Here is a 224340-nt window from a genome sequence, read left to right on the forward strand (position 1 = left end):
TAGAAGACTTTCACTGTACACACAATGTTTCTAATAATACTATAATGTCAAAGTTCAAGAACAAGATAACATAAAGCATGCTTAAACGTTTCCTGTTGTTTCAAGAACTTTATTTTTCCCTGTATACAATGGACGGAGTTGCCCTCATTAAACTGAAATGCTTGTATGAGATTTAACACTGCTGACCTCTCAAAAAAAAAAAATCGATTACACTCTCTAAGCTAAAAAAAATATTTTAAAAATGTTTTTGACTCTCATTTATCTCTTCCTTGGGTAACCAATGAGCATGTCCCTGTTGTTCCAAGCTGTTCCAATGACAGCAGTTTGGCCCTTATTTAGCATGGACAGGTAGAACAAGTATTGTAACCATGAAAATTAGTGCAAAGTGTCTGCTGTCCAAGAGGTGGCAGATGGGGTAAGAGAGGGTCACGTGAATACAGGAACAATGCCTTCCCTGTTCATGCTCACATCCAGTCAGTGCTTCCTGGAAGCCACAGCTTTGGGGGAGACTTGAGACCACTAAAGACACTGTAGCCTAGGGCTGGAGAACACCTGTGCACAGCCCACCTGGCTCTGACAAACTCACCAAGCATATCTTAGTCAATTCTCAAAACTGAAAATAACTTTCCTTCCTTATTCCAAAAGTAATACATGTTAGTCATGCAGAATGCAGAAATTTAAAATTAACCCCCATCCCCAAACGGGAGGTGGGAGAGAGTAGTCCTTAATTATCCCCCTCCCTCCCCAGCATGCTGTTCCACTCACCCCCGCCCCCGGCTCCCACTTCTTGGTTAACATTTTGGTGTATATTTGAAGTTTACTCACTCCTCTCCCAATCACTCTAGGATCTTACTGTAAATATTCTTTCGAGTTTCTTTACACATTATTATTTTTACTCATCTTTCATTTCTCACAGAACCTAACACAATCCTGCCTGAGTAGGTACTCAGTAAAAGGATAAATAAGTGAATGTCCAAACCTGCTCCTTTTTTTTTTTTCCCCATATGCTACTGGAAATAAACAGTAACTCCTCCACCATTTCTGTTCCCGTGTCCCTGCCAAAAGAATACCAGGTATTGGCATTTGTCAGAAACCATTGAGAAACCACAGTATTTAAAAACTCCCTAAGAAAATCCCTCCTTGGACGCCTGAGTGGCTAGGTTGGTTAGGCTGCTGCCTTGGGCTCGGGTCATGAGCCCGGTGTCCTGGGATCGAGTCCTGCATCTGGCTCTTTGCTCAGCGGGGAGCCTGCTTCTCTCTCTGCCTCTGCCTGTGACTCTGCCTGCTTGTGCATTCTCTCTCTCTCTCTGACAAATAAATAAATAAAATATTAAAAAAAAAAAAGAAAGAAAATCCCTCCTTAAAAGGAGTACTTCACAAGTGGAGAAGCCCTTAATTTGGAGCTAGAAGGTCTGAGTTTGAATTCCAGCTGGTTCATTGTATTTCTCCTTTTACTTCTTTTAAACCTCCATCTTCTAATCTGTGAAATGAAGACATTGACCTTTAGGATCCCCAGCAGTTACCAGCCCATGATCTATAGATCACCTATTTGTATTTCTATGCAAACATACACACACATATATGTGTATATATAGGCTTTATATTTTAGTGAAGAAAGGGCCCAGAAACTAACCTTTGTGGTACTAGTATGATAGATTCTGGTTTTGTTTACTTATTTTCTTTTTTTTTTTTTTTTAAGATTTTATTTATTTATTTGACAGAGAGAGATCACAAGTAGGCAGAGAGGCAGGCAGAGAGAGAGGAAGGGAAGCAGGCTCCCTGCTGAGCAGCGAGCCCAATGCAGGACTCGATCCCAGGACCCTGGGATCATGACCTGAGCCGAAGGCAGCGGCTTAACCCACTGAGCCACCCAGGCGCCCTGTTTACTTATTTTCTAAAAACTGAAAATCTTTTTTTAAATATCTTATTTATTTGAGAAAGATAGAGTGAATGAAAGAGAAGGAACGGGGGGGAAGGGAAGGGGCTGAGGGAGAGGCAGACTCAGCAGGGAGCCTGAAGTGGGGGCTCTGTCCTAAAGGAACTCTAGGATCATGATCAGAGCCAAAGGCAGACACTTAACCAATTGAGCCATGCAGGTGCCCCTAAAAACTAAAAATCTTATAGGAAATTGAGGTGGTTGTGAGTTTTACCCCATGTTGGGGGTAGAGTTTACTCAAAACAACAAAACTACTTTCCATGGCTAAGTTGGGAAAACTGAAAGCATGAAAACCAACAAAGGAAAACAGAAAAATAAAAACATCTATGTGTGTGCCTTTTAGTAATTTTTAGTCCAATTCTCAGATGTATGTTGTAATTTCATCTGAGTCTCCCTCTCTTGTTTCATGGCTTTACATTCTGTTGTGTCATTTCCGAAATACCTGCCTCCCCTCACCCCATTCTCAAGGTTACAAGCAGAGAATATCTCTTCACCGATCTGTGAGTGATGAGCTGTTTGGTAAAGGAACTTAACAACTGAAGCAAAGAAATCCTAATATCAAAACAGGCTGAGACAGGAAAATGATTAAATCATTGACTAAATGATCAGTGTCTGGGTGAAAAGAGTAGGAACCACCACCTTGTACTATTTCCCATCAAGCTTGGAGTCATTTTTAAACCCCACACTCATTAGTGGAAAGCATTTATGAAATGAGTTGTTTCCAACATGATCTGGGCTAGGCTGGGGTTCCTTTATGCCTGTGCCTCTTCATCTGCTTAAGTGGAACGTCAATGAAGCATGGTTGGGGGGGGTGTGGTGGGACTGGGGAGAACCACCCTGGGAAAACCCTGCTCCTGGAAGTTTATCCACTCAAGGGCACCAAGCCTTTGGAACTCACCACCTTCAGTGTCTGCTTTTTCCAAATTACCAATCAGAACAGATTTGTCCATTCCCAATCTGACTGAAATGCAACCAAGTCTTATTCATTTCTTCTAGCTTGGGACAGTTGGCCCCTCTGCTCATAGCACCTAGTGCCAGGCCTGGTCCAAAGTGTTGTCTTTGATTCCTGTCTAGGCCAGGTCTTGCTTATCCAGTTATCACTAATGTGGCCACCAAACAGGATGTGGGTTTAACACCTGGGCCCTTCTGTTCCTGAGGCCCTTCTGTTCCTGCGGTTCCAGTACTGGGGGAGCCAGTGCTACTTCCAGTGGGGTAGGAAAGCAGTGTCCTGTCTTCAGCTAAAGGTGCTGCTGCTACTGCTGCTGCTCCTCCTACTACTACTTCTTTTGTTTTTTAAATTTGAAATTTTAAAAAATATTTAATTATTTATTTAGAGAGAGAGTGTGTGCCTACAGGGGAAGAAGGGACAGAGGGAGAAGGAAAGATAGAATCTCAAGCAGACTCTCCACTGAGCACGGAGCCCACTGCAGGGCTTGATCTCATGACTCTGAGATTATGACCTGAGCCGAAAACAAGAGTTGGATGCTTAACCAACTGAGCCACCCAGGAACCCCTGAGTTTGAATTTTATGGTTAAAAAAAATTAGTGCATGAGGTCAGGTTGCTCAAGAAGGAATACAGTGAAAAACCGCTGCTCCTGTCCTGCCTTCCAGCTACTGATCAGCCTCCCATAACAAGCAAACATGTACATATATTTTTTACCCCCTTTTTATGAAAGCATTAAAATACTGCACTTGGCTTTTTTTTTTTAATGTAATAGAATATTACACTGTTGCCAGCCATGCAAGAGTGCCTATTACCCCAGACTCTTGCCAACAGTTTTATCAAAACTTCTCATTTTTGCTAGTGCAATAGATGAAAAATATCAGTAGAGTTTTCACTGGTAATATTTACCCTATAGGAAATAGCAAAAATGTCTGCTTGAGGAACCTGTTCATTCTCTACATCCTGAAAAGGAGGAGAGACAGATCCCAGTGTTCATTCATCAAGCCAGTCTGTCCACCAGCGTCCATTGTTGCCTTACTCTTGATACTCTTCCTAGAGAGCTCTTTGCCTGTGCCCTCAGTCTAGCAGCAGCTGGAATCTACCTTATGCTTAAACCTAAAGGGCCAAGGGGTAGAACTGTTTCTAGAACCCCAACTGAGAGACCTGAATGGAGAGGGCCACCTAGCAAGAGCTGTGATCTTCAACCAAGGACACAACAAGACCACTGCCTCCCAGCAGGGACGAGAACTAGCAGACTAAGCAAGGTGACCCTCTCTACCCTCCCTCCAATCTCCTGCCAGCACTCTCCATTGGCTGAATGTACCCAGAAACCTGAGTGGGAGGGAGACTACTGATTAGCCTCCTGATCACAAAGTAATGGGGAAGGATGGAAAATGGACCTAGAAAAGCAAGAGAAGACACCCAGCATGCTCACAAAATGGTCAATCTCATGCTCCTTTGGAACCTGTTCCTCAGATACTTTACTTCATCTCTGGAATTTTCCAAGCTACTGAAAGATAAAGGTTTTCAGTCATGACTGTCCTTGCCTTAACCCATGTTAGATTTTTCTGGTAGATGGGCACTCAGCAGCATAGTAGCCATAATTGCCTCTGGGTTACTTATACATTTTTTGAAGTTCATCATTCAGATCTTGGATTAGCACAATTAAAGTTATGTAGAAGAAAAAGATCTGAATAAGGATGACACAATTACTATTATTCATTTGCAACAGGAAGACAGTGTTTCATGAAGATGTCCTTATTTCATGGGTTGGAAATGGCTCATATGTGTGCTCTGAAGACCAAGCAGACGAGGCCAAGTTATTGTTTTAACCCTAGATCTTGGTACCTCATTATCTTAAGACAACAGTTACAATGAAGCCCTATTGATATTAATTAATCAATTATACCTCATTCCCACTTGCTCAATTCTCTGTAAGAGACCCAGTTTTTAACAGAGTCTTTATTTCTGGAAATTTGCTAGCATCCTTGGGGATCTCCCATGTATCCATGATTCAGTAATGTCCATTGCTTGTCATTCTGGTGAGTTTGACTAGGATTGCAACCTCAGGGGCTGATGGTTCCATAAAAGTGATAGCCAGCACTAAAATCACCCCTGCACCCATGGCTGTCCCCTGAATACTGGTGGAACAAAAACTCAACAATGCCTAGAGCTACCTCTAGTGTCACTGGTCTAGTGGAGTTGGAACTGAAGTGTTGTCTTTGAGGTGAGAGGTCCAAATGTCGGTCTTACAAAGTGAGAAGGAGAATACTCCCTCTGGGTAATGCTCAGGAGCGGCAGTATAGGACCCCAATGATCTAAAACCTCCCCCCTCTCTGAAGCTCTGTTACTGGGTCTGACTTCCCTGATCAGGCCCCCTCTTCTCTTCTAAGGTGCTCCTATTGCGCTCATGCCCCACATTATTCCTTCCAAAATTCTGGCTCCTGGGAGGACCCTGCCAGTCCATCACCCATGTTGTATATGCTTTCTTGGAGTTCAATGTCTTTTTCTTGCAAAGATGTCTGCCCTCGATGCAGATGAGTGGATGCAAACAGATTCATAATGAGAGATGTCCTCTAGGTCCTCCCCACAAAAACACATGAGCTCTCTTCCAGACCCTCTCCCCACAATCTGACTGCACACATAGCACAAAAGCAGTAGTTCTTATGGGGTGGAATAAAGAACATAGTACCCAACGGTCACTGTGTTATCTCTCATTCTCAAACCATTCCTAAGTGATAGTCTCCAGAGAGTCAAGCCAAACTGATAACTAAATAATTAATTCACTATTCCCTACAGTAGTATCCCAATTAATAAATGTAGAGAGAATGATGGAAATAGAAAATATCTATTTGGCAAACATAATAGTAATAATTATTTCAGGCAGAGATAATTAATGGACCCTAAAATAAGCAGGCAAAAGTATGACGAAAAGCAAAATATTATATACTTTCAAAGTACCACCTCACTCAGGACAAGTGTCTGCCTTTGGCTCACGTCATGATCTCAGGGTCCTGACCTGCATCGGGCTCCTTGTCAGCGGGGAGCCTGCTTCTCCCTTTGCCTGCCACTCCCATTACTTGTGCACTCTCTCTCTCTCTCTGGCAAATAGATAAATAAAATCTTTTTTAAAAATAACAACAACAGGAGGGCACCTGGGTGGCTCAGTGGGTTAAGCCTCTGCCTTCGGCTCAGGTCATGATCTCAGGGTTCTGGGATCGAGCCCCGCATCGGGCTCTCTGCTCAGCAGTGAGCCTGCTTCCTCCTCTCTCTGCCTGCCTCTCTGCCTACTTGTGATCTCTCTCTCTCTCTCTCTGTCAAATAAAAAAAATAAAATAAAAAAAAAAATAACAACAACAGGGGCGCCTGGGTGACTCAGTGGGTTAAAGCCTCTGCCTTCGGCTAAGGTCATGATCCCAGGCTTCTGGGATCCAGCCCCACGTTGGGCTCTCTGCTCAGCGGGGAGCTTGCTTCCCGTCCCCTCTCTCTGCCTGCTTCTCTGCCTACTTGTGATCTGTCTGTCAAATAAATAAATAAAATCTTTTTTAAAAAATTAAAAAATAAAAAAAAATAAAAATAACAACAACAAAGTATCACCTCATTAAATGCTTATTAATTTCAAAGGGAAGACTATAACTTTTCAGTGGTGAAATGAAAGCTGGCAGATATCACCTTAACTAAGTCATCAAAATTAGCATCACTAGTGATGGGAACACATCAACTATGTTCCTCCTGATAGGATGCCTTGAGAGGCACAATGTCACTTCTGTGACATTCTTGCTTAAAATGTGTAACCTGAATGTAATCATGCAGAAATAATCAGACAAACCCAAACTGAGCAACATTCTAACTGACCAGTTCTCTTCAAAGAGTCAAAGTCATGAAAGACAAAGAAAAATTGAAGGGTTTTTTTTTTTTAAAGATTAAAGACTAATGAACCATGAAAGCTAAATGCAGTGCAGGATCTTGGACTGGATCCTGAGTGAAAAAAGATACATTAGTAGGACATGACAAAATCTGAATAAGGTCTGTGAATTACTGGGTAGTATTCTGTCAAATTAATTTCCTGCTTTGAAATGGTACTGTGGAAAAAAAAAAAAGAAAGAAAATGGTACTGTGGTTACATAAAATGTTGACATTTGTAAGTTGGATGAAGAGCATATGGTAATTCTTCATATTCTTTTTTTGTAACTTTTTCAAAGGTCTGAAAGTATTTCAAAATGGTTAGTAAAAAAAGTTTTAAATACATTTAAAAAGCTATGGCTGAGCAAAATTGACTTATTACAATATTGGGTTTTGGACAAAATAAAAATATACATATTAATTAAAAAAAATAACTTCACTCTTGAATTTAAGACTAGACAACCAACCTTCTCCTTTGATTAGTCAGGTGTGGAGCTATTCAGGCATTTCTTAAAAGCATGCTCTGAGCTTTTAGCATTTATTTTATTACCAAAACTTGAATATCAGAATAGCAGTTGTATGTGAAAATTTTTAGGTGACTCAGGTCTGTCCTTCTAATGATATGAATAGACCTTTGCTGGGAAGTGTTTTTTGTTTGTTTGTTTGTTTTTAAGAATTTTATTTATTTGACAGAGAGAGATCACAAAGAGAGAGAGAGAGAGAGAGAGAAGGAAGCAGTCTCCCTGACTAGCAGAGAGTCCGATGTGGGACTCGATCCCAGGACCCCGAGATCATGACCTGAGCTGAAGGCAGAGGCTTATCCCTCTGAGCCACCCAGGCAGCCCTGCTGGGAAGTGTTTTATTATGACAATAGAATTCTAAATAAACTGACCTTCAGATCAGCAATTCCTCGGTGGAATCTGGATAGAAGAGGAAAGTTTTCCAGTTGGCAGATAAAAACATCAAGAACCCTCCCCCGCAAATCCCTTCCCTTAAACATATAGCTTAGGAAAGTAACCTAGTACTGCTTTGCTGTTTGCCTTACCACGTCAAATGCAGTGAGTTCTTTTGTGGGGCAGGGGAGAAGCTGCATAACTTAGAAGCAACCTGTAGAAAGAAAGATAACAATAATTGGAGCCATGGGAAGCAAAATATCTTACATGTCACATAGGAATAGAAAATGTTATATCTTAATAGTTGCTTACATAGATATACAAGGAAAAATAATTGAATAGTTTGTAGCTTTAATTTGGGGGTAGATGCATAATTACCACAGCGTCCACCAAGTTATTTAGATAACTACCCAAAAGTTAAAATATCCAATCTATAAGATTTACTTGGTCTATTGTTCTTTTTATTTCAGAGAAATCAGCATTATTGAACTGCTAGTCAAGCACAAGAGTTGTCAGAAAATTATCTGAGGCCAACATAAGGAAGGAAAAGATTAGGATTTTTCTCACAATGTCCAGGCTCTCTTGGTCTAGAAGCCCTGGTTTTCTTGGCCTGCCTCACTTCCATTCCATGAATTCTGTGCCAGCAGGACCTCTGTTCTTCATTGCCAATCCTCTCCTCTCTTCCCATCTTCATAGATGTTGGGTTTGCACAAAAAACAAGTTTTAAGTATACTAATAATCTCTGAGGTTTAGCTGCCTTTTCATGTCCAAAAGGCTTCAATCTGAGGCATTTAGCTTTGCCAAACCCTGTATTTCCTCTCAGATTGCTGGGTTGTAGGTAGGTTGAGAGGGTAGATTCTCACATGTCTCTTTTCTCAGATGAGACTATACTCACAGGAAACAAGGCAAAATGGCTGATAGATTTCTCTCTTCTTGCATGGGAAAGTGCCTCCTCAACCTGAACTAGGGGAGCTTCTTATTAAACTGATTTCCTTTTAAATATCAAGAGGACTATAGAGATAATAGAAGCCTTGGGATATAATGAAGAGTCCCCAACATAATTTTGTGTGCCTTATAAGAATATTCTTCTTATTTATTAAAGCTCCAGAGAATAATAACCTATCAGTCTCATCATTTGTCACCTACTCCATTGACATCTATTCGCTCTGAACCAGACACTGGACTAGACATTGAGAACAGTCTGAATGCTTCAGTTTGGTAGAAAGAAAAACAACAAATTATAATGTAAATTTGTATACTATAGCAGTGAGTCCACAAAATGTTATAAGGGCCAGAGAAAGACACAGTTGAGTCTGCTGAAGAAAGAATTCAGGGATGGTTTCACTGTGAAGGTGATGTGTTAACTGGCCCTTGAAGGATATGGTAAATGGGAAACATGTGAGTGTGAAAGTGCACTTGGCAGGATGGGGGAGTAGGAGGAGAAATGTAGTCTTGGTAAGAGCAGAAAAATGTTTACTTTTCACCCAGAAGGCTGACCTATAGCCAGCATAGTTTTGATAAGGATCAAATACATGTTGGTGGCTACGTTCTTAACGGGTCTCATGACTGCCTGTACATCATACCCATAGCCAGAATTAAACTGAATGATAAGTACCAGAGAAATCTTGCAAAAGTAGTTTCATGAATAGAAATTCAAAGAAGACATTTATGATCTAATTTTCCTGCATGTTCCCTCTCCCCTTGAGCACTAAACATGTAACCATCAGCTTCATACAGCAAAAGTGCAGCCCTTTCTGCCCATGGGTCTTGTCTCCTTGCGGTTTAACTAAATTTACTAAGTTGCACCCTAAAACGTCTCAAGATTTCTTTCCTGGTCATTGTACTCCACCACCCCACAATTGTCTCACAGTATCAAAGATGAAGGAGGAAAGGTAGACATGTACTAGGTGATTCTAAGGAAGAAGGTGATGCTTGGATGTGGTCAACTAGCACACAGCAGAAGATGGAAAGCTAAAGTGTTCATTTCCTGACTCCTTTACAGTTAGAGTTCTGGTTCTAATTCGATGCACTGGCAGGGTATCAGGACCAAAGTAATGGGGAGGCCATCTTCCTGGTGCTCCTGGCAAGCAAGATCATGGAGACACAGGGTTTTTCCACATTTTTGCTCCAGTGTGCATTCTTCAGTGTGGGAGTTAAGAGGCAGTTGTGACAGTGTGGGCAACAGCTTCTGATTCTGGCTTCCTAGCGGCTGGGTCACAGTTATCCTAGGAGTTTCTTGAAGTCAGTGTTCCTAATTCTAGATTCCTGTCTCCCCAAGGGTAGAGATTTCCCTCACTGGTCTATGCTGCAGGGTTCTGGCAGTCATTCAGGCAGCCTCAGACTTGAATCTGCTCCTCCAATCTTTCAAGAACTTTGGAAACATCTAATTACGGTAATTAAGTTCCTTTCTTATTAAAATACCTATATTAGTTCCTCTTTTACACACTGAACTCTGATTAATAGGGTAAAGGAAATCGTGAGTATCCGTTATTGGAATGAGATTGGTATTGCTAATATTTGTCCTTGAAATGATAAAAAAAATTACCATTTCAGTTAAAAAGACAAAGTGATTCTTACTTTATTTTTTATATATTTTTAAGATTTTTATTTATTTGAGAGAGAGAGCACGGATGTTGGGAGGAGCAGAGGGATAGGGAAAGGGACAAGCCGACTCTATGTTGAGGGTTTAGACTGATGGGGGGCTCAATCTCATGACCCTGAGATCATGAATGGAGCCAAAACCCAGATTCAGACCCTTAATCAACTGAGCCACCCAGGTGCCCCAACAAAGTGATTTTTAAATATTAAACATAAAAATATACATTTTTAAAGAATAGTGGATATATATATAGCACTTTTTCAAAACAAAATATCTGTGTTTGTTTTTCAATAATACATGCTCAATGTCTTACTTATGCCATTTTTTATTTATGCTAGAAGTCTACAGAATCAACTTATTTTAAATATTACATCAGGGGTGCCTGAGTGGCTCAGTAGGATGAGCATCTGCCTTCAGCTCAGGTCATGATCCCAGGGTCCTGGGATTGAGTCCCCACATTGGGCTCCCTGGGGAGTCTGCTTCTCCTCTGCCTCTGGTGCTCTCCCTACTTGTGTTCTCTCTCTTACTTAGTCTCTGTGTCAAATAAATAAATAAAATCTTTAAAAAAATAAATATTAAATTTGAGAGGCAGGGCGGGGGGTCATTGGGGAAAGGGAGGAAAAAATGAAATAAGATGGGACAGGGGAGGGAGACAAACCATAAGAGACTCTTAATCTCAGAAAACAAACTGAGAGTTGCCAGAGGGGAGGAGGGTGGAAGGGATAGGGTGGCTGGGTGATGGACATTGGAGAGGGTATGTGCTATGGTGAGTGCTGTGAATTGTGTAAGACTGATGATTCACAGACATGTACCTCTGAAACAAATAATATATGTAAAAAATAATAATAATTTAGCTATTGCAAATAATGCTGCAATAAACATAGAGGTGCATATAGCTTTTCCAAAAAAATAAATATTAAGTCAATTTTCAAATAAAATGGGGCTCATTGTATTTTGTTTTATATTAAATATATTTATATTAAATTTATTTTCTTTGTAATAACAACTTTAAGTCACTGACATTATTATACATATTATACATATTATACATATTATACATATTTTTAAATGCTCTTATAAAAACCATGCCCTCAAAAGGCCTGTTCATTTATTTTGCTATACTTCTCTATCATTTCTTTCTTTTTGATTTAGTCATACATATATGTTTAACATATACAATGGACCCAAAGAAAGTGCTATTTAAAACAAAAATCTGAATGTACCAGTTTCCAGTTTATTTGAGTCTGATCAATGAGAATACTACTATATACTATTTCCTTCCAATTACTGAGATGGTAGAAACCAAGAAACTGAATTTTTCAAACCCCCATCTATTCATCAGTCCTCCCGAGACAGGATGCAAAGTGGAGAGCCCTTTGTTTAATAGAGCATGGTAATGAGTCTTTTAATCTCTATGCCCAAAGGAATCCAGTAAAGAGGGAAGAACTCAATTCCTCTATTCTATGAATCAAGAGAAATCTAACTTTCAGAGGGAGCCGTAGGGAGAAGTGACGGACTTTAGGGGCAAAGAAAAGTTTTGCTTTGGCAAAAGACAGAAAAAAAGAGGCAACGCTCCTCCTTTGGGAAAGAAAGAACAGTCAAATGACAGGAGTGAGATTGTAAATTCAAAAGGAAATCAGAGCAAGAAATGCCTAGGAGAAACTCCCTACTACCACCAAATATATAAATGGAGTGCTGGGGAGAGTGTTTGAGCTGTAAATTCGGCTTAAATGTGTGAACATTAGCTATCATGAATGCTGTACACAATGGGGAGCCATAGGGTGGGGGAGTGGAGGACCGCTGGAGTGTAGTAGAGAGGGTAGAGTTGAGGCAAATGATCAGGAGGCTTTTGCAACAATAGTCTAGGTTAGTAATGCTGAAGACCTGAGAAAGAAATGGCAGTAGGAATGATGAGGAAAGAATTCCAAACATCTCAGTTGTAGAATCAATTGAATTGGTAACCGATTAGCAAAGCATGGTTGGAATACCTCCAAGGTTCCTAATATGAGTAACTGCGTGAACAGTGATAAAACTATCAGAGATTTAAAATACAGTCAAAGGGGCAGGTTTTGTGGGGGAAATAGTGACATTTAATTGGATATTCAGTGGAAATATCCAGAAGACAGCTAGAAATAAACATTCATGCAGTATATTATGAAATTAAGTTGTAAGCCTGAGAATCTCTAAAATAATAATAGCTGGAGTAGTATGAGTAATTCACCAGACTTCAAGTAGCCTGCAGTCTTCTTCAGTCCCAACTTCTTAGACTCTTTCTCCCATTTATCTTACTAGTTGCTTGTACTTCCCTAGGTTCCGACTCTCGGATTCTAAAGGTGACTTTTGAGAAACAAGGTAGAAAATGGAATGGAGAATCCAAACTTTAAGATGAGCCGTCCTACCCCGTACTTCGTATGGAAAAGAAAATTGGTTTAGGTCCCGGCTCCGCCAGTCTACCAACTGTGGGGACTTCGATAAATCAGTTCAAAACTCTGCCCCTCAGTAGTTTTCCCTCTCTTAAGTGGATTTAAAAGAATTGACACACGGGTCAAGTCTCGGTGGTTAGAACTCGTTGAAAAGATAGGAATTGCCACAGAGACGTCCGGAATTCCGTAGATCTTGGTAAAACTCACTGTGAAGAGCCCCACCTCGAACGTACCGACCCAAATCGGGGTGGGGCCCGGGAATCTCTATCTTACTAACTTCCCAGGAGATTCAGATGCTCAGTCGGGTTTCAGAACCAAGGAGACTTTCCAGCCCTCCTGCTCTCTGAACCACTTCTCAGTTTCCTTCTGGTCCCAGAGATTTCCAGTTCCAGGAGTGAAAAGGAGAAAGGAGGAGCCAACAAGGCCCGCCGGGACCGCGGGGCCGCCGGGGTCCCAGGTTCTCGCCAGCCTTCCCCCTCCCTGGGCGCGGGGCGCCAGCAGCCGGCAGCCAGCCGCCAGATTACATAACGGGCCCACGCGCGCTCTCGCGAGGTTTCCAACGCCGCCCCCCCGCCTCACTCCACGTCAGAGGGAACCGGGCGGAGCGGCCAACATGGCGGAACGCAGGCGACACAAGAAGCGGATCCAGGTAGTAAAGGCGAGCCCTGGGGTAGGGGGCTTCAGGGCGCTCGGCAGTAGAAGAAGCGAGGGAAGCCCCTGGAAGGGCGAGCGAAACCGAGGACGAGATGAGCTGGGGTTCTGCTGGGAGGTCTGCGGGTGCGGGCTGCGTCGTTGTGAGGGGCCTGAGGGGGGGCGGTGTTGGCGACCGTGGAGAGCTAGGCGGACGTGGTGGGGCAGCGGCGGAAGGCAAGAGGAGCCGCGCTCGGAATCGGCCGCGGAGGCGCGGCTGCCAGAGGAGGCTTTCAGTTACTGCTCCGGCCCAGGCCTGCCCTGGGAGGTCAGCCTCCTTCCGAGCTCAGACACAGACCTCCCCGGCTCCTCCCCTCCCTTTTCTGCCTCATCCTCTCCCCTTAGTTATCCCGAAATTAAGGCCATAGTAATTAGGGTAGAAGGAGGTGGAGAACTGATAGACCTAAAGCAGCCGGTTCTTTGTGCGCAAATAGGGACGTAGGAGAGGGAGTGATCTGGGTTCGGTTAGCTGCCCTGGGGGCCCAGGCGACGGTCTGCCGATCCAGATGTTCAGTTGCGTATACCCCTTCTTTCTCCTCAATGTTACTAACTTCATAGTCCATTTGAAGCCTTCCGGCTCTCTTTCAGGCGACACAGTGTAAATAAATACAACCTTGTTGGTACTGCAGCGACCTGGTCGCGCCCAGAAACCTTTCACATGCCAGTGTGTTAGCCTCATAACCTACATAACATCCCTCGCTTGTTCCACATGCATGTCATTGGTGCATTTCTTCCCTGCAGTCTTCCCCCTGTTGTTCTTCCTTTTTGCCAAGAGGATTAAATACGTGGAACATCTTACACTCAGGATGTTTTTTTATTAGTCAGTTGTCTCATCAGCTTATCTGCCTAGAACCCTTCATATGTTATCATAAATTGATGAAATGTTGTGACTTGTTACTATACTAATCTCAAATTGTTACACTTAATGTCTTTCTGTTTCTTAGGATTTCATTGCTGAGAATGACTTTTTCTATTTAAAGTTTTATTCCACCATTAAAAGAAAATAACAAAAAACTTTGAGTTTTGGCTTATACCGCAGGTGATTTGAGCCATGCACGTTAAAATTCTCTGGAAAACTATGAATTACTAGAAAAAAAAAAAGATGCCAGTGATCAGTAAATTTGGAATTTTGGAATAGAGCAGGAGAAAGAAAATAGTTCCGAACAGAGTACAGAAGAGAATCAAAAAGAGACAAGTCCCCCAAGTTCCAACAGGTCATCAAACCAGGGCTTGAGGTTATTATGGAAGAAGTTTCTAATTCTGCTATTCCTAGTTTCAGAATTTAGGGTTATTGGTTGGGTGTGGATATGTAATACTTTGGTTAGAATTTATATTGAAGTTGTTGGCCGGATTTGTAATTACTTAAATTTACATGTATAGTATGTTATGCCCTTTAATACACATTATTTGTACATTTCAGGTTTTCTTTATCATTGTTGTAAAGGTGATCCTTATTCACTTTTGAATAGCTGCTGTTTTTTCAGTTTTGATCCCCCCCCTTTTTTTTCAGTTTTGATCTTATATTCAATGGTAAGGTAGATTAGGAAGCTGTGTAGTAGTGGCAGTGGCAGGGAGCTAAAACTTGGGCCAAACTGTGCCTGGTTGTACCCTAGTTTCACTAATTATTAGTTGTGTAATTTTGGGCAAGTTACTTAACTTTTTACCTCAATTTACAAATCATAAGAAAGGATATGTACCTCAAAAAAAGTTTGTAGAGTTATTATGAAAAATAGGTGAGTCAGTGATTTGTTATTAAAAGTTGTAGAAGTTAGTAAAAGAGTGTTTGGCATATAATTCATTCCTTTCCACTTCTTTAAAAGGAGGAAGGATTTCGGATAGTTTGTTTTATTTATTTTTTAACCACTCTGATATGCTGAAGAAAGATTAACAGCTATCTATTCAATAAATAAACCATTAAGTTGTGATTCCATAAAATATAGCTATTTACCTAATATTATTTATTTGAGGATCAGATAAATATGTGAGGATTTGATTGTTAAAAATCAGCTTCACATATTGCTAAATTAAAATATATAATTTATTTATATAATTTACATTTATTTTTCCCATCCTCAAAGTTTATATGTAGCTGTGCTAGAATGTTGTGGAGATCTTGGGAGTGCTACTTGGAGTACTACTATGCAGTGTTAACAAATTAATATAAATATAAAGTATCTTATAACATCCTTGGGTTTCTCTCCACCCATCCCACCCCAAATCAGAAACTATAATATTGGCATCACTTTAGACAAAAAGATCAAATGTAATGACAAAGTTCAGAGTTTAAGTTACAGAAGAGATTCTATTGTAAGACTTTTGGGCAAAAAGGTCTGTAATATCAACTGAATTTCCTGTTTTTTGTTACTTGATGTTTCATGTTTAGAAAAAATTTTTATGTTTAAAGATTCAAGTGACCTTGAATTGTAATTGGTACATTGGGGGAAATGATTGATACAATTTCAGGGTTTGGAAAAGTAGCTAATTCATTTGCTTTTTCTAGTGTTGCATAATTTCAGATTCTGATATCCCATCAAAGTTGGAAGGAATAGAACTATTTTGTCACATTTTCTTCTTGGATTCACTTCACTGATCACTGAAAACTGGAAGTGAGCTACATGTTTATTAATGTTATAATAGGAAATTTTAATGATTGAGGTTCTCAAATGAGAATGATGTCAATCCAAATTAATGGACCATTTGAAAATAATTTTAAGATTTAAGAAATGAATTATGTAAGTTTTTAAGAATATATAGTATGTGCTTTTTGGTTAACAGAGTGCTTACTGGTTTGAAATCAGGGCGTCATGAAATTTTAGAGTTGAGAAGGATTTTCAGATAATAGAATGTGTTTGGGATCCTTTTGCACACATGCAGGTTTTTTGGTTTTGTTTTGTTTTGCACACATGCAGTTCTTATATAAAAGCAGGATGATGGGCCCAAAGCCCTATCACCTCATTACCCCACTACCATCATCCCATACCTCATGGTCCTTTAAACTATTTTTAGGACTGACATCTACAAGTTTACTAGGTATAAAACTTATAGATCTAATATATCACCATCATTTTATAAATAAATTGAGGTTCGGTGAGGTTATGTGATTTGACCCAGTGTCACTCATCAAGGTTATAAACCCAAATTTAGACCAAGTCTTCTAATTCCCAGTTGAGTGTTCTTTACACCTCCCCAGTGATGTGATAAATTGTTCTGAAATACTTTAATCCTAAAATTTTAATATTAAATTATATAGCATAAAGATTTAACATAATTTGTCCCTGCTAAAGAGAGAAATATCCCATTTAGTGTACAGTTTATGTGTATTCAGTTGAGGATTAGGACATTTAAATGGCTTACTAATTCTTAGAACTTTTATAATCTTCATCTCAGTTAATTTTATTGCACTCCTCTGTCTGCCTGGCAGTAAAACCCTGACATATTATGGGCCTATATGCTTCATTTCAAAAAAGGGAAGGAAAGACAAAGTTTGTGACTATACAAACTGTCTGAGAACTTCTGAAGAAAATAGAAGGAACCCAGGAAGCCAGTACTAAGTCTGAAAACTTCCCCAGAGGCTTAATGGAGAGTTTGCAATAGGAGTGAACAGTGGTGTATTTACAGAAGGGCACTGTCATAGTCAAGATACAGAGACTCTTGAAAAGCATTATTAGTAATAAGCTATGTGACTTTAAGCAAATGATTTATCTAAGGTCCCCCCTGCCCAAGTTTCAGATTTTACTCTGTTAATCTATTTGCCTTTTACAAATATTTTATACTGCTTGTATGAAAATAAAAATTAATGATTTGTGAACTAATCTTTTTCTTTTTTGCTTTTACTTCACTCAACGAATCAAGCAAGCTTATTTCTACTGAATATAGTAATTTTTAAAATTCAGTAATATTGAAGACTAGCATATTGACCCTTGATCTAATATTTTTTCCTGAGGAGGTTATCATAGGTACTGGCTAAAACAATTTATGGTTTAAAATGGTAATCCTTATTTCATTATTGTATTTGCATCTTGATCTATTCTAAAGTAAAAAGAGTATTTGTTAAGTAACTTAAAAAGAATGTTCTAACTGAACTTTCAACTTAAATAATTTTGGATCGTAAGTTGTGACAGCCAGCATTTGGTTTTTGGGTGCACAGATGGCAGTCCAGCCTCAAAACCTATTGGCTCTATTCTTTGCCTTCTCTTTCTAAGACATTTGAGCTCACTGATTGAGCTATGAAGTTCTTTTCATTTGAGGGTTGATGAGCTGGCTTCTCTTTCTTAGTGGTTGGTGCTATTCCCATAAGGCCTTCACTTTTTGTTAGAAGGTTTCTAGGAAAGTTATGAAAATATTCTGAAGATTTGTTCATATCAAAAGGGAACAAAGAAGGGAAGTACTATAGTCTAAAGTATAAACAGGAAGAGGATAAGACTGTTTTATACACTCATTGACTGCAGCAGGGAGCAGTGAGAGTGAAGACTCCATGGCAAGATCTTCTATCTAACCAGCTTCCCATGGTCATGTTTTCTTGGTAGTTTTTTATAGCAATCTTTCTTTCTGTCTTCAAAGCCCCAACAGATGGCACAAATTCTATACTTTTCACCTAAAGGCATTCTACAATGTGTATAACTTATATGTGGTATAATGAACATTTCATAATTCACAAAAAAGAAATAGAAACTTACTAAGGATTTGAATTTAAAGAAGGAATAAGGAAGGTTATCAGTTCTGTTATACCGATTATCTTGATAGAGGTCACTACTTTCCTAGTCATTTTCAAAGGAAGTTACTGATACTTTTAAAAAGTATCAATGGATAAGTAACTGTGTCTACTTGGGAAAGATTATTCAAGTCCATGTTTTCTGGGTCTCCTCTATTCATTGTTACTTAGTAGTACCTTTACCAAGGAGGGGAAAGGAATAAAAATACATTACTTGCATCTATCTTGAGGTTGTTGGAAGAGTTCAGTAAACTGGAAGTTAATTATTAAAATGAGGTGTAAAAGTGTTGTGGATTCATGTAGTATCAGATTCCCTACTGTAAAATAGTAGAATGGACTTCTTGCATTTCTTGTGTATCCTTGTATCAGATTTTACATGTGATCTCTCTGTCAAAAATCATTAGATTAGTACATTTATACCTCTGTTTAGTGAATGGTTTGAGTGCTAGTATAAGTTTGCCACATCTAAAGTTGATGTACTTGGAAAATATGTATATGTTTCCAGAATATAACAGTTGCTATTTTAGATAGTTTTAACAGAGTATAGACATCATGTTTTACAAATTTTGGTATTAACCTAAACACCCAAAAGTATTCTAAGGTGTACACTCAGTAAGTATGTGTTTAAACAAATATGGTCATTTTCAATCAAGTATATTCCAGTAACAACTTATCAGTTAAGTACATAAAACTTGAAGTGACAACAGATGTATCAATTGAGAAGAAAATTGAGCATATGTTGGTGTGATTATAAAATAGAATTGGTTTCCATAAATAATTTATAATATTACATTATTTTCAACTATCTATCATATTATGTATTACTTTTTTGGCAGCACCACAAATATATAGGATATTATTTACTAATAGATGAGCCTCCTAGAAATCCATTGTATTATACAAGCATAATTAAATACTATCATTTCATATATACTAATACATATTAATATATTTTAGTGTGATTTCAAAAATTGAAATACAGACTTTTCACCTTTTTAGTTTGTCAGAAAGTATATTTTGTGGCTAAGTCCCAAATCATTATGAACCTTGTAGCTGTTAGTGAACTTGGAGCATTAAATTTTGTTAATTAATTTTGTTAACGGTGTTAAATTTAAATTTGTAGTTTTTTAAGATTTTATTTTTCTATGATACATATTTATTTATTTATTTATTTATTTTTTAAAGATTTTATTTATTTGACAGAGAGAGATCACAAGCAGGCAGAGAGGCAGGCAGAGAGAGAGGAGGAAGCAGGCTCCCTGCTGAGCAGAGAGCCCAATGCGGGGCTCGATCCCAGGACTCTGAGATCATGACCTGAGCCGAAGGCAGCGGCTCAACCCACTGAGCCACCCAGGCGCCCCTATGATACATATTTTTATATAAAACTAAAGGCTTTTTATTCACACAGTTATTTGTTTTTTACTCTAGTTTTTTGGATTGAATGGTTTGAGCTTTTAATATTGCCACATATAACTCACAGATGGCTTACTAACAGAGTGTAAGAATCATGAACTATTAATTGGGCAATTGGAAGTAGAGGAGTTGGAAAATACAGAGGAAGAAATAGGAGAAGTAGCTACCAGGTGATTTAATAGCCAAAGCACAGGCTTTCACTTCATCCAACAAATTACTCCTTTTCTAGATAAAATTGAAGCTGGAAGCTTCGTTTGTTAATTGTTTCCTCATTTTCATCAAACATAACTGAATTCAGACTTATATAAATTTTGCGTGATAACTGACATAAAGACAGATGATTTGGGTCGATTATTTTTTCTATTTTGTGTTATTAGAATGTCTTGTCTAAAACATAACTGTCAGGGGCGTCTGGGTGGCTCAGTTGTTAAGCGTCTGGCTTCGGCTCAGGTCATGATCCCAGGGTCCTGGGATTGAGCCCCACATCAGGCTCCCTGTTCAGCAGGAAGCTTGCTTCTCCCTCTCCCACTCCCCCTGCTTGTGTTCCCTCTCTAGCTGTCTCTCTCTCTGTCAAATGAATAAATAAAATCTTTTAAAAAAAATAAAACATAACTGTCTTTAGTAGCATTAATTGTTTTCAGCATCCTAGATTCTTGGCAGATAATTCTTTACTAATATTTGGCACTTCGTTTAGTTAAGAAACAAACCTTCCTGAAATCATTCACATTTAGATTATGCATTGCTGGAAATAGTGCTTGAGTATATATCATGCTTAAACATGAAATTAAAGACCGTACTTTTGTTCCAGTAGCTTATAGCAGTAAGACACCTTATAGAAGTTTATATATAAGATGCATAGAAATGTAGACTGCCTTCATTTTCTTCAGTATATGGGTGGTAAGAATAAGTACACAGGAGGAATTGTCAAATTAAAGGAGTAGTTCAGAATATAAGGAAATAAAAAGAAGGTAGGGAATGATAAACAATGAAGAAAGTAATAGAAAATTTAGAGAAATGAAGAGAGAGAATAGGGAAGGATTTAAGCAGCCTTTCCAAACTCTTGGGGTACTTCCATTAATGAGTTAAATTAGATTATAATTTATCTGTTTATTGCATTTTTATTTTTGCTTCACCCCTACTAGGGAAGAAAAGAAAGACAAGGTGAAAAAAGAGTCTGAAATTGTCTTAGGGACCCCACACTGAGACAGATCTCTGTGATTAATCTGAGAATTCTTCCTATAGTCTTTTGTCCATTGTTCAGGGTTCATAGCTTTGACTATTATTTAACATTTATTTATGGCACCTGTTTCTACTTACTTTGACATTTGGGCACTCACTTTTGGCAACCTGTTAATCTTTTAAATTATTGCTTCATGGGTTATAAAGAGATCGGGCAAGAGAGAAGGTGGGCTAGTACAAAGTAGTTACCATACTGGAAAAACAACTCAAAAGAAATAAATGCCTTGTAGCTGAGGCAAAGAGGCAGGTTTTGGCCCTATCAACATGTATTCGAAAACCATGTAGTTTTAAAAATCTCTATTCTGTCTTTTGTATACATTACCAGCTCTGCTCCATATAAAGCTTGAAAGGAAGGCTTATACTTCACTTTAAAAGATTTGCCAAACACATCTGTAAATTCAGTGCACGAATTTGTGAAATAAATGATTATATTAAATTAATACTCTTATTTTGCAGGAAGTTGGTGAACCATCTAAAGAAGAGAAGGCTGTAGCCAAGTATCTTCGATTCAACTGTCCAACAAAGTCCACCAATATGATGGGGCACCGAGTTGATTATTTTATTGGTAGGATTACATCAGTAATATTAGTGTACATATTTTATGAAGATAACTAAATCTCAGTTTTGTAGATGTTTTAAAAGTGCTTTCTGAGTATGCTTGATGAAGTTGGGTGATGGGCATATGGCAATTGATGATTCTGTTGTTTTATGATTGGAAATGTGAATAGCAAAAGATAAAAGGGGCATCTGGGTGGCTCAGTCAGTTTACCGTCTGACTTTTGATTGGGCTCAGGTCATGATCTCAGGGTTGTGAGATCAAGCCCTGCATAGGCTCCTCATTGGGCATAGAGCCTGTTTAAGATTCTCTCCTTCTGGGGCGCCTGGGTGGCTCAGTGGGTTAAACCGCTGCCTTCGGCTCAGGTCATGATCTCAGGGTCCTGGGATCGAGTCCCGCATCGGGCTCTCTGCTCAGCAGGGAGCCTGCTTCCCTCTCTCTCTCTCTCTCTCTCTCTCTGCCTGCCTCTCTGTCTACTTGTGATCTCTCTCTGTCAAATAAATAAATAAAATCTTTAAAAAAAAAAAAAAATTCTCTCCTTCTCCCTCTGCCCTTCCCCTGTTCTCTCCCTTTTTAAAAAAAGAAAAAAAGAAAAAAAAAGAAAGCACTGTGTAATTCATTGCAAATTTTAAAAATAAGATTTATTTTCAGTATTAGTACTACCTTTTATTCAGATAGTATATGTATTGAAAATAATCTTTTTTAAAAAAAACTCTATAGTAAAATGCAGTGTGAAATAAGTCTGTTGGAACTAATGTAGGAGCTTTGGTTCTTCACATAATCCAAAGAACCTCATTATAAGCTAATGTCATATATAATATAGCCCCATAACTCACCCACTAACCACAAAGTGGTTGAGTTTGCCTCTCATTGATTAAGATTGAATTGCCATTATAAAGAAATTTCTTATCTTCCTTTTCTTTAGTGTTATGATTAATGGTTTTGATGTTCGTTAAAAATAAAAATAAATGCTATTCTCTTCAGAGCTAATATATTTAGCTTCTTCTAGTGGTAGCAGTAGGTTTTTCACAGACTTATTTCTCAGTGGGTAACAGTAAAGCTTGATAACAATTTCTATTACCGTGGGAGAGGAAGATTTTTGGTTTGTTTAGCATACATTTAATTGTGATAATTTGATTAAGAGTGATACCTACATTTATTTTAAATGTATTTGTTTAGAACATTTTCCCATGTTTTACTTAATATTTTTGAATGTCATTTATTTCCCAGCATTATCTTAAAAAGATCTTTACTGCTGTGTTTCATAAATTGAGGTTTTGAGGAACCGTGTGTTTATCATGATCATTTCCTCTGGATTTGGTTTTATTTTCTGATGCCAGAATGTTGATATATGTCTTACAAATTATCATTTAGATAGACATAAATTCCCATGTATGCTAAATTTAAAATGACAAATTTCTTCTTTAGCTTCAAAAGCAGTGGATTGCCTTTTGGATTCAAAGTGGGCAAAGGCCAAGAAAGGAGAGGAAGCTTTATTTACAACAAGGGAGTCTGTGGTTGACTACTGCAACAGGTAGTGTTTATTTCTTAGTGACGGATAACATAAGTAGTAATTTCAAAATCCTTGCCATAGTCCAGAAGCCCATTACCCATTTTTATCATTAAATATAGTAATATTACAACATAGCACAAACAGAGCTTTTATATGCAACCTGAATTTTTTTAGTACCTCTGGAAATGGCATTTATTTGGTGTTAGATATGATATTTTCATAATTTTAATTTGTGTTCTATTTGTACATTTGCTAGGCTGAGTGAACTGAAAGATCAGCAATAAAAATCATATACCAGTGCCAAAAGTAACCAAAAAATTCCTTTTTTTTCCTAGGGCAAATAGCTAGGGAGTCTTTTCCAGAACTTTGGCAGGGATTCCTAATAGCCCTGTTACCCCTTGGTTGGTTGTTAGTTATTTTTGTGCCCACACGGGGTTATTAGTCAGGTACCCTTCCTTATTTTATTTAGTGATTGCTCATGTATTCCTGATAAAATCAAGGCAACTACAACATCTGGCTTTTCTTGATTCCATGGTGAAATGTAGATAGTTCAGTAACATCCATGTTTTTCATAATAGGTACTTTGGGAAACATCAAAACTGAAGTTTATAATCAGTAGGAATTTAACATCTCAGATTATTTTATATCCGTGGTAGTGATATACACATAGTATTTACTAATACATTGTTTAATGGCATTTAAAGTATCAGCCAGATGAGACCCATCTAAAAACCACTGTTTCACAACCTGGTTTTAAAACTGTGAAGTCAAAGAATTATCAAATATTTCTTAAAATTCTTAGTTGCCAATAACTAGAGTCACTGTTTCACCTTTCAGAAACAATGAAAGTTTCACTGTTGGGGCAGGAATGAGCTTAGTGGTATAGCTGGCATTTTTCTCTTCAGCTGTTTATGTAGAACTCTAAAGTGCAAATTTCATGCCTGCCTCAAAATAGATTTATTTTGTACATATGGTGTGAAAATTAAGAGATGTTATACATGCAAAAACAGAAGTTAGATAATTTACCCAAGGTCACATAACTAGTAAGTGATAGAGCCAGAATTCTAAATCCAGCACTCAAACTCCATAGTCCATGCCCTTAACCACTGTGGTATCCTTTCTCCTCCAACAAAATGAGGATGCATTTAATGAAACAAAAATTAAGATGAAGGATTTGTCTGTCAATACTATTTGAATATTAAATCTGTCAACCTAGACAGAGCAGCCAGTATTAGTGCACATATCTCTTGTCCTTTCAGGAGCCATCATATGGTACTCTGTGAAAAGCCCTAAAGACTTAGAGATACACTCACTTTTTGTTGTATATTGTTATTCCCATTCATGTCAGGTTGTTTGTGTCCTTTCTGCACAAAATAGAGAAGCATAACTACATAAACTCTTCAGAGCCACTTTTGATAACAACCACAGCCAGCCCTCATGGGTTCCAGCTTGACTATAAACAAAACCAGGAAGGGACATTTGTCTGGTCTCATTTTATGAAGCTGATAAGTGGACTTGAAGGAGTCTGAAGAGAAACAAAAGAAAACAGGAAAGTGTAGGATGATATACAAAGCAATCTTTTTTAATATGCTCTGTGCCTCTTAATAACCTGATTTGAGTATGACCCCTTGATCTAGCACCATTCTAACTCCATGTGACTCTGCATCTCCAACCCATTACTACACTAATGTCTTTCTCACTTTCATTCATAATACCACTTAATAAAACTTCACCATTGCCACATAGGTGAAAGTTTTTAACACATGTCTGGCTTCAATAAATGTTTGTGAAACCTGAAACAAAAGAGATGAGGAAAAATATAAGCAATTAATAACTTTGTACCAGATGCTTTCAACGATCCATTTGTGTATTCAACAAACATTTATCAAACACCTGTTGTAATTCAGGCCCCAAGAATACTAAGATGACTGTGACTTGGTCCTCATCTCCTAAATACATATTCTAGCCTTCAGAGAAGATTTATGACTAAAAATAGTATGTTGCATTCTGTAAGGAGGACAGGGATGAGAAAACTTCAAAAATGGCTTCACAGGGAAAATATTTAACCAAAATTTGAAACATAAATAGGTGATTACACAGGAAACAATGGGAGAAAGGACAGTCAATCCTGGCAAAGGGGACAGAACATACTGGGACAAGGCAGTAGTTCTGTGAAAATGTAAGAGAGGTTTGTGTGAGTGATTTATATTATATGATATGTTAAATAATGGAGACACTGATTTTATTACAGTAGTAAATGTCATGTTACTTTTCTAGCCATAGAGTGAGTTGAAGTAGGCATTCTCTAAGGACCTATCGAGGAATAAGTCAATAATTTTACTTATTACTGAGTAGATTGATGTTGTAATGTAATAATATGAACCCAAAATGTGTGTGTGTGTATTCCATAACTATTAAACAAAATCAAGATTTTGCTATAGCAATAATAATGCTAACTTTGAGTACATACATTCCAGGGACCACACTATATACAGTCTGTGCTTCTCATTTAGTCCTAGAAACCCCTGTGAGGTACATACCCCATTTTCAAAATTTTACTAAAATTAAGTAATTTACCCAAAGCCACACAGTAAGTGGTAGACATGGTATTTGAACTCATGTACCTGAATGTGACCTTTTCAACATCAGTTTGGTTAATAGTCTGCAGTTGACCCTTGAACAACATGAGGGTTAAGGGGTGTCAACCCACCACACAGTCAAAAATCCATATTTGAACTCCAAAACTTAACCACTAATAGCCTACTATTGACCAGAAGCCTTACCGATAACATAAACAGTTGATTAACACATATTTTGTATGTTATATGTGTTATATGCTGTATTTTTATAATAAAGTAAGCTAGAGAAAAGAAAATGTTAATATGGAAATGTTATTAAGCTCAGTTGGTTAAATATCTGCTTTCAGCTCAGGTCATGATCTCAGGGTCCTGGGATTGAGTCCCACATCGGGCTCCCGGCTCAGCAGGGAGTCTGCTTCTCCCTCTCCCACTGCCTGCCTCTCCTCCTGCTTGTTCGTTTGCTCTCTATCAAATAAATAAATAAAATCTTTAAAAAAAAAAAGGAACTCTGGGAAAGAGAAATGCATTTATAGCGCATACTGTATCTATCAAAAAACAAACCACGTGTAAATATGTAAATGGACGTGCATGGTTCAAACCTGTGTTCAAGGGTCACTTGCACCTGGGTGGTAGATATTAATGGTAGACTCTTTGGGGCATTTCAGACCTTGTGTAATTTTATGCTGTACAGATTTTCTGAACAAAGAGAAGGCCAAATGAGAAGACCTAAAAGTTAGTTTTGTGGAGATGTTCATGGGGTGGACCTAATTGGGCAGGAGAATGAAGCCCAGCCAGGCAGTTGAAAACACATGCCTCAGAGGGCACAGCATAATGACCAGAAATAAGTGGGTATTGGGCAGGAATGAAGCATCTAGTTAACAAGTGGTATGATGTGCTGAACAGGTATTAGTGGCAGTAGAAAGGTGGGTAGTCAACAGGCACAAATAGTGGCAGTTAAAATGTAGCTTGTAGGTTGTGTTTTGGTAGTTGTACATCATCAAGGAAGGAATGAAGGAAGAAGTCAAGACTCTGAAATTGGAACATAAAATTTGAAAGGATGGCTTTTAGATAATAAAGGCGAGGGCAACCCAGTTTCTTGAGTAGAATTATAATGTTAGAAAGTAACTACCATCTACATTGACTTAATTTTGGGTCTTGTAAGTTCACCGGATAAAGAAATGAATAAAGCGAAGATCTCCTAAGGAGTTTATAGTCTAGTGAAGGGGGCAGACAAACATAAATTAATTGTATATTAAGTTAGAAGATAAATGCTATAGATAGGATAAGAGGAAACAGGAGGGAGGATGGGAGAATGGGTTTATAATTTTAAACAGGGTAGGGCTAGTTGCGAAGGAAACATTTGAGGGAAGACCTGAGGGAACATGACCTGAAGAAAGACAGCTGAAGACATGATTTAGATCAGACAAATCATGGGCACATTTTTAATCGAACATTTCTTAAACTGTTTAATTTCCCCTTATGTCTGCTTTTGAATTTGAGACTTGACATTAAATAAAATAGAATCTTGGTTTACTTTTATGAATTCATAGAAAAGTTTCATAAGCATAATTCCAAGCCTATAATCTGTTATATCTAAATTATATGGTTGAAAAGTGACAAACTTTTATGTAATCAATACAGTTGGCAATACAGTTTTTTCTAATTATTTATGTTAGGGGTTGATTCTTTCCATTGATTTACTAGTTGTAATATCTTTTGTGAGTTGCCAGTGTAGTATTTGCTCATTTTATTTGGGTTTGGTGTTTTTCTTTTCAGTCTGTGTCTGTATAGTTGATAAGGAATGGAATGTCATACCATTTTTTCCATAGGCTTTTAAAGAAACAATTTTTTCACCGGGCACTAAAAGTAATGAAAATGAAGTATGATAAAGACATAAAAAAAGAAAAAGAGAAAGGAAAGGCCGAAAGTGGAAAAGAAGAAGATAGAAAGAGCAGGAAAGAAAATCTAAAGGATGAAAAGACGAAAAAGGAAAAAGAAAAAAAAAAAGATGGTGAAAAGGAAGAACCCAAAAAGGTAATTTCAACTACAGTTAAGTCAGAATAAATTATTATGTGGACATGATCACTGGCATATGAGTATTTTTGAAATGCTGTGCAACAACACTTAAATATAACTGTATTAGGTTTCTTATAAATACCATGGTTGAGAATTTTTATCTGTGTGTCTCGAAAGTGAAACTTTTTTTTGACTCTGTGAATATCTTACTGTTTTTTTGCTTTTTGTAAGTGTTTTTTTCTTCTGTTTAACTTGTGTTTTATTAGGAGGAAACTCCAGGAACTCCCAAAAAGAAGGAAACTAAGAAAAAATTCAAACTTGAGCCACATGATGATCAAGTTTTTCTGGATGGAAATGAGGTGAGAGTATCTAGCTTATAAATAGAATTCCAGTTTTCCATAGGAGTTTTTAGAATCATCTTTGATAACTTTACTAAGACAAGAAGTATTTTTAGTAACTAACCATGTAGATACTACTCTTCAAAAAAAAAAAAAAAATCAGTAATTTCCCTGAATTTAGAGTTACAAAAAATGTGTAAGAAAATCAGTCAGAATTGGGTTTAGCTATCTATGAGTGATAGGAAATCTGAAATAACAGTGACTTAAAATAAATGCTCTTTCTCTCTCATCAGTGAAATCTGCAGGTAAGTAGTACATATTTGGCAGCTCTATGGTGGAGCTGTTTGAGGCAATTAGTAAAGGTTAACTTATGGTCCAAAATGACTGCCAGTCTCATCTCTGCATCCAAAGGAGGAAAGAATGAGGGACATGCCTTCTCTTTAAGGACACCTTCCAGGAAGCTAGTGGTTGCATTTCTGCGTGGATTCCAATGGCCAAAACCTGGTCACATGGTCATGGCCTACCTGCAGTAAAGTCTTAGAAATGTGCTTTTATACTGGTGGTCATTTGCCCAGCTAAAATGCAGAATTTCCTTTACTCCCAGAGGAAAAAAGAGTAGAATGGTAAATGGAGAACTCCTATAGTTTTGTCCTCTTACAGTCAGACACAATCTTTTATTGTTTTTATTTCTTTTGTAATGAAGAGTTCTGTGATGATAGCCTTCCGTGAAGATTACTTAGTCATTTAATTCATATAGAAACATTAGTTATATACTAGCCGTTGAATTCTTGTGAAATTCAAGACATATTTCTTCTGTTATACCTAATACAAAAGTAATAGTATATATGAAGTAGTGGTTCCTAGAGCTATGAGTTTGAAATTCTGGGAAGGCTTTTCAGAAAATATGTGCTCTTGGCTCATTCCAAACATACTTGCATGAGAATCTGTAGTATGGAATGTAAGGGTGTGTGTGTGTGTGTGTTTTGTATAATGTGTCACAGGGTGATTCTGTTGTGAACCCCTGGTTAAGAACCACTGTAATAGAAGACCATAGGTTTTCGCTAGTGTGAAAGCTAAGATACCTTCAGTTAAACATCCAAGCATTAGCTATATGCGAAGACATTTTTATAGGTGCTAGGAATAGCGTGATAAATAAGATAAATTCTTTTCTTGGAAGTGCTTTATACTCTAGCAAAGATACAAGCTTTTAAATGTTACTATATCATAGTGTGGTGAGTGTTACAATATGAGAATATCAATTAAGAATAGTAAATTTAATCAAGACAGGATAAGAAGGGTCTGGAGACCTTGAACACTTGAGCTGAGCTTTGAAGGACGACTGGCAGGTTACCAGCTGCAGTGGGAAGGAATTCCAGATCTGTTAGGTGAAGGAAACAGCCTGAGCAAAAGCAGAGGTGTTTGCATTCTTGAAAAGACTATATTTTATTCTGTAGGAAGCAACATGCTTTCAAACTTTTAAAGCTGGGAAATGTCTTTAAAAACTTGGTTTTTAGAATGCTAACTGGCAGAAGTGAGGTCTGTGGATCTCATTTCCAGGGGAAATTTGCAGTTAAAAAAGAGGAATGGAACCCCCGTGTTAGAAATAGAACCAAATCAAAAAGACAGTAACAAAGAACTCTGGTCAAAATAAAATCAGGAAATGGAAGAGTACTGATATTTATAGAAACTAAGATAAAAGTAGGAGTTTTAGATAGGGATGGAGCAGAGTTCTGATTGTTGTGAATGAAGTAAACTTCTCTTGTGTAAAAGTAAATCAAGCTTTAAAGCAGTGGTTCCCAACCTACAGGCTATACACCCTCCACAAGGGAGTAGGCAATGTAATTATTGCAGATAGTCATAGCATCTTTATGTCTAGAAAGCATGAACTTTATCAATGAATCTTTGCATTTCACTGATGAAGGGAACAAGGTAGAGTTGATAACTGCTGGATCTGTAATAGGGCCTGGCTCGATCTATCTTAACTGTGCTCTTAGCCGAGACTGCTTCTACTTACACCAGTGTGCACCATTCCGTTAGAGACAAAAAGTTGTACAAGTGCTAGTCTTTGGGTTGAAAATTAAATAATGGTTGGCACACATGAACAAATTGTTAAATTCATGTTAAATAATTGGAAATTTACTTAAGTGTATTACAGAATTTATAGTCTTGAAAATAACTTTCTAACTAAATGAATACCCAGAGAAACCCTACTACTGACGAAAGGGTCTTTGGAATTTGTTTGCCTTAGGGAATAGTTCTTATATGTTGAGAAGTTGAAAGCTACTATAGTAGAGGATATAGAAGTAAGCTTAACTTTCTAAAGTAACCTTAAGCACTGGGGTTTCTTGATTTTTCTAGGTATTTGTGTGGATCTATGACCCAGTTCACTTTAAAACATTTGTCATGGGATTAATTCTTGGTAAGTACAATCTCTAAAATTTAGAAAGGAAAATAAAAATATAAAAGTCATAAAAATATTCAACATAAAATAGTTATTTTAAAATAGGTATACTTTAGGGGCGCCTGGGTGGCTCAGTGGGTTAAGCCGCTGCCTTCGGCTCAGGTCATGATCTCAGAGTCCTGGGATCGAGCCCCGCATCGGGCTCTCTGCTCAGCAGGGAGCCTGCTTCCTCCTCTCTCTCTGCCTGCCTCTCTGCCTGCTTGTGATCTCTCTGTCAAATAAATAAATAAAATCTTTAAAAAAAATAAAATAAAAAAAATAAAACAGGTATACTTTAAATAAAGTTAGAAGATAAATGATAAGCTGAGGAAAATAATTAAAAGGCATGAAAACAAAAATTAAGAGATTAACAACCTCGTAGAAAAATGGTAGGAATGCCTGGGTGGCTCAGTCAGTTTCAGCGTCTGCCTTCGGATCAAGTCATGATCCCAGGGTCCTGGAATGGGTCCCACATCAGGCTCTTTGCTCAGCACGGAGCCTGCTTCTTCCTCTGCCTGCTGCTCCCCCTCCTTGTGTGCTCGCTCTCTATAATAAATAAAATCTTTAAAAAAAAAAAAAAGAAAGAAAGAAAAATGGTAAAGGCAGCCCACAGATAAATACAGTAATCAATAATGATGAACAAAACTTAGTCACGCATTATATATATATATACATATATATATATATATATAATATACACACACATATATATACACACACACATTAAAGCAACCATGATTAAGAGGCTTATAGAGTTTGATAGTACAGAGTCTTAGTGTAGGTTCAACACTTAGGAAAAACCAACACTCTCTAGCAATTGATTCTATGTCCATTGTTTTAGTTTTTAAGAAGTTTGGCAATGTCTTCCAAATTTTAAATGCACACACACTAACTCAGGTGTTATACTTCTAGGAATTTATCCCATGACTGTTCTTAATACAGTTACACAAAGTATCTATGCAGAAATGTTCATTGACACATTATTCTTTTTTTTGTTTTTTAAGATTTTATTTATTTGAGAGTGCATGCACATGACCAGGGTGGGGGGTGGTAGAGGGAGAGGGAGAAGCAGACTCCCCAGGGAGCAGGGAGTCCCAATGTGGGGCTCTGTGTTGGGCTCCATGCAGCTCCCAGAACCCTGGGATCATGACCCAAGGCAGCTACCTAAACAACTAAGCCACCCAGATGCCCCTCATTGACACATTATTCTAATCCAAGTCCCTCAGACTATATTTAGGGTAATTAGCAAGTATCTTTTAAAGTTTAAATGTCAGTACCTTTTGACCTAACTATTACACTTCAAGGAATATATCCTGTAAACTTATCCTATGTATACTACCCTAATCACAGTTGCACAAATGTACAATACTTCGGTATTGGTTGCACTGTTGTTTGTAATAGAATAAAACTGGAAACAATTCAAGTTCCTGCGTAGGAGAATGGTGAAATAAATTATAGCACCACTGCACAGTAGAATACCATGCAGCTTTTAAGAATTAGGTAGGATATACTGATGGAAAAATATCTAAAATAGACTAAGTGAAAGAGACTATAAATGTTAGAATATAAACTTATTTTTGTAGAAAAAATATCCTATGTCCCTTGTTTTAATTATACATAGGCAGTCTCTGGCAGTATAAATTAGAAACATAGTAGTAGTAACCTCTGACCTATAATTGGATGAAGACTTCACTTTATACCTTTTGGTTTGTTTTTCTTATCATGGGTATCTGTTACTCCTGTAAGTTCAAGGTGGGAGCCTGGGGAGGAAGGGTATTTAACAAACAAAAAAATAGATAGCTGTCAAATCATAAGTGTGGTCAATATGATAGCATAGGATCCCATACAAAATAACTCCGTTAAATCCTACCCAAATTGCTAATAAACGTCAGTCACTTACTAAGTACTAGTCACTTCATTGAATATTTTACATGCATTATTTCATCCTCACGGCCACCTTTAAAAAAGGAAGAGGCACATATTAAATATAAGGTAACTTAGCCTTGAAGTAACTTGCCTAGAGTTACTTAGCTTAAAAATGATAGAGCTCTCTTGTTCTCAAGACCTGAAACCAGACTTCTGATTTCTTCTGATTATTCCATGTGGTCCCATGGTACTTAGAAAAAAACTGGAAGTGTTTGTATCCAGTTTTCCCTAACTACCAAAAAACTATCAGAGTCTTATCTGCTGAGCTTTTCAGTCTATAGATGTCAAAGCTCCACCCCAGACTCACCCCTTCCTGGGGGAGGGATCTTGGGAATCATTTTTTAGTTAGTGTTGTTTGGCGATTGTTTCTTTAAGCTCCCCTTATTCAGTAGGCAGATATATTCAAAAAATAAGACAGACATGGCTTGGAAACAGTAGCAGTTGATCATTTAAGGGGCTAACAATTTCACATTTTGACACTTTTTTCTAATCATACATAATTTGTACTAGAAAAAATCCTAACCTGAAAGCAGTAGATAAAATGTTAGATTGAACTGTGTAAAATGGCTGGTAATTTACCATTTTTTACCTATAAAAATGAAAATTCTATATGTTTCAATATGTTTATATTTTACTTTTGTCCCCTAGGAGAATATTCACTGTTACTGCAACCAAGCCATTTAAAATTTTAATCTCAAAGTTGTCTATGTAACTTTGTCATTTCTTGTTCTAGTGATTGCAGTGATAGCAGCCACCCTCTTCCCTCTTTGGCCAGCAGAAATGAGAGTAGGTGTTTATTACCTCAGTGTGGGTGCAGGCTGTTTTGTAGCCAGCATTCTTCTTCTTGCTGTTGGTAAGTATTGTTACTAGTATATTTGGCCTTAGTAAGGTTGATACCAAGGAGTTGGGACTGTAGTCTGGAGCTTCAAGTAAAGCTTAATAGCAAAACTAATGTAGGCGAATGAAGAAGTATATGGACCTACTTTTTGGGTTATATCCCAAAACTGACTCAGGCTTGAAGTAGAATATGTACCTGATTCAATTTGGTCTATTGTGAAGAAAAAGTATTTAATGTCTCTTAATCTGCATATAGATATGTTTTAAAGTTTAGCCACCACAAAGACTTTAATATTTTTACAGTGGTTGATCATTTATGAGATGTAATACTTTCAGTAAAGCATTTTTATGTATTGATTTAAGGTAAATGAAACTTGTATTAAATATTTAAGTTCTATGTGTATATTCAATAAATGATTCTAAACAATTGAGTTGCCATTTTGGGAAAAATTTTGCACCCATGTACCAAAATAAATTCTAGATACATTAAGGAGTTTTTAAATGGTTTTTAAAAATCAGAATGTAAGTAGTATTTTTTTACATTTCTGGATGAATTAGGGTCTTTATAACTAAAAACAAACCAATATGAAAATAACTCACTTCAAATGAGAAAGTTAAAAACAATGATTTTAAATACATGAAAAATTCTTATCACCAGTAATCAAATAATAAAATTAAGATGATAAAGTAGGTTTTTTGCGTGTTTAATTAGGAAGATTTTTTTTTTTTTTTTTTTTTTTTTGAAATGGAAATACTCAATGCCAGGGAGGGTTTGACTAGAAGGAAATACACCTAAATAAGTTATATAAAATAAGTTATGGTAGTTGTGAATACTTTTAAAGCTATTCTTTGTACTTGTCTGTATTTTTTACAATGAGTATGTTACTTACATGAAAAAACCCAGCAAATACTGTTTTACTTAAAATCCTAGTTTTTGGGGCACCTGGGTGGCTCAGTGGGTTAAAGCCTCTGCCTTCAGCTCAGGTCATGATCCCAGGGTCCTGGGATCGAGCCCCGTATTGGGCTCTCTGCTCAGTGGGGAGCCTGCTTCCTCCTCTCTCTCTGCCTGCTTGTGATCTCTCTCTCTCTGTCAAATAAATAAAATCTTAAAAAAAAAAAAAAAAAAAAAAAAGGAAAAATCCTAGTCTTTGAAGATTTTCCCATATAGGGTGGATAGGTCTAATTTAATTTTTCCTTTGAGAAAGAAATGGGAATTTTTCTCTGCTTATCTAAAGCTGTATATTGATTTTTAAACTTCTATATATAATTCTTTGGTAGAGTTTATATTGGCAAATGGTACTAAGTTCTGATTATTTCCCCAAATGACAAATCCATCTTCCACCAAGACATGAGAGTACTTTCTGTACAAAAAGAAAATACAACATCACAGTTTTGACCTAACATTTGCTGTTAGAGGACGTACTTTGTATAAGATTATCCGAGCTGAGCACGTGTTATTCTGAGGTTTGTGAAATATAACAGATTCCTGTATTGTAAACCATTACTCCTCTGCCCCTAAGCAATTTTCCTCTGCATGTGCATCACCCTGAACATCAGGGTGTCCTGAGTTAGTGCCACCATCCCTGGACCCAGTGGCTCATGTAGTATTTTCATTCAATTTATCATGTTTATGGGCCTCCCTTTTTTCTCTGTGATCTCTGACTGTGTGAAGCTTTTTTCACCACTTTCATATTTTCCCTCCTCTGGTTTAGTCACCTTAAGGAAATCCCCTGATGCTTCTACATACAACACAGCACATTTGTAGGCCAAGAAATTATATCTAAGATTGTAAAGCAGCTAACTAGTGATAGTATACTATCTGCATCAAGAATGAGAAGCTATAAACTTTGATCTGACATTAGATAGAATCAAATTGGTGGGCACCTGGGTGGCTCAGTTGGTTAAGTGACTGCCTTCGGCCCAGGTCATGATCCCGAAGTCCCTGGGTCAAGTCCCACATCGGTCTCCCTGCTAGGAGGGGACTCTGCTTCTCCCTCTGACCCTCTCCTGTCTCGTGCTCTCTCTCACTCTCTCTCAAATAAATAAATAAAATCTTAAAAAAAAAAATCAAATTGGTATCTTCAGGCTCTCAAATCCCTGAAAATTTAGAAGCTCTTTGAAAAATTTCAGTGAAGATTTAACTCTCCTGAATAGAATTAACCCACTTACTTATCTTTTATTTAAACTAGTATTCATAATAATTATGGTTATTATGTCATTTTGCTCTTTAAAATAACAGTTTTCAATAGTGTTTTCCATCGTTTTTCATTTTAAATATACTATTAATCTAAGTATGCATTGTGGATTGATAATCTTGTGAATTAAACCGGAAAACAAACCCAACATTTTGTTTCTGTTAGAAAATGCAAGGCCAGGGGCGCCTGGGTGGCTCAGTGGGTTAAAGCCTCTGCCTTCAGCTCAGGTCATGATCTCAGAGTCCTGGGATCGAGCCCCGTATTCTGCTCTCTGCTCGGTGGGACGCCTGCTTCTCCTTCTCTCTCTGTCTGCCTCTCTGTCTACTTGTGATCTCTCTCTGTCAAATAAATAAATAAAATCTTTAAAAAAGAAAAAAAAGAAAAAAAAAGAAAATGTAAGGCCAAATACACTTTCAAATAGTGTTCATCTGTAGCCTACTTATAACCTGGATATTTATTTTATATTATCCTGTGAAGTATTATATATTGGTCAAAATTATATTTGGTGCTCCTTTGAATATGTATAAGACCTTTGGCAGTTTTCTGAATGTATCCTTTTTAGTATGAACAATAGGACATTAAATACACCATGGTTTTCCCATGACTCTTCCATGTTTGCCCCTGGTAATCTAATGCCACATAAAACCTGTTGGAATTCTGCTGTGCCCAGTTTATAGATGTGGAGAATTTAAGTTTTATTTGTGTCATATCTGGTTTTGTTTTTTGTTTTTTGTTTTTTTTGAGTCAAGATTATGGACCATCTATCTTACAACCCTACAGTGTCTATCATAGTATCATAATTTTATTTGGAGGAAAAAAACATGCAGCCTCCTTAAGAGGTATTCATTATTTCTTTTTATCTGTGGAATTTATTCTTAAATCGTAATTTCAAACATATTTGCCTTTACTCTTTGTACCTTAAAAGATATCAGTGTGTACAGACTTTCAGAATATTTATGTTCTTTGTGAAAATGCCAATTACTACGTCATAAAACTCAAGGCAGTTATAATCATTTCCTTTTATTTATCCAAAGCAGACTAATGAAGGAGGCACAGATAGCTGAGCTTTTTTCAGACCTAATATGAAAATGGTGATATTATTGTAAAGAAAACGAAAAGCGAAACAAACCAAAATCTATCATAATTGTTTGTCCATAGCATTCCCATAATTATGACTTTAAAAAAACAAACAAACAGGAAAATCACACAACTCTGTATAACTGGTAAATTAGAGAAAACTTTATGAAAAACTGAGATTGTGTTTGTGAAAACTCATTAATATAAACTTTAAAATTCTCAAATGCTTCCATTATCTAACCAAAGTTTTGAGTTTGCAATTTGAGAGTAACCTCAAGCCCTACTGTTTTATTATTTCCTAATATCTGGAGAGGAATGGTCCCTAAATAACAGAATTTATATAACTAATTAATAAGCAAAATTGTAGCTATATTCTCTTACTGTTCAGAAGTATGTAATTTTACTTAGAAGACATATCGTTCAGGCAGAGTAGGCACACGACTTGGACCCATGACATATTCAGGGCCCTATAGAAATGTATTTCCATTTTTAAAAAATCAGAAGTAGTAATATAGACACATGTATATAATAATGAACCTATTCATATTTGTATTTATACCAATATGATTATAACGAGTATAATTTTTAATATTTTTTTTACAAAGGAATTGCCTTACAAAGGCAAAAGTGCCTAGACTCCAGGAAAGTCATGGTGCAGCCTTGTTTTTTTCATTTAAAGTGCTTCTTAAGATATCCTCCATCCCTGACTGCATGTATTTCCTTTTTCTTATACCATGGTCTTATGAATACTTAAACGTCCAACTGAGGCTGTGCTTATTGATCTACGACATAGCAAAGTGTGTCGCTCAGGGTCAGAGCAGAATGCTCTGCACCAGGAATACTGTGGTTGCTGCTGTAAACTAGCCAGGATTTAATTGTTCATGTTCACGGTACATGTAATGTGCAAATAATAAACTGAACATTTTTTCAGTTTTTTATTAACTATTCCCCGCTATCTGAGTCAATGCTTGAATTACTCAATTAGAGACATTTTTTTTCCTACAGCTCGTTGCATTCTGTTTCTCATCATTTGGCTCATAACTGGAGGAAGGCACCACTTTTGGTTCTTGCCAAACCTGACTGCTGATGTCGGCTTCATCGACTCCTTCAGGCCTCTGTACACACATGAATATAAAGGACCAAAAGCAGACTTCAAGAAAGATGAGAAATCTGAAACCAAAAAGCAACAGAAGTCCGACAGTGAGGAAAAGTCAGACAGTGAGAAAAAGGAAGATGAGGAGGGAAAAGTAGGACCAGGGAATCATGGAACAGAAGGCTCAGGTGGAGAACGGCATTCAGACACAGACAGTGACAGGAGGGAAGATGACCGATCCCAACACAGTAGTGGAAATGGGAATGATTTTGAAATGATCACAAAAGAGGAACTGGAACAGCAAACAGATGGGGATTGTGAAGAGGAGGAAGAAGAAGACAATGATGGAGAAACAACTAAATCTTCACATGAAAAATCATAATCTGACTAATTTGGGACTAAATAAGTGCAGGAGGTTGGATTTTCTATGTTGGCTGATCATCCTAATGTACACATTTGTAGCATTCTTCAACTCCATTTGCTGAAATGTATTTTGACATCCAGGCAATTATATTCAGTCCTTCATTTCATAGAATACTATTATTGGTATAGTCTAAAGCCATTTATAAGTTGTATCTATTTGATAATTTTACAGGAAGTAGGTCTTACTCATTTTGATAGTTATCAAAGATGCATTTTCCACAATGATATAGATTAATGGCATTTTTGATAGTTGTATGGCTTTTTACTATTAGGTTAATCAAAATAACTAAAAGAGATAAACAGGAAACACCAACATTTCAGATTATGCATAGTTATATAGCCATTTCACAGTTTCTTTAAAATGAAATGCTTAAACTCCTTGGTCTTGACAGTTAAGCTTTGGTTGATTATAAAAGTATACCAGGAAATTTCTAAGATTCTGAGTTAGCAGGGTTCAAAGCATTTTGTGGGAACAAGTCAACTAATAATACAGCAACACTTTTAGTTTAGCTACAAATTCTCCTTTTCCAACTTAGGAAATCCAAACTGATTTGTACATCTGACTCAGAGAAAGATAGTCATCTCCAACATAGAAAGCAAAACAGCATTGGTTGGAAGGCGATGGCTCTTCTTCCATTTCCTTGTCGTAAAGTAAATGTATTCTGTACATAATTTACAAATAAACATTTTATTTTAATTGTTACTTATTATTTAGACATTTTCTCAACACTCAAATTTGTAAAATTAAGACCACGTAAGGGTATGTTTTTAGAGAAATGGAAGTTTCAATAACCCACAGAACATCTGTGATCTTTCTACAGCAGCTTCAGTTTTGTGCCAACATTCCATGTATTTGAATATGAGTTTAAAAGATCCTTATTAAATAAGAGCAGACTTAAAGTAGCTGTTTGTACGCCTTAATGTTCATTTTGATTTATCTTAAATCTCTACATTCAGAAAGGAGGTACTATATTATCAGACCTCGAGGCACTGCTATGAAAGATAATTTACTGTTCTAAAATACCAATTTAAAATAAAGAACATGAAAGAAAACATGAGAGAACCATTGGACTCTAATTGCTTTGAACTAGTTTTCAGTTTGATTTTATGTCTTGCATACCTTAGTTACAAACTTTTGGGAAAAATCTTGTGTTTACCTATGAGCAGAATATCATTCCTTGGACTTCTCTTTTAAGATGATAATGAATATTAAATTATTTTCCTTCAGTCACAGAGCATTTTGCTTTGTGGTTGAAATGGGTGTTGTGGGTAGGTCTTTTTTTCTTTTAGGCTGTTTCCCATCTAGTGTTTGACTAAAGATGTTAAATTTTTCTATTTGTGACAAAAGGACATTTTCTGTATAGACACCTTTTATTAAATGGCTTGACTGCTTCTTTTTAGTATTCTTTGTAAGTGGACAGAAATATGGCTATTTGATGTTAACGCAACTCTGTCAAGGCTGCAAACAGTCATTTAAAAAGTTTCCTCCTAGCAAATGTTCGCTAAGTGCCTGGGTGTTCCCCCCTCACATTTTCAGAGCTCTACTGCTTATTCCCACAGTAAGAGTATGCAAATTATAGCATCTGAGCGTCTTAATCACCAGTAGCACTAATACCTATTTTGGGGTATGGTTAATGGTACCAAAAGCATTTTTTCAAAAATAAAAAATGACTTAATTTTTACTACTGTGATAATACCCAGGCACTCAATATTTATCCTAAAGCTCTTTATAATATATGTAGTGTGTCTAGTCTTAAAGACATTTGGAGCATGGCAAGAAAGTCAGCTTCTCATTGATGTTTGTGGATTCTTACAGAATGTTAGTACGAATTTTTATAAATATTTGGTGGTCCCTGGGGGAAAATCTCATTCTTACTATGGTTAGAAAGTGACTTAGAAATTTCAGCTCAGTGTCTTCTACTATTCAAGGTTGTATACTTTAAACAACTATAAAAATCAAAAGGCTGCCACTATTAGGTGCCTCAGAAGAATAGCTGGTTGTCTTTGTTGGCTAACATTAAATATTCTGAGGCCAGAGCATGGAAGAACTGTTTACATTAGTCAACGAAATGGTGATTTTTTTTTTTAAAGGAACTTCAAGTTTGCAATGCTACTGTAAGTAGAAGCATGAAGCTTTTGGATAATGTACGACTTATTGTGGAATAGATATAAATTGGCCTAACTAAGGATTGAATTAACCAGCTGAGTCCAAATAATAAGCATAAATTGTATGTAATTGTTCTTAAAGTCAATGTATTAAATAGATTGTTTTCACTTTTTCCTCCCACTAATTTCTTTAATTTTCCAACTATATGGCCTTCTAGACAACTTTAATTGAAATAATTTGGATTTAGTCAAATACTATTCAGAAACTAATAAATTTTACTGTAACACATCAAAATTACGCAGTGGTGATGGATTTTAATGTTTCTCCCCTTTTTGGTTTTACATTGTAAGTACCAATTAGCTGCTGCCATAAAAAAAAATCATGTCTTTCATAAATTGAATTTTCTTACTTGACTCTTCATTAGGAACTGGAAAACAGCAAGTACAGTTTATTGTTCTTCTTGGCAGAACTATTCTATGGTCACCACTAACACAGAATTAATGCTAAACCATTGCTCCTAGGGGAAATACAGGGCTATTGTTCTGCAAGCCTCTGGTCACATTTTTTTTTTTTAAACATTTATTTATTTGACAGAGATCACAAGTAGGCAGAGAGGCAGGCAGAGAGAGGAAGGGAAGCAGGCTCCCTGCCATTTTTTTTTTTTTAAACATTTTATTTGACAGAGATCACAAGTAGGCAGAAAGGCAGGCAGAGAGAGGAAGGGAAGCAGGCTCCCTGCCGTTTTTGTTTTTTTTTTTTTTTTCTGGTCACATTTTTATCAACTAATCAATACCTGAGCTTGTTTCAGGTGTCTTTGTGTTTTGTTGACTTACAAACATTAAACTTACAGTCAACAGCCCTGTAACTTCACGCTTGACTAAAGCTCGTCTTACACATGTTATTTTCTCCATGAGGCACGTCACAGCCTTCTTGTACCTATTAGGAACATTAGTCAGCCCTTCAGCACTACATCTGAGGGCCATTTTAAATGGAAATCACCAAAGAAAGGACAAAGATGCAAAAAATGTGGTACTAACTAGAGCAAAGGATGCTCATTTACAATATGAGTGCTGAGGTACCCTGCTCTCACCCTCAAGTGGGAACATAACACATTGAGCAAGTCAAAATTTTCACTCCATTAAAGTACCAGGAAAGTTTTAAAGAGTAGGCAAACCTCCAAATACAGAACCCATGTATAATGAGGCTCAATTGTACTTAACTGTATTACAAAGCTATGATATCTATCTGCCTGATCTATAGAATATTGCTGAATCGTGTTCCCATATTTCTATAACATTTTGTTAAGATTTTATATATTTAATCTCTCCACCTAGCATGGGGTTCAGACCCACAACCCCCAGATCAAGAGTTGCACAATCCACTGACAGAGCCAGCCAGTTGCCCCTCTGTGACTCTCTCTCTCTTTTTTTTAAGATTTATTTATTATTTATTTATTTTAAAGAGAGCATGCAAAAGTTGGACCAGAAGGAGAGAATGTCAAGCAGACTCCCACTGAGCATGGAGCCCAACATGGGGCTTGATCTCATGACCTGAGATCATGACCTGAGCCGAAATCAAGAGTTGGAAGCCTAACCAAGTGAGCCACCCAGGTGCTCTCCCCTCCATAATACTTTAAATGTTCAATGTCTAACAGTAAATACTTGGTTCCTAACTGTTTGTAGTAGATAGTTTGCTTTTACTCTTTGTTTCAGCGGCATTTCAGTTCTCGGTTTAATCATTCAGTAATACTCAGTACTTAATGTGTGCCGGAATTTTATTAGGCACAGCCATGAATTTGAAAATTACAGGATGTGCCCCCTTGGACCATCAAATAGTGTGATATGTGTTCTGGTAGAGACTGGTCATATGTGGTGGACATCTCTCCCCCTCCATCTTTTCTTCACCCTCTTTCCCATGAAGCTAATGAATGGACCACAGCAGTGAGCTCCTTCGCCTCAGGGCTTCTGAATGGGTTTTGCCAAGGAGTGTCCTTGTCAGAGATAGACAGATGATCACGGTGTCAAATTCTTTTGGCTCTGTCATAACTTCTTCCAAACTTCCCTTCACTAGTTTCCTTTGAATTCCACTCCCTGTTCTTTTCCCTTCTGGCCGGGAGGTCATGTCACCTCTGCTGCCACTAACCTGGGGTTGCTAAAGCTAGTGTGCTTCCTGTTCTGGTTCCCTGGACCCATAGCTGTGCACAGTATCTCCTCAGAGTATCTTAATTTAAGGACCATCTGCTTCCTGTTGGAACCAAGACCAAGAAACCAAAGTGGAATTCCTAGAGAAAATACTCCAAAGAGTTTACCTCTGACAGTCCTTGTCACCAATTATCAGAAAGGATCTCCCAACTTTACTGAGTATGTCCTAACAGTTTTGATAACCCAAACCCTTTTGTAGTAGATACCTAAGCAGATACTACATAAAGAAATGAATTTGTTTTCTTGGACAAGCTCTTAAGCCAATGTGTGCAGGATCTAGTTGAGAGCTTATGAGTAGGTCTAACTGCATTTACTCCACTCTTTCAGCCTACCCCGGGGACCCTTTGAAACTTAAATAAGTCACACAGCTTTCCCATCCAAATAGATTTTCAATCTGAGAAAGGACATCTTTTCTTAGATCTGTAGTTTTAGAATTGTCCAAAAGACCTGTAATCTCTATTCTTAACCCAGCAGCAGAGAGGGCAGGAGAGCTAAGTTTCTCTGGAGTCAGATCACCACACTTTGTTCTCATTTCATTTAAAGTGAATGCCAAGATCCATTCAGTTTTTTGTACCATGGACCCTTTTTCAGAAAAATGTGTTTAAGTGCAGAAAATGAAATGCATGGGATTACAAAGACAACCAATTATATTGAACTGTAAGTTATCAAAATATATGTGTGATACAGCAATAAATGTGTTCACTTAATAACCAAATCTAGCAGGAGGCTTAATAACTGCTCTGATAGCAAAGTAGCATGAACACTATATGGAGATCTCTGTAACAACTAATGAGATATGAAAATACCTGCTTTCTGTTATTGACCAGTCATAGTCACTGGCCTGATACAGTTATGCATTGTTGCATTTATTATAATCAAAGGGAATACTAAATTCCACTTACAGTTTACAGAAAATAATTTTTATTCCCACGCAAGTGCACATATCCTCTGAATTCTGCCCTTAAATCTCTTGTAGGTCTGTGACTCCAGGTTAAGAGTTCCTTACCTGGCTAACCAGATATTGGTGGCAATATTTCAAATAGAACTATAGCATCATGTTTAAAGGCCATCATATTCAAATGATACTTAATTTAGCATAATTTGGTGTTTAATCTTAGTCACATCTCATGTCTACTTCATTAACGCATATGTAACAAATTACATGTGTGAGGTTTTATTTAAAATAGCTTATACCTTGGGGTCCCCGGCTGGCTCAGTTAGTAGAGTGTACGACTCTTGATCTTGGGCTTGTGGGTTTAATCTCCATGTTGGGTGTAGAGATTACTTAAAAAAAAAAAAAAAAAAAAAAAAAAAAAAAAAACTTTTTAGACAATTGTCATATGATCTCTCTGATATGAGGAATTTGAGAGGCAGGGTTGGGGGTCATGGGGGTAGGGAGGGAAAAAAATGAAACAAGATGGGATCGGGAGGGAGACAAACTATAAGAGACTCTCAATCTGAGGAAACAAACTGAGGGTTGCTGGAGTGGAGGGGAGTGGGAGGGTTGGGGTGGCTGGGTGATGGACATTGGGGAGGGTATGTGCTATGGTGAGTGCTGTGAATTGTGTAAGCCTGATGATTCACAGACCTGTACCCCTGGGGCAAATAATACATTATATGTTAATTAAAAAATTAAAAAAATAAAAAAACCTTTTAAAAAAGTAAAATATTTCTTAAAAATTCATTTTTTGTAGGAACTTTATTAATGGGCAAAGCAGGGCACACTCTTATCCATGCTGAGGTTATCTTCCAATCATTCAGTAAATATTTGTGGGACATTCATTGTGCAATCACTGAACTCAAGGAGTTAGTTCAGTGAGGGAAAGACAAGTGCTTATGTAAACATGTACTTGCAACAGAGCGCAGTGTGATGGCAAGAGTATCAATGACATGCTTGTGGGATCACCTAAGTGTACACCCAGCCCAGATAGGGAAGATCAGGAAGAGCTTGAAGGATGAGTTGGCAGTACGTAAAGAAGAGACAAAGGCTATCTGTGGTCACTACAACGAGATGCACAAAATAAAAGACAATGAAATGAGTCTGCCATGTTCCTGGAACTGAAAACAGTCCAGGTGCAGCTGGGAGAGAGATGAATCTGGAGAATCATGGAGTGTGGCTGATGGTCACGCAGCCCCGGAGCCCTGGGAACAAGTCTGCTGCCACCATGATCATGCTGCTTCCTCTGTGGCATGATTGCCAGCAACAACTGGGAGGCCTACCTGGGGTGTTGCAGGCCCGTACCCCCAGGGGGCTGTCCTGGAGGCACGGGGCCTGAAGGGCTACAGCAGGGGCTGCATGCTGCTGGCCCAGACTGACCTGATCGAGAAGCTGCTCGAGTCTGGCCGCCTGGAGAAGCAACCGTGCTGGAGCCTTCCACTGCCCTGCTGACCACAGGCAGGCAGGGTCAGGCCCAGGGTGCAATCCACTGAGGCAGAAGAGCGGCGATCAATGCCTGACCATTGCCACGGGGGCATGTGTGCTCCCATTCTGGGAGAAACCATCCAGTAAAGGTCTTGGCAGAACCAAAAGGGAGAGAGAGAGAGATGAGTCTGGAGAGGGAAGAGGTCATGGTTTGCCTCAAATCCTTTCCTTTTGAAAATACCCGTTCTCCTCTGTTGTACTCCTCATTCTGTTCTAGAGTGATGGGCCAAGGAAGACCACATGACCCAACCCAGGCCAACCCTGGGCCTCTCCCTTCCTCTGGATCCGAGTTTGAAGGACCATGGGTTGCCAGTGGCTATGTTGCCTTCACATAGAGTTTGTCTAGAAGCAAAACAAACATGAGAAAAAGGAGGACTTTATTAGTGCCACCTTTGAATTCTTAGATCTAGTCCTGCCTAAAGCCAACCTTGGACTCTTCAGTTACATGAGTAAAAAAATTTCCTCATTTTCGCTTAAGCTACTTTGAGTGAGGTTTCTGTCACTTGGAACTGAAAGGTGACCAACCAACACAGGACAGTAAGTTTGGACAGTGACACTGACATCCCTTTGGAGGGGATTGACTCCATGCAAGGAAGTGACACCATCAAATTTGCATCATGGATAGTACTGACCACTGGAAATGGGCTGATGAGGGGCATGTCCAGAGGGAAGGAGAATGATGTGGCTATTGGAGTGGCCATCATCTTCTCTGAATACTTCTAAGAATCCTCAGATTTTCATGTTCTAACCATAACTCCCCTCTTGTTTCAAAATAACTTGAGATTTTTTTGCATTATAGAAAACGCAAAAAATACTCAAGAGCAAAAATAAGGAAACAGAAAATCCCCAAACCTACCTCCAGGGACTATCACTGTTAAAACTCATATACATCTTTCTAGACCCTTATGTGTGTGACATGGGTCAGCATGTTCATGGAAGTAGGAAAAGGTATTAAGCAAATGAGATCATAGCATATCAATGATCTGGAAAAAGGAACATGTGTGAAACCAGAGACTTAACATTTTTCCAGAAAAACAAATCACTGATCAGCTTATGATTTTGAATATTTCTCTTCATCACCTTCAAACTTCAAAATGCAAACTTAATGTTAACCTTAGACTAGGTGTATGCCAAACGCATGCCACAGACAAGGATTTCCACATTGCAGGGTGTTTGATTATCAATGTAAGAGGGGATCAGAAGATTTCATCATTAGCTTTCCCATATCTTCAAATATACACCCTCACCTCTTACAATGATGAGACTTTGCAGGAAAGAAGAAGTAAAATCAATAACAAGCAAATTAGTCTAAAACTGAGAGAAAGCAGTGTGTATGTAGAAAGTGGTCTGCACGTTTAGAGTCTATTCAATATCCATCAGACTTCACAACTGTAAAGAGCTATTGGCATCACAGAAAGGAAGACAGGTGATAGCTCTGTCTCCACTCTTCAGCTGCATATAGTCTTCAAGGTTTACAGAATTGAAACTCCTATCCTTCATAACATTTTCTCTTACTGAAGTTTAATAAAAGAACACCCAGAGTTTTCCATTTCTCAAATTCCTATGCACTTTCTTCTACCTCACCTTCCATCCTACCCACAACTTGGTCTCTTCCCAAAGGTCTGGTTGCAAATTTTACTTCTTTAGAACAGCATATGGAAGGACTCTGAAGATGTCTAGTACTTCCCTCAGTTTCCAGCCAAAAGGACTTACTAAATCACGGTCTTAGCAGGGAGTATAGAATGTTTGTTTTAAAGGTTCCATCAATGTAAAGCCACAATTATAAGTAGACGAGTTCCCTATAGCAGGGAAATTAACCCCTGGGAAATAAGCTCCAATCTTTGGCCCATCGCCACCTCACATTCTTTCTTCTGCCCTACCCAGATGGAAAGGAATGTGGTGATCAGTAGGGACAGGAGGAATGCGGTGGAGACTCCTTTTTCAGGGGGCTGTTAGAGTTTCCTGCAGGACTCGGGAGGCAGGTCATCTAAAGAATCTTGAAACTGAAAGACCCTGATCCACCATCCCTTCTTCTCATCATTCAGCCAGTGAACACATTCTGAACCCCTGGTAGGTACCGAACAATGAAAATAAAACACAAGGGACCTGCAGCTTCTGCCCCCAGGCAGCTGAGTCCAGAGAAGGGGCTTGCAACCAGCTTCTGCCATGCAAGAACAGATAAGGGGCAGGAGATCCATTTCTACCCAAATAGCTACAGTCTCAGCCACTGGAAAGTTTCCAGCCTGGAGGGGAATAGGTAACTATAGTAACTATAGTAACTATAAAGCCAAACCCCATGTGCCCTAGAGACAAAACACCGATGCTGTGGACTTAGAGAGAACCGAGAAAACCGGGAGGCGAGATTGGGGAGGCAAAGAGAAGACCAATGAGATCATGTTCATCCAGCCAGCAAGGATGATACAGCTGCCATCACTCATTCCCTGTTTCTTTTTGCCATCAACAGCTGCTTTCCAAACCTGAGAATATGGCCCTCCAGGAGGTTACAAATCCAAGTGAAAAATAGCCACTAAGTGTTGGAGTAGAAAGGAAAGGAACAAAAGGATAACTCTTCGGGCCTCTGTGATAGAGACTTCCAGCACCAAGCCATAACACTAGGACAATACTCAACTAAGCATTCCATTTCTCTCTGAAGTATCTCTTCACTTATCATGGGTCAGGTTAAATCTGCCTAAAATAAAATCCACCAGGATGTTCTTTTTTTTCCCCCTACGCCCACCCACCATGTTATAAAGAGGAAGCAACCAAAGACATTGTTCTAGGCTAAGAACAATTCCACTTCCTTCCTGTTGGATTTTTTTTCCACTTTAATATTTTTTTTATTTTTATTTTTATTTTTTTAATTTAATTTTATTTTTTCAGTGTTCTAAGATTCATTGTTTATGCAGCACACCCAGTGCTCCATGCAATAGGTGCCCTCCTTAACACTCACCACCAGGCTCACCCAACCCCCACCCCCTTTTTCAACATTTCCTTAGCAATTCGGGGTCTCTCCTGGTTCCAAAAAAATTTTAGGATTGTTTGTTCCAGCACTTTGAACAATGCTAGTGGAATTTTGAGCGGGATGGCATTGAAAGTATAGATTGTTCTGGGCAGTATAGACATTTTAACAATGTTTATTCTTCTGATCCATGAGCAATGGAATGCTCTTCCATCTTTTTGTGTCTTCTTCCATTTCTTTCATGAGTCTTCTGTAGTTTCTCGAGTACAGATCCTTTACCTCTTTGGTTAGGTTTATTCCCAGGTATCTTATGGTTCTCGATGCTATGGTAAATGGAATCAATTCTCTCATTTCACTTTCTATATTTTCATTGTTAATGTATAAGAAAGCAACTGATTTTGTGCATTGATTTTGTATCCTGCCACATTACTGAATTGCTGTATGAGTTCTAGTAGTTTGGGGGTGGAGTCTTTTGGGTTTATCATATAAAGTATCATGTCATCTGTGAAGAAAGAGAATTTGAATTCTTTGCTAATTTGAATACTTTTATTTCTTTTTGTTGTCTGATTGCTGTTGCTAGGACTTCTAGTACTACGTTGAACAAAAGTGGTGAGAGTGGGCATCCTTGTTGTCTTCTTGATCTCAAATGGAAGGCTGTCAGCTTTTCCCCATTGAGAATGATATTTGCTGTGAGTTTTTCATAGATGGGTTTTATGAAGTTGAGGAATGTTCCCTCTATCCCTATACTTTAAAGAGTTTTAATCAGGAATGGATGTTGTATTTTGTCAAATGCTTTTTCTGCATCAATTGAGAGGACCATGTGGTTCCTCTCTCTTCTCTTATTGATTTATTCTATCACATTGATTTGCGAATGTTGAAACACCCTTGCATCCCAGGGATAAATCCCACCTGGTCATGGTGGAAATCTTTTTAATGTACTGTTGGATCCTATTAGCTAGGATCTTGTTGAGAATCTTGGCATCCATATTCATCAGGGATATTGGTCTGAAATTCTCCTTTTGATGGGGTCTTTGCCTGGTTTGGAGATCAGGGTAATGCTGGCTTCCTAGAAAGAGTCTGGAAGTTCTCCTTCTATTTCTATTTTTTGAAACAGCTCCTGGAGAATAGGTATTATTTCTTCTTTGAATGTTTGGTAGAATTCCCCAGGGAATCCATCAGGTCCTGGGCTCTGGTTTTTTGGGAGGTTTTTATCACTGCTTCAATCTCATTACTAGATATTGGTCTATTCAGGTTGTCAATTTCTTCCTGTTTCAGTCTTGGAAGTTTATAGGTTTCCAGGAATTGATCTATTTCTTCTAGGTTGCTTAACTTATTGGCATATAACTGTGGATAATAATTTCTGATGATTGTTTCTATTTCCTTGGTGTTAGTCATGATCTCTCCCCTTTCATTCATAATTTTATCAATCTGGGTCCTCTCTTTTCTGTTGGATTAATTTGGTCAGTGGTTTATCGATCTTATTGATTCTTTCAAAGAAACAGCTTCTAGTTTCGTTGATGTGTTCTACTGTATATCTAGTTTCTAACTCTTTGATCTCTGCTCTAATCTTTATTATTTCCTTTCTTATGTGTGAGGTTGGCTTAATTTGTTGTTGATTTTCCAGTTCTTTAAGGTGTAAAGAGAGCTGGTATATTCGGGATTTTTCAATTTTTTTGAATGAGGCTTGGACGGCTATGTATTTCCCCCTTAGGATCGCTTTTGCTGTATTCCATAGGTTTTGGACCAATATGTCTTCATTCTCATTGGTTTCCATGAATTGTTTAAGTTCTTCTTTGATTTCCTGGTTGATCCAAACATTCTTAAGCAGGGTGGTCTCTAACTCCCAAGTGTTTGAATTCCTTCCATACTTTTTCTTGTGGTTGAGTTCCAGTTTCAAAGCACTGTGGTCTGAGAATGTGCAGGGAATAATCTCAACCTTTTGGTATCAGTTGAGCCCTGATTTATGAACCATTATGTGGTCTATTCTGGAGAAGGTTCCATGTGCACTTGAGAAGAATGAGTATTCTGTTGTTTTAGGGTGAAATTTTCTGTATATATCTATGAGGTCCATCTGGTCCAATGTGTCATTCAAAGCTCTTATTTCTTTATTGATTCTGCTTGGATGATCTATTACTTGGATGATCTGTCTAGAGTGGCATGTTAAGATCCCCTATAATTAATGTATTCATTAAATATAACTCCTTATTTTGATTAACAGTTGGCTTATGTAGTTGGCTGCTCCCATATTGGGGGTATACATATTTACAATTGTTAGATCTTCTTGGTGGATAAGCCCTTTAAGAATGATGTAGTGTCCTTCTGTATCTCTGACTACAGTCTTTAGCTTAAAATCTAATTTATCTGATATGAGAATTGCTGCCCCAGCTTTCTTTTGAGGGCCGTTGGCATGAAAGATGCTTCTCCATCCCTTCACTTGCAGTCTGGATGTATCTTTAGGTTCCAAATGTGTCTCTTGTAGACAGCATATGGATGGGTCCTGTCATTTTATCCAATCTGCAACCCTGAGCCATTTTATGGGAGTATTTAGGCCATTCACATTGAGAGTGATTATTGAAAGATAAGTTTTTATTGACATCATGTTGCTTGTGAAGTTCTTGTTTCTAGAGATTGTAAATTTCTATTCTATGTCACTCTTGGGTTCTTCCTTCTTTTATAGAACCCCTTTTGATATTTCTTATAGTGCCAGCTTGGCGGTCACATACTCTTTTAAACCTTGCTGGTCTTGGAAGCTCTTTATCTCTCCATCCATTTTGAATGTCAACCTTGCTGGATAAAGTATTCTTGGCTGCATGTTCTTCTCATTTAGTGCCCTGAATATGTCTTGCAGCCCTTTCTGGCTTCCAGGTTTCTGTGGACAAGTCTGATGTTATTCTGATGGACCTTCCTCTGTACATTAAGAATCTCTTCCCATTAGCTGCCCTTAGGAACTCTTGTCTAAAATTATGATTCATGAATTTCACAATCAAGTGTCTGGTGGTCTTTCTAGATTCTCTGATCTTGGGGGGTGTCCTTTCTGCCTCTAGGACACAAACACTTGTTCTGTTCCCCAGATTGGGGAAATTTTCACCTAGAATTTGTTCAACTATGTCTTCTAGTCTTCTCTCTTTCTCCACCCCCTCAGGGATCCAAATAATTCTGACACTGGAATGTTTCATGGCATCATTTATTTCTGTAATTCTGTTTTCATGGCTTCTAAGTTGTTTCTTCCATGCCTTCTCCTGATCCTTTTTCTTTATCAGTTTGTCCTCTAGATCAATAATTCTATCTTCTGCCTCACTTACCCTAGCTGTTAGAGTATTTTGATTAGATTGGATCTCATTGATAATATTTTTAACATCTTCCTAGGTGACTTTCACTTCTGCCCTTAGAGATTCTATGTTGTCACTAATGGTTTTCTCCAAACTAGCGATTGCCTGATAACTGTTACCCTGAATTCCCTTTCCGACTGTTTATGTCCATATCCAATAGTTCTGTGGGAGAGGGCATAGTCTCTGAATTTTTCCTCTGTTAGGTGTTCCTCCTCCTAGTCATTTTGGTGAGAGACAGTTGAGGGGATGTATAGCTGAATATATCAACCATGATCCAGGCCAGGTGCACCCTCATAAAATGACTTCAGGAATTGACCATAACCTCCTAGGAGATATTTTCTGTCTGCAAATGGCTGGTTTTGTGTTTTGTTTGCTTGAGATTCCCTTGTCTTTTTCTTCATTCACCTTTCATTTCTAAAGTAAGCTGTCCCCAAATTTCCCTTGAGATCTAGAAGAAATTTGGTTCTTTCCACTCCTAACCAGCTGAGAACTTCCCAGCTACTAGCAGAACTGTAAAATTTTACATTTGCTCACTAACCATCCATTAACACTCTATAGCAGTAGAGCAAGGAATGGATTTTTTTTTCTTAATAGGACATGCAATTATGGGAATTTTTTTCCAAATACATTTGTGCTTGAAAATTTAATTCCTCCTAGAGCAACATAAGATCCCCCTGCAGATGAAGGCAACAAAGAACTGTGCATTTAGAGAAGGTGGTTTGCTTTAATATTTTGTGTGACAGGGATACCTGGGTGGCTCAGTCAGTTAAGCGTCTGCCTCCAGATCAGTCATGATCCCAGGGTCCTGGTGTTGAGCCCTGCATAGGCCTCCCTGCTCAGCAGTGAGTCTGTTTCTCCCTCTCCCCAACCGCCTGCTTGTTCTCTCTCTCTCTCCCTCTCTCTCTCTCTTAAATAAATAAATAAAGTCTTGAAAAAATGTTGTGTGTGACCCACTTCCTTTGCTTTTTAATGTTCTGTTGCTAGAACAGTTTAATTGGATAATTAAATTCAAAATGTATACATGCACAACAAATATTTTAAAACAAATTTTTAAAATAAAGTGTATCATACCTAAAGAAAAATGTTCAAATCTTAAGTGCATGGCTCAGTGAATCATTACAAAGAAAACTTACCCACGTGACATCAGTCAGGCCAAAAAGTCAAACACCAGCATCTAGAAGCTCCCCATGCACTTCCCAAGCACCTGACTCCTCCTCTCCCCACCGTGTTCACTTTTGACACCATGGATTAGTTTTGCCTCTTTCTAACTTCATGTAAAGGGAATCCTCATAGGTAGTCTTCTGCATTGGACTTTTCAACATTGTGAAATCTATATTGCATATAGCAGCAATAACTTCATCTTCTCCACACCAACAAATAATCACATCCTGGAGGGGAGAGACGATGACACAGATGAGTGTGAGATTTCCCTCAGACTAGGACTCCAAGTGCAACTTCATTTCCTCATCTCCCAGTGTAACTTTGGAAAAGCATAGCTGCCATTATTCATGGAGGGTGGATCCTGGCTAGAATAATGATTTCCTGAGAACTTGCTAACCATTGTAGCAAGAATTTTTCTGGAGGTGCCTGGGTGGCTCTATCGGTTAAGCATCTGACTCTTGCTTTCAGTGCAGGTCGTGAGCTCAGGGTCTTGAGATGGAGTCTGCTCTGGGCTCTGTGCTCACCAGGGAGTCTGCTTCTTTCCCTCTCCTTTGGTCCCTCCCCCTGCTCTCACAAGAGCACTATCTCTCTCTCAAAATAAATAAGTCTTTTAAAAAAATAACAATCCTAAGTATGTACACACCTAAGAAAAAAACTTCAAAAGACATGAAGCAAAAACTGTTAGACCTTATGATCTCCCTGATACGAGGGAGAGGAGATGCAACATGGGGGGTTAAGGGGGTAGGAGAAGAGTAAATGAAACAAGATGGGATTGGGAGGGAGACAAACCATAAGTGACTCTCAATCTCACAAAACAAACTGAGAGTTGATGGGGGGAGGGGGGTTGGGAGAGGGAGGGTGGGGTTATGGACATTGGGGAGGGTATGTGCTATGGAGAGTGCTGTGAAGTGTGTAAACCTGACGATTCACAGACCTGTACCCCTGGGGATAAAAATATATGTTTATAAAAAATAAAATTTAAATTAAAAAAAAACTGTTAGACTTCATAGGAGAAAAAGACTGTCCTACAGATATAAAGATTTCAGGACTACTGTCTCAGGATGAGTAGAGAGAAAAATCAGAAAATATGTGGCAGAGAATTACATTATCAAGGAATTTTATTTCACCCAATTTATCAAACTTATTGTTATAAAATTGTTCACAATATTCCCTACCTCTTTAATGTCTGTAGGCATCTGATATTTGTCATTTGTGTCTTCTCTCTTTTTTTTTTCTTGAGTTCCCATAAAGAAAATTCCAGGTTCAGATAGTTTCACTCATAAATTTAAAAAATGCCTCACGATTCTCTTTATATAATATTCTCACAATGTACAACTATAGACGTGGAGAATGGACTGATGGTTAACAGAATATAATAGGGTAGCACAGAGGAGTTCTTTTGTGCTGATAAAATGGTCTCATATCTTGATTGTGGTGGTAGTTATATGAATCTATGTGTAAGATAAATTTGCACAGAACTATACACACAGGGGTACCTCGGTGGCTCAGTGGTTAGGTGTCTGCCTTCAGCTCAGGTCCTGATCTGCTCAGGGTCATGGGATTGAGCCCTGCATCAGGCTCCCTGCCTGCTTCTCCCTCTCCCTCTGCTTGCCACTCTGCCTGCTTGTGTTCTGTCTGCCAAATAAATAAATAAAACCTAAAAAAAAAAAAAAAGAACTATACACACGAACACAGATATATGTTAAAAATGATGAAAACCGGGGCACCTGGGTGGCTCAGTCGTTAAGTGTCTGCTTTCAGCTCAGGTCATGATCCCAGGGTCCTGGGATCAAGCCCCGCATTGGGCTGCCTACTCGGTGGGGCACCTGCTTCTCCGTCTCCCACTCACTCTGCTTGTGTTCTCTCTCTCTCTCTCTCTCTCTCTCTCTCTCTCTCTGTCAAATGGATAAATAAAATCTTTAAAAAAATTTTTTTTTTAAAAATGATGAAAACCAAACAAGATCTATAGCCTAGTTAACAGACTTGTACCAATGCTATTTTCCTTGATTTGATATTGCATTACAGTTATATCTTTAGGAGAAACTGGGATAAGAGTACAAGGAAGCCTAGGTATGCTTTTGCAATTTCCTGTAAGGCTATAATCATTTTAAAATAAGTTATAAAAAATAAACTGTGCACTAGTGAGCTGTGGAAAAACTTTAGTTGAATATGTGTGTAATTGGAATCCCTGAAATATGAGAGAGGGCAACTGAAAGAACATAGGAAGAAATAAAGACCAATGTTTTCCAAATTTGATGAAAACTTTCAACCTACAGCAAAAAGTCCCAAAAAACCTCAAGCACAAGAAACATGAGAAGAAGAAGGAAAAAACTACACCATGGTACAGCATAATCAAAATGCTCATAACCAGGGATAAAGAGAAAATCTTAAACACAGAAACAGAAAAAAATACATTACATACAGAGAAACAAAAATAAAGGTGACAGTGGATTTCTCATTAGAGGCAAGTGAAGGCAACAAAAACAAAAACAACTAGGTAGGACTAGGGCAAGGGAAAAAGCTTCTGCACAGCAAGGGAAATCATCAATGAGATGAAAAGGCAACGTCCTGGATGGAAGAGAATGTTTGCATATTATGTATCTGATAAAGGGTTAATATCTAAAATATGTAAAAAGCTCATGCCACTCAATAATGAAAAATCAGTCTGATTTTTTAAAAATGGGCAGAGGACCTGAATAGGCAATTTTCCAAAGGAGACAAATGGAGGGTCAAAAGGTATAAGAAACACTGTATATTAACTAACTAGAATTTATATTAGAATTTGAAAAAACAAACAATAAAAGCAAAAGAAAACAAACAAAACAAAAGGTACTTAAAAAGGTGCTCCACAACACCTGTCATCAGGGAAATGCAAATCAAAACTGCAGTAAGATGTCACTTCACCCCTGTCAGAAAGTCAAAAAGACAAGAAATAACAAGTGTTGATGAGGGTGTGGAGAAAAGGGAACCCAGGTGTGCTGTTGGTGGGAATAAAAATTAGTATTACCACCATGGAAAACAGTATGAAAGTTCCTCAAAAGATTAAAAATACAACCACTATATGACCTAGCAATTCCTCTCCTGGGTATTTATCTGAAGGAAGTGAATATACTTACTTGAAAAAGATATCTGCACCCCCACTTCCCTTGCAGCATTATTTATACAGCCAAGACATGGAGGCAACCTAAGTTCCCAGCGATGGATGAATGGATAAAGAAGATGTGGTCTATATAAATACAATGGAATATTATTCAGCCATAAAAAAGGAAAACCTGCCATTTGTAACAATATGGATGAACTTTGAGGACATTATGCTAAATGAAATAAGTTTCTCAGACAGAGAAAGACAAATTCTGTATGATCTCACATGTGGAATCTAAAAAAAAACAAAATAAGAACCTGAACTCAGACACAGAGAATAGATTTTGTCATTACCAGAGGCAGATGGTGGAGTGTGGTTGAAATGGATGAAGGCGGTCAAAAGGTACAAACTTCCAGCTATCAAACAAATAAGTCCTAGGGATATAATGTACAGTATGACTATAGTTAATAATACTATCTTGTATATTTGAAAGTTAAAAATACTATATTGTATATTTAAAAGTTACCCCAAGGAAAAAATGTTACTATGTGTGGTGATGGATGTTAGTGAGACTTATTGTGGTGATTCTTTTGCAATTCCATACAAATGTTGAATCATTCTGCTGACATCTCAAACTGTTTCAATGTTATATGTTAATTATAATTATATCCCAATAACAAAAAGAAACAGTTTTAGTGAAAAGACAGTGGAGCAGCACCATTAAAAAACTGAAATAAAACATTGTCAACAGAGAGTTCTAACCCCCCCCCCAGTGAAAATATCTTTCAAGATCCAAAACAAAATATACGTTTTCCAAACATACACAAGGTGAAAGAATTCATTACAACAGACCACACTGCAAGAAATGTAAAAGGAAAATGGTGCCAGATGGAAGCACAGATCCACACAAAGAATGAAGAACACCAAAAATGGCAGTAGTTCTCAACAGCTGGTCTGGGGACTGCTGGTTGTCCCCCTCCAGGAGGTCTGCAAGTTCTAATTATTTTCATAATAATGCTAATACGTTCCTGCTTTTCCGTGCCCGTTTTCTCAAAGTGTACAGTGGAGTTTCCCAGTGTGATATGACAGAACATAAATGCACAGGCAAATATGAAATTCCAACTTTCTTCTATGAAGCCAGACATTGAAGAGATTTGTTAAAAATGGCACTGATTTTTTTTCTTCCCGGGAAACATCTTTATGTGATTTAAATTAATCTGTAATCAGTTTCACTGTTGTTTTAAAATTAATTAATGATTTTCTTAATGTTAATTTTTTTAACTTATGCTTTTCAAATGTTCAGTGCAGTGAATGATCCACAGAAACAGAAGATTTTCTCTCATCCTCAGTCATTTTTAAGATTATTTAAGGAACCCTGAGACCAAAAAAATGTGAGAGCTGCTCTTCCAGAGCAGTTTAGCATTTAAAGGCCCTTGACAAAGATGATGAAAACGAGGGTTTGGTGACACATCAAGCCATGTGGTGAGAGAAGGGATGAAGAAAAGGCTTCACAAACGAAGCAGACAGCATAAGACCCAGAAAACCAAAGCTGGAGGTGTGCACAAAAGAAAGGAAGGGCAAAAGCTTTGAGGAGATTGTCTCTGGGGTATAAATCATTTACCTGCTCACCGTGGACCCATTGTGCCTGGCAAATATAATTGCCCAGCAACTTCAGCAATGAGTTGTTTGAGACATGAGATATGATCGCCGATTGTGGCTGCATTTAATAATACTACTGTTTAAATTGCATGGAGGTGGGGCGGGGAGGTGACGCCAAGCTGGCTTATTCGGTAGAGCTGTGACTCTTGATCTCAGCGTTCTGAGTTCAAGCTCCCTGTTGGACAAGGAGCTTACTTATAAATGAATGAATGAATGAATGAACGAACGAATGAATGAATAAGTAAATAAATTGCATCGGCCCATAGGGACACTATCCATGTCCCTGGCGGCGTCGGCCGCCACCTTCCCACCATCGTTCATCCATTTTACTTTAAAGGAACTGCACACTTGCAGAAGACAAGAGTGTGGGAATTGACTTCAGGGAGCCCCCTACTCCCGCTCCCCCAGTAGACATCGCGACGTGAGACGCTAAGCGTTTCAGGCTCGGACTGCGGAAGGTGCTGGCCTGGGAAACCAGAGCGCGGGCTCCGCTCCGCCCTGCCAGCGCGCCTTCTTCTGCTCCAGCTTCTCCCAGGAGTCTCAGAGCCACGCGGACCTTCCCTCTCAGTGCATTTGCTTCTCATAACCATAAATGAGGGCTCCCCTCTGCCCTCTCCTCCCTCACACTTGTCACGGGCTGTCCATTTTATTCCAGCTATTCTAGCCAGGGTTGAGTTTCAGTGTTTGCCGCCAAAGTGACTATAGGTGATCTGAAAGCAAACCAAGACCTAAGCACTTCTTGGAAACCTCCACCCCCATGTGATGCTTCATCTTCCAAGTCGAGGGACTACTCTGACTTTTAGGAACCCAGAACAGTAAGAAGTCAATACCACATAACCCCAGAAAGCAAGGAGCATTTGCCCTTGAGGCCCTGGGGGATTCCCCACCCTTTTGAAATGGAGAGTTCCTGAAAATATCTATCCCTAATTTCCAAGTCCCAGCATTTGCAAAGGCTCTCTCTGAATCCTGGGCTCTACATATAAACCTGGTTACAAGTTCCAGAGAATTAGCACATCTCAGGAGTGGCTTTCAACAATGACTGCTGGGGGCTGGGAGGTAACTGTTACAGTTGCCTCATCCCACAGGCAGGAGAGTTTTGTTAAAGATCCACTCTCTCTCACGTGCCATAAAACTCACACTTTATAAAGATTTGTTTATTTGAGGGAGAGAGGGAGGCAGTAAAGGGGGAGGGAGAGGAAGAAGCGGACTCCCCACTGAGCAGGGAGCCCCACAGTGGGGCTCTATCCCAGGACCCTGGGATCATGACCTGAGCAGAAGGCAGACGCTTAACGACTGAGCCACCCAGGCACTGCTAAAACTCACACTTTAAAGCGTGCAATTCAGTAGTTTTTATATATTCACAAAGCTGTGCCATCATCACTGCTAGAAAGTTTTCATCACACCGAAAAGAAACCCTATGCCCATTGGTAGCCACTCCCCATTCCACCCTCACTCCAGCCCCTGATGATCACTAATCTACCTTCTGTCTCTATGGATTTGTCTGTCTAGAGATTTCAGATAAATGGAATCATATAATATGTGGCCTTTCGTGACTGGCTTCTGTCATTTAACATGTGTTCAAGATTCATTCATGTTGTAGCATGTATCAGTACTTCATTCCTTTTTATTGCTGAGTAAGATTCCATTTTATGGATAGACTACATTTTGTTTATGCATTCATCAACTGATGGACCTTTGCATTGTTTCCGTTTCATTTTGCTCCTATGAGCATTTGTGTACAAGTTTCTGTGTGGACATGTATGTTCCGTTCTCTTGGAATATATACCTCAGAGTGGAATTGCTGCATTATATAATAACTCTATTTTTAAGTATTTGAGGAACTGGAAAACTGCTTTTCAAAGTGACTGCACCACAATCTCACTAGTAAGGAATGAAGTTTCCTACTTCTCTATATCCTCATTAAGCCTTGTTATTGTCCATCTTTTTTATAATTAGCCATTATTCCCTAATTTTTTATGATGTTGCTATAGACTGAATGTTTGTGTTCCCCAAAATTCATATATCAAAGACCAAATGTGATGGTGTTTGAAGGTTGGGATGTTGGGAGGTAAGTAGGTCATAAGGGTAAAGACTCAGGATGGGATTAGTTTCTTCATTAGAAGAGGAAGAGAGCTAGTCCTCTTTCTCTCCTCCATATGAGGATACAACCAGAAGACAGACATCCATCTGCAAGCCAGACCTTCTCCAAGAACCTGACCATGCCGGCACCCTGATCTTGGACTTCCAACGTCTAGAATTGTGAAAAATAAATGTCTGTTGCTTAAGCTGTGCAGTCTATGGTATTCTGTTTTAACAGCTCAAACGACTAAGTCAGATGTTAAAATCCTTTCTTGTACCTTTTGGCTATTTACATATGGATAAGTATCTATCCTTGCCCATTTTTAAATTGAGTTGCCTTTTTAGTTTGCTGGGACGGCCAGAACAAAGGTGTACGGACTTGGGGGGCTTCAATAACAGAAATGTATTATCTCTCAGTTCTGGAGACTGGAAGTCCAGATTGAGGCGCTGGCCATCTTGGTTTCACCCAAACAGAGAAAATAATCTGTTCCATTCCATTAAGCTAGCTTCTGATGGTTTGCTTGCAATCTTTGATGTTCCTTGTCTTACAGAAGTATCACTCTGATCTCTGCCTTCATGTCCGTGTGGTTTTCTATCTCTGGGTGTGTTTGTGTTCAAATTTCCCCTTTTAACAAAAACATCAGTCATGTCGGATTAAGGCCCATCCCACTTCAGATGACTTTATCCTATGTGTAGGATGTGGAATATCATATTCACAAATAACATCACACGGGGGTTAGGAATTCAACACAAATTTTGGGGGAAAACAATTCAACCCCTAACATATTCTTTTTTTTTACTTTCCTACTCTCCAGCTGATGCTTGCTATCACTGCCCGATAAACTACAGGCACTCAAATCCTTGTCTCAGAGCCTGCTTCCAGGAGCCAAAGTCAAGACAAACAATCAGGCCCTTGCTGGGTTTAAAGGCAAACATCAGTCCCAGATCCTATGATCACCTTCTTCCAACAGGGTCAAAACTTCCAGTGATACTCATCCTTTCTGAAAGAACCAAGTGTTTGGTCTGCAAATATGAACTCATGGGCTACTTTTCTTAAGAACTTAATATAACTTGGTAACTCTGGAGGTGGAATCTTTATCAATCAAGCTTTTGTGGTTTATTTGGTGACATTTTCAACTTATTAAAAAGATTCAGATGAGGTAGGTAGACTAGAAGGAAAGATTTTTTTGTCAAAACTGTGGAGATCAAGTAAAGAGGCTGTCTAAAGCTCAAGATAAAAAATTGGGCACACCACTCATTATTCATTTCCCCAGTGACCACCACAAATTCTTCTGATGAACTGGAGTTTCAGATTTCCCTAAAGGCATTAAGCTCTCATAGATCTTTCTGCCTTTGTCTGGGCTATTTTCTCCATCCCACCAACAATTCACAAGTTCTAACACTTTAAGTTCCAGCTCAAATGTCGCTCCTTATTTTAAGTCGTTCCCAACTTAGTCTAATCAGAGTGAATTCCAGGACCTGTGTGGCAGCTATCAGTCCAGATAGGCAGGTGGCCTGGAGCTCCTGGCATTCGTCTTGCCACCATATGGAGCCTGAGAATGAAGCCAACATGAAGACAAGCGGACAAGAGAAATGGAGAGAAGCCAAGAACTTGGACATCATTGAATTCCTGGATCAAACTATGCCAAACCCTGCCAATCTCTTGACATTTCCATATCATGTGCCAAAGTGTTTCACCTTCTTGCTTAACTCATATAGAGTTGGTTATTGCCTTTCAAAAATGAATCAGAAATCTAAGACTGAATCATCCATCAGACACAACTTGCAAGACATGGGCAGGATGGCTATGGAGATCTGCAGGCCTAGCCTCTACCACAGCAGGGGTTCTAGAATGACACAGCACCTAACTCCTTTGTCAAGTCTCTTCTGGGTAGAACACTTTGTTACTAAAGTCACATAATTTGGAAGTTCCTTTTATGTTATAATCTCAAAAGCAGTATTCCCTAATGTTTTAATGAAAGTACTGAGGAAATCTTAATATTTTCACTGTATCTTACACTTAGTGGACATCCAATTAAAATATCTAGTTATGATTTTTCTATTTCTTAGCATCTAGATTTTAGAATGAGAGAAGATTTTTAAAGGCATGGAGTCTGCCCCCTCTCATTTTACAGATGAAGAAACAGTTGCACAGACATTTAACATTTGATTAAATGGCTTTGCAAAGGTCTTGTGGCTAGCTAATAGGGGGTGAAGGGGAGCCAGAGGGAAAGTACCCGGGTCTCCAAACTTCTATGCCACTACTTTTGCATTATAAATCTACCCCCCAAAGCATTAGCACAGTACTGAGCACATAGCAAGCGCTCGATTAATGAAGAAATGATTGATGACCCACAGGGCATGCTGCTCAACTCAGGTGGAGGTCTGAGAGCATCAGCTCTGTGACTTCTCCCAAAGGACAGGACAAATGCTTGAAGAGCCTCCTAGCTGCAGGGTTCCTAGCTTAGTTGGCCAGCAGTAGCCACCTTAGTGCTGTTTTGGAGAGAAGCTCAGATCTCAAGTAAGCTGGTTTCTTGTAAGTCAGAGATGATACTCCAGGGCTGCTGCCAGCAAATGCAAACATCCAAGAGGCAGCTGGGATTGAAATCATGCTACCTAAAGCCCCCCCTCTTTGTTGCTGCTTTGCAGAGCCAGGGTCTTCAAAGAGCTGGTCTCTTGCTCTGCAATAGTAACTTTCCCAACTTTTAGGGGAAAACCACATCAAGACCTTGAAGGTGATTTTCAGGTGGAAAACAAGGAGACTTGACATGCCCCATGTTGAAGGATTTGGTGTTTTGAAGTCACCTTCTCCCCCAAGTGATGGGAGATCACAGACGAGCCTCTGATAAAACAAACAAACAGATAAACACCCTAGCTCTCAAAACTACACCAACCAGGTCGGTAACCAAAAGCTGAGGGCCACCCTAGACTTCTGATAGGACAATTTAGCCCCATTACAAAAGGCTTCATGCTTGGCTTTTGAAACCCTCTTACGGTTTTCCTCATTCTAGGCTAAAATCCCAACAACAGTGCAGATAGGGAGGAACAAAACAGTCTGCTGCAGACCCAGTCACCAAAATTACCTGGACCCCAACACCCAAATCCCTCCTTCTTGTTCAAGGAGTCCCTAGATAGCTTACAAATGTTCCCCAGTGGTCACAATTGTCCTTTTGTGACCCTAGCATGCTCCCTGCCCCCCTCACCCATGCACAGGGACCACTTGTGCTCTATATCCATCCCTTCCTTGCTATTCTGTAACCCTTCTGCCATAATGGCGGCCCCCTGTCATCACTCTCCTGACGTCCTGTTGTGTCATCCTAGCCACCCTTCTGCCGGGTTCCAGCAGGCACGCCTCTGTCTCTCTAGCTTTTCTTTCTCTGGTTCTATCAACTGTCGCTGACAGACTCTGTTTCATGAGGCATTTCCCTGTCTTCACAGGAATGTGATGCCAGGCACCTGGTTGGCTGGACCAGAAGGTGAGATGAGTGCACTGCCAGAGCCCAATTTCTGGGAAGCATGTGAGCCCTTGGTAAATGTCTCCACAAACCAGTCTCAGGAAATGCTTGACAAAATATTCAGCTCCTGAAGAGTCCCTATCTTTTAGAAATATATACTGAAATATTTACAGATGAAATGATACAAAGTCTGGGATTCGCTTCTGAGCAAAACGTGGGTGGAAGTGGGTAGGTAGTGATGAAACAAGCCTGAGCTAAGAATTGCTGAAGTTGGGTGGTGGGAACATGGGGGTTCATTATACTAACCTATTTTTTGCATGTTTAAAATGGTCCATAATAAAAAATGTTAAGGAGAAAAAAGTCCTCACATTTCACTTTGTGACACTGAAAAGAACTTAACATTTGGATGTATTTTACTCCCTACGTAATTTCCTAGGGGCGCCTGGGTGGCTCAGTTGGTTAGGCATCTGCCTTTGGCTCATGTCGTGACACCCAAGTCCCAGGATCGAGCCCCGCATCAGGCTGCCTGCTCAGAGTCTGCTTCTCCCTCTGACCCTCCCCACCTCTTGTGTTCTCTCTCTTTCTCAATCTCTCTCTCACATAAATAAAATCTTTTAAAAAATAAATAATTGCCTAGATTTAAAAAATAAATAAAAGCAAGCATACAGATATTTGACAAAATAATCATTTTCTACGGTCACTGGAGTCACAGCCGAGAAGAGAAAGTGTTGGATATCTTGACTGATGCTCGTCTTGAAACAGTAGTGGTCCTGTCCTCCAGAGAAGAAACAATAAAACTCCAGAACGTTATTCCAATAATTTGATTCAAAGAGCTAAAGATATCATTTGGGAAAAAATTTGACTAAGGGATGATTGTGGCTCTTCATGATGAAAGTGATGACCTGGTTTGACCTGTCTCAGAATTTTCATGCACTAATTTCTAGGCAGCATATTAACTTTGGAAACCATTTAGATCATGGAGCTGTGGTTTTTAGCCTCAGTACAAAGCTGAGAAAAACAACTTGAGAAATCAGTAGAATTTTCTTTGGAACATCTTCACCTGCCTTTTCAATACTCTTTAGAGGCAGTATTAGGTAGTGAAAAGACCAAAGATTTTGCAGTCAAAAAAGTTGCCTTGACTTCCATTTCAAGCACCTGAGGTATGAATTTGGGCAAGTTGCATAACCTCTCTGAACCTCAATTTCCTCATCTATGCACTTTACAGGGAAGCTGTGAGAATTTTGGGTTAATGTATGTAAAATCCTTCTCCATCACAGACAATTTATGGTACCCTACAGTATTTATAACTGTATCTTTCTCTTTAGCCCACTCCAAATCTCCCAATATAGTATCTAGCACATGGTAGGAATGCAACAAATGTTTGCTGAATTACATTAAACCTGGACGTGGTAGACAGAGTTAGCAGGAAGAAGTAGTAGGACTATACCAGAAGCCCCCTCTTTGCAGGTCACTCATCCTCATGAGAGTTTCTCCACCTAAATGTTCAAGCCAGACAACGAGGACCCACTGGTGATGTCTCCCTCCTCCTCTTCCTCAGATCTAATCAATCACCAAATTCTATCTATGCAAGTTTTCAATTACCCCTAGAACTTTCCACTTCCCTCAAATCCTACCATTATCACCTCAGTTCAAGATCTTATCTTCTCTTTTACTTGGTCTGTAGCAAAATCAGTTGTCCTCACATCTGTTCTGACCCCTCTACAATCCTTTCTGTTCATTGCAGCTGGAGGGATTTTTTCCTTCTTTTTTTCTTTTTAATTGTGTGTCCACAATTTTAAATATTAATTATTTAATTTAATTTAATTTAATTTAAAATATTAATTAAATTTTAAATATTCACAAAAATAGAGAGTATCATGTAACTGGCATTTAGCTTCAACAGTGATCCATGAATGGCCAATTTTCCTTCATATATACTTCACCCACTTGGCTCAATGTCCTCAGATTATTTAAAACAAATCCAGAAGTCATCGGTTTTTAGAAGGATCTTTTCACTCATTCAGAATAAAATTTGAATTCCTTCACAATCTGATCCCTGTCAACTTCTACTACAGATCATAATTTGTTATTCCCCCTTCCCAGACTCAGTCACACCGGCCCCCTCTCAGTTCCTCCAGCATTTTAAGTTGTCTCCTCATGGTCCAGAAATCTTCACCTTGGGCTATCTTCAAGTGCCCAGAAAGCCTGTCCTTTCCCTTCTCTTGCCCTTGTTGCTCAGGGTCAGCTGCTACGTCTTCAGCTATCACCATACACATCACTCCTGAGAGGCCCTGACGCTGGGGCTCGGAACCCCATGTCTGCACAGTTGGTATCCTGTGTTTCTCCTCCAGTTATACATACATAATTTTTAAAGTAATCATGTGAAGTCATCTCCCCTGTTAGAAGTCAACTCCATGGACTAAAGAACTGTGTCTGTCCTATTCCCTAGTGAGAGATCCAGCATGCAATTCAATACCCTCATTATAAGAAACACTTAATAAGTATTTGTTGAATGAGGTGTCTGAGAAGGGCAAACACAAAAGCCAAGGCATTTCATGTTATAAATTTCTTAGAGACCAATGTCCTAAACCTTTTAAAACCACAAGAGCAGTGCTTAGGCTTTTAATTTTCAGTGTTTTTTATTCTGTTCAGTGTGTTACATGTTATATTCAATATGACTTTTAAAAAAAGATTATGAGCTATATTATGCTAAACACTAAGGATTGAGAGATAAATAATACATAGATCCTATCCTCAAAGAGCTGAGTCTCATAGAAAAGACAGTCATCTAATTGTTTGAAAATTGGTAATTTCTCATGTCATATATATATGAATGAGAATATTAATTAGCCAGAGAATCTGCAAACTTTCAAAACAACTAAGAATAAACATAAATAGCTTTAAAACAATTACTGACATTTACTGGATCCTTCATTTGGTCCAGGTGTGATCAAAAGCATATTTCACACATGATGTCATTTAATCCTTATAATACCCTTTGAGATATGCTTCATTCCCATTGTGCCGATTTTTTTTTTAACTACAAAGACATTAAAAGCTTAGATAACTCTAAGTCACCCAGGATTTGAAACTGGGGAGTCCAACTCCAGAGAGTGACCCCTGACACTCTTTGCTGGGGCTGACAAGTAATCTTTGAGTATTGCTACAAGAAAAAATAAATGACACTTTCCAGTTCATCCGTGGTTTCTACTTGGTGTCCTGGTTTCTGAGCTATGTGTACACACTTTCATAGGAAAACAGCAGCTGTTGAAAAACCTGTTACTGATAAGGTCAGGTTCCTGTGGGCCCAAGGCTCTAATCATTGAATTTGGACTTTGTTTTTTTTTGTTTGTTTGTTTGTTTTGTTTTAAGATTTTTATTTGTCAGGGAGAGAGAGAGAGAGGTAAGCAGAGGGAGAAGCAGGTTTCCTGCTGAGCAGGGAGCCCAATGCGGGATTTGATCCCAGGATGCTGGGATGGTGACCTGAGCCTCCTGAGCCACCCAGGCATCCCTGAATTTGGACTTTGTACCAAATCTTTCCTGTTAAGAAATATAAACTAGAAACTTGCAAGTTGTAAAGACACTGCCTGCTATGAACTTAGCCTGTCTTCTCAGCCAGATTGAAAGCTCTGCTTGTTTCCTACCAATGGGTTCTGACCCAGAGGAAATTGATTGTATTTTAAAAGGAGGAAATTGATTGTATTTTATTTTATTTATTTTTTTTAAAGATTTTATTTATTTATTTGACAGAGAGAGATCACAAGGAGGCAGAGAGGCAGGCAGAGAGAGAGGAGGAAGCAGGCTCCCTGCCGAGCAGAGAGCCCGATGCGGGGCTTGATCCCAGGACCCTGAGATCATGACCTGAGCTGAAGGCAGTGGCTTAACCCACTGAGCCACCCAGGCGCCCCAATATTTTAAAAGGAGGAAATTGTTAGGGTAAATTACGTGTGTGCTCTCTGAGCTGTGAAAAATGATTTTGTATTAATTATGCATACTTGGGAATGTGTTTCTAATTTTTTATCAAGGAAATTTTCCATCATATACAAAAGTAGTCCAAATAATATAATAAACCCCCTTGTACCCATAACCCTGCTTCAACTGTGACCAACTCATAACCAATCTGTTTCATTTATATTGCCATCGACTTTCTACCCCTCTTGTGTTGAAAGCCAACATGTTTGGGAATATTCTGAATGCTATGTTCTGCTGGTAAAATGTAGAATGCGTGGAATCAAAAGAATAAATAAACATGACTTGGTCATCAAGATACTTGGGGAAACAGGAACAAGAAAGAGGAAAAAGTTGTGTGATTTGGAGCACAAAAAACATGGGAAGACTGACATGGATTATTGGTGGTGTTTGCAGAAGCAGACAAGAATGCACCACAGGGGCAAAGTTTTGATTGTGGACAAGGGAATATGGTGGGTCTACCTGTCAAGGTTCTTGAACATACCACCTCTGCCTCTTGTTCTTCCCCTCCAGTATGTTCACCACCAATGTAATTAAGTCATTTATTTGTGGATCCATACTGCCTCCCTATCTTGCCTAAACCATTACTTCATGAAAGGGATCCCTAGAGCAGCACTATCCAATCAAAATATAATGTGATAACTAGATATTGCCTTAAAATAGGAATTTTCATCTTTAAAAAGCAAGTTTGGGGTGAAGAGGGAACTGGAGATTAAATTAAGCCCAGTTTGAAGAGGTGTGATGGTCAGATACTCAAATTTGGACTGGAGTGTAGGGTAAGCTTTGTTTTTAATTTGAAGTTATTTTGGAGGTTTTTCCAAGTGTCCTTCCAAAAACGGAATATTGAATGATAGTTGGAAGTAAAGAACGGGATAAAAAAAATATATATATATAATGTGAGCCACAGGTATAATTTCACCCATTCTAGTAGCCACATTGTTAAGAGTAAGGAGAAGAAACATGTGAAATTAATTTTAATTCTCTATTTCATTTAACCCAATATCTATAAAATATTATCATTCCAATATGGTATTAATATACAAAATTATGAAAATATTTTACATTCTTTCCTTTGTGCAGTTACAGCATATCTCTGAAAAATGAAATTTTATTATCTGAACCACTGATATTTTAAGGGCTTAAGAGCCATATGTACACTAGTGGCTACTGTACTGGACAGAGTAGTCCTAGAGATCCCAGGGCAGCAGAGGCAACAGCCACTTGGCAATTTACTTGAAAATAATGCTATTAAGATTTCTGGTAAAAGTTGAAGTATATTATGGATAGCTGGGCTTCTCCAGGAAATCTACTGAGATGAACAAGAGAAAATGCAACATCAAAAAACTTAGGGACACCTGGTTGGCCCAGTTGGTTAGGCATCTGCCTCCTGCTCAGGTCATGATCCCAGGTCCTGGGTTTGGGTCCCACATTGGGCTCCCTGCTCAGTGGAGAGCCTGCTTCTCCTTCTCCCTCTGTCTGCTGCTCCCCCTGCTTGTGTGTTCTCTCTCTGTCAAATAAATAAATAAAATCTCTTAAAAAAACAAAAACAAACAAACAAAAAAACTTAGACAAGTCCATCCAAAAAGAAGGAAATAACTACAACATCTAAAACCTGGATGATGAAGAAATGTGGCTCTTCAGATCTTGAGCAAGGTTATAGCGAGTTTACAAGGATGGCAAAGTGCAATGGCCCTGGTTACTCAAACCCTGTTCTGTTCTGTACATCATGCAGCTTGAGCAAGTTCTTTCATCTCTCTGTGCTTCCGGTTCTTCATCCATAACATGGGGATCATAAAAGTGAGCATAGTTGGAAGACTTCAATCAGGGAATATCGATTGTAAAAGACTTAGAATTATGCTTTGCCTATGTGTACTTCACCATGGAAGTTAACCATTAAAGGCAAAAACAAACCCCAAAGCCACAGAATTGTGAACAGACAGAGAGGAAAGTAGAGCTGATGATAAAACTGAATTCCTGAATCATTTATATTTTCTCTGGAACCTGTGTTCTAACCTATTGAAGTTGCTTGGAGGTCAGAAGAAGGAAGAGGAGACCAAAGCTGGCTTGGCAGGTGCTGACCAGTCCCACTCAGAACAAGGACAACACAGATAACTTGGCACAAGCAATCAAGGCCCCATTTTCACTTTGAAGCTGCCCTCTATGCCAGCTCACTTCACTGACCCTCTCCAAATTGTTTTTGAACAACACCAGATGCAGGCATAACTGTTCACATCTGGAGGTGAGTCGAACACAGAAAGTACGACTTAAGTCATATCAGCACAACTGAAAGAAAGAGACACATATGGGAGGATATTTAAGAAAAATACTTCCCTCAAAGAATTTAAAAAGAACCTATGATTCACTGAGCCTATGATTCAAGGGCTTCAGGAAGAGATATGAGAGGTCAGAGAGGAAGATGAAGTAAAATGGCATCCACCAGGAAAGAAATGAGATGTAACATTGAAAGCATTTTGGAAGTCAAAACCACAACAGAAATGGTACAAAGTGCAGATATGTTTGAAAAAAAAAAGAATCAATGACTTGGGAGATGGGCTTGAGAAAATAGAGAAGGCCGAGGTAAAGGAAAGACAATGAGTTGAGATGATAGATATAAGGAGGCATGACTCAAAATACGGCATTGATCCATCAACTCTTCTCAGAAAAGTTACTTGCAAAATCAAGACAATCAAAAGACAGTGTGAGATAAAGAATTTAAGAATGGGAAAGACACTACCTCCTTAGTGGATCATTGGTGAGCAATGACTCCTTTAAATATCAAACTAAGGTAATCAATAGCAAGAATTATTAAATCAGACAGGTGGTCTAGGAGGGCAAGTTGGGCATCTGGGCCCAGAGGCACCAGCAGTGGGGTGTTCGTGGGTGCAGTCACCAAGGTACAATTTGGCATTGTTCCTGTCTGCAGAGGTGCATTTGGCTCTGTGGTCTGCCCTGAGATTCTGTGAATTTCCTTTAAAAAAATTTATTTTTCTACTTACATTAGCTAAAATGGATTCCATTGTTTGTCATTGAGACTCTCTGATAAGTCCTTTAAATAACACTGAAGAGGGGTGCCTGGGTGGCTCAGTGGGTTAAAGCCTCTGCCTTCGGCTCAGGTCATGATCCCAGGGTCCTGGGATCGAGCCCCACATTGGGCTCTCTGCTCCACAGGGAACCTACTCCCTCTCTCTGCCTGCCTCTCTGCCTACTTGTGATCTCTATCAAATAAATAAATAAAATATTTTAAAAATAAATAAATAAATAACACTGAAGAAGGACAGGTATGTGTTCAAAGCGGTGTGTGTGAGTGGAAACCAGTGCTCAGTTGGTAGGAATGTTGTTCCAACCTTTGGAAAGGGCAATTTGGACGTGTAGATGAAAATCTTGAGCATAAATCCCCATGACCCGGAAATTGTACTTCTATTCTAGGAACTTCTCCTACATATTTAAATATTTATTTACATATTTCATTCATTTGACAAGTCTATCCTGAGAACTGCTAGGTGCTAGAGATACTGCAATAAACGAAACAAATCCCTACTCTCAACAACAAAAATCCTTACCCTCTCAGAGCTCACAGCTTGAGGTAGAAGGATGGAGGCATAACAGACAGTAAAGAAGGTAAACACTTCAAAGATACAGCATGTTAGAAGGTGAAAAGTGCTAAGGGGAAAGGAGAATGAAAGGGAACCAGGATATATTGGGCATTTAGTAATTTGTGATGAGGGAAGACACACCTATGAGTAAAGACTTCAAGGAGGTAAAAGATGAAGTCTTATGGTATTTGGAAGAAGAGAGTTAAGAGAGAGGAGATGGCAAGTGCAAAGGCCCTGAGGCAAAAGCATACACGGCATATAAAAAAATAGACAAGCTACAGGGAAGCTAGTATGGCTGGAACAGAGTGGGGTACAGTTCAGGGAGGTAATGGAATTGGGGGCAGACAGTATAGCTTTATAGTCCATTGCAGAGACCGGTTTTCTCTCTGAATTCGAGAAGGAAGCCCTGGGAAGTTTTGAGCAGAGAGGGATAATATCTGACCTGACATTTTAGAACATTTTTTTAAAATAAATTTTATTTATTTATTTGACAGACAGAGATCACAAGTAGGCAGAGAGGTAGGCAAAGAGAGAGGAAAGGAAGCGGGGTAAGGGAGCCATTCAGGAGGCTCTTCAAATAATCCAGTCAACAGATGGATGGTGGCCTGGAGATGGCAGAATGGGGAGGTAGCAGTGGAGTGGGGAGACGTGGTCAGCTTAACGTGGGCCAAGTGTAGGGATTAAGATATTCAAGGCAATGTTGTTTGTAATGAGAGAAATTAAAAATAACCTAAATGTCTAGTAATAGAAGGCAGGTTAAATTATGGTAATTTTTAAAAAAGATTTTATTTATTTACCTGACAGAGAGAGAGATCACAAGTAGGCAGAGGCAGGCAGAGAGGGGGGAAGCAGGCTCCCTGCTGAGCAGAGAGCCCAATGCGGGGCTCCATCCCAGGACCCTGGGATCATGACCTGAGCTGAAGGCAGAGGTTTAAGCCACTGAGCCACCCAGGCACCCCCTCAAATTATGGTAACTTTTTAACTTAAAAACTACAGGGTGGGGGCGCCTGAGTGGCTCAGTGGGTTAAAGCCTCTGCCTTCAGCTCAGGTCATGATCCCAGAGTCCACGGACTCCCTCCGCAGGGAGCCTGCTTACCAACCCCCCCCCCCTCTGCCTACTTGTGATCTCTATCTGTCAAATAAATAAATAAAATCTTTAAAAAACAAACAAACAAACAAAAAACCAAAAAACTACAGGGTGCCTGGTGGCTCTGTCAGTTAAGTATCTGATTTCAGTTCAGGTCATGATCTCAGGGTTGTGAGATCAAGCCCTGAAACAGGTTACTTGCTGGGTGTGGAGCCTGCTTAAGATTCTCTCTCCCTCTCCTTCTGCCCCTCCCCCCAATAAAAATAATAGTAAAAAATAAAAAATAATTAAGGAGGGCACTTGTTATGATGAGCACTGGGTGTTGTATGTAAGTGATGAATCACTGAATTCTACTCCAGAAACCAATATTGCACTGTATGTTAACTACCTAAAATTTAAATGAAAAAACCTGCAGTAGGGCGCCTGGGTGGCTCAGTGGGTTAAGCCTCAGCCTTCAGCTCAGGTCATGATCTCAGGGTCCTGGGATTGAGCCCCGCATCTGGCTCTCTGCTCAGCAGGGAGCCTGCTTCCTCCCCTCTCTCTCTCTGCCTGCCTTACTGCCTACTTGTGATCTCTTTCTCTCTGTCAAATAAATAAATAAAAAAAACCCGTAGTAGTTGAAAGCATGTATATTTTTTAATTAAAAATCTAAGTGAATAATACTCATTTTTAATGTTATTCAACTTCAACAAAGAGGGATATGATGCAGTTTCAACAAAAACATGTTTTTGGACCATTAAAACATTTTGTTTGGTAATTAAAAATGCAAACCTAGAAGCATTGAAATTAGAGTTTCTTGTTTTAGAAAGAGTCAAATATGCACCTGTATTTGTCAAACTAGGGTACCAGTAATTCATGACTAGTCACTACAAAACACACGTTCCTATTCTTTCATTTTTTAATTTTTAATTTATTTTTTTAAGCAAACTTTAGGCCCAAGGTGGGGCTTGAACTCATGACCAGATCAAAAGTGGCAAGCTCTACAGACTGAGCCAGCATGTATCTCTCTATTCTTATTTTTTAAAAACAATTCTTGGTACAGCAGGTATAGGCTAGAAATTGAGGAAACAAGATACTAGACAAGTGAAGTTTTTACTTAAGGATTGGCTTTGCTGTTACAAAGCATCTAAGATCTGAATAGGCAAAAAGGCTTGTGTAAGGGATGAAACTGGAAAGTGAATACGTGATTCTGAATCTACAGAAGGCCAGATACCATCTGGTGGAGACTAAAAACCGTTAGATAAGAATCATCCCAATATCTCAATGATCATTTATTAATCACTCACTGTATGCCAGGCACTGCATTTTGTGTGTGTGTTTATGACTTCTAATTTTGTGTTTTTATGTTTGTGTGTTTTTATGACCTCTGGGTTTTTTTGTGTTTTTATGGGGTTTTAGGGGGTTTCTTTTTGTGTGTGTGTTTTTATGACTTCTAATTTTACAAAATCTAATTTCACAAATTTGCCCAAAGTGGCTAGCTAAAACAAAACAAAACAAAACAAAAAAAAAACCGAAGAGCCGAAACTCATACTTGGACTATTTCATGCCAAAAGTCCTCCTCTTTCTGCTATTACTACTCTGTATTAGGCAGAGTATTAATCAGGATTGATGTTTGACGCTTATTCTTGGGAAAGAATAGCGTATCCATTAGGATTGTATTCAGTTGCTCGAGACAACACCCCTGGTGTGTCGCCCTGCGGTCACAACACAGCTGCCCCTCCTCCAACCTCACAAGGCACCTCACAGCCGGAAGGAAACACCAAGGCAATATTATGAAGGTAAAATCTCAGATGTGTTAGGCAACTTCCTCCTGCATCCCCACGGCCAGAATCAAGTCATGGGACTGCCTCGCAAGGACCTCTGGGAAGATGAGCGTTTTTCCGCTCCGCCTGTTGCCTCCCTGAACAAAATGTGGGTTCTCTCAGAAAGGTCGGGGAAGCGGATTATCAGGAAGGCAGAGCGCAGTGTCTGCCCCTTGAAGAATATCTGACAGATCAAAGATGCTGGGGGAGGGTTGGTCGTCTCAGAAGTGCTGCTGCGTCAAGTGGATTCTGGAGGCTCTGGGCACCCCGTCGATGAATATTGTTGCTAGAGAGGCAAGGAAACGTAGCCTTTGTTCTAAGCCAGGCTTGGCTCAGCTCTGTTCTTACTGATGGAGAGAGCAGATGCTGGGGGAGCGACCCGGGGCTCTGCCTCCGTCCCTCCCCAGACCCCTGAGACGGGGTTCCCCTTGGGAAGGAGTCCCATGTGCACAGCCGCGAGGTCGGGCACCTCTTCCAGACCGGAGGGGTCTGAGGGCAGTTGCGGACACAGGCCTTGGGAACGGGGGGAGAGCAGCAGGCACTCGGGGCTATCCGGGGATGCTGGGAGCGTCGGAGGACAAGTCCAGGCTGCCGGACTGGCCTGGAAAGTGTCGGCTAGCGTGAGGCTAGCGCCTCAGAGTCACCTCGTCCCAACGCTGTCGCCGGCCAAGTCTTCATTTCGCTCTTGGAGGAGTGATAGCCCTGCCTTGTAGGGCTGGTGTGAGCTTCGTTTCAAGTGATGCGTGCCCAGCTCCTGTTTTACCTACACTCCACAGATGGCGGCTGTTACTTTTCACAGGAGCACCATTTGGTCCCCCGCGGCCGCGGCCCCAACTCAGCTCTCGTCCTCTCCTCAGCCACACTGACTCACGTGCCATTCCTCGGTCCAAACATGCACACCCTGCCCAGCTTTTTGCTTCTGGCTTTGCTCTCGGTGGGATCCCGGCTGAACACTGCACTGCCCAATGAACCCTGCAGTCCTTCTTCTTCTTCTTCTTCTTCTTCTTCTTCTTTTTTTTTTTTTTTTTTAAGATTTTATTTATTTGACAGACAGAGATCACAAGTAGGCAGAGAGAGAGAGGGAGCGGACTCCCCGCCGAGCAGACAGCCCGATGCGGGGCTTGATCCCAGGATTCTGGGATCATGACTGAGCCGAAGGCAGAGGCTTTAACCCACTGAGCCACCCCGGCGCCCCTACCCTGCAGTCCTTCGTGACAGTTCACCTCTCCCCTCCTTCAGGAATTCTTCTCTGGGGAGGTCTTCGGTTCCCTCTGCGGCGCACACTTACTTCTACCACGGGGTTCTTCTTGCGCCCTCTGGCGGGCATTTCCGAGACTCCTTGTAAAGCCGGCGCAGGCTCTCTGAGAAATTGAGGAAGGCTCAGGCCACTCCCCTCTTTCAAGGCTCTGAAGGAAAACGAGGAGGAAATTGTGCCACATTTTAAACGTTTAACCGACTGGCAAGCTGTAGGTGTTCCACAAATACTTACTGGATAAAATCAACATTTTAGCACCGTTGTTGGCGAAAAAAAAAAGATAATGTAATATAATTGTATTATTTGCAAATGTACTATTTGCAGATTTTTATATAAAAAGTGAATTCATAGTGCCCTACCGGCGGTTGCCTAGTGGCATGCATGTTTCAAGGTCTGTTACCCTGTGTGTACCTTCATCTGGAGACAACTGCCAATGGCCCCCGCCCACCCTGCAGATACAGGAGTTCTTTGGGTTGGGGCTGGGGTCTCAAAGGCCGGGTACGCGGAAAAGGTCTCCCTGAGCGGCGGGCAGCTACCGCTCTCCCCATCCTCCATCGCCTTTCTTCCCCCAGTCAGCAGGCGGCGTCCCTCCCGCCAGCCTCCCGCCGGGGGCGCAACGGGGCGTGCGCGCTCAAAGGCTGCCCCGCTCGGACGTCCGCACTTCCTGGTGGGAGCCGGCCTAGCGGTGGCGGGGTCCCAACAGAGTCCCCGGGGGCCACGCTCGCTACTCCGCTCCTCCTCCTGGGAGCGCTGGGGGCGGAGCCGAGCCAGCGCGCGGAGCTCCCGCCCCTCTCCCGGCGGTCACCTGGGGCCGGGCGCAGCAGGTGTCTGGTCCCGCGCCCAGCCCGGAGCCCCGCCGCGCCGGGTAAGTGCGAGGGCCGGCGGTTCCGCCGCAGCTGGCGCGCTTCGGGCTTCGGGCGGTCGACTGCACCCGCGCTGCCTGCGGCTTCTCGGGCGGCCGCCGTGCGCGTCAGGGAGGGAGACGAATTTCTCTCAGGGATTCAGAGGCTGGGGTTTCTCTACCACTGAAGAGATCGTGGAGTGGGGCGGGGGCCCCTTGGCGGAAAGCTGCAGACGCCCGAGCCTGACCGCTTGGGCTTGGGGGGCGGGGGCGGTTATCGCGTAGTCTTCGCGCTGGCGGGCTGTCGTGGGTCTAGGGCCCCGGGGTGCGGGGTTGGAACCCGGTGGCCTGGGCAGGCCAGACACTCGCACCCTGTGTTTCCAGTGGAGATAGCTTTTTAAACATTATAAAATAGATGACGTTTCAGAAATGGTGTCTGTAAGTTTCATTCTTCTGGCACCCAAAGGTGGGTGTAATCAATCACGGACACAGACGCACGTGTGTTCATTGGGGCGGACCCTGCGACCCCTCTCCTCGCCCTTCGTCGTTGGGGACTGTGCCCCCGCGTGCCGGGCACTGGGATTAAGCCTCAAGGTTTTTGCGGGGCTGTTTGTTCGCGGACGCCGTGGCGTCCCGGTTGGTTCTTCTGTCCTGGCTGGCTCAAAAGTCTCCCTCAATAACCTGGGACTGCCCTCCGGAACTGGTTGGCTGAAGCTCCCTTTTTCTCACCTGAGCAGGTGGCCCCAGGAGGTGGCGGCAGGGCCGAACCCCGGAATTCCAGAGGCGACCGCAAGGACACAGCCCGCGGAGGAAGGTCCCGCTGGCAGGAGACTTCGCTTCGCCCCACCTTGTGCAAATGACTCGGGTAAGGCGGGGGTGTGCAGACTCGGGTAAGGCGGGGGTGTGCACGGATCAGAATTGCAAAGGGCACGTGATTGAGTGGCTCTGAGAATTGCTCAGGTCAAATCGTTTCGCGTTTGCTTTTCAGATTATTTTTTTTTTTAACTTATTTAATTTGTAAAAAGGACTGCTTAATATACGTGCCTGATTTCTTTGACGAACCTCTAAGACTGGAATCTTTTTGTGGTATCCGCGGTATGGAGTTATTGGGAATTGCCAGTAGAGATCAGCCTGGCCGCTCTCAGAATCGCGGCCAAGGGGAACCTGCGGTTTAAACACTGTTGAAGGGACATGACACAGTAATGCAGTGTGCGAACGTTGGGTGGATCCCGATTTGAAGGGGAAAAGTTCATAAAAAAATTGAGCTGATAAGGACTTTTTACTGGTTAGTTGATAGTATTAAGATAATTTTTGGTATTTTTGGTAATGGTGTTATGATTTTTTTTTAACAAACCTTATCTTTTAGAAATACATACTGAAATTGAAATACAGGTGGAGGATTTGCTTCCAAATAATTTAGTTTTGCAAAGCGCTGCTAGTGGAAAAGTGAGGGGTGGGGGGGGGGGAGTTCCAAAGGAGATTGGCTGCGAATTGTCACTAGCTGGGATGAAGGAAGGGTACGGTATGGAATTCCTCACACTGTTGTCTCTACTTTGGTATGTTTGGCATTTTCCTTTAAAAAAGTAACACCATCACCACCAGTGGAACTTGTTGTGCAGAAGGTAGGTTTGGAAAGCACTGCTGATGTTTCTAGATTGCAGGCCTTCCACAGACCCTCACTCTTTGTAAATCAGGTGTAAAGTCTGCCTCTCTAGACTCATTAAAAAGTCTTCTTTTTCTCCCTGCTGCAGTGCTGCTTTATTATTACCTTTTTCTTTTTTTCCTTTTTTTTTTTTTTCTCTGTAGGCATTGGGTGTTGCTGAGTGTGACAGAGCTGAGGGGATCAAGTTGATGCAAGTGGATGCTGGGTCAGCTCTTTTTATACAAAGGGTATTAGCAAGCTGGGGATTGAGTTGTGCCAACAGACAGGTTGTGTAAAATGTGTTAGCAGTTTTCCTGAACTACCCAAATTTTTTCCCAAGTTATGCTCATCAAAAAAAGCTCAGAGTAATAAACACATGACTTACCCACTTGATATTTGTGTATACTGGTTGCCTAGGTGGCTCAGTCGGTTAAGCTTCTGCCTTTGGCTCAGGTCATGATTTCAGAGCCCTGGGATGGAGCCCCCCATCTCCCTGGGCTCCTTGCTCAGTGGGGAGCTGCTTCTCCCTCTATACCTACCCCGCCCCATGCTCTCTCTGCGCTTTCTCTCTCATAAATACATAAAATCTTTAAAAAAAAAAAAAAAAAGATTTGTGTATGCTTCTGGAAGCATGGTATACATCAATAAAAGGTATATGTTGTAAAAAAAAAAATCACAGGGTGAGTGGAGATGTACTTATTGCCTGATAAAGAGATCTTATCTGTTTGTATTGGCCTTTTCACCTTGTTAGCCTCAGGCATCATGATGTATAAATATTTAGCAAAGAATTGACTTCTAAAATATTGGGCTCTGTTCTTTTTGCTTTCCAAGAACTGCTTTGAAGGAGAGGGACCTGGGCAGTAATATCTATATATTCCTATAGCTTGCTCATTCTTTCCCCTCTAGATTTATCATACAATTCCTACTCATTCTATCATGCTTGATTAGTAATTTGGAAATGTGGTGATTGTGTGAGGGGGCTGTTAAAATTTGGGGGGGCATACTCCTGAAAGATAAACCTACATTTCTTAGTAGCTTCAGCGGAACTGACTTTAATGCCTCGTTGCTGTTAAGAGAAAAATTAAGTAGATGATACTGTGGTCATTGAAAGTTGAAGTGCCACATCAGCCTAGCCCTTGCTGGTGTGGTTCCACCGGTGGAAAGAAGTTGTAAAGATGCTGTCAGTCAGTCCGTGCAGGAAATGCCAAAGCATGTCCCAGTTTTCTCACAGGGTGTGGGAAAAGGAGAGCTGACAAAAATCCCCTTACAGTTGGAAAATGTCATGGTGAATTCTTGATGATACTTAAGTGGAGTCATTTGGCCTGTGGCTGTTTTTTGTGTGTGTGGGTAAAAGAAAGCTGCAGCTGGTAAGTGACTTTATTTTCTACCTCAGTTCCCTAAAACAAGAGCATGGAGAGAGAAAAACAAACTTGCTGGGCTCTTAAGTGACCAGGCGGTGACCTAATAATGTTTCCTGGCTTCTGTGTGAGGGTGGGGGGGATTCAGCCTTGAGGAGTTGATTGCTAATAGCCATTGTAAGGAATGACCACACCTGTGATTGCGTCTTTTCCCTGCATCACGTTATGGAAGGGTAGAAACACATTAGGGGAGCAAATTAGTGCTTTGTTGGCCTTGAAATGAAAGGAAAAGGTGTTGGCAATCAGGTCAATCATACTTCTCTAATTTTTAAGCACCCTGCTTTCATCTGCACCACTTCATGCCTTCCTGTGGGGATAGAACAGAGCTGCCGGAGCATGATTCTCCTTTCCAACAGATGAGGTCAGTGAAATTTAAAGAAGCTAAGACTTGACCAAGTTGTTTCGTTAGAGAGATGGGGGAAGGAAATGTGGCATTTATGAAGGGTTCATGGTAGTCTTCACACACACACGTTTTGTGAAGTCTCACACATGTCTCAGAGTTGGGTATTGGCCCATTTTGCAGATGAAATTATAGCTAAGAGAGGTTGGTTAATGGTTCACTTGAGGCCTTGCAGCTAGTAAGGGTAGAGCCAGGATTCAAACTCACATCTGTTAGATCATAACGTTTACATGATTCTCCAGCCTCTGTGCTGTCCGCACTGCCTTTTGCAGACAGCTGAGTGCACACCCGAGTTGGTCATTCTAGGCAAGCCGTCTTTTGACTACTCTCAACTGCCTTGGTTAGGAACTCGGAGCCTGGGCCATGTTCATACATCAGCTGTTTTATCAGGCCAGGGCAGCAGAGAATTAAAACTGAACCGGTGTTGCAAATTGGGAAATTGAACTGTTCTGTGCCCAGGGATTCACAGAGGCAAGCCTGGAGCAGCCTCCTCCCTGGAGCAGAGTAGCATGCCCCGGTTCCCCTGGTCTCTTCTGCTCCCTGAGATGCCCGCCATCTTGAGGCGGGGCCCCAGCATGCCCGCGATTCTCCCATAGCGAGCAGTCTTTCTGTGGATTTGTCTGTCCAAAAGGGAATAACAGAAATAGGTCGAGAGACTCTTGTTCCAAGAAAAATGGGAAAGCACATACTCACTTGAGGGAATGAAGAGGCTTGTTTTCTCTGCAGTGTTTGCATGTCACAGGAATACAAGGTATGTCATTTCCTCGCACCCTGCCTGCTGGGCTTATCACATAGAACTTTAGTTTCCTACCCTTGCTCTACAACACAGATGGAGTGTTGCATGTATGGGCAAGCCACAGTGGAGAAAAGGAATGCCCCCAATATCCAAACCACTAACTGTGAGTGGGAGTATGGGTCTTGTGCACCTTGGGGGACCCCAGGGTGTTCCGTGGGGATGGGGCACCAAGAAGCCCTCCTTCTTTTAAGCAGCCTGTCACTGGGATCCACACGGATCCTCGAGCTTGTGCGATGGCTCTCTTGAGCTGTTCTGAGGGTTCCGAGGACTTGCAAGGGTACTCCCCACCCTCCATTCCCTGGCCACCCATCTCCAGCTTGGGACAGGTCTACTCCTGCATGCTGCTTAGACACAGGCCTGACTGAGTGCTCTACAGGAATGAGGAACTGAGAGGCTCACCGCCCAGCCTTTGAGAGATTTCTGTGATATGAGATGAAGGATGGCCCAATTTCCTCCTCTTGAAACTTTCATTTAAGGGTCATGAAACAGGTATTCTCACCTCTGTCTGTATCCGCAGTTTTGTTACAATTGAAGCTTCTGTTTTGATCTGTGTTTCTTTCCCCTGAAGTCCAAGTGTTCATAGATCTTGGGGGTTGAGGGGGTTGAAAAGGAAGAGAAAATAACACCACAAATGGAACCTTGTGGAGTGGTTTCAAGGACATGTCAAGTGATGTTTTGTGGTCTTTGTCACTAGAACTGTTGGTATAGGTATATAATACCTTAGGTGATAGAAAAGAAAAAATGAGGACTGTAAGTAGAATGCCTTGTTTAGTTGAAAGACAAGTTTAGTACTGAGGTGTTTGGTATATGCTGGAATACCCAGTTGATTGCACCCTTTCAGGAGAACTCGGATTCAAGTTTGTGGGTGCATGCTCCCACAAGTGCTCCCACAAGAGAGGAGATTACTAAGACCGGGTCACACAGACAGATGGCAGGGGAAAGCGGGCTGCTTGGTATTGGCTAGACCTAACAGAGGTGAGGCAGAGCAATCCTGCATGTGGACTGTTGCCAGATGGCTGGATTTATTTCTGGTTCTTCTGTTACTTAGCTGTGTGTCCTTGACCTATTTTTTTTTAAACCATTCTGAGCCTCGGTTTTCTCCTGTGTGAAACGGCGGTAATAATAATCCCCATCTTGTAGGGCTGTGTGGATTCCATGGCACATCAAACCTTACAATATAAGGATTCACTGGGGGTTAACTCTTACTGTTGTTGGTAGAGCCCTGCCTCCTTCACTTTTGCCTTTATTTTAGGATTTTCCCTCATGGCTTTAGAAGGCAGGCTACGGGGGAGAGATGGTTCCCAGCTCTGACCCTTCTGTTTTCAGAGTGAGCCAAGGGCTGCCCATCTGAGCAGACTTGTGGCCTTAGAGAAATGTTCTCCATGACAAATGCTCACAGCGTGTCTGGTGCAGCAGCAGCTTTGGAATTGATGAAGAGTAAGGCCTGGGCCCATGGCGGTCGACCCTGAGCTTTGGCTCTGTTGTTGGGGGATTAAAATCTGCACTGACTCTGGAAAAGAGATGGAATCTCCTGGCGTTCCATGTGGGTGCAGACTTCATCCTGTTGTGGAAGAACAGGCTGATGTCAGCGTGGACTAGGGGGATGGACACAGGAGTCCCAGCCCCAGCTCTGCCACCTTCTGTGGCGGCTTGGGGCAGATGGAGGGTGCTGTGCTACCAGTGCCTCGCCCTCCGTAAGCTGGGGATCAGTGTGTCTCACAGGAGTGTCCGGAGAGGCTTACAAAAATTTTGTGAAATCCTGATACAGGTACAGTGAAGCCGTGTGTCCAATTTGCCTCTCTTGAGCGGTGAAATCATAGAGCAGGTCCACTGGCAGGTTTATCCTTTAGCTTGGAGAAGGAATGAAGATGCTGTTAACTAATACTTCCATAGTATTTTGCAGTTTTAAAGGGAGCTGTCTAGTTTGATCATCAGGCAGTGGTGCAGATTTGTCTTCGTTTCTGTTGCCTTTCGTTGCCTGTCAGGAGAAGTACCAAAGCAAAGTGAGGATCAGGCTGGGAATGAGGCCAGAAATGGGAACGCAGCAGGCATTTATTAGAGGAGGTCAAGGTGAGTGTGTATTCCTTACGTCCTCAAGGAATTCTAAGGAGGCATGACATCCTGGGGAGGGAAAGGGAGAGAATGATAGTTGGGGTGTTCCTAGGAATCAGAAGGCATCCATTGTGCCCAAGGAGGCAGAGTGGTGCAGCCAGCCCCCTCCAGCCATCAGAGACAGTGGCTCCCCTGTTGACAGCTTCTGCCCAGACCTCTCCGTGGGAGTGCCAGCTGGGGTCAGGGAGAAAGGGAGTGGGCTGTTGGACCCCTTCCTCCTTCCAGCCCATATCCAGATTTGTAGCTTCAGCCGTCCAGCCTGCCTGACTAAACCCGGTGTCCTTCTCCCATTTCTCTCCCTCCACTCCCAGCCAGGTGTTCCAGCGAGTTCTCTCACAGCGCCACACTCGCACCCCACCCCCCAGCTAATAAGCCCCCAAGCCTGCTTTCTGTCACCTGCCCTTGTATGCGCTTGCCTCCTTCACTTTCCATGGGTACCCTTGGATCCCTTTATCCTAATCACTCGCAAGCTCCTTCCTTTCCATCTTATTTTATTCTTGAAAGGTGAAAGGAAAAAAAATCTTCTATTACCCCCACTATTCAAGGACCCAAAGACATGAACATTTTGTCCTGTTTCTTGCCAGTTTTGTTGTGTTTTGCTTTTTTAAAAAAATAATGATTTTAACATGTTGTAAACATTTAATTCATTTTATGTTAACATTTTAACAAAGTTCTCATACTGTGATTAAAATTTACCATTGCTTTTTTTCATGTCATTACAAATACAGTGTGTAGTAATTACATGCTATTTCAACCTTTTTTGAGCTATTCTCTTAATATTAGAGAACTAGATAAGTGCTTATTTTTTGATACTGTGTATCATTCTAACTTGCCCATACATAAACCTTTGATTCTGCAATATTATAAGAAATAAATACATTCGGTCTTCATCCCAGTTCTGGTACCGAGCTCTGGACGAAAGGAGTGTCTTTTGTTATTCTGAATAAGCTCCTTTCCATTATAAAGGCATTTATGCGAATGAGAGGATTCTTGGAGGGGGTCTGGTTGCCAGAGGAGCCAACCCTGTGGATAGAGGGGTGGAGCTTTCAAGCGCCCCTCTCTGCCCAGGGGCTATAGGTTCTCTTAATCACTAACAGCCAATTACTTAATCAGTCGTGCCTAGGTGTTGGGATTCGGAGAGCTTCGGGTTGGTGAGCACCTCAAGGTGCTGGGTTGGGGGTGATGTGCCCAGAACAGGTGTGGAAGCTGCTCTCCTCCCACTTTGCTCTGTGCATCTCTTGCATTCGGCTGTTTCTGAATTGTAGCCTTTATAATACACCAGGAATAATCAAGTGTAACCCTGAGTTCTGTGAGCTGTTAAATCATTAACTCGAGGGGGGCATTGTGGAAACCCCCAGTTTTGAGCTTGGTAGAAGTGTAAGTGACAACCTGGACTTGTGGCTGGTGTCTGGAATGAGAAGCGGCCTTCTTGGGGGGACTAACCCCCACCCTTGGGGCTATGCACTAACTCTGGGCAGTGTCAGAACAGCTTGGTATGTAAAACCTCACATCTGGTATTAGAAGTGTTGTGAGTAAAGACCACATTTTTACCTTTTGATTTTACCTTTTGATTTTTACCTTTTGATTCCGTTTCCCATTATTGGGGATGGACGCCTGTGAGAATAATTACCAGGTCCCAGGTTTTGAATAGTAAAATGTTTTCTTTCTGATTACAAAAGCAATACGTTTTCGGCATGGGGAGGCATAAAAAGTAAATGCGCCCATGCTGTGACCAACCAGAAAGTCAGTTAGTTTAGCTTGGCTGTCCTGCAGGATGTGTCCATCTCTAGCCATGCTCTTCTGTGTGTGTGTGTGTGTGTCTGTCTGTCTCCCATGGACCAGCAGGCTGGACATTACCTGGAAGTTTGTTAGAAATGCAGAATCTTAGGCCCATGCCAATTGAATTGGAATCCATTTTTTAAAAGGTTTTTTATTTATTTGAGAGCACGAGTCAGGGAGATGGCGGTGGAGGGAGGGAGAGGGAGAAGCAGGGAGCCAGCTGGACTTCGGGCTCCATCCCAGGCCCCCAGGATCACTGCTGGAGCCGAAGACAGATGCTCAATCAACTGAGCCACCCAGTTACCCCCACAATCATTTTTTAACAAGACCCACACAGATTTGAGAAGTCTTGATTTACAAGGCCACAATCTTACCAAACATAGAGGGCCTGGCATTGATTACCCCTGATCTGTGTATATACGTACATTTTTCCTGTTCAACCAGTATTGGGGTAGTCCTCTCTGTACCACTGGTTTTCAGCCTCCCATCTCCCCTACCATAAGACTGTCTGAGGACAAGAGCTCACTCCCCTCAGTAACACTGATTCCGGGATCAGCAGAATCTTTGGGAAGCAGGGGGAATTCCACCCTGGGCCACCCCCCTCCCCCAGAGCCCTGATATATACAGCTTTTAGCTTGCTTCTGTCATTTAACATTATCTCGTCAGCATTTTCCGCTATGCTTTCCCACAAAGCTTATCTTTCATGGCTGCAGGTAGTGTGACCATCATGATTCATTTGACTACTTCCCTGTTGTCAGGCATTTAAGTTGTTTTGATTCTTTTGGGGCAGGATGGTGTTCTGTAGGCAATTACAAGTTTGCCCAAGTAGGCTGCTCATGTGGTACTTCCTTCAGCTCTGATTATTTCCTTATGATAAATTCCTGGAGTGGAGATACTGGTTCAAAAGCCACAAATATTATAAACAGTCTTGAGAAGATACGAGAGGAGTGTAGGAGGTACCCTGACACTGTATGCTCCTGTGCACTGGCACATGTGTGCTGTAGACAGACTCTCTGGGGAGCAGAGGTCGTGCCTCATTCATCATCACATCTGCAGGCCTGGTTGAGAGCAGACTCTAAGCTGTACCTCTAAGCGGGGGTTGGGGGCGGAAGGGTGGTAGCTTCTTGTGGTGGCAGCGGTCCCTTCCTCCTAGCCTGAGTCCTGAGCTATAAAAGATGCCACTGTCCAGTGAGAGGCTTCAGGGTGGAGGGGAGCAGCTGTGTGTGTGTATGTGTGTGGACGTGTAGTTAGTGGAAGCCTGAAATGACCACCTCATTTACTAGTCCTGTATCTGCTGGACTTGGTTCGCACCAAACGTGGTTTTGCTTCAGAAGTCTGAGACAGTCAGGTTGTCTGACACCACTTCTTCCCATGACCAGATGAGGAAACTCACGTTAAGCAGACATAGTTCTGAAAGGCACACTCTGATTCTGATGTGAAGAAAAAGTGAACTGTCAATATTGTTTTTGTGATTGAGTTGCAATTTGAAGTTGGAATGCCCGGAAAATATTTTTAGCCCTCCCTAAATATTTTTGGAGGAAATGAGTGAATGAATATACAAAGGGTAAATGAGTTTGATTCTGTTCCATAACACAAATAAGTTAAATATATATATATATATATATATATCACATAATATAATTAAAACATTTAAAAATAAGTATTAAATCATTAGCCACTCATTTTTATTAACTGTTTGGCATGTTACAATTTCCAAATAGACACATACCATTCCTTCTGGAAATAAGTTATGAATGATTCAGAGTTGGTCTAGTAGTAAGGTTTTTGTGGGGTTTGGAAGGGCATTTCTATTTTTTTTTTTTTTAATTTTTAAAGATTTTATTTATTTATTTGTCAGAGAGAGAGAGTGAGAGAGAGAGAGCACACAAGCAGTCAGAGTGTCAGGCAGAGGCAGCGAGAGAAGCAGGCTCCCTGCCAAGCAAGAAGCCCAATGCCAGACTTGATCCCAGGACCCTGGGATCATGACCTGAGCCGAAGGCAGCGGCTTAACCAACTGAGCCACCCAGGCGTCCCTGGAGGGCATTCTTAATCATTTAAAAATTCATCAAGGTGCATATAGTAAAATGCACAGATCTGTAAATGTTACGTTTTGATCAGTGTATGCACCCAGATACACAACATCCCTGTCAAGGTACAGAACATTTTTGGGGCACCTGGGTGACTCATTTAGTTAAACATCCAACTCTTGACTTTAGCTCAGGTCATGATCTTGGGTTCTGGGATCAAGCCAGGCATCAGGGCTCTGTGCTCAGGGGGAAGTCTGCTTGAGGATTCTCTCTCTCTCTCTCCCCCTCTACTCCTCCCACCCACCCCTACTTGCTGTCACTCTCTCTTTCACTCAAATAAATAAATAAATCTTAAAAAAAAAAAGATACAGAACATTTTCATGCTCCAGAAAGTTCTCTCATGCCCCTTTGCAGTCTCCTTACCCCAAAGGCAATTGCTGTTCTGAATTCCAGCACCATAAATGAATTTTGCCTTTTCCTGAAATTCATATAAATGTAATATAATATACATTTTATAAATGGAATACAGTATAAATAGAACAAAACTGCATTTTGTCAACATGTTTTAGAGACTCTTTCATGTGTGTTTCAGTAATTTGGTTTTTATTAATAACTAATACTCCATTTTTTAATCTATCACAATTTATCTGTTCTCCTTGGAAGACCATTTGGGTTGTTTCCAGTTTGGGGCCATTTTGATGAATAAAGCTGTTACAAACATTCTTGTACAAGTTAAAAAACAACAACAGTTTTGCTGAGGTATAATTTACATGCCCTAAAATCCTCTATCATATGGGTACGGTACAGTTCTTTTATTTTTTATAGACTTTTACAACTATCACCACATTCTAATTTCAAAACATTTCCATCATCCCGAAGTTTGCTCATGCCAGCTTACAGCCAAGACAGCCATTAATCTACTCTCTATCTTCTGCCTTTCCTGGATATCTCCTATAAATGGAATCCTTAAATCTGCAGTTTTTTTTGTGTCTGGCTTCTTCCATTTGGTTTAATAGTTCTGAGGTTCATCCACTTTACCACGTACATCAGTAGCTTGTCCCTTTGAATTGTTGAATAGTATTTAGTTTTATGGATGTGTACCATATTTTGTTCATCCTCTTACCAGTTGATGGACATTTTGTTTCCAATTTGGGGCCACTATAAATCTTGAACAGGTGTTTGTGTGGACCTGTGTTTTTATTTTTCTTAGGTAAATTCTTAGGCGTGTGATTACTGGATCATATATGGTATGTTTATATTTAAGTTTTTAAGAAACTGCCACACTTTTTGCAGAAGAGGCTGTACAGTGTTAGAGTCTGACCAACAATACACGAGGGCTTTGATTTCCCTACATTCTTGCCAATGCTCAGTATTGTTAGTTGTTTCAATTATGACGGGTCAAGTGGATGTGTGGTGATACCTTACTTCAGTTTTAATTTGCACTTCCCTAATGACTAATGATGTTGAGTACCTTTCCGTGTGCTCATATCTTTAGCAAAATGTTTAGTTAAATCTTCTGCCCATTTTCAGGGCACCTGGGTGGCTCAGTTGGTTAAGCGTCTGCCTTCGGCTGAGGTCATGGTCCCAGGGTCCTGGGGTTGAGCCCCACACCAGGCTCCCTGCTCTGCGGGCCTGCCCTCCCTCTCTACCTGTTTGTGCTCTCTATCTAAATAAATAAATAAATACATCTTTTAAAAAATCTGCTTATTTTTAAAACTGGGTTGTCACTGTTATCTTAGTTTCAAAATTTTAAAAATATTCTTTAGAATGTTTAATAAATTCAGCAGGGAGTGTGCTTCTCCCTTTCCCTCTGCCTGCCACTCCCTCTGCTTATGCTTTCTCTCTCTCAAATAAATAAAATCTTTTAAAAAATTAAATGTTTAATAAAAATATTCATGTTTTAAGAAATTCTTTAAGAAAGTCTTTTATTTGATGTGATTTGCAAATATTTTCTGAATCTGTGACTTAGCTTTTTGTTTTCTTAATGGTGCCTTTTAAAAAAAAAGTTTTAAATTTTGATGAAGTCTAAGTTACCCATTTTTTTTTCTTTTATGGTTTCTGCTTTTACATATCTGAGAAATATTTCCTAATCTACAATCCTTTTTTATTGTAGACTTTATCTTTATTTATTTATTTATTTTTTATAAACATATATTTTTATCCCCAGGGGTACAGATCTGTGAATCACCAGGTTTTCACACTTCACAGCACTCACCATAGCACAAACCCTTCCCAATGTCCATAACCCCACCCCCCCTTCTCCCAACCGCCCCCCCAGCAACCCTCAGTTTGTTTTGTGAGATTAAGAGTCACTTATGGTTTGTCTTGTAGACTTTATCTTTTAGAGCAATTTTAGATTCACAGCAAACTTGAGCAGGAGGTACAATTTTCCAAAGAGATTCCCCATCTATGCCCTACCTCCACACAGGCACAGCCTCCCCTGTTACATCAGAGTGCTACTTTTGTTGCAGTTGTTGAACCTACATCGACAGATTCATAATTATCCCAAATCCACAGTTTATATTGAAGTTCACTATTGGTGGTACATATTCTGTGGGTTTGGACAAATCCATAAAGACATGTATTCACAATTATAATATCATACAGAGTGCTGCTTAAAATCTCTGTGCTCCGCCTGTTCTTCCCTCCCCACCCCTCTATATCCTGGCAACCACTGATCTTTTTACTGTCTCTCTAGTTTTGCCTTTTCCAGAATGTCATACACTTGGAATCATAAAGTGTGTAGACTTTTTAAATTGACTTCTTTCACTTAGTAATATGCATTTAAGTTTCCTCCATGTCTTTTTGTAGCTTGATAGCATTTTTCTTTTTAAAGCACTGAATAATAACAGTTTATCCAAGGACATCTTGGTTTCTTCCAAATTTTGGCAATTACAAATAAAGCTGTTGTAAACACTTGTGAGCAATCTTTTGTGTGGACATAAGTTTTCAGCTCCTGCGGGTAAATACGAAGGAGGACAATTGTATGATAAGAATACATTTAAGGGACACCTGGCTGGCTCAGTTGGTGGAGTGTGTGACTCTCTGGGTTATGAGTTTGAGCCCCACAGTGGGTGTAAAGATTACTTAAAAACAGAGTCTTTAAAAAAGAAAAGAAAAGAAAAAAGCTGCCAAACTGTCTTCCAAAGTCGCTGTACCATTTTGCATTCCCACTAGCAGTGAGAGTTCCTGTTGCTTCACATCCTCACCAGCATATGGTGTTGTCACACCAGTTTTTGGGTGGATATTATTTTAGTTTCTCCTGAGTAAATACCTGAGAGTGGAAGCACTGAATCATAGGATGGGTGTATGTTTAAGTGCCAGCCTGATTTCCAAGAGATTATACCACTTCACACTACTGCATCTTTTCCAATACGTGGTACTGGTCATTTTAATTTTAGCCATTCTGATGGGTATGAAATTGTATGTCATTGTGGTTCTAAGTGGCTTTTTCCTAATGACTAATGATGTTGAGCACCTTTTCATTTGCTGTTGATCATTTGTACATTTTTCTTTTGAAGTGTGTTTTCAAGTACTTTGCCCATTTTTGTTTTGAGTGTTTGTCTTTTTATTCTTGATTTTATTCTTGATTTCTATCTACATGTATATGTATGTGTTTGTAGTCTGGGCACAAGTCCTTTGTTAGATACATACATTGTGAATATTTCCTCCAGGGTGTTTCTTGCCTTTTCATTTTCTTATGAGCAGAAGATTTTAATTTTATTGATTCTTCTTTGTCAATTTTTTTTTTATGGTTGGTAATTTTGCATTTTGCCTAATAATACTTTCCTACCTAAGATTGCAAGGATATGCCCCTTTGTTTTGCTTCTACAGGGTTTAGTCTTAGCTTTTATGTTTAAACTTGTGATCCATCCTGGGGCGCCTGGGTGGCTCACTGGGTTAAAGCCTCTCCCTTCGGCTCAGGTCATGATCCCAGGGTTCTGGGATGGAGCCCCACATCGGGCTCTCTGCTCAGCAGGGAGCCTGCTTCCTCCTCTCTCTTCCTGCCTCTTCACCTACTTGGGATCTCTGTCTGTTAAATAAATAAATAAAATCTTTATAAATAAATAAACTTGTGATCCATCCTGAATTAATACTTGTGTGTATAGTATGAGGTGGGATTGAGGTCCTTCCCCCCCCCACACACACACACACTTATCCAGTTGGTCTAGCATCATTTGTTGAAAAGACTTTCCTTTCTTCCATTGAATAACATTGGTATTTTCTTGTAAGTCAAATGGACCTTTCGTATTTTCTTGTGAATCTTATAATCTGTTCTCTTTGTTCTTAGGTCAGTACCACAAAGCTGTCTTTGGTTCTGCAGTTAATAGGTCTGGAAATCAGGTATTGTAAATCTTCCAACTTTGTCCTTTTTCAAAATTTTTGACTATCCAGTCCTTTGTATTTTCTTATACATTTTAGAATCAGGTTGGTTGATTTTTCTACAAAAAAAAGTAGTTGGATTTTGATCAGGACTATATTGAATCTGTCAATCTGGGAAGCATTGCTATCTTAGTATTAATTTTTTTATTCATGGAGAAGGTGTATTTGTCATTTATTTAGGTCTTCAGTTTCTCTCAGCAATATTTTACAGTATTTAGCATTGATGTTTTGTACATATTTTAAGAGTTTTGTTTCTATATATTTGATGATTTTTAGTCTATTGCAGAAGGTATTTTTTACATTTTAAAATTTTGCTTTTATATATGTATATGTGTATATATATAACTTTTAAAAAATTGATCTGTAACCTTAATAAAGTTAATTTATTAATTCCAGTATGTTTTTGGTTGTTGCCTTAGCATTTTCTCTATACAGTCGACCTTGAACAGTGCAAGGGTTAGAAGTGCTGAACTACCCCCTCCATAGTCGAAAATCCACATAAAACTTTTGATTCCCTAAAACTTAACTAATAGTAGCCTACTTTTGACCAGAACCCTTACCAATAATATAAACAGCTGATTAACACATATTTTGTATATGTATTATATACTGTATTCTTACAATAAAGTCAACTACAGAAAAGAAAATGTTAAAATCATGACAGGAAAAACATTTATAGCACTGTACTATTGTTATTTTTTTTTAAAGATTTTATTTATTTATTTGAAAGAGAGAGAGCATGAGACAGGGCAGGGTCAGAGGGAGAAGCAGACTCCTCACTGCACAAGGAGCCCGATGTGAGACTTGATCCCAGGACCCTGGGATCATGACCTGTGCCAAAGGCAGATGCTTAACTGATGGAGACACCCAGGTGCCCTGTACTGTATTTACTGATCCCAAAGTTGATGTTGTTTGCTTACAAGATGAATCATTTCTCTGTCAGTACCTACACCAGTATTGTTTTATATGGTAAAAACACTGTAGCTGTTATATATATTGCTAACACTAGACGTTGAAAATGAAAAATAATGTGAAAAAGAAATTCATGTTTCTGGGACGCCTGGGTGGCTCAGTTGGTTGGACGACTGTGTTCGGCTCAGGTCATGATCCTGGAGTCCCAGGATCGAGTCCCACGTCGGGCTCCCGGCTCCGTGGGGAGTCCGCTTCTCTCTCTGACCTTCTCCTCGCTCATGCTCTCTCTCACTGTTTCTCTCTCAAATAAATAAATAAAATCTTTAAAAAAAAAAATTCATGTTTATTTACAGGTCTGATGATTCATGCATTGGTAACAAAGAAACAACAATATAATTGCCTTTTCTAGCTTAGCCTATATGTTAATTAATGAATCATTATAATATTTTTATGGCAGGGGTCTGGGTGGCTCATCAGTTAAGTGGCAAACTCTTGGTTTCAGCTCAGGTCAGATCTCAGAGTTGTGAGATCAAGCCCCGTGCCCAGCTGTGCCCTTACCACGCAGTCTGCTTGAGATACTTTCCCCCCCCTCTCCCTCCTACTCTGTTCCCCACCCCCCACCCCTGCCTCTCACATTTTCTCTCTTTCAGATAAATAAAATCTTAAAAAATTTTATGGCAGGGGTGCCTGGGTGGTTCAGTGGGTTAAAGCCTCTGCCTTCAGCTCAGGTCATGATCCCAGGGTCCTGGGATGGAGCCCCGCATCAGGCTCTCTGCTCAGCGGTGAGCCTGCTTTCCTTCCTCTCTCTCTCTGCCTGCTTCTCTGCCTACTTGGGATCTCTGTCTGTCAAATAAATAAATCTAAAAAAAAAAAAAAAATTTATGGCATACAGTATTACAGTCAATTTGTAATGCAATATTGGAAACATTACATTTTTTAAAACCGCTTACCTTTGGTGATGGGCTGATACACAATATCTCCAATTAGGAGAGAGAGGGACATATTGTATGGTAGTGTTATTCTTTAAAAACAAAGGTATAAAACAATATGAAAACAACATATAATTAATTTTACATTAAATATCATTCAGCTTATGCTGTGTAGGAGAGGCTTTCCACTTCTATACAAGTTTATGCACTATGTTTTATATGATGAATACTTAGGTGATGATATTGGTGATGGCATAAAAATGTGTCCTACGGTTTTTGCCATACAGTTAATTAGATTTTCATACAAAGAGTTCACACACACACACAACAGGTAGGCTTATTAACTCTGCAGCATGATGATTACTTACTGCTCATTAAGTGGAAGTGGACCATTGTAAAGGTCTGCCTCTTCCTTGTCTTCACATTGAGGGCTGAGGGTGGCAGAAGTGGAGAGGTGGAAGGGGAGTCAGGAGAGGCTGGCACACTTGGTGTAACTTTATGGAAATACATTGTAATTTCTGTCTGATGTTTTTGCTTTTTCACATCTCTAAAATGTTTCCATATGGTACCAGTCCTCCTTCCACCATTTGCTTTAGCTTCAGTGCTAGTATTACAGAAGAGTTCATATCGTAAAAGTAAATAGCAATCTTGAATAAGCAGAACCCTTATTGTCTGCCAGACTGTCTAATCTGCCAGCTTGGCAGATACAGTTTGTTTTCTGGGACTCCTTGCTCTACATCTTCTTTCTCATCATCTTAGCCCAGGTTTGGAAGCACTCAAGTCATTTTCTGTCAATACCTCTAGTGTGGTGTCTGTTAGCTTTTGAATTTCTTCAAAATCCATATCTTGAAACCCTTTACCCCTACCTTTTTTTTTTTTTTTTTCTGCCATATCCACTGCTTCTTCCATAATTTCTTTGATTGGCTCTGTTTTAAATCCCGTGAAGTCATGCACAACACCTGGACACAGTTTTCTCAAGCAGGAGTTTGTTTCAGGTTTGATGGCATTTTCAGTGGTGTAATCCTTCCAGACTTTGATGACGTTCTCTCCACCAGCATTCTCTTCCATAGCATTGACATTCCTTTCCATAGAGTACCGTGATCCAGAGGCTGAAAAGGGGACATTGTGTTTGGAGGCAAGTAGGCCACTTTAATGCCTTGGTGTTGAACTCATGGGGTTCTGGGTTTCATATGGGTTCTGTCAGGTTATTCAGGGTTTGTGGTATCGCACTAAACATGATGAAGAATACAGAAGAATTGCGAGAAACCACTTTTTACTCCGAAAAGCCTTTTACTGCAGAGGCAAGTGGCTCATGTGGAGATGATTAAGTTGGCATCACATGGCATTTTAAGGGGATAGTCGCAACGTTTGAGCCACCGCAAACAGGAGGTGGCTATGAGATTATTACAGTAGTACAGTATGTACTAGTTAGTTTCATGCCGCTACGATTTCACACTGCATCTCCATGCTTGTTTACATTTCTCTTGATTGCAAATGGTGCCATGTATGGCCTGTAAGTGTGTGTGTAAGTTTTGATTAAGTTTAACTTTTTGTAATAAATTTGTGTGTATTTTATGGTAGTAAATGTTAAAACAGAATAGTATAATGTATCTACATCTATTTTATGCATTCTTGGCATACCTTTTTCTTAATTTTTTCGATATTTCTAAGTTACACAGTTTCTGTCTGAGATTTTTCAACTTGTCACAGATCTCTAAAAAGTTTTCCCATATATTCATTGAAAAAAAATCCACATGTAAATGGGCCCGCACAGTTTAAACCCATAGTTTTAGTGTTAACTGTATATACATATCACCTATAAATAGTTTTACTTTCCCATTCTAATCTCTGTGCCCTTTTTTCCCCCCTTGCCTTACTGAACTGTCTAGGACAAAAAATGTTGGATAGAAGTGATCAGAGCAGATATCCTTGTCTTGTTCCCAGTTTTAAGGGGAAAGTGGTCAGTCTTTCACAATTAAATATGATGATAGATGTCCTTTCTCAAGTTGAGGAAATTTCCCACAATTCTTATTTTGCTGAGAGGTTTGTTTTTTTTGTTTGTTTTTTAAATGGTGAATTGGTGTTGAATTTTATCAGAAGCCTTTTCTGCATCTCAAGATGATCATATGTTTTCCTTTATTCTGTTAATATTCTCTTTTTCATAGGGCACTTTCTCCTCAAATTAAGGAAAAATTATTAGGGAAAAAACTATTACTCAGTTTTAACACTTGATATCGTTATATATCAAGATATAACATCTTGATATCGTTCGTGGAATGTAGGTTCAGGAGCACGATTTAGACCCTTTGAATCACACAATCTCCGTAAAATATAAACTAAAAAGCACCATATATATTTAGGTAGAATTATTTGACTTAAGGGATCTGCCCGCCCCAAAAAACTTGTTTTAATCTCTGAAACTTCCACCATTAGTGTATGCTTTTAAAGAAACAAAAATCACTCTGAGGAGATGTGTATATTATCTTTTTTGAAACCTGAGGGAATAGAGACAAATGAGGCAAGTGTTTATGATGGTGAAGAAAGCTGGTGCGGGACTTTGGTGCCCTTGTGGTTGATTGGCTAGGTTACCCCACACTGTGTGATGCGGAGGTGACTGGCTTGCTTCACTTTCTCAGCAATGACAAACAGAGCCTTGGTTTTAGAAGCCATAAGTAACTGGACCTGAGCAGTCTCACATCTCTGTGGCTGCTAAGTCATCCCAAGAGCTGTGTTCTGTAGCTTGGGACTTCTGGGTAAAGTCTCAGGAATACTGAGCGTATATTTCTGATCGGTACTTCCTGGTCATGGTATGGTCACTCTTTCTTTGCTTAAGAGCAAGACCAAAGGTGATGATAATCATGAGAACTAAGAAGCGGTCTCTAGTTAAGATGTGCTTTGACAACAAGACGTGAGCATGTTGGCTAAGCAGTCATCCCATCTGTATTTGGACATTTCTGGTGGTGGTGCAAACAATAGTTCACAAGCAAATCCTTCTCTCAAACAACACCCATTCTTATGATCCTTTAACTGTTGCTGTTATGGATAGCTTTCCCGTATTTGTTAATTTCTTTAGGTATATTCCTATTTAGTGATATCTTAAAATTTGGTAGCAAAAAGCAAACAACTACTATGAGGTATAGAACTCCTTTTGCCCTAATTCTGAGCATTGTACTTACATTAATTATCTGTTCCCACCAAATGATGAAGAGGCAAATATATGTGTGGAATTTTGAGTAAACGAAAAGTCACAGTCACTTTGTGAGGGAGGGATATGTTAAAATATACATCATCAGAATATTAATTTACTATATTTAAGCAAACATAGAGCATTGGGTTAAAGTTAATGGTAACTGTATGGAAAACTGAATCATATCAGTATAACCTGATTTGTTCAAGAGCATTTGGAGGGATCTGGAAGAAGCAGGGCACATAGATCTTGATTTTCTCATACTGTTGATTTAATTATAAGTAATGTAATAATCGACAACCTTGGGAAACATAGTTTAGCTCAGATGATACCACGATTAGATGGTTGGAAGATCATACAGAGACATTGTAAAGGATATGGTGCTGGTATGGATAGCTTTTATCAGTTAGCCTTTCAGAGGTCAGCCTGGAACCCAGTTTTATTTAATCAGTTTTAATCCATGACTAGTGATGTACTGTGTATATGTATTTATATGCCAACAAGTCAAAATAACCTAGATAAACTGGGTACTTACAAATTGGACAAAGTCAAATGAAAGCTAATTAATTTTATAGGTAAGAAGTTCAAATTGCTGAATGATTGGCTTTGTGCCTGTTCTCGGCAGAAAAAGCCCCTGGGCCAAGCTGAATCACGAGGTAGTTGAGCCATCAATAACTGTAATACAAGTACTTGCAGAATACCACATTTCATAAATCAGTGCTCTGGTTCAGAATATTTACATGAGGCTGACAGCAGGCAAAAGATACAGTGAAAGCTTACAGTGAATAAAAATTTTGTAAGAGAAGTAGGGACATAGGCAGCAAGAGGGGAAAAATATGAAAAAGAACCAAGTAGAAGTATATTGTATTAAGTAGAATGGGCTAAAGTCCTGTACAAATAGATCAGAAATATAATGGCTCAAATTTAGTACAACTTTATTTCTTTCATGTCACAGTCCTGTCGGGGGTGGCGGATGGGTAATTTCAGATTATTGGGTGGCTCTGCACATTCAGGGACCTGGCTCTACTGCCTTCACCATGTGTTCTTTGGAGTTGCTCTGGTTGCCCACAGGAAGGAGGGGTGAGCTCAGCCCAGAAGTAGGTAATGTCACATCTGCTTACATCCCTTTGGCTAGAAATCAGCTATGTGTCCATACCTAACTACAAAGGAGTTTCCCTCGCTGGAAATACAGGTTAGCTCTGGGCTTCAGAAAATGAAGGGAACATAAATTTTGAGAGCTGCTAACAGTTTCTGCCACACCTTTGAGAAACAACAGCTAAACTGACAGATTTCTCATCAACAATAGAATTTAGAACACAAGAGACTAATATTTCAACTTAGAATTCAATATTAGTTAAACTGTCATTTAAGAAAGAAAGATAGTGAGGGGAAAGATGGCAAAGTAAGAGGATCCTGAGCACATCATGTCCCACAGACACACTGAGGCAACAATTATATCTGTGCAACTAACTCTGAAAACCTGAGGATTGGCAGAACAAATCTGCTAGTTGCAGAGGGAAGGCCACATCAAAAAGGGTTGGATGGGTGGAAATGCAGTCTGGAACCAAACTCCCTGCTGTGATTCACTACAAACAGGAGGGACATCACAAGCATGGAAGAGTGAGGGGATCAGACCCACACTGGGTATCCCGGGCTCCCGGGCCTGGGGACCCACCCTAGGAAAACAAGACCCTTTAATAGCTGGCTTTGAAAATCAGCCCCGGATTAACTCTGGGAGAACCAATGCGTGACAGGAAACCAAATCTTTGCCCTTATAGAGCCAGGACCCAGTGGGCGCCTGGGTGGCTCATTCGGTTAAGTGTCTGCCTTCAGCTCAGGTATTTGATCCTAGGGTCCTGGGATTGAATCCTGTATCTGGGCTCCTTGGCTCAGCAGGGAGCCTGCTTCTCCCTCTGCCTGCCACTCCCATTGCTTGTGCACGCTCACTCTCTCTCTCTCTACTCTCTCTCTATCTCTGACAAATAAATAAAAATGTTTTAAAAAATAAATGACTTTCCCAGAAACACAGCCCAGAAGTTGTAGTTTGAAAAGCACCTGTGGTATACATGAAGGAGGTTTATCAACTAATCTTATAACATGTGCTGCAGTGACAGGAATCTGTAGGAGATTTCTCCTGGAGCAAAAGTGTTGGTGGGTGCCATTTTTCTTACCCTGCCTTTGCCTAGATACCCAGACACTTGCAGGAGCCAGTTCTAACACTCTGCATCTACCTTGCTAGCACTGTGTGCTCTGGTCCAGAGTTCCCCTGCAGACCCATCCCACACAACCTACCTGCTTCTGCAGGCACCACACCAAAGTGATTTGTGCCCTAGGGAGACAGAGAAAATAATCCAAGCCTCTTAGGTAGCTCCTCGGGGAGAAAGCTCTGCCCTTCAGTGTGCCTACCACCATGGCAGAGGTTAACTGCAGATGCTTAGGCTGAGTCCTAGCCCCACTCACCAGTGAGCCCACCACAGCTGCAGCTGGGCCTCTCAACAGCATGAGCAGTAAACTCTGCTTAGGGCACCCACATTAAGTGAAGGAGGTCATTTTATCCAGCTGGGCTAAAGTCCAGCCCCATCCACCAGCATGCCCTCAGTGATTGTGGCACAACCAATATGGGAGGTTTGATGCAACCCACAAAGGGGATACCCCTGGAGAACTGGTATGGTTGACCAGTGGGGATTATGCCATTGGGAACCATAGGACCTTTTCTACACAAGGCCACTACTTTCAAAACTAGGAGACAGCTGACCTACCTAATACATAGAAACAAATACAGAGAGTTAGACAAAATGAAGAAACAGCAGAATATGTCCCAAATGAAAGAACAGATGAAAAATCATAGAGCTGAATGAAATGGAGGTAAGCAACATGCCTGACACAGAGTTCAAAGTAATGGTCGTAAAGATACTCACCAGACTTGGGAGAAGAATGGATGAATGAACTCAGTGAGAACTTCAACAAAGAGATAGAAAAAATAAAAAACCAGTTAGAGCTGAAAAATAACAATAACTGATGGGGTGCCTGGGTGGCTCAGTGGGTTAAGCCTCTGCCTTTGGCTCAGGTCATGATCTCAGGGTCCTGGGATTGAGCCCTGGATCGGGCTCTCTGCTCAGCAGGGAGCCTGCTTCCCCCCACCCCCACCTGCTTCTCTGCCTACTTGTGATCTCTCTCTGTTAAATAAATGAATAAAATCTTTTTTTAAAATACAATAACTGAAATGAAGACTAAAAGGAGTCAACAGCAGATTAGAGGGTATAGAAGAATTGATCAGCAATCTGGAAGAAGGGTAATGGAAAACAACCAAGGTGAACAGCCAAAAGAAAAGAGGAAAATAAAATACAAGAATAGTCAAGGGAACTCTGTGACATCAGCATGTATAATAACATTCACGTTATAGGGATCCCAGAAAGAGAAGAGAGCAAAGGGACCAAAAGACATATCTGAATAAATATTAGCTGAAATATCTCTCTAATCTGGGAAAGGAAAAAGACATCTAGGTTCAAGAAGCACAGAAATTCCCAAATAAGATGAACCCAAGAAGGGCCACACCAAAACACATAATAATAAAAATGGCAAAAATTAAAGATCATTTTTAAAACAGAAGAGAGAATAGTTATACATAGGGAAACCCCATAAGAATGTCAGCTCAGTTTTCAGCAGAAACTCTGTAGGGTAGAAGGGAGTGGATGATATACTCAAAGTGCTGAAAGGAAAACATTACAACCATGGATACTCTTCACCAAGATTGTCATTCAGAATTGAAGGGTAGAGTTTCCCAGACAAACAAAAGTTAAAGGAGTTCATCACCAGTAAACCATCCTTACAAGAAATGTTAAGCAGCATTCTTTAAGTAGGAAGAAAGGGCCATAAGTGAAAGAAAATTATGAAAGGAAAAAATTTCACAGGTAAAAACCAACATATAATAAAGGTAGTAGATTCACCACTAATAAAGCCAGGGGAGGTTAAAAACACTTGTATCTACAAAAATTAGTCAAAGGATACACAATATAAAAAGATATAAATAAAATATGACATACATAACATGTGGAGGAGAGTATAGAAGTTCAGTGCTTTTAGAATGTGTTCAAATTTAAGTGACCATTAATTTAATATAATATAGACTGCTATACACAGAATGTTAGGGGCACCTGGGTGGCTCAGTTGCTAAGCGTCTCCCTTCGGCTCAGGTCATGATCCCAGGGTCCTGGAATTGAACCCCATATCGGGCTCCCTGCTCTGCAGGAAGCCTGCTTCTCCCTCTCCCACTCCCCCTGCTTGTGTTCCCTCTCTTGCTGTTTCTTTCTCTGTCAAATAAAAAAAAATTTTTTTTAATGTTACATATGAACGCAATGCTAACCACAAATCAAAAACCTGTAATAGATACACAAAAAATAAAGAGAAGTCCAAACATAACTCAGCCATCAAGAAGAATGAAAACCTGCCATTTTTGACAGCATGGATGGAGCTAAAGGGTATTAAGCTAAGTGAAATAAGTCAGACAAAAATACCACATGATTTCGCTTACATGAGGACTCTTAAAAACACAACTATCAAACCCAAAATACAGAGAACAAACTGGCTGTTGCCGGATGGGAGATGGGTGGTGCAATGGGTAATATTGGCAAAAGCAAATTCAGAGCACAAACTTCTAATTATAAAGTCAGTCCCTCATGGGAATGGAAAGTACAGTGCAGGGAATATAGTTCATAGTATTGTAACAGTGTGCTATGGTAACAAATGAAGACTAGTTATTGTGATAAGGGTAAAAAAGGAAGTCTGCAGTCGCTATGGAGGAGATTTGGTCATACTTAACAGAAGCTTATAAGCATTTACCCTTTGACCTAGCAGTTTCACATCTAGTAATTTTTCCAGAGGAAACACCTCCGCAAATCATTTAGGAACTATAAACCAGAAACAAATGGCAAGTGGGTGGTGGGTATGGTTGGAGGGGGATAAGGAAGGAAATTGGACTTTCCTGGGTATTCTTTTATATATAGTTTTGACTTTAAACCATGTAAATATTTTGCATATTCAATTACATAAAATGAAAACAAAGCAAATCCTATAATTGAATGTACAAAGAGCAACTAATAAAAACAAGTTGGTTACATAAACACAAAGTGAAAAAAAAAAGATAGTTTGGTAACTTAAGACAGTGCTCTGACTGTACATGGTAGTGGGATATGTTGTAGGGACAAAAAGAGTGGGAAAGACATGTTGCCCTTTATTTCATTGTTAGTTATTGGCAATGGTCCAGTGTATTAAGTCAGAAGCTATTTAATATGTATATGAGTCAGGGGCACCTGGGTGGTTCAGTGGGTTAAAGCCTCCGCCTTCAGCTCAGGTCATGATCCCAGGGTCCTGGGATCGAGCCCTCCATCTGGCTCTCTGCTCAGCGGGGAGTCTGCTTCCTTTCCTCTCTCTCTGCCTGCCTCTCTGCCTACTTGTGATCTCTGTCTGTCAAATAAATAAATAAATCTTTAAAAAATATATATGTATTAGAGCCAGAATAATAAATAAATCAACATACTAATGTAATTGGGAACGAGGTTCTAACTTTGGGAGAAGGGAGATAAAAATATGGAATGAGGTGAAGTGAAGGGAAGAATCATGTGATGTTGGCTTTGAACTGGAGATTATCAGTATAAACTCTTGATAAAAAAAAAATTAATTTCCAGCCCCATCTACTGAAAGGGCCTAGACACAGTGACACCTCAGTGTAACATGTACCTTGAGCTCAGATGTTGCTTTCTAAATACCATTTTTTCAATAAAAGGTAGGGTTCCTTGAAAAAAATGACTCTGGGTCGACAGAAGTTCAAGATGCCATAAAGCAAACAAGCACTTTTAGAGTCTGAGACCTGTCAAGAGGATACAGGAGCTAGCTTGAAGGAACTTTGACGAGAGGAATTTGGGGAAAAAATCAGGCATTCAAAAGAATAATGATGGTGCTGGATTATAACACACTGAATAAAAACAAATCCAAAATATATTTCCTGGACAAGAAAAATCCTGCCAGTTCATGAAAGCAGAGTGAATCCTGGAATTAGAAAAATCACTGTTTTCCCAGTATGGTAATTGATTCAGGCAAGGATGATAAATGGATGATAAACCATGAGATGAAACTATGTTGTAGAACAGCATAGTCTAACAGTCTCAGGGAGAAGGTACCCCTGAGGCAGAGAAGTATGGCACACACCTCAATCGAATGATCTAGCTTCACATGAGCAGTAAGAAGGCAAACTGACATAATGGGATGCAGAATCTAGATAGTATTTCTGTGAAAAATGTTTATGCTGAGGACAGTTACTGTAAGAGGCCATCAGCATCCTGACTCAAGACATAAAAAATGGGGTGTCTGGGTGGCTCAGTGGGTTAAGCCTCTGCCTCCGGCTCAGGTCATGATTTCAGGGTCCTGGGATTGAGTCCCGCATCAGGCTCTCTGCTCCGCAGGGAGCCTGCTTCCTCCTCTCTCTCTCTGCCTGCGTCCCTGCCTACCTGTGATCTCTGTCTGTCAAATAAATAAATTCCTAAAAAAAAAAAAAGACATAAAAAATGTTGGAGAATGGTGTGCCCTAAAAATAGGTGAACTACAGACTTCTGTTTTAAAGTAAAATTTCCTTGTTGTCATTTTCAGATATAACTTTAATTTTTACCCAAGTAATGAAGGTACATGTTCAAAAGGATTACCTAGTTGGGTCAGCACTTTAAAAAAAAAAAAAGAAAAAAGTCCCCTTTTCCTGTCTGCTGCTCACAGGCAACTTCAGTTCCTTTTGCTGACGGTATTGACCTTCACACCTCTGGTGACTTGCTCACTACACATTCGGCGTTTCTCACTTCCAGCATTAGGTGTTTACTTCCCAAAGGGAAGGTGATCACCCAGGCCTCTCCGTCTTGCTGGGAAGCCCCACTACCACCATCGCTATATCTGTGCACTCTTCCAGGCCCCATGCTGTCGGTAACACTGTGTTCCAAGCATGTTTAGAACAGTATCCAATGTTATTGTTTTTTTGGTTTTTTTTTTAAGATTTTTATTTATTTATCTGAGAGAGATCACAAGTAGGCAGAGAGGCAGGCAGAGAGAGAGGGAAGCAGGCTCCTCGCAGAGCAGAGAGCCCGACGTGGGGCTCGATCCCAGGACCCCGAGATCATGACCCAAGCCGAAGGCAGAGGCCTTAACCCACTGAGCCACCCAGGCGCCAAGTATCCAATGTTAATGTTAGCAGGACTCTGCAAAAACCATCCATAGCTAGCCAGTGTTGTGTGTTTATTACAGTTGCATTTCCTTTCCTGAACAACATTTTTGTTTTCCTTTTGTCTTTTTTATTTCTTTATATTTATCACTAATTCAACCATAAACTCTTCCCTATTCTGTAAATCTCTTCAGGTACACTCAAAGGAATTTGGAAGGTCCATCTTCTCCTAGAAATTTTTCCCACAGCCATATGCCCTGCTAATTTAGATGGTGTGATGTACACAAAAATGTACACTGGACTATAAGGTGAACGCCCTTGTAACTGCCACTCAGATAACGAACTAGGCCTCTGCCCCATATAGCCCTTCTGTGTGATGTCTCCATCCCCAGCTCCTCTCCCCCAAAGTAACATGGCTCATAGAGCAGTCACTTTCTTGTATTTTTTTTTAAAGATTTTTTATTTATTTATTTGACAGAGAGAATCACAAGTAGACAGAGAGGCAGGCAGAGAGAGAGAGAGGGAAGCAGGCTCCCCGCCGAGCAAAGAGCCCGATGTGGGACTCGATCCCAGGACCCGGAGACCATGACCCAAGCCCAAGGCAGTGGCTCAACCCACTGAGCCACCCAGGCGCCCACTTTCTTGTATTTCTGAAAGATCATTTTATCACCCAAATGTGTATCCCTGGAGACTTCAGTACTCTTTTAAAAAAATTATTTGAGGTTTTTTTTTTTTTAAATAGTCATCCCAATATGGGGTTCAAACTCACAACCCTGAGATAAAACCTAAACTGACATTAAGAGTTGGACACTCAAACGACTGAGCTACCCAGGTGCCTCTGAGATGTCTTAAGTCTCTTTTTTGCTCTATAGATTACTTCTCCATTCCCTATTCCCCTGTTCTTCTGTTGAAGAACTGAACCGTTTGACCTTCAGAGTTTTCCACAGTGTGACTTTTGCTGATTACATGTTCATGGTACCACCCATTAGGTCCCTCTGTCCTCTGTATTTCTTTCCTTTTTTAAAAACAGCTTTATTGAGGCGCCTGGGTCGCTTAGTCATAAAGCGTCTGCCTTTGGCTCAAGTCATGATCCCAGGGTGCTGAGATCAAGCCCCGTGTTGCCTGCTTCTCCCTCTCCCACTCCCCTTGTTTGTGTTCCCTCTCTCGCTGTATCTCTTCTCTGTCAAATAAATAAAATCTTTTTTAAAAACCAGCTTTATTGAAGTATAACTAATATACAATAAACTAATATACAATAAACAGCACATACTTACGTGTACAGTTTCTGCCATAGTCTGTACCCACGAGAAGATAATAAATACTGCTATCGCCCCCCCAAAAGTTCCTTGTACCCCTTTGTAATTTTTCCCTGTTGCCCCTCCCTGTCTCCTATGCAACTGAGGATCTGCTTTCCTTATTATAGGCAAGTTTGCATTTTCTATGATTTTATATAAATGGAATCATGCAGTGTGCATTCTTTTTCTTTTGCCCTGGCCTCTTTCGTTCAGCATAATGATTTTGAGATTATCCCTGTTGCAAATTTTGGTACCTTCTTCTTTTTTTTTTTGCTGAGTGATCTTCCATTGTGTGGCTAGACTGCTGTTCGTCCATTCAGTTGTTGATAGAAATGTGGACTGCTTTCAGTTTGTGTCCTCTGTACTTCTTTCAGATTGGCAGCTGATCTGGAGATTTTGACCAGACTCAGCGTCAGTCTATAGGAGACACAGAATGTCTGGGTTCTCTCCTGTTGTGATGATGATAGCAATAGTTGCTTAAGGTTTACACCTGTTAATTCATGGGTGGGAGGCTGGGGAAGAAGGGCTGGTTGCACAATGATGGAATTCTAAGTCTGCAATTTATTTCTCATTTTTAAGTTGGAACACTCTTTAAAGTGCTACTTTTTGGAAGAGGGTGGTGGGGTTATGGACATTGGGGAGGGTATGTGCTATGATGAGTGCTGTGAAGTGTGTAAACCTGGCAATTCACAGACCTGTACCCTTGGGGCTAAAAATACATTATATGTTTATAAAAAAATAAAAAATTTCAATTAAAATAAATAAATAAATAAAGCGCTACTTTGCCTCATCTGCTACTTGGTTGTCCAGTGGTACATCTCCTATGGGGTAGGGTAAATGCTTTATTCTTTCCCTTAATTTACCTGTTTTTAAGATATCCACCCCAGCTCTCATTTCTTTGAATGAAACCTGTTTTTTTTTTTTTTTTCTGTTGGTAAAACTGGTTATCTCTTTGTTGCCATTGTTTTGAAATTTCCAGGGATGTCTGTTTTCTTCCATCAAGGTGGGCACTGATGGACTCTAACTCTTGAAAAACCAGTTCTAGAAAATGCTGGAGTCTTTTCTTTGATTTCTTCCCCTCCTGTTGGTTCTCTTTCTGTGATACCCATTATTGAGATTTTGCACCTGCTGGGTTGGTTCTCTCATGTTGCTCTTTATCTTTTTCTAAATTTTGGGGGGAATTTCCTGAATTTTCTAACTTTTATGTTCAGCTTATCATTTCTGCCATGATCATATTTTTACTTTCCAAGAGTACTTTCTCGTTTTCTGTTGTTATTTTAAATAGTCTCTCTTCTTGTTTCATGGATGTAGTATTTCCTTCCTGAAAACAGTGAGTTTCTAAATCAGGTTTTCTCCTAATGTTGAATGCATCTCTTTCCTCCAAGTTGTCTATTTCTTCTTGTGGGTTTGACTTTTCATAGTAGAGATTTTCTTTGAATGTCTGATGATCTTTGGATATGTAGTTCATATTGATCAATAGGGCATTATGTGGGCTATTTCCTTAGGGAAGACTTAAGGTCAGTATCGTTAGATATTTTTGTGATAATGGTATTCAAAAATCCAAGTGGGGAAAAGAAGACTGGAGAGGTCTCAACTTTTAATATGTGTGTTTTTCCTTGATCTCCCTCTTTTTCAACATGGTATCCCTCCGTTTTCAAGTCTTTCCAGAGTTCAGCCGGAGACCACCTAAATTTTACTCTTGCTGGAGGAGAAAACCTCTTCTTATTCCATGGAGAGGCAGTCATCTGTTGCACTGAGGCAGGGAAGGGATCTGGGATCTAATTGTCATTTGCATCCAATCCTGTTTTTAGCCCCACCTTTGCGTCCCTTTCCAAACTGACCTGAGCCAGCAATTCCTGAGCATTTTGCAGGCCCTGAGGTAGAAATTAGGTTGCACTGTGCCTGCTCCCCTGCTAGTTTTCTTCAGTCTGTTATCAGTATGTGTGGTTCATTTGGGGACTTTATTAAAAATGCAGATTGAGAGATGCCTGGGTGACTCAGATGGTTAAACTTCTGCCTTTGGCTCAGGTCATGAGCCCAGGGTCCTAGGATTGAGCCCCACATTGGGCTCCCAGCTTGGCCAGGAGTCTGTTTCTCCCTCTCCCTCCGCCTCTCCCCCTGCTTGTGCTGTCTCTTAAATGAATAAATAAAATCTTTTTAAAAAATAAATAAATGAAAATGCAGATTGATTCAGTAGGTCCAAGTTGGAGCCTGAGATTTTGTATTTATAACAAGCTCCCAGGTGATGCTGATGCCCCTGCCTCTCAGATCACACAGCATGTGGCAGGATGCTGTCATTCAACACTTGGCCATTCATTTTCCAGCCTCTGGACTGGTTTTTGTTTTTGTTTTTTTCCCCTGGCGTCTGCTATAAATTCTTTCATCATTGGAAGTTTTGGCCTTTAAAAAATTGATGAAAAATTTCAGACATACCTACAAAGAAACAGAATAACCATTAATTAACCTATGGTCAGTCTTGCCCCATCTGTACTCCCATCAACTCTCTCCCCGGCCAGACAGATATTCTGTGTTATTTCGAAGCAAATTCCAGAGAATATAGCTCATCTGTAAATAATTCAGTATGTATTTTTACAGGTTTGAATTACCATAGAAGTTGTTTAGGGCTGCACTCCTTGGCTTGCATAGTCACCTTCTTGGCATGTCCTTGCGTGATCTTTCCTCTCTGTGCACCCAGCCCTGGTGTCTCTTGTGTGCATCCAAATCTCTCCTTCTTATAAGGATACCAGTCAGATTGGATTAGGTAACCCCCACAGGTGGCCTCATTTCATTTTAATTATCTCTTTAAAGGCCTTATATTCAAATACAATCACATTCTGAGATACTAGAGATTAGGGCTTCAACATAGGAATTTGGGGGACCACAGTTCAGCTATCGCAAAATACCATTATAATGCCAAAAATTAATAACTCATTAATACCCTCAAATTTCTAGGCAGTATTCTAATTTCCAGTTGTCTTATAAATGTAATTCTTTTTTAAAGATTTTATTTATTTATTAGAGCAAGACAGCGAACACAAGCAGGAGAAGCAGCAGGGAGAGGAAGAAGCAGGCTCCTCGCTGAGCAGAGAGCTGGACGTGGGACTCCATCCCAGGACCCCGGAATCATGACCTGAGCCCAAGGCAGACGCTCAACCAACTGAGCCACCCTGGTACCCCATAAATGTACTTGTTTGTTTTGTTGAATTCAGATAAGTTCTACACACTGCACTTAGTTGATGTATTTGAAGTCTCATTTAATCATTTGTTACTGATACAGTTTATTGAACATACAAGTTGTTTGTCCCAGAGAGTTGACCTCCATCTGGATTTTGCTTACTGTGTCTCCTGGGGCTGTGTAACTTGTTCTTTTGTCCTCTGTTTTTTTGTAAGTAAATAGTTGAATCTGCAGGCTTGGTCAGGTTCTGTTTTCAGCAAGTCTACTTCCTAGATTGTGGTACATCCTTCCTTCTCTTCCTTTGGATGTTAGTAGCTACTGATGATCATTGGCTACCTCCATTAATACATCAGGAGTTACAGAATGGTGATTTTCAAATTTTATCATTCCTTATTCATTTATTAGAGTGCTTCTATAAAAGTAAACATTCCCTCACTATTCTGTCACTTAGTGGTACAGTTAGTTTAAAAATAAAAAAGAAGGGGGCACCTGGATGGCTCAGTGGGTTAAAACCTCTGCCTTCGGCTCAGATCATGATCTCAGGGTCCTGGGATTGAGCCCCGAATCGGGCTCTCTGCACAGTGGGGAGCCTGCTTCTCCCCCACCTGTCTCTCTGCCTACTTGTGATCTCTCTGTCAAATAAATCTTTAAAAAAAAAAAGAAAAAGAAAAGGCAGGAAAAAATACCTGTTTCCTATTTTTACCAGTTTAAAAACATAGTGACTATGTTCCCTTGTGTCCTCACGTGACAAATTAGGTTTGCTTATTTGTTTTAGAATCAGGTACAGACTCAATTTACTGTTAGTTTTGTGGCATTATGAGAGCAAGTAGAGGTAATTGCATTTGTTCAAACTGCCATCTTTCATTGGAAGTCATGTCATAATTTATATACCCAATTTTTATTGTTGGATATTTAAATGAATTCTGGGCTTTCACTTGTATATCCAGTACTGTGAGATGACCATCCTTAAAAATAAATCCACTCATTTTCAGGGTACAGTTTGAATTTTGAAAAACATATTCTTTTGTTAAACCACTACCTCAATCCAAATATAGAACATTTGCATCTCTACAGAAAGTTCCCTGATGCCCCTTTGCCCCAGCCTGGCCCCACATTTCCACGGACGGTCTGCCTGGCTCGTGGATTTCTTTTGCTATTCTGGAATTCCATGGAATCTCGCCATCTGTACTCTTTTGTGTCAGGTTCTTCTCATTCAGTGCATTTCTGAGATCTGTGCCTGTGCAGCATATATTCTTTTTATTCATTCCTTCTTATTGCTGAGAAGTACATTATATGGGTACACTACAATTTGTTTATTCATCCTCCTATTGATGGACATATGAAACATTTCCAGATTGAACCCATAGTGAACAAAGCTGCTACACACATTTGGGTGTACATTCTCTGGACATCTGTCTTCATTTCTCTTGGGTAAATAGCTAAGAGTGGGATTACTGGATGAAATGGTAATTGCATGTTTAACATTGTCAGAAAGCTCCAGAGTGCTTGAGCAGTGTTTGAGCGGTTTGGTCATTCTGCTTCCTGGCCACGCACGTCCGGGCGGTCTTCTCAATGTTGCTGTTGTAGTGGTGTGTGGCAGCAGCGTGCTGTGGTTTGCGTTTGCATTTGTGTCTGCTCAGTGTGTCTGTTTAAATCTTTTGCCCATTTTGCTAATGGGCTAATTATCTTACTGAGTTTAAGAGTCCTTTCACATTCTGGATTCAAGTCATTGGTCTCGTATTTATTGTATTTTCTCCCAGTCTGTAGCTTTCCTTTTCTTCTTATTATAACTATGCTTTTAAAGAGAAGTATTTCTTTTTTAACAAGCCCGCCTTTTCAATTTGTGTATGTGTGGACGTCCTGAGAAAAGCTTTGCCTACTGGAGTGGATTGGCTAGGATCCCCCCAAAATCCACGTCTACCTGGAATGCGGCTGTATTTGGAAATGGGTTTTTTGCAGATGTAATTAAGGTGAGGTCATGTAGGATTAAATTAAGGTGGACCTTAAATCCAGTAGTGTTCTTACAGAAAGAGGAGAGGACACAGAGAGACACCGCAGAAGGCCCTGGAGAGACAGAGAGAGAGGCAGATGTGGGTGGTGTCCCGCCACAGGCCACACGGAGTGCCAGCAGCCAGCAGAAGCTGCAAGAGGTGGGGAAGGATTCTCCTCCAGGGCCTTCAAAGGGAGTGTGTCTTGGCTGACACTTTGGTCTTCTGGCTGCTAGAACTATGAGAATAAATTCCTGTTCTTTTGAGCCACCCGGTGGTTAATTTGTTATGGCAGGCTGAGGAATCGAATACACCTGCCCAGGGCCGCAAAGATTTTCTTTTTTCTTCCAGATATTTTGATTTCATTTCTACATTTTTAAGTTTTTTTTTTTTTAATTTTTAAGTGTTTTAAAGTTTTTATTTAAATTCCAGCTAGTTACCATGCGGTATAGTAAGTTTCGGGTGTGCTGATTGAGCACTTCCAACAACATCCACTGCTCATTACAAGTGCACGCCCTAATCCCCGTCACCTGTTTCACCCATCCCCCGGTCCCCCCCACACGTTTAGTCTTATCAGTTTTGAGTTTATTTTGGGTATGATGCGATGTAATTTTTCCCATATGGATATCCACTCTCCAGCATCATTTTTAGAAGAAGCTGTCCTTTCCCCCATTGAATTACCTTCCTTTTAAAAATCAAGTGACCATAAATATGTGGATCCATTTCTGAATCCTCTTCTGTTATTACACTAATTTATAGGACTATCTTATGCTGATAGCATCCTCTTTCTTCTGTACCCTTATAACCAAGTCTTAAAATCAGGTAGTAGAAGTCCTCCAGCTCTGTTGTTCTTAAAAATCTGGCTCTGCTCAGTCCTTTGCATTTCCATATAAGTTGTAGAATCAGCTTGCCAGTTTCAACAACAAAAAGATATACTGAGTCTTCCAACCCATGGTATAGATCTTCATTGATTTAGATTTTCACTTTCTTTCTGTATTGTTTAAAATTTTCAGAATACTGGGCTTGTGTGAGCTTTGTCAAATTTATCCCAAAATGTTTCCTATTTTTAATGCTAATAAAATGTTCTAATTTCATTTTTCAATTGTTTATCACTAGTGTCTAGAAATATTATTTTTAAAAAATCTGCAACCTGGCTGCCTGGGTGGCTCAGTTGGTTAAGCGTCTGCCTTCAGCTCATGTCATGATCCCAGGGTGCTGGGATTGAGTCCCGCATCGGGCTCCCTGCTGCAGAGAGCCTGCTTCTCCCTCCCTGCCGCTCTGCCTACTTGTGCTATCTCTGTGTCAAATAAATAAATAAAATCTTAAAAAAAAAAAAAAAACCAAACCTGCAGACTTGCTAAATTTACTTATTACTTTTAGTAGCTTTATTATAGACTCTTTAGATTTTCTAAGTACATGATCCATGATTACAGCTTTACTTCTTTCCAATCTTCCTGCCCTTTATTTCCTCTTAAGGCCTTATTGCACTGGATAGGGTTTCCAAAAAACTGTTGAGTGAAGGGTGGATCTTGGGGTGGGGGGAATGGCCACTTTTTCATCACTAAGCATGAGGTTAGGTGTAGGTTTTAGGTTTTTCAGAGCTGCTTTTTATCTGGTTGGCAAGTTCCCTCTTACTGTTTGTTTGTGGAAGTTTTAATCATGTTGGATTTTGTTAAATGCTTTATCTGTGTCAATTCAGATGATCATTACAGTTTTTCTCTTTAGTTTTCTTTTTTTTTTTTTTTAAAGATTTTATTTATTTATTTGAGAGAGAGACAGTGAGAGAGAGCATGAGCTAGGAGAAGGTCAGAGAGAGAAGCAGACTCCCTGTGGAGCTGGGAGCCCGATGCGGGACTCGATCCCGGGACTCCAGGATCATGACCTGAGCCGAAGGCAGTCGTCCAACCAACTGAGCCACCCAGGCGTCCCTCTCTTTAGTTTTCTTAAAATGTTTTTGCTTTTAGTATCAGGGTGATTCTGATCTTGTAAAAGAAGTTAGGAGGTATTTCTGTCTTCTAGAATTCATCTAGAGTGTGCCTAGAACCTTTGTGGGAAGGTTTGTGGGAACCTAGAACCTTTGTGGGAAGGTTTTTAAGTCCAAAATCACTTTCTTTAATAGAGATCGTTAGGGATGTTTTTGAATGAGATTTGGTCCTTTCAGAAATTTATGTTCCATGACAGTTATTAAAATCATTCATAGCAGTCCCTTATTATCCTTTCAGTGTTTGTATGATCTGTAGTGAGGTCCTCTCTTTCCTAGTTTTGGTAGGTTCTTGCTTAGTTTGGCTGAAGTTTTATCAATTCATTGTTGCTGATGTTGTTGTTGTTGTTCCAAAGAACTAGCTTTTGGTTCACTGGTTATTCTGTTTGTTTTATAAACTTCATTGTTTTCTGCTCTTAGAGCCTTCCTTTAGTTTACCTTGGGTTTAATTCATTCTTTTTTTAAGGTGGAAACTTAGGTCAGTGACTTGAGACCTTCTTTTCCAATACAGACAAATATAAAGAGAATCACAACAAAACAATGCAAAACCAGTTCATGTATTGGGAATTAAAACTGAATTTTTATTTTACCAATTTTCTGACATTTGCACTGTTGTTTTTCAAAGTTGTTTTCTACTATAGCTTTTTAAAATTGATAATATAAATAATACATGCTGTTGAAAAATTTCAAGTTCTATGGAAATGTGTTAGTTAGGATGGGCAATAAGAAATAATCACAAAATCCTTGCAGCTTAATATGACAGACTTTTCTCACTTACACCGTACATCCATTTTGAGTCATCAAGGCTTTGCTCCACACAGTCACTCAAGGACCCAGGTTAAAGGCTCCACCATCTCGAGCTGTACCACCTGGAACACATGGCCACTCTATTCGCTGTGGCAGGAGAAGAGAACACTGAAGAGACTTCTCCTCTGCAATTAAATGCTTGAACCTCATAACCCTTTGGCTGGAAATACCCACATCATGGGCCCACCTAATTTTAAGGGTCAAGAAACTGAAATCTCCCTGTGGGCCTAGAAGCAGAGAAGTAGGTAGGAGTGAGCACTGTAATTCTATACTCCAGGAAAACGAGAGCACCTGTCATTCTACTCTGAGATAATCCTTACTTCCTGTCTTCCTTCCTGGCCTAGATGACCTTCCTTCCTCATGACCAGCCTTATATTTGGGGTTGGTGGGAATTACTGCTGTAATCTGACTAATCATTGATTTGTATTTTGTTGTGTTCTACCTTTGAAACTCTTATGTGATTTTTACCAGTATATGAATGAGACTTGGAAAAGGGCAAATCAAGAATTCTTTGCTAGCTTCCTTAACAACATGGAAATTTCAGGTTTCTTTGTAAAACCTTGCTTTAGAGTATCTCTGAAAGACAGGCAAGTAAGTGGTAACCATGGTTTTATCTAGGGAGGGAACTGAACTGGATAGTGAGGAGTTTGGGGGTAAAGGATGTTGAAAGAGCGGGCAGGATGAATTTTCACAGCATATAATTCTATAACTTGACTTTTATACCATGTAAATTGTATTAACCTATTTTAAAAAACAAGTTAAATAAAAACCAGTTTCCTGTATTTTCTTAACTTTCTATATTGAATTTCATTATACTATAAATGAATGAAAACATGTTTCTTTAAAAGTTGTCAGAATTGGGGCGCCTGGGTGGCTCAGTGGGTTAAGCCGCTGCCTTCAGCTCGGGTCGTGATCTCAGGGTCCTGGGATCGAGTCTCTGCTCTGCAGGGAGCCTGCTTCCCTCTCTCTCTCTCTCTCTGCCTGCCTCTCTGCCTACTTGTGATTTCTCTCTATCAAGGAAATAAATAAAATCTTTTTTTTTTAAGATTTTATTTATTGATTTGACAGAGAGAGGGAAGCAGGCTCCCCGCTGAGCAGAGAGCCCGACGCGGGACTCGATCCCAGGACCCTGAGATCACGACCCGAGCTGAAGGCAGCGGCTTAACCCACTGAGCCACCCAGGCGCCCAATAAATACAATCTTAAAAAAAAAAAAAAAAAGTCAGAATTGAGGGACATTTTGTTTTTTTAACTGAACTTTGACATATCAAGCAAGGACCATATTTTTTTTTAAACATTTTAAGATTTTATTTATTTATTTGACAGACAGACATCACAAGTAGGCAGAGAGGCAGGCAGAGAGAGAGAGAGGAAAGTAGGCTCCCTGCTGAGCAGAGAGCCCGACTCAGGGGCTCGATCCCAGGACCCTGGGATCATGACCTAAGCTGAAGGCAAAGGCTTTAACCCACTGAGCCACCCAGGTGCCCCAAGCAAGGACCATATTTTGAAAAGTTTATGTACAATTACCTTTTGAAGGAATAAAATTACATTATCCACATAGATTAGTTACAGTCCTTCGGGTGTCAATAATCAACACAGTCACTTTTATTTGGATGTCACCTTTTCAGAATTTTTTCACATACATAAATTGGGTCCCTTTCTTCATTTCCAGTTGTGAGTCAAGCCATAATGTCACTTACTGAAGAATATGAGCTTTGAATTCAGACCTGAGCTTGAACTTCAGCTCCAACATTTATCAGTCATCCGCCCTCAGGAAATGTGCTTATTTACCCCTGCATCTGTTTCCTCATGGGGAAAAATATTTACCTTTTGGGGATTGTTGTAAAGGTTATTAGATAAAAGGTATGTAAACCCCTGAACAAGGCTCAGTACGTGATTTCTCCTGTAGGTTTCCTCCATTCATTGGGATCAGCGAATCTAGCTGCAGTACTAATTCTATTTCCTGTACAAGAGTAGACCAGAACGTTAACCCTGCTCCTCTTTAAATACTTGTGTTTAATGCAAATGGTTCTGTCAGACTTCTGAGACAGTATAACACAACTCTTTGATTATAATAGTATGTATTTTTATTCTCAAACTCTCATCATGTAACACAGAACTTTGCAAAAGCTACGTGATGTGTGATACCACAGCTGGTACAGAGGAGACCTTCAGCTACCTGCTATTGAGCCGAACACCAAAGCAGCTTGTGAAATGTGAAAAATGCCCCCTGCTCACTAAATTTTTCCTTTTGGGAAAATATAGTAATTTTTCATTTAAAAAAAAAATGTTACTTATGTTACATGCCACCAGTGTCAAAAGGTCCTGAAACCAAATAGTTTGAGAACCACTGGTTTAGACTCTGAAGCCTAAGGGCAGAAACCGCAATGCCAGCAAGACTTGTTTAAATAGATGCGATGTGATATGTACCCATGTCTCGGGGCCTTTGGGGGCTTCCACCTAAATGTATCCCGTCTTCCTTTCCCTGGAAAAAAAGAATATAAGCAGTTAATTACAGGCTTTAATCCCCCAGAAAGTTAGTTTTTCTAAGCAGAGAGTTGGAGCCAGTTAGTTACACTGAATCCCACAGTGACTGCTCTTAATGGTGGTTGTTTATGTTTTCTCTCTTTCACACAGAGCTTAGTCACATGGCATCTGGAATGCCACGTACCAAAATCAAGATCCCTAAAGGAAGTAAAACTGAGATTATCAGCCAAGGAGGACCTACTGGAGAAAGCAGAATAAGTAAAGCATTGTGTGTTGTCAGGAATTGTGTTTGTTTGTTTTAAAGATTTTATTTATTTGACAGAGAGAGACAGATTACAAGTAGGTGGGGTGGGGGAGGGCACGGGAAGCAGGCTCCCTGCTGAGCAGAGAGCCAGATGTGGGGCTCGATCCCAGCACCCTGAGATCATGACCTGAGCTGAAGGCAGAGGCTTAACCCACTGAGCCACCCAGGTGCCCTATGTTTGTTTGTTTGTTTAAAGATTTTATTTATTTACTTATTTGTCAGAAAGAGCACAAGTAGGCAGAGTGGCAGGCAGAGGCAGAGAGAGAAGCAGGCTCCCCACTCAGCAAGGATCCCGATGTGGGACTCGATCCCAGGATCCTGAGATCATGACCTGAGCTGAAGGCAGACGCTTAACTGACTGAGCCACCCGGGCATCTAATTGGGGTTTTTGTTGTTGTTGATTTGAGAAAGAGCTCGAGTAGGGGGAGAGGCAAAAGGAGAGGGACAAGCAGAGTCCCTGCTGAGCTCAACATGGGGCCACAGGGCTCACTCAATCCCACGAACCTGAGATCATGCCCTGAGCCAAAATCAAGAGTCGGACGCTTAACCGACTGAGCCACCCAGGTGCCCCTGGGCTTTCAGTAGGAGCCTGGAGAAGGGATTAGTGAAAAGAAATCATGGTTTGTTTCCTGCTGATTCTTCTAAAGTGGCCAGATCGTAAAGTAAGCCCAATGATGCCTTAAAAGGACTTCCACATTAACTATTCACGTTGTATATGAAACACACAAGTTGATTCATACATAGTTTAAAAAATCATTCAGGAAAAGAGCCATATCTTATAAATCTCTGGATCCCTGCAGTTAATATGAACATTTTTCAAGGGAAAATTCAGTACAGGTAGCCTATCAAAGGATATTTTTGTCTCATCTCAGGAGGTTGTTTAAAGAACAAAATACTGGAATGTTGAGTACATTCAGTGGACTATAGGGGAAGTGTGGCATAAAATTGGTATCATGAAAAAGTTTTGATTGGTTCCCAGGATCACAATATTCAGGAGCCAGTGTAAAATGACTAGAACCTTATGTTCCGATATCCTTCCTTTTGATGGCTCTTTACTGCTTCAAGTTGCATAGCTTCCCAAGGCTTTTCCCACCTCAGCTCTAGTTTCTTACAGCCTTCTGGTTCTCTTACACATTCCATTTCAAACCTGTCTTCATTCTTCCACTCCTTTTCTAAAGAGGTTCCTGGCTGGTGTCTTGGCAGCTATAGCTGATCATCCTTCTCCCCAGTTACTTTCTTCATCTAGGGACAAGCCTGCTTTTCTGTCCTTGCAGTTGGCCCCTGAGAGCCAGTGAGGAAATGGAAAACTCTGGAAATATCCCTTGGTTGCTGACCACTTAAACAGGGATTCCTTAGCTTTATTTAATTTCGGATGAGTTACAAAGGATAAAATCATTTTATACAGATAATTCTCTTTTATCCTAAAGATATCTTTTTAGATGGGTCTTTATAAATATGAACCTACTCTATTTACCTTCTTCACACCCCTTCTAAACCAATATTGGCTATTTAAAGCAGCCTGGTTTTTTTCTCGGCACAAGGAAGACTTCATTTATTTATTCCGTCTGGGCTTTCTTATCCAGACACCACGACTTATAAAAGCCAGTGGCATTTATCAAGATGGTAGCCATGAGTCGATGCCTTTTTACATCAAATCTGAATGGAACTTTTTGGGAAAGTGTCAACTATATATGAACTATATACCTACAAAAGCTTGTTTCATTGGTTATTTATAATTATAAAAATAGGTATTAACTGATTTTTTAATAACTCTTTACATATATACACATTTATGTGTGTAAATACATAATTTGTGTACCTTAGTAAGTCAGCTTATGACATGGTAGATTTATAGCCGTGACAGTATTTAAAGGAAAAATTATTCATGACCCTTGTTAAAGAACAGTAAAGCAGACTTTAGACTTTACCCAGGACCTTTGCGCTAGATGTAGGGACCATTGCAGTCGGGTAGAAAGATTGGGCTCAACTCTGAATACAATGAGGAATAGTGGGAATTTACAGCCAAGGAACAAGGTGGAGGTTAGTGGGTGGAATATTATTGAGGAAACATCAGGGATAATAAGGGATTCTTGCTAAAGGCAGGACAAGGTGATAGGTCATCATTGGAAGATGGTGCAGGATAAGGAACCCGGTCAGATATTGAAGGACATCAGATCCTGAGGATCAGAGGCTGGCTAACCTCTCTTAGCAGGATTCTTGCTAAAGTTGGACAAGGAAAAGATGAACACAGAAGCTCAAAAAATCAGTTGAACTCTCTTCTCAACATGGAAAGACTATCAGGTTAGAGTTCAGTCTGTCAAGAGAACAGATAGCCTTTCCTTACGCTAATCTTCTTTACCCTCAGGCATTATCCTCAACTACTTACTTGAAATTATTTAAATCATCATTTATCTGGTTTTAGGCAAATTCAGTTTGTTTTACTTTTCAGACTTAATATTCCCTTACTAACTTTTTTCCTTGAAGTTTGAGAAATTTGGAGACACCTGTAACACTACATTAGTAATTCAATGTGTACTCTTAAGTTTTTTTCTGTACGTGTATAATGTCTTAATAATTAGATGTTGCTACATAATTTTGTGACCTGCAATTTACTTAGACATACTGTAGGAGTTTATATTTTTTACCATTTAACAAATTCATTAGACTTAACATTTAACGAGTACAGAAGAGGAAGAAAGAAAACGGTCTTCCTCCTTAGAGTATATTGTAAGGATGCACCATGTATTATTTTTAACCCATCTCCAATTGTTGACATTTGTGAGTGGGTTCATTACTGTTTATTTCATTATTTATAAATAATGGGTGGAACAGTCTGTGGGTGGAACAGAAAACAACTTTTGGTCAAACGTGTGATTTTTTTTTTTTTTAAAGATTTTATTCATTTCATTTGACAGACAGAGATCACAAGTAGGCAGAGAGGCAGGCAGAGAGAGAGGAGGAAGCAGGCTCCCTGCCAAGCAGAGAGCCCGATGCGGGGCTCGATCCCAGGACCCTGGGATCATGACCTGAGCCGAAAGCAGAGGCTTTAACCCACTGAGCCACCCAGGCGCCCCAAACGTGTGATTTTTTTTAATGATAAATTTCTTAAACTGCCTTCCATCTTTTTTTTTTTTTTTCTTTAAAGTAATCTCTACTTCCAGCATGGGGCCCAAACTCACTACCCTGAAATCGAGTCGCAAGCTCTACCAACTGAGCCAGCCAGGTGCCTCTCCTTCCACCCTTTTTCCAATTTCTTCCCCTTTGACCTTTTTCATCATCTTCTCCTTTTTTTCTGCCTCCAAATGCCTTAGTCCCTCTAGCCTCAACTCCTGTTCCTTTGCCTTTACCTTTACCTGGCAGTCCTTAATGTTCTTTAATCCATACTCAATCCCTATTCCTTCCCCCGGATTCCCTTGTCTATCCAGGTGCCATATTTGAAAGACCATGTCCCAAAGTGAATTTCCTTTACCTATGTCCCTAGTATTTTCAGCTTTACCATCTGCTTTCTATCTTCGAGTTTCAGAATGATGTCCCTGCAGCAAAATGCTATCCTAAATTTCACTGACAAAAAGAAAGCTGGGTGGGTCTGGAGTCAGAGTGAAACTGGTTAACAGCCATCAGTAATTGTTAACTGAGTATTCCTCTTAGGCTGCTATTTTATCCTGCGTTTTGGTGCTGGTACATAAAAGTACTTTTCTATCTCTACAAGTTATTAAAACCCATACTTTTATAGAAGTGGTAATTTATATGTAACATTTTATTTATAGAGCGGAGAGTTCTGGACCATGTGGATCTTAAAAAATGACCAAAGTGTACACATTAATTCTTTCTGATCATATTCTGTATGAGAAATATAAATTCCTATTTATATATTTATAATGGACCCTTGAACAACACAGGTTTGAAGTGCAAAGTTCCACTCATATGCCGATTTTTTCCAATAAATACGGTACAGTGCTATACATGTATTTTCCTTATGGTTTTCCTATTATTTTCTTTTATCTAGCTTACTTTACTGTAAGAATACATCATATAATACGTGTACAAAATATATGTTAACTGACTTACTGGTAAGGCTTCCAGTCAACAGTAGGCTATTAGTAGTGAAATTTTGTGGGAGTTATGTTATATACAGATTTTTTACTGTATGGGTATCAGCACCTCTTACTGCTTCCTTGTTTAAGGATCAACGGTAATTATTTGAGAAATGATTGGATTAAATTAGTTCTTTGAGAATAAAGTTTTTGTTTTGTTTTTTTTTTTTTAAAGATTTATTTGACAGAGAGAGAGACCCAGGCACAAGCAAGGGGAGGGGCAGAGGGAGAAACACGCTCCCCACTGAGCAAGGAGCCTGATGTGGGACTCGATCTGGGACCCTGGGATCATGACCTGAGCCTAAGGCAGCCGCTTAACAGACTGAGCCAGCCAGGTGCCCTGAGAATAAAGCTTTAGTAAAATTAGACATGGCATCAGGTTTTCTTTTCATTTTTCCTTACAGGGATGGAAGCTAAAATGAAGCAGTGTTTTATCGTATGTACTTCAGCAGACCTTCTGCAGTTCAGCTAAAACCATGACTGCTCTTTCTTCAGAGAACTGCTCTTTTCAGTACCAGTTACATCAAGCAGATCAGCCTCTAGATGGTAACTGTCTGCTATTCTTGATTATACTTGGGAAAATATTACTGAATATCCTCACACTAGGAATGAGAAGAAAAATCAGCTATCAAAATTTTATGGAATATTTTTGCATTTCACTAGCATTCATCGATCTTTTACTTTTAGTAAACATTTCCATTATATTCTATTTCAGGGATTTTGTACTTTTAGGCATTAGGTTTACTAAATACCACATTTGCCTATTTACTCAAATTATTTCTTTCACTTACGGCTTTCTGCATTATCCAGTTTTCCTGATAGCTTGTATAGATTATTACCTGAATTTCTCTAAAACCACAAAGCTTGCATTTAAGTGTCAAAAACTATTTTATTTCTTTATAGTAATTTTAATTTGGATTTCAGTCCTTGCTTATGTTTTGGGAGATCCAGCTATCTACCAAAGCCTGAAGGCACAGAATGTTTATTCTTATCAGTGTCCTTTCTACATTAGCATTCAGAGTTACTGGCTGTCATTTTCCATGGTGGTGATTTTGTTCATGGCTTTTCTAACCTCTTGGTCAGAAGTTATTGCTTTGGTACAGGCTGTTAGGATGACTTCCTATATGAATGAGACTATCCTGTATTTCCCCTTTCCATCCCATTGTGGTTATACTCTGAGCTCTAAAAAAACGCTCTTGCCCAAGTTCATTATCTGTTTTCTCGGTACCTGGTTACCATTTGTTCTACTTCAAGTAATTATCCTTTTACTTAAAGTACAGATTCCAGCGTATATTGAGATGAACATTCCATGGTTGTACTTCATCAATAGTTTTATGATTGCTACAATTTATTGGTTTAATTGTCACAAGCTTAATTTAAGAGATATTGCATTACCTGTGGATCCATTCGTCAACTGGAAATACTGCTTCATTCCACTTACAATTCATAATCTTGAGCAAATTGAAAAGCCTATATCAATAATAATTTGTTAATGTTGCCATGTTAAAACTGACAACTATAGTAAGAATCATAATTTTACAAATGGGAAAGGACAAAGACTGAACTGAACTGAAGCTCCACTCCCCGGGCCCACCTTTCATACCTTTTCAGAATGTGTCTTTGGGGCTATGGTAGTAAAAACAAAATAATTCCAAGAGCATTTTGTTATACCTATTCAGGAACACTGCATGTTACCAATATTAATTTAACACAAAAGTGAAATTAGTTAATACTTGGCCATACTGATTTCATGTTACCCAAAAAACTACCGGATGCAAACATGTTATGTAAATCTGAGATTCTCTGCCAATACTATACAAGTGTAAATAAACATTTTTATTGAATTCAAAGCAAGAAAATCAAGATTATTTTGTTAAAATTATTTGGTGTAAATATTCTTTTAACATAAAGGGAAGATCAGCTCAATTTAAATTTAGGTAATTTTCAAGAATATATCTCTGTTTTTAATACAGATAATCCTGGAAAAAAGTTTTTAGTTGCTCACCTTACAGAACTGGGAGTAGCGACTAGGTCTCTTTCCATGACATACCAGATTCATTTTCACTTATAACTTGTATGTCACATACTTGCATGTCAAATCGTAATCACATGGGCAGTGTGTCCCACTGAAAAGTAAAGGAGGATTTCTTATCCTCAGCACTGCTCACATTTTGGGTTGGGCAGTTCTGTGTTGTGGGAGACTGCCCGTGTACTGGAGGGCGTTCAGCATGTGCCTTCCCTCTGCCCAAGACACACCAACGAAAACGTCTCAGACACTGCCAAGCCTCCCCTGGTGGGCAGAACTGCCAGAGTAAAGCCACCTCGATGGCAGAATCATCTGAAGTCACTTTGTTCAACTATGTAGATACTGTCTGTAACTGTCACTATTTCTAAACTTGGTCCCCTCTGCTTCTCTGGGTTACTTTCCCTCTGACTGTACCACTTTCTAACTGGCCATTACCTAGGACTGAGATACTTTAAAATATATTGTACTTAATTAGTAAAGATTTACACTCTGCAGAGTTTTGTAAATATTTCAAGGCCCTCATAAGCTTAAAGAAAAAAATTATCCAATAGACCAGCCAAATGGAAGAGGCTTTTATTTGTAAAGAAATGAACTTACAACTGGTCTACAATATATTATTGTAATATAAACAATATAAATAAATGATCCTGTAGGCCCACTAACCTTCCATCCAGACCCACATGAAGCAATGTTAACAACAATATTCTGTGTGAAAATGTGCAGGTAACAAAGGTGCAATTACAAGCAAGGTTAAGCAGCAGAGTATAAGGTGCTTTAATTGAACAGTTAATGTTGCCATCAACAAACATCTGAATGCTCAATTTTACTTCACTGAATACAGACACAACAAATATGAAAATCTAAAATTCATACACATGCTACTTGTTAATATGAAAGTGCTTTCTCTTTTAAAAAAAATACACCAAATGGACAGTCTTTTTACATAGATCATGGTGTGCTCTTATAATGCAAAATTAACTTCATTTTCAGGTTATACATTTTAAAACTGTAGCTATAGACACCAATCTAGGAACACTAATGCTAAGAGTGCTAAAACTATTTCATTTCCTGTAAGGAGGACTCTAATACAATATCCAATGGAAAGAATACATCTATATATAATCTTAACATCTGCTTTCTGAAAAAGTAAAAAAAAGGTTTCCTTTCCCCTTGGTGATGCTTTGTTCAACCTGGGTAGATTAGCTTTTGAGGTTTTGGTAATATCAAACTCCTATTTTAGAACAATGGGAGGAACCAAAAGGAATTTAAAAAAATCAGTTAACATGTGCTTGAAGCATCAAAAAAAAAAAAAAATCACAACAATTTGCCTTTGTTAAATCAACAAAGTAACATTTTTTTTTTAACAAGAAGACAAAAGCAGTGATTTAATAGAGACGTGAAATGCCTACCCTCACCTCTCCCATCAGTACGCCTTTGCACTGTGTCTACAACTCCAGCCTTTTACCACAGCTCACTCCGAGGATAGTTTTTAGAACTCATTTTGACTTTTTTTTTTCCCCTATGGGAAAAACAAGACCAAACTTCTGAATGAGGTGATTGGGAATCTAATATAGTATACTAGCATTCAGACATCTAAAATTATACCATCTTTGCACACTCCATTAGCTTTTTAAAGTTTAAAAATGCATATACAAGAAGTATACAACAGATATTTTAACAGCATAAAATACTTGAAAACTTAGGTAAATTAAAACATTTTAAAAGTAAATTTTAACCAAGACCATGGCAAATTTTAAACCCAGACTATATGGTTACTTGGATGTCAGTGTTCTATTTTCAATCCGTTTTAGATTCTAATCTAACATGTACTGGGACACTTTCCTGCTTTAAAAGCTGCAACTATGTTGCATACACTTTCCTGCTTTAAAAGCTGCAACTATGATGCACAGAAGATCTTTTTTAATAGCAGATATTTTTATTTTGAGGGGTAGAAAAAATTATTTTCATTTGGTATCTTTATGGAGAATGCTAGCATGATGTTAATCTGTATCACTGGATCAACAGGAATTAGAACATCATTTCACAGAACCCCCAAGTGGTAAGGAAAGTTAACCCAATTACTCAATGCCATTCAGTATTTATTCCCCAAACAGCTGTCAGTTCAAGCATCGAATGGTTTTTCGTTGACCAGTACTGCATTTTAAAGGAAACCCATTTACTATGTAATACATGTGTGCTTTTTAAAAAGTAGATATTTGTAATAACAGTAAATCTGTGTAATAATTTCTTGCTTTATCAACAAAAGACAATAAAAAACAAACCTGTTTAGCAATCCCCCTTGAGACTTTTCAGTTTGAGAAAGTTATTCCACTGTCAATACTGGATGTAAAGCTTTTGTCGTTACAAATATATAGTAAACCAGCACCAGCTTCTTTCTTTGTATTGTTCTGTCACACACCCTGTATAGCAACACCTCTGGAATAGATTCAAGTGTCAAAATAATTCTAAGAAATAATGCGCTGTCACAACAGTCTCAAAATGTAAATCCCTATCAGGTACCCTTGATTTTGTAACCTAATCAGGTGTATGACTGACTGTGATCCGTATGTGAAATGTGTTTTAGGAACAGTGCTGTGATTCACTCAGACCCTTTAGATCTAGCGTAATACTTTAACCCAGTGCATAAAAATTTCCCCCAGTTCCAGCTTCACATTCAGTACAGCAAGTAATAATAATAATAATGTCCATGTTTGTTTAAAGCCACAATTAGAATTTTGTTTGGGAAGATTTTGTGTACTCATTACCAGTTCCTTAAGTCATGTATACCATACAGTGCACACAGTAGTGTTCACATGGTTTGCTAAATGAATGGATGAATGCATGAATGACAGTGTTTATATGTGTTCATATATGTTCAGTGGTGAACTTGTAGGAAGCATTTAGAAAAATGCCCTCATTTGCTTGTTTGGACAATTTTTCTTCTCTGCTTTAATCTGTAAGAGAACAAAGACTGCGAGTGACCCAAGAAATGGACACTTAACAAGTATCTTTTAGCAAAAGCTCTTAATATGAAATGAACCAATAAAAAGGGAAAAAGAATTAAGTAGAAACAACTTGAAAAATACCCCCTTATGTGGCCTAGAATCATAGTTTTAGAGCCGGGAGGTGCCTTAAAGAGGATTTAAACCAAAATCGGCCTTTTGAGTAGTAGAGGCTCCATAATGTGTATTCAGGAGATGGAACAGATTAAAGGCTAAGGAAGGCTGAAGGTGTTACAGACGCTAAGTCACCAACTGCAAGTAAAACTCCCAGCCCCCAACCAGCGTTTTATCTTCATTCATCATGTTAATTTAATGATTATGTTCATCTATTATTGAGTACTGAAGTAGACTATTTAGTACTATCTAAAACAAAAAGAATAAAGACTTTGGCCACACATTCTAAACAAAGATTTTAAACAGTGTACACTTCTGGTTTGCCTGAGGCCAAAACTAAACCCAGTTCCTTCTTTCTCAAGCTGGTTGATGTTTATTTCACTATCAGCCCCACCACTACCTTATACACACCAACTTCCTCACCTCCACTAATTAAAGCTCCACAAAACATGGATTTAACACTGATAATATTCCCTAAAGCATAACTTTTAAGCCAATAAATGATGGCTACTATCAATCCTTAAGATTACTGGAGTCAATTTAAATAGGTGGTCTAAAAGGACTTACTAAATTACTCTTATATTTAAAACTATGCCATGTTAGCATAACAGTACTTTAAATTTATATTAAGTTCTTTTTTCTGACTTAAAATTCATCACTAGACTTCTTTTCAACAATAAATTTTAAAACCTTTGTACAGGTTTTCTTTCTATGGATTCATACTGATGCCATCAATATCACTGAGAGCAATTCTACTTTTCAGAAGCAGTGGGAACAAATACTTCTCTAATGTACCCTCTTCTCCAACATCTGAGATGACAACTGTCCTCTTTAAAATTAAATATTCACAAGCTATAGAAAAAGAAAAAATGAACCATTCATGGAAAACCTTTCCTAAACGGTCCCATAAACATAGCACTTACGAGGTGTGTGTTCATGGGTTCGAGTAGAATGGGGTCTTCATTAGAGAAGCTGGGCCTCAGATCTGAGGAGGAGGGAGACCACTCCCTTTAATGTCTGCAAGCTCAAGTGAAAGTTCAGAAAAAGCCAAACACTGCTCTGGAAAATGATGCTAATTTGTATTAGTGCTTTATAACTTTCAAAAAAAGCTTTCTCATAGTATTACTTTAAAATAGATTAAATAAGCTCTAAAAAATAATACGTAAAACTTAAAATTCTTAAAAATTTAGGAAACTTTTTCCAAAGAAGACATTGTCAACATTTTTTTTTTTTTAATTGAAGAAATGGCTTGTATTGCTGCTATGAAGGAAACTATATAGTGGTACATATGATGAACTAACAAAAAAAGGAATATCTTCCCAAAGAACTTTTTTTAAGATGTACAGCTTATAGTAGCTTTAAATTAAACTTTAGTAAGACTGCATATTTATTTTTCTAATACTGTATTTGTGCTTATCTAAATTGAATCACAATCTTTAAGAGGAAATCAAATGCTCTCAAATAGATTCATAAAATACCAATATTGATGAATGTGAACTGAACAGTTCATTTCATGATCCACACTACTGTGCATTAAAGAAACAGAGGTAGGCTTCCATTGAAATCCATACTAATAAAGAAAAAGCTATAGCTTCTTAGTCATCCAATTCCTAGATACAACCTAACAAATAAAATACTATCTTAAAATGCCTTTGTAACAATCTACAAGGTTGATTCAACTGTGGTATCTGAAAATGGATACTCTTCTCTACAATTCCAGTAACTCAATTATAAAAATTAACCTTTGAGTTTGACAGATATTCTCCAAGTACAATAGTTGTCACCTTTGAAGTCAAAATTCACTAACTTATATATCATTGGAACTATTTATTAATAGTTCTTTTAGGGACAGGAAGTCCTACTAAGGGCAGGATCACTTGATGGAGAATGAAGGAACGAGAATGATTACAGATGAAGCTTACTGCTGTTACTGGGATTCAACCATTGCACTGTATTATTTTGAACCACTGAAGGCCATAGCGACATTACACAACCTCACTCCGTTAACTGTGCTATCCCCTTGGGTCTGGGATGCTTTTCCTCCTTCTGTCTCTTCCTCCACTTCCCTGTCCTTCCCCAATGGTGCACAGGAAACAGACTGAACATTGTGCCCAAAGGTTTCACTGAAACATGACTGTTAGGTATTAAAAACTCCTGCCCTAACTGCCTTCCTAATATTAACCCTACTACCAAACCCTACCTAAGGACTTTCAGATGAAGGTGTCTAAGAAGTTTTCCCACTGTTCCCTCCTGACTAGGACAGGTTTTTAGAGGAGGGAAGCAGGAGGTGAGGCCCTCTGAGGCCGTCCGCTCAGGCTCAGGCCCACCGCACCCAGGCCACATGCATTCCTACCAGTCATTAAGGATGAGAATCTTCAAACCACGAGATATAAGCACAGGGTTCTAGATTAAAATGTCTTTACAACTTCTTAACAGTGTGTCCAACCGGGATTTCAGCTACTCAGTATGGCTGTGAGGATAGCATCACTCACATCCATCGATCATAGTTTATTCTTTCCAAAATGGTGTACACACATGTAAACATGTAAACACAACCCTACCACACTTACACCGTGATGGTACCAAAACACTGAGAATGCAAATAACGGGACTTTATAACATTTAACTGAACAAGTCTGTGATATGGGACATTGGGACAGATTTCAGTCTCAGGCTGTAGCTGAGTATATGTCGGACTATAATTTCACACTAGCTATATGAGGATTAGCTAGGTCAAAAATTATTCAAAGGCATGGGCACAGCAGTACTTACTTCATACAGTTCTAAGTAAGTGTTTAAACACATTAGGAAACAAAAACAAACAATGGGCCATCTAAAAAAACCCTTTCTATTTAAAACTAGGTAAATCATGAATATTCAAAAGTGCAGAAATCTGTTCAGTGTCGAAGTGGGATAAGCAAAGTGGCAGATCTCTTGTCCACCTCTCTCCCATTCTCAACCTTCTTCGCTAATGTCTTCTCCCCATTCCACCTTCCCTACTCCTATGTGACAACCCTTAGGCTAAGACTAAGAAAAACATCTGTTTAGTGATATCACAGCAAATTAAAAGTATCATCCTGGAAATAGTTACATGCCACTTAAAAAGGGACAGGTTTACGGACAGCCACTCTGCCTTAATCAATAGTGATTATATCCAAGCTGCATGGCTTGATGAAAATTCGTGTCATGTAAAAATGTTTACAAACCAGCTTTCTCGGTGTGTTTATTTTTTTAGGAACACAAGCCTTAAAGCAAATAAAAATCAAAATGTGGAGGTTTTATTTCCCTCAATGAGGAAAGAGTGCATCAGTTTAAACAAGTCAGAAAATGCAAACTTAGGTAGCAAAAATAGGAAGAACTTCCCATGTCCCCTTTTTGTCATTCTTTCTCCTCAGTGAAAATCCTAAAACAATGAGTAGCATGAAAGAAAAAGAACACTCTCCCCACCTAATTCATACCAGAACTGTGCTTAGAACTTAGGAGAGAGGTGCATGCCCAGTGTCATCATCCATACTCATCATATATAACTGAAGCTCTGATTTTAAAGTGTCTAGAGAGAAACTGATGCATCAACAGGGAAAACTACCAGCTGAGCAAATGAGCCATTTCTAAATAAAATAGCTCACTTGAAAAACAGTATATTTTCTAGGTATGTTTTGAGTGAGGACAAGAGAAGATCTGGACTACTTTTGAGATTTACAAGATTTAAGATTATAAGGTACTCTCATCAAATGGAAATCCCCCTTCCTGTAAGCTTTCTTGGATATTTAACACGGTGCTAGGCACAGGGGCTTTCAGTTAGTATCTAATGACTGATACAAGAAAAGGGAGTAAATAAAAGGAGAACCTATACATAGTTCAAAGTAAATACCTTAAAGGCTATAGATAATAGAGTAATGGGAGATAAGCATTATTGCTAGGGGAGTCAATCCCCAAATAATCAATTGCTTGTGGATTATCTATGAAAAAGTTTTACTTCCAGGGGGAGATTTTCCTTTGTGCCCTCCACACCACCCTACAGTGGACCATCTCCTACTAATGCTCAGCCTATACTTGTGTTCTGAAACTGGAAGATGATGGGGGAAAGTCAAGCATATGACAACTCTGTCATAACGATTAACTGCTAACAAATGAAAACTAACTATAGAGTACCTACCTTTCCTTGAAACTTTAATCCAATTAAAAATGTGATATAAAGAAATATGTGACGTAGACTACAAGCTATTGTAGGTCTGGAACATGAGCCTTACACTATATTACACCTTCTAATCCTACATGTAACTATCAGTAAACATCTTTTTTTAAAACATTACTACACAAAAGAATCCCACAAAGCATACATTCAAACAAGAGGCATCTAAAGATTAAAAAAATTACCCGCTGTATTTTTGTATAAAAATAATCAACATTCTCTAATGTACACAAAGCCAAAAGATAAATATCTGTGATGTCTTTAATGACATCTTTAGTCCTCTACTAGCTCAACACAATCTTTTTGAAAAGAGCAGTGACAATGACTGAAACCCATGGACTCTTCCCCACTTAAACTGAACTTCTGCCAAGTATCTGTGTATGTTCCTTCTATTTTAAAACATTTCTATTGTGTGGCAAAGATTAAAAAAAAAATTTTTATGTCCAGGACTATAAAGCTCTCACAGCTCCCACAACAATTGTTTTATTGTCATAATTCTGATTATTTAACTATTTAGTGAAAATTTTTACTTTAAAATTTTTTTCCCTAAAACATATACATACAAAATTAGGTCTGATAATCCAAGAGATATTACTTGGTGGGTACTTTGTAGGAAGCATGCAAGGGTTTAGTCAAGGAAAAAGGAATGTGTATTCTAGCTAGACCCAGCATGTTCAAGGTTAGAAAAAATCCAAAGACCAACCATGTACCCACTACAAACTTCTGTGGGGCCAAGTAAGCTTGGACTACTTGTAAAGGCTATGCACTGGTTCATAAGGTATAATCACAGTATGCCCTCATCAGTGCAGAGGAGCACGTATGAAAGATAATTAATGTGAAATCTATACTTTCTGAGAGTCAAATTATTTGTATGCTAGTCCTTATTTTACAGGTCAATTTAGTAGACTTTCCCCTTTTTTCTAAGATGGGTGAAATTAGGAAAAATACGTGAACATCTGCTACCTGAAATACTTCCACTGTATCATGTATTCCTTATTGTGCCCCATCTTTTCAAAATATTCCTTTGGGTAAAAAAGAGCAACATTTACCACTCCTCCATCAGGTTTCCGAACTTTGACACTACTTGATATTTTGGACCCAGTAAATCTTTGTTTTGGAGGACCGTCCCGTGCACTGTGGGATATTTAGTAATGTCCCTGTCCTCCACGGCCTAGATGCCAATAACAACCCTACCCAGCCCCTCCAAGCTATGACAACCAAAATGTCCCTAGACATTGTTAAATGTCCCCTGGGGAGCAAAACTGACTTGTGCTGAGAGCCACTGCTCTAAATGTCCAAAAACAAAGAGGAAAACCAACTTTCTCAGCCACACCAAATTCTTAGTCAAGTTTGGAATAGAAACCAACACTTCTGACTTCCAGATCAGTATTATTCATGCTAGAATGCAATCCTTTTTTATAGACAAAGCAATTGTCTAACAGACATATTTTTTTAAATGCACACTGATAGCTCATTGCATATAATTCCAGTCACTGGACTCCTATACTAGTCCTAAATTACTCCTAAATTATATCTCTCATGACAACCTATAGAAAACTTATGGGGTAGAAAAATGTATAAGAAAACCGAATCAAAACAGGAGAAATGTAAATCATTAAATTATTTTTAAAAGGATTCTTTATATTAACGATAAACATCACCTTTAAAAAATTATCTAGTATAACATGTTTCTTTGAAAAATATCATGGCCCTCTATATCAGTCTTTCATTGTTGCATGTAACCTGTAAAATCAATTTTACCAATGTAGGCTACTTATGAAAATGTATGATGAATTATATCTGTAGAAGAAATGTCAGCTTTTGATGTGGAGATTCCAATGTGCTTGGCTATCCACCACGATATATGATAATATTCTAGGCCAACTTGCGCCTTTACCTTACAAGTCTGTTTAAGAAGAGTAAAAACTGCTGTTTTCTCACAGCCTCATGATCCTGTTAAGATTCCTTCAGAGAATTGATGCGTGCACAAATCTTTAGAGCTGGGCCTAATTTGATATTCATTGCACTCATAAGATGGTCTTCTTTTAGCAAAAGAAGGGCCTGTCCATCGATCTCCTGTGCTCTGAACTCATCTGCAATATCCTGGCAGCCTGGAATGGATTAGAGGAAGGAAGTTAGCCTTAATATATAACAATTAGATGTTACTTCTATCAGTCACAGTTATGTTCTCAGTGGGTCTGAGTATCTGAAATACAGGCTGAGAAACAAATGAAATTTATTTATGGTAGTCTTGGGTTCACTCCTGAAGAACAGAGTATCTCTTGGCATTCTGAAAATAAAAATTAATTCAAAATTCAAGTAAAGCAATTCACTTGGAATTCTTGTTCTAAAATTATTATTATTATAGAAATCGAGTCAGGAGAAATGTAGATTTATCAGTTCAGATATAACATACCTTGACAAAAAAGACAATGGTATCACCTCAAAGCATGCCACACATATAACAAGTTTGGATTAACTAGTTACTATACCTCATGAACTTTTCTTTGTATAATATGCCCTTCACATACAGGTGTAGAGAAATAAAATACAATGTTCTGTCATTTGAGTAACCATTTAGAAATATTTTTTCAAGTACCAGAGTACCACTTTCATTATCATTTGTACCTTATTCTAATTTACAACTTTGAATTGCCAAGTACATATAGTAGAACATTTTTATTTTTCACTCATGAAAGAACCAAACCAACAAGATCATAGTATCAATCTACTGCAATGCTGCTGAAATGTATTACACTTCTTGACTTGTAATACCAACTTCAAATCACTGGATTTATCTCCGCTTTTGATAAAAAAACAAATTCCCACTGAAATTATGAACTTGCCCCCTCATCTCTTGCCAAATAATATCTTATCTCTCAGTGTAAACCAGGTGATTTAGCAGGTAACAATACTAACATCTACTTCAACTTCAAATGTTGAAAATTTTTCTACCAAATTTTCCACAGCCAGGTTATTCAATAAATTTCCCCACTAACGATAAAGAAACAACCAGGGAAGGTAATGAGTTAAGGAACCAAGAAAGGAGAGAATGCAATAATGGGGAAGCTTCCTTATGAGAGACAGTGAAATTATAAAAATGAATTTAAGAGTAAAAACTAACAGCTTCAAGTCTATTTTATTCAAATCAGCATTCTATAGAAAATAAAAAGATAACAAGTATGGAAATGGTTACATTACACCACTGGAGAGCACAACTTTGCTGGAATGATTATCCTTTCTACTGCAAATGTGTCATCCACTTGCTTACGTTTAAGATAATAATGTCATCCCTATAACCCGGGTACCAAGCACAAAGCATTGTTAGGTGCCAGATACATCCATTTCTGCATAAGTCAAGGACTGGATAAATGAATAAACAAACAATAAACAAAAACAGGATCTTCTACAGAGGAGCTATTTGCAAGAGTGATACACTTTCTTCTGTATTCAGCTGTATGGCCCTCTTTTCTCTTGGTTATTTCTTTTCCTATCTTCTCTGTTAGTTGTTTCTTTACTGTTTCATATATATAGTAACCAGCTTTTCAACTTCTCTATTTTAATTTCCAGACTTAAAAACTGACACTTCAAAAGTACCCTAAGCAGAATGTTATGGTTTTTGCCCATTTACCATATAAAAGAAATTATACAGTTAAAATGGGATTACTCACCATAGAAAAGCTCCCTTTCTTTTCCCAGAGGTAGCTCTCAAAACTGGGCAGACAAAACTGACTAATCTTGCATCTAGTTGTGACTTCATCCTTCTTTTTATGAAAGAACTAATGTTCTTCTCTCTTCAGTCTTATTTACAAGAACACAGGAAAGAAAAGAAGAGAGAGAAAGACAGGGCAGGACTTACTTAGATTCAGAAAACAGGAGCAATGAGAAGTAATGAGGACTGTTAAGAGCTACATTTGGGAATAGAAACAAGGAGTTTTCCCTAAGGAAATATATCGCATCTGTTGTTCCTCTGTACTGGGAGATCCCTCTTCAAATGTCTTCTTGTGATAAGTAAATGTATTAGTAAAATGATAAAGAACAAAAAATGTTTCAGGAAACAGCATGATCGTGGAGGAACGCATTACATTCAGAATTTTAGATCACAACTTCCATAAGCCAACCACAACAAAGATTAGTTATACTATACATTAGTATAGAAATGAAAAAATAAAATTACTTTAAAAAGAAAAGGGGGGGAGCACCTGGGTGGCTCAGTGGGTTAAAGCCTCTGCCTTCGGCTCGGGTCATGATCCCAGGGTCCTGGGATTGAGCCCCACATCGGGTTCTCTGCTCCGTGGGGAGCCTGCTCCCCACCCTCCCTGCCTGCCTCTCTGCCTACTTGTGATCTCTGTCTGTCAAATAAATAAATAAAATCTTTAAAAGGGAGGGGGGCAATAGCAATTATTTTTCTGAAACTCATTAAAGGAAAATGAATTTTCAAAAAATATTTAGATGCTTAAGGTATACTAAGCTAGAAATTCAGTGAATTTCTGACATTAGAATCTACTTCTCTAAAATGACGGTGCCCCAGGGACTCATACAAAACATATCCCAACTGCAGCAACGAGTCAGCATTGCTGGTTTTATGTCACCAGAAGCAGTTATCCAGATGGGCACGGACCTTAGCAACTGGATGAGCCCCAAATGAATTTTGCAATGTCCAGTCATTTTTCCAGCCGAACCCAAAACCAAACACTCTGCACAGAAATGATCTCAGTAAGGCTGGTGAAAATATATCACTTGCCACTTAATATTACATAAGAAACAAGTCCTAATATGAGTATTATGAAAACCAACAGTCATATGTTTTTAGGTGAATTCCTATTTTATATGCCTACGGAGAAACCAAATCTACTACAGATTCACAAATTAGTAAGTACAGAATAAACTGACCTTTGCACTGTAACGAGTTAAGAAGGTAACTGCAGTTAATTGAGAATAATCATTCCCATAGAGAACCTTTTAAGCACAAAAGTTAGAAGAAAATATATATATTTTATAATTTAGAGAGAGAGCATGCACACGTTGGGGTAAGGGGGTGGACAGAGAGGAGGAGACAATCTTAAGCAGGCTCCAATCTCAAGACCCTGAGATCACAGCTTGAGCCAAAACCAAGAGTCAGACACTCAACTGACTGAGCTACCCAGGCACCCCCAGAAGAATGTAATTTTTCACTGTGGTAGCAACTCTGAGATTGGATACACAGCATACAGCTCTAATATGGTCCTGGCAGGATGGCTCACAAGATGACAGTATACAAAGAAAACACTCTGTAAGTAAATATAGGTGCCCTGATGAAAGAGGGATGCCTGTCTCAACTGGAAACAAAGAAAATACATGAGATTACAAAATATATAAGCTTGTTCATAATATGAGATAAGGTTGGAAGCAGACTACTTGGGGGAAGAAAAATAACACAGACCCGAATGAGCCTGAAAGAGGCTCAAAAGATGTTTATAAAGGCCAGAGGAGCATAGAGAAATGAAGACAAAAGCATTTTCTGATACAAGATTTACTTTAGGCCACAGGGATTATTCAGAGAGAAACACTCAGAAAGAAGATATAACTGATCACACAAATAAGCCTGTTATTTTAGCCTGTCAAAGGAGTTTGGAAGTACTCCCATTTAATCAGTTAAAGGAAAGGAGACTCTTATCACCAAGCAATTCTAAATTTCATAAGGCAGTTTCTCCTTAACGGTAAGTCATGTTCTCTAAACAACTGACAACAAAATTTTATCTTGATGAACTAAGATAAGCATCTCAAATATAAGCAATCATGTTTTTTTTTAACTGAAATGAAGCAAGAATGAGACAAAGGAGTTCAGCCTTTGTTCTAATACAGCAGCCAAGAGTAACCTCCTAGCAAATGGATATTGGGGAAAGTTAGAAAATTAGCCCTAAAAAAATGCATATGAAATGACAGAAGAATCAGATACCTATTATTTGGTAATTATTTGACCAATCACTTTCCTCAGGATATGAACCAATGCTCCTCCCCAAAGGAAAGGAAATAGTATCCCCAAAGGAGAAATCGAGCTAACAGCTCACACACCTCAGGGTAGAAGAGTGAGACTACCTCTGAAGATGACAGAATCAAAGTCCAATCCCAAGGAATCATTAGCGATTCCAGTGTTAATTCTCAAGATATCTAGACTGGTCTAAAAACTAAAATTTATGTCATTAAATATTAAAACCACAACCAGTGAAGACTCATCATCTTCTAATATATTGGTTTTAAAGCAGATTCAAAACCTATCGTTAGCACTTAACTTCTCACCTAAGTTTCCAAAGGTGCATATTTAAAAATCTTCCATGAAAAATGTATCCTCTCTTTAAACAACTGTAATCTTTCTTTAAGTGACCCTATCTTGTTTAAAAAAAAAAAAAAACTTAATTGAGCATTTCTGAAACAAGCTACTGAAAAAATAATTTGTCATAGAATTCTGTTTATATAAGGTAAAATGGCAGATGGGTTTTTTTTAAAAGCAGTTAATAGTCTTTCTTTACTCAGCACATTAACTGTAAGTCTGCTTCTGAGAGAGTAGTTATCTTCACTGAAAGATTCATCAGCAAAAATAGCTGGATTAATTTTAGTAAGTCTGTAGAGTTCAAAGGGGATATATTGTATCAAGAGAATAGTGTGATTCACAATAAAATCAAAATGGAGCAAACATCTTGTTTTCCACATTCATAAGGTCAAAATGAGTAAGATTTGCTGATTTAAAAAAATATAGTCTTAACATAATCAGTGTGGGTCTCATCATGAGCAATGGTGCAGTTATCTTTAGTAACCAGCCCCTTGGACAAAGGAGATATAAAAGACTGCTGCATTAAAGAAAAAAGATAAAGAACATAAAGAATTAAGCTGATGGAAAGAGTACCAAAATGAGAGAGCAGTAAAACATAAATAAGAAAGTTACCCTCAATATTGGAATGGAATATCATAACTGGATCTTAGTTGTCTACTTAAAAAATCAAATTTTAGAAGGGTTCTTGATGTCTACTTATTGAAAAGAATCAAGGAATGCAGCTCCCTTTAAAAGAACCAGCTTGATTTTTAAAAAAAGAAACCAAAATGTTATCATATTCTAAAAGGTCTTGATTAGCTTTCAAAAATTAAAAAAAAAAATATATATAGTCTCTCTTATTTTATTTTTAAAAGGTTAAATTAGGAAATAAAGAAGAAATAGAATAGAAAAATAGAAGAGCAGAAGGGAAGAAGCGTCTGACTCAATCTCTCTACTGACCTCTCGAGAGAAATCAGACTGAAGAGAAGAGAGCACCTTTAAGATCTTCACCGGCTGAGGTGTCACAGCAGAAGCAGGACTAGTCAGTTTTTATCGACTTGGGGGGTATGAGAAAATACCCAGTTGTGCTGAGGGAATAAGCAAGAGGAAACAGATCATATTTCAATAGCAAATGCCATTCAATTAATATATATACATAGTACTTCTGTAGCCCTCTTGTGCAATAGGTGCGGATGGATCTAACATCATTCCTGTGTGGGAATGCACAAGAAAGATACAAGGCCCAAGGGGTGAATTACATACCAGGCAAAGAGTGGATGAAGGCCCAGACATCATCAACTGTCCAGATAGATGGCTCTGTTTGTGCAACTGGTAGCAAGTCACTGTTCTCAGGCATTTTCCTAATTCTCACATCCCGAAGCTCACGTTCTCTTTCCCGCTCACTCTGCCTGCGCAGGCGTGTTGTCATAGCAGATGGAACAGAATCTTCATGAGAAGCCAAGTCTTCTTCTGCAGATGGATAAGTAATTGGAAGCTGGAAAATGTAGTACAAGTAAAATACAGCATTGCACTTTCCTTGCATTTCGGAAAAGGGTATAGTACATTGAAGCAAGGTTTCTACAGACCTGCCTAAGGATATGTTCTCTTGCTGCCCCATCAGGGCCACTTGGACGACGGCCACGATGCCCAAGACTTTGATTATCAGGCTTACGATTCCAACGACTAAGTGCAAATTTTTTAGAACAGCTAACATTGTACCTAAGAAATTCAAGTAAGAAAAATATTAAGTGATAGATGGAACACCCCATTTAGTATTTAATTATGACTTTAAAGTGCACTTGTGAATCAGTAAGTGCCAAATACTTCATTAAGGACTGTAATACCTCAGAAAGTAAACCATAGTGTTCAATAGATTTACTTATGCTGACAGTCAAAAAATGGCTATATATTTCAATAATATAGCTCTCAATACATTACTGGATACCTATAACAAGGTACTGATATTTTCTTCTATTAACAGTATGATACCAGGAAACCTCGTGAAAAATACAGAGGATAACCGATTATTTGCAAAATAATTCAAGGCTCAGGAGAAAATATATGAATTATGTAGATGTTCACACTTAAGTTTTCTCAAGTAATCATTTCTGGAGAGAGATTAATATAAAGAAGTTAACAGAGTAAAGAAGGGGAAATCTCAAATGGCTAGTAAAAGATTTTTCAAATATTACTGAAATCAAAGAGTAAAAATACTATAAAGTTAAGATTTCAGAGTTACACAAGGAATTCATAGTTCTCACTATTCACGAAATTCGAATACACCTAATTCTTTAAAATTAGCTGAAAGAGTATTTTCATTTTATCAAAACAGACTAGTAGTTTTTAATATAGATCTTTATAAGGCATGATGACAGTTTGAAAGAGTCCTATGCTGTTTACTGGGTTTCAAGGCCTAGAACAGGGCAGGCAGACTTTTTCTACAAAGCGCCAAACAGTAAGTACTTTAAGCTTTGTGGACAAGTGTCTGTCAGAACTACTCCACTCTGCAACTGTTAACATGAAAGCAGCCATAAACAATAGTGAATGAGCATGGCTGTGTTGCAATAAAATTTTACTTAGACCAAAATTTGAATTTCACATAATTTTCATGTGTTATGAAATATTATTCTTTTCATTTTTTCCCAACCATCTCAAAATTTAAGAACCATCCTTAGCTCAGGCACCATCCAAAAATAGGCTACAGGAAGGATCTGGCCTGGGTACAGTTTGCCAACCCCTTCCCTAGAAAGAAGAGCGAAAAGAAATAATCTAAGAAATGAATTTCTGAAAAGCTAAAGAAAGGCAAAGAAAAATACATATATTTCCTTTTTTACACATATAGAACTGCCACTGAAATTTCTTATTTTCAAAACTCTTAATCTAAGAAGATTTCTCAGGAAAAGGACAAAAATAAATTCAAATGAACTTTGCTATTGATAACTATTCTAGGACCAATATACAGATACCAAAATAAATTTTCCTCATCTATGTTTTATGACAATATCAGGAGGTGGAAGTAAGGAGTACTATGAAAATGAATAAGCTATTTTTTTTTTCCCTAAAACCTTTTTTTTTTAAGTGCCCTAATGGCCACTTCATTTTACCCTAAAACAACTCAACAAACTTCTGCTGCATTCAATACACTGGTCTGTGCGCACAGCTCTATAGGTGTCTAATTTCCAGTCACAGCAATCTACAAAACGTCCTTCCCCACTGACCAGAGAATAGAGACTAACCCTACACTTGGTATTTAGTCCCTAAATATTTAGATCTCCAAGGCAGACATGTAGATAGCAGTTCTTCCCTGACCTAATTACCCTTTCCTCCTTAATCTCTCATCTGCATTTCCCTTATATTAGGATCCCTCACCCCTAAAGAGGTTCACCTAAAGGTATAGTAACTTGACAGCTCAGCAATCAATCACCTCTGGGAGGAGTTATGGTAGTGTTAAATGTTCTAAAATATTTAACAGTCAAAACATTTAAAATATTCTGAAAGGCCATCCTTTTCCCTCAGCGTTTTAATCACTTAGAATCAGAGAGCCACTCATCTTTTTTGTGGTGTATGCAAACTGGAAAACTCCCAAGTTAAAACAGCAGTTACATAACTTGGTTAGGGCTATCAATAACACGAGATAATATGTAAATAAAAGACTGACAACTAACTAAGAAACCAAATGAAGCCATTTTTGAAGGAAAATACTCTGGTTATTTTTTTAACTTAAGTTTTACTAAGTATCTTGTAGTGGCACCATACAATATAATGTGTTCATGCAAGAAAATTCTACATACAGACAATTAAGATCTTATATTCTTTAAGAGAATAATCACTTTCTGGAACAGAGAACAAACTTCAAAATAACCTGTGCATACACTTCACCCCCATGGTCAATACCTGTATTAGGATTGATTATCAAAATCAGAGTTTTTTTTTAATGTAAACTAAACATGTGATGAAAGCAAGGAAGATAACTTCTTTAGTTATGAATACAGTTTACCTCTAAAATTACTATTGAAAATAGATTCAAAAAAGACCTATTTTGCTCTCTGATGATTTAACAATGTGGGGAACTTGTGCCGCAGCTGTCCCACTTAAAAACCCAGGATAAACAGGAGTAATATATGAACAGATATGCATATAATGAATATAACATATTCATAATATGAATATAATGAAAACAGTTTAAAACAAAACCAGTTTAAATCCTGGTATTTTCATACTGATCAAACAATGAGGTGATGAAACAAATACTGTTTTGACACCTTAAGGACTAGTTCACAAGAGACATTCTCCTAAGCATATTCTTGCCAGGAGATTGCTACTTCTATGTTAGAATATGCTATAAAACTCACTGTAAGTCTTATGAATACGTAACTCTTACAGAGCAAAATTTAATAACTAAATATCAAAGTAACTCCAAATAATGCCTATTTGATATTCTTCCTCTATATTATCGTATCTAGTTTTGGCTGCTTGTACACTCTACAAGTTTTTTGGGTTTCTTACAATGGTTGTTCGTTTCCGCTTTAGGAAAGTCAAGGGAATAGAAATACCTTTTGGCACAGGACATAGTGCAGAATCGTTTTGACCGGAGAAATTCATTAGCATATCCCATCTTCCCACAGAATTCACACTTGAGCAACTCACTGTCCATTTCTTCTAATGTCTCTAAAAAAGAAACAAAGGAAAAAACTTCCAAAAATTTAATTGTGGCAGATTTTCTTTTAGCATCTACTTCAGTTGGATACAGCTAGTATCCAACTAGTATCAGTCCTTCCAGGAAACTTAAAGGAATGGTCTTTTAACTTTTCAATGGATAGCCACTGTGGCAAGGAAAATACTCCAAAAACAACTGCAACCACCAATTCCCTCTTACTCCTCCATAAACATTTTATGGAGTTATCTCTGTATAAATAAGCAATGCATTTTTAAAGGTTCATCTTGCTAAAATCCAACATACTTAAAATGGGCAAATAACTTTATTGAGCAGTGTAAAAGAAATGAAGATGAATAAGGCAAAACCTTCAGGAAGAACGCTCTCAGAAAGTACTGTGCAGGATATGAATTTTGGTGCATGGTGCTATGAAGATACATAGCAGAGAATACTTAATTGTAACTGGACAGAAAGAGGATGACTTCAAAAAGAAGCTAAACTTCTGATATGCTGGATTTTAGAGGAGCATGTAAGAGAACATTTTCAAAGGTCTGCAGTGTACGGTAGAAAATACAGATACAAGGGCACCTGGGTGGCTCAGTATTTAAGCGTCTGCCTTCAGCTCAGGTCATGATCCCAGGGTCCTGGGATTGAGCCCTGCATCAGGCTCCCTGCTCAGCAGGAAGCCTGCTTCTCCCTCTCTCACACCCCCTGCTTGTGTTCCCTCTCTTGCTGTGTTTCTTTCAAATAAATAAAATCTTAAAAAAAAAAAAAAGATGAAGAAAGGGACTCTGAAATGTAGACATGGATGACAAGTATTCAGAAAATTTAAGCATAGTATCCTAGTGTTACTGAAGAAGCAAACAGCAAAGTGCTAAGTCAAGGTAAGACCACAAGAACTACTAAAAAACATACTGTGAAATATCTGAAGTTCCAAGGGACATCCAAATATATCAACATGACTGATCAAATCATGAACTAGCAAGAGTTCACTATAAAAAAAATTTTACAGGACTACCTTCACAAGCAAGTCATCTGGTGAGTAGCAATAAGAAAGAGTCTCAAAACAAGTAAAATTAAAATTGCTCCTTCCAATGACCTAGAAATGGCTTCTACACAACTGAGGCTCAACAACACATTCCCAGGAACTGATGTCATAACTTCCAGCATTGTTTTCACTTTGTCATGCTTGTAACCTGATCTGACAGGAGACAGGATCTCTCACTCCACCACCAATGCCACCAGTCTGGCCCCAAAGAATCTAGTCAAGTTGTTCCATTTCCAGACCATACTGAAAGATTTAAAAAGCTTGTATTCACTAATGTAGCAATATGTAATACTTGATATTGAAAGGTTAGAATCCCTTACAAAGGAGAAGAATGTGTTTTTGCTGGTGAGAGAGGGGAGATCCAAACAGGTATGGTCTAAGGACAGACAACGTAACAAAAAATGAACATCAGTTTTATTTCTCCTAATGAAGAGAGGAACATTAACATTCAAAAATCCCTGTTCTCATGTTTGTCAGAATTTTAACAAATTTGGTATTACCAAGGCTACTTTTTGACATTTGTGAATAAAAAATTACAGAGACAAAAAACTGTTGCTTTAGCTAATAAAGATGGAAGTCCTATGGCATAGACAGCTGGTAATTCTCCAATGTCCATTCTTCGCTTTTCTCCCACAGTAACAAAATCCTAAATTTCAGCAAGGTATATGGGCTCTGAAAATAAAAACTAGTTACTGCCCTAGGTGTAGCCATCCATGACATGTGAACAGAAATGCTTGCAAATTCCAGGTGGTATCCTTTTCTCCCATCTCACTGATTAGAATGTGAAAATGAAAATTAGCTATCTTGGAAACAAAAGCAACATTCTAGGGATGAGAGAATTGTAACTTGCTGGCATCTTAGGTGTTCAACACCTGCCTGCCTTTGGGCAAAAATTAAACTTCTACCTTATTTAATCAAATATTATTCTGGGTTTCTAATGGAGTGGCCAAACATATATCCTAACTAAGAGATGTCCCATTTTTTTGTGTGGGAGGAGCAGTTACTTTTTAATTTTCTTAAGACTTGAGGTCACTTAATGGTATGAAGCAAAAGAGGGAGGCAATGAGATAGAAATCATTATCAATATGATTTACCATGGGAGACAAAAGATATTTTGGTAAATCACAATCTACTGGTTGGAGATACTAGTTACAGAACCACTCCAAATAGAAATAGAAACTGTCCTTTAAAAAGAGAATAATCCTTACACTAAGTTTTTAAGTATTGAATTAAACTGTATTTACTACTAATAACAGTAAACAAATGACTTCGCCATTTCACTCTATACCACTTCCCATAAACTAAACACTAAAATACACAGTAATAGAAACACTTTATAAAGTTACCTTGGGAAATTATGAAGTATTTAAAAATTTGGCATACTCTATGTAAATAAAGCTCCACTGTGAAACAGACTAATCTTTTTTGACTATATTTACCTTATAACATTGTGCAAATTTAATTGTACAATGTGTTAATTTGGTATATTTACATGTTATGCTTATTGTTGTTGCAATATTTAGCACCTCCATCACCCTCTATCACTTTACATAATTATCCTTTCTTTTTAGTGGTTGGAATACTTAAGTTTTAGTCTCTAAGCAATACTGTTGTCTATATTCATTACACTATGCATTAGATCTCTATGGCTTATTTACTACTCAATGCATAGATTAATCATCTTTAAATCTTCCTTTTCTTTACTCTGGTAACTTACCTTGTGAAACTACCCTTTGCCTTGTCTTCCATACATCCTTTCCTTCCTCTTCCCACTATAACTACAAGTATCAATTACATACCAAACCTATGTTCATCCTACAGATTACCGGCAGCTTCCAAAAACATTCTTTTCATTTAATCTGTCTAAAAATCTTCAGCAACCATCCTCTTGACAAGATAACTCCTAACAACTTGGTCAAATATCCAAAATACTCTAGAATCTGATTTTATCAGTCTAACTTCTATTTCTCTAAGCCCACAGTCTACTCCTTGTTGTCCCCTCCTAGAGTTATGTGAACATCCTTTGTACATTTATTCATGGTTCCAACCTGAAAGGTTCTTCCTGTTTGTTATCTATGTTTTATCATCCAAGACCCAGGTCAAATCCCATCTCTAAAGGAAACTTAGCAAACTGGCAATAAAGCCAGGTTTGTTGTTTGTTTTCCACTACAATAAGCATATTCTTTAATCCCCATCATTATTTCACCTACCTCCCTTCTGGTAGCCAGTTTGTTCTCTATAGTTAAGAGTTTGTTTCTTGGTCTTTCTTTTTTCCCTTTGCTTGTTTGGTCCTTAAATTCCACATGAGTGAGGTCATATGGTATCTGTCTGTCTCTGACTCATGTTACACAGCATTATATTCCCTAACTCTATCCATGTTGTTATAATGGCAAGATTTCATTCTTTTTTATGGCTGAGTAATATTCCATTATATGTATATGCCACATCTTCTTTATCCATTCATCCATTGATGGACACTTGGGCTGCTTTCATAGTTTGGCTATTGTAAATAATGATTCAATAAACACAGGGGTGCATGTATCCTTCTGAATTAGTGGTTTTGTTTTTCAGGGGTAAACACCTAATAGTGCTATTATTGGACTATAGAGTAGTTCTATTTTTAATTTTTTGAGGAAACTCCATACAGTTTCCCATGGTGGTTGTACCAGTTTGCATTATTTTTAAGTGTTCTACAGAAACAACCATTAAACAAGTAACAAAATGGCAATAAGTACATATCTATTAATAATTATTTTGAATGTAACTGGACTAAACACTCCAATCAAAAGACGTAGGATGACAAAGTGGATAAAAGACAAGACCCATTTATATGCTGCCTACAACAGACTCATGTCAGACAGAAAGACACCTGTAGATTGAAAGCGAAGGGATGGAGAAACATTTATCATGCAAATGGATGTCAAAAGAAAGCTGGGACAGCAATCAGATAAAAGAGACTTTACAACAAAGACTGTAAGTAGAGACAAAGGACACTATAATGAAAGGGACAATTCAATAAGAAGATATAACAACTGTAATTATTTATGCACCCAACAAGGAGCACCCAAATACATAAAACAGTTAATAACAAACATAAAGGATATAATCGACAGTAATGACATACTGGACCTGATGGATTTAACAGACACATTCAGAACATTCCATCAACCAGGTTTTTTTTAATTGAAATATACTTGACATGTAACATTTAAAATGACTCTTTGGTGTAAAAGGTGGTCATTCAGCAATTATATTCATTATGAAATACTTGTTACAAGTATATTACAATATTAGTCACTATATTCTCTATCCTGTACACTTTTCAACCCTGTGACTTATTTATAACTGGAAGTTTGTACCTTTTAATCTCCTTCACCAATTTCACCCATCCTCTCACCCTCTCTCCTTTGGCAACCACCAGTTTGTTCTCCATATTTATAAGTCTGCTTCTTTCTATTGTTATTTGTTTGCTTGTCTTATTTTTTAGATTCCACATATGAGTGAAATCATAGGGTATTTGTCTTGCTCAGTATGGCTTATCTCATTTAGCATAATACCCTATAGGTCCGTCCATGTTGTCACAGATGGCAAGATTTCATTCTTTTTTATGGCTGAGAAATACTCGATTGTGTATATATACCACATCTTCTTCATTCATTCATCTATTGATGATGGACACTTAGGTTGCTTCCATATCTTGGCTACTGTAAATAATGCTGCAGTAAACATAGGGGTACATATATCTTTTTAAATTCGTGTTTTCATTTTCTTTGGGTAAATACCCAGAAGTGGAATTAATATGGTACATCTTTTTTTAGTTTTCGGAGGAACCACTATACTATTCTCCAGAGTGGCTGCACCAATTTACATTGCCATCAACTGTGCATGAGGGCTCCCTTTCCTCCACATTCTCTCCAACACTTGCTATTTCTCGTCTTTTTGATACTAGCCATTCTGACTGGTGTGAGGTGATACCTCATTGTGGTTTTAAAACCATTGTGGTTTTAAAATCAGTTTTTAGGTCCCAAGTTCTTACCATCTATACAATTCATTTAAAACTTACCACATGTTACTCAGTTATCTTAAATTCACTAGTTCCTACTAGATCAAAAGCTCCTCTCAGGTTCAACCACAGTCTAACATAGGCTCTATGTCTATTATATTATAAACCATGAGTATCATGACCTATGCTGTGAAGCTTCCTAACCAATTTTCCATTTTTCTCCAATGTGTACACACAATAGGGCATATTATATATGCTTTTTAGCTTAGAACTTTCATTTATTCACTTCTTGTAGTTATAGGCAAGGAAAAAAAAAAAATTCCTGCAGGGCACCTGGGTAGCTCAGTCAGCTAAGCGTCCGACACTTGGTTTTGGCTCAGGTCATGCTCGTGGGGTTGTGAGATCAAGCCTCGAATTAGGCCCCGTACCAGAGATAGAGCCTGCATGAAATTCTCTCTCCTTCTCCCTTTGGCCCTCCCCACAACCAAAAAAAGAAAAAAAAAAAACAAACCCTGCATATTCATCTTTACTACTCTTCATCTCAAATGAAACATTTTCTCAGATAAAATACTATGCATAACAAAGTATTCAGGAATTAAATGAAATTAAGTTCATAATAAAAGCCAAAATGTATTCACTGTCTAGATACTGATTTGAAAAATAACTATAAAAGGATATTTATAAAAATTTACACAATTATATAAGTAAGGAAATCTCAATATGAACCAGGTATGAGATGACCCTAAAGAACTACTGTTAATATTGTTTTGTGTGATGTAGCATTATAGTTACATAAGAAAATGTATATTTTTTAGAAATGCACAATGAATTATATACCAGTGAAATGAAATGAGGACTATGAATTTTTTTTTTAACAGAAAGGAGGGAAGAAAAGATAAAGAGAAAGGCAATAGAGAAAGAAAAGGGGGAATGGAGGGAGGAAAACAAAAGGGATAGATGAAGCTAGAATGGCAAAAATAATGTTTGAAATTGGGTAACAATGTTGAGTCCGGGTGAGCAAGGAGTCATTATAGAATTCTAATTTATGTATGTTTGAAATTTTTCATTGTTAACATTCTTTTAAAGTGAAAAAAATCACAGTGATCTCAATATAAGTTAGCAGTAAAAACCAAATTTTATATTACTAACATACTCTTTGCGGTTCAAATAAAAGGTAAACCAGTGATGAATACATTTCAACAGTTTATAACTTACTGACAATGACAGAGGTGCCTTACTTTGAAGAAACAGAAAAACCGTGGGCAAAGACTATTTTGTTTACAAGCATACTATTTTGCTTAATTCGCCAAAGTACAGGCACATATAGTATATGCTCAATAAACATGTGAAAATTAATTTTACATGAAATATACTAAGATATTAAGGATAATTACTTAGACACAGATATTAATTAAATCACTACTGTAGAGCCCTCTGGCTATACTAAATGCTATTTGACTAAACTGTATCACAATTACAGGGCCATGATCAGAATCAACAAAAAATAAAATATATCACTTCTGCATTTATTTGTGTTTGTTTCCCTATAGTCATTTTGTATACAACTGACTTTTCTGGAGTATTTCACTATTACACTGACATCTATAAAGAAGGAATCTCTGGGGCACCTGAGTGGCTCAGTAGTTAAGCGTCTGCCTTCCTTCCGCTCAGGTGGTGATCCCAAAGGCTCCCTGCTCGGCAGGAAGCCTGCTTCTCCCTTTCCCATCCCCACTGCTTGTATTCCCTCTTTCACTGTCTGTCAAATAAATAAATAAAATCTTAAAAAAAAAAAAGGAAATCTCTGACATTAAGATTTAGTGATATTTTCCTCTTTGAACAAATTTAATCTCCTCTTGATTGACAAGTAGATCTTTAATACAACTGTAACACCTACCTGACATCAAACATCAGGATGCAGAAAAGTCTAAAACCAAACAACCCAAGAGCTTTAAATTTTTAAGCAAACTCAGTAAAACACTTAGTTAACTCTGCTTAGGAAAAAAAGACAGAGAACTGATTGCTTTGATGCTAAAATTCTAAATTACTTTCATACATTGTAGAACTTTCCCTCCCACACTCCTTCAAAAGTCAAATTGACATTATGCAAATTAAACATCAATCTTTCTATTTGAATGACGTAGCCATTAAAAGCCTGATTAGCTTTTCATTTACTTTAGTTAAATAATGCATTATGTAATAATAAAAAGTGAATAGCTTCCTAGTGTATGAAAATATGTGTAGAATAAAAATCCATATCCTGTTTCAAATGGTAGAAGTCAAAGTTAATTTAAACAGTATCTTAAGTAAAATCCACAAACCTTCAGCAATCATGTCTTCCATCTCTGTGTCAGATGAATTATCTGCATGCTTTGTATTATTCTGTAGCTCTGGCTGAACACATACAGAATTTATCACCTGATTATCCAAAAGAGGCCTTTTTTTCACAGGCTGTTCTATTAGCAAAGATGAACGACTTACCTTTAAAAGAAAAAGAGAAAAAAACAATCTTTTAAGAGGACTTTCAGAAATAACTTCGTTAAAAAACCTCTTGGAATGGATAGTATCTGTGCTAATTTACTTGTTCAACTGATCAGCTGAACTGATTCACTAAGTGCTTTATTCCTTAAGAAAATTTTAGGCAATCTGGGGGCGCCTGGGTGGCTCAGTGGGTTAAGCCGCTGCCTTCGGCTCAGGTCATGATCTCAGAGTCCTGGGATCGAGCCCCGCATCAGGCTCTCTGCTCAGCAGGGAGCCTGCTTCCTCCTCTCTCTCTGCCTGCCTTTCTGCCTGCTTGTGATCTCTCTGTCAAATAAATAAATAAAATCTTTAAAAAAAAAAAAGAAAATTTTAGGCAATCTGGACATCAACAGTTCATAATTCAAGTCATCAGCACTACGTATGCTTCAAAGTCTCTTGTCAAATGGAAACGAGTATCCTAGTTTAGGCAAGTAGTTTAAAATGTCTTTAAAATGCAGTAATAGGGACGCCTGGGTGGCTCAGTTGGTTGGACGACTGCCTTTGGCTCAGGTCATGATCCCGGAGTGCTGGGATCGAGTCCCGCATCGGGCTCCCAGCTCCACGGGGAGTCTGCTTCTCTCTCTGACCTTCTCCTCGCTCATGTTCTCTCTCACTGTCTCTCTCTCTCTCAAATAAATAAATAAAATCTTTAAAAAAAATAAATAAATAAAATAAAATGCAGTAATAGGAGCACCTGGGTGGCACAGTCAGGCACCTGACTCGGTTTCAGCCCAGGTCATGATCTCAGGGTCATGAGATCAGATCAAGCCCTGCTCTGGGTCTCCACGCTAAGCATGGAGTCTGCCTATGACTCTCTCTCCCTCTCCCTTGACCCCTTTCACCCAACCCTGTGCTAGCTCATGCTCTCCTTCTCACTGAACTAAATAAGTTTTTTTTTAATAAATAAATAATAAAAATCTGTAATAAATTTTGATTAGCCAGTATCCTTATTTTCTTCGTGCAACAACTTTTAAGATTTATTTTTCATGCACAAAACTTTTTACTCCTAGGGTTGTCTCTTTAAGATAGATCACTACTGTATGTACTTTAAAGATAAGTGAACTAATGTTAGTGTTTAGGTGGTTTCTTTACAAAAGCAGAATCAGGACTAGAACTCAGGTCTCCTGACTCCTAGTTCAGCAACCTAATCCATTATAATCACAAAAAGAAATGGAAAAATCCTCAAACATTAACATGAAGATCAGTAACAAAATGCTTATAATTCAATATACTCGGTTAAGTCATAAATACTACTTATTTTAGAAATGTTTTCAGCAAAAACAATCCAGACCAAAAATATTTACTGATTTGCAAGTGAACCTTTAGCAAATTTGAAATAGAACCTCCTTTAAGAATGCTGGTTAAGTCTCCAATATCTGACACAGATGGTGAACGATAGCTTATTATAAATTTGTAAATTTCTACATTTAACTTCAGAGAATTATCCACCATGAATTCTTAAATTTTGTCCATTTCAGTTAGTATATTTAATATACCTCAAGTAAAATTTACGAAGGGTATTGCTGAAGAAACTGTAATACTCAGTGCTGCTAAGAGTTTACACTTCTGGGGTGAGACTGTATTTAAATAATCTTCCCAGGAGCACCTGGTAGCCCCTGTCAGAAGAGCATGTAATTCTTGATCCTGGGGTTGTGAGTTTGAGTCCCACATTGGGTGTAGAGATTACTTAAAAATAAAATCTTTAAAAATAAAAATAAAGCAAATAAGTAATCTTTTTTTTTTAAGATTTTATTTATTTGTTTGACAGACAGAGATCACAAGTAGGCAGAGAGGCAGGCAGAGAGGGGGAAGCAGGCTTCCCGCTGAGCAGAGAGCCCGATGTGGGGCTCGATGCCAGGACCCTGGGATGATGACCTGAGCCGAAGGCAGAGGTTTAACCCATTGAGCCACCCAGGCGCCCTGCAAATAAGTAATCTTTCCAGAAAATAATTTGGCAATATATATCATGAGCCTTATTAATACATATGTAATGTGATTCAATATCTGTACTTCTAGGAATTCGTGCTAAAGAAATTACTAAATATGGAAACCTAAAATGTCTAACAATAATGCAAGGATTACATAAATTATGGTTTCCATACAGTGGAGTATTATGTAACCTTTCAAAATGTTTCCGAAGTACTATTAATCATACAAGAAAACAAAAGCTCTAAATATCCTAAGTGACAGAAGCAGAACTACATATATAATAATCTTGATCATACAAAATATATATGTAAAATAATACACATGTGGTGTTACTGGGAATTATCTGCTCTGTATATTTCTCGTATTTTCCATTTAAAATAATACATTATTAATTTTGTAATCAGAAAAAAAGTTATAACTGTCACTGTTAATAACAGAAGCTATGGGTACAAGTGCCAGGAACTACAAAGAACAACGTGCGCACATCTAATCCTCACAATAACCCTCACAGCCAAGTATCATCTCTGTTTGCCAGATGAGCAAAACTTAAGATCATAAAGGTTGAGTACCTTAACAAAGATTACTGTATGCAGCACTGCCAAGATCCAAACCCTGAGGAGCAGGGAAAAAAGACTATTGCTCCACTCTCAGAATTCTTATAGGAGACCCAAATTTAAAACACAGTTAACTGAATTGAATACAAGAGCAAATGATGAGGCAACCCACGAACACAATGCAAAATCTTCACCACCCATGAATCTAAAAAAAAATGGGTATAAAATGCCTTTGAAATGAATTATTTTGTTTGCTTGTCTTAGATTTTGGCTTTGACCACTTGTCTTTGATTTATTTTCTATGGAAAAATATTCATCTCTAGATATTAGCATATAAATTATATACAGCTAGTCTCAACTTAAAAGACTTATGCTGACAGAAATAACATCTCCAACATGAAGAGAAGATTTTAAGGCATTTTTAAAATTTGACTAAAGGCTGAAATTTAAGAATGAGAAAATCTACTTGCTAATTATAAACCATCAACTGGGTAACTTCAGAAGTATCAGGTCATTGGGAAATTATTATTTTATGCACTCAAGTTAAAGTTCACAAAGTATGCATTATATAAGAAACATCATTTTTTAAAAAATAATGTACTTTAGGTGTCATTTCAGTCCTCTTAGAAAAAGAAAAAATTTTATTTTACTGTAGTAAACTTCCCATTATCTTTCTCTAAAAATTATAAAATTGATATCCTTAATATCCTGAAATTTTTTCTTTAGTTTATATATAGCTAGCATAAAAATTCTAGAAATATATAAATAACATATAGAGAAATTCTAAATAAGAGACAACTTTTTTGAAATAAAATTATTAGCATTTTATTAAAGAACAAATATACTTCATTTAAAGATAATGCCACTTGAATAATTGAAAAAATACAAATTTGCTTACTACTTACAGGAAATGGCTCCAATCCCTCCTGAATCACAAAGCCTTCAATAACATGGGTTAAGATCTGTGGTTTAACAATAGCCTGTGGAGGTTTGTTTTCTATACTGGGAATGCTGCTGGGCACCGACGTACTATTACTCCTTGTGGTAGCAGCTGGAAGTAAGAGTGGAGGTGGAGGAACAGAAACATGTGAAGGATCTGACGGAGATTTAATTACTGAAGCACTGACTGATGCCACAGCAGGTAATTCCACTTGCTCTGAAACAAAAAGTCATTTTTTTTATCTTTAGCATTCTGTGCGGCAAATAAGAAAAAAAATTCCAGAATAAACTTTATTAACTATAAAAGTCCACATCTGGTGCTTTAAAACACCATTCTAAGAACTTTCATTTCATATCATGAGATAGAAGCTACTACTATCCCCACTTTACAGAAGGGAATAACTTGCTCAAAGTGATTGTTCCAACCCTGGTTAAAAGAACTGTCCTGTAAGATATGAAAAGTGTTTTAGAATGTCAATTTGAGAATGATTATGAAAACTGTTCCTTTTTAAAAAAAATTTCAAGCTACACAAATATTAAATTCCCTATGTTCCTGTTTATATATTCCAGATGCGTGGGGGGGGGGGGAAGTACTCTGAAAGTATACTTAAATAAAAAAGGATCATCAAATCCACAGAATAAGTAGAGATTTTTACAGGATTACACAGCATCATCTTTTATTTCATGTAGTAAGGCTAATCCAAATCCATACACAATTTTTTTTAACAACTCTTCAGTGACACTGTGTATGTCGGTTTGGGGGAGCACTTTAATATCAGGCAACAGCAAAATATCGGGTTGGATCACTGTGATCCCTCCCCTTCAACCTCTGAAGACCACAATAAGAGAGACCCCACAGCCTATGACAGACTTTACCTACCCATATGATAGCACCAAACCTTCACTGACTGTATGTACTAAAGTGGATAGATGGAACCGGCTGGCAGCTAAAAATATCCGTGATTACAGACGTCTAAAAAAAGTAACAAAAAAATAGCATATGTCTCAAGATAATACTTCAACTTACTGAACACTTACATGCCAGGTACTGTGTAAATGCATTCACATCCTGTAACTCATTTAACTCTCAAAACTAGCCCAAGAGTAGGTACTGTTGTTATCTCCATTTCATAGTGTGGAGACAGAAAAATAAAGTAACTTACCCAAGGGCACACAACTAATTATGTAATGGAGCTGGGATACTAACCCAGGGAGTCCTTAATTGCTGGGGTAACTCCTCTCCACTAGTAAGAAAAGGGTTAACACCACTCTTATCAAAGATGCTCAAAATACAGCCCAGTTGGGTAGAGAATAGGAATCCCTAAAGAATAAAATTTCAGCTAAGAAAATAGTGTACTGATCATCTGTATAATCTCAGAAATGGAAAAACTCTAACAATTCATACTCAGAAACTGTGATTAATATCATAATATAGCTTATCACAGCACTATTATATGGCATTTATTAATGCCACATCAAATAATCCACCAAGGTAAATTACACTGGAAATCAGTTTAAAATTACACAATCCCTTAGAAACTAAACAAGAAAGTCAACAGAAAATGCTAGTTTGCTGATTTCGGGAACAAACACAGTATTGTACACCTGCTTTACCAAACTGGAGAACTCCAGGAAAATCCTATCCTACATACCAAATCTTCACATTTACTCCTAGAGGAAAAGGGATAAAAATTATAAAACTCTAATGTGGGACTGAAAGGTATTTTTGTCTGTTTGAAGGAAAATATAAATCTATGGGATACTGAAAAATAAGATAAAATTTTAATGTCCCTTACAGATTTATAGATACTTTGTTATTTTAGAAATAAAAGCCACCTGGGTGGCTCAATCTGTTAAGCATTTGACTCTTGGTTTTGGCTCAGATCATGATCTCAGGGTTGTGACACTGAGCCCCATGTCAGGCTCCCAGCTCAACAGAATCTGCTTGAGATTCCCTCTCCCTCAGCCCCTCCCCCCAACTTGTGTCCTCCCTGTCCCTCTGTCAAATAAATAAATAAATTAAAGCTTTAAATATATGTATAGCTGTGTCAAGCAGAGTATGGTTTATTAAGAAGATACTGCTTGGTGTATGTTCTAACTAATTTTTAGATCGTATGTGCCCATCTTCTAACATCCTAAGTGTTATTAAAACTAGAGCTGTAAGTTACTAACTTTTTGAAGAAGCTAATAGCTGTTACTTGCCAGTGTATAATCAGCTGTTAAAAATAAAACATATGACAAACACTGATGTATTACAGCAGAACAAAAACACAATTATTACACTCTCTAGATTTAAGGTAACTGGAAGAGAAAACACAACTGACAGAACTCTGCCTATTCACAGTCTCATTTTCTAAGCAAGATCTATGAGCTTTTTCCACCTTTTTTAATGGATGCTTTTCACTTCTAAAAAATTTTTTTTAATTTTTTTATTTTTTAAATTCTTTTTTTTAAGATTTTATTTATTTATTTATTTGTCAGAGAGAGAGAGAGAGACGGCGAGAGCGAGCACAGGCAGACAGAGTGGCAGGCAGAGGGAGAAGCAGGCTTCCTGCCAAGCTAGGAGCCCGATGTGGGACTCGATCCCAGGACACTGGGATCATGACCTGAGCCGGAGGCAGCTGCTTAACCAACTGAGCCACCCAGGCGTCCCAATTTTTAAAGATTTATAAAAACTGAATACTGGATGTAAATAAATCCCTCTATTTTTGCAAGTCAGTTTATTTCATGATTTAATGAAAGTTATTCTAAAAGTCAATTTGTGCTTGCTTTTCCCCTCATACACACTGTAGTAAGTATGAATTAAATTACAGGAACATTCAGAAGTCTACATTGTACTCAGACAATTTAGCCAGAGGGATTTGCTTGACAGGATCTTGCCCTGAATTCTTGAGGAAAAAAATATGAAGATGTTTTTGTGTTCCAATATTTCAGAAGTGTTTAAATTTTCTTTGTATTACCATTAATAATGCTTTTTAGGTAATTAAATCATGCTCACAATGCAAGGTTAGTACCTAATTAAACTTTTATTCCTGCCTTTAAATCAAACTCCAGGCAATCTGCAGCAACATTAAATCCATTTTCAGTTCGAAAGAGAAACTACAAAGATTTAATACTATATTTTCCTAAATCTATCTTTTGTGGTATTACTATGAATAAACACAGGCAATAGTATTAAACTTGTCTTAAATATTTTATATCATTCTACTGACTAAACATTTTCTATTTCTCAGCAGAGAGAAAATATTGGAAGAAAACTGATTTTCCCCCTTCTGTGCTTTCCGAGATTCGCACTGATAGTAAGGAAGGAAATCAGAGAGAAGGGAAGGGTGAGAGCACTGGCACACTTGAAAAAAAAAGAGAGAGGGCAAGGGTATCTTTGGTAGCAAAGTCAATGTCCTGTTACAGTTTGTTTGCAGTTAGGTGATGGTGGTTCTTGTTTACTGTAAATAATCACAAGGGCCATGAGGAGTTCAGGAGAACTAAATACTTATAAGGAAGACTGAATCAAGGTTAGGATTATCTGGGTCAAGGGTCAGCAAACTTTCTATGAAGAGCTATATGGGCTCTGCAACTACTCTTCTTTGCCACAGTAATGCAAAAGTAAAGACAATATTCGAATACGTAAAGGCAGCTGTGTTATACAGAATGTTTTTATGGACAATGAAATTTGAATTCAGCATGATTTTCACATGGCATAAAATATTACTTTTCTTTTGATTTTTTTTTCAACCATTTAAAAATTTTAAAACCATCCTCAGCTCATGGGCCATGCAAAAACAGGCAGCAGGAAAGATTTAAAACATGAGCTATAGTTTGCCAACCCCAATCTAAATAAATTATTCATAAATTTTTAAAGAATCTGATAGTAGAGCATGCAGCTCTTGATCTCAGGGTCATGAGTTCAAGCCCCACGTTTAAAGGGGAAAAAAAAAAAGAACGAAAAGTTCTTATTAAATAAATAAAAATAAAAATCTAACATGGACTATTGTCTTTTTTAGGACCTAGACACTGGGCTCTAGGTCATACTAATGTTTTAGTAAAACACCTAGGATTCATAGTCACTTTAACATTGTGAGGAGCACACAGCATGAGTAGCACGAAAGTAATGAATAAAAATTTAAATGCTTAAGGCCAAGAATTTTTTAATCCAAGTCTCTAGTGAAAATTAGTGAGGTTTAATTTAAGAACTGTCTAGGAAAGAAGTGAAGACTTTTAAAAACAGACTCAGCCTGGATCATAAGCAATTATGAGGAATGTCAGATATGACTCAGAATGCTTTGTGATTTCTGGAAAGCATAACTGGAATCTTTTAATAGTACTCTGATTTATTCTAATTTTTAATGAATTATTCTAATTTATTCTAATTTTTAAACAATAGCTTCACACATGAATCTTAATGGGCATATAAAATATATCTGTGCAAACTTCCAAAAATTAGAATGCTACAGACTGTTTTTTATTTGGGTGGTTCCTCATTAACTGTTTTAACTGTTCCTCATTTTAAAAAAATCTTGAATTCTATCTGTATTTTGCTGTAATTACACAATAGCTTAAAACTATTTCCAGTTATTAAACTTCATTAAGTTTACTAAACATTATTATTAACATTTACCTAATAGAAAATTCTCCAAAATTTAGGTATTTCCTTACCTAACAAAGGATGTTCAGAAGTCAAATCTTCTCTCCCCACAGTTATAGCTGCTGGAGACAGTGTGGGTGGTGGTGGGGTTCTGTCCATCCGGACACATTCATCTGACTCTTCAGGCATTTCTTCTTCACACACATCTTCTACTTGATAAACCTGCAATGACAAACCACACGACCTTAAAATGTTTCTAAAAATACATTTACTAAGGTGTTTCTAACTTAACTGAAAAAAAAAAAAAAAACTCAAAGCGTTTTAAATTTTAAAAAGACAGAATGATTATTTGACAGACTGAAAGGAAAACTTTAAAACAGCTCAAGTGAGGCTTTTCATAATGCTTGACAATATTTCACTAAAAGAAAGCTGTGGATCAGTAACTAAGATACAAAGTACTAAAGTTTCAAAAAGGTGAAAGTCAAATCAGAGCATATTTTTAGTTTTGAGAATTAAAAAAAAGTTTTGACTTTATACATTCAAATAACTATTTAGGGAATTTACTATTGTTTCTATTAACTTCAACTGTCATAAGTCAAAATAAATACTAGTATTTTTCACAAACCCACTAAGTAAATCTCCAAAATGACATATATCAGGAACTGTTTAAAGGATGATACCCCAGGCTCCTCTTTATTATATTCATGTGAACTGAAGATTAAATTATGAAAATATCTGAAAACATACAAAAAAGGTATGTAATTATATCTTTAATTTTCTGATCTACTCAAGAATCTAATGAAGTTTTATAAGCTAGTACGAGGTAAACAGAAAATATATGTCCTTGAAATAATATACATACATTCACACACACACACACACACACACCCCTCCTAATAAGCCATTTAACATATTATTTTTAGTTCTTTAATACGGTTCCTTATAAAGTTTTTAAGTTTTTAACTTAACAACCTTGTTATCTAATGCTAAAGAGCACACTGTAAGAAGAAAACATGGACTCGATCCGAGAAGGTACTAGGTAACTTAATATAACTTATTAATTATTCATTAAACTTAAGACTGTTTCCCAAGGCCACTTTTAGACTATTTTGTCATCACACTTAACCATTATTTTTGAAAAATGACAGGCTACTAAAAACAAAGCCACAAAGCAGTTCCTTTCCTTTCTTTTCTATACAAAGCTTATTACTTAAATTTATGAAGGTCATGAGTTTTTAAGATTACTTACCTAAACTGATTAATATTTCTAATAAACATTAAAACAAGAATCTCTCAACATTCACAAAAAACTTTGTGATATCTAATATTATATGTATTTTTAATCAAACTACTGAAAAGGTCTGGTGATTTGAAGTATATAAAATTAAATACAAAAATGGTTAAAATTATTAAAACCAGCATAAAGCATGTGTTATTAAAAGGACTATCAAGTTTCATCTACAAAGGAATAAATCTAGCAACAGTGATAGAGTTTAAAAAAACAAAACAAAACAAAACCTAACTTTCCAAGCCTCTATTAAGAATAAAATATCTCAGGACGCCTGGGTGGCTCAGTCAGTTAAGCATCTGCCTTCAGCTCAGGTCATGATCCCAGCATTCTAGCATCGAGTCCCACAATGCGCTCCCAGCTCAGCAGGGAGCCTGTTTCTCCCTCTCCTCCATGTCCTGCTCTCTTTTGCTGTCTGTCTCTCTCAACTAAATAAATAAAATCTTAAAAAAAAAAAAAAGAATAAAACATCTTAAAAAGAAAAAGATGTCTTTTCCTTTGTTTAAAAATTTAGAAATCCTAAAAAAAAAAGTGTAAGAATCTTCCAGTTACTGATAATCTTATACCAATTATAATATCCAGAACTGTGATCTGATTCAACAAAGTAGACTACATTTTTAAGTTATTTGCTGCCAACCCTGCACCTGGAAACTTGTTTCACTGAGAGATTCCCTGCCTTATGTCTGGATGCTTAGAAGTAAAAACAGCTGATTATTATACAGTACAATGATAATTTTTTTAATGACAATAATGTCCATTACAATGAAAGTCATCCAAAAGAAATGTCAGGGGGTTAAAGGAAAAAACAATAAAATCTTCTACTGAGGAGCATCTGCTGTCGGGATTACCTTAACTTGGCAGTGGTAGGGATGTTGATTCAGAGGTAATTAGACAAGTATGATTTTATCAACCAGTTCAATTTTATCTGTTTAACATTCCTTTATTAGATATCATCTTTTCTTAAAATGTTGAAATTCTCTCTTTAATATTAATGTTGTCAGAAGTTTTTAAAACATACTACAGTAACTTTTAAGGAATCTAAGTTTGATTTTTGAGTTTAAAAACTGTTTTAAAAAATAATTTAAGAGTTTTAAAGGATAAGAGTCATAACACAAACAGCACATACTGAAATAATCCATCAAAGAATATTATAAAATATTTGTCATTCTTTATAGGTAAGCCTAACTATATATACTTTCTTCCAAATCTGCTATGTAAAGGCAAAACAGGTTAATAAAAGAAGTAGGCAACAACATCTGTCACAGACATCTGGCACCATGAGCATAAAAAAATCCAAGTGCAACAACTAAAATATTGAATAAAGCAAAGAAATGGAGGTTTTACTTACAAGATCATTAGAAGACTGCACAACACAATTTCTGTTTAGCTCATAACTACAACTATTCTAAAACCAGCAGTGAGTGCCAAACTTACCTCAATAAAATACATTAGTCCCATCTGTCTTCCTTTCCTAAATAAACTGTAGAACATTTACTAGTTCAAATTATCTACTCTCACATATCTTATCATACCCAAATGTCAATGAAAAATCTTAGTTTTATAAATGTATCTTTTATTAATATATTTTTTTAAAAATACACTTTTACTTTGACAATTCACACTTAATCTTTTAAAATTTCACATCTCTTAAGAAGTAAATAGACATTATCTTTAAATATTTGAAACAACCAGGTAACTGTAAAGAGATGCATAATTCATGAAGAAACATGATTTGATAAAAAAAAATGAGATCAAAGGCAATGAAAGAAAAACAGAGTAACTTAATAAATAGGGTATGGTACTAAAAGAAACATAAAAGGTAAGAAAAATAACATAGGAACATCCATAGCAAGTATGAGCACACCAGTGACAAAAGCGTAAGTTACTCTTTCATGAGGGAAAACAAAAACTTCCAAAAATGAGAAAAATCTAGATTTTTTTTTTAAAAAATTGTTTTTAAAAGAAGACAGCAAGAACTACCAAGACCTCAAATTTTTTAGCTTTAATGTCTTATTATGTTGGTATTCCTATCCCAAATATGTTCCTCCAAAGTTTCCCCTAATAAAAACAATTAGAAAATTAGAAGGCATACTAAGAAATTTTACTTTTTACTTATTAAAACCCAAATCACTGAGCTAGAAAGAATATAAATTTAAAATTTCTTAGAAATTACTATATACTTGGAAGCCTATGTTTTATATTAAAATATTCATTGTAAATTCTTCAAAAATCTAAAAAAAGATACATGAGAAATGAATGACAAACTTATTTCTAGATGCCTATTGTTCTTATTGAGCTGTTTTTAATAAAGGTAAATTAGAAGTGGAAGTCAATTTCTTTATGCCTATTAACATCAATGGGGATGATAAGAATAAAGAATCTATAAATTTGCATCCTGAAAACTAAAATGTTTCCCATTAAGGAAGAGACTTTGAAACTCCTTTCCTTTCTGAATTAATGATTATTAATTTTAAGTGATAAAATCTTTTCAGTGAAATCTGATATGAAACCTTCTTTGGGAAGACTATTTTCCTCAATTATAAATTCATTATTAATTTGAGCATTCTGCCTAAACATTTAGAGACCTTATTTCAATTTTTATTATAAATTATTTTACAAATTTGAAAAGTCTTTTAGACAATGTTTATTTATTTTTTTTTAAGATTTTATTTATTTATTTGACAGAGATCACAAGTAGGCAGAGAGGCAGGCAGAGAGAGAGGGGAGGAAGCAGGCTCCCTGCGGGGCTTTGATGCGGGGCTTGATCCCAGGACTCTGGGATCATGACCTGAGCCAAAGGCAGAGGTTCTAACCCACTGAGCCACCCAGGTGCCCCATAGACAATGTTTAAAAAAAACATTCCTCAAGCTAATTTTCTTTTCCAGGCAACATGTACCATTGCTAGAGATTTATTCTGATAAATTTCACCATGATCTCAATTATTCAGAACTTTTATTCCTCCCAATTGATTTTTTTCCTCCTCAGTATTCAATTTATCCACTCAGCATTTTTTAGCTTTTTAAATGAGAAACATTTAAAGTATATCTCTTCCCTTCATAGAAATTTAAAAATCAGAAGTTTAGTAATTCTAAAAGATGGGCTACAGTTAATGTTTTTCGCAAAGCTGCATTCTCTCCTGGAGTAAATGTCTTTTCTACAAAATTTAATTACACAATATAATTTTACCCCAAAATTACATCATACAAGCATACCTCCACCTTGAAACCAAAGCCCATAAAGGCCCAGGACTTCAAAATGCACACAACCAAAAAGGTTAGGTAGATAAACCATACGTTTAAGAACATACAAGCCAACAGAAGGGATCTATGAAGGATAATCACCTTAAGAGAAAAAACTTTGTGCAGATGACACTGGTTCAAATGCATTCCCTTGGGGAAAAAAAATCAACTCTGTAAAGATAGCAGATGGATTTGTTTAAATAGTAATAAAATTAACGAGGGACTTTAATAACCATCACAAATTATCAAGCATGCAACCATACTATAACAAATGGCATTTTTTTTTTTTTGCCCATACAGCATGTTTGTCAGACACTGACAGATGGAAATTTCAAGCTTTTAAAATTCAAAGGCATTTAGATCTAGCAATATAACATAACATGGGAGAAAATAGTTTTTACTCTCAGTTCAGCAAGAAAGTCAAAGAGCTTCCAAGGGCTTACCACTGGTGGATCAACAGGTGCTGGTGGTTGTACTTGTAGGTTTACCGCAACAGTCTGTGGAGGAGGAAGAGTCTGAAATGGCAACTGGACCAAAGCTTCTGCAGCTGGAAGCTCCTCTTCGGACACCAAAGCATTCTGCACCAAAACCTGGCCCTGGGATAGAATTTCAGGCTGCACTTGTAAAGACTGCATAGACTGCAAGGGCAGTGGTGGAATCTGAGCTGGAGGAGATGCCGACATCTGCGGAGGGGTTGCAATTGGGATTGGAGAGGACTGCAGGGTTGAATACTGCTGGTGTGATGTTGGAGACACAATCTGCTGACCTGGGGACACCAAAGCGGACTGCTGAACTGGGCCAATGTGCACAACAGGGGAAGCTGGAAGTGGAAGATGGGATGGAAGATTCAGCTGTGCTGTAGGCTGCACCTGATTAGCAGTGGATTGCTGCAGGTTTGGCCCTGGCTGGAGAGCCGAGGACACAAGAGAGTGTGGCTGAATAAGGGCCTGTGGATGGATAATTATAGTAGGAGACTGACTTGGAGAATGAGGCGGCGGGGGAGACACCACTACAGACTGCTGTGCTGACTGTGACTGACTAGGAGACATTGTTAAAGGAGGGGGATGGCTCTGAATGGGCGAACAATGCTGTGACTGGGCATTACTAGGAGCTGGAGGAAGGCCATGGTTTTGGAGTGGCATACAGTGCTGGGATGGGGGTGGGTCTTGAGTTGGATTTTGAAGTGTGATTGGCTGAATTTGCTGTTGCTGCTGCTGTAATATCAGCTGATGATGGGAAACCTTGGGAGGTGGTGAATGAAGAGGAATCTGCTGATGTTTTATTAGAGGATGAGGCTGAATTGGAGGATATGAAGCTGTGAGAGAAAAAAATGACAATTAGTATTTTTTTCCAAAAATAGCCTAGAAATTTATAAACAAATCTAAAAGAGGAAAGTTTTCACATCAGAAGGTCTTAATCACCAAAAATCTATTACAAGTCTTCCCGACAAGAGTGATTTGAAAATAGAATGACAAACAACTTTTCCTTGGAAAACTAAGATTTCATGAAACAGACTATAGCTGTAATAAGCCCCAAAAGAAAAAAAGGCCTAAAACAATTGATTCATACATCTGAAATATACATGATTTATTCTTATTAAATTATTAAATATACACAATTTATTCTTATTAAATTTATTCTTATTGAAGTTAGCAGAAAATCTGCATTAACTTTAAACAAAGTTTATCTGAATTCCTTCTCTGGGGAGAAGAGGAGTATCCCAGAACAAATATAAGATCTATAAAAATAACTTCAAAATCATAAAAATGCAGTATCAAAATTCATAAAATAAATGTCTCATAACTTTCTAGTCTATGTCTAAACAGTCTTCCAACTAACAGCCAATGTAATTATTTATAAAGGTTCCCAAGTAAGTTTCCAAATTTGAGCCAAGATGAAAAGTTGGTATTATTGGACCCAGGAACAGAAAATGTTTTGTATAACAAGTTAATTTAGCTAAGCAAAACACTTGTGTGAATTCTACAGCACTGCTGAATAATCAGTGTAACTAAGAAATAAAATTTCCGGGGCCATTCCAAACCCAGGACAACACTAGTTGGGCAGCAATAAGTTCATGCTGTCTAAATAAAGGATCTTGTTTTACTTCTCCCCTGCCCCACCCAAAAAAAAACCAACAAAAACAACAAAAAACCTTACAGTAATCTATAAAAGACAGCATCCGTTTTTTTTCCACAGAGGAGTCACTCACAACAGGGATAGTATATATAAGAATTAGCAAAATCAAGTAGTAAATAGTTGTCCATTATCATGCCTCTTCTGCACACTAGTATGTATGTTTACGCAGAGGGAGGTGCTGGTGAAACCCTCTCTAAATATAAATGGAAATAGGGTTCACTAGAAGATAAACTGAAAAGATTTCTTACTATCATACAAAGGCTGTACGCATTTAAAATAGGTCTAAAGAGAGGGCAAAACCTTCTTAATCTCAGAATGTTAAGATAAAGGCTGTAATATCTTACATCTACTAACCACATTTGTGACAAAGGCCTTATAAAAACTTGTAACAACTTTTTAACATTCTTGCATTTGCTTAGTTATCATTTAAAATTGGGGGGTCCTTTAAGGAAATTAACATCTGATTAACATCTCAAAACACAGGCACTTAAAAGGTTCAAAAAATATCCACCAATTCTATTTTTTAAAAAAATAGAGATCCATTCTAAACTTTCACCTAACAAAGTAATTTTCACATGACTAGCACTTCAAACTAAGACTGAAAATTTTATGCCAGCACTTTATAAATGTGTTGATAAGGACTCTACACTACAGGGCACTCAATTAAAATCTCAGAATCCTAGAGTGCCTTTCCTTCAAAGGGCTCAAGGTGCTTTCACATTTCTCTCATTTGTTCTCACAAAATGCCTGTGGAATAGGTAGGTATTATTTTTCCTCTTTTACATAAGGGGAAATAGAGGTTTTGCCATCATAACAGCAAACAGCCACTTTAATTCAATTTTTAAAGTTATAACTAAAATACCATATTCTTGATGTACAATGGGTATCACATTTATGGAATAAAAGTTCTTTCTCAGCTCTCGTTAGTAAACGATCTTTTTTTTTTTAAGCATACATATATATTTATTTCTTTATGTGAGAGAGAGAGAGAGAGATCACAAATAGGCAGAGAGGCAGGTAGAGGCAGAGGGAGAAGCAGGCTCCCTGCAGAGCAAGGAGCCCGATATGGGACTCGATCCCAGGACGCTGGGATCATGACCCAAGCCGAAGGCAGCTGCTTAACCAACTGAGCCACCCAAGCATCCCAGTAAGTGATCTTTTTTTATACTCTAGAACTAGTAATTTAATAGTATTCAATTAACACTTTCACCTAAATTAAGCTTTTCTTTGATCAGAAATCAAAGTGAATCTATATATTTTATATTAGTCCCTAAGCCCAAGTGACAAGAAAATATATTAGAGAATAATTGTGAGGCTATCTGAAACAATACTTCTGTGTAAGAAAAGCCCTAGTGCTCTGGAGAATGATACCATGTTTGTTAACTTCTCCAATTTTAATAAACCTTTTATTATTGTCAGGATGGACTTTATTTGGAGAATTAATGATTGGCATCATCTCTCACATATATAGAGCTCTTTATATAATTACTTACAGTTAAATATATTATTAAATAATTATATATTATTGTAAACTATTAAACACATTATTTTACTAAGTAGTTACAACAACCTTATGAGGTAGGCAGGGTGTTACATTAATCCAATATATTATTGGAGAAGGAACTGGCCAGTTAAATCCATTGCCTGAAATCACCCAGCTATTGAGGGGCAGCCCTGGGTGTAAAAGAACCCAGAGTCCCTAGCTGAGTCTGGGTTCCTATTATGGACTGAATATTTGAGTGCCCAAAAATGCGTATGTTGAAACCCTAAACCTCCTGTGACTACATTTGGTAATAGGGCCTCTACGGAAGTAATTAAGGTTAAATGAGGTTCAGAAGGGTGGGGTCCTTACAAGAAGAGCAAAAAGCTCACTATCCTCTCTCCCAGCACTCAGATGAAAGACCATGTGAGGACACAGCAAGAAGGTAGCCATCTGCAAGCCTTGAAGAGAGCTCTCATCAAAAAATGAACACTGCCAGAACTTGATCTTGGGTTTTCAGCCTCCAGAACTGAGAAAATAATGTTCTACTGTTTAAGCCACCTAGTCTATGATATCCTTTATGGCAGCCTGAGCAGACTAGCATAGGCTTTTCACTACATATTAAATTAATGTCTACAAAAAGTTTGGTATATATTTTTTCCAACTGATGTCATAAAAGCTCTAAAAACTGCTATAAAAACTTGAACTCGAATACAGTTAGTGATAATTTCCAGTCATATGGTTAAAATTCACCTTTATTTTATATATTAAAAATAGATTAACTACCAAGTGAGAGCTACAAATTCAAGAAGAAATGAAGAAAACCAAATGGTTTTAGCATCTTAGAAATAAGTATAAGAAAACAATAACCATATCCATTATAATAATTATTAGTCTATGCTACAGTAGAATACCAGTAGATTTTTTTCATATTTGAAAATGACCTATATAAATAAGCATTTTCTAACTGAGGAACAGGATAAATTACCAAGAATCTCAAAAACAAAAAAAAAAACAAAAAAAAAAAAACCAAAAAAATCCCTTAACTTCAGACTAACTTCTCACCAACACAAGCAGAAAAACTAAGAGTGGAAAAATTCAGCTATTGCCTAGCCAGAAGATACAAACTGCTTTGAATAACTGCAGTGTAAGGATTGAGTGAATTTATAAGTTTGGTAACTGCAAAGGTTTTTGTGGCTTAGGGTATTTCATTTGGTTTTACTTCTAATCAACACCACCACGGGAAATTGGAGTTTGGTTAACACACTTAAGAGATCTAATTTTGGCATTGCAAATGTCCTGAGAGTCTGATGGTTTTAGCTTACTGGTCTCCTCCAAACCTACATAAAATACTGGCCATCAGAGGAAGGCAATGATAGGGATCCTACCACACTATCAATTAAAGAAAAGCAGAAGAGTAATTGTCAACTTAGAACCAGGTACTGGGAGCTCAGGAGAAGTGAAAATCTAAAAGTAATCTCCTTGCTTGAACTAACTAACCCTGCAAGAGGTCCTAGCTTTATCTAAAGGGAGCATTCTCTTTGGAAGGAAATTAACCTACCCCCCATTATAATCTATCAAAGCTATAATCACTAAAAATTGTCCCAAGCAGTCATGTCAAGTGCGAGTCACTAATGCTCCACAATGACACCTATCAAAACTGGCCAGAGGCTGGATTGAGGCTGAAAATACTCTAAACAGTAGAGTACAAAAATCCTGTTATCAAGCCATACAGAGAGCAGGACCTAGGCACACAGATGTTTATAAAAAAGAATTCACATCACACTACACTATGAATGGACTTATTAATTTATAAAGATTCAGATTTAAGAATTCCAAACAGTGATACCCAGTTTGAATGGGAAAAAAAAAAATTGTGCTGTAATTTCCAAAATTCAAGTGGAAAAATAGACCAACTATTAATCCACCAAATAGTTACTGTCCACCTAATGTAAATAAGTACATATAAGGCACAACTTAGTGCTGTCAAGAAAAAAGGGTGAAAAGGTGAAACGAAAGAGGATTAAAGAAGTTAATAACTGTAAAGTACCTGACACGTAAGTGTTCATTATTATCATCCTACTCTCAAAGAGCTTACTATACAGTACAAAAACTAAGATTAGTAAGTATACAAATAACTATAAGAGAAAAAGGACCACAAAGAAACATAAAAACACTACACAGTTCGAAGTGATGAGAGATTTCTAACTAGGGGAATATCAAACAATTCTAAGACACTGAGATTGGGTACTACAGAGAATGCAAGCAATATTAGCACAGAGGAAACATGCAAGAAAAACAGACTTAGGTGGAGAAAAAGCAGACTTCAATAGTATAAAATGAGTCTTTAAAAAGTAGTACGTAGTTATAAAAAGACAGAAAGAAGGTGCTTACTTGATGAAGTTGAATTAAGGGAGGACTTTTTTTTTTTTTTAATGAAACATATGTGGTGTCTAGCCCAGTGCATAACACACACACACACTTTCAATAAACAATAGCTGGACTGGAATAAAAACATATGCAGATCTATTACAGAAGAGATACAAGTACGGTTGAGAAGCAAAGGAAGGGATCCAGCACGAGAGACAAAAGATTCTATAACAACTTTAAGAGAAGGTTAGGAGCTGGTAAAAAAGATGCAATTGGTGACACAAGCAAACAGTGTTAACTTTAAAGTAGAAAACGAGTAACTCCTTATCTTATTAGAAGTGAAGGAAGCTCAACACTGAGTCATTCTGAGATGAACAGAAGAGGTGGTAAGGAAACTCACTCTGGATGGCCCCAACATGTCAGCCTAAGAACCATGAAGGATCTCATCTTGTGGATAGCAGAGAGAGCACATATGGGATTCAAAGGTGGATAAGAATGAAAATGACTTAGTTGATTGCCTGACATCTTCCTCTCAGAGATGGAAAAAAAGCAACATCGTAAAAAAAATAATCATGCAAAATCCTTATTTTTGTAAAGTGGTAAACTCCACTTACTAATGATAACTTTAAAAAAATGTGCTTTTTTAAGAGCTTTTAGTTCTGTCCCACTAAAGCTTATTAAATAAACTACAGGCAAATCTTTTTTTTTCCTTAAACTAAAAGGTTTTTCAAGAAACAAGAGTTGACGAGGATGTGGAGAAAAAAGAACCCTCTGGCACAGTTGGTGGAAGGCAAACTGGTGCAGCCACTGTGGGAAACAGTACAGAGGTTCCTCAAAAAATTAAAAATAGAACTATCCTACAATCCAGTAATCACAGTACTGGGTATTTACCCAAAGAATATGAAAACACTAATTTGAAAGGATATCTACATCACTATTTACTGCACCATTATTTACAACAGCCAAATTATGGAAGCAGCCCAAGTGTCCATCAACAGATAAATGGCTAAAGAAGATGTGATACACACGCACACGCACACACACACACACAAATTATTCAGCCATACAAAAGAATGAAATCTTGCCATTTGCAACAATATAGACAGAGCTAGAGAATATAATGCTAAGTGAAATAACTCAGAGAAAGAAACACCGTATGACTTCACTCATATGTGGAATTTAACAAAGAAAAAAAAAAAAGAGACAAACCAAAAAATAGACTCTTAACTATAGAGAACAAGCAGATGGTACCAGAGGGGACTGGAGGGAGATGGGAACAGGTAAAATAGGTGATGAGGATTAAGAGTACGCTTTTCTTGATGAGCATGGAGTAATATACAGAATTGCTGAATCACTATATTGTACACCTGGAACTAATATAACACTGTACGTTAACTCTACAGGAGTTAGAATTTTTTTTAATTAAGTAAATAAATAAAAAATAAAAGCTATTGGTTTTACCAATACAATGAAAGACCAGCACATAATGAAGATGTTAATCAAATGTCAATTAACCAAAAAAATTCTTTTATTATTATTATTTGTTTTAGCTATTGGGCTCTTTTGATTTCTCTTTTTTCAACTACAATACTGTTTTTTTTTTAAACTCATGAAATTCACATTTAAAAATGTTTTTAAAAGTATTTTTGTTCACGTAATAGTCATCTTTTGTTTTGCTCTGCTTGCTGATAAAGTGAAAAATCCAACTATTTCCAACAAGTTTATCCCACCTGGTGCTATTAACTGGTGAATACTTGATGTCCGGGTGACAGCTGTGCTTCGTGATTCCAGACTTGGACTTTCTCCCTTCTTATTACTTTCTGGAGAAGGATCTCGTTGGCTGATTTTAGAACTGGTGACTGTTGTTTTGTTATGACAAATTGTCAATGACTGAGTTTGACTAGTGCTTTTTGGCGGACCATTCTGTGAGCTAGATAATACACCCAACTTCTGGCTGCGTAATGTTAAATTCTGAACCTAAGAACCACACAACAAAAAATAAGGATGAAACAGATGGAATTAATTGAGATATAATAATCATTACCATTATAACAACAATGACAATACATTTATGTTTTTTACATATCAAGTTCCAAGCACTTGAAATGACTGATTAACCCTAAAAGAAAGGGGAGTTATTATTCTAAGTAATCATACCTTAAATATTAAGTAAAAATTTTTTAAAAGACATTAAGGGAATCATTAAGAACAAAATGAAAACAGTGTATATATATATATATATATATATATCAAATGAACTATATATACGAGGAAATCACACTGCAACATACTGCATTTTGAAGTTACCAGCTCAGAGACAGGCGAAGGGAAGGAGAGAGAAGGGTACTCCAGATAAAAAGGAAAACTTGATCAAAGCCTCGGTGGCAGAAGAGCCCAGGGTGTGTAAGAGAAGGAGCAATCCCTTCAACTTCACTCTGACTCCTCCAGGCCAAGAGTGTGAAACCTTGAAGGTTACAAGTGCTTCATACTCTTGTGAGAAGTTAGGAGTGTGCATATACAATACTGTCATCCTCACACAGATCAGAAAGAAAAAGAAAAAAACAAAAACTACCCCTTCTACAGAGGTTATAAGGGAACACTCATCTTGTAAATTAGAAAACTCATTCATCAAATCACCTGCCCACTGTGATAATTAAAAGCATATCCCAACTCCTTTTTAAAGTCCTGTTGTTACGGAATACTCACACGGCTTTGAGAACTAGCTCTCATGAACTGAAAAGACCTTTCGAATGGGGCCTCGAAATGGGTTACACCATGACTCCTGTCTACAGGAGTAGACTCCTGTCTACCAAGACACCATGACTCCTGTCTACACCCAGGGCTATTCTAAACATACCACCAATCTGGATGGTAGCAAGATCATCCCCCAATGACTTTCACCTGAGGTTTATACCATTTCCAAAGGTAAGACAGAAAATGCCTCTCCAATAGCTGCCCAACCTTTTACCGATCTGGAAATGAATGCATTAAACACATTTATGCTAGCACGGACCCTGAGAAGGAAACTGAAGCAAAAGATTCTAAAGTGACAAAGCAAATGAGATACTGCTGCTTTATGCACATTCCTGTTTCATGTGTGTTCTGTCTCTACAACTGTATCATTTAACTGATACAGGCTAAAACTTCTCTTCCTAAGTGCCAAATGCAGTGGGCAGCAAACAGCAGGTGCTGAACAAATGTTCACTTCAGAGCAGTTGAGGCTTGAATCAGTCTATTCTAAACTACTGAAAGAATTTTCTGAGACCATATGGAGCACCTTCTCAGATTTTTGTAAAATATTTCATAGCAATGTAAGTGGACTAATAATTGTGGTATTACTGAAATTTAATACAAAAATAAAATTGCTAAAATCCAGGTTTCTCAGCTTGCCACTCAAAGCCCTCCACAGTCTAGGCCCAAACCACTCTAAGCCCCATTCCCCACTATTTTAATCCACAATATTCACATTCTAGCCAAACCGTTCTGCTCACCCTTCTCAGAATACACCTTATACTTCCTCCATTCAGAGAGAACCCCTGCTCAAGTTTCTCTTGCCTAAAATGCCATTCTCCTGAAGCCCAATCCTTTCTTCAAAGCCCAGTAAAATCCCACTCTCTCCCAAAGAAGCCTCTCCAAAATTCCTGGTTAGAAATAATTTCTCCTCTCCTCTACAATGCCTTTCCCACAGAATTTGGACATACTGGCCTACAGCACTGACATATGTCTAGCTTATTTTAGAATTACTAATGTGTCTGTGAAATGCTGAGACACTTGCTGGCAGGCTCTCATCTCTGACATTCATTTTTGTACTCCCCACAGTTCAGTGCTACAGACATAACAGAAACTCCACAAGTCTGAGATATTCTCCTACATCTGATTTTAAAATATATATTAACTGCCTTTTTTTTTTTTTTTGCTAAGTGTTTAGTTCTATTTACAGTTTTTTTAGGCAAGCAGTAAAATCTGTTCATATTTAACCAAAAAAAAATCTCAACCAGTATCTAGTGGAGGCACATTAAAGTCTTTCAAGAAGTAAGGGAAAAAACAGCATAAAACTGAACGTCAGCCATAAATGATCTAGAAGTGAACCAAATCATAATGATATTCAAAGGCTAAATTATAATCTGAAAAACGAGAAAACTTTCTTTCAAATAAAAAGCACATTCACGGGACGCCTGGGTGGCTCAGTTGGTTAAGCAGCTGCCTTCGGCTCAGGTCATGATCCCAGCGTCCTGGGATCGAGTCCCACATCGGGCTCCTTGCTTCGCAGCGAGCCTGCTTCTCCCTCTGCCTCTGCCTGCCACTCTGTCTGCCTGTGCTCACTCTCGCTTCTCTCTCTATGACAAATAAATAAATAAAATCTTAAAAAAAAAAAAAAAAAAAAGCACATTCACAGTATATGAGGATTTCACACAATGAACCCTAAACCTGCAGCAATCCATTTCTATAGAATAATTTTGTTCTTTGGAATTCTGAAAGAAAATGCAGGTATGTGTTTATTATATGTATCATATACATTATCTATATGAATAAATTTTTGAGTATGGCCACATAATAACTATGGTCATCTTGGCTTAAATATTTATAATAAATTCAAAACATGTCAACCATACTCCCAGAGTACAGTAGAGTTTATTCAGCTGTTAATAGAAAGATCACATACTCAGATGTCCTTGACAGACGTTCCCTTTTGAGAAGAATCCACCCTTTCTAGATACAGAATAGTTCTCTAATGTCCAACTTTCATTTCATCTGAACTTTTCCTATGATCAAATTATGGAAACATTCTGACTTTTAAAAAATCTAGGTTGCACATGATTTATTTCTGCTAATTTCACACATTACATTTTTATAGTGCGTTACTCAAATACTCATATCTATTATTTAATTTGGCTCTAACAAATACTGTGTGAATTACTGTGTAACATCCCTTCTTTGAAAATGAGGAAACTAAGACTTAATGTCACACTGCCAACAGCAGAGCTGAGTTTCTAGCTTTTAAATCCAAAGGATTATTTTCTCCTCAATTCTAAAAGCATTCCCTGATAGCCTTGGTAAGTAAGATTTGCTACTTTTAGTCCTTTATCTTTCTGAAAGTCAGACTTTTTACTTATTTTCTTGGTCATGGTGGGGAGAAGGGATGGTGCATTTAAAATAGTAAATAAGGGTAAGATATTCCAAATTTCTTATTTTTGGACAGTATGCTACAAATGAATTTTAATACTAAGAAAAAATTAACTGTTATACTAACTTCTGTAAAAGAGCATTAAAATAAAATGTCAACTTTGGCATCTCTCAATTACAAATTCTTTGTTTTAAAAATTTCATATTAAGTTTAAAAATTAACAAAGTGGAGCACAAAGTTTTTCAAAACTAACAGCCCCAAATTTGAGGACAGTTACCACTAGAATATGCAAAGTATTAGCATCCCCTACCACTGTCATCTTCATTTACTGCCATTTCAAAAGCACTGCAAAGAAAAAACATTTGTAGACAAATTCCTAAAGGTCAATCCATCCCTTTAGTTTTTCAAAGTCTATCCTTGAATTAAGTCAAATTATCACAGAGCCACATACCTGTATCACATCAAACTGGACCCCAAAGAGCCAATTTTATAAAATTATTTTGACTATGCTCACATTAAAGGTACTACTAAAGACACTCTAAGAGGTTTTCTCCATGAGAACACACAAGACACACTCTAGAGTACTCTCTAGAGAGCATGTTAGTTGTTTTTCTAACAACTGGTTTATTTTACCTTGGAAACTGTGAATCACTTAAATGGCTACCTTTCTCTCTTCACTATTAGCTACTTGAAAGCTAAGAAGTGAGGTCATGACTTATCTTTAGATAATACATAACAAAAATAGTGATTAGTGGCTTGTGCTATGTGCCAGGCACTATGCTAAATACATTTGAGTATTGTCTCATTTATTCCTTTTCACAAGTCTGAGCTATTCTAGCTCACAGTGAAGAAACTGAGGCTTAAATTATATCCAACATAATTTCATTTAAATGTAGCTTAAAAACAGGCAAAACTAACATAGATCAGGATAGTGTGACTCTTGAGGGGCAGCAGTGACAGGACCAAAACAGGCCATCAGGGAGGCTTTTCTGGATCCTGGTAAGTTTCTCCCTCTTGGTCTGGGTGGTTGAGATGTAAGCATATTCTGGTACAGATTGTTGAACACTTCATATATGTTCTGGATGTATATTATACTTTAATGAAAGCTTTAGAATGTCCAAAAAAAGAGAAAAGAAAAAAAAAAACTGATGCTCAGGGCACCTGGCTGGCTCAGTCACTAGAGCATGCAGACTCCTGATGTCAAGGGTCATGCATTCAAGCCCCACACTGGGTGTAGAACTTACTTTAGAAAAAGAAAACCTGAGGCTCAGCATAGGTAATAATAACAACTAACATCTAGTGAGTGCTAAGTATCAGATACTGTTCTATTTTTCAATTATTTTTTAAGGATGTATTCATTTATTTGTGAGAGAGAATGTGCATGCAAGAGTGTGGTGGGAGAAAAGGGAGAGAGAATCTCAAGCAGACTCCCTGCTGAGCGCGGAGTCTAACGCAGGGCTCCATCTCAGGAACCCTGAGATCAATCATCACCTGTGCTGAAACCAACAGTCAGATGCTTAACTGACTGCCCCCCCAAGCGCCCCTTATTTTTCAATTATTAACATATTTAATCCTCACTACAACCCTGTGAATCATTTTATAAATATTTATTTTATATTGTTGAAACTGAGGGAGAGGTCAATGATATATAATGAAAAAGTGGCAGAGCATGTACTTGAACCAGGAGAGTCTAGTTCTAGAGTCCAAACTTGTAACAGTATGCTACACTACAACCTTGTTCAAAATCAATCAACTGGTGAGTGACAAAGCTGGCAGTTGTTGAAGTCAGAATTTTAACCCAAGTCTTTCAATTCCTCCTTTTGCAAAAAAAAGTACTGAGTACCTATAATGTTCTAGACACTAAACACATCTATTATTATTCATTCTTCAACTTACCCTACAAGTATATATGACTGTATAGATATATATATATATACACACAAATATATATGATAAAAATGTTTGATAACTTGGCTAATAGAACTAATAAATAATTGAAGTGGGAGCTGAAATTAAACCCATGGAGGATTTCATGTGTGTAACTTGAAGAGGACCCTCACTCCTAACTCTGTGCCACTTTTCTATTTTGATTTCTGCTTTTTTCATGCATGTTTTCAATTTATTTTATCTTGTTTTATTGTATGCATTTTATAAGTTAAATAAAATCTTAGTTGAAACAAAGTCAAGAAAAAATAAAAAATAAAATTTAACATGTCCTGAAAGGTGATTATGGTCTAACTTTATTGGTTTTATAAAACCAAGAGAAAACAGGAATATCATTACTTCAACAAATCACTCCACAAAGAGATATCATAAAGGTTTAGAGGTCAAAGAACCTTAAAGGTAATAAAGGTCTCATTTTGTAAATATGGAAACTAAAGTACAAAAAACGTTAAGGAATTGTGGATGGACACAAAGCACATTAGGAGAAACCTGAGTTTAACTGATCATCATCTTTATATGCTGATATTGAAAATTGGCCTTTATTATTCAATAAAGTAATAAAGAGGTTCTATGAAAAGTACCAAAGAACATTACTACTAATTTTTTTAACTTTTACCAAAAAAATTGAGATTAAATTAAAAACAAAAAGCCAACGATGACTAAGTTATACTTATTTCTGCCATATGCGGTCTAAAACATTAGCTACGGAAAAAAAATACCAAAATAGTATCATACAAAGTAATATCCTACTCAACTGGATTTTTTTTTTTTTTTAAGATTTGAGAGAGTGTGTGCGTGGGATAGTAGCAATGGGACAAGAAGAGAGAATCTCAAGCAGACTCCCTGCCAAGCACAGAGCCTGAAGAGGGGCTGAATTCCATGACACTGAGATCATGACCCGAGCCAAAACCAAGAGTCAGATGCTCAACTAACCACACCACCCAGGCATCCCTTCTACTCAAATGTTTGTTTGTTTTTTTTAAGATTATTATTTATTTGACAGAGAGAGAGAGAGATCCCAAGTAGGTGGAGAGGCAGGCAGAGAGAATGGGGGGTAAGCAGGCTCCCTGTTGAGCAGAGAGCCCAATGCGGGGCTCGATCCCAGGACCCTGAATTCATGACCTGAGCGGAAGGCAGAGGCTTAACCCACTGAGCCACCCAGACACCCCTACTCAATTGTTTTAATTAAAATTTATTCAGGGTGCTGGGCTGGCTCAGTCCATAATGCATGCAACTCTTGATCTCAGGGTTGTGAGTTTGAGCCCCATACTGGGTACAGAAATTACTTGAAAAAAATAAAATTAATTTTAAGAAATAAAATTTATTTAATTCATTTTAGTCAACTTTACTGAGATGTAACTTACAATAAAATGAAGAAACAGTTCAAAGAGTTATACAAACGCCTTAATGAAAATATGGAACATTTCCATCACATACAAGTTCACCCATGCCTGTCCCCGATCTCTCCCACCTTCTGAACCAGGTACCACCAATTTTTTTCACTATAAATTAGCCATGCCTGTTCCGGAATTTCAGTGAAAAGAATCACAGGGGAGCAGTTAGTTGAGCGCCTGACTATTGGTTTTGGGTCGGGTCATAACCTCATGGTTGTAAGATCCAGCCCTGCTCAGGCTCCACACTCAATGTGGAGAATCTGCTTGGGATTCTCTCTCACTCTCCCTCTGCCCCTCCTGCTTATGCACTCTCTCAAGTAAATAAATAAATCTTAAAAAAAAAAAAAAAAATCACATGGTAGATATTCTCTGGTGTCTGCCTTCTTTTGCTATTATGATGTTTCTGAGATGCACCAGGAGTGTGTCCCTTTTTTATTTTTGAGTAATATTCCAGTTTGTTTATCCATTTACCAGTTAAAAGACAATGGTTGATTCTAGTTTGGGGCTATTCGGAATACAGCTGCTACAAATATTTGTTTACATATCTTTATATGTATATACATTTCCAAACCTCTCAGAATAAAAAACTGTAAGCAGATTTGCTAGGTCACATGTTAAGTATATGTTTAACTTTATCAGGAACTGACAAACTGTTTTCCAAAGTCGTGACACCATTTTACACTCTCACAAAGAATATTATGAAATTACAGCTGCTCCAATTCTCACCAACATGTGGTATTATGAAGTTTCCTTCACTTCCGCCATTTTAGTGAGTGCGCAATGATATTCATTGTGGTTTTAATTTCTGTAAGGATTATTGATGTTGAACATGTTTTCATGCGCTTATTGGACTTTTGTATACCTTCCTTTGTGAAATGTTAAATCTTTGGCCCATTTTTTACTGATCTTACTGAGCTATAAGCATTACTTTGTATATTCTGGATACAACTCTTTTGTCAGACATACATATTATGAATATTCTCCCTCAGTCTGTAGCTTGCCTCTTCACTTTTGTAACAATGTTTTTTGAAGATTTTAATTTTGATAAATTCAAATTTGTTATTATTTTTTTTTATGGTTAGTGCTTTTTGTGTCCTAAGAAAGCTTTGCCTAGTCTATGGCCATACCATCCTGAATGCACCCAATCTCGTCAGAAAGCTTTGCGTACCATACAGCTATAAAAATAATCCTTATGTTTTCTTCTAGAGGTTTTATAGTTTAGGCTTTACCTTTAAGTCTATATTCTACTTCTAGAATATTTTTGTAAATGGTGTGAGGAGAAAATTAAGGTTTTTTTCATAGTACCAAACAAAATAATATTCTATTCCATTTTTTAAGTTAAGAATTTCCCCAATTCATTTTTAAACTTAAAATCTATCTTCACTTAGTTATTACACAACTGCTTGCAAAGGAATCTACACAAAAGAATACAACTCACATAGTAAGAACGATAAGCCTGCTTTATAATAAAACTAAACATACCATGTTATAGCAAAAACTCATTAACTTTCACTAATGTCAAATAACCTAAATATCTGTGCTTAATGGTAATTTCTATGTAACCAAAACTTCTTGAAGTTCTCACAGTATTTCATTAAATTCCAATCCAAAATGTAGGATAAAGAGCACTGAAATCATCAGCAACTTAAACACAATGTATGTTTATCTTTAACCTAAAGATCCAGACCTCAAGTACCACATTATGAAGCAGACAAGCTCACCTGAGTAGCTGCAGACTGACAGGAAGATGACGATGACGACGAGACAACAGGAATGTCAGACTGTACAGCAGCCACAGTGGTAGCGGGTGTGAAAATCAGCTGTACAGACAGAAAAACCAAAAAAATACCCTAAGACAAAAGAACGTGTCCCACACACAATGTATAGCAGGCAAGAGAGACTGAAATTTGTGACAGAAAGACAATGCAGTTTAGGACTGTCCTCTAAGCAAAAGGTTTTACATGACAAAGAAAAGTTTCTAATACAGAACTCAAAAAAAAAAAAAAAAGCATAAACATTTTGAAACAGCTCATGATTCTGATGAGTAGAAAAATAAATCAGTGCTCCAAAAAGAAAATGTATTTTGGTAATATGAAATCCTCATACCAAATTTTACCCCAAATAAGCTATTATTTACTCAAACTTTTCCCAGCTCAGAAACTACTATGGCAGGATTTCTAAAATGAAGTTATTTTTAATAGACAACCACTCTTGAATACAAATTTCAGTGAGAAACCTGAAAAGAAACACAAGAGTCTTTTCAGTCTTCCTTATCACTTCCTTAGATAACTAAGCCCCATACTACAGTATTTCACTCAGCTACATGGGATCTACAATACAAACCAAATTGCTCTTGATTTTAAAACTAGTCATAAAGAAATATTCATTCCAAATGTAAATGCCACGTCAAAATACAACAAAACAACCTGCAAAAAAGCTTCACATCAAATAAATAAGGAAGGAAGACATACTCGATTTATTTACTTATCACCGTCTCTTCAAATGTTATTTTTCAATATTAAAACAGAATGCCATTAGTTTATAAAGGCACTATCAATCCACGCAGAGATTATCCAATCCAATTTAGTATATTATGATAGTCGTTTCACACAGTGTGTAAATACTCTATTTTAAAATTGCATTAGGAGTTATTCAGGTCCTCAAACTGTTACTGTTTAAGTTAAAATTACTGACTATAGGATCTTTTAAATTTCAGTTCTTTATAATACTAAATTTAAGTGAATTAAACAATGAAGTATAACTTTCACAAGAAGGTAACTGCCAGAACAAACAACTAAAAGCACTAAAAATAAAGAGAAGATGTTTGTTCTATTTAGCTTGAACCATAAGAAACTGTAAGTTTTATAAAGAGGTCAAAAGTAGTCACTTCAAATGATTCAGCCTAATTTTAAAGCACATTATTAATTAAATAAGATCTCTTAGGGGAAAAAACACAGAAGTATGGTAATGTCCACTGAATAATCTGTAAATAAAAGGTGGGTCATGCATTGTTTCCTATTAGAAATATGATGGAAAACTTTCTTTGTAATTTTAGTGGAGAACCGGGGATCCAGATATATATTTAGTTCATTGGACAAAAAAGAATATAAGTAAATACATACTAGACCAAAGCTCTTGTCTAGCTACCTGCAGACATCAAATAAAGTAAATGCTAACCAACGCCTTAAAGAAGCTCAACAGGTAAACTAGGAAATCAGTAGGTACTCAAATACAGAAGAGCCAAATTAACATTCCTGTATTAACAAAAGATCAAAGTGAACATAAGAACACAAATATTTTGTTAAGTTTAAGATGGGAATAACCAAAGCTAAAAGTTATCTGGTAAATTACCAGGAACTCCAATCCAGATTTAAGAAGATGCCACAGTATAAATTCTAACTTATAGTTAACCACAACTTTTTAACATTGCTAACTATTTAATCAAATTTAAGTTGTCAAAGATATACAATGATTTTTCATATATATTTCTACGTATCACTGCAAACATTAATTTTAACTGTAAGATGCCATCAATTATAAATGCACCTCAATTTCAGAGATGTTAAGATGTGAAAAAAGTTTGAAATAAAATTCGGTATTTAAAAAACAGTCACTTCATGTTACAGAATCTGTTAGCTTCCCAATGTTGCTATTTGATACACCAAGAAGCCCTACCAATTAAAAGTAGAATTTTTCATGATGTAAATGTATAAGAGCTAAGCACATACATATAAAAAAATTTGTTAAACATTTCTTAAGTATTAAAAATGCCTCTTATTGCATCAAATCAAGAAACATTTCGATCTCTCTCAAGTCCTTAAACACTGAAAAAATTTGGTAGCTCATATCTTACCATTTGAGCTCGGAGATACATTTGAGCTTGGCTTGCCGTTAGGGTAGGGGAGGTACTCCCTAGTAACATAGTCTGTTGGGTAATACTGCCGCTGGTAGAACTGGAAGCCTGGGAACGGCTTATTAACTGTGCAGGTGTAGGAGAAGTGGAGAGGTTGATCTAAGGAAGAAAACATATTAGGTCATAGGCTTCCATTTCTTGCTTCCATGCCAGTGAATTTCACCAAGCTGCAGTTAGGCAATCAATGGTATAAACTATGGCTAAGGAACCTAAAAGAGAGGGCTTCATCTATGACAGAGCCTCCCTCACTTCTTTGGGCAATTATTTGCACATATGCAAACAACAGTATGTACTGAGTAGTAATTAGGATAATTTGTAAGGATATCCTCAAGGTGTTTCATTCACTAAGATTTCACTATCTTAAAATATCATTTCCACTACCTCTCAAAAATTAGGGTTAATGATCCACTATTTTAATATTCCACATACTAACTTAAAACATCTGAATCAACAGTTTATACTATTTTGTCAGATTCTGTCACATTTTGAGGGATTTCTCAGGCAAACAAAATTAAAACACAGATAATCCATTCACATATATATAAACATACATATAACATATAATTAGTATAATGTTCTCTCTCAAAAGCTCTCAAAAAAGAGAATACAATTGCTACTTGTCAAACAGATGGAAAAATCCTGAATTCTGGTTACAAAATTAAATTATAAGCATTACTGTAAAGTTATAACTGCTGTTAGAAAAAAGAAAACCAGTTCAGAGTCTACCTCTAGGATATATGAGAACCTTATAAATGGGTCTTATCTCTGAAGGGAAACTTCACAAGGAAGTAAAGGGCAAAGGGAGACGTGTATACCCTTTTTTATTTTTCCTATTTCATACCACAAGCATATATTACCCTTTTTTTCTTCTTTTTTGTGTTTCATTTTTCTGGTTGGGTCTTTTTAAATTTTTATGCATTATCCATTTTAAAAATAAATATTTTAATAAGTAATATAACCTGATCTTAAGTACTTTTTGTGAACAAAGAATAAATTCAAGAAATAAGAAGTTATAAAATAGTTTTTTAAGCTTTTGATTCAAGCAACAAGGTAGACTAGCCTAATATAGCCATGTGCCCAAATATACTCACTGAAATGCCAAAGCAACATGAAATACCAGAACACAACTGAACTCCTAAAAGGAGAGGGGGAGGGAAATTCCCAGGTTCCAGAAAGGAAGAAACTCTAGCTGACACCCAGCACCAAGGCAATCTCAGGGCACACTGGTCTAAAGATAGAAGACCTGATTTTGAGCCTATTTCAGGAAAGAGCTAGAGGTAAAACCCCTATTTTGAGCCAAGATCTTCAAAAGGGGTGCTCAGTATGTGAGAAGAGAACAGGAAAAGCTCCACTCATACGCTCTAAGAACCAGCAAGGAAGCCTGCCATCTGCCTTGCCCCCAATGGAAGGAGAAAGGCTCCTATGAGAATCAAAACCCCAGGCTTGCACCATGTGGGGGGTACACAATCCAAATATACACTACCTGCAATTTCATAACCCATCCCAAAACATTAGCATTTAAACCAGTCCAGGACATTTGGTAAACTGAACAAGTAAGACATCTGGTAAATTGAACAAGCGCCTGGAGGAGGCTAAGTGAAGGCCATACTGGAGGACCTCTCTGTGCTGGTTTTACATAACTTCCTATGAGTCTATAATTATTCAAAAATTTAAAAGTTTTTTAAAAACTGAAAAAACTGTATAGGGGGTACACAAGAGTTGGTTAACTAATTCTCTAAACTTATCTGTATCTTTAAAGTATTATTAATTTTAATAAAATACATTATACGTACATCTATAATTCAGTGCATAAAGGCAACGAATACAATACATAGAATTATTCTGCAATATGCTTTTTGCTCCTAGCACACCACCAATGTCACATTAGCAATAATCACCAACGCCGCCCATCTGACAAATTCAATGGATCTTTTCAGACCACTCCCTCTCAATTTTCTTCCCAGCTCTTCTTTCAGGCCCAACCTCAAAATGTTCACCCCCACCATTTTTCTTCTTGAACTCCTAGATTACCACACCCACACTCCCACAATTGCAAAAAACTCAAACCTGATGACTCTGAATCCTTAATTATAAACTCATTCTGAGCTACAGATCCACATACGTACAGAACACATCTTTCTGGGTATCTCTTATCAACTCATATTCAACATGTTCAAACACCATTATTATTCCTTCTTAAGCCAGCTTCTCGAATCATCACTGGCATCTACTAAAATCCTACAAAATGGATGATCTGGAAGTCATCCTGATTCTTCCTTCTCCTTTACCACACATACAAAACCAGTCACGCCTTACTGTTTATACACCTTTATTTTCTTTGTTTTCATTTTAATCACTTAGTTTGAGAGCCTGGGCCTATGGCACTTCTAGCTAGATTACTTCAACAGCCGCAAACTGACCTCCCTGCCTGTAATCTTGTTTCCTTCTACTTGGCAATCTTTCCCTGATTTAATTAATTAACTATTTAAAAATGTGGATAACATTCTAGCATCACTCCTCCCATTCCTTCATACACACCTTTCACATTAGCTATATGAAGTTATTTGCAATATCATAATGTTCCACACCTCTGTGGTCCTAGTAACAATGCTCTGGGCTGGTCTGGGCATCCCCCTAGTCACAGGTCCCACCCCATCTGTACCTACGTAGTGAACAACTCTCTCTCAAAAAGCATCTGCTCTAATAAGTTTTTTCAGGCATCCCTACATCCCACAGAACTATTTCCCTTCCTTTTTGCTTGTTATCATTCATATACTTCTATCTCACCCTTCTAAACAATCATTTCTATAAGGGTAGGGATTATGAACTATTCATCTTCATATACCCAATATCTACAAAAGTACTTCCTTTCAATACGTTTATTAAGTTAATGAATACCATGTTATTTTAAGACATACTTCATAGTTTCAATGTAATATATAAGCTCATCATAAAGAGTATCAGTGTGAATGAGGGGGAAAAAAAAAAAAACAATCTTAGTAGCATCCCTAACAAAGCAGAGTAAAAATGCAGAGACAGTGTGGTGATATTAGTTCAACTCTAGTTTTGATATGCTACATAATAAGTTATTAGTAAGCCCCCCCAAAACTTACTGTTCTCCTACAAGTCTACGAATGGACATTTTGGATTAAAGCCTTACTAAAAAGATTAAATCACTTAGCAGGATAAAACTGGACCCAGGTTTTCTGACTCACGTATTTTGGCATTCAGAGTGGTTTCCTACACCCTGATAGCTTGTAAATTTGGGTCACTGCAATAATAGTGCCATGGCACTTTTTTTCAGACTGAAGGAAAAGAGAAGGGAGGGAGAGAAAGAAGGAATGAACTGTAGTCAGGATAGACCACACAGTCTTTAAACAGAAACACAACAAAAGTCTTTCTAAAAAATGACTGGCTGGTAGCTAAAATGCCTGAGAGTGCTCTTTAAGGAAGCAGAACACACAGTATGAACAGAATGCTTTTCTTTTTCTTAAAAAAGAAAAAAGGAAGTAAGAAAACAAAATAGTAACTTCCTAACCACCTGCATTTACATTTTGTCTAAGTTGTGAGATCAAAAAACCAGTATCATGTTTATTTTTAAGTTCCACATAACAGGTAATATTTTAGGCAGTGTCTAACTCACAAATGCCCAACCCATGAATGAGGGCAATTATATCTCTACAAGAAGTACACCTCCACAACTGGCCTAACTTTAAAACAAAAACAAAAACAAAACAAAAACAGCCTTCCTTTCCATTCCACAACTGATAAAGCTCTCCCTACTTTCTGCTTTGCTCTGCTGACCTGAGCAAAAGGCCTCAAATCATTAGCATTATATTCTCTGTCAATTTCATCCCAACATTCCTAACTCCTTTTCCCTTTAAAGCCTTGGCCAATCCTGTCACTTCATACCTGAAACCCCACACTCCCTAAAGGAACTCACTCTTTGAGCCCTTATTCCTGGAAGCTCTCTTCCCAGATGGAAGCACTAATTCCAAGAGTCACCAGAGAAAACCATGTCTACAAAGAAAAGCTGTTTAACTCACAATCACATCTTGGTGTCCCTCCAACACAAGGTTATATAGGCTTTTTGGCTCAGAGTACTCCCTAGAACCAAAGCCCATTTGAAAACCATTGCTGCCATTTGACCAATCAAAATCAATCAGGTATATCTACAGAAACATAGTACACAGATATTAAAAGGATAATGTATACCTGTATTATTCAACGACATGAAAATATCTTTAAAACCCACTGCTGAATGAAAAAAAATATGGAATAACATATCCTGTACAATCCCATTTACGTAATTATATAAATATGTGTTCATGTATACACACATATCACATATGAAAAACATGTTGAGAGAAAAGCAAATGTATATACACACAACAATGCATACTCATAAAACTGTGTATTATTAAATCTCATATATATAGGCATACACACACCACTTTGGAAGAATAAGCACCAAATTGTAAAGGTGAATAATGCCTACTAGGGGTAAAATTTAGGATAACGTGTATTTTTTTAATCTTTTTTGTCTTTTCTGTGTAGGTACTAACTTTAGAATCAGAGAAGAAATGCTATTTTCCTTTTTTTTAATGTTCACTTTAGTACATTGTTTTTACCACTTTATTTTTTTTAATTTTTATTTTTTTAAAGATTTTATTTATTTATTTGACAGACAGAGATCACAAGTAGGCAGAGAGGCAGGCAGAGAGAGAGGAGGAAATAGACTCTCCGCGGAGCAGAGAGCCCGATACGGGGCTCGACCCCAGGACCCTGGGATCATGACCTGAGCCAAAGGCAGAGGCTTTAACCCACTGAGCCACCCAGGCACCCCTGTTTTTACCACTTTAAAGCAGTGTATACATTTTCTTGCCTCATTATTCAGTGGGGATTTGTATATGAGTAATTAGTAATTAGTAAGTATCTAGAAATATAAAATGCTATATTAAAATCTCAAATAATATCTACCCATGAAGGATTTCCTTTAAGAGACTGTACTTTCTCACTAATAATATGAAATAAAATGTGAATCCTACTTATTATAGAAAACCATTATTTCTACCATTTGCAATACATGCTATAAACACAACAGCAGGGACACCTGGGTGGCTCAGTCAGTTAGGCATCTGCCTTGGGCTCAGGTCGTGATCCCAGGGTCCCGGGATCAAGTCCCACATCAGACTCCTTGCTCAGCGGGGAGTCTGCTTCTCCCTCTGCCCGCTGTTCCCTCTGCTGTGCTTTCCCCTTCTCTCTCCCTCTCTCTGACAAATAAATAAATAAAATCTTAAAAAAAAAAAAAAAACACAACAGCAAAACAAGAAACCTCATAACCTCCCATTTGCTTTCAGATTTTGACATCCTAAAAAATTTGCAATGCTGAAACAATTAAAATACTGGAAATACAGCATTCAGCAATGGGGATGGTTACATAAAATAAAGTGCATCCATACATGCAACACTATGCAACAGCTTGAGTGAGTGAGATTGACCTTTGTGTGCTAATACAGAAAGAGCTGTTGGGTGTAAAAAACAAAATGCAGAATATTGTGTTTCCAGTGTATAAAAAAAAAGCATGTTAACACATACACACACATTTCTTTATGCTATATATGTCCATAATACGTAAGTAAAGATATGGAGGGATAACCAGCTAACTGAGAAGTCAGAAGGACTGAAGAGGACTTCAAGAAGGCTGAAGGGGACTTAACACTTTTTCACTTTTTCTGTATTATTGGAATATTTCACAAGAATGCACTAAAGCTGCTCATGACCATACAAATATTCAGGCTACAGTTCTACTTTAAGGTAGTATTAAGTTTTGGAATAGACTTCTAAACTCAATCACTTGAAATTACATTTTTAAAAATCCTTGATTAAAGTGCCTCCTAAAATAGGTAATAAGATGAGAACATTAGCAATAGACCACTGGGAATGACTGGTTATAACCAAGTAATCTTCTCTCAGAAAAAAACCTGTAACAGGTTCATTTGATATGTGATTCATCTGACTTAGACATTTTTAGAGGAAAATAAACATTTTTAAGGTTCTTGATCTAGAAAACCATCTCGCTGACTCAATAAGTGTACTCTTTAGAAAATTTTTAAAAACAAATAACTAGGGGCGCCTGGGTGGCTCAGTGGGTTAAGCCGCTGCCTTCGGCTCAGGTCATGATCTCAGGGTCCTGGGATCGAGCCCCGCATCGGGCTCTCTGCTCAACAGGGAGCCTGCTTCCTCCTCTCTCTCTACCTGCCTCTCTGCCTGCTTGTGATCTCTCTCTGTCAAATAAATAAATAAAATCTTTAAAAAAAAAAAAAAACAAATAACTAGATATGTATATAAAAATATATAACAGAACTCCAATGCAAGTTTACTCATAACAGCAAAATTTCTAATATAGTCACATGAGGGCTTCAGGACATGAACTTTGGGGAGATGCAAGTGTATACCTTGATCTAGACCCAGAGTTATCTAGATGAAAAGAGTAACAAAAACCACTTAATTAGACAACTGAATTTTACACAGAAGAAAAATGGGGTATAAATGACTAAGGAGGCTAAACGACTTGCTCTAAGCATACCACCAGTCAGTCACAGAATGAGGACTAGAATCCATGTCCTTCACCTCCTCTGTTCTACCCATCTTTCATGATAACCCAGAATTGGTAGTGAAATCATCATGTACTCTTTCTTGTGACTTGAATTTTCAATGAGATGCACAAAACATCACTAATCACCAGACTTCCACATGAACTCCAAACTCATATATCCAATGTTTACTCAACATCCACCATAAAGTCAAAATGTCCAAAACTGAACTCTTGATTTTCTTCTCAACACCTGCTTTGTCAGATCCTTCTAAATGTTCAGGCCAAAATACTACAGTTATCCTTGACTCTTCACCTTTCCTCACATCTTTGATTTAATCCATCAGCACACCCTACTAGCTCTACTTTTAAAACATATACAAATTTCAATAAAAAAATATTGGTGAAAAAAAATTATCTAGAATCTGGCCAACTACTTCTCACCGTATCTACTGTCACCATCAAGGTGCAAGCCCCCAATCTTTCTTGGATTACTACAAGAATCATTTAACTTGTCTCCCTGCTTCTATCTTCACCCCCCACAACCTAACACTGTCACGAAGTTAAAACCTGAGATCGGGGGGCCTGGGTGGCTCAGTGGGTTGGGCCTCTCTGCCTTTGGCTCAGGTCATGGTCTCAGGGTCCCGGGATCGAGCCCCACATCAGGCTCTCTGCTCAACGGGGAGCCTGCTTCCCCCCCGCCACCTGCCTCTCTGCCTTCTTGTGATCTCTGTCAAATAAATAAAATCTTAAAAAAAAAAAATTAGAATTAAAAAACCAAACAACAACAAAAAAAAACCCTGAGATCATGGAGCTTCCCTACTGAAATAGCTTTCCAATAGCTTCCCAATTTGAGTAAGAGTTTTATAATCTCCTTATGACTGGACTACAATTACCTCTCTAATGTCATCTCTAACCACACTACTACTCTCTCATTCCGCTCCAGCCACAATATTCCTTTCTATTCCTTGAGCATGTTTGCCTCCCTAACCCTCCTTCAAATACCATCTTTATTAGCAGTGCCTTCCCTGACCACCCTAGTTAAAATAGCAAATTCCCTTATCCTATTCCCCTTTCTTGCTTTATTCCTCTTTATAGCACTTACCATCTGACATATTATATACCAGCAGTTTACCATCTGTCTATCCCTAGCTCTATAAGAACAGAGAGTTTGTTGTATTGCTGTGTTCCCATACTTAAAGGGTTTTGACACATATTAAATGCTCAATAAATATTTGTTGTATGAATGGGTGAATATATGAATAAAAAATCATAAAACTAACTGGGCTTCAAAAGCTCATCTTGTCTGGCACCATAACTAGAAAGCTATTACAAACAAGGTTTTTTCCTTTTTCACTAAATAGTACAGTGAATTAAAGTCAAAACATCTGGGATTAATGTAGATTACAAGACCAAAAAACAACAAAGAAAAGATAAAGGGAATGAGCCCTTGAGTCACTTAGAGACTCATGATTGCAATTTTTCAGCTACATAATCCTTTCCAACTGAAAACACTCAATGAAGCAAAAGTATATAGAGAATGATAGCACTTCACTTACATTAAAACAAATAAAATTAACCACAGGCCTATCTATTTACATTTATGTATAGAAACACACAGTAATAAACAAGAAAGCTTTACACCTAACTTTTTCACAGCAAAAAGGACTACTGAGAAGGGATGTCCCTTTTACTCTACACATTTGTAGTGTCTGTACCTTAGACAACAAGAGCATATTCGTGTTTTATTTAGGCAATATAACAATTAACAAAATAGGGGCACCTGCATGGCTCAGGCAGTTGAGCGTCTGCCTTAGGCTCAGGTCATGATTCCAGGACCCTGGGATGGAGCCTTGCGTTGGGCTCCCAGCTGAGCAGGGAGCCTGCTTCTCCCTCTCCCCCACTCGTGATCTCTATAGCACACACGCTCTCTCTCTCTCTCAAATAAATAAAATCTTTTTTAAAAATTAACAAAATGAAGCTCTTCAATCCACTTCCTCAGAGAAAACCACTTATTAACAATTGTTATGTATTACAGATATTCTTCTTGAGTCATCAAGCAGATATATAATTTTTTAAAAAGTAAGCTAAATGACAGGAATTGTTTCCAGAAAGATGGAACAGACATACTTTTCCCTATTCCTGCCCCTAAATATAACTAAAAATCCTGGATGTAACATATATAATAAGCAAAAGAAGATCCTGAAAGGTGGAGAAAAGCAGACTGGCTAGGGACCTCAGAACACACAGGACCATGTGGTTGTGGGCTCCCTGGTTTTCCTTTTATCTTATATAAGCCAAACTTAGAGCTGAAACAGTGTGTAACCCAGAAACACAAATGGGTGCAAACAAATAAACGCCCCAAAAGAAGCCTGCTCTTTCTAGCCAAATGAACAAGAAAGAAACTCCCTAGCAACACAGAAAACTTTTAGATAGTTGCTCTACTCTAGCCAAACACCACAGAAAACACTGTGGCCCCACCCACACCAGCAAAGACTTCCACCTACACCAGGCTGTAACAAGGCACCTCAACTGCCATAATCCCTCCAATGGATAAGCATCAGAGAAGTAGGTAGAGGTAGAGAGCCAGGACTTTTATCCCAGCCATGCAGGAATAGACTACCTCCACCAACCCACCCCCTCCCCAAGGTATCAGTGGAGACCAAGTGGGGAGCCATAACATGGCATTCTTATTCCCTCCCCCCAACCCCTCCAGCCAGGGACACATCCATGGAGGTCTAGTGAGGAGCCAGAACTCTCTCCCCTCCTCAGGAATTTTGAGAAGCACCCTCTCAGGTGTCAGTCTACCCTCAGACGGTATTAAGAAGTTGGCACACATTCCCTTTCAGAAGCCAGGAGCCAAAATGCAAAGTTTAAAATGATCCATAGTCTCGTAATACTCAAAATGTTGAGGTTTCAATCAAAAATCACTCATACCAAGAACCAGAAAGACCAAAGCTGAATAAAAAAGACAACAAGTGGATGCCAACACCAAGAAGAAAGAGATACGATAATTCGGACAGATTTTTAAGCAGTCATTATAAAAATGCTTTAAATAAGCAACATGAGCGCACTTGAATGAAAAAGCAAAATCTCTCAGCAAACAGAAGATATAAGTAAGAACCAAAAGGAAATTTTAGAACTGAAAAACAGAATAACCTAAAGAAATAACTTAATGAGATCATACTACACATTTTTGCTTTTTTCACTTAATATCTAATGAAAATCTAAGTCTCTCTGTATACATACATACAGTATTTTTTGTTAGCTGTAGTATTCCTCTGTATGAATTAACTATAAGTTAATCTTTGATTAATGGGCACTTACTTATACTGTTTATAATTCTTCATCATTATAAGTCATGCATATTTGCATAATTATGTCATTTTTACATGATTATGTCATAATTATCTATCATTTTTAGTAAATGACATCACTAAAAATAACAGTGATAAGTGAAAGGGAATGCACAATTTAAATTTTCATACACAATGTCAAATAATCCTCCAGAAAAGCTATACCAAATACATTCCCACTGATAGTAAATGCGTGTATCTACTTTCTCACATCTTCGCCAACAATGGGTATTGGCTCAATGTTTTTCCTTGTTTTCTAATTTGAGAGATGTCATTGTTATTTTTATATACATTTCTTTATTACTAATATGATAAATACATTTTCACATATTTAAAAGCCAGAAATAGTCTTTCTTTTGAAAATTACCAGTGCAGGTCTTTTGTGAATTCTCACTGTTTATCTCACCACTATAAAAGAGCCCCTGTTATTTCACAAATATAAGCTGGTTGACCTACAAGGTACAAATATATTTTGAACCATTTTGTGTTTTTTAAGTTTGTTGATGCTTTAACTGGTTTAGGGTTCATTTTGACAAATCAAATTTAACCAAATCTAAGTCCTGTTCACTTAAAGTACAGAGACAACAAACTAAACCCTCAGTCCCAACTAGTTTTAGAGCCAAACAATCATAAAACCACCACTCTCACTACTGATCAGTGTCTAGAATTAGTCTTTCTGCTTTAATGAGGGAAGAAGAGAATGCTTGCATCCACTACTTACCTATATATTCAATTAACAACAGACTTCTCCAGTTTCTCTGAGGTCGTAATCCACTCTTTAATAATATTCCATTTCCCTACTGGGATTCCACTTCTACTTTAAACCCACGTTAATCTGGCTAAAAACTTGACAACCTACCATCCGGTCCTTTATTATATTAAAGGCTGGACCCTTCCCCATAGGCTTTCACTATTAATCTGGAACCCTACCTTGAAATAACCAAAACTGAAAATTACTAGACTGCCCCCTAACATGGGTCATTAGTATCATTACCTAGAGATTTCTGCTACCAGGTTCTACCCCGCTTTTGGAGACTGACCCATATTCACTAAGCTACCCTGGTATCATAATTTGGACAGCTAGTCAACTCCCTTGAGCTATTATTCAGCTGGGATCGAAAATGAAGCAAATGCATTACCCCTTTTTTTTCCTGGACATGTGTTCTCCCTGCTTACTTCTTTTCCTCCACCAACCAATCACAGGTTCTGGCACACTTTATCATATGAGGCTGCCTGGTTTATGACAAGCAGCACTAACAACATCATAAAAAATAAACACAATCACTGGAATTATAATTTCTGTGAAAGTCACATACATAAAATCATAATGAGAGAAAAACAGTTTAAAAGGATACCTTTTAATAATTTGAAAAATTAAAAAACACCTCTTTATCCATATATACCCTAATGTTATTCCAGTATTTCATAGAATAAAAAAAAAACTGTCTATAATTTTTTTAAACAGACCACAAATGTTTATGAATGCTTGCCTTAACTACCAATGTATTAAAGAAAGACATGACATCAATAATCATAATTACAGTTATTAACGCTTAGGGCTAGATTATACTACTGAAATTTTTTATTTTCTTCAGCCTAACATTTTCAAGTCATAATTTGTTACCTAATTTTACATGTTCCAGGATACTTCCATGCTAAAAAAGAATAGAATTTTTTTTTTTTAAGATTTTATTTATTTATTTGACAGAGAGAGATCACAAGTAGATGGAGAGGCAGGCAGAGAGAGAGAGAGGGAAGCAGGCTTCTTGCTGAGCAGAGAGCCCGATGTGGGACTCGATCCCAGGACCCTGAGATCATGACCTGAGCCGAAGGCAGCGGCTTAACCCACTGAGCCACCCAGGCGCCCCAAGAATAGAATTTTTTAATTAAAAATGTCATGGCCTAGTCGGTTAAGCATCCAACTCTTGATTTTGGCTCAGGTCATGATCTCAGGGTTGTGAGACTGAGCCCTACAACAGGCTTGGCACTGGGCATGGAACCTGCCTAAAAGGCTCTCTCTCCCTCTCCCCTGCCCTGCCCTGCCTTTCTCTGGCCCCCTATAAAAAAACAAAGTCAGATCAATATCCAGAAAAATAACCATATGCATATATATATATATACATATATATATATATGTATATATATATATATATATATATATATATATATATATAACATACAGATATAGGTATCAAGTCAGGAAAGCCCAACCCCTAGACAAAGAAATACAGCACTAGTTCATCTTCAATTTCTTAGCAATCTACAAACTAAACTCTATTGGAGTCAACTTTATAAAGTATCAAAATATTATCCTCCAGGATCAGGAAAAAATAGCTGGTAAGGATATGATTAGGTTAACTTAATGGATCTCAACCAGAGGCAGTTTTGCCCTCCAGGAAACATCTGGCAGGGTCTAGAGATATTTTTGGTTGTCACACTGTGGCAAGGAGGAAGGCCATAGCCTACTAGTATCCAGTGGCTAGAAGCTAGGCATGCCGCTAAGCATCCTATAACACACAGCATAGTCCCCCCACAAGAATTATGTGCTCTATAACAGCTACAGTGATGATGCAGAAAAATCTGGAACAACTGATGAAATGTGAATATGGACTACACTGTATCAATGCTAAATTTCCTGAATCTGATTATTTTCATGTCGCTCTGTAAGAGAACAACTTTCTTTCTGGGAAATACCTATCAAAGTATTCAGAAATAAAGGAACATGTCTCAACTTACCTGCAAATGGTTCAGAAAAAGATATGTCTATATGTATATATGCAGAGAGAAAGAATGAATGGTAAAGCAATGAGCCAAATGCTAACTGGTGAATCTGAGTAAAGAATATACAGAAATGTTTATTATTTTTCTAACTTAAAATTATATCAAAATAAAAAGTTAAGTATTATCATGCCTGAAAATTTCTTTCAACTGGAAAACTTTATACAATTTCCCAGTATATATGTGTAATACAGCCAAGCAGATTTATTCCTTTCTCAAAATAAATTACATTATCTTGGATACTTGTAAATTTGGTCAAGAAGTAAGCAAAAGCTGAAAAGTATTAATTTCTAAAATGTGAAGTGCCCAGAAAAACCTAGAAACATTGATGTGTCAAGGGTTAACATTCTTTAGTATATTATATTATATCACAGGAAATGCATGGCCTAATACCCCTTGAACTATATATTTCAGGCTTTCAATACACACTGAAAACTGCAAACATTTTGAATCACGTAAGATCTGAACAAAATCAATGGGAAAATATGTATAAGAAATAATACAAAAACTTTTTTTTAAGACTCAGTTTTCAGAAGCTTAATATTAGTTCTGGATTCTTGAAACTTACCACTTCTATTTCTAGGCACTTATTACTTAAGAAGCAATCAACAAAACGCAATAGCAACTTTGTAAACAGTAACAGTTTACTTTTGGAAAACAGTAATTAAAATTTTTAAATCCAGGAAAAAAATTAGGGCACTTACAGATGTCTGGGACATACTTGACTGTTGTGTGACACTTCCTGTTGGGGATGTAGATGGTCTTCCACTGGACAAACTTGCCTAAAATAATAAGATCTTTATAACAGATCTATAAGAATCTAAAGTTAAAAGCTTTTGGTACCAGGATACCACAAAACTATGATAAAAGTCAAAACGTCTGTGTTATAAACCAATCCATTTCACAGCCAACATAGATTAAGCTTTGGCCAAACAGATTAAGAGGAAAAGAAAAAGCTGAACGATGAAAACTGAGGACCCAAAGGCTAATCTTATTTTAATAGCTGCACCCATTGTCAGTTTTACTCAACAGCTCTCTGTCTTCTTTGAAGTGAAACCACCCATAAGAACATTATGAAAAAGAAATTGTAGCTACATGAAGTGCCAGTGGGTTTCAGTTTCTTAACTTGTATCATGAACACGAGGTTATTTAAAAGTACACTATGAAGAAGAAGCAACAGCTGGGGATGTGTTTCTAACAGAAATAACTCTTTTTCAGTTTTAGTCAACTGAGATCCTCCTTTAGTAAGAAGATTTAAGATTAAATCTCACATGTAGTTTTATTTAAATAAACAGAATAACAAAAATCTTTTTTAAAACAAGTATTTAATCATAAAATTATCTTGTTATCAGTAGGAAAAGTATGCGTGGGTATTAGAAAGCTTCATGGATACTATTTTAGATAGAAAATTTCTGGAGTGATACATATTAAACAGTGGCCACCTCTGAAGAATGAAAAACAGCAGTGAGTCGAGAAAAGGAACACCTCTACTTTACCTCTTATAATTTTATGCAGTTCAATTTTTTTAATGAATGTAAATTACTTACATTAAAAAAAAAACATTTTTCACTGAAATGTAAATGCAATTCATGTAACCTGAAGTATTCACTGTTGTACCTAGAATTTTATACACATATTCCTGACACTTGCACTGAATTTCTGCAGTGCAAATAAAAAGCAGTGGGACAAAAGCTAGCGACAGAGTACCATATAAGACATAGCCATATTTGTTTCACTAACTTCTATTTGGCCACCTATTAATTTATTAAAGAAAAAATAATCATAGGACATTTAAGCATTCTGAAGTAACTCCCAACGTATTTGTTTTCAGTGATTATCTGCTAAGAATGTCAACTTTTCGTCGACATTGGCCTTATAAACTCTCCATTTATGGAAGTCTCACCTGAACAGCAGCAAGGCTCTGCAGCTGGGAGCTGCTCAAGTGCTGCTGCTGCAGAGCGGCCGTGTGCAGCATCAAGTGCTGCTGCTGAGCGGCGTACATCTGCTGCAGGTACTGCGCGGCGGAGCTGGGCGGCCGGTGCAAGGCCTGCTGAATCACCTGCGGGCAGCCAAATGAACCAAGGTCAAACCTGGATCTTAACGTTCATCTGAACCATAAAATAAAGTATGAAAGAATAGGCAGTTGAAAATTTCACTGCTTTAATATTCAATGTCAAGTTTATGAACACAGTTCTCTCCTAGTTACACATTACTGAAATGCACTATTCTATACAAATTAAAAACCACCCAGAAGAGACAATTCACCAAAGAACAGAAAAGCCAAATGAGCACTTGAAAAGATCTTCAATCTCATCAGTAGTCAAAATTTATAAATTAAAACAAGATACTATTCAGGGCGCCGGGGTGGCTCAGTGGGTTAAGCGTCTGCCTTCGGCTCGGGTCATGATCTCAGGGTTCTGGGATCAAGTCCCACACCGGGCTCTCTGCTCAGTGGAGAGCCTGCTTCCCAGCCCCCACCCCACCGCCAACGCCCCCCATCCCGCCAGCTGCTCTACTTGTGATCTCTGTCAAATAAATAAATAAAATCTTTAAAAAACAAAGACAAAAACAAAAAACCAAGATACTATTCTCCAACTTTCAGATGAATAAAGATTTAAAAGAATACTACCACTAAATGGGAAAAAAGATATTCTCATAGTGTTAGTAAGTATGGAAACTGGTAGAACTATTTTGGGCTTGGGTGTAGAGAGGAATATACACAACCCTGCAGTAGTTACAAATAGTAACACAGAGGTGCCTGGGTGGCTCAGTCGTTTGAGGGTCTAACTCTTGATTTTGGCAGGTCATACATGATCTCAGGGTCTAGAGACTGAGTGCCATGTCAGACTCTGCACTGGGCATTGAGCCTGCTTAAGATTCTCTCCCTCTCCCCTCCCCAATTCTCTCTCTCTCAAAAAAAAAATAAAATAAAATAAAATAAAAATAGCCCTGTAGATCCATTCTGCCCAGTATAGCAGCCACTAGCCACATGTGTCTCCTGAGTACTAACCAATGTAGCTAATGTAACTAAGAAAATTAGTTTTTGATTTTACTAAATTTTAATATAAACAGCCACATGTACTTCGCAGCTACTGTGTATTGAATACAGACATATCTACATTTATCGACAACACAAAAATTCCCAATATATTATTAGGTGAAAAAAGCAGATTACTAAATGGTGTATAGAGTAAGATACCATTTTTATATTAAAATATTTAAAAAAATATTCAGAAAAACATTAAAAGACTCCCGAGAGACAACTAGACTTAAGGTGACTTTTACCTTCTCATGTGTATTTTTCTTTAAATGTCTGAAAAAAAATCTGAGTAGTATTATATTAATAATCACATAAAATTATAAGGATTTTTCATGTTTTAAATTAATTACTTTTTTAAATGTTTTTTAAATGTCAGATTCCTTTCAACATAAAATAAAACTATTTTAACTAAAAAAAATTCCTGAAAAAGTGTTAATTACTGTATTTGTTAATGAAATATAAAATCTGAGCCTGAGACTTCATAAATAGATAAATGTAGGAAAGTCAAATATTCTAAAAACAGAGAAAAATCCTTTATCCTTTATCTGTCCAAACCTGTAAGTCAGACTATGCCAGTCCTCTGCAACCATGTCCCAAAGCACATCATGCCCACAGTGACTCTTAAACAGCACAGAACCCTAACCTCAGCATCAACCACAGAGTTTTCAGAGCTAAGGGAGTAACAGAGCCATAATCCTACAGCTTGAGGTCTGAGTCAAGACACCATGAGCCATAAAGCAATGAATCTCTTTATTCAAATTCCAAGAAAACATATTTCCTTGTGTTTACATATCTTTCATGTATACATATCTCATCTTTCCAACTATAGACTGCTAAACCTGCTACAGACTCTTGTCACAAAATCAGAGTCCAGAGTGCTAACCATTACACCATGGACTTGTCACAAAATCAATGTAGGAGTTTGAACCTTAGTTGCAGAAGACTATAGACCAACATTAAGTGATAGAGAGTTACAATAGTATGTCTTTTTGGTCAGGTAAATCTATATATGTTCTTTAAATTACATAACAAAACTAAAATCAAATTGAAATAAGAAATGAGTAATCTATTTGACACATTTTTGTCAGAGTGTAGTCATTTCTTATCATCAACATAGTCTTTCATTGTCATTCAACCACAGACTCATGGAAGGGAGACTCATTAAATACAAATTAAAGGTAAAATACACTGTTCTTATATTATTTCTCTAAAGAAATGAAAAGGGCAAAGAGTATTCACAGGAATGAAAACAAATGCTGGAAGGTATTAAAGAATTCCTTAGGTAATTCAATAAATATTGATCTGATTACATTTTGGGGGAAACAATTATACGACTTCATAAGAACTAGTGTTAGTGCTATTTGTGAGATACATGTATATCTACACATTTCCAGTTAACACTCTATTTTTTATTAACACATCCAGCTTAGGTAGAAACTAGAGATCAAAATGGCATAGTAAAATATCACATTCCTGTGTCCCTTGCCTCAAAGAAAGGTGAAGAACATTAATAACACATTCCTCATTCCTGTCTGAACTTTTGCTGAACTGACTCAATCTCCCAACAATTTTGATTCCACCCCATGGTAACTTCAGAATCCTAAACAACAGAACTGTGAAATAGCAATGGAGTGGAGAAAGGAATATCTTGCAAACAACTAAGTTATTTCAGAGTAGAATGAAATTATGGAGATTGTAGAAAGAGTAAGCAGGTACAACAAAAAAAAAATAAAAACTCAGAGTGGTTAAAGGCACAACTCTAAAACCAGACAATCTACTAGCTATGTGAATTTAGGAAAAGTTATTTAGCCCATTTAAAACATCAGTCTTCCCACCTATAAAATGGAGATAATATCTATTTCACAGAGGTGTGCTGAGGATCAAAAGAGATAACCCACATAAAGCATTCATCAAATGCTTGGCACATAGCAACTGTTCAATAAATACTAGATATTATTATTGACTGGGTATATATATTGTGCCCCACACAGTTCTAATGCTTCCTTTAATCCTCATAACTGGGGTGCCTGGGTGGCTCAGTCAATTAAGGCTCTGATTCTTGGTTTCAGCTCAGATCATGATTTCAGGGTTGTGAGACTGAGCCCCCACAACCAGCTCAATAAGCATCTGGGAGTCTGCTTAGGAGTCTCTCTCCTTCACTCCCCCTTAGCTCCTCCCCTTGCTTGAGCTCATGCACTCACGATCTCCAGCGCTCTCGCTCCTAAAATCTCTCTCTCAAAATCTTTTCTTTTTTTTTAAACAGATTTTTTTTTTTTTTAATTTATTTGACGGACAGAGATCACAAGTAGGCAGAGAAGCAGGCAGAGAGAGAGAGGAAGAAACAGGCTCCCTGGCGAGCAGAGAGCCCAATGTGGGGCTCGATCCCAGGACCTCGGGATCATGACCTGAGCTGAAGGCAGAGGCTTTTAACCCACTGAGCCACCCAGGCGCCCCTCAACATCTTTTTTTTTTTTTTTTTTTAAATCCTCATCATAACTAAGGAACTAGGTGGTCTTATCCTCATTTCACAGTTTCCTGATGTGCAAAGAGATCACGCCACTCATCCAACACTACATAGGTATTAATGATTAAGAAAATGGAATTCAAAGAGCGTATCAGACTGTAATGCCCATGCCCTTTTTATGCAATACCATATTGTCTCAACATCCGTTATTATAAAGATTAATTTTCTCAACCAAGTGAAGACCTAAAACTTTTCCTAGTTAAATATTCCCTTCCCCCTTGGCCCCTAGGAGCTTTAAATGGATCCTCCTACTTAGGTTCTTAGACCACTTGAGTTTTAAATGAACCTCTTAACACATCTACAGACCTGAATAGATCTTCCTAAGTCTATATTTTGGGTTCAAATACAAAGAACCCAGAAAAACCTAGAGCCACTCTACATATCAAGGCTGTAGGTTAAGTTTCTCCACATTGCAGCAGCACCTAGAGTCCTTTCAGCTATAATTTTCCTGACATATGGTTTTATAGGCCACCTGCTGATAAATATAAGCCCTCTCAATAGGATTATTAAATAACTTTTTGATTGTTTCAAACACTAACAATCCTAACTGTACTCATTTAGAGAATATCATGTGACTCATCTGAGGATGTGAAACAATAGCTTCATCTGGCTTAAGAGAAAAGTAATGACATCCTAAGTCTCAGTCTACTACGCATTCTAACCGAAATACCTGTACAGCATGTCGGTCTGAGCCACTGTAGACAGAGATCTGTGGTTGCTGCATTCGAGAGGAGGAAGTGGTGATGGTGGTGGTGGTCGTGCTGCTGGTTGTTGTCGACACAGAAGATGTGCCAGGGTTTGGTTCACTATCCATAGCTGTACTGTGGTCCTTGAATCTGTCAGATAACACAAAGGATTTGCATTGGCAAAGCATTATTTCATGGGCTTTAAAGAATATTTAATTATTTCAAAGAAATAATCAGCAACAATCTAAATTTTTAAAACCCTCCCAAAATGGCATACATCACACACAGTCACCATAACCACTTAGAAAGGAAAAGTACTTCGCAAATACGTAGCATATTTGATAGTTAATACCTACTAACTTTGCATTCAAATGATTCAGGATATGCAACTTAAATAAATCCCGGCCTAAACTTTATCTTTCCATTACTGAAAGATAAGTGAAACCAGAACAGTTTTATAAGAGAACACTAAACTACCTAAAAAACAAATGCTTAAGCAGCATCAAAGTACTTTAAAGTATTTTTTTACGTTCTTTTGCCCATACTAATCACATATTAAAGTAATTCTTATCTATATATTAAAACAGGATGCCTAAGGACTTGTGTTAATTAGGTTATTTCTGGTTACCATATGCACTCTGCTTTAAAAACATGTTCTCTTATTAAATAATTTAAAAAATTGTTTTTTTAAGATTTTATTTTTTAAGTAATCTCCATATCTAACACGGGGCTCTAAGAGACACCTGGGTAGCTTAGTGGGTAGGGCATGTGACTCTTGACCTCAAGGTCCTCTTGAGTTTAAGCCCAACACTGGCATAAAACTTATATTAAAAAAAAATAATAAAAAGGTAAATTGGGGTGCCTGGGTGGCTCAGTGGGTTAAGCCTCTGCCTTCGGCTAGGGTCATGATCTCAGGGGTCTGGGATCGAACTACGCATCGGGCTCTCTGCTCAGTGGGGAGGCTGCTTCCCTGCCCTCTCTCTCTCTGCCTACTTGTGATCTCTGTCAAATAAATAAATAAAATCTTTTTTAAAAAAAGGTAAAAATAGTAATTTTTTATTAACTCACACTGGCTTTTCCCTTATTAGTCTATAACATTGTCCTTACTACATCTAATAACTCTGGTTACACTTATTAGCAGATTACTCTGGGAAATCAGAGAAGCACCTGACAACAATTTTCCCACTTCCCCACAAAAGTGTCTTTTCACAAAGAATTGCTCCAAATTCTGAAAACAGCACAATTATGTCACTTTCCCCACATATGAACAATAAAGTTCATAAAGTACATTTTTGTACCAGACTTTCTGATTTCTTCCCCTCCAATACTGCAAACTCACTTCACTATTGTGATATAAACTTCCACTTCACCTTGAATCTATACTTTAATTCAATCAAACAACATTGTATTTTAAGTCAATTCTGAAGCCCTCAATATTGTTAGAAAGTAGAACTACAATAGTTTTTGTAGAGTTAGAAATGCACCAGAATGGTGAAAAGCACACCTGTGAATACAACAGTCTTATCTGCCTTTCTTAACCCCTCTTTTCTTCTGAGAAACAAAATTTGACACACATCACATCAGCATCATTGACAAGAATATAACAAGAACACTTTCTACTTCATGAAAAGACAAAGGAATTTGGCACTAATTACGCATGCATACGCTATTCCCATATGGTGTCCTTTTATGTACAAATATTCTTTGTTCTTTACATCATTTATATGAATAGTATTTATATGCTCCTCAAGGAATTAAAAGTAAAAAGAAAATTCAATTTAATAAAAAGTGAAAGGAAAACAGCTGACTTCACTTTTCTGATTAGTAAATGACTCACACATCTTTATGCTTCTCTGGGTTTGTTTTTTTTTTTTAATAGTTTTTCAAACTGCCTTCCAATCATCAAATCACAACATCATATGGCAACTGTTCAACATCATTCAGATTTAGTGGTAGATAAGGTAAAGTTTTTACGAAATTCCTGGCTTCATAACACTTATGAAACATGTAGCAGTGACATGCAAAAAGCCAACTTAAATTCTGGTCCTTTTAGAGTGGTATTCTATGCAATCATGTGGTCAAACTCAGACCCCATGATAGGTTTGTTCAGTAGCAAACCAAAAATGGTCACAGATACTCCAAATTCTAGGCACAAGTCTAAACATCAGTGAGTAAAACTGGCCAAACCATTGTACTGCATTTGGAGACCTGGCACAAAAGAACAATTCTGCTAACTCCACCGTGTGCGTAGTACTGTCTGCAAAATACAGCTGGCAGTCCTGGTGCCCAAGAGGCCTACCCAGGAAACACTAACTTTGAGCAGCTAGCTAAGGATACCATCACACCACACCGCCACACAAGAATATGGCCCTCTAAGGTGGCATCAACACTGCAGCCAGAGACCCAAGGGAAATAAGGTCTTTCTTCTGGGGTGTTTTCTGCCTAGCCAGACCCGCAGGAACATTTCCCCCCACCACCCTCCGCTCCAAGGCCCGCGCTGGGACACCTCCACGCCTCCCAGGGGAGGGCGGTGAGCAGCCTCGTCTCACGTTCTCCTACCGAGAAGCAGTGGGTTGACGCCGGGGCGGGAAGGAGGGGAGCGCGAAGGAGGCCTGGCAGTGCCCGCTCAACCCTCCCCAGCCTCCGCGGGCCCCCAGCGCGGGCATCCGTGACAAGGCTGCCCTCGGGGCCCACTTGCAGGGATGACAGCGCCTGAGGAGCCCTCTGGGACTCAGCTTCCGAAAGACCCCAGCGATCGGGGTCCCTGGGGTGACTCTGCGCGCAGGGCCCGGCCGATTTGGGATCAGACCGCGGAAGGGGCGCTCCCGCCTGGAGGGAACTAGACCCTTACAGTTGGCCTCCGCCCCCCGATATGGGCCAAACGGGAGCCCCAAGGATAAGGAAGCTCTTGGGTCTCCCTTTCCCTGCACTGCCCGCCAGAGAGCCTTGAGCTTTCCCCTTAGGGGACATGTCGCTGCCCCACTCGCCCCCCGGTTACGACATCAGTCACCAGCAAGTCACTCACTCCGCTTCCGCCATCTTCTCTCCTCCATCACTAACACGGGCTGCGCATGCGCCCCCCGGCGGCCAGCGAAGGGGCGGGGTAGACTCAGCCCGGGGGCCTCCCAAGGTCACGTGGCGTCCTCGGCTTCCAAATCCCCCCTCCCACCTGAGGCCTTGCTCGCTCTGGGAAGTGACCAGGTTTCCTTGTCTCCATCAACCCCTCGCTTTCTATTGCTTAAGGTCTCACTCTCGAGAAGAGATCTGTAACCGAGATATGAAAAGTTGTGTTTAGACTGTTAAATTACATATTTAAAAAACATCTCAAATACACAAAAGCCTATGTAAATTGCAGAGAGTGAGGTGAAAGAAAATACAAGAAGACTGGATGCTTGGAGTTCAGTGGGAAAGGAAATACTGTGGTGGTGCAGGGCTTGCTAACTGGGACTCAGTGGAACTGTGGGTCCAAACCAGCAGTTCCTCTCTCAGGCTCAAAGATAGTGTTCCAGTCGCTGGTGAGGTTAAGGAATCACTCTGATTACCCTATGAGTATCATTCATGTCTGCGACATGAATTTACTGAGCACTTGGTAGGGATTGCAAACTTGAATACGAGAGAGAAGTCTGCTAGTACGTTTTACTGTTCAGTATATATGTTAAGTCCTCTGAGGCAGAATGAGACAAAGAGGAGTATTAAAAAGTCCCTGTCTTCCAGGAAGTCCTAATTTGGAGACTGGGGAGAGTTTTGTAGAAATATCCCTGCAATATAAGTGTTCTGAAACAGATCCGTTAAGTGCTTTGGAAACCTTAAGTTCACAGAATAATAATCTTTACTACACTTAACAGAAAAAAAAAAAAAGTGTACTGATCACAAACAATGTCTTCTTTTGGTATTTCTTAAGATGGTAGAACTGCACTAATTTCAAGACCTGAGAAATGAAGTACTGATATAAATCTATTGTGAAGTGTCATGTGGTCTAATGAAAAGTATATTTAATCTCCGAAATCTTGTGTTTCAGGCTCTCCCTAGGGTAGGGAAAAGAACACTTCCAATGTAAACTAAATTGTCAGTTTACCCCTTCCCCCCATCCCACCTCTGAGAACATGGGGTTTTTTTAAATTTTCTTTTGTTAAAAGACTTTATTTTTTAAGTAATCTCCACACCTAATGTGAGACTCAAATTTATAACCCCTAGATCAAGAGTTGCACACTATACCGACTAAACCAGCCGGGCACCCCTGAAAATGTGGTTTCTTTACCTTATTTTCCTCTCTGAGAGCAGTGCCTTTCCTACTACTCCTAGAAGAACTCCCTGAGAAAGTCCCCTTTGAAAAGTCCCTGTAGATACTTAAAAATAAGATATCATCACTTTTTCTTTCTTTTCTGACCTGCTCATATGGTGTCATTGTCATTTGACTCTCAAGAATCAACTGTCCATTGGTATTGCTGAAATTTCTTTTAGAGAAACAAAAGTAAAGAAAGCACAGTCTTACACCTAAAGATCAAAAATGCATAATTCCAAGGAGTGTTTGGAATAAATAGGGCAAAATTGTTCTTTTCTTGCCTCCTTTCCTTGAACATCTAAGGCCCATGTCTATATTGTCACCTGGTGAAGATTGGCTTTAAAATTCCAGATGTATGTTAGACCAGTATTGCTTTTTAGAAACATTTCCAAACTCGATAGTTATTATAACATCAACCATTTCTACAGCCTTTTACTAAGTGCAGAGGATTTTCACAAACTCTTTTACTCTTCGCAACAACCCTGTGGTATTTTACCATCACTTCCATTTAGCACAGAAGTATAGATACCCACGGTGTCTAAACCCAGACACAGGATTCTAATTTAAGCTTTCCATCTCCAAAGCCAAGTTTTTGCTGTTGTTGTTGTTGTTTTCTTCACAGCAGCATTCAGCAAGCCACTGTGGGATATGTTAGAACAGGAAAAGTATGATAAGGGACTACTCTTAAGAAATTTATCATTACTCACGGGGCAACTGGGTGGCTCAGTGGGTTAAGCCTCTGCCTTCAGCCCGGGTCATGATCCCAGGGTCCTGGGATCAAGCCCCACATCGGGCTCTCTGCTCGGTGGGGAGCCTGCTTCCTCCTCTCTCTGCCTGCCTCTCTGCCTACTTGTAATCTCTGTCTGTCAAATAAATAAATAAAATCTTAAAAAAAAAAAAAGAAAGAAATTTATCATCACTTATCTGACCAGACAGAGGACAGTGTTTTAAGAAGAGAGCCCTCTTCTTAGTTTTGCAGACAGCTGCCTCCTTGCTCAATCCTTATAGGGTAGCAGACATGGGGACTATAGACATTTGGGCCACTTCTTCATGTAAGCCACTTGTGCCTTCACAGCCTGCTGGGCCCTTTCCATTTGGTGATGGAATGCTGCTATGCACCCCCAACTTTATGGCTTGGTAACTCAAATAACACTCAATTTATGATAGGTGGCTCAGGTCTCATGGTAACTACGTGACCCATTGGGTCCCTACTGAGGCCCAGTAGCAGGCCAAGAGCTGGTTTTCGAAAGAAAAATAGTTATATGCAGAGGATGAAAGGGCTTTTTTCCCCAAAATTCTAAGGACCTGCGCAATGATTTACCTATAGGGGCCTATCAAAAGCTCCAAACAGCATCTGCATCTACAACATACACTTCAAGCACCATTATAACGCCCAAGTGGCAAGGCAACTTGCACAGCAGCTTGGACCTGTCACCGAGCCATCTCTTGTTCTGGACCCCCTACAAAACTAGCAGCTTTATAGGTCACTTAGTAAGTGGGATGGAGTAAAACACCCAAATGAGGAATATGTTGCCCCCAAAATCCAAGACACCCACTAGGCATCGTGCCTCGTTTTTGTTTGTAGGAGGCCAAAAGCAACAATTCATTCTTCCCTTTAGAAGGGATATCTTGACGTGCCCCATAGCAGTGGACCCCTAGAAATGTCACTGAGGTGACAAAGTCTTTTTGGATTTATTTCCCACCTTGTTACATGGAAATGCCTTCCAAACAAGTCTAGAGTAGTTGCTACTCCTTACTTACTAAATTCTATCAGCATAACGTCATCCATGTAACCAACCAGTGTGACACCTTGTGGAAAGGAAAAGTGATCAAGATCTCTGGGAGCTTGGGGCGCCTGGGTGGCTCAGTGGGTTAAAGCCTCTGCCTTCGGCTCAGGTCATGATCCCAGGGTCCTGGGATGGAGCCCCACATGGGGCTCTCTGCTCAGCGGGGAGCCTGCTTCCTCCTCTCTCTGTCTCTGCCTGCCTCTCTGCCTACTTGTGATCTCTGTCTATTAAATAAATAAATAAAATCTTTTTAAAAAAAAAAAAAAGATCTCTGGGAGCTAAATTATGATGTAGGGCTGCAGAGTTGATGTACCCTCAAGGTAGGACAGTGAAGGTGTACTGATGGCTTTCCCAGCCAAAAGCAAGCTGCTTTTGGTGGTCTTTACTAATAGAGATCAAGAAAGAAAAGCATTTGCCAGATCGATAGCTATGCAGCAGTGTATGTGTTAATTTGCTCAAGCAAGGAAACCACATTTGGTACAACAGCTGCAACTGGTGTCACCACGTGGCATCATAGTTCGCTGTCATTCTCCAGGAACCTTCTGTCTTCTGGACAGGCCAACTAGGGGAGTCAATTACGTATGTGGTAGCAGTCATCTCTGCTATCCTCCAGGAAAGGGCTATTGATTTTTGGCTTACTATTTTACTAGGTAGAAGCAGATTCAGGGTCTCCCACTTGCCCTTTTCCACCATAATAGCCGTCACTCCACAGGTCAGAGAACCAATGTGGGGATTCTGCTGGCTGCTAAGTATATCTATTCTAAGTATATATTCCAGAACTGAAGAAAGAACCACAGGATAGAGTTGGAAACCAACTGGGCCCATGGTTAGATAGTCCTGAGACCAAATTCCACCAATAACCTGACCTCTGTAGGCCCCTTCTCTGGCTAATGGGCCACAGTGACATTTGGGTCTCCTGGAATCAATGTTAGTTCAGAGCCATTGTCTTGCAGTCCCCAAAGGGCCTGATTATTTCCTTTACCCCAGTGCACAGTTACCCTAGTGGAAGGTTGTAGGTCCCTTCAGGAAAGGTTAGAGAAATGAACTATAAATTTTTGGTAGTATCCCAGCATCCTTCCTCTGGGGCATGTGACCTCCCCTTCGTTTAGGGGTTTCTGGGATCTGTAAGCTGGCTGGAGTCTGAGAACTGATTGAGGCGCTATGACTCTTTTCTTAAGATACAGGTTAAACTTTTATTTCCTTAACCAAGAACTTCTCTACTGACCCAGTTCAAGTAAGAATTTAGTAAGCTTCCTGTATCCCTTCTAGGAATGCCATGATGAGCTAGCTAATGACATAGGTCTGTGCAAGTCAGACTGTTCTGACTGCGGCTTTGACTCTGCTGTCCATCATGGTGACCATGCCCGCTGAACCTTTGGCAGTTATGTGCTGTCACTTGGCCCCTGCCAACTTAGGATCCAATTACTCCTGTTGCATTTAGTTCCCCAAGTCAGTGGCTGCATTTCCCACTGTAAGGTCTGGCCTGCAGAGAAGAGTGATCACAGAACTCTTCAGGATGCCAGGGCTCCCCTCATAAACTGCAATGGAGTGAATGTGTCTCTCCTGCCCCAAACTTCATATACTGAAGCCTTAATCCCCCAATGTGATGGTATTCAGAGCCTTCTCTAAAGTAAGGAGGTGATTAGGTCATCAGGATAGAGCCTTCATAAATGGAATTTGTGCCCCTAGAAGAGGAGAAGAGAGAGGGAGATGCTCTCTCTCACTCGCATGTGAGGATACAGCAACAAGACAGTCATCTGCAAACCAGGAATAAGGCTCTCACCAGACACCACATCAGCCAGCATCTAGATCAACTTTGCAGCCTCTAGAACTGTGAGAAAGGGTCGTTTGTCGTTTGAGCCACCCAGTGGTGGCTATTTGTGGTATTTGTGGTGTGGTATTTGTCATAGCAGCCCAAATTCACCAACTCAAGCCCATGGTCCAAATCCAGCCTGCCCCTTGTTTTGGTATAGCTCTCAAGAGGAGAATTATTTTTCCATTTCTAATGATTGTGGGGGTAGGGGAGATCAAAAGAAGAAAAGTATTTAGTGACAAGTGAAAATCATGTGAAATTTAAATTTCATTTTCCATTAAATAGGGTCTTACTGGAATACAGCCATGCCCATTCATTTATGTTTTGCCGTCTGTGCCGGCTTCTTTGCTATAAGAGGTAGGGCTGACAACAGTGTAAGGATCTGCTCACTGTGTGGCCCTTTACAGACAGAGTTTGGGACCTCTATTCTAGATCACTGATGGCTCCCTACCTCCTATGCTGGACACTTTCAGGGTAGTTAATACAACACACACACTGATTTGAGTTTTATCATATGGAAAAGAAGGGGGCAACAGCACCTGATACAATTATTGTGAAGTCTTGGGGTTCCTGGGTGGCTCAGTCCGTTAAGCCTCTACCTTCAGCTCAGGTCATGATCCCAGAGTCCTGGGATCAAGCCCCAAGTCAGGCTCGGTGGGGAGTCTGACTCTCCCTCTGTCCCTCACCCCACTTGTGTGCGCGTGCACTCTTTTTCTCTCTCAAATAAGTAAATAAATAAATAAAATCTTAAAAAAAAAAAGATATCTGTGAAGTCTTAAAAGGCCAATGTAAAGTCTAAAAAAGTCCCCTTGTTTATTTTTTAACTTTTTCTCATGATCTCCCTTCGCCTAAATTTGCTCAATAAATGTTATTAAGTATGCATAATATTCAATGGTTTTAAATGCTTGTTAAGGGAATAAAGGCTTGACTGTTTGGATGAATGAGTCTCAAAATTCTAGTACATCCTGAAAATTAAAATGACAACAGTGTATAGACCTGCTTTCTCTTTTCTTTGAAATTAATCTCCTAAAACCAAATACTTGTGCTAAGCCAAATAATGTTGAAACTGAAAAGACAGTCTCTAAAAAAAAAAAAAAGAAAGAAAAGAAAAGACAGTCTCTAGTCCTATGTCCTTTCCTCTACTCTCACAGTCATCAGTATGCTAATCATATGCTAATCCATGTTATCTTCCCCTGTACACCTGTGGGCAGCACCACACACAATCTGTATCTCCCCAGGTATTGAATAGTGGAAACACAGAGTATTAAAGCTAGAAAGGGCATTAGACATGTGACCCAAGCTAATGAAAAATCCAAGGCAAAAGCAGAGTTTGAACCTTGATCTCCCATCCTCCCCATCCAGAGTTGTCTTCTGTTGTGCCACTAAGCCCTACTTCAAGCATATAGGTGCTCAATAAACATGTAAAAAGACTATGTACTTTCCATTCTGCCTTTATGCTTTTGTCGTTTAGCACTGTGGTGCATAGAATTGTCGCTAGAAGCATGGCTGTGGAATTAGACAAATTTAGATTGGAATAATGGGTCCGTCACTCACGAGCTGTGTGAGCGCCACCTTCAACACATAACCTCATCCCTGGCCGCACCACCACAAACATGCATGAAATTATCCAGATACAAACTGAATTTGACTCTTCTCACCACCTCCACTGTTATCTGCCTAGGCCCAGCCACCATCATCTCTTCCCTGGGCCCCGGCCATAGGCTCCTGACACGTCACCCAACTTCTAGTCTTGTTCCTCTACAGTCTATTTTCCACAGAGTAAGTCAGCTTTTAAAACTTTAAATCAGATCATGTCACTGTCCTGTTCAATTCCTCCAATGGCTTCCCATCACACTTAGAAAAAGAGCCCAGGGGGTCACCTGGGTGGTGCAGTTGGTTAAGCTTCCAACTCTTGGTTTTTAGGCTCAAGGTCCTGCTCTTGGGATTGTGAGCTCAAGCCCTGCATCAGTCTTCGCACTTCGCACAGAGTCTGTTTAAGACTGTCTCTCTTCCTCTTCCTTTGGCCCTCTCCCCTGCACTCTCTCTCTAAAATAAATAAATCTTTAAAAAGAAAAGAAAGGAGCAACAGAGCCCAGAGTTTTCCTTCGCTCTTCTGCTCCAACTATACTCGCCTCCTTGCTTTGCTTTTCCTCCTTTGCACTTCCTGCTTCTGCAGCTGAGAATGCATTCCCACCACTGTCTTTCCTTTATCCTACTTTTCTTCCTAACATTTGAATGCATCAGACATTATGTTGTTTACATATTTGTTTGTTTATGACACCCCTCAACCTGCAGGTTGTAAGCTCCACGTTTTATTGTTTTGTTCCCTGCTGTATTCCTAGTTCTTAAAACATCACGTGCTCAATAAATACCCATTGAATGAATGAAATTACTTACCATCTCTGATTATGGATTTCCTAATCTGAAAAACAGGGATATTTACCACAATGGTATTGTAGAAGTTAAATAAAAATGGGGGAAGCTTCCAGCTGGGGCTCAGTCAGTGGAGCAGGTAACTCTTGATCTCACAGTTGTGAGGTCAGCCCCACACTGTGTGTAGAGAGTACTTGAAAATAAAATCTTTTTTTTAAAAGATTTTATTTATTTATTTGACAGAGAGAGACACAGCGAGAGAGGGAACACAAGCAGGGGGAGTGGGAAAGGGATAAGCAGACTCCCCACTGAGCAGGGAGCCCAAAGTGGGGCTCAATCCCAGGATCCTGGGATCATGACCTGAACCAAAGGCAGATGCTCAACGATGAGCCACCAAGGCACCCTGAAAATAAAATCTTTTAAAACAGAAAAGTTAAATAAAAAGGAAATAATGTATATAAATGGTGCAGCGTAATAAATTCCCACTAAGCATAGCTGTTATGATTGCTCATGTTTTTTGTTATTTTGCTACATACTATTATTATTTTTAAAGTAAAGGAAAATAGTCTTCTTATCCTATTTCCGAAGGTTATGCATTTTTAAAAATTATGAGGCAGTCCTTACTTTTGAAAGTTAGTTTGCATTATACATTTTTTTAACTTGCATAAGCAAGTTTTTAAATTATTTATTGCATAAGCTGTATTTAAATTATTTATTGTCGGGGGCGCCTGAGTGGCTCAGTGAGTTAAGCTGCTGCCTTCGGCTCAGGTCATGATCTCAGGGTCCTGGGATGGAGTCCCGCATCGGGCTCTCTGCTCAGCGAGAAGCCTGCTTCCCTCTCTCTCTCTCTGCCTGCCTCTCCATCTAAAGTTATCAAAATAACTTTATTTTAAAAAATTATTTATTGTTGGTATTAAGAATAGATTTTTGCCTGTATGTTCCTAATGTATTAAACAGTATCATACTGGTTTCATATTAAATCCTTTTTTAAATTAAAAAAAATTTTTTTATTAAATTTTTTTTAAAGATTTTATTTATTTATTTGACAGACAGAGATCACAAGTAGGAAGAGAGGCAGGCAGAGGGCGGGCAGGGTCGGGGTGGGGGGCAGGCTCCCTGCTGAGCAGAGAGCCTGATGCAGGGCTCGATCCCAGGACTCTGGGACCATGACTTGAGCCAAAGGCAGAGGATTTAACCCACTGAGCCACCCAGGCGCCCCTAAATTTTTAAAAATATTTTATGTATTTATTTATTTGTCAGAGAGAGAGGACAAGCTGGGGAAGCAGCAGGCAGAAGGAGAAGCAGACTCTCTACTGAGCAAGGATTCCCATGTAGGACTTGATCCCAGGCCCCAAGGATCATGACCCAAGCCGAAGGCAGGTGCTTAACTGACTGAGCCACACAGGCATTCATCATATTAAACCTTTCTTTAAAAAAGATTTTATTTATTTATTTGACAGAGGGAGAGAGAGAGCACAGGCAGGGGGAGCAGTAGGCAGAGGGAGAAGGGGGAGAAGCAGGGAGCGGAGCCCAATGCAGGACTTGATCCCAGAACCCTGGGACCATGACCTGAGCCGAAGGCAGACACTAATCCGACTGAGCCGCTCATATTAACTCTTAATTGTAATGTCCTATTTATGATAGCTAAGGCTTTCATAATTACATAAAATGCTAACAGGAGGCAGAACAAAAGACATAATAGGGAACAAGCAAAGCTTATGAGCAGAGATGAAAAGTTGGGGAAAAGTTATGTGGCAGAAGCATCCAAGGATGCAAAATTTAATTTTGATATTTATCTTCAGTAAATCTGGAATACAAATTGTGTAAAAATTCAAATAATGCAGAAATACATATGAAGTCGAAAGTAAAAGTCCACTATAAATCTGTTTTCTAAGCCCCCAAATAATCATTATTAACAGCCTATCATATATTCTTATTGATTTTCTATGCACTTAACATATGTGTGTGTGTGTGTGTGTGTGTGTGTGTGTGTGTGTGTGTATTTTTTTTTTATCAGAAATGGTGTTGGGACATGGATGGAACTAGAGGGTATTATGTTAAGTGAAAAGTCAATCAGAGAAAGACAATTATCATATGATCTCACTGATAGGAATTTGAGAAGCAGGGCGGGGTCGTGGGGAGAAGGGAGGGGAAAAAAATGAAACAAGGTGGGATCTGGAGGGAGACAAACCATAAGAGACTCTTAATCTCAAGAAACAAACTGAGGGTGGCTGGAGTGGGGAGGGATAGGGTGGCTGGGTTATGGACATTGGGGAGAGTATGTGCTATGGTGAGTCCTGTGAACTGCGCAAGACTGATGATTCACAGATCTGTATCCCTGAGGCAAATAATACATTATATGTTAATAAATAATTTAAAAATATGTTAATAAATATGTTAATATGTTATACATTAACATATATAATTGTATATTAAATATATAATAAATATATAATAATATATAAAATATGTTAATAAATAATTAAAAATAATAAAGAAAAAAGAACGGTGTTAGACTATACGTGCCCTTCTGCCACTTTTTTCAAATAACAGTATGTTTCCATGTCCGTGTGCCTCATTTCCTCGCAGGTCCTCAAACATGCCGCACTGAGCTTACCTCAAGGCCTTCCACACAACCCTAGAATATTATTTCCCACACTTTTCAAATCTAGTTCCTGGTTTCCCTTTAATTCATTGCATAAATGCTATTTATCTGGATAGATTTTTCCTGATGAATTAATAGAATTCTCCCCACCATTATTCTCTGTAACTACACAATCTCTTTGTCTCTTGCAGCTTGTACCACAGCTTGTAATCGTGTTTGTTCACCTGTTTCCTTGCCTATTTTTTCTCTCTAAACTGTGACTCTCACAAGAACAGGGTCTAAACCTGTTTTATTCCTTACTGAATATGCATTGCCTAACACTGTGCCAGGCACACAGTAAGCTCTCAATAAATACATGTTGGAAGAGTAAATAAACATACAAGTAATGCATCAAAAAAAGTATATTTGATCTTTCATTTCCTATACATGATGGATAGAGCATTGCCTCTTTTTTTTTTTTTTTCATTTCTTTATTTAGTCTTAGTTCAGGAGCAATACCATAGTTGTCCCTGATTTGTACCCGAGGTTTGTTTTAATTGGGTATGGTAAGATGACAGACCTAGGGACAACTGCCTTTGAAAGGAATTAATTAGTACAGCTTCCACTGGGAGGGGGCATGTCACACTATGCAGGGCCACGTGGGGAAGTACCAGCCAGTTAGGAGGCAGAGAGAGTGAAAGAGAAAGCAAGGCCCAGAGCATGTATTGTGGTTTCTGCAGGAAGGAATGGACAAGGCAGTACAAGAAAGTTTGAGCAAATCTGGTATTGGATGGTTAGAATAATTTTGGTAGGCTCTTGTCGATAATGGTGATCTCTATTTGTCCAATGCCTGGGCCTGGAATAGTTTAGAGCAGGGGAAATAGTGGCTTGAATATGAGTGTAATAAAGGAGGTGGTTGGGGATACAGACTGGGGGGTTCATTTGCATATGAAAGGCACCATCACAGGGGTGTCATCTTCTTTTTTTTTTTTTTTTTTATTTGACAGATCACGAGTAGGCAGAGAGGCAGGCAGAGAGAGAGAGAGGAGGAGGAGGCAGGCTCCCTGCTGAGCGGAGAGCCCGATGCGGGACTCGATCCCAGGACCCTGAGATCATGACCTGAGCTGAAGGCAGAGGCTTTAACCACTGAGCCACCCAGGCGTCCCGGGGTGTCATCTTCTATCTCTAGGAATTAGCTAGCCCTGGGAGGGCTAAGGCCACCAAGATGGCAAAGCCTCACAAAACACACAGAATAAAAAGGCTGATTAATTCATTTCCAATTTAGGTGTTATGAAATTCGTTCCCTGATCAAAGTCTTCAGATTAACTATAAACCATGATTACTATGTGGTATTTTATTTTATTATTTTTTTTTATTTAAAGATTTTATTTATTTATTTGACAGAGAGAGATCACAAGTAGACGGAGAGGCAGGCAGAGAGAGAGAGAGAGAGAGGGAAGCAGGCTCCCTGCTGAGCAGAGAGCCCGATGCGGGACTCCATCCCAGGACCCCGAGATCATGACCTGAGCTGAAGGCAGCGGCTTAACCCACTGAGCCACCCAGGCGCCCACTATGTGGTATTTTAAATACACTTACATATTTATGCAAAGCATAGTACGATATATATTGATTTCAGAATAATTTCTGTTATGATGATTTAGTACATATAATTTGTGTAATATTGACATATTACTTTGAGTATGGTTGGGCTATTTATTTGAGATAGTTTTATGAAAATAAGTTAAAACTTTTAAAAGGGAATAAATTTCTCTTAGCCAATACTATACTATTTAATCTACAAATAAATGACCTCTACCTCAATATAGTATGTAAGAGCCCAGAAACAGTCTATTCTTCACAAGAGGTATGGAACATTTTGTAGGAAATTAAATATTTGTGTGTCTGTCTGTCCGTCTGTAAGAGTCTTTGTCTAGTTCAATGCAGGAAGATAGGCAGACCCTAGCTGCTTAAGTCTAAACAGTGGTCTGGGTGCTCTTAGGCAATTCATGTAACCTCTCTGCACACCAGGTTCGTCAACAGTAAAGCACAGATAACAGTAATCGTAACAGTAATCTCTACCAGATGGGCTTGTTGCAAGACATCATTAATGTATATGTGATTGTATTTGTAAAAGTGTTTAGTAACTGTGGTGTACCATGCACACGTGTTTAGAATTTACTCTTACCAAAATATGCAGCAGGAATTTTTTCAGAGGGTTTTTTTGTTGTCGTTGTAATTGTAGAAATGTTCAAGGTCAAGATTAGAGTAGGGAACACTAAAAATTGATTCAGGAAAAGAATAATAATTCACTGTCTATTTATATAGTAAATTTCAGATTTGAAGGGTATTTTCCATCAATGAACTTCAAAGAGCTTTGCAATGTTTATTTATTTTCATAATATTTTTGAAGTCAGTCAGGCTAAAGTTGTCATCCTCTAGTCTCTGAAAGGGAAATAAACTCGCAGCAAGTTACATAACCTGCTTGAGTCAAAAATTAGAGCCAAGTCTTTCAATTTTGCCATGGAGTGCTCAGGCTGGGGACTGTAGCTTCCAACAATAAACACCTTTTTTGCTGGAATCATCTAACGTTTGGTTTCATCAAAATACTTAACTGAAATGAACAATTAAAATATAGAAAATCTGTCATCAAGGGGCACCTTGGTGACTTAACTTGGTTAAGCCACTGGACTTTTGGTTTTCAGGTCAGGTCATAATCTCCCTGTCATTGGGGAAATCGGGCTCACATCATCAGACCTGCTCAGCGGGGAGTCAGTTTCCCCTCTCCCTCTAACTCTGCCTCCCCCACCCCATGCTTGCACTGTTTCTCTGAAATAGATATATTTTTTTTTTTTTTAAAGAAAATCTGGGCGCCTGGGTGGCTCAGTTGGTTAGGCAACTGCCTTCAGCTCAGGTCATGATCCCAGAGTCCTGGGATCGAGTCCCACATCGGGGTCCCAGCTCTTGGGGAGTCTGCTTCTCCCTCTGACCTTCTACCCTCTCATGCTCTCTCTCACTCTCTCTCTCAAATAAATAAATAAAAATCTTTTTTAAAAAAAGAATGTGTAACTTCTAAAAAAGAAGAAAGAAAATCTGACATCAAATAATTATTAACAATTCATCAGCAAACAGGCCACATCAAGTGCCTCTAATAACCAGGCATTTGGTTTACAATTAATGAAGTTAAAAGCCTACATCCTTTCCTAAGTTCCCAGAGCGACCATTTTTTTTTTTAAAGGTTTTATTCATTTATTTGTCAGAGAGACTGAGAGAGCACAGGTAGGCAGAGTGGCAGGCAGAGGCAGAGGGACAAGCAGGCTCCCTGCAGAGCAAGGAGCCTGATGTGGGACTCAGATCCCAGGACACTGGGATCATGACCTGAGCCAAAGACAGCCGCTTAACCGATTGAGCCACCCAGGCGCCCCCAGAGCGACCATTCTTACCTACTCTGGGCCACCCCTCCCTTTACTCTAATCTAAAGAACCAACATCTTCACATTCTTCTCTAAAACGTCTGCAGATTAAGATCTCAATCATAGGACCAAGTTCAAAGCTCCTTCTTTGGCTTACAGAGTCTCTATTTTCTGACTCGAAAATGCCTTGCTCTGCTTCCAACTCCCTTTATACCTAAGCTTCATTGAACTTCCTGCCATTCAGACACAAATAAGGCCTTTACCCTGCTCTGCCTTTACACTCAACATTAATTCCATCTAAAATACCTAAGAGGTTGAGGTGAGAAAGACATTATTGAGTACTTACCAAGTGCCCTGCATATAATATCCCATCTAATTTGCACAGCAAATCCATGAAATAGGTTCCTCCCTTTTGCTGACAAGGATATTCATTTTAGCAGCATTAAGTAACCTCGTTCAAGCTGACTCTGCTAGCGTATGGCCGTACTAGCTTTGGAGCCAAAGTCCAGCTCCAAGATGCATGTCCTGGCCTTTTCTATATGGCTGACTTTTTCCAACCACTGTTGTCATCTGGCATTATCCTTCACATTCTGATCGTTTTCTTCCTTTGGCCTACACAGCCTCTCTCAGATGTAGTTAGCTGCATAGTACTCTGTTTTACTCCTCTCTGAGTACTTATATTTTTGAGATAAAATTTACATGATATAAAATCCATCTGTTTAAAGTTACAACTCATGGGGCCCCTGGCAGGCTCTGTTGGTAGAGCATGGGACTCTTGGAACTTGAGGTCATGAGTTCAAGCCCCATGTTGGGGGTAGAGTTTACTTGAAAAAATAAAATAATTAAAGTGTACAACTTTAATGTATATTCATGTTGTATAACTATCACCACTATCTAATTTAAGAACATTGTCATCACTCTAAAAGAAACTCCGTGATCATTAAACAATCATTCTTCATTACACCTTCTCTGCAACCTCTGGCAACCACTAATCTGCTTTTTGTTTCTTTGGATTTGCCTATTCTGGACATTTACTATAAGTGGAATCATACAGAGGTGCCTGTGGCAGACTCTTGATTTTGGCTCAGGTCATGATCTCAGGGTCTTGTGATTAAGCCCCACATCAGGTTCCCTGCTCATCCTAGAGTCTACTTGAAGATTCACTCCCTCTGCCCCTCCCCCCACCCAACCCCCCCCCCCCCGACCCCCGCTCTCTCAAATAAATAAATCCTTAAAAAATAAAATAAGATAAGGAGTGCCTGGGTGGCTCAGTGGATTAAGCCTCTGCCTTTGGCTCAGGTCATGATCTCAGGATCCTCAGATTGAGCCCTGCATTGTGCTCTCTGCTCGAAGAGAGCCTGCTTCCCCTTCTCTCTCTGCCTGCCTCTCTGCCTACTCGTGATCTCTCTCTCTCTCAGTCAAATAAATAAATAAAATCTTTAAAAAATAAAATAAAATAAAATAAATGGAATCATACAGTGTGTGACTTTTTGTGTCTGGCTTCTTTTACTTAGCTTAATGTTTTCAACATTCACTCACATTGTAATATCTTTCAGAACCTCATTCCTTTTTACAGATAAACAGAAACCTATTTTATGGAAACACCACATTTTGTTTATCCATTCTTCAACCGATAGACATTTGGTTTAATTTCACTTTTTAGGTATCATGAATAACACTTCCTTTTTTTTTTTTTAACCTTCACATACTTTTTATGACTAACACGTCCATGTACTAGTTTTTGTGCAGACATACATCTTTAATTCTCGGTTATATATAACTGGGAGTGTGATTACTGGGTCATACTCTCTGTTTTACATTTTAAGGAAGAATTAGACTGTTTCCAAAGCAGCTGCAGCCCTTAGATTCCCACCAGCCATGTATGAGGGTTCCAGCTTCGGCTCATCTTTGTCAACACTAGTTATTATCCACCGTTTGATTATAGTCAAACTAGAGGGTGTGAAGTAGAATCTCATTGTGATTTAGAGCTGCATTTCCCTGAGGACTAACAATTTTTTTCTCATGTTTTTATTGGTCATCATATGTTGTCTTCAGGGAAATATTTATTCAAATTCTTTGCCCACAAAGAAATTGAGTTATGTGTCTTCTTATGGTTTAGTTCTAAGAGTTACTTGTATATCTGAATACTTGTACCTTATCAGGTATATGATTTGCAAATATATTCTCACGTTCTGTGGAATGATTTTTCACTTTCTTGATGGTGTCCTTTGAAATACCAGTATTGTGGGGGGCACCTGAGTGGCTCAGTCAATTAAGCCTCTGACTCTTGATTTCAGTTTAGGTCATGATCTCAGGGTTGTGAGATCGAGCTCCACATCAGGCTTTGCTCTGGGCATGAAGCCTGCTTAAGATTCTCTCTTCCCCCTCTCTCAGCCTACTCCCCCCCACCAAACTCATCCCTTGTATGCTCTAAAAAAAGAAAATCAGTGTTTTTAATTTTTTTAAAAGATTTTATTTATTTGACAGAGAGAGAGATCACAAGTAGGTAGAGAGGCAGGCAGAGAGAGAGAGTAGGAAGCAAGCTCCCCACTGAGCAAAGAGCCCAATGCGGGGCTCCATCCCAGAGGCCTGAGATCATGACCTGAGCCAAAGGCAGAGGCTCAACCCACTGAGCCACCCAGGCACCCCTGAGCTTTTAATTTTAATGAAGTTCAATTTATTTTTTTCTTTTGTTATTTCTGTTTCTGGCGTCAATCTAAGAAACCATTGCCTAAACTTAGGTCATAAAGATTTACTATGTTTTCTTCTAAGGGTTTTATAATTTTAGCTCTTACATTCAGATCTTTAATCCTTTTTTTTTTTTTTTTTTTTAGATTTTATTTATTTGAGAGAGAGAGAGAGAGAGAGCATGAGAGGGGAGGAGTCCGAGGGAGACACAGTCTCCCCATGGAGCAGGGAGCCCGATGTGGGACTCAATCCAGGGATTCCAAGATCATGACCTGAGCCAAAGGCAGTTGCTTAACCAACTGAGCCACCCAGGCGCCCTGATCTCTAATCCATTTTGAATTAATTTTTGTAAATGGTTTGGGTAGGGGTCCAACTTCATTTTTTTGTATATGGGTATCCAACTGTTTTGGCATCATTTGCTACAAACCCAAACAACAACAATTATTTCCAATATTTAATTATGCTTGGCTCTTATCACATTTTTTTAAAAAGATTTTATTTATTTGAGAGACAGAGAGAGAACACAAGTGGGAGGAGGAGGGATGGTGGAAGAGGGAGAAACAGACTCTCAGCTGAGCAAGGAGCCTGATGTGGGACTCAATCCCAGGATCCCGAGATCATGGCCTGAACCACCCAGGAATCCCCCTTACCACAGGTTTTTAAATAAATGTTGACACATATTACTACTGTGAACTTGGGGCAAGTTTTTTTTTTATTCCTACTTCCATGTCCAGCATGGGACTATGATATAGTAAACCCTCAACAATGAATCAATGAATGAAAATAGCTGGTTGGAGATTCCTAGTGTCAACGAACAAATACCAAGTGCCATAGACTTTGCTGGATGCTGGGGAAATTTTATACATAAAGAAAGTTCACAGTCCAGTGATTTTTTTCAAACCCAAAAGGGTCCAAGAGGTCCCAGAATCCTACGATTCTAGACTGGAATTGGTCTTGGAGATCATGGACTTCATTTTCCTGTAAGAAAAAGCAGACCTTGAAAGGCTGCTTAGCAACTTGTGGCCTATCTCATGTAAATTTGCCAAGGGACTCCAGTCTCTGGGAAATTACATTCTATTACAAGCTAACAAAGGATTTTTTCAGTAAGTCCTTGATAAAGCATTTTTTCAGTTAGTCCTTGATAAAGTCCCTTCCAGATGAAAGACAACTGCTTCTGTTTTATACCACACTTATCTTCTGAGATAACTGCTATCAGAGATTGAAAACAAAATTCCTCCACCCTCGCTGTACATAATTACTCCTTTTTCTGAATTTCTATGGATCAGACTTGCTTTTCCACGAGATTAGCAATTTCTTCTGCACTGCCCTATTGCTTTCGATTGTTATATAATCTTGAATTGTTGCTAATCACGGGTTTATGTGTGACCCTCCTAAGTAGACTGCTCCAACTAGGTTTAGGGGCGAAAACTGGATTTTATGTGTTATTGTATGAAATGTAGAGCCTTGTATCCAGGGGACATGTGGTACATGTTTCTTGATAATATTTGTGTTTTTAAATATATCATGTTTAAAATAAGAAGCTAGTTGGCCTAAGTGTCATTCTGTTTTCCCCCTTTCACAGATAATAATGCAGCTTAGATGCTCAGGATGACAGGGTCTAAGAGAAAAAGCACCTTCTCTCATTTGGGATTTTCTAGTGCCTCTCTACTTGCTTTCCTGGAGGAATGGAGAGATGGAGACTCAGTAATTAGTGCATAAATATATTTAAATATTTCTTAATATTACTCTTAAAACTTTAAAATTCTATTAAAAGGGTAAAAAAGATTGAAAGAATTCCCCCAAGAACTGAGTAAATTAAACTAACTCTCATTGGAACTCTGAGTGGTAGTTTCAAATTACTGAGTCATAAAGTAGAGAAAGACATCCTGTTTCTCTTCGTATCTCAAGCTTGCTTTCTACTTATGAGTTGGAGAAAAAAGATGGAATAATCTAGTCTCATACTGAATAGTGTCTTGCAGGACATAACCAAGGTCTTTGGAATTGTTTGAGTTAAAATTTTACTTTAATTTGTTTTTTTACTTTTTTTTTTTTGTAAGTAACGTTTATACCCAATGTGGGGCTCAAACTCACAACCCCGAGATCAGTGGTTGTATGCTCTACTGACTGAGCCAGCCAGGCATCCCAATTTAAAACTTTATTTTATTTTATTTTTTAAGATTTTATTGGTTTGTTTGAGAGAAAGAGGGAGAGAGAGGGAGAGCACAAGAAGGGGGAGGGGCAGAGAGAGGAAAAGCAGACATCCTCCCCTCCCCCTCTCCCCCCGTTAAGCAGGGGGCCCTATGCAGGACTCCATCCCAAGACCGAAGGATCATGACCTGAGCCAAAGGCAAACACTCGACTGATGGAGCCACCCAGGCGTCCCCCTGACTTAAAATTTTAAAATTAAACTAAATAAAAGGGGACACCTGGGTGGCTCAGTGGGTTAGCATCTGCCTTTGGCTCAGGTCATGATCCCAGGCTCTGCGGGGGGCTTGTTCCCCCCTTCTGCCTCTGCCTCTCTCTCTGTCTCTCATGAATAAATAAATAAAATCTTTGAAAAAAAAAAGACTAAATATAAAAGGTTGCTAAATGAGAAAGAATGAGTATGTCAGGAGATGATACTCAGTATACTGTCATTTATCTATGGGAATACAGTGAGCCTATTAATTGATTGTGATGAGAACAAACTATGTGTGGGTTAAAGTGATTCTCTAATTACAACAAATCCAGACAGCATTTACATATGTGGTTAGATCATGGAAAACAAACAAATAAAAATACGAATCTAAGAATTGGGGGATGTTAATTTTTTTCTTCATCTGCCAGAAATCAGTTTCCCTGTTTCAAATTCATGGTATTTTAAAATTATGCTAATGAATGAAAAGCTTTGAAGCAATGATAAAAATCATTGTCATTTCACTTCTCTGGACTTCATTTGTAAAATGAGCCCCAGATTTTTTGCTCCTCAAACTCACCATTGGACCAGGAGCACAAGTATCCCATAAAAGCTGGTCTGAAATGCAGAATCTGGGTCCCATTCTATACCTTTTAAAATCAGAATCTGCACTGTAATAAAATCTCCACTTAATCTGAATGCATATTAAAGTTTCAGGAATGCCTGTATGGCCCAGTTGGTTAAGCGTCTGCCTTCGGCTCAGGTCATGATCCTAGGGTCCTAGGATCGAGTCTTGCATCAGGCTCCTTGCTCAGCAGGAAGCCTGCTTCTCCCTCCACCTCCTGCTCCCCCGGTTTGTGCGTGCTCTCTCCCTCTGACAAATAAATAGAAATCTTTAAAAAAAGAAAATGAATTAAAAAAAACTTTCAGAAAACTGAATTAGATGATACAAAGTAAATTCTAGCTAGGAAACGCTATGAACCCATGATTCGGGTTGAAAGTTTCCAGATTAGGTAAAATCAGAGTCATTTCCTTAAAAGCTGTGTTTGGGGACGCCTGGGTGGCTCAGTTGGTTAAGCAGCTGCCTTCGGCTCAGGTCATGATCCCGGCGTCCTGGGATCGAGTCCCACATCAGGCTCCTTGCTCGTCAGAGAGCCTGCTTCTCCCTCTGCCTCTGCCCTCTGCCATTCTGTCTGCCTGTGCTCGCTCTCTCTCCCTCTCTCTCTCTGACAAATAAATAAATAAAATCTTTAAAAAAAAAAAAAAAAAAAAAGCTGTGTTTGACTTGAGTAAACGGATTGTTCAGCAAGCCGAACTAACTTTTCAGGTCACAGCTCTAACAAGCTTTAAGGCAAACAGCAAATAAAGACTCGCTCTGCTGGTTTGCTGTTGCAGCTTCCTTCCTCTTTCACTAAGATTAATCTTAAGTGGACATGAACCAACATAAAATTATTTAAATATCAAATTAAATAATTTCATATATGTTCAATACCTAGAATTTTCTAAATGCCAAAAGAATGTATAAGGTAAGATTCCTACTCTCGAGGCACCTCATGAAGATAGCACCTTCGCTGTAAAGTCTCCCATGTCTGGAGCCCTTTGCTGATTTAATTATAGACTGATGCATAATTTGTTATTATCTGGAAGAAGAAGCCATACTGATTCAGTGAAAGATCTCTGGCTCTAGTTGCAGGATGATAAGCCCCAGTGTGCTGAGGAACTAACCCGCAGCTTTATCTCTGGAGTGCTGCTCCCATTGACATTGTATGTGTGATTAAGCAGCCAGAAATCATTATAGACTAGGAGCCCTGCTTTTTCCTCTGATTTCTCTGTGGCCCAAAATAGAATATAGTTTAATTCAAGGTCAGCAGAAATTCAATATGAAAGTTTTTGAGTCCAATAGGAAGTAGGTGGAGGTTGTAGGGAGAATGAGTACATCGTCTGTGGCAGGGGAGAGGGGTTGATTCCAGAGGCTAGGAGAAAGAATTGGGTTGCTGAAAAGGCCAGTGCTGGGGTGAGTGAGTGCCTGCAGCCTCAAGAATTTATTAGATAAAATTTACATTTTCAGTTGACTGTGCCAGCGTCAAGAACAGGTTTGCTTTTTCAAATTGCAGGGGAGCTAACATTTAATGGTTGATTGCAGTTAGTGACAGCAACCTGGGTATGCAAACATCATTAGATAATGATACTTTTAAATGAAGTTTCTATGTGTTGATGGAGGCTCTTTCAACATGTTGTTTTACTAGTCAGCTTTGTGCCTTCCAATCGAGCCAGACACCAGGGGATTCTTCTGGTTCCCAAAGAAGACAAGGTAGTATTCATGAGCTGTTGCAATTATTCCTTACCACAGATTGGCACACAGTTTGCTATTTTGCATATTTGTTTATTTGGTATATGTCCTCTTTATTGGTATATGTCCTGACATTCTACCTGGTTATACCTTTTTTGAAAAGGAGACAGTAGTGCCTGACACCAATTAACCTTATAGGATTTAATTATGCTGCGATTTCCTAGACCTCTTTGAGTATTCAGCAACTTTCATTAAGTAAATGTTTTGTAATTTTTTGTATCACTGACTCCTCCACTTAATGGAGCTCTCTATTGGTGGCTCATAAAGCAAACCTCTTGTTTCTTGTGTTTTTGCATTAACATAGTGCTCCTTTACATTTTAAGAATTAAATAATTAATCCAGCCTCGGGACATCCTTATCAAATTAAACAAAGTCTTATCCTCATCCTACAGATAAGAAACATGAAGCAAAGTGGTACTGCTCAGTGTCAACAGACATTATTGAGAACCCCACCTGGGCTAGGTACCCGGGACACAGTGATGAACCAATTACAGTTCCAGCCTTACAAACGTGTCAGCAAGAAAATAAACTATGATACTATACAAGATGTGCTATATTTGACATATAAAACAGAATGCAGAGCACAAGTACAAAGAGGAAGAATTAAGGGAATGGGTACCTAATGGTCTAGTGGAGCAGAGGTGAGTGTGTAAATGGTTCTTAGAGAAAGACAGTGGCAGTTGGCCAGGACTGGTAGGGACTGAGTTTGGGAGGGCATTTCAGACTAAGCAGAGGGTACTATAGATACAAAGACAGGAATATGTTGTCATTGGCATAAATAAATGAGTTTCCTTTTCTGTGATTGTCAGGCAACATATGATATGATATGAATTATTTTAAGTTCAAAGCGAGGACATTTTGGGTGCCTGGGTGGCTCAGTCGGTCAAGTGTCTGCCTTTGGCTCAGGTCATGATCCCAGGGTCACGGGATCAAGTACTGCATCCAGCTCCCTGCTCAGCAGGGAGTCTGCAGCTCCCTGTCCCTCTACAGCGGACCCCCACCCCACGTTGTGCTCTCTCTCTCTCAAATAAATAAATAAAATATATTTTTTTAAAGTGAAGACATTTTATTTTACTATTTAAAGATTTTATTTTTAAGTAATACACCCAACTTGAACTCACAATCTCAAGATCAAGCATTGCATGCTCTACTGACTAAGCCAGCCAGGTGCCCCAAAGTGAGGACATTTTAAATAAGTTAAGGCTAAAACTGCTATATGTCATTATTTGTAGTGTGGGAGTGAGATTGGGGAACATAATGGGAATAAGTTTGTGAGGCTGGAGTGAAGGGAGTACCCAGATAATGTGGAGATAAAGTAGGCCATGTCAATGTGGCAGTGAGAGGGCAAAGAAGAAGGGGTAAGAAAGTCATGGGGGTATTCTCCATTTAAATCAGCAAGGTTAATTAACACCTTAAAACCAAACTCTCTCACTAACCTCAGTTGTCAGGACTCCAGTCAGGAGTTTTCGTCGTGGTTTCTGTTCTTGAAGGTGAGGTACAACAGTGTGATAGTAAAACACGATCACACAAGACCCATGTCTACTATTCATGATCTCATTCGCCATTTTCCAAGCAGGATATTTTTGCTCCACATTGGGACAAGTACTTTGTGGTCACAAAATAGGAAAATGTTGGCCAAAATATTTTAAATCTCTTAAGCCTGTGGATTTGCACATTAATTAATTTTCCCTATTAAAGTTATTGCAGTGAGTCAAAGGCAGGTTAATTCGGCCCAGTGCTCAATGTTTATCTCTGCAGGTCACAAAGTCGCCCCCCCTACCTCTCCTGCAAATGATCAGGACTTAGAGTTTAAACCCTTTTTTTCTCCTTTTAATGACATTATCCCATGCTCAGTGTATCCCGTGCTCACTGAAGAATGCTACGTTAAGGGCAGCAGGCTTACCCAAAGCTAAGTGTATTAGTAAGCACCATTAGCAAGCACGGACAGAAAGAAAATGGCTGTGGGAGATTTAGTCACAGTGTCTACCTTTAAGTTTACATTTCCTACCATTTGATTCTCAACCGAGGAAGAGGCATCAGACATACCGTAGCAGTATTTGCCATCAACAAGAGGGCAAACAAGTTTTCGTATCTGATTCTGACTGCAAGACACACAGGTGAGGCTCAATAAGACTGAATATAAAGGTCAACTTCTGATTATTCTTGTAAAAGCAGCTCAATCCATAGAAAGGAAGTGGCATTTTCCTAAAGATATGATTAATGTGATGCCAGGTTCCTTTTAAACCCTTTTACAGAATCCTATTTCTTTAAAGAAATGGCTAGATAGTTTTCAGGATTTTCTTTTGTTATAACATAATATAATTTCTTTGACCTGATCATCCTGTAAGCATAACTCTTTGTGTCTTATATCTGTTATAATTTCATCACATTGACTTTAAAAACTAATGTCAGAGCACTTACAGAATGGAAAAACAAGGAGCTCCCTATATATACTCTCCCCAGTGAAACAACCGCAACTCATGAAAATTATAAATAAAAATATAACCATTCATCAGACCCTGGAGCCATTTATGGCCCAGGGTATTGTCAGAAGCACTGGGGCAATCATTTGCCAATTAGTGGAGACTAACAGCTAGGAGTAGTATCAATAGAGGCAAACCAGCCAAAAACTGGATAGGGACATAAGGAAAAGAGTCAGAGAACCTGACTAAAACCACTGTCATCCCCCAAAGGAGGGAGAAGGAATCTGGGTGTCAGCCTAGGGAGATGCGCCAAAGCCCTGGGGAGACATCAGAGCCTGCACACTCTGGGAGAAATAAACTCACCTCAACTTGTCTGGCCAAGTCACTCAACAAATAAAGAAGCGAACAACAATGACAACAAACGTTGGAGCCAGTCTGGATCAGTCTCCATAGTTGCTACAATGGAAACCTACAGCTTGCAACAAAAAAACAGTGAGACATACAAACATGCAACTGAAACCCATGCACGCAGAAACTGCCTTTGAGAGGATGCAGATGTTGGACTTAGCTGACAGGAAACAATGCTTATGAGTGCAGATTTGGAATTCTTCAACAAAATACTAGCAAACTGAATGGAGCAACACACAAAAAGGATGGTAGGTCACAACCTGTTGGGATTTGTCCTAGGAATGCAAGGTTTGCCTACATCCAAAAATCAATTAATGTAACATACCATATCAGTAGAATAAAGGAAAAACGAGATTATCTCAGTAGATAGAGAAAAGGCACTAAACGAACACCAGCACTCTTTCAAAATAAAAATAGTCTAACGTCTGTCTGGCTCAGTAGGTGGAGTGTGGGACTCGATCTCCATGTCTTGAGTGTAAACCCCATGGTGGCCACAGAGCTCGCTTTAAAACCAAAGAAAGAAGTCAACAAACCAGGAGTAGAAGTTCCTCAACCTGACAAAGGGCATCTGCAAAAAAAAGGAAAAAAAAATCTAGAGTAATCACATCTGATGTGTAAGACTGAAAACTAGCCACATAAGATTGAGAATAAGACAAAAATGTTCACATGCTCCTCTTTATTCAACATAGTACTAGAAGTTCTAGCTAAGGCATTCAAGCAAGAAAAAGAAATAGAAGGCAACCAAATTGGAAAGCGGTAAATCAATTTGTATTCTAAAATGGCATAATCTGGTGTACAGGAAATTCTAAGGGACTCACCAAAACACTATCAGAACTAATGAGTTCAGCAAGCTTGTAGGACATGGGATATATGCAAAATTAGTCTTCTATACACTGGCAATGAATAATCAAAAAATGAAATTAGGATGGGAATGTAAATTGATGTAGCCACTATGCATAAAAGAATGATGGTTCCTAAAAAAATAAAAAATAGTAGTATGATAAGATGCAGCAATCTCAGTTCTGGTTATTTAGCCAAAGAAAACAAACACTACCTTGAAAAGATATTGCACCCCATGAAGCATTATTTACAATAACCAAGACATGGAAACACATATTTACTATAGATTCTTATTGATGACAAAGTAAGTAATAAGCCTCTTCTGAAAATAGTAATTACCTTCAGAGCATGAGCAGGCCAATGATGAAGGATTTTTCAAACTTCTAAGAATCCAAAATAAAAAGCTCTTCATGCCTTACCTTTCTAAATTCTCATTTCCCATATAACATAAATTTCCTTTTGTCACAAGCATACTAAATTTTCTATTAATCCAATTAAAATTTCACACTCTCACTTCAGAAATAGTTAATATTTCATAGCTAATTGATTCATATTTAACATGTTGATACAGGTCCCCAGTTCTCAATCCTCTGATGCCAAGTCTTTCAACAGGAATTTTTATTTAGAGTTTATAATCCAGGGGCAGCCAGGTTGGTTGGTTAACCAACCAACCAACCATCCAACCAACCAACCAAGGAGCTCAGTTGGTTAGGGGCCTGCCTTCAGCTTAGGTCATGATCCTAAGGGTCCTAGGATTCAGCTCCCCTCTGGCTCCCTGCTCAGCAGAGAGCCTGCTTCTCCTTCCCCCTTTGCGGCTCCCCCTAGTTTTGCTTCTCTCTCTGTCAAATAAATAAAATCTTTTTAAAAAAGTGTTTATAATCCAAGTTTGTAGCAATTGAAGGACATCGTGCCAGACTAAGTGTCAGATGTAACTGATGAGTCAATCCTCCAACCCTATTGATCATAATAGAGAAAGTTATTTCCTTGATTATTCCAGCCTTTTTAGCATGTGTTGGTGCCAGGACTGAGGCAGGAGCTGGATTCCTACCTGTAACTGCAGTATGTGACAGAGCCAAGATCAGTTAAGGACAGAGACTAGGCTACAAGGTCGTATCCGTTATACTGTAATCTTTAGCTAGGCAGTGATAGAAAAAAATAGAAAATGCTGATGGATGGATTGGGTAAATACGGTGCACCTGTGCCATGCGATGGCACTATACAAGGGCCTAGGTATGGGGGCTGCAAAGGAAGAAATGTCGGTCTTTCATCATACCTTCCAGTTGAGTTTCCTCCTTTATTACGTTCATTATTACATTTGTTACATATGTTATTAAATTCTTCCCATAAAAGAGTTTGTGCTAAACCGGTTACCAAAGTCTTGTTTCCCAAAAAGGCACTCTATAATTGAGATGATTTATGCAATTGGAAGGGAGAATTCATCAGGCGACAAACTGTAGATCGTGACGAAGCCCAATCATTTCCAGTGACCTCAGATGCCCAAGCTGGATTCAGGATTTCAAGCCGAACCCTCGCCGCGGCGTGCAAGCCGGAGACAGACGCAGTTCGAGAGAAGTGGAGGATGGTTTCCGACGTAAAGAACCTCCAGTCCCAGA

At 38.5% G+C, this 224340-nt stretch overlaps 3 protein-coding genes across 10 annotated transcripts; 2 read left to right on the forward strand and 1 right to left on the reverse strand.

Moving 5' to 3' along the window:
* Positions 1-13205: 13205 nt before the first annotated feature.
* Positions 13206-39136, forward strand: SEC62 (SEC62 homolog, preprotein translocation factor). Of its 2 annotated transcripts, none has more exons than XM_047730160.1 (8): positions 13206-13347; positions 21208-21316; positions 22736-22841; positions 27229-27448; positions 27682-27774; positions 30112-30172; positions 32853-32972; positions 37234-39136. In XM_047730160.1, the coding sequence occupies exons 1-8, from the start codon at positions 13312-13314 to the stop codon at positions 37701-37703; spliced, it is 1215 nt and encodes a 404-aa protein (XP_047586116.1). In that variant the 5' UTR covers positions 13206-13311; the 3' UTR covers positions 37704-39136. The 2 variants fall into 2 exon arrangements, with proteins under 2 accessions (XP_047586116.1, XP_047586125.1); XM_047730169.1 differs by having other exon boundaries at positions 27229-27433.
* A 35388-nt stretch (positions 39137-74524) lies between these two features.
* On the forward strand, positions 74525-119517 carry GPR160 (G protein-coupled receptor 160). The gene is made up of 4 exons (XM_047730283.1): positions 74525-74769; positions 75483-75610; positions 113411-113514; positions 118063-119517. Exon 4 carries the CDS (start codon positions 118135-118137, stop codon positions 119149-119151), a length of 1017 nt encoding a protein of 338 aa, XP_047586239.1. The 5' UTR covers positions 74525-74769; positions 75483-75610; positions 113411-113514; positions 118063-118134; the 3' UTR covers positions 119152-119517.
* Positions 119518-121202: 1685 nt separating this feature from the next.
* PHC3 (polyhomeotic homolog 3) lies at positions 121203-198510 on the reverse strand. 7 transcript variants are annotated; one of them, XR_007127473.1, is made up of 17 exons: positions 195360-195525; positions 191029-191184; positions 189830-189907; positions 176337-176495; positions 174205-174303; positions 165751-165997; positions 158478-159349; positions 158137-158184; positions 153579-153729; positions 148892-149142; positions 145305-145464; positions 137835-137949; positions 134868-135000; positions 134545-134776; positions 134242-134369; positions 130664-130793; positions 128967-129103 (listed from the first exon to the last, which is right to left on the reverse strand). XR_007127473.1 is itself a non-coding variant. In XM_047730193.1 (16 exons), the coding sequence occupies exons 1-16, from the start codon at positions 198412-198414 to the stop codon at positions 128949-128951; spliced, it is 3036 nt and encodes a 1011-aa protein (XP_047586149.1). In that variant the 5' UTR covers positions 198415-198510; the 3' UTR covers positions 121203-128948. The 7 variants fall into 7 exon arrangements, 5 of the variants coding, with proteins under 5 accessions (XP_047586149.1, XP_047586158.1, XP_047586176.1 ...); XM_047730193.1 differs by lacking the exons at positions 130664-130793; positions 134242-134369 and adding an exon at positions 198401-198510 and having other exon boundaries at positions 121203-129103; XR_007127474.1 differs by lacking the exon at positions 130664-130793 and having other exon boundaries at positions 128972-129103.
* Between the last annotated feature and the right edge of the window lie 25830 nt (positions 198511-224340).

The sequence above is a fragment of the Lutra lutra genome, chromosome 1 (genome assembly GCF_902655055.1).
Source record: "Lutra lutra chromosome 1, mLutLut1.2, whole genome shotgun sequence".
Lineage (NCBI taxonomy): Eukaryota > Metazoa > Chordata > Mammalia > Carnivora > Mustelidae > Lutra > Lutra lutra.

Bases quoted from the DNA above. Each gene is read 5' to 3' on its own strand.
- SEC62 (XM_047730160.1), top strand. From the start codon at position 13,312: ATGGCGGAACGCAGGCGACACAAGAAGCGGATCCAG. The intron at 21,317-22,735 runs GTAGGATTACAT...TTTCTTCTTTAG, and splicing joins CCGAGTTGATTATTTTATTG to CTTCAAAAGCAGTGGATTGC. The intron at 27,449-27,681 runs GTTAAGTCAGAA...GTGTTTTATTAG, and splicing joins AAAAGGTAATTTCAACTACA to GAGGAAACTCCAGGAACTCC.
- GPR160 (XM_047730283.1), top strand. From the start codon at position 118,135: ATGACTGCTCTTTCTTCAGAGAACTGCTCTTTTCAGTACCAGTTACAT.
- PHC3 (XM_047730193.1), bottom strand. The intron at 149,143-153,578 runs GTAAGGAAATAC...TTTTTGTTTCAG, and splicing joins TTCTGAACATCCTTTGTTAG to AGCAAGTGGAATTACCTGCT. The intron at 129,104-134,544 runs GTATGTAATTCA...AATCCATTCCAG, and splicing joins CTTCATCCACTCTTTGCCTG to GCTGCCAGGATATTGCAGAT.